Below are 284,992 nucleotides of genomic sequence, written 5' to 3' on the forward strand. Positions count from 1 at the left end.
TCTGTGTTAATATATATTCAGTGTCCTTCCAGCAGGTAAAATTCCATTGAATTGGAAACAAGGCAACCCCCGTGGCAGGCAGAAAATTATGCATCTGACTATCTATTAGAAGGCTAATTAATTACTTTATATATATATATATTATATTACATTATTCTATAATTATATTAAATTATTCTATATTATTATATATTAAATATATATTACATTATTCTATAATTATATTACATTCAATATTATTATACAGAATAGATATTATATAAATTATTCTATAATTAGATTACATTATTTTCCTATATTATTCTAGATATATTACATTATTCTATACATGATATTACATTCTCTATTATTATATAGAACATATAAATTCTATATATATTCTATATTACATTATTATTCTGTTATATTACATATTTCCTATATATATTATATAATATATATTATTATAATATATAATATATTATATATATTATACATGTATATTCTTCTATATTATGTTACATTATTATTCTACACTATATTACATATATTCTACATATTATTATATATTATAATACTATATAGTATTATATATTATAATTTATCATATTATCTATTATGATTTTATATTATTCTATATTATATTACATTACAATACATCTATTATATACATAATATATATACAATATATAAAATATATATATACAATATATTCTATATTATTCTATATTCTAATATATACAATATATTCTATAATATATTATATTATATTACAATACATCTAAACGGAATCTGCCAAGCATTCAACTCAACCGTACAACATCTTGTGACTGTCCCAACAGTCCCAACACACACACACCTGGATTCAATTGGTCAGTGAATCAAAACACCCACACCAGAATCTAATTATCAATTCCCTTCAGGTAAGCATTTCTTTCAGGTAAAATCCTCTACACTGCATTCCACTTTGGCACAGCACAGGCACAGAAAATGAGATAAGAATTGTTTTGGTCGTTCTCTGAGCTTCAGAGAATGTGAATCTCTGAATATCCTTGGGAAGCGTGAGAAATGTGGTGACAGGGGGACCTAAAATCCAAGTTTGTGCCTCCATGGAGCTGCCATTAGCTAATGGCTCTCGATTGCAGCCAGTGCAGGTTTATAAAGACAAAAACTTTCCCTGAGAGCCCCATCCCCGGCAGCAGCAGGAGCCCAGCAGGGACCCCGCGGTCAGAGCAGATGAAGGGCATTTCCCCAAGGCTTCCCTTGGCTATCTGTGCCTGCTAATCTTTAGAAAATTACGCTAACAAGCTCCAGGCACGGCTGCAGGAGCCCTGCACAGCAGCCCCTGGAATCACGCACAGCCCATTAATGGATCAGGCCCTTAATGAACTGGAAAATCTCTCCTCAGCAGAGGCCAGGGGATGCTTGGAGGCTCCCAGCCCTCCTGAGCTGCTGTGGAGGCAGGCAGGGAGCTCTGACAGCAGAAATGCTGATTTGGGGCTGGTCCAGGCTGGGGAGCAGCCCAGCACCTCACACGGGTGTGGGAGCTGAGAACCAAGGGATGCTCAGCAGCTCCTGAAAAACCCCGAGCTCACAAACCCCCAAAGGGCACCTCAAGGAAAGACCCCCTGGCCTCACTTCTCAGGTTTTAATAAAGAATGTTTTGACAAGCATTTTTCATATTTCTGATTCTGACATGGGGAAAGGGCAACCATTACCTTAAATATGGCTCTGAATTAAAGACCTTGCAGAATCAGCATCTTATATAAATGCAGCCTTTGAACAACTGGAATGTTTCCTTCCATAAAATCCTCAATGAAAACCGAGTCTTGAAGGCAATATTTGCCCCCCTGCAGAGTGTGAAACCCACAGATTTCAGCACAGATGCTGCAGTCCCTGGGCTATGAGAATGAAGAGCAATTTCACTCGAAATGGGAACAGGGTTTCATCCCAAAACACAATGGTCCCACAGCAGCTCTTCCCAGCTGAGGGGCAAAGCTGCCATTAAGGGGTGAAATTCAAAGCAGTAGGGACAAACCTTGAAAAAAAATTAATTAGGAACAGTTTCAGGTTCTTCTCTGCCTGTTGTCAGTTTGCTGACTTTACACCTCCCATATTCCTGCTTTAGAGGGTCGGGGTTTTGCTTTGAAACATAAGCCCAAACAACAAGGGCAGAATAGAAGAAGAAGAAAGAAGAAAAAGAAGAAGAAAGAAGAAAAAGAAGAAGAAGAAGAAAAAGAAGAAGAAGAAGAAGAAAGAATAATAATAATAACAAAGAATAAGAAGAAGAAAGAAGAAATAATAAGAATAAAGAATAATAATAAAAAATAATAATAAAAAGAAAAAATAACAATTCATAATAACAATAAGAAATACTAATAATAATAAGAAGAAAGAAGAAGAAGAAGAAGAATAAAGAAGAATCATCCCAAAACATTCCCCTTGTGCAGAAAGGGAGGCCAAGCACACACAGATTGATGCAGAGCCCTCTTATGAGGGTTGTTTTTTTTTCAAACCCAGAATTTCACTGGTCCTTTTAAGCCCTTCTTGCCTGTCTGGGCTGGGATGGGGTGGGGCTGTGTCACATTTCAGCGTGCCCTGACCCAGAGGAGCCCTCAGAGCTGTAATCACAGCCCTGCTCATCCCTGCTCTCGGGAACACTCCGTGCTGTCAGCACTGCTCTGCTCCCACCATCACCACCTTCCCAGCCTTTCCAGGAGCCCAGCAAGGGTCAGGATCCTGGGGAAGCAGGAGAATTGCAATTCCAAGTGCTAGCTCTGCTTTGGGGTGGGGACCAGGGCTGTGCTCGTTTTTTACAGCAGCTGGAGCCACAAAGGCTCTGCAATGAGCCCTGCCCAGAGCTGCACTGATCCTTGTGGTGCCAGCAGGTAAAACCTCCTCAGGGGCACATTTTGGGGTGCACCTTGGCAGTGCCCCCATTAAACCTCAGGGCTGCCTCAAACACCAAACCCTGCTGGCATCCGAAGCGCTCAAGTTGTTTTTTTTCCCTTGCCTCATTCCAGACCTCATCGTAAAACCCTCTGTCCTTTTTTTGCTTCTTGCCATAAATAGGATTTCCATCCCCTCTGAGGGATAGCTGTGGATTCCAGGCTTTGCCCGGGGTGGGGCAGGGATGGAGCAGGATGGGGACACACAGGGGCTGCCCCAGCCCCTCTCTGCTCCATGGCCAGGCTCCAGCTGGCTCCAGGGGCACTGGATCCATTCCCTGGTGGAAAAGGGTCACAATCCAGGCTGGCATTTGTCAGAGCAGAGCAGCAGCAGTGCTCAGACATTACTCACATCCCCAGATATGCGGGGCTAAGGCCAAGATTCCTCCTGGAGGCTCCTGGGGCCCTTTCCAGGTCCCTGTGGCTTTGCCAGTAACCCCTCGGCTTCTGGGGTGAGAAGTGCCCTGAGACCACTTTGCATGGTGGCCCCAAAGCTCTGGTGTGGAAGGAGCTCGTTTGCAAAGCCCTCTATCAGAAATACGTCAGGGAAAGCAGGAGTTATTCCTACATTTGTTCTGCACAGAGTGTGGGAGCACAAACCACTGCAGAGTGAGGGGAAGGAGGGACAGAGTGAGGAAGGATGGACAGAATGAGAGGAAGGAGGGACAGGCTGAAATGCCCCTGCCTGACTGGTGGGCACAACTCCAGCCTTTCAATTCAGAATTCTCATCCTGTTCACATTCCACTGCCTGCAGAATTTTTATTTCCTTCCTCTGAAAATTTGCAGACTGATGAAATGCATTGAATGTCGCAGACATCTATTATGAAAAATCCTTTCCTTAGGATTTTTCCTCCTGAGAAGCTGAGAGGCCTCAGAGACGAAAGGCAAACAATGATTATCTGCTGCTGTGGAATGCAACAGGTGCATCTGTGATTGTCCCATGTGGTTGTTTCTAATTAATGGCCAATTACAGTCAGTTGGTTCAGACAGAGAGCCTGAGCCACAAACCTTTGTTATCATTCTTTGCTACTCAATTCTTAGCTTAGCCAGCCTTCTGATGAAATCCTTTCTTCTATTCTTTTAGTATAGTTTTAATGTAATATATATAATAAAATAATAAATCATGGTTCATTAACATTTGAGTTTGCAGTATTCCTGTCAACAATACATTTTTGAATAATCAGCACTTCCCCCTAAAGTATCTATTTTTAGGTGATCACTTTATAAACAGTGCTGCTTTAAAAGAACTTCTCCCCTTTTTGGGGACCAGCCATGAATTTTTCCTGCACTGAACATGAACAGTTATTCCTGCCATGGGTTATTCCTGCCCTGAACATGTTTTTCCTCATTTCCAGGAGCTGCTGTGTTCAATGAGTGGCTGCTCCAGTAGATGCATTGTGCCTAATGGCTTTGCTTATGCATTCCTGAGGCTTTGCATTGGTCCCCAGCAGCAGCCTGGAAGTTCTGGCTGTGACTCTCACTAAAGGGCTGATGGTGCAATTATTCACGTGAGGGAGCTGCTTTATTCTCAGTTATTATCTCTTCTGATCTCCCAGCAAACAATTACTTGCAAAGAAAGCAGAATCAGGCCGTGTTACACACAATTATAAATCTAAATTGGCGTGGAGGGAGGAGAGCAGCATGTTTTCTTCCCCAGAGAGAGAGGAAAGTGTAGGAGCTGGGCTGCTGTGCCAGGTCATGTGTGACCTGTATGTAAGTTATGGAATTTCTGACCTAAATTCCAGTGTTTTCTCCTGGATATAATGCTGCCTTCCTATAGCACAGGCTGCTGGTTTATTCATCTTCATTCTCCCTTCATTTAAGCTCCCTTCCATTCATTTAAATCATGTTTAAAATCTGTTTTCCTTGATACTTTGAGTGAAGCGTTGCTCTGTAGTAATTCACTGTATACAAGCTGTATATAAGCTGATTGTTGAGAGGTCTAAATCTGCCCGTTTAGGTGTGAAAAACTTCCTCTGTGGGAATTCCAGACTAAATCTTCAAAGAAAATCTCTCTTTGAGGCAGCTCTGCTAAAAATCCTAAGAAATTAGTTGGGAAGAACCTGCTCCAGCCCAGCTTTGCAGCTTGAGTTTTCAACACTGACACAGGGCTGACTGTGGAGAATGAAGGGTTTTCTGCTCAAGGAATTGTTGTGAAGCGTTTGAAAGAAGGAAGGAGTTTCTTTGAATTTCTAAAAGCAGGACTGGTAACTGTCCAATTAATAACTCTACAGAGGGTGCTAATTGTTACTCACCAAATTAAAATTAAAAGTTGCTTTGATTTGCCTGGGATTTATGGCTGGCAACAAGCTCCCAAAGGAAAGAGCCTGAGGAAGGGGAAAGAGATGGAAGTGGACAGGATTTCTCCAAAGGGGAAGTGGGATTTCATCCCCTGAGACAAAGACAGGCCTCCCATGTGAGGACCCAGGGATGAGGAGACACCACTCACATTTCCACAGCTCCGTTCCAGGGGAGAGGCTGGAACAGCTCAGCTGCAAATGCCAAAACTCCTCAGTCACAGCCTGAAACAGCTGCACAGCAAAGGAAATCTGCCCTGCTGCAAACAGCATGTCCAGGGCTCCTCTGGCACAAGTGTTGAGTTAATTGAGACAAAGTTGGTAATAACTGCCAGCTCTGCAGACACAGAGCCCCACATGAAAGAGGTCCTGCCCCATTTGTCTCCATTACCTTGTCATGAGAAGGATTTTCCCTCCACACAGCAAAATCTGGGTGTGGGGCTCAGTGCTTCAGAAACCTCCAGCAGATTCATTGCTCCAGTGCTAGGATTTGGCATTTTGGAATCCTCCTAACAAGGACCTTTCTGGATGTGGGGCTCAGTGTGCCCAAAACCTCCAGCAGATTCATTGCTCCAGTGCTGGGGTTTGGCATTCTGGAATCCTCCTCACAAGGACCCTTGTGGGAGCTGTGGGAGGGGTCACTCAGCCATCAGCTAAATCAGCCTTGGCACTTTGTCCCTGGAGGATTTGATGGAATGAGAAAGGCTCTGAATCCTCTACTCCAGGCACTGAATCCCCAGCACATGGAATTCAGTCTGCATCACCCCTTTGAATTAAATCTGAAGGGAAAAAACACCCAGAGGAAGAGTATGGAATATTATATCTTTCACCCTGGGTGGAAGAGATGAAGTTCAGAGCACCCAAAGGTGTGGGTGGACAATAAAGGAGCTGCTGGTATTTAACCACACAAGAAGCTATGATTAAATTAATCCACCATTCTCCTTTTTGCAGCTCTTTGGGGGAATTAGATCAAGAAAGTAACAAAGGAATGCCACAGTCTGCCAATAATGTAATTAAAGAACCAAGCCTCATCTGAGCTTTCTCTTGCCAAAGAGCTTGCTGGATGTAAGTTGGGAAAAAAACCTCAAATTCAGGACTTTAAAGGGAAGACAGAGAGATATTGTGAAAAAGTATTTGAATACCCAGCTATTCACTTCCTCCCTTTCACACTCACAGAATACAGAAAACATGGATGATGAAATAATGCATGTACTTCAGGAAAACAAGGCAGAAAAAAGTGATTTCTTAGTGCTGGTTACACTCAAGAACAGGTTGATGATAAAAGAGAGGTGAAGGGGACCTGGAATTTGTGCCAAATCAACTGCAAATGTTTATCCCATCCTATGGAGACGTGCTAAAACCCAGCCCATGGGACCAGTGCACTGCTTTCAGGTTATTCTTCTACTCTTAATAATTAAATACAAGTCACAGAGGCCTGAGGTTGGCAGGATCCAGGCTGGACTGGATGTACAAACTGCTGGTTCTGTAGGAATAATTTACATTGGAACATGTCCAGCATTGCTGGGCACTGCAAAACTCAGATAAATGAACCCTGAAGAAGAAAAAAAAACCCCAAAAGTTGCCAAGTGGTGCAAAACATGAGTGTGAATCTGAGCTCAAACTCTGCAAAACATGAGTGTGAATCTGAGCTCAAACTCTGCAAAACATGGGTGTGAATCTGAGCTCAAACTGTGCAAAATATGAGTGTGAATCTGAGCTCAAACTCTGCAAAACATGAGTGTGAATCTGAGCTCAATCTCTGCAAAACATGGGTGTGAATCTGAGCTCAAACTCTGCAAAACATGGGTGTGAATCTGAGCTCAAACTCTGCAAAACATGAGTGTAAAACTGAGCTCAAACTGTGCAAAGCATGAGTGTAAATCTGAGCTCAAACTGTGCAAAACATGAGTGTGAATCTGAGCTCAAACTGTGCAAAACATGAGTTTAAAACAGCTCAAACTCTGCAAAACATGGGTGTAAATCTGAGCTCAAACTCTGGAGCTGCCCTGCAGGTGTTAAGCAGCCACTATTAGGAAGACCTATAACATACCAAGCAGAGAGATTTGATAAATAGTTTGGGATTGGATTTTGGGAATAAATTCTTCCCTGTGAGGGTGGGCAGGCCCTGGCACAGGGTGCCCAGAGGAGCTGAGGCTGCCCCTGGATCCCTGGAGTGTCCAAGGCCAGGCTGGATGGGGCTTGGAGAAACCTGGGATGGTGGAAGGTGTCCCTGGACACGGCTGAATTGAGTTTTAAGGTCTTTTTCAACCCAGACCAGTCTTGGATTCTGTGATACTCCTCCATTACTTTTTGAGGAACGGGCTAGAAAGGCATAACCACGTAAGAAACATGCTGTAGATTTAATTTTATGGATATGTAAACAAATATAACTACGCAGATATATAAAAATATTTATCTTCATATAACATAAACATGACACTATATAGCACAGTTATACAGTACATAAAGTTTAGCACCAAAACTGCAATAAACATTTTCCAGCATGTAAAATTCACAAGGGGAACAGCAAAGGCAGCTGGGCCCTGCCAGGCTGGGGTGCTCCCATAAGAGCCAGAGGTTTGATTGTCCTCTGCAGTCCCAGGTCTGAGATTCAGCCTGGTGTGAGTGCTGCCCTTCATCTCTGCCTGCTGCTAACAGCATGTTCAGGGACCTTCAGCTCTGTGCTCTGCTAACAACCTCCAGATTGGTTTGCTGCTCGAGCAGGGGCTCCAGATGCTGCAGAAATCAAACCATGACTTGGTAACAGAGACATCCCCATGGCCTTGTGGGCTGCCATGAGCTCATCCTGCTCTGCTCTGTCCTGCCCAAGCGATTTAGACACAGCAGGGAGTGCCAAGCACTGGGAAAGGCTGCAGGTTCACTTTTGTACAGGACTGGGAACAATTTGTGGGAACCCCCAGAGCACAGCTCAGCTCTTTTAGGGCTGGGGGTTCTGAGTGTAACTCTGTTACCCCCAGGAATTCAGCCTGGCTGAAGGCAGAGCATGGTCAAGGCTGAGGATTTGCTGTAGATCTGTGGGAAATGAATTTGTAGAAAATTCTCAAAGTCTGACAGAAGGCTCACATGGTCTGCGTCTGTATGCAAACCTTGAGATAAGAAATGCTCCCAACTCTGGGTCAGAAAAAAGCTTAGACCAACATGGATCCACAGGCAAATTCCCTTGTCTTTAATTTTAGGGTAAATCTCTGAGATTTCTCTGAGGTTTCCAGTCTGGACCTCATCTCCTCTCAGTGTGAGAGCTCCACTGCACATCCTCCCCTCCCAAAAATGAACCAATTCCCACTGGCCTGACAGGGAGAGCATCCTGCTGTCCCCTCCTGGGGGACACCAGCAGCTCACAGAAGCTTTTTGGAGACAAAAGGCTGTGGGACAGCCGTGCCCTGGAGGGAGCTGGCGCAGGGAGGGACAGCAAGAGCAGCTGGGGCTGTCCCGCCCAGAGGAATTGTTTGGGATTGTCCCCAAAGAGGAGCCTCTCCCCCACACTGAGAGCCATTCTGCCTCCTAATTAATGGGAACGTGCAGTTGGAGGCTTCCTGGGAGTTTTGTCAGTGGGATGCAGCACTCAGCAAGTCCTTCCCTAATAACATTCATCTGCTTCACTCAGACCTCATCTCCAGCAAAGCTGGCTAGAAGTGGAGGCTTTATATTCTTCTTTACAGGCCTTCCCACATGGTCAGGGGCCACTTCACACTGACCTCTGCCAGGCTCTGCGAGGTCTTGGGGCCAGATGCTTGAAGGGAATCACCTGGCTGTGTTCTGAATTGCTTTTGATCTTTTATTTCACTCTATAAATTCCCAGAGGAGCTCGCTGGGAGCAAACATCTGGCACAGCTTTTCCTGCTCAGGGAAGGAATGAACTCAATATTGAAACCCCAGGTTTGGGGTATTTCTGGCCATAAATAAGGGAAGGAATAAACCCAATATTGAAACCCCAGGTTTGGGGTATTTCTGGCCATAAATAAGGGAAGGAATGAACCCAATATTGAAACCCCAGGTTTGGGGTCTTCATGTAGGGCTGGCAATAAATAAAGGAAGGAATGAGCCCAATATTGGAACCCCAGGTTTGGTGTCTTTCTGGCCATAAATAAGGGAAGGAATGAGCCCAATATTGGAACCCCAGGTTTGGGGTCTTCATTAGACCTAGCAATAAACAAAGGAAGGAATGAACCCAATATTAAAACCCAGGTTTGGGGTCTTCTTGTAGAGCTGGTCACAAATAAGGGAAGGAATGAACCCAACATTGAAACCCCAGGTTTGGGGTCTTCATGTGCAGCTAGCAATAAATAAGGGAAGGAATGAATCCAATATTGAAACCTCAAGTTTGGGGTCTTCTTGTAGAGCTGGCAATAAATAAGGGAAGGAGTGAACCCAATATTGAAACTCCAAGTGTGGTGTCTTCCTGTAGAGCTGGCCATAAAAAAGGGAAGGAATGAGCCCAATATTGAAACCCCGGGTTTTGGGGTCTTCATGGAGAGCTGGCCATAAAAAAGCTCATGGGTGAGGGGGTGAATCATCTGCATCCAGGGTCACCCCTCCAGAGATGCTGCTGTTCCTCTCTTTGTTGATTTTTTTCAGGCTCCTTTTCCTGCTGATCCATGCAGGGAGCAATCCCAATTGCTGGATTAGCAAGGAAAGAAGTAACAATTGTAATATTGCTGCTTTAGGATACCTCACACAAAGCAGAGCATGGAGGAGTGACCACACAGGTGGTCCATCCCTGATGGGCAGCCCAGCATCCCTGGGGCTCTCCCTGCTTCTCATGGGGCAGGTTCAGCTGAGAGAATCTGAACCAGGGCTGTGGTTTCTTTAGGTTCATATTCTCAATTTCACATATTCATATTCGCAACAGAACCACTCTGAATTTACTGGTTTTTTTCTACAAGTGAATGGAAGTGAGGCAGAGCCTCCAGTTGTGAGGCAGCCAGACTAGCAAGGGTGAGACAATCTAAATTAGCTCATATGTTATTATTAGCTTATATATATATAATATATATAATTATTATTATATATATAATAATATAGTATATTATATATTATTTATATTATATATTATATATTATATATTATATATTATATATTATATATTATATATTATATAATGTTTATATAATATATTATATATTATATATAATGATTATATCTATAATTACATATAAATATTATAATAATAAAATATCTATTATATTATATATTATAAATATAATATATAATGTATTATATTTGTTATATATTCTGTATTATATATAATAATACATATAATAATAATTATTATTAGCTCATATATAGTCCCTCCCCCCCTATATTTTTTAGGGGGGACACAAAGCAGCTGTAACCTTCCCATTGGGTTAGGTAATATAAAAAATCTCTAATAACCCCCAGAAAACCACTGCCCTTTGCTGCTGGCAGCAGAACCTGTGCAGAGCTGGCAAGGAAACAGCCCCTGGAAAAGGAATTCTGGCATGAAGGGGCTGGGATAATATCCAGCTGAAATGAGTCACCTGGTGCTGCTGCAGTGCTGTGCTCTCAGGAAACTCTCACTTTGATATGATCTCTCTTTAAAAGTCAGATCTTTCCTCTGGGAACAGGCAAGTCTTGACTTAGGCTGACCTACCTTGCTTTTGGCTAGAAAAAGATCTTTTCCCTTGGCTGCCCCATGACTTTCACTCACAACCTCCCTGAGAACATTTTTAAAAACCATTATTTAGGTCATCTCAATCAGGCAGCATGAATCCCAGTTCCAAAAATGGTTTTATTGGCCTAATCTGATAAAATGCCCATCCTTTCATACAGGTACATCTTTTTGCAATTATTTTTTTCTTTCTTGTGATAATTCCTCTTAAATCACCATCCATCATCAAATACCTGGCATTTGAATTCCACAACTCAGACAAGTGCTTACCAGAAAATTTTAGATTTCTAATTATTGCCAGTGGTTGTGTTTGTTAGGATTTGTGCCTGATGCCTAGAATTTCTTCACAAGCTGCTCAGAATGCTTTACACTAAAAGTGGAGACATAAACCTGCCAGTGTAAAACAAGAAAGTCTTCAGAAAGTCAAGGCTGTTCTTTTTTGTCTAAGTGGACCATTCAAAACTGAACTTGGTAGGGCAGGAACTGCTCTGTAGTGGATGAAAAATGCCTCCAGAATTGAGTGGATTGAGTCTCTCGTATTTTAGGTTTCACTGAACTCCAGTTGGGAGGATAATATGGATATAAATGGGATAAATGATGTCCCTGAGTTGTCCTGTGACAACACTGCCCTGCCAAAAAGATGAATATCCAGAAAAGGGGAAGAAAATATTCTTTTTTCTTTTTTTATTCTTATTTCTTTTTTCAGTATTGCCAGGGAAGTTTTCCTTAACCTTGTAAATAAATATACAATATATCCCTTGCCCAGCTTCCAACAGAGACTGGAGACAGAAGCATTGGAGGAATGGAGATGGGTAGCAGAAGAATTAATCAAAGAGTTGTGTGCAGGATGAGTTACAGTTCCAAAAGTGTTATAACATCAACTTTCATTTTGATGTGAAGACCATGACCAGCTGTTGAATTTTCGTCCTGCAGAATTCTCACTTCTTCAGTGCACAATCCACGGACTGCAAAGCACAGACCCTGTTTTTTCCCAGATAAATGTCAAAGCTGTGTATCTGCAAAAATAAAGGCCAGTAAATGGTGTCTGAAGCAGCTATTAATCTTTGGAATTAGTTGCTCCAAGTGCAGATTGCAAGTATATGAAACAACAAAAAATGGAATTAAATTAGGGAGATTTATCGTGAGCAGTTGTTGCACAGTGGTTTGGGTTTCAGCAAGAGCACAGAGCAGAGAAAGATCAGCACAAAGACATAAATAAAGTAGGAATACTCCAAGGAAAGATCTTGTTTACTCTGTGCAAGCAGCCATGTCATTTGTCACCTCAGAGCACAGGAGCAGGACATGGGTGGGAGCTCCTGGATGGGCTGGATCAAGGTGCAGATATTAATATTGAAACAGAGTTTGTGAAAGGAATTGAAGACTCCTGTGGGGTCAGACAAAGCTATCTGAGCAGTAAAAATTCAAATCAGAGGTGGGAGAGGTGGCAGGGCTGTGATTTGTTCCTCTCTGGATGTACTGAAGCTGTCAGAGCCTTTCAGTAATTGCAGCTTTCAGATGGTGTTGGATGGGATCTGGGTGGAGGTGACAATGACCTGCAGGTGCTGAGCTCTGCCAGCATCCCAAGGTGACACTTCTGTCCTGAGGGAGTCACCTTTCCATGGGCTGGCTGTGAGCTGCCCACAGCTACCACGGGGTGAAGAGAGAAACCTGGGGAAAATGGCCTGTTTGAAGGAAAACTGGGATAAATTCTGTTTTAAATGCCTGACTGCAACTCTGGGGGAGAGGAGAGCTGGAGAAATGGGGCACAGCAGGTGACAGGGACCTGGAGCAGTGACAGGGCCTGGAGCAGTGACAGGGACATGGAGCAGGTGACAGGACCTGGGGCAGTGATAGGACATGGAGCAGGTGACAGGGACCTGGAGCAGTGACAGGGACATGGAGCAGTGACAGGGACATGGAGCAGTGACAGGGACATGGAGCAGGTGACAGGACCTGGGGCAGTGATAGGACATGGAGCAGTGACAGGGCCTGGAGCAGTGACAGGGGCCTGGAGCAGTGACAGAGACCTGGAGCAGTGACAGGACCTGGAGCAGTGACAGGGATATGGAGCAGTGACAGGACCTGGAGCAGTGACAGGACATGGAGCAGTGACAGGGACATGGAGCAGTGACAGGGACCTGGAGCAGTGACAGGACCTGGAGCAGTGACAGGGACATAGAGCAGTGACAGGGACATGGAGCAGTGACAGGGACATGGAGCAGTAACAGGGACATGGAACAGTGAGAGGGACATGGAGCAGTGACAGGGACATGGAGCAGTAACAGGGACCTGGAGCAGTGACAGGACCTGGAGCAGTGACAGGGACATAGAGCAGTGACAGGGACATGGAGCAGTGACAGGACATGGAGCAGTGACAGGGACATGGAGCAGTGACAGGACCTGGAGCAGTGACAGGGACATGGAGCAGTGACAGGGACATGGAACAGTGACAGGGACATGGAGCAGTGACAGGACATGGAACAGTGACAGGACATGGAGCAGTGACAGGACCTGGAGCAGTGACAGGGACATGGAGCAGTGACAGGGACATGGAACAGTGACAGGGACATGGAGCAGTGACAGGGCCTAGAGCAGTGACAGGGCCTGGAGCAGTGACAGGGACATGGAGCAGTGACAGGGACATGGAACAGTGACAGGACATGGAGCAGTAACAGGGACCTGGAGCAGTGACAGGACCTGGAGCAGTGACAGGACCTGGAGCAGGTGACAGGGACATGGAGCAGTGACAGGGACATGGAGCAGTGACAGGACATGGAGCAGTAACAGGGACCTGGAGCAGTGACAGGGACATGGAGCAGTGACAGGACATGGAGCAGTAACAGGGACCTGGAGCAGTGACAGGGACATGGAGCAGTGACAGGACATGGAGCAGTAACAGGGACCTGGAGCAGTGACAGGGGCCTGGAGCAGTGACAGGACCTGGAGCAGGTGACAGGGACATGGAGCAGTGACAGGGACATGGAACAGTGACAGGGACATGGAGCAGTGACAGGGCCTGGAGCAGTGACAGGGGCCTGGAGCAGTGACAGGGACCTGGAGCAGTGACAGGGACATGGAGCAGTGACAGGGACATGGAGCAGTGACAGGGACATGGACAGGTGACAGGGATATGGTGCAGTGACAGGGACATGGAGCAGTGACAGGGGCCTGGAGGCCTTTCTCCCCATAAAATAATCCTTAGTTTTACTTCCCAGCAAAATTCCATGGCATCAACTGAGCAGATTTTGTGACAAAGAACCTTTTAATAGAGAGATACAGAGAGAACTGCCCAAAGCACAATTACTGCTAGAAAAACTATAGGAACCTTAACTCCAAATAAATCAAATATATTCCCTTAACTACTGAGCTTTTTAAGGCACACCTTGCTCTTTTTCCAGGTTCCCATCATCATATTCTGGAAAGCTTCAAGATGAAATCCTTTGGCTTCCACCAGTGAGCAGCTATTGACACTTGGGCATGGATCAAAGTGAATTTCCACAGCTTTCAGATGTAAAGAGTAATTGGAAGATTTTATTTTTTTTTTGTGTATCCAGAGGGTATAACACTCCTCTGCAGAGCCATTTTAGAGTGGATATAAAATAAATCCAGCAAGGCTCCTCTCTGCTCAGCAGGGGTAAAGTGAAGGCAAACAGGGCTTAGTGTCTGTGTCTTGACAACTTTTGTGGTTCTGTTCCTTCCTTCATTCAAGTGGAAGGTGGACAAGCTGCTGGAGGAGAAATTCAGGGGGAGTTATAAAATAAACAGCCCCACATTTCACTCAGTGAGCCCTGAGCAGCACACCTGATGTCTCTAAAGTGACATAGATGCAGATAAGCACATTTATACTCACCAATGTGTATGAATGCCTTGTTCTTACAGCTCTCCTGTGCACCTGCTCTGTGTCCATCCCAGGCAGGATGCTGGGCACTTTCAGCTGACTCCACCAGCCCATTCCCACCCTCCAGGCCTGGATGTCCGTGAGATGTCCAAAACCCCACGTCCACTCCTTCCGTGCCTCCCATTGTCAGGCCCAGCCTGACTCATGTCCCCTTCCTTGCTTTCTCTGTGCGCTCATGTAATTTCCACCTTCCTTCCCTATTCCACACCCCAATTTATTTTTTCCTAATGGTCGTTCTCCTCCTAAAATAATTTTCAGCAAACCAACGTCACCTTGGTTTAATGAAAGCCCCTGGATGTTTATCATGTTGTTAGATCGTTTCCTTCCAGATGAAGTTGTCACTTTGTCGAGGCGTGATGCAAACCCCCAGCAGGAAGCACACAAAGGGAGAGCCCACCAGGCTCTGGGGAAGTTTGGGTGAACTGTTTGCAAAAAAAAATCAGCCGAGCCCACCCCTCCGAGACTTTCATTTCCCCCTGCGGCAGCTGTCATCTGATCCCACGCCTCGCCTCTCAATGGGGCTTTCGGAGGATGCCAGATGTTGGGAACAAAGGTCTAAAAATAATCTTTCCAAGTAATCTTCCTGTCCATCACTCAAGGGGAGCGTGAGCTTTGTGCGAACATGTGAGCCGAGAACCTGATCTAACTTCAACAAGTTCAACAGCAGCTCCCGGCTCCTGCCTCTGGGCTCCTTTTTGTGCCTTTTTTTTTTTTTTTTTCTTTTCTTTCCTTTTTTTTTTTTTTTTTTTTTTTAATTCCTTCCCCTTTGCCTTCCCAGAAGCTGCGCAGGGAAAAGCTTGGAGCGCTCTTTCCCTCCCTCCTCTCCTCCTTCCCTCCTCGCAAAGCCCGACATCTCCGGGGCTCCTTTTTCCATCTCTCCCTGGAAATAAAAAATAAAAAAATGAGTTCCAGGCTGCTTCCAGAGATACAAAAAACCCTTTTCTGTAAGAAGCTCCTGGCTGCAGCGCTGTGTGTGCTGGTGGTGCTGCCGGAGCCGGGCAGTGCCAGGAGCCTGTGGAAACGCGCTCTGCTGAAAATGACGGAGAAATACGATGTGAGTGGGGCTGGGGGGCTCGGGGGATGCTGGCCGAGAAAAGGGGGAGTTATCCTGGCAGGGTTTGGGATAAAGGAGTGTTGGATCGGCGGGCTGGCTCGGTATCACAGCCATCCGTGAAGTTTCCCCAGGCTGCGCGGGACTTTTGCCACCTAGCTGCTGCCGGGGGAAGCTGGGGGAGCTTTGGGATGGCATCGGCACCGATTTCCCTGGAAAATCCCCGGGACAGCGGGGAAAGGGACCGGGGAGAAGGGGGATGCAAACCCTGAGCTCCGGGGAGAGGTTTAGTGCGGGGAAAATAATGGGATTTATTGCTTGGAGCAGCTCCTGTGCTGCCTTTCGGGGTAACTTTGGGTAAATGTGGGATGGGGGCATTGCCCACGGCTCTGTAAATCCCTGGAGCACAGAGAGCTCAGCCCCATAGTGCCAGAGCAGCGTGCCCATCACCCTATAAAGGGTGGTGATGCCAGAAATCCATCCCTGTGGCAAGCAGAGCCGCTGCCCACGCCCTGGCACACCCTGGGTGCCACCATCTGTGCCTGCCCCTGGCAGCCTGCAGGCTCCACAGGGCAGTGGGCACAGCCACAACCCCCAAACCCGCTCTGGAGAGAGATGCCCAAAGTACAGGTACTGCTGGAAAACCTTTGGGAACCTTCACTCTGCAGTGCTGGAGCTGGAGCTGGGACAGCAGCGAGTGCAGGGAGTGATGCTGGGGCTTGCCTTGGTGTGTCTGGGCCAAACAATTGTCACAGAAGAAATGGGAATTGAAAAAAAAAAAAAAGGAAAATAATTTGGTAGCTTGAGTTTTGGGACTTGCTGTTTTAAAAAAGAAAAAAAAGTTATACATTTGAAATTTTTACTTGAGGCTTTCAAGTTCCCTTAGAAACCAGCACTGCTCCTTGAACTGCTTGGGTGCAAGCCCCAAACATTTTATTTTCTTATGCTCAGGTCTGACTGCATCCTCCAGCCACTGCATGTGTATAAACAGCACCTCAGTGTCACAGGCAGATCCCTCCATGTTTTCTGCAGGTTTTAATTCCAAAGGGATGTTTTTCTGCCCATGACTTTTAGGGTGATGTTTGTGCATGGCAACATTTGGTTTGTGCAATTGCTGACTCAGATTTGTGACACACATCCCTTGCCCCCAATGAGAAAACTGAAATTCTGTCTCCTGGAATTTTTTTAGAAAACATTGTGCTGATGTTTGAAAGGCACCTCAGGATTTTGTAAAAAATCTTCATTATAGCCTCTCTTGGGCTAGGGTGTCCTCTGGTTTGCACTTTAATTAGAAAATGGTGACATAAAGAGCTGAATTTCCTGCAAAATCACTGGAAAGTGCATTTATCTGGATGTTCTTCTGCCATATTTCAAAGTGAAGCTCAAATTGAATAGGAACCATGAGGTGAATGACCCAGAGAGATAGGACAGGAGCAGAAGAGGAATTTACATGTTGATTTTCAGATAAGGAGCCAGCTCCCCTGGGGATATATCCTCTTCTTTCAACCTGCACTTCTTCAAAGGGCTGTTTTTGCTGGCAGCCCCGAATCCAGGTGCTACTGATCTGGCAAGCTCAGCTAGAAATTGCTCATATTGACAGAAACATTGATCCAGGGAAAACAGAAACTGCTTTTCTTTCTCCTCCTCCAAGCCTTGTCAAGGGGGAAAGCGTCTGCTCTGCATCCTCTCCTGCAGTTCTGGCAGCCCCTCTGCTTTCTCACAGGGATGTTTTCTCTCCTACCAAATGCTGTGTGTTCCCTGTGGTTGGAAAAATCAGAGTCTGGGGGCAGAGCAGCTGATTTGTGAGTCGTTGGATAGAGGGGTGACAGATGGAGGTGATCATGGACGTGCAGCCATGTGGGACATGGGCCACAGGAGCTGTGGGACCTGTCCCACCCCTGTGGGACCCCAGAGGACACAGCTCTGTGTGGTCTGAGCCAGAAAATCCGAGGCTGCAGCAGGAGGAGTGTGTCCAGAAAAATGCTGGGTGCAGAATGGCAGGGAGGAGTGAGGATGAGGAGCTGGCTGGGGTTTCATTCACCCTGGGTGAGGAAGGCTGTTGGCTGGCAAGGAGAGGTGAAATGGGGCTGGAGAATGGAGAAAGAGGGATTGCAGTATGGAGAAAAAACTGGCAGCCACATTGGGATGCAGGAGCTGGGCTTTAAAACAAATCCATGTGTTTTACAGAGGGACATTTGTCAAGTTTAGTGATTTGCAGCTGGTGTTCTGCAGCCCCCACGCTCCAGGGACTGTTCCCAAGGGGCAGAGGGAGGGAGATACCTGGGAGTGGGCTCAGTTCATCATAAAACACCCATCATGTCTGTTGGGAAAAACTGGGCCAGTCTGGATTTCATTCCACTGACAACTACAGCAAGTGTTGGAGAAAAATCCCAGCCTTCTTCTAAAGTCTTCCAGAAATGAAGAATTCCTCACAGCTGCTGTAATGCTCTTCCAGCAATTTATTTACCTTGCAGCAGCCAGCTGTCATAAATCAGCCCTGGGGTACCCTCCTTGTGTTCTGGCCCCCAAATCCTCAGAGTAACCTGTGAGCAGGGCAGCCTCAGCTCCCCTTTGGAGCCTGCACACACACACCAACCTTTCTCTGCATTTCCTGCTTTCCAGCCTTTTACTTATTATTGTGCATCTTTTGGAGCTCGCCCCAGTTCTGCAGGGTTCTTCCAGCTGCAAAGAGCAGATCCAAAATGACAAATCCTGAGCTGACAACAGGAGAAAATTATTCCTGTAATATTATATTCCTGTCATATTATATTCCCATATTATTACTTTGGTCTTGTCCTTCAGATTAAACTGCTTTCAGGCTGGTGTTTGCCACTTTGATCATCACTGATGGGTGATTTTCCAGGTCTTTAATGGAAATATTGGAAGATTCAATATTCCCTTTGACTCTGTTGGGTTTTTTTTCATTTTTTTGTTTTATGGCCAGTGTTTAGGAACACCTGTCAGGACCAGAGCTGGTGGTGGGAGGCTGAAATAAACCTCATGTGCCACCTCGAGGGGCTCCATGCAGAATGTGAATTAGCAGAGCTGTGCTTTAATACAAGCTCAGGGACCAGTTCCAGACACAAATAACAGAGCTGGGATTTTTGGGAGGCAGACTGCATCCCTATTGAAATTATGGCTGAGACTGAGTTATTCCATCCAGGTTCTTCCTCATCTTTGTTGACTTCCAGAGTTCCTCAGCTGAACTCTGCACTTTCCCCCTTTGTTTCTATCTCTAAGACAGATATTGTCATTAAAATATTTAATAAGTCTCCCTGGGAAACAGAAATTTACCTCCTGCACTGAAAACTGGTTTTAAAGAAATTTTGATTGTCATCACAATATGCAGAATTAATAAATCAGAGCCAAACTGTGAATGCTGGGAGAGCTTTTAAAAACCTTGTAAGCCAGACCTGGAGATGTCCTTAACCAGGTTACTTTGGGGAATGAGGGAATCCTGTTTACACATAAACAAGGAGGTTTATTAAACAAAATAAGAAAAATATTCATATTTTGAAAGCAATGAGTTATGAGCACTAGGTGACCAGAGAAAAATGGGCAGGGAGGTCATGAGGTACAAAGTTATTTGGCCACAACTGTTATATTGTTCCCCAACGGAAATTTCATTCATGGAGCCAGCTGTTCATTGCAATTTTGGCTTCTTGGGTTCTGAATCATCTGTGAAGCAACTGCAGTAATTGTTTGGTGTTTTTTATTCATGTGTCCATTATTTGCCAGTATTATTTTGGTCCCATTTCCGTCTGCAGATGACCTTTCAAATAGAATGGTAAACTGTGACCTTCCAGGATGAGCACTCCCTCCAGCATGGAGACCTGTTCTGTGTTTGGAACTGCACAGATTTATTGCTCAGTGCTCCCTTATATATCAAAATTATGAATTATGCTTGGTATGAAAATTTTATCTGTTTAAAATCCACCAACCCCAAAAAAAAAAAAACCAAGAAAAGTGTATTGTCAGTATCTTCCATTTTAAAACATGTTTCAAATTTGGAGTGTTTGCAGCTTTTGAGGAATGGACCAATATGAGAGCTTGCACCTTCAGCATCATCAAAATTGGGTTTTCCAAATCTTTTTAGTGGTTTAAACAGCCTATCACTTAATGGGAAAACAATGTCACAGAAGGGTTTTAGAGGAAAAAGCACAAGAAATTTGTTTCTTGATATTGGGAACGGGGCAGGAGACTGTCAATAGTGAAAACATCAGCAATTCTCTGTCTGTCTGATGCTCCATCTCCTGCAATGGCCTCTCCTTGGCCAGCTTTTGGGATAATCCATGTGGGAAAAGGCTCTTGTCAAAGGACAGATGCTCCAAAGGAGTCATTGGGTTACAGAAATAAGGATGGAGCAGGATGCAGAGAGGGATGTTAATCTCACCTCAAATTCTCCATGGTCTGCTGGTGAAATTTCCTAGAAACCCCTGGGGGATTGTTGCACCGTGTTTATTCTTGGAATAACAACTCCAGTTTCTCATCACTGATTTTGTAACACACCAGTGATTTGGCCAAGTGTATCTTTACATTTTTGTGTATTTTTGACTTTACTGCTCTTGAGGCCATGGCAGTGCTCACTACACACCCCTGGCTGATCTCTTTTAAAAATGCAAATCCAGAATTTTGATTTTATGAGAGCTTATGAATGGTTATTAATAAATCTGAGACCTGAGTGCCCTGAGCACTTTCTGCAGCCCAGGGGTGAGGGAGTGGTTGAGCCACAGGTGAGAAAGGAGTGGGCTGGGGTGATTCACCTCTGCTGCAGGGATTTGGCTTCTTGCTACAGCAGCCCCAGTGTGAAAAATAACTGAATGGTGCCTCATAAATGTTCCTGGGCCTGTTAATGCGCTTTACACTCCTCTTATCCTGTCAGTGAGCAGTGAGCAGCTCAGCTTCTTTCTGCTGCAAATGGGCTCATCTTCTTTGGGACAAAGCTGGCATTACTCACAGATCTCACCAGAACGTCCCGTGGTTTAGAAACGGTCTCTGATTTAACAGCCCAGAGCCCCACCATGGATAAACTCGAAAGGCTCCAGTAGGATGTTCCATAACTCACCTTACGGCGAACCTGACTTGCTTTTCTTCTCTTTGCAAAGGATTATGAGTACCCTCTTCATTCTCACAGCTCCCAGCAGCAGCAGAAGAGCGACCGGTGCCCGCCGCCGCCGCAGAGCCTGCCGGAGCGCGCCTGCGAGGTGCCCAGCTGCCGCTCCGACGCCGAGTGCCAGCGCCACAAGCGCTGCTGCTACAACGGCTGCATCTACGCCTGCCTCGAGTCCGTGCAGCCCCCGCCAGGTACAGGGGGCCCCGGGGGGGCTGGGAGAGAGGGGAGCTTGTGGGGATGGGGGTGGCGGTGGGGATGGGCTTCAGGTGTGTTGGGTGTGGCGCGGGAGGTTGAAGCGCGTGTTGTGTTCCGCGCTTGGGGTTTCTGCGGGCTTGAGGAGTGAAAAGGTGTCCAAGGGAAGCTGGTGTGGGAAAATTTCCACTTGGGTGAGTTGTAGAAGTCACTCAAGGGCAGTTGTTTTCCTGGGATGCCATTTCCCATGCCCCATCCCTGGAAGGGTCCAAGGCACGCTGGTGTGTCAAAATTCCTACTTGGGTGAATTGCAGAAGTCACTCAAGGGCAGTTCTTTTCCCGGGATGGCATTTTTCATGCTCCATGCCTGGAAGTGTCCAAGGCAAGCTGGTGTGGGAAAATTTCTCCTTGGTCCAATTGTAGAAGTCACTCAGGGGCAATTCTTTCCCAGGATAGCATTTTCCATGCTCCATGCCTGGAAGTGGGGATGCCACACCAAGGCAACCTGGTGTGGCAAAATTTCTGCTTGGATGAATTGCAGAAGTCACTCAAGGCCAGTTCTTTTCCCAGGATGACATTTTCCATGCTCCATTGCCCGGAAGTGTCCAAGGCAAGCTGGCGTGGCAAAATTTCCACTTGAGTGAATTGTAGAAGTCACTCAAGGGCAGTTCTTTTCCAAGGACAGGCAAATGGTGTGGCAAAATTTCTACTTGGGTGAATTGTAGAAGTCACTCAAGGCCACTTGTTTTCCTGGGATGGCATTTTTCATGCTCCATCCCTGAAAGTGTCCAAGGCAAACTGGTGTGGCAAAATTTCTACTCGGTCAAATATAAGTCCAAATCAGATTAATCCATCAGGCAGCCTCCACACAGGCCCTTAGAGGAAATCCATGACTTTTCCACAACTCTTTGCCCTGTGGCTGCTACATCTTGACACTGTGGTCTCTTGTTTCTGTCTCTGCAGTCCTGGACTGGCTGGTTCAGCCCAAGCCCCGCTGGCTGGGAGGCAATGGGTGGCTTTTGGATGGCCCAGAGGAAGTCTTACAAGGTACAGGACATTTCTTTGTCTTTGCAATATCCATAATCCCACAAAGGCCCTGGAGAATGAATCCCTCATACACAGAGCTCGCCTGGGATGTTGGGCTGCTGGTATTTGTCTGGAGTTTCCACAGGAATAACTCTGTGTGGTGCTGGGAGCTGCTTTCTGCTGCAGTAAATACTTTTTATGGATATGGATTATGCAGCAGAGCACTAGGAATGCTGCAGAGTGCTGGGCTTGCACCCATTCCTCAAATAATGAGAGATATATCTTCCTTTTAGAAAAAGGCTTTGTCATCATACACATAATTTTCTGCCAGCTTCCTGATAGAGTGTGGGTGGACTTGGAATGGGAGATCCTTTAATCCAGAGTGGCCTCCTCACCCAGATGCCTTGGGCTGGGGCTGTGGCTCTTGGATCTGAAGGTGACTTGGACAGGAGCCCTGGCAAACTGCTGCAGAGCTGTGCCAACTGGGGCATCTAAATTTGGAGACTGACAATGAGATTGAGCTTCTCAGGTTCATTCCATAGGAAAAGGGCTTTAATTAATTTTTTAAATAGCTAAAATTGAAATAAGAAGGTAGTGGGGAGGTGGGAAGAGAAGTTTTCTTCTGTGAGGCATCCCTAGATTTATGGACACCTGAAGTTTTTGGGTTTTTCATGGAAAAGTTAACCCAGCTTTTGATCAGCTTTAGTCAGATCCAGGTAGTGCAAATAAATTCCCCTCTTTGGTCTTACGCAGATGGTTTTAGACTCACTAAGCCTCAACTCTCTTCTATTATGGAAACTCCAAGTTCTTGAAGACAAAATTCTGCCTCCAGCTCATTGGAGCTGCACAGCTAGAAACAAGATAAAATAGGTTCCTCCTCATCCATCCTTGTCATGCTTATATTATTTGTTCTTATCTGAACACCTTCATCTCAGCTTGAGGGAGTAATTAGGGAAGCAAGAACCATCAGTCATGGCATGAGAATTACAGCAGAGGTACTTGAAATTAAAAATCAGAGGGAGGAGTGGCCCTGCAGAGTCTGTACATGTAATGGCCACAGACACTGCCCAGGTCCTGCTTTGATTTCCCATTCTGAGCTGCACTTGCTGCCTGTCCCAGGTCAGAGTGGTGAAACCTCTGTTTGGGACAGGGGCGGCACTGCCTGACCCCACAGTGAGTCACTGCTGAGGTTTGGATTCAGCAGCAGGCCTGTGGGTGTGGAGCAGAGAGCACAGCAGCACAATGCCAGCTTCCTGCTCATGTTCCCAACTCCTCACCCAGCCCAGAGCTGGTGGGACACGCTTATCCCTGCCTGGTGGGACACATTTATCCCTGCCTGGTGGGACACATTTATCCCTGCCTGGGGAGAGCAGACCCATGGGGATCATCCTGCATGGTGGGCACTGCTGATGCCTCTCTGGGCTACCTAAAAACAGAGGTCAGACAAAATTAAGAGGATAAAAAGCAGTTTGTTTATATTTGTTGAAGGGCCTTCAGGTACATTTAGGGCAGACAAAGCCCCCCAGAGCCTACACCCAAAAATGGACCGTGGGTCAACTTATATAAGTTTGGTCCATTTGCATACTGGGGGTTAATTGTTCAATTCCAGCTTCAGGTAATGAAGTCATTTACCCCAGTTTGCTCCCCCCAACTCACTTTTGTTTCCATCTCTGGGGCCTGAGGCAGTGAGGTGTCCTTGACTGCCAGGCCTGGAGAGGAATTGTTGTGTCTGCCCAAAATGGGAAAGCAGCAGCTCACACTGTGTGTGGAGTTCAGAGTTCTGCATTTGGTGCCTAAAGAGGCTGGCCTGGAACAGAGTTAAAGGAATAAAGTAGGGATTTATTAAAAGGCCTTCAAAGGATAACTTTGGGCAGGCAGCACAAGAGCCTGGCCATGGCTACACCCAAGATGGACATGTCATGAGTTTTCACAATTTTATAAGTTTGGTCCATTAGCACATTTGGGTTAATTGTCCAATTACAACTTCAGTCCCATCCTCCCAGTTTGTTCTCCTCAATTCTCTGTTGTTTGCACTTTTTGGGCCTGAAGTTGCAATGGTGTCCTTGGGCTGGAAAAGGATTGTTCTATCTGACTGAGCTGTGAGGAGAACTTGCTAACACTTTATATGAAGCTCAGAGTCACACACCAATGAAGTACAGAATCTGAAAGAAAGATACAAAAGCTAAAACTTAAGGCACCACATCAAAGAATTGCAGGATTCCAAATACATGAAACACATACAAACTAAAACCCTGCAGCATCGTTGGTGGGTGGTGCCCACCCCAGAGCTGGCACACAGGCTGTGGGGAGGGTTTGTGCAGGGAATGGGGCTGAGCTGTGCCAGGAGGGGGCAGCCCCCATGGCAAGGAGCCCGAGGTGGGGTGGTGGCCGTGGTGGGGTCCCTGTGGGTGTCACAGCATGACGGGTTTCTCTTGCAGCTGAGGCCTGCAGCACCACAGAGGACGGGGACGAGCCCCTGCACTGCCCCACGGGCTACGAGTGCCACATCATCAACCCGGGCAACACGGCCGAGGGCATCCCCAACAGGGGCCAGTGCATCAAGCTCCGGGGAAACCCAGGTGGGTCAGGCCAGGAAACCTCCGCCTGTGGGATGAGGCCATTTCTCACTCACGGATGGGGCAGCAGGAAACCTCCCCCTGGGGGATGAGGCCATTTCTCACTCACGGATGGGGCAGCTGAAATGCGTTTCAAAAACCTTTATTCCATTTTTGGTCTAAGGTGAAGGGTGAGACAATACAGGTCGTATAATGCACGCCATCACAATGAGAAGCTAACTTCTGATTGTGCTAATTTCTTAATTACAATATATTTTAAGCATTTCTTGGCCTATCAGCTGTAGCCACACTATGCTGCAGATGCCTTAAAGCCAATAATCTAAAATTACCCCTCATGGCTCCCACTACAATGCATCTTTCACAGTTCTGTTTCTGCAAAGTATCCAGTCTGATCTGCAAGGCCACCTTTTGAAACTTGTTTCTAGCTCCATTTCTCTCTCAGCAATGCCCGTTCTATTCCATTTCTAAGTCAGCATTTCTTGCCTCAAGGTTTGCATACTGATGCACAATGTGTGAGCTTTCTGTCAGGCTTTGAGAATTCTCTACAAATCCATTTCCCACATTTTCCCCTCTCTCTTGAATGGAAAAAACTTCTCATACATGCTGATGTTTGCAGGGCAGAAGCAGAAAGGAAGGGACCAGGACACCAGGACACTTGTGCCAGTGTCCTCTTGGGCTGTGTCTGCCTGTGCTGTTACTACACAGCACAAAAATTAGAAATATTTATTAGTTACTGCATGCTTCAATGAGAAATCTGAGTTTTAAATTCCAGATTTATCTTCTGACTTTGCTTTCTGCATACAAAACTTCGTTGCCTTCATTCTGCTGATGCATTTGCCCAAAAAAGAATTTCACACATGCCAAAATATTTTCCAGGAAAGCTCATAGCATGTGAATGGTAGGATATGTACATTGGCACTGGGCTAAAATCACCTCAGTGCTGAGACATGAGATATCAGTTTTGCCATTTGGTCACTGTAAAAAACAGGAGAAGCATCAAACCAGGTCTCTCAGCTGCTTCCAAAACAGATTAAGAGTTTTTCCATCATCTCTTTTATAACCTTTTCTTTAATAACATCCACAGTAACCAATGTAATGCAGAACTGTGGGGATCTTAGACATGAAGTATTTCTAAGGGCTTAAATAATTATATAAATGGCAAACAGAACAACCTCCTGGAACTTGAATTATGTAAAATGCTAAAAAATGGTCTGAAAAGTTACCCAAATTTTATTTCATTTGGGAAAGCCTCTGAATCCTTGACTTGTAGCTATTGAAAAGGTTATAAAATGCTAGTGGCAATTCTCACTCTTATGGCAAATGAGTTGTGTCCACAGAGCTCAGTAATCTCAGCAGTTCATAAGAGGTTTATAGCAACCCAAATTACTTCAGCCACAGAGGACTTTTATGTCCCTCATTGTGAGGCTATTATTTCCCTATCTCTAATTTCTCTGTGCTGTACACAGCAGGTCAGAGTTTAACACAAAAAAATGGAGGCTGACTGGGTATGTTCTCACCATGAACCTTCTTTTCCAGATGGACACAACCTGAGGCACAAGTATTACAAGGAATATATTGGTAAGCTGCTGGCATGAAGTGGTTGTTGTTGTTGTTGCTATTATTATTATTATTATTATTATTATTATTATTATTATTATTTTAAGCTTTATCATTCTTGCAATGCTTACAAGGAATTTGCTCCTTATGAAATGAAGGTTTGTACATAGAAAAAAAATATATATTCTTTATCTTCAACTCTCTATGCCTTGGTCAGATGTTATTTTAAGATCTACGATGTCCTGAGTGCGGACTCTTGAGAACCAGAATTTTCAGCTGTGATAGAATGAGTTAAACTGCCAGGGGAACCACCCAGTCCAATAATCTTTTTTTATTATTATTTTTAAGCATATTTTTGGAGTTTTGCTCTTGCCCCAGGACTCCTCTGTGTGGAAGCTGAACACAGAACTCTGTCAAAAGCAGGGTCTTGGGCTGTGGTAAGAGATAAGGGATGGTGGAGCCCAGTGAATTCCCCCAGAGGTGTCAGGTCCCTCTCACAGATCTGGGGCTCAGAGAAAGCAGGAGCATCTCCCACATCTTTCCTCACAGTTCCAAAGTTCCTGGTTCCTCCCTCCTGTATCTGGATCTGATTGGAAGTGACATTCAGGTATAACTAGAGAGCAGCTTTGTTATAAGATTTCCAAACAGCCCAATTTGGCCACTTTGGCTGATAAAACCAGGAGAGGATTTCTTTTCCTTTCTTCCAGTGTGGGCTAGCCCAGCTGTCCGTTAAATAATGATAAAATAAACCTGCACTGCTGAGGGAACCTCGAGAAACCATTTTCCACTGCCCAACCCAAAACCTGACTTTGCTGATGTTTGTTTTACAGGGAGCAATTCCAACAATTTGGTTGGCTATGTGAAAAACCAGCAGAAGCATTTGGGCTAATTGAAGGTGTGCCTGGGTAAGTGCCCTGTGAATAAAGGGAAAGCTGGGTGGAAATAGCTGGTGCTTGGAATGCAATCATTCACAGAAACATTGTCTGAGGGTGGTATTTCCTCTGAGCAAAATGCTGGAGTAAGGACAGCACCTTAAACCCTGTGCAGGTGCATGAAACACTCTCATTCCATCAGACACACCTGATTTCTTTGCAGAACTTTTGCCTTGTGGGCATCTAGAGGATGAAAAATAATTGGTGTTCCTTAAGACTTTAAACTTTGTGTTTAGGGGCTTCTTCTAGCACAGGTGTAACTGGGCCTGCCAGACAAATTTAAAAGCTGTTTATTCTGTTTATTCTGACTGCAGAAAGGGTCAGTCTTGCAAATCCTTCAGCGCATGGGGGGGGTTTTGTGGGATAATTTTCTGTGTGTGAACACTTGTGCTGAGCAGTGGCACCCACTGATGTGAGCAAAGGCACATTGATCTGTCAGAGCCAACAGCAAAAGCTCTGTCTGTTTCATCAGCCTTGCATCAAGCAAGAATGAAAATATTTATTACACCAAAAGTTATGTCCCAAGATGGTTTTCTCTACACTTTCAGCTTCACTTTAAGATTAACTTGGGTTTAGCTGGGAGTTGTGAAAACAAAGCAGTTCAGTGTTGTACCTACGTCAGGCTGGCTGTTAAGATTGCTCAGCTACTTAAGGACAAGTTCTGTGCAAACATCCTAGGAAGGATAAATATTTTAATTCCTCTTCCTCTTTTTTTTTTTTCTCTTTTGTTGTTTGGTTTTCACCCAGCTGGACCACTCTGTCAAGGAATGCTTTACCCAGCAGCTTTCTGGTCCCAGATCTCCACATCTCCAGCACCCCCTGATCCCTGCCCATCACTGACAGAAAAATTCATTATCCAAGGAAAATTCCAGGTTTTAACCCCACCAGGAAGGGGAGAAATGTGATCCCCTGAAGGAAACCACACTGCTTATCAGCTGCCCTTCTACAAAAGAAATGCAAACAGCTCCAAGGGATCCCTGTAAGCCCCAGTGCCATGATCAGGCTGCTGACACAGAGCCAGCCCTTCGTGTGCTTGTTGTGTGACCAATTCAGATTTCAGGCCTGTGAACACAACCATGTGACGTCAGAATTCTACCTAAATATCATCTCTAAGTTGCTTTAAAATAGATGAGACTAAAGAGGTTCTCTGGATCAAATCCAGTGCCTGCCTGTCTGGAACAACCCCTTTAAAGAAGCCTTTTCATCAGCTTAAAATTCAAAGAAATCTGCAAAGAAACCTTCTTCCTTTCCTATTTACATCCAGATAAAAACCAGGTTTGACACCCACTCTAAATGGCTAAACCTGAAGTTTTAAGAATTTGAGGAAGTTTAGGCTAGGAGCAAAAGCAGCTTTATAAATGCTTTTAGGTTACTTTCCTCTTCTCAGTCTGGTGAGCTGCAGATTGAGAGTTAATAATGGAACAAATTCCTTCCTACAATATCCAGGCTGACACACAAATGCATGCCAGGTTTTGTAATGTGCTGCTTTTAGCCAGCACAGTTAATACTCACAAAATCTGGGGGTTTGTACCTGCAAAACCTCAGCTAGAGGCCTGAAGTCTGGATAATTGGTTAAATGTGTTAGCAAATCAAACCCAGGATAAATTTGTGTGCTGAAAAGGATTGTCTGGCAGATGGGCCACTGCTCCTCAGGAGTCCTGTACCTTTTGTGTTGATTTCCCTAAATCCTTAAAGTCTGGATATTTGTATTTGGGCCTCACAGCTTCTTTTAGCTGTTTACCATTATACAATGGAAAACACATTTTCTGTTAAGGTTTTTCCTTTCCTTGGTAGTCCTGAAGGGACAGTTGCATTTATTGTGACAAACCAGCCAGAATTGTCTGGCAGAAAAGCCACATTTGCTCCATGGTTTAGTCCATGTCCCCATCTGCCTGAATGAAATTAACATTTTCATTTGCACAGTAGTAGCACTGCATATAAATACCCAATTCACAAATGCAAGCCCCTGCTTCCACTCACAAAATACAGGATTGTTTTTTTCCACTCACTAAATAGTTTAAGCCAAATCCAAGTCACCTATAAAACTCTTGATGCTTTGCACATGACATTTGCAGCTGGAGAGATGGAAGGTGCCAAAGTGCTCTTCTGTTTCCTATTCTAAACACACTCCTGAGTGCTTTACAGAGCAAAGAACAGCTGAAGGGCTCCACATTTTCCTAAATATCTCCATTTGTTGTACTCACTCTTTTTCAAAGTGCAAGATATTAAATGCAGCACCGTGTTTGGACAGAGCTGTTTCTAGAATTTTATCCTATACAGCTTCCTGCAGTGAGATCTTAATTCCTGCTTGGACATAGGGGCCACAGAACCAGAGAATTTTGGAATGGTTTTGGAAGGGAATTTGAAGCTCATCACCTTCCACTAGACCAGGTTGTCCAGGCTCCAATCCATATTTTATAGTTCCAATCTGTGTTCAGACCAGAAACTTGTCACTTATCCTACTGCAGCCTCGCTCCTCAGTGCTGCTCAGTGAAATGCATTGATTTTGTTCAGCATTACTTCCTGCAGGTAAAAAAAAAATCAAATTTGATTAAATGAGCAAAGCCCTCCGGTGATCACTGCTGGCCCCAAAGGGTAAATGCCAAAATGTTCAATTTTAAACTAAAAAATTCCTAAAACCTTGTGAGGAGTTGAAAAACTGGTGGTGTGCATTCACAAATTTGAAAGATTAAAACTTCAAATCTCAGCCTAATCTCTCAAAGCAGCCCAAAATATGCTTGATTTGAGTGGACACATTCACTTCAGTGTCTGTTTTCTTTGTAGCTGCAGAAGCACATACCTGACCACCTGAGTGGGACAGTACAGGTATGTTCTGCTTGCAAAAGAAATTAAATTAAAAAAAAAAAAAAGAAGAAGAAAATTGACAAATTAATAATTTGATGACGAATTTCTGTTTACTGGGTGTTTCACAGCCATCACCCTTCTATAGTGGTGCTATAATGCTCAGGGGGATTCTTCCAGGTTAATTCAAATTATTAATTGTCAAACTCAGAAACAAAAGCCACAGAAGGGACTTGGCAAAGTTTTCAGCAGTGAGACACTGGAATGTGAAACTCAGACACTGAAATGAAAACACAGAGCAGGTGAGCTGTCCTCAGCTGCTCTGCTCTCCAGAAACAGATGCTCCATCAGCAGCCTGGTGCAGCACAGTAGGAAATGCCCGGTGTAGGATGTTTTTAACCTTTTCATGACCACTCTGCAGCGTGTTTGGTGCTATGATAACCTTCCTGTGTGCCACTGAGTGCTGCACTGCCCACAGCTCCCACATCCCCGAGGATCTGGGCAGCCCCAGGAGCCCCTCCCTGGTTTGTGCTGCTCAGGTTCTGCTTTGGTGCTCAATAAAAAGTGACCAGTCTATTTTTCAACCCTGCTGAGTTTCTGTTGTGTCTTCCTGATGTACTTGCAGCTTTGGATTAGGGGGAAAAAAATGGAGAAAACTTCTTAATTTTAGTTGTTGGGAGAACATAACACAAGCTTAGGGAGACAAAAGTCATTTTGTCCACTGGGAGGGAGGTGATAGACCCCAAAACACATCCACCACTTCTGTCAGCTTTCGGAGGGGTCCCTGTTTTGGGTCAGACCTTCAGTTTTGGCATTTTCAGTGCCCTCAGAGGAGCAGGTGGACAGTGGCACCCCAGCAGAAGTGACCCTTTGCACTGGGGCAGTGCTGGGGCTGCCAGCTCAGGTGCCTTGGGCTGCACCAGCACTGCCCAGGCAGCTTGGCAGGAGCCTCAGAGGGTGGAGAAACCAAGCAAGGTGAAGGTCAGAGCTGGGCTGTGCCCACTGCAGGACAGAGCTGGCACGGGACAGGGGTTGGGCTGCTCCCAGCCTCCAACACCCTCCTGCCCCACCCAGGATCCTGCTCTACCTGCTCCTCAGCAGGGACAGGAGTGCTCCTGCTCTGCCCTGGCAGCACAGCAGGGACAGGAGCTGCCTGCAGGGACAGCAGGGACAGGAGCTGCCTGCAGCTGAGCCACGGGGGGACAGCAGCAGGGCTGGCACTTGGGAAAGGCTGGGGGGTTCAGGTGAGCCCAGGCAGCTCCAGGTGGCACGGGAGCTCCTCACTGTGCCAGGGAAGGTGTCCTTGGGATCTCTTGGACCTCTTTTGGTCTTTGAGATCCTTGGGATCACTTGGACCTCTTGTGGTCCTTGAGCTTACTTGGGATCACTTGGACCTCTTGTAGTCTTTGGGATCACTTGGATCTCTCATGGTCTTTGGTATCTTTGGGATCTCTTGGGTCTCTCGTGGTCCTTGGAATTCTTGGGATCACTTGGATCTCTCATGGTCTTTGGTATCTTTGGGATCTCTTGGGTCTCTCGTGGTCCTTGGAATTCTTGGGATCACTTGGATCTCTCATGGTCTTTGGGATCCTTGGGATCACTTGGACCTCTTGTGGTCCTTGAGCTTACTTGGGATCACTTGGACCTCTTGTGGTCTTTGGGATCACTTGGATCTCTCATGGTCTTTGGCATCTTTGGGATCACTTGGGTCTCTCGTGGTCCTTGGAATTCTTGGGATCACTTGGATCTCTCATGGTCTTTGGGATCACTTGGACCTCTCGTGGTCCTTAGGATCTCTTGGGATCACTCAGACCTCTTGTGGTCCTTAGGATCATTGGACCTCTCATGGTCCCTGGGATCCTTGAGATCACTTGGACCTCTCGTGGTCCTTGGGATCACTTGGACCTCCCCGTCTGGATGAGGAGGTCACAAAGGGTGTGCACATAACTCCTGTCTCCTGCTGGGAATTGTGACAGCAACCACGAACCTCAGCTTTCAGGAGAATGATTTGTTTGGTGAACACCACAATATCATGGTTTCATTTCAGCTCACTTTCACGCCAATGCAAGCAAAAATGGTTTCTGCTGCTGTAGCTTGGCAGTGATCTTTGAGGAAAAAGCACAGCATGACCTGAGGCAGTGTCTGGAGTGACACTGAAGTGCTGCCAGGGCATCCCAGGAACCAACAACGGGATCAACAGAAGGAACAACAAAATAGATCTTCAAAGAGTCTACTACCACCAGAATAATATAAAATAAATTCTGATGTACCACTCCGTGGCATTGGAGTGTCTTGGTCACCCTCAGGAACTTTTCATTAATTTGCTGAGCAGTGAAGAAGCCTCTGAGGTTTGGACAACCCATAAAAGAGTTTTTGGAGGCTGGAGGTTTCTCTTTGCCCATCATGGCACAGCAAGGGTTGGCTCATACAGGGGTTATTTTCTTCTCCCACCTCACCCTGGCTGCTCAGGCTGGATTTCCCTCTGGAGGTGGGGTTGGGTGAGCATTCATTGTCTCTCTATGGCAAAAGGATTTACTGCATCATCTAGGATCCTTTAAGAGTAAATTAAAAAAAAAACAAACAAACAAACAAAAAAACCCGAAACCAAAACCAAACAAAAACAAAACAAAAATAATCAACCAAAAACACCAAACCCAAAACAAACGAAGAAAACCACCAACACAAACAAAAAAAAAAAAATGTCAAAAAAACCCCCCAACTTTTCCTGGTGAGTCTGCAGAGATAAATCCTATTTCTTCCCATACTTTCTCCTTGTTATTTTTCCAGGCAGACAAAATAGCAAGAACAACAAGAGAGGCTGTGTAAACCAAAAAGGATTTTTAAAGAGTTTCCCAGACAGAGCTGTGGATGGTGGGGATTGTTCCACTCATCCTGAGTCCCCCACCAGGTGAGACTCCCAGTTTAAGCAATGGAAACTGTGCAAAAAGAAACCAAAAGTTTTATTTAAATTCCCTCTTCCTTGCCCATTACACACCTGGGGACAGACCTATGGATTTGGGATTATTATGGATTTTGGATTTTACTCAACCTTCATGGGACAAGATGTTTTTTTGCTTTAAAAACCAGGAGCAGCAGAAGTTCTGCCCAGGAAAATCCCAACCCAGAATTGAAGTGTTTGGATTTTTGATTTTTGGGTGGCAGCAAACTCCATTCTACCCATGCAGAAGAGATTTTTTCCCTCAAGGTGGCACAAGAGGAACAAAAGTGCAACAAGTCCTGGTTCTGGCAGGGGAGCAGGTGAAGGAGCAGTGAGTTTTGAGCTCACAGCATCATAATTTCGGGCTCAGGGAGTCTCAGAGAATGGCTCCTTTGCTCTGTGTGTTTTCATAACAGATATCTTCTACTTAAAAGACAAAAAAGAAAAAAAAAAAAAGGTTTTCCAAATAATCTCCTTAGAACTGGAGCTTTATTATCCAATTAAATAGGAAATACTCTAAGGGTACTGCAATTGGGCTGTGATATGTTTTTAGAGTGTGCAAATGATAGAGTGAAGAAATACAACTTGTATTAGTTTTGTTTTCTTAACATGATAGTCCTGATTCGGTCTATTCCCAGCATTTTCTGAGCCATGGGATAGCAAAATACATTAATTTTGCATTAGATTTCCTAACATGCAGAAATCAACAGCAGCAAGGAAATGAAACTTGAGTCCGTTCAGCAATTTCTCAGAGTGAGTGGCAAACAGCAACATTATTTTCCTGCATTTATCCCATCTCATCAAATACAATTTCCCATAACAGAACTGAGGGAACACAAAGATGACAGAGAAGGACGTGGGTCCTGAGCCCAAACCAGGCTGTTCCTTCCCAGTTTGCTGGATAATAAAACAGCCTGCTCTGATTGTTATGGTGCGTTATTATTATTATTATTATTATTATTATTATTATTATTATTATTATTATTCTCATCAACATGTTTTTCTCCTTTTCTGTGTCCTTTTTGTCTTGAAATTTCTGCCAGTCCCACTCAGGCCATTGTTGCCCCTCCCTAACCCAGGGTGTGGCCATGGTGCAGATTTTGGATTTTGCTCTTGCAGCTCCATGTGTCCCTACAAAGCAGCAGGGTTGTGCCAAGGGGATGATGCTAAATAAGGAGAGGATCAGCCTGTTGTTTAATTAGCCATGGTGGCTAATGAGGCCCACACTGGGCACAGCACAGCCCCAGGATGCTCCTCCTGGGCAGCAGCTTCAGGGATGATGGGTGACAATTTGGGGTGAGAAAAGCAAAAGCAAAAGCAAAAGCAAAGGGAAATTTTCTTCCTACCTGCCTAGAGAGGGGGAAGGTATTTCCCACCACTTTTCTGGCAGGAACACAAGGATTTGGAGTGATGTTAAGATTGTGGAGACCACAAACAGGCTGAGGTGGGCAGGGGCAGGGATTCCCTGGCAGGCAGTGCTGCCGTGCCCTGTCAGGAGCTGCCAGAGCCAGCTGGACGTGCTCCAGCTCCTGGGAAGAGCTGCACAAGGAGGGGGAAACCAGTTCAAGAGCACAAACGAGCTCAGAGAGGTTTCACCTCCTGATTCCCGTACGATAAAGTCCAAATCCCTCTGTATCTGCTGCAAGCCCTGGATAAGCACCTCACCTAAGCCCTGGGCAGGGCCTGGATGTGAGATTCCCGAAAATCGGAGCCCAGCATCACTGCTGGCTCCTTTCCCACGGGAAGGAGCGCTGTTGGGTGATGCAGGAGCTCCCTCCCTCTGCCTGACGCATCCCGCTCGGATCCTTGCGAAAGAATTGCTCAATTCCCGGCAGCCGGGAAGCCCCAGCTGGGTTTTACAAGGTCCCGGCTCCTTGCAGGGTTTCCCAATCGCTGTGTTTGCCTCCCAGGCTGGGAAGAAGCCCCTCCTTCCCTCCACAGCACCTCGGTGGGTGTTCTCTGTAGCTGTGTGGGGTATTCCAGGGGCTCCCCAGTTTTTCCTGGATCTGGGGGATGCAAATAGGACACGGATGCTCCATGAAAAGCAGCATTTTGGTGAGGGGTTTTGGCACCACAGGCTGTCACAGAGGTCCAGGGGCTTGGCCTCGTCGTGGTCCAGAGCAAAATAAATGTGCAGTTTTCTGGACATTGCTCTTGGAGGAAACTCTTCTCCTGCAGAAAAGTGCACATGTGTTTTTCTCTGGATGGGAATGACTTTTATTCCCTCGGTGCAGATTTTACTGTCAAGGAGGATCTGATTCTCTCAGGTTACACCTCGGGGACAGTTTAAGGGTAAGTGGATCCTGCAGTCACGGTGCCTGGGGGAGGATGTCGGTCTCCTGGGGCAAACCAGAGTGTGATGCTCCCTGACAGGCAGCCATAAATCTTTGGGAATGATGCAACCAGTGCACTTTATCAATCCTAGAATCACAGAACCAGAGGATGGGGAGCTGGAAGGGACCCACAGGGATTATTGAAGTCCAGTTCTGGACATCGAAGTCCAACCACCACAGCCCGCTGAAGTGTTTGGCCTCACCACGAAAGCACAAATGAAACACTGTGGGTTTGATAAATGATCATTACAGATCCCCACATCACACCTCCATGATATAAACACTTCTAAATCCCAGCGTTGTGCTGACTGGAGCATTTCCTAGGGAGAACCATCCCAGTCTGGAAGTTTACAAACAGGCTCGGCCGCGCATATAACCTGTCCCTGGCCAAACACCTTCCCTGTCTCCCCGCCGACGCTCCTCCCGCAGCAATCCTTCTGAGGGCGGAGGAATAACCCCAACCTGCTCTTCAGGTGCCCACGGAGGTGTGCCTGGTGTCGCAGCCCGGTGTCACACACCGCCAGCCTTCCCGGCCGGCTTTTATGGGCGCAGCTCGCAGGGCGCGCACCTCCCTGCGGCTCCGGCGGCCCGGGGAAGGAAGGCGTGACTTGGCCGCAGCTCCAGGTGCCTCTGTCTCCCTGCAGGTAACCCCGAGCTGCCGGGGAGACCGAGCCAGCCCTGCTGCTGCTCCCACCCCGCTGATCCCGGCCGTCCCGTCCCGCTGGTCCCGCTGGTCGCGGTGGTGCCGCCCCGCGGGTCCCGGAGAAGATGGGCCAAGGGAGCATCACCAAATTCTTCCAGAAAAAGTCGCTCCTCCGCTTCGTGCAGAAATATCAGCCCCTGGGAAGCGGCGAGCCGGAGGAGGAGGTGAGGATTGCCTCTCGCCCGGACCTGCTGGGGTAGTTTGTGTGTTTGGGGTTGGCTCTGTGCGCTTTGCCGGGTTTGTCCCGCTGTGGCCGCGCTGTCCCCGCTCCGTGCGAGGCTCCCGCAGCACGGGGATGAGGTGGGTGCTGTTTGCCAGGGTCAGAGCCATGGGGAGCCTTGTTTCTATGCAGGAATCCAAGAGCTGAAGCCCGAATCCTGCCCAGCAGCTTCGTTCCCTGCTCTGAGGAGCTTCCAAACTAAGGAAGAGCGTGGGAGAGCCCTGGAGTGCCATGGGAGTGTTGGCACGGCAGGGAAATGGAGAGCAGGGCTCCCCTGTCACCAGAGTACCCTGCCACCAGTGCTGGTCACTGGCTGAGGGACTGTGACCCTCAGGATGTGACCCTGGGGCTGTGACCCTCAGGATGTGACCCTCGGGATGTGATCATCAGGTGTGACCCTCAGGCTCTGACCCTTGGGATGTGATCATCAGGTTCTGACCCTGGGGCTGTGACCCTCAGGCTGTTCCTGTACCCTCTGTGCTTTTCCTGCACCCCTCTGTGCTTTTCCTGCACCCTCTGTGCTGTTCCTGCCGTCAGGGCTGGTAGCCAGTGGCCAAGGAGAGTTTTGGCTCAGACCTGCAGAATCCACTGGGAAATATTGCTTTCCTACCCTGAAAAATGCTGCATTGCTGTGCCCTCCCTGTCCTCAGCACAGATGGAGTGGCCAGTGGGGGTTTGGGTGACATATTTGATGTTCTTCTTGGTTTTTCACCACAAAATCTTCCAGTCTGGGATGATCTGACTATTTGCTCAGCACAAGGCTCCCATGGCTCAAGCCCCAGTTTTCCTGGCACGTGGCAGATGGGTTGGGTGCTGTGCCACGTGAACCCCATTTGTGTAATCCCTTCAGCTTAGCCCTGACTGCCATCCCAATGAATTCTAACCACACACTTGGAGAGATTCATGAGCTTTTCCTGAGGGACTGAAGCCTTTCCCAGCTACCATTTCAGCTAATCCCCTTTCTGAGTCTCACCTGTCCAGTGTGGGGTGGGTCAGTGCCACAGGGAGAAGAAAATGAGACACTGAACTCTCACCCTGTGCAGTGCATGGGCTGATGCTGCTCTGCACTGCTCAGCCAGAGCTCAAAACCCCAGGAAAAGAAGATCTTGATGAGGTTACAGAAAGTCCTGTGCCCTGGCTTGGTGGGCAGCTGAAATTTCTGATTGCACGTAGGCAGGAGGCCACTGGCAATTAGGCTGCCTTGTTCTTAGGCTGCACCATTTATGCTCTGCCAAAATAAATAGTGCCATGTATTTACTTCCAAATCTAAACCCCTCTTGAATTTTAGCTCTGGTCCTTGCAGAGAGTGGTGTGTGTGTAACAGAGGAGGGAGGTGAGGAGAGCTTTGGCATGGGGTAGGAGGTAGACAGCAGTGTAAAATGAAAATAAGAACTTGGTAAATCAAACTTATTCCCAGAGTATGATTAAGGCTGGTAAATGACTCCTTTTCCTCCTACTTGATGGCATTTTGCTGCTTCACTTGAAAATAGTTGCAGAGCATTTTCAATCTTATGTGCTAAATATAAATATAAATATAAATATATAAAGTGTATATAATATATATTAAATATATATACTACATATATAATACATATTATATATGATATGATATGATATGATATGATATGATATGATATGATATGATATGATATGATATTATATTATATTATATTATATTATATTATATTATATTATATTATATATATGTGTGTATATATATATATAAAAGATATAAATTTAAAATAAATATATAATATAAATTTAAAATATAAATATAAATATTCTGGTCAAAGCACTGTGCTGGCCATACAGGTGTGATTGCAGGTGATCTGTTGGGACTCCAGGCAGGAGAAATGCCCAATACTCCAAATGGTGACGAAATGCCTTCCCCAACATTTCCTGTGAAGGAAAGCCCCAGAGCTGTCACTGTGGGCTGCTGGCCAGCTCACCTGTGGCCATGGTGTCACCTGGAGATGGCAGAGCACACACCCAGCCCTGTCCAGGCTCTGCTGGCCATGGTTTAACCCTTTCCTGCAGTGCCCCATTCAGAACCAGAGGAATTCAGTCCCCAGTGCAGGAGAATTATTGTGGGGCTGATTTCCACTTTAGGAGAACTGTTTCCTGCAGAAATCTGAAGAACACGCAAAGATTGTTTTCTTCTGAGCATCCCAGAGTGTGTGAAAGTGGGAGAAAAGCCTGTGCGCTGCTTCTTTACATCCCCTTTCCCTCTGCCCACGCACCAGGGGCACCTCAGTGGGCACAGCCCAGAGCAGGACTCTCAAGGGGCTGCAGCTGGGTGCTTCAAATCAGCTTCACTGCAAAACCTTTTTGCACAATCAAAGGCACTGTTTTGAGGCTTGGATCTGCAAGCAGGGGACCAGATCTTTGTTTCGTGTAAAAAATTGGAATTCTGTTGAGAGATGTGCAACAGGGAAGTGGGAAATTGTGTGGGAGGTGCAGAAATGGTGGTGGTGGTGGTGGTGGGAGCTTGGAGAGGGAAGCCCAGCAAGGCAGCTCCTCACCTGCAGGGTGGATTCTGCATTCTGCCTGCACCCCTGGAACATGGCTCTTTTTGCCTGCCATGTCCACCCAAAAACAGAAACGTAAAAGGCTTTGGAGAGAATGGTTTGATTAATTTATTGGGGTTTTGGCAGGATAAAGTTTAATATTTGGAAGGGCTTCATGTAATCTAAATAACCCAGCCCTCTCTGGATTGCAGTCCATTAGCTGCTCCAAAGTAACCCAAGACAGGGAAAGGAATATGCAAAGCCTCGGCCTCAGCAGAGGTGGGGGAAAATCCCGAGCACTGATCTTTTGGGCTGCTTGCCAGAGTACACAAAAAGGGCTGTGTGCTCTGCAGAAAGCCCCATGCTCTCTTTCTTCCACATGGGCTGCTCAGTGGCACAATTGATGGATTGTTTTGGGATGAGGGATGCTCAGGTACCTCCAAGGTGGCTCCCAGCCACACCAGCTGCTCCTTACAGCCCCCAGTATCTCCTGATCTTGCAAAGCAATGGATAAACTGATAATTCCCCTTTTGTTATATATTATATTTGTTATATTTGTCTTCCTACCCTGCTGAGTGGAGTCTGTGCTCTTGTGCAGAGAGGATAAAGGTTATAAATGTAAATGGATATTGTGGATCAGCCACATCTGCTTTGCAATGTAAATACAGAGCCAGGAGAGGTTTGTTTGGGAAGGGATTTGCACAGGACACTGCCTGGCACCCCACATCCATGGGCTGGGATGGGATTGGGGCACAGAGGCAGCACATGCAGAGGATGAGGAGGGAGATGGGGCCCCTCTGATGCATTTCAGGGCTGTTCTGGTGGGAAAAGCTGTGCCATGCTCATGAGGGAGAAACCCTTTATTGGGAGAACTCACCCCAGTGAAGCTGTTCCTGTCACAGCAGCCCCTGGAGCAGGGAGCTGAGAAACCTCAGAGGGCTCAGACACATCCAGGGCCTTTGGCATTTATTTCCTCCACACCTTTTTGAAGGTAAATATTGCTGATAGAGCTGGGCCCTGCTTCCCTTGGGGACTGCAGGCATGTTATCTTCATGTCCAGGTCTCTTCCTGCCCTCCAGCTGCTTTTATTAAAATTTAAACTCCTCCAGGGCAGAGCTGTACCTTGATACCTGTGTGTGTCACCTGCAGCACAGAGCAGCCACATTAATCAGGCTGGCAGTGAATTCCAGGATGTGTTTATCCATGGCAGCCTTGTGTTTTCTTCCCACCAAACCCTTCCATCTCCATAAGTGGCTTTTTGGGATTTCAGTGTCAGGATGTCGACAAAGTTACAGGGAACTGATGGATTTGTACAAGCAGCACACCCAAACAGGGATATAAGTCAAATAAATCCCCCAAAGAGGGATATAATTCCAATAAATCACGAGTTTTAAAAATGGAATGGGTATTTTTGTCCCTTCTCAAGAGGTCTGGTAAGGAGATGTGGAAATAAGGGTGATGTCCAGTGCTAGGATGGCTCAAAAAGGGGAGCAGTGCTGCAGCTTCTCTGGGCAAAATGGGGTCACCAGCTTGAGGAAAATGTCACAAAATGGCCATAAAAAGGGGCTACAACAGATGGATATGGCTAAAGCCTGGTCCAGGAGCAGGGCTTAGAGATACTCTGAGAAACCCCAAAACTGAAACCAACTCCATGCGAAAACAGCCAAGGACATTTTCTGCATTTATGATTTTCTCCATTTATGATTTTCTCCATTTATGATTTTCTGCATTTATGGTTTTCTGCATTTATGTCTCTCTGCATTTATCTCAGGTTTTAGATTGCAAAGCCCTGCATGTTCCTAGAAAGTTCCTGAATATTCAAGTCCCCAAATGCCCCTGCAGGAGGATGAGCCAGACCTGAGTGCATCCCACAGCAAACATCCCAGGGTGCTGGGAGCTGGTGCCCAGTGCCTGCCACAAGCTCTGGGGGTTCCTTTTTTAATGAACACATTAAATTCATTAAACACATTTTTAATGAACACATTTCTGTGCTTTGTGGATGAAGGGAAAAGGGAATGGAGATCCTCTCCCTTGGGAAGGGGGAGATTTCTCCCTTTCTGTACTCAGCCCGATCACAATGCCTTCATCATGGGCCTGGCAGAGGTTTTGGGGATGCTGCTGCTGTGGGAAGTGCATTTTAGAGAAGGAAATGGAGGGAATTAAAAGGGAGAGGCTGGGATGCTGAGGGTTTGGGCTGCCTGGATGGGGCAGGAAGGGTTTACCCTGCTCGGAGGAGCTGCAGAGGCAAAACAGCCCTGGACACAGGAGGGGAGGTTTTGCTTCTCCTGGTTCGCATTTCTAGCTCACATTTTCAGTTCATTTATTGTGTTTTCACGAGGGGAAAAATGTTTTCCTTGCTCTGAGCACTGAGTCTGGGCTGTGAGACAGTGGCAGGGGACAGAGCTGCTCTGGACAGGGCACTCAAACAGAACAAACCTTTCCTGATCAGAACAAACCTCTCCTGATCAGCACCATGAGCTTCCCTTTGTGGCTCCCCAGCTCCTCACAGCCTCTCTCCCCCCACAAGAACCTGCCCCTGACTTTAAGCCTCACAGGTATTAGAATTAGAATTATCTAATTCTAATACCAGAATTAGAGCTGGTATTAAAGCTCTGAGGTTTGGGAAGTGTTGTAGTGACCGAAGGAGCCCAGCTGGCAAGGGGAGGGGAGGGAATGGGATGAAGGCAAAAGCAAGGAGGTGCTGGAAAGCTTTAATTAACACTGCTCTCACCTGACGAGTGCTTTGCTGTGTTTGCTCAGCCCCAGCAGGAGTGTGAGCTGAAAATCATCCAGCAGGAGCAGGAGGTGGCAGTGCTGCCCCCGAAGGACGCCTGTAAATGCCACAAGGAGGACTTGGCAAGAGCCCTCAACGTAAGGATTTGCCCTTGGGAATGTGGGATCTGCTGTGGGAAGGGCCTGAGCTGCAAAATCAGCCTTTAATTGCCTTGCAAACTCCTGGAGTGCCCAATCCTTCTGACTTTTTGTGGGATGGATCCTCTGAGGGTCCCCACCATCAGGGAAAGCTTTAGTGCTTGGCTATGTTTTGGGTTCTGATCTCAGTATTTTTTAAATCCAGACAGAATAGATTTTATCCCTGCTCATTTTATTCCCTTAAAGTTTTGTCAGGATGTATTTATTTTTATTTTCTCTTTAAATACACAGTGCAGTCAGAAAACCCTTCTTTCTTTTACTATTTTACATTTCTACTTCATAGTCTATGGTACAATTTCTGGTACAATGTCTCCCTTTTGGGAATGTACTTTTTTTAATTAACTTGTGCTTACTTCATGGGTTTCTGTGATGGTTGATGGTAAAATTTTATAGTTTAACAAAAATATATATTTAAACAGAAAAACAACAGAAGGATTTATTTTCTTCATGTGGGACTGAGCCATGAAGATCTTGCCTAGTCTGCTAATAGGGGCTTAATATAAATTTGACATAATAAGTTTTCTATAATATGAAATGTTTGGGTTGGGCTTTTTTCCCCTCTAGGTTGATTTACAGACTGGACTCTCTGAGTTTTCCGTGCTCCAGCGCCGGTCAAAACATGGCTGGAATGAATTTTCAGTAGAGAACACAGAGCCAATATGGAAGAAATATCTGGACCAGGTGAGGATTTTCTGCACAGATCCTCATTTCTTGGCAGAAACAAAACCTGGCTGGGTTTTGCTGAGCGTGTGCCTGCATTGAAATATTCAGGGTTTCTACTTCTAGAGGCTGAGCCTTGGAACAGGCTGTGCCCTGGGCACAGGAACTGCTCCTTCCCCTGGGAAAAGCCACTGTGAGGCTCCTCTGCAGCTCCCTGAGGGTGCAGATAACATCTGCAGACAGAAATGGTCCTTTTTATCCCCACACAGCCCACAAATCAAGCTGTAGATCAGATTGCTGGAGCATATTTATTCTCTTTAAGGCAAGTGAGAAATTCGTGAAAGGTTTGAGGAAAACCAGTAGCTGGAAGATGCTCTGGTTTTGGAAGATGCTCTGATTTTGGCTGTCCTTCTAGGAAAGGGGCAGCTGTGGAGCTCAGGGGAGTTTTAGGGTTGATGCCTTGTGAAGGCTGACCCAGAACAGAGACTAGATGGAGATAAAGAATAAAGTAGAGATTTATTCAGAAGCCTCAATTGATCCACCTTGGACAGCACAAGAGCCCAGCCAGGGCTGCACCCAAGGTGAACCAAAATGGTCCCAAAATGAACCCAGGATGAACCAAAATGGCCCCAAAATGAACCCAGGATGAACCAAAATGGTCTCAAAATGAACCCAAGATGAACCAAAATGGCCCCAAAATGAACCCAAGATGAACCAAAATGGCCCCAAAATGAACCCAGGATGAACCAAAATGAACCCAAGATGAACCAAAATGGTCCCAAAATGAACCCAAGATGAACCAAAATGGCCCCAAAATGCACGAGCGCTCCCGGGGTCTCTCCCTGGGATCAGTTCTGCTCCATTTGCACCTTGCAGTTCATTGTCCCATTCCAGCTTTAGCCCCTGCAGTCCCACCCTGCTTGTTTTTCTCTCTCCAGCCCACGGTGTTTGTGCTCCTGGGCTGAGATTTGGATCATTTGTCCTTGGTGCCCAGCTGGAGCAGGAATTGTTTTGTGTCCCTGCTCTGTGCACAGAGCTCAGCATCCCCTGATGTGAGCCCAGACCCACACACTAAAGCAGCACAGAGTGTGAAAAATACAAAAGCTAAACCTGAGGCGTCAGGGTCTCTGCCAGTGACACACCAGTGACAGGGACATTCAGAAATGGTGCCATGGGCTGTGACACCCACAAATTCACACCAACTGCCCCAAAAGCCAGGCAGAAAGTGATATTTGTCATCTTGTCTTTCCCCAGCTGAGTTATCCTTGAATTTTGCTTTTATTATCTATTTCTCATCAGTATTTAATACATCTTTCACCTCTCTGAGATCTTTTAACCAGACAAGGGCCTTTTGTTTGTTTTTATTTTTCATTTCTAACCAGTGATTTGACTGATCTTGCTTAGCTGAATCACAAGGATTTGAGTTGCTTTGAAAGACTTCATTTTTATTTCATAGTTCATCCCTTTTTTCAATATGATTGATATTCTTAAGCTTTTGGTAAGGATCACTAAATCTCTCCAAGGATTCTTTTATTCCTGATAAAAAGTGAGATGGTGTTTTTTATTTCTGCTCAGCCTTAAGAACCAGTTTCTCCTACAGGGGCACCAAAGGGATTTGTTAGTACATCTCTGATCCTCCTGCAACCTTTTGGTGCCTCTGCTCCTGCACCATTCACACCCAGCAGCCCTTTGCTGTTGCTTTTTCCAGTTGCTATTTTCGTAGATATCCCCTTTGCCTCATTTTTCTAAAGAGAAATTGAGGGACTTTCACCTTTGGATCCATCCAAGAATAAATTTAAACCCTGGCTTTCCTGCTCAGCATCACCACACATCTGTTGCACAAAGCAGGCAGATTTATCTTCATCCATTTAATTCCTTTCCATCGATTCCCACATCAGTTAAGCAGAGCTGTAATTTTCTCAGGTAGCAAAAGGGGCCTCAAAATCTCTGCTTAGAAATGAAACGAGTGAGCACCTGACTCCCACAGCCCTCGGTCCAGTGAGGATTTGAGCAGATTAATTAAAGAAAAAATGAAAAAGAAGAAGAAAGAGGATTTCTGGTTTCAGATTCTAAAAGGACAGTAAAGGTTTTGTTTGTTCTTATTGTGCATCTAAGAAGCTTTTGGAATCAGCTCTGTGTCTGCAAAGGGGAGCAGTGCCTGTGCAAAAAGGGGAGAAGTGGGGGGATTCAGGTGTTTTGGGGTGAACTTCACAGAATTATCAGGTTGGAAGAGACCTTCAAGACCAACACAGCCCCAACCCCTCAATTCAACCCTGGCACCCAGTGCCACATCCAGGCTTTGTTAAACACACCCAGGGATGGGGACTCCACCACCTCCCTGGGCAGCCATTGCAGAACTTGATCACTCTTTCTGTGAGAAACTTTTCCCTAATATCTACCCTATATTTCCCTTGGTGCAGTTTGAGACTGCATCAGAGTTTTTCCTGCTGGTCCCCGAGGCCACCAAATCCCTGTGGGGCAGGAACTGCAGAACCTGACCATGATGTAAGGAGGGTCCTGCAGCAGAACCACGCAGGGACCCTTCCTGAAGGACACTTTCTGAGGGACCCTTCCTGTGGGACCCTTCCTGAGGGATCTTTCCTGAGGGACCCTTCCTGTGGGACCCTTCCTGTGGGACCCTTCCTGAGGGACCCTTCCTGAGGAACCCTTCCTGCTGGGACCCTTCCTGAGGGACCCTTCCTGTGGAACCCTTCCTGAGGGACCCTTCCTGAGGGACTGAGGAACCCTTCCTGCTGTGCCCTCCCTGCTGGGCCTTTCCTGAGGAACCCTCCTCATGGGACCCTTCCTGAGGGATCCTTCCTGCTGGAACCTTTCCTGCTGGGCCCTTCCTGAGGGATCCTTCCTTTGGGATCTTTCCTGTGGAGCCCTTCCTGAGGGGCCCATCCTGAGGGATCCTTCCTTTGGGATCTTTCCTGTGGGGCCCTTCCTGAGGGATCCTTCCTGAGTGATCCTTCCTGAGGGATCTTTCCTGAGGAACCCTTCCTGAGGAAACCTTCCTGCTGGGTCTGCAGCCATCTCACTTTCAGCACCTCTCCTTCCATATTTCCCCTGTGTTCTCAGTTCAAAAACCCCCTCATCCTCCTGCTGCTGGCCTCAGCTCTGGTGAGCGTCATCACCAAGGAGTACGAGGACGCCGCGAGCATCACCATGGTGAGTGTCACCTGTCCCCCATCACCACAGTGGGTGTCACCTGTCCTTTATCCCCGTAGTGGTGGCCCCATCACCCATATGACACCTGTCCTTTGTCCCTGTGATGGTGGTCCCTGTCCTTGTCCCCACAGTGGGTGGCCCCTGTCCTTGTCCCCATGGCGGGTGTCACCTGTCCCCCATCCCCACACTGGATGTCACCTGTCCCCACGGTGGCAGCCCCTGTTCTTTGTCCCCACGGTGGTGGCCCCTGTCCTTTGTCCCCATGGTCCCTGTGCCCACACCTGTCACCTCTCTGTTCGCAGGCCGTGCTCATCGTGGTCACCGTGGCCTTCATCCAGGTGGGTTGTGCAGAGCTCTGCAGTGGCCATGGCCAGCAGCACAGGGCCCTCTGCTGTAACTTGGCTCTCCTCTCCCTCTCCTTCCCAAGGAATATCGCTCAGAAAAGTCCCTGGAGGAGCTCAACAAGCTGGTGCCCCCCGAGTGCAACTGGTGAGCCAGGGAGGGGGCTGAGAGGGCAGCACCAAAGGGAGAAGAGAATTATTCCAGGCTGTGGTGCACATAGTGAGGAGCTGGTCTCTGGAGGGGTGGCACTGTGAATGGGTGCAGCTCTAGGTTGGGGATGAAATAATCAGTATTGATCAGAAATTATTAGAATTTTTGTTTAACTATTAGGAAAAAATTAGAAATAAGGAGTAGGCACCCTGTGGAATTAATAAATGCTAAGACAGGACAGTCCCAGAAAAATCTGCTCCACATCCCTGCAGCATCCTCTCTCCCCAGGCAGGAAAAACCTCACCTGTGTGTGTATTATTTTCTTTAGGGTAGTTTTTCCTTAGAAGATCTGGGCACAAAGCAACACCCGAGTGCAGTGCAGGTGGGATGGGGTTCCTGTCCTGCCTGGTGCTGCACACACGTGTCAGGCACAGGCACAGCCAGGTCACAGCCCATGGAGCAGCTGCAGGGTGCATCAGACACCGCTTTCCCCACTTTGATGTTTGTTATCAGTGCTGGAAATCACAAGAAACGTTTTCCTTAGAGAGGTGTGGGGTTTTCCTCTGGTCCAAAGTTCACCCTGGAGCTTACAAACCCCACTGTTGGTTCTTTGTTTATTTATGATATGACACCAGAAGCATCCAACTGCCTGGAAGGCTCCACTTTGAATGCAGCAGTGGAATGCCAGGGGTAATTCTAGCTTTAAAACGCCTCTTTTTTAGGTTCAAGAGTCTGAAATTCATTATTTAAAGCATGTAAGCACAACTTCTTATTGCTCCTCTAGTGTATAAATAAAGTTTATAGTTTATAAAGTCACTCCTGAAATGTAAATCATCCATAACCTGCCCATCTATTTACGAATTAAAACCAAGCCCAAGCTGAACATAATCCTCTGCTCATTGCTATGAAGATTTTCTGTTCTTATTTACATTGGAAGCTCTTTGGGGCAAGGCTTTCTTGCCAGCCACATTCCCAAGCTTGCAGAAGGAAGAAAACCCTCACAGCCTGCTTCCCTTTCTTCTTTTTGTTCCTTTTGCCTCATGTAGCCTAAGGGAAGGAAAACTGCAGCACCTTCTAGCACGAGAGCTGGTGCCTGGAGATATCATCTACCTGTCTGTGGGTGACAGGGTTCCTGCAGACCTCAGGCTCATCGAGGTAAATTCAGCTGGAAACCAGCCTGGCTGGCAAAGCCTTGTCTTAACAGTGCCAGAAATTCATCTTTTGAATTAGGTTACAGATCTGCTGGTGGATGAATCCAGCTTTACTGGGGAAGCTGAGCCTTGCAACAAGACTGAGGGTGTGCTGCTGGAGGCTGGGGACATCACCACGCTGAGCAATGTGGTTTTCATGGGGACCCTGGTGCGATACGGGAAGGGGAAAGTGAGTCCTGACATCACTGATTTTTTCCTTTCCTGGGCATTAATTAGAGATTATTTTGGTGTGGGCATGGAGAAACAGGAAAAGGTGAATGGCAGAGGTGAGGGTGGATGTTGAGAAGGAATTCTTCCCTGTGAGGGTGGGGATGCCCTGGCACAGAGAAGCTGTGGCTGCCCCTGGATCCCTGGCAGTGTCCAAAGCCAGGCTGGATGGGCCTTGGAGCAGCCTGGGACAGTGGAAGGCGTCCCTGCCCATGGCAGGGGCTGGAACAAGAAGCTTAAGGTCCCTTCCATCCCAAACCCATCTGGGTTTCTCTAGGTTTTTCCACCTCCATCTCTCTTCTTCCCTTTTTTCAGGGCGTGGTTATTGGCACGGGCGAGAATTCGCAGTTTGGCGAGGTGTTCAAGATGATGCAGGCTGAGGAGGTAACACAGTCCCTGGCTGGGGAAATTCTGGATGCCCTGGATGAAAGTTTGTGAGCAGGAGCAGTCCCAGGAGCCAGTGCACTGGGCTCAGTTCTGCTCCTGCCACACAATGCCCGTGTGAGTGAGGGACACCAAAGTGACAGAGAAGGACAGGACAGGCTCTGCCCTTGGAGGGTTGAGGGTAGGAAAAGCACAAGGGACCATGGATTGAAACCAGCACTGTTGGGTCACTTGTTCTGAGCTAACCATCTTCTCCCCATCCCACAAAACACCCAAAGAAGAACCAGTCCTCTCTAATTTTTCCAGACTCCCAAGACACCTCTGCAGAAGAGCATGGACAGGCTGGGGAAGCAGCTGACCCTGTTCTCCTTTGGGATAATTGGTGAGTGGGATGCAGGGCTCACACTTGCATGGCTGGCTGTGGGATCCCTCTGTGCTCTCCCAAAAGCCCTGGTGGGTCTGGCTTACCTGGACTTTGGGGCTTCCAGCAGGGACAGCACTGAAGGAGAGATTTGGGTGCCTCATTGGGTTTTAGTTCCACAACATCAGCTAAAACAGGTTAGGGAATTTTTAAATTCTTTTTTTAATCAAATCCTTTATACCTCCAGGTTTGATAATGCTCATTGGCTGGCTGCAAGGGAAGCATCTCCTCAGCATGTTCACCATTGGAGTCAGGTAAGGACTGGAGAGCCCTTCTCTCTTTCATTTCTAATGAAACATCCCAAAAAATTCCCTGTTCAAAACAATTAACTTTTCACATAAGAGAACTTGAGTAAAACCTTTCATAAATACGTATTTCTCATGCACTGGCAAAATTATTGTGAGGTTTAAACAGAGTGGAGAAAAACAGAACCAAGCTTGAGGGTTTGTTTAATTTTGTAAACTGTTATCTCAAAAATCTTCACTGGCATCTCTGCCTCATCCTGCTGTGGGTGCCCTTTCCTATCTGTGCTGTGAATTTAGTGGGAGTGTACCAACAGCAAATATTACTCTTTGCTGTTCCCACTGGATTTACATCTAAAGAAAGGAATGCACACCTCATACAGCATAAAGAGGCATGCACAGCTTCTTAATCAAACACAATAAAAATGTGTTTTCAGCAGTGCCCATAAAACCTGTTAACTTGGCGTTGTCATGGCTCTAAAATAATTTCTTAAATAAAAAATGTTCTATGGAAAGAAAAAAAAAATCCTGGGTGAGGAAACAACAGAGAAGCCAAACTGATTCGGTGCAAGGAAAGTGGTAAATTCTGAGTTTTGGAGGGCAGATAATGGTTTTATAAGCTCTCCTGGATTGCATTTGCACATGCCTAGAAGCATTCAGAGCTTCCCAAGGAATATCTAATGTCTGGTATACAGACTGGGCTGGATTTTTCCAGCTCATCAGGTGTTGCAGGTTTTGATGATGGGGACATTTGGGGAGCTGGTTTTGTCCCCCACATTGTGGGTAAGAGAGGAGGTGAGGGGCTGTGGTCAGAAGCCAGTGGTTAATATGTGAGCCCTGATGCCAAGGAATATTCAATTGCCATCCTCAGAAAGTTAAATAAATGAAATTAAATCCAGTCTCTACATCCCTGCTTAGCCAGAAATTACTTCTCTTTGTCAATGCAAAGAAGAAAAATAACTGCTCTGTCAAAATCATCCAGGAAAAGCTCAAAGGGCTGGATAAACATCCTGCTTTTGTATTTACAGTGTGCCAGGGGTATCCCCTTAGGAAAACTCAGCCCTGGGGATGTCCCTTTGGCACCTTTGGGTCAGTACTGTGGTTCGGGCCCTGTGTTGAGGCTGTTGTGTCTCTGCTGTCCCCAGCCTGGCCGTGGCTGCCATCCCTGAGGGGCTGCCCATCGTGGTCACTGTCACCCTGGTGCTGGGAGTGCTGCGCATGGCCAAGAAAAAGGTGATTGTGAAGAAGCTGCCCATAGTAGAGACCTTAGGTAAGGCTGCAGAGGGGCCACACGGCCTGGTCACCTGCCAGGCTCCCAAATCTGAGCTGGGCAGCTACAGGCTGATCCAGAAAAATAAATTTGGAATAGGGTTACTGGGACAGAGCAACCCACTCAGAATTAAATGCATTTTCTGCCCTGTGTTTCCCTTAGTTTGGCGGTGTGAACATGGTTGGAATGGTGCAATCCAGCCCACGGGGAGCAGGCACACATTGGGTTATAAAATCTTTGTTTCTCCTTCCTCTCCATGAGTGGGATCCTCCTGCAGATCCATCCTGCCCACTTCTTCAGTGTCTGGCTAAAGAAACCTCCCCAGCCCCTTCCTGACAGCAGAAATAAAGCCATTTTTCCTTCTGCAGGCTGGGTGGAAATCTCCTTGATATCCAAAAAGTCACGGAGAGGGGGACAGAGGGGACTTGAGGAGGTCCCAGCACATCCTCACGGCTGCAGGGCACAATACACCAGGATGGAATTGTTCTTCCAGCTCCCCTTAGCTTTAATTTGTCCCTCACTCCCAGGTGACTGTACCCCAGGCTTTGCTGCTCTGCCCTGCTCAGGGTGGCAGGGATATGGAGGAGGAGACACAGAGTCTCTTTAGCACCACTCATCAAAGGCACAATAAACACCAAGGCTGGGCCGTGCAGTTCCCAAAATCTGCTGCACAGCCACGTCCTGCAGCTAAAACCTGTCCTCTTAGGAAACACTGCCATTGTTTGAACTGCCCTTGTTTGTTCTGCAGTTAAGGAATCTTATCACCCTGATTTTATTGTCTCTGCCCTGACCCAGGACATCTGAAAGGGCTTTTCCCTCCTGAGGGAATTTGTTCTGCTAGGGCTGCGCCCACAGAGGCGGAACTGCAGGTGCAGAGAAAGCACAGCCAAAACTGTCTGGGAAACTTCTGAAAAGGAGAAAAACAATCCTTTTTTAATTATCACTCACTGAAAATGAGGTACTGGAGGTCACAGCTTTGCTTTCTGCTAATCCTTCCAAAGTGTGATTCATTTAATTGCAGCCCAATCTGCTTTATTTTCTCTCCAGGTTTTTACCTGGAGGTCATTGTGCTCATGGGGTATGTGCCTGAGCACTGTGATCACCTCCAGAGCCAGGGATGATATTCACACTCAGGAGGGAGCTGGAGCCTGATGCTTATTTTGTATTAATTTCCTCCCTTCTTGGGAGTAGAAACTATCTGGAAAGTGGTGCCTCTGCTAATTCACCCTCTTGTGGTATTTTGTAAACGGGCTCTAGAAAAATGTGCTTTGCTGGATCAGGATTGGCACAAAGCAGAGTAAAGGGGCAGATTCTGTTCTTGGATGTGGATCTTTGAGTACTTTTTGTGATCACCTTTTAACCGATCACCTCTCACAGTCCCTTGGTGAGGCAGGGAAAGGCTGCAATTCCTGATTTAGAGAAGCAAGGCTTAATTGGCAGGGTGGGAATTGGGTCTGTCTTTTGGAATAGAGCAGCTCTTCTGTTCTGTGATACTGCAACTCAGAAACATTGACCAAGACAATGTGACCCTCTTCAGGTGTCCCCTACCACATCTCACACCCCAGTGACGCTCACAATGCCCCAGTGTGCACTCAGATCCTGTCAGGGTAAAGGATCTTTCAATCTTTTCTCCCTTTCACCGGTGCATTTCAAACATCACGAGTGAAAGTTGTTCTCCCCCCTCTCAGTCTCCCTGCTGGGCTGCATTACTGCCCAGTTGTGACTGGATCCATCCCTGCCCCAGGTTGCTGCAATGTCATCTGCTCGGACAAGACGGGCACTCTGACCGCCAACGAGATGACGGTGACGCGGCTCGTGACCTCGGACGGCTGCCAGGCTGAGGTAGGCATGGGGCTGAGGAGCTGGCCCAGCCTCTCCTGCTGGAATCCAGCAGCATCCAACCTGCCTTTGGTTCACTCAGACACAAAGCAGGGAGGCTGGCCACCCCCAAACCCAGCAGTTTCTGTCATACTCTGTACAGAGAAGGGATTTGTCCAGCCCTGGGGACAAGCAGAGGTGGGGCTGAGGGGACAGAACTGCTCAGGTCCCACCGAGATGTTCATTGGAGAAAAGGAGACTCAGAGGTGACCTTATCACTCTCTACAACTCCTGAATGGTGACTGTGGTCAGGTGGGGTTGGTCTCTTTCTCCAGGCAGCAAATGTCAGAACAAGAGGACACAGCCTCAAGCTGCAACAGAGGAAATGCAGGTTGGATATTAGGGAAAAGTTTTTCACAGAAAAGAGTGATAAAATATTAGAATGGCTGACCTGAGGAGGTGGTGGAATTGGAGTTTTTTTGAACACATCCCTGGGTGTGTTTAACAAAGCCTGGATGTGGCACTGGGTGCCAGGGTTTAGTTGAGCTGTTGGGGCTGGGCTGGACTCGATGATCTTGAAGGTCTCTTCCAACCTGGTCATTCTGTGAATTCTGTGATTGGCATAACTGTTCCCTGCAGTTACTGTAAATTCTGAAACCTGCCACTGACCTGTGGATGTGACAGTCTGATCAGAGAGAGAAAGCCAGATAAACCTTCCCAGGAATTGTTCTGGTTTTGAGAAGGTTGAGAGGAAGAATTAAGACAATCTTGCAGCTGGTATTCTGAGCAGTTGTTTTCTCATCAGATGTTTACCAAAAGGTGTCTTCTTAATTAGCCAGTGGTGTGATGGGGTGTTGATTAAATGACCAACCAGGTCGACCTCTATTGTGTATAAAATAATAAGTTTTCAATAAAACTCAATTTAACTTCCTGAAGATACCTGGACTCTCTGTGTCACCTCACTCCTGTTCCTGACCTGTGACACTGACCCTTGCTGCTCCATCTCCTGCAGGAATATTTATTATAACAGCAGCTTCTTTCTCTGCTTGGATCATTCCTCTCTGTGCAAAATGAGGGGAAATGCAAAATGTGAGGCAGAGGAGAGACAGTCAAGAGAGCAGGGCTTGAACAACCCAGTGATGCCAAAGGTCTGCATCTCTCCCTTGAGCTGCAGGAAACTTCTGGAATCTATAGCAAGCAAGTTCCCTATAGGACAAATTCACTCCTTTTGTCCCTAAAAAGCCATTTTAATGTGATATTGTCACTGTCTGCAGCCTTTCCTTTAAGCCTTGCTTTGAGAGAGAAAGAAGAACCCCTGCTCTCCTTCAAAATGAGAATTTTCTTGAGTGCAGCCCCCTGCACACGTCTGCAGCCCAGTCCTGCCTGGCAAAGGGGAGATTTCCCACCTCTCTCTCCCTCCCTCCCTCCCTCAGGTCAGCGGGGTGGGCTACAATGGAGATGGAAATGTTTATCTTCTGCCATCCAAGGAGATCCTTAAAGAATTTTCCAACATCTCCATCGGGAAACTCGTGGAGGTAAGTATAAATTATGAACCAGCTTATCCTAGTTACATTCAGTTTTCAGTTGCACAAATAACTTTGGATAATTACTGGGGAAAAAAAAACAAACCTACTTTTGTAATTCTAAAATGGACTGGCTTGCTAAAACATTCTCATGGAAAGACTGAATGTGATGTAATTCCTGAAGTTAGGAGTGAAAGGCAATGATCATAAGGCATGCAGGGAGAGACCAGAGCCACCAGTTTCAGGAGTCAATGATATTCTGAATAAAAATACAATTCTGGCAGAGGAGAAACCAATAGATTTTACCCTGTTCAGGTTTTTAATGTGCACAGTTTCTAGACATTAGCCAGCTACACAGTCAGTTTATAAATTTATTGTGATGTTCTCTGGGTTTTGTGTCAGCTTTACATAAAATTTTGAACATTCAGCTGCAGGCTAAAGTGGAGTGTTTGGGTGGTGAAATGATTCAAGCTGGAATCTCAAATGGAGACTAGGTCCTGTTTTATTCATACTGCACATTAGAAACAATAGGAGGAGAGACTGAGCCTTCATTTTCATGATCTGTGAGCTCATTAGATGTATCTTATGTTTTCTTGATGTTAATTTATCCTAAGCATAATATTTTACCAAAATACTGGTGTATTATATGCATTAAGTGGCTTTAGAAAACACAGGAACTGATCTCAAGTGATGCTGCTGAGTTTTTCCCAAAACTTTTGGGATGTGGCTCCTTTCATTCCCCAACCTTCCATCTTCCAACCTTCATTCCTCTTCTTCCATTTCATTTAAAGACATTAAAAAGCTGTGACTTCAGTAATGACAAAAATATCCCATGCAAACCTGTCCCTTTCTCCAGGCTGGCTGTGTAGTCAATAATGCTGTTATCAGGAAAAACACTGTGATAGGACAGCCCACAGAAGGAGCTCTCATTGCCCTGGCAATGAAGGTAAGACCCTTGGAGTTTAAAATTTCCCTGAAATTCAAATAAATAAGTAAATAATTTTTAAAAAGCTGGATTTGTGAGGTCTGGCAGCAGAGTGAGACTGCTGTTTATTCCCCAGGCTGGTTTTGGTCCTCCCCTGTCCCCTCTGCCACAGATGTTTCCTCTCCCAGCCATCCTTTAGTCATGGACAAACACTTTGCTTGAGCTCCTGTGCTGACAGCAATCATTGCCTGGCTTGGTTAATCCTGCACTTAGGCTGGGTAATGCATTTCTTTTGGGCTTAGATGGGAAAACCTTTTTAATATTTCCTGCACGTGCCAATGAAGAGTCCAGGAGGAAGAGAAGAGTTAAAATGGGCAGGAACAGGCCAGGCCAGATTGCATGGCGGAGGGTCACCCTCATTTTGGGGCATCTGCTGGTTTGTACTTTTTCCTTGTCACGATTATGTAAAACAAGATGATTTTATGGATATTGCACTCACACTCCTGGGCAGAGCTGTGAAACACCCCAAGGTGTCACCTCATTGGTGTCACCTCATCAGTGTCACCCAGGTTGTGGCTTCAGCCCTCAGGTCCCTGATGAAAGGATGCCCCTGCAAACATCTGATCTTACTCCTGCTTTTAAAGCTCATAACTCTAGCAGTGAAACCATGATTTTTCAATTTTTTTTCTTTTTAAACAATGGCATTTCCCTTCCCCAAATGCTGAGTTAAAACCTTCCTCCTGCTCTGGAATTCAAGCCAAGCAATAACAGAATATGAGGGAGGGTGTCTCTCCTATTTTTCTTTTTAATGTTTTGGTTTGGTGGGAGCTGGGGACAGATGTGATCAAAAGCAGCTTCCAATGTCTCCCACTTCACCTGGCACAGGAGTGTATTGATTTGGACTGAAAGGTTTTGTTGTGAATTGCATTTTGAGTGTAATTCATCAGGAAATAATTCAAAACCACATCCACGACTGACCATTCTGTTATTTGCTATTTCCTTCTTTCAAGTAGAGGTGCTGGGAAATAACCCAGAAAAGAAACCCAGAAATCTGCTCAGCCATAGATTTAGGGAATGGATTTGAACCTCCTTTGACCCAAAGCCTCACAAAAAGGCAGGGCAGCTCCCTATTCCTTAAAAAAATTATCAGGAATCAAGCTTCAAACTCCAGTTTAATTTATCCCATATCAGCCACACCTAAAGGGAAAAAATAGTTTGAAATATGAATTTTGCTCTCCTTGTGTTTTCTCTTGAGCTCTGTGGTATCTGACAGCCTGGAAGGACACAGTCAACAGTCAATCCTTGTGATATGGAAAATATATCCAGGTTTTGGCAATGCTCAGCCTCACAGAGCTCTTTTTGTTTTACCTTGCTTCAGATGGAATTAGCTGACATAAAGGACATTTATGTAAGAAAGAAGGAAATTCCATTCAGCTCCGAGCAGAAATGGATGGCTGTGAAATGCACACTGAAAAATCAGGTAAAGCAAACAGAGGCAGGGGCTGGTTTTGTGTTTCTAATTGTGCACCTCAACAATGGGCATGAAATGGTATCTCCTCAGCAAATAATGTTTTCAGGAGTTAACTGTGTCTGGAGAAAACAGAACAAACCTCAAAATTCCCAGCTTGGGGGGATTTTTAGCCTGTAAAACTGAGTTTGAATGGGACGGGGGAATACTTTTCATACAGTGGTTCAAGCAGGAAAACAAAAGCTTTTCAGAGATAAGTGACAGGGAGAGAAAGGTCTGGTGTGTGGGAGGAAAGGTTGGCCCTTTGTCCCTTACTGGGTTAAGGAGCTCATTTTGGCTGATATTATGCTCTGGTTTAAAAACTCACCAACCTTTTCATCTCCATGCTGTCTGTGAGGGCTGAACATGAAAAATGGCCAGAGCAAAAATATCCCATCCTATCCATAATATATGCTCCTGGGCATCTCTTGGAACAGGTAAAATAGGAAACAGGATCTTTTCTACCTAAAAACTTATTCTAAATGTGCTCTTTTTTTGGATAAAGTGTATTTTCTCCTTGCTTTCAAGGATCAGGAAGATATTTACTTTATGAAAGGAGCATTTGAGGAAGTTATCCAGCACTGCACTCTGTACAACAGTGGTGGCATCTCTCTGTCACTCACACCCCAGCAAAAAGCCCTGTACCAGCAGGAGGAGAAGAGAATGGGCTCCTCAGGACTTAGAGGTCAGTCCTTACTGCTCCTATCTGGCTTTAAACTTTTCTGCTCTGTTGTGGTTAGGATGGGCAGGGGCTCAGTCCACACAAAATCACAGAAGGGTTTGGGTTGAAGGGACTTTAAAGTTCATCTCATCCCACCCCTGCCATGGCAGGGACACCTTCCACTGTCCCAGGTGCTCCCAGCCCTGTTCAGCCTGGCCTGAGACATCCCAGGATCCAGGGGCAGCCACAGCTGCTCTGGGAACTCTGTGCCAGGGTCCCCTCACCCTCCCAGGGAAGAATTTATTCCTAATCTCCAATCTAAATCTCATATTTCACCTTAAAGCCCTCAGTTCTTAGCATCACTTTCATGGTCTCTTCCCGACTCTTGTCAGAGTGCCAAGGGCCATGCCTTAGGTCTGCTAGCTGATCTGGTTTTTTGTGCTGGGTTTAAATTAGTGAGTTTGAAAGGAGCTGAAAACAAGCCCTGGAAATTGAGTGTTTCTCTTCCATGGAGAGCTGTGATTGTCTGGGACACGCTCTGGGTGCTGCATTGCAGAGCTTTGTGCTGGGCTCAATCTAAGCACTGCTCTGCCAATTTTGATTTTGGAGAAGACAGCAACAAAAATCCACTTTGGAAGGAGTTCCAAACATGGATTTGGGAGCTGAGATTTCTGTTTGAAGCTTGGTTCAATCCTTTACTGGGCCGAAATCTCTGGATCTTCTGATCCCAGGTGCCTGTCAGGGCACAGCCCACAGGAACTTTATCCATGTGTCACCTCCTTCATCACCAGAACATCCCCTCAGAAACACCTCAGACTCCCACACAGTGACACAGACACCATTCCCAGCTCGTAAGGAGATGAGGACAAGCCTTGACAGCTGGATTTGGAGGATGGTGGAGTCAATGCACAGATTCTCCCACCCTGTGTCCTGTGGTTAGGAGCTCCTGTGCAGCGCTTGATTTGCAATATCCAAATTATCTGCCCTCGTGGCAATGGCAAATTACTGCTCTGAGGGGAAGTGATTAACTCAGGCAGCTGCTGCAGCTTTTGATTCCATCATCAAAGCAAAGCTGACATGGACCCCTGGCAAAATACCCTTGAGTGATTTAAGGATGATTGAGTGATAACGGGTGTGCACCAGGAACAGAGACAAAATGTTCAGAGCCTGGATGTTTACATGGTGGGAGTTTCACTGGTTTAACTGAATTTACATTTCACATTTTTAGGTTTTTAAAAAAGTGTAAGTTTTTGCAGGAATGCTATTGTTTAACTTAGGAGTTTAACAGTGTCTGGTTTAACATAACATTGCTCAGATTTAATCCATCTGCATTTAGGCGAGACGTGGTAGACAGCTTAAAATTAGTAAGAAAGAAATCCTAAGAGAAACATGTCAAACAGAAATGCTCTCATTCAGAGAAACTATTATTTAATGGACTGAATTTTTGTGTCTATACAAGATCTGATTGTAATGACTAAAGATCTGTTTTTAATGACTTTTGGTGCTGGGAAACAGGCAATTTAATATCTTCTCTAAATATTCCTTTTAAAGCACAGAAATGCATCATTAACAATTTACTCTTGTCCTCTTTTTCCCCCTTCTGTTCCTAGTACTTGCTTTGGCTTCAGGTCCAGAACTTGGCAAACTAACATTTCTAGGTCTGGTGGGAATAATAGATCCCCCAAGGGCTGGGGTGAGAGAAGCTGTGCAAATCCTGTTTGAGTCTGGTGTGTCAGTGAAGATGATCACTGGAGATGCCCTGGAAACAGCTGTGGCTATAGGTACCAAACTTTGCTGCTCTCCTGGGGGTCTGTGGTATGTCTGTCACATCACTCAAGTGTTTTATCCCTTAATAATCACCTTTATCATCGTGTCTGTGTGGTCAGTAGAGGCTTTAAAGGTCACTGAATTTTTGCTTTTCCATTGAAACAAATTTTAAATGGAGTATAGAGCAGCTACAAACTCTGGTCCAAATTCCAGTAAATTAATTCCACTATTTTAGCACCAGAAATGGCAAAAAATGTCAGTGTAAGCCTCTTAAAAGACACATATAGCATTGCTAGGATTATACAATCCACTTATATTTAGAGTGTATCTTTTTTCTTTGCAGGACAGAACATTGGTCTCTGCAATGGGAAGCTGAAAGCCATGTCTGGGGAAGAGCTGGACCAGCTGGCAGAGGCAGAGCTCTCCTCCACTGTCCAAAATGTAATGGCTTTGATTACATAAAAAAAAAAGCTTATTTCCAATAGCTTCCATCTAATACGAGATTATATTTTGCCTTTGTTGTTTTTCAGGTTTCCATTTTCTTCAGAACAAGCCCAAAGCACAAACTAAAAATAATAAAGGTACTAAGAGCCTGTGAAATTCATTGTACACCTCACAAAAACAAGGGGGAGGGAGCCTCAGTTCTGTGGATGATCTGATCTTCCCCAGCAGCATCAGCTCAAACTGAAGGACTGTAAAACCCCAGCTAGAGCACTGGCATTATTTCTCTGAAGGTGTTAGCTGTGGAATTGGACTTGATGATCCTCGCAGGTCCTTTCCACCTCGGGATATTCTGCGATTTTATGATTTTTCTTGCGAGTCTTGGGGCCTGGGCATACAAAAAAAAAAACATAGTGAGGTTTTTTACAACATCAGAATAATGATTTCTGAGGGTTTTACTGCCCCCTTCTAACTTCTGATATTCTATGATTTTATGATTTTTCCTTGCAAGTCTTGGGCCCTGGGCATACAAAAAAACAAAACTAGTGAGGTATTAGCAGCTACAACATCAGGAGAATGATTTCTGAGGGTTTTACTCCCCTCCTCTAACTTCTGCTGGAGTTGTGAGATTCCCTGTACTCCTGAAAAACCTAATTCTTGCTCTGAGCTTTGTGCTCTGTGTGCTGCCGAGTCCGTTTTACCCTCAGAGTCCAGCAGATCTTTCAGTACAAAAGGAGCAAAGCAAACAGTCCAGGCTCTGAAATTGCCAGCATGGCTTGTTCCTGTCGTGGTTTGAGAGCCTGTGAGCTGTCCCTTCCCACAGGCCTTGCAGAGGGCTGGTGCTGTGGTGTCCATGACAGGGGACGGGGTCAACGACGCCGTGGCCCTGAAATCGGCCGATATCGGCATCGCCATGGGACGGGCGGGCACAGACGTCAGCAAAGAGGCTGCCAACATGATCCTCGTGGACGATGACTTCTCAAAAGTCATGTAGGTTTGGAGATCTTCTTACTCTGCAGCTCTTTTCTGGCTGGCTGCTGCAGCAAGCCTGCTTGTTGTGTAAGGAGGGCTGGGGATGGAAGTGGAGAGCGCCAGGGTGGATCTGACTCACCTTTATTGCACACATGGCAATGACTTTCCTTCCAAGTGGTGCTGACCAAGCCATCTTGCACCTGAAAGCCCTGGCTCCTCTAACTGGGGATCTGAGAGCACCTAAAAGCCTTGGTAGATCAGAGCTTTTTTGCTCATAATTTGAACTCAGTGATTCTGGAGTTGTTTTCCAACCTTTATGATTATGTAGCGAACTGGGGATATGAAAGCACCTATAAGTCTGGGTAGAGCAGAGCTTTTTGGTCATAATTTGGGCTCAGTGATCCTGGAAGTGTTTTCCAACCTTTATGATTCTGTAGCTAACTGGGGATCTGAAAGCACTCAAAAGCCTGGGTAGAGCAGAGCTTTTTGGTCATAATTTGGGCTCGGTGATCCTGGAAGTGTTTTCCAACCTTTATGATTCTACCTCACACTCTGCCTCATCCAGGAAGCTCAGAGGACAAACGTAATTTGCAATGCTCTGTTGGTTCATAACAACAGAGTGGGCAGGGTACAGTGAGTATATAAATAGGTCCCAGGCTTGCTTTATGAACCATAACCTGGCCATGTGACCCAGGCTTTCAGATCTATGTGTTGATAAAGGAATTGTAAGTGAGAAGCTGCATTGACAGCCTCCTGCTGAGCTGGGCTCTGAACTTCCTCTGCAATAAGGGCTACAAAAGACAGTTGTGTTTTGAGTGTCACAGGGAGCTCAGTGTAAACAGTGTGAGTGCTCTTGATTTAATAAAATCCCCTCTCCCTTCCAGGAATGCAATAGAAGAGGGAAAGGGAATATTTTACAACATAAAGAATTTTGTCCGGTTCCAGTTGAGCACGTAAGTTCCTGTTTGCTTCAGCTCCTGTGAAAGCAGCTTCAGGGTGAGGCCCTGCACAATGATGTTCTGTGCTTGCAGGAGTATTTCAGCTTTGAGCCTAATTACCCTGTCAACAGTGCTCAACCTGCCCAACCCACTCAATGCCATGCAGATCTTATGGATCAACATCATCATGGACGGGCCGCCAGCACAGAGGTATGGAAGAGTCCAATGAGCAAAATAATCTTGGGTTTAATATGTCCGAATTTGGCCTAGGAGCACAAACTGTTGTGATTCCTCATCAATCACCATCAGTGGTTCAATAAGCTGCACTTCTGTTCTCTCCTGGTCTTTCAAAAAGCATTTCACATTTACTTGAGGTTTTCTGCAATTTCCAGGTTTATCCAGGTGGAATCACTTAACTATTCCCTTTTTTGACTAGCAATGGCCTGTTATCCTGAAAATACCACCAGGGAGTAGTGGGGATATGCCCCAAAATCACAAGACTTAGGAACCTCATCCAACTGCTAATTACAACTACAGCTAAATACAATTACAGCTTCCACATTATGATCAGTCTCACTCTGGGGTGGTCTGATGATTTAATGTTATTTTAGCAGCTCAATATGCAGAAAAGACCTTTGGTATCAGTGATATGGACAAATTTGGGCCTTATGTCACCTTGCTTGAATATTCACACTGTGTCCCAAAGAATTGCACCCTCCAGCTCCATCCTGGTTTCTCAGGATGAACATTTTGGGACCCTGCATTAATTAACACATCCCTCTGCTTCTCTTGGAGGCAGCTTGGGGGTTGAACCTGTTGACAGGGACACCATCAAGCAGCCCCCCAGGTGCATCACAGACACCATCCTCAGCAAGTCCCTGATCCTGAAAATCTTCATGTCAGCAATCATCATCATCAGCGGAACCCTCTTTGTCTTCTGGAAGGAGGTGAGGGCAATCTGCACTCGGATCTTGTTTCCATCAGGGTGGGTGGAGCACTAAGTGAGGGCAGTTTCTGAAGGACATCAGAAGGACTTTCTGGAGTCCATCCCATGGAGAACCATCACTGTGGGCAGAGGGCTGAGAGAGCAGGGTCAGCTCCCAGTTCTGCTCCTGCCTCCCTCTGGTACCTCTAATTTGGTCCTTCCAATCCAGAATGGGAAAACTATTACTTAATCAATACTTTAAGGGACTGTTCACCTCCAGCTTTCCATTTTCCCAGCAGAAAATGCCGAGTACAATAGATTGCTGTTGGTACTTTAAGTTTCAGTAATTGAATTTAGGATGTTCTTTACTCAAAGTCCACATCAGTTTAAGAATTTAAAGTATGGTTGATAAGATCATAAACGTTAAAATTAGCAGAGAGAACTGAATGCTACCTCCAATAGCTAGAACTACATTTACTCTTTTGTTTTACTACCCTTTGATTTGACTGGGCTTGTTAGAGGGAACATTTAATTCTTCTATTGAATTGGAATATTTTTGTAAGGTTAAACTAACCCCTGATTTTTTTTTGTGCTTCCAGAATCCAAAGGGGGGGATAACTCCTCGAACCACAACAATGACTTTCACCTGTTTTGTGTTTTTTGACCTCTTCAACGCCCTGACATGTCGCTCTCAGGTGAGATGGCTCTGTCAGCAGTAATTTCTTGTCTCAAATCACAAACATAAACATTAGAATACCAGCATTTTGCATAGTAAGGGATTTTTTAATGTTATTTAAAGCAGTATGATTTTTATCAACTTTTTATACAGATAAATTATCCATCACAAGTGCAACTACACTTTCAATTACATAGCTCTAAGTTAATGTTTATGTAACTTGAAAAGAAATGGCAATGAAATGTAAAGAAACAGGGTGTCATTTAGCTCCAACAGAGATTGGGAAAAGCTACTTTTTAAATATTTTTTTCCTTTTTTAGACAAAGTTGATATTTGAAATCGGCTTTTTCCGAAACCGCATGTTCTTGTATTCCGTGCTTGGCTCATTTTTGGGACAGCTGGCAGTTATCTACATCCCTCCACTGCAAAAGATCTTCCAGACAGAGAATTTAGGAGTGGTAGGTAAGTTGCAGAATAAATAATGGTTTGTTTTTTTGGTTTTTTTTTGCCTTAAAGTGACTTTAGAAAGCAGATGCCATTCCCAGTTAGCTGCTAGCTCCCAACACATCACTGGTAGGGGAGATCAACCAACAGCTCCAATCTCTGTGTATTTACACAGAGCTGTACCCAAACAGCACAAGTAGTTCATATTATCCCAGCTTAGATTCTGAATATTGATTTACTGCACATAAATGCACGTAAATTGAGACATGCCAAGATTTTCCAGCTCTGTATGATGATATTTCTCAGATCATTATGCAGACACTCCCTTTGTAAAGAGCTGGGTTAAACTTCAGTTTCCCAAATACAACACAGATTTTCATTTCAATCAGCAAATTGCACCCTACCTCACCGTGTTCCATCTACATTGTGCTGTGTCACAAGCAGGGGCAGGGATCCCAAATGATTCCTGTTTCCACCCTCCAAGGGGACCGTCCCAGCTGTGGGTGGCCCTTGTGTGCTGCAGTGCTGTCCCTAACTCAGCTGGCAAGGGCACAGGAGGGCACACAGGGGCTCACCAGCCCAATTCCAGCTGCAGGGAAGCCCTGAGCTGGGATTCCTGCCCAGCTGAGCTCACCTCCACTCCCTCCTCTCCCAGACCTGCTGTTCCTCACCGGCCTGGCTTCCTCAGTGTTCGTGGTGTCCGAGCTCATCAAACTCTGTGAAAAGCGCTGCTGCCCCCAAAAGCACACCAGGGGACGTCACAACTGACTGAGACTGCTCTGAAATGCACCTGGAACACGGCTGTGACAATCCCAATCCACCACTGCTGCCCCCCAAAGCACACCAGGGGATGTCACAACTGACTGAGACTGCTCTGAAATGCATCTGGAACACAGCTGTGACAATCCCAATCCATGGCTTTGTGACCCACACATCCTTCCTGAAGGTACTCAAGTGCAGCTGTACCAACAGTCCTTACACCAGAGACTCTTCCACCCCCTGCACGTGAGCTGTCTGCAGAAACCTCCAGAGTGGCTCCTTTTTTAAACCAAGAGCAGGTATATTTTTATAACACTGATGTCTACTCCAGAAGGCTGAGCTAGTCCCAGACAAAAGAATGAGTTTCACACTTGTACAGAAAATCTATTGTGCATAAACTGAAATTTTATTTATTTAAATCAAAATCATTTTTATTAATAAAATCTACATTTTAAAATGTTACTGACAAGTGTCTGAGTGAGACTCGTGATTTAGACACATCCTTTAATGTTTCACTAGAAGAGTGGAAAAGACCTGCCTTGAAGCATTTCTTTTCCTTCAATCTGTAGTGTCTGTGGATTCCCAGATTTCCAGCCTTGACTCAGCAAGGAAACCGTGGAGCAGGGAGCTGAAGTGCCAACCCCCAGCTGTCAGGTTTTGTACCTGTGTGCCTGACAGGAGAAGAAGGGAAGGCTGATCAGACCCAGTGCTCAGCAGAGGATGGATTTAATGGGAAAGGGACTCACTTCCAAAGAGCCTGAGAATAAAGATGAGTCAGGAACAGAGCAGGGATGTTGGGCTGTGCAGCTGGGCCAAAACTGCACAGAAGGGACTGAGCTGTTCAGATCACAGCTAAGCCCACTGCTGACAAAAGCTTTCTGGACATTTTTAGGTGCATGAACATGAAGCCCAGATTTCTTAATGATTAAGTTCAGGTTAAAATAAATATTGAGTCTTTCCCAAGCTCGTCTTTTACATTTAAAGAACAATTTGGAATAATCCCATCTGCTGGTTGGATCAGTGGTGTCCTAGTAAACAATGTTTCACTGAGACATTTGCTAAAGTGCCAGTGTCAGTTTTCTTGCCCCAGTTTAACACCCTCAAAGTGAAGAGGAAGAGTCTCAGACACAAACTTGTCAAAAAACTACAATTTCAGAGGTCACAATGCTATGCTGTCACAAGAGTTCAAGCAGGATTATATTTTGGGTTCATAACCTAGAAAGAAACAGCTTTACTGATATTAAAACTCAAAGAAAACCTGCCCACTGAAATATTTTTTGTGGAGAGCAGCTTTGTACAATTCAGTTTTTTTATACCCTTGCAGATGGTTTTAGTTCTCAAAAACAAGCTTCTGCCTTGTAATGGAAGGAGAATAAAGTCTAGCTGATTATTTTATGTTTAACTGCAGAAATTCAACTGTCTCAGCCTGTGTGCCATCTACATGTGAGTGTTTAATTGGCTTAGTCACTGTTAAGTGAAAAAAACCTCTGAGACTCATGGTGGGAGTTTGAGAATGTTCAAACAAAAGCTGCTACTACCACACTTACAGCATCATGTACTTACTACTCCTTACATTGTAAAATTTAATATTATTTATATAGAGAGAGAAGAAAACTATACAAAAGTATCAGTGCAGTTGTTCTGATGCTTATTTTTTTCTGTGTGTTACAAACCTGGGAGATTATCTGGTTTCCCTAAGCAAGTACAGCATAAAAGGACATTCTCCCAGGCCTTTCACAGCACTCTCTGTACTGCAACAAACAGCATGGAAATGCCCCAAGCATTAGTTCAGGTACTCCACAAAACACACAGCTGAGCCCTAGGATACCTGGCTGCAGTGATTTGTTCATGCTCTCCTTTCAAAACTAAATTCATCTAATTTTTACAAATGAGATCTATGTTAAGGCACAAGTGCAGATTGTTCAGAATATTCAAATCTGGCTCCCTATGAAAAACAACAGGTGGGGGAAAATCTCATACAAGAAAACACCAAGGGAAATAATTTTAAGGAAGGCCACATGAGCAGAAATTATAGAATAATATTTTTCTCTAAGCTGCAAAGAAGACAAATTCATGCCAGCACAAAGGGGATTGGACACAGTCCTTCTCCTCAGGAGGAGAAAAACTGACAGTCAGAGACACTGATAACCAAACACTTGTTGCTGAGTTAGAAATTGCAGCCCCTGCTAAAAATCAGGGTTAGTTTTGACAAGTCAATTACAGATGGAATTAGCAAGGTCAAACTAATAATTACTGAGAGATGGGAACTAATTCAAGTGGAAAAAGTCCTGAGTATAAGAGACCTGACAAAACTGGTGGTGAGTGGTGAAGAGTCACAAAACAGAGCACAAACTCCAACAACTGCATTTCACATTGTGGGGATCCTTTTCCATAATAATGATTCATTATGTGAAAATAAAGTGTACAGCAATCTTCTTTAAACATTTTACAGACATAACCCTGATTTTTATTTCTTTCACAATATCTGCAGATTCCATTCTCAATTAACTGTGGCTCCTTCTTACTCAACCTTTTTTACAGCCTTTTACTCCAGTCTCATGAGGCTACTGAAGAATTTACCTTCTCTAGGGAATTCTGCTGGAGGTATTTTTAGGATAAATATGGCTCCGATGATTCTGGTCTAAGTTTACAAAGCAACAGACAAGTTTCTGCAGAAACAGATGAAGAGAGCTGCACTAGGGAGAGTGTAGTACTATAAAACTTGTGTGACATCCTACAGCTCGCATGGAATCAGCTGCTGAAAATCTGACTTAGAAAGCTCGAAATTTAATGCTTTAACTGAAGCAATGCAGATTTATAGCACCCTTCATATGGCATCATGTGGGCTATTCTATGTTCAGCACTGTAAGACATTGTGCCAGTCTGTAAGCTTTGCTGACTAATTCCATTGCATGCAAATAAATATGTGCAGTTGAGGTATAAGAGCTTTAATCAGTGCCTGGAACAGGTTTTATAAATATACAGCTATGTACATGTCAATTCTCCAGGACAGAAAGCCACACTGTCAATAACTTCTGCTGCTTTTAATTCAGTGTGCAGACATGATCTATGGGGAATGAAAGCAGATTTATATTCAGCTGGAGCTCAGCTATGCCTAATGATTTTGTCCCCAGGTAATTTTTCTGTCCTCCCCACACAAAACCCTGCAGGCAGATTAGTGCTTTACACCTAAATATTACACAAGTACAAGGCTTAAGCTTTGTCCCAGACAGTTAGGTACATTCAAGGAGAAAAAAAAGGAATATCTTGTCCAAGGAACATCACCAGCACTTGAAGAAAACCAAAGTGAAGTTTTTACATGTTACTGTGGCTTCTTTAGTTCTCATCATCATCACCTTCTTCCTCTTCCATGGGCTCCCGCAGGCCCTCGCTCTGACGGCTTTTCCCAGCCATTTCCAGCAAGGCCTGAGCCTGAGGATCCACATCCAGGATACTCTTCTTACCTTTCTTCTTCAAAACAAAATAAAATACAGTCAATTTAAAGGCTCAGTATCAGGCTACAGGGAAGGGATGTGGTCTGCAAGCTTGGCACAATGGAGAAAATGTGTTTCCAATTTCAAATTTCACAAATACATCAAATGATTTTTACTGCTTCAGCTACATAAAGCAGCCATAAACTTTTCCCAAGATGACAGTGAGATATTTCAAGTTTATTCAGGTTACAAGCCATCCAGGACATCCTGGTTAACCCCACCTCAGTCTGAAATGCTGATGTGAGGTTTTTAAAGAGATCCAGTTACAATTCAACATTTTCTGTAAACAGTTTGCTCTGCTTCTACTTAGAGGTACATGTCCGGTGAAGTCAATTAGATTAATTTAGTTTGAAAAGAAGTAAAAATTAAAAAGAAGTAAATTTTAAAACCCCACCAAACTGTACAGACCAGACAGTTTATTAAGAGAATAAACTGCAGGGATCGAGGAGACTGGAGAGAGGGCTCCTACTCATTCCCAAAAACAAACCATGTGCAGAAAGACTGGCATAAATCTATTCACAGAAGTTCATGGTAAAGCAATAGTAAAGTTATTGATAAAGAAAGCTTTTGAGTTTCTTCTTGAACTACAGATTTGACTTTACTTGAGAGTTTCCAGTGCTTTTAGAAACTCTAGGTTTTAATGAGCCCCTCCAAGGAGGTTCCTCCCACAGACCATTCCTCAATATCAAAAAGGCCTTTTGAAATTCAAAGCACTGCTATTCTGACTCTATCACCTCATGACTCCTGATATTCTTTCTTGTGGCAACCTCAGTAATTCCCCTACAGTTCTGCTATTTGGTGCTACAAAACACATGGCACCACAGGGCCAGGTAAAGAAAATATTCACTACAATGGAGAGACAGTGTTTAAACAGAAAACTGAACCCATAAGCTTTGCATTCACACCGTCTGTTCCAACCACGACACAATTTCACAGGTTCAATTCACAATTTCACCTACCCCTGCACTCTCAGGAGCATCTCCCACTGCCCAAACTTCCATGGCATCCAGTGTAAAATCCTCTTTGGCTGACAGCTGGGGGCTGTTGTAGGTGGTGCAGCGAGGTTTGGCTTTGCTGTGCCCCTTCCCATAGTCACTGTCTATCCAGAGCCCAAAGTAGCCATGCTGCCCACCCATACCCTGTGGAGAAATCAGCACATTAAACACATCCTGCACAGGGAAAACAGATGGGAAAGTCAGGAAACCTGAGAGTAAGCTGCTGTGGTCACTATTTATGCCACACTTCTGTGGGAAGGTCAAAAAAGGGGATACCTACAACAATTATTCTTGAATGCAACTAAAAATTTACCTGAGTGACACTGCCCTACCTCTGTGCTTCACAGAATACAAATATCTGTCACTTGTGCCAGAAATTAAACTCCTGGCTTTTGTTTATTGACTATTAACAGTTCCATTTCAAACAGAGTGGCAGTGCTCAGATTTGCTGCCTCCTTTCCATTTAGGAAAGTATCTAGAGAAACCAAATAATCAAATAATTGAATAATATAATTTGATGTTGCTCACTTCTTCTAGAGCAAATTAATTCCAGCCTGCTGCAATTCCCAAAGTTATGGGCACATAATGCTCCAAAAGTGTAAAGTATTTCCAGGACAGGTGGTGTGTTGTAGCTCTGAAGAAACTCCTCTGCATCTGGAGGGCTCATTTGGGAACTTGAGCAGGAGCAGCTCCTGCCACTGTCATCACACAGCAGCAGCAGCTACTTGCAATGTCTGCACTCTCATCCTGCTGGGATTTCTCCTCCATAATTCCAAAAGCAGTTGCTGTGGCAGGGAGAGCAGCCAGTGGAAGAATCCTCAGTTACACAGATTACTGTTTTGTGCTGCTTCAGGCAAGCAAACTTCCTCAGAGAATAACAAGTGAAATAAATCTGCTCTCAGAAAGGAAAAAAAAACCACAAAACACTTCCAAACACCACCACAAATCCAATTTCCAAATCATCATTTCTGAATACTTACAAGTCCATTTGGCATAGTCTGTTGGCCATGGTTTAAATACATGTAGTGGTCATTGTAGCCTGTGTATGTGTACACAGCCAGAGTGGGGAAAACAGAAAACAGAAAGCATCTGTTGTCACCTGCAAACAGAGAAGCACCTCAGGTCAGACAAGAGGTCAAGAAATAACAAATAAATTAGAAAAAATAATTTAAGCTGAATAATTCAAAGACAGCAGCTGCCATCTCAGGAAGCCAGTAGATTCCCCATCAAGATTTATACATTTTTTATTCTCAGTGAACTCTGTGCAGTCACAAAAATCAATGCAATTGCAGGCTGTGATCAAGGCCAGTCAGAGGCACCACTAGGACATTATGTCACTATGTCACCTACCCCAGACTGCATTATATCACCTCACACTGGCCAGCTGACAGATCTGTACAAACTGAATGCAGACATCCCCAGTTCTGACTACACTGATAGATAAATCAGTTCAGTCAATGATTTAAAGCAATTTTCACCATACCCAGCTCAGGATTCAGAGGCACCTGTGGTGTGCTTGCCCTGTGGGCTTTGTAAGTTTCCTTATCAGGAAAAAATACAAGGAAATGGATGTGTAACCAGTGTAAAATAATATTATACCAACTGTCTGAAGTGGTAATTTTCAAATACTCATTTAAGACATGAATTAAGTTTCTAATGTAGCCAGAATGAGGATTCCCAGCAACACCAAATACCCATAGCCCATGATTTTTTCTTCACAAACCCATCACAAATATTCTTTCCAAAGAGTTCTTCAAAAACCCCCTCCTCTCCCTCAAAGTTTTAAGGGAACAAGAAGTTTAGCTTGCCCAAAGAATCCTCTGGCTGCTGGATTTTACAAGAGGAACAAAGACAGTGCACAAATGACAAGAGGAGGCTCAGGTGTTCCTGATGGAGGACTGCCATCCTGTGGTCAAATTATTTAGACACTAATTCATCATCTGTGCTCTACTTCATTAATTTTCATTTAATTTTCAACCTAAGCAGCTACAGGGCTTGATAGATTTCCCTGAAAACTTGTTCTGTGGTCAGTAAGTCCTACAATTTCAAAAGCCTTATCAAATAAAAAAACTATAAATATTAATCAGCAACATGCTTGACTGCCATGCTAAGAATAACTCTGCATGTATTTTATATTCCTTGAAAATTAGTGTTATTTTGGAAGTGTAAGGAACACTCTATGTCATTAAAGAGACAGTATCCATCAAGGGAACAGGATTCCTGTGCCTGTATAAAAACCAGGGGATTCACCAGAGATACTAAAGAAAGAAAAGTTGAGTTTCACCTTGAAACTGTGGCTTCACCTCCCAGGAGTGAGATGCAAACCCACCAAAGATGAAACCATCCAAGTCCCTTATGATCACTATGCAAGGACCTTTGTTCACTATATGGGCACAGAGCTGGGAGAAGCTTTCCCCGTGGAGCCTGGAGGAAAATAAAAGCTGCCACTTGTGCTGCATCTCTGCAGGCAGGTGGGAGTTGATGTAGATGATGGCTGGGATGTCAAAGAGACTGACAACTCCTCTTCCTTTGATGCCTTTGCAGTGAGGAACCAGGTTGAGGATGTCGTTGGTTTGGTCTGGGAGGGAATGCAGGACGTGGAGGCCTTGCCTGATGACAACACTGAGGAAAACTGAGATCTGGGGGACTCTGTACACCCAGTCCTCAATGACACTCTGGTCAAAACTCGTCTCCAGCAGCTGAGAACCCACGGGTTTTGTCCCATCTGAAGAGTAAGACACACAGGGAGAGGAGTAAGTCTCCCTGTCTGGAAAATAATCAGGTGATTTTCAAGTGTAAACATAACTGTAATGGACAGAAAACCACTAATGAAAAGAGCCAGGAAAAGTAAAATGTCAACATTAAACAAATTAAACAAATGCAACCACAGAACTGAGAAACCTCTACCTGTGACATTCCTTGGTTGGGCTGTCATGATTTAGAAACACAAACTTCGAGCTACAACTCAGGAAGTGTTCTTTACAAGACAGCAAGATCTGTTATTACAACAGTGCAAAGACAGACATGCTTTATAAAAGGACATAGCCAAAAATACATGATAAATTTTATTTAAATAAATATTATTTAGATACCCACTCCAATCACCTACAAGTCAGCTATTTGTGAAATACACGTGTTCCATGACAAACTAGGACTTCAATCAAATCTCACCTGAATTTAGAGGAGAAAGATGGTAAGGTTAAATAAATAAAATTGCAATGTCATTTTCTAAGCACTAGGTTTGAAATTTTGGTCAGACCCTTAAAATTCAAAGATGTGACCTGAAGAGAGAAATTCTCATGAGATCACTGATTAAACAAGCTCTGAGATAAGCCGAATCAGGGCTGCTTACCTGGAAGTTTCAATTCTGAGAGCAGCTCAGAAGCCAAAGCTTTGACTCCACTTGAAGAATCCCTTGTATTCTCCAAACTCCAACCCTTCAGCTCCTTCCTGTAGCTCAGTACGTGGACTACAGATGTGATCAGATCCTCTGTGAACTTAAAAAGATTAAAACATCACCATTTTGGTATTTAAGTGAAATTTCCAAGAGCTTCAAAGGACTGTCTGAAGATAAAGTCAAGCAGTAGTGATGCTGTAATCCCAAAGGCAGAAACATCTCTTGCCATGACAAGTCAGGAACTACAGAAATGCTATTTCAGTGCCATAGGCCTTGAAAAGGATCCTTTTTCAAGTTGTTTCATACATGTTACTTCACAAAGCACCTCCATAAAATGAAGAATGAAAGAGGGAGGGGAAGGTCAAGTTTTGGCAGTGTAGGAGTTGCTAGTGAATTACTGTTCTGTGATATCTCCAAAGTTACATAGTTGATCCTGCAACTAAAGCTCTAGAAAGCATTTTACAAAATTCCCAGAAGCACCAGCCACACCACAGCCCTTGCTGGCTCTTAACCACAGCCCTGCTCTCTCACTGTGCCCCCAACACCCATTTAACTGCTTGTTTACCTCTTGGATTTGTTTGCCCTTCAGAGGCCCTCCCGTCTTGGCGATCATTCTCATTATGATGCTAATCTTCTCATCTGCATTCCCTTTTAGGAGGTTGGACATAAAAATTACAAACTGCTCCTTGGCAATCTGTTCACTGAGCCCGGCTGATTTGCCAGGCAGGTCAATGCTTTTCATCCCACTGTACAACCGAGCAGTCATTGCCTCTGGCAGGGGCTCCCGGGTGTGTGCCTGCAGCGACAGAAACAGCAAAGAGCACGTTCCACAAATGAGGAATACCTGGTGTGTTCCAGTTAATCTGTGCTGACATACAGTATGTAGCATCAGTAATGAAATTTTGTCAAAGCAGTGCTTTGTCAAGAGAAAAACTAAAAATCTCTATTTTTATAGTGATTTTTTTAGTGATTTAGGTTGATACTGTTTTCTAGAAACACCATGGGCCTCAGAAAAGTCAACACTGTAAAGTCTTAATAGGATATCAACAGAGTTTCTAGGTGATAACTCTGGTGCAAAGGTTTACAGCTCTGCCAGTAAAACATTCAAAATTGTGTTTTAATTCTGCTTTTGATAGTGCAGCTCACTTAAAAGCAAAGTGGAGTGTTTTCCATATCTCAGTTTTGGCCTCAGCAGTGTTTAACCCCACATACACGTGTAAAAACATTCCTGGAAAATTTCTCCCTGCCTAGCAACTAATTGAAGCACAGATCACCTGATTTTTAAAAAGCATCCCTGGTGTTAAAGAGAGTCAAAATCAGCACTTATTCATTTGCATTGCATGTTTGGCCCTTTGAATTGAAATCTAGTTGGAATATATCATCACTCATCACAGCTCTGTGGGAAAGATCTGACTCTGGATTCAAAGTGTTCAAGATAATTACAGAGTTTAAAAATAAATCACCTCGAGCACATGCACAGAGGAGGGGGTGATTACCCAGTGTCCTCACTGTGCACAGAGGTGTGCTGAGGACCTGGCTTGACTCTTCCACACTGGGTGCAGCTCAGTGGGGACTGTGCTGAAATCAGGGGAGTCCCATCACGCCTGAAAGCCCAACTGCAGCTCCACTCAGGGGAGCTGCTATTGCTGATTCTGGCTCAATACCCCTTCTGGGCAGCCACCTGGGCTGCTGCTGTTTGCTGTTAATGGCTGTTGCTGGGCATGAGAGCTCCAGCACCCTGAGCTGTGTGCTGCTGGCACTGACGTCAGTGCCACAGCTCCCATTGATTCCAGCAGCAGCAGCACAAACAGCAGCCACAGCATCACACCAGAGTGCTCCACAGCGAGGGAGGGATGCTCACAGGGGGCACAGCTGCCTTTGAGAGGCTTTCTGAAAATCCTCTGTGAGCCTCGAGTGGGACAGGCAGCAGGGAACACATTATACTCACGGTTTTTTACTCCACACTGCTGATTTACCTGCCTACTCCCTACCCAATCCCACCACTTCACTGAGCTGTTTCATTTTGCTTCTAGCTATTCCAAAGAGTGGGCCTGGGGTGTGAAAAAGGGAGGTGTGTAAAATAGGAATCCTTAATAACCATCTAACTCACACCTCTGACAGCTCAGAACCCTTGTTTTAAAAAGGATTCATGAAATTATCAAGAGGTTCCTGCTCCACCTGCTTCCCAAGCCATGCAGTGCAGCCTGTCCTGGTCCAGATGCTTGGCACCAGTGGTACCAGATTGTTGTTGGGTCAAATCTGTCACATCTTAGTCCAGGCATGAGCACTGTCACCTACAAGGCACAAATGCCATTGCCATTCTCCCTGCACCTACAGGAAATCCTCCAAAAGATTTTAATTTAAGCTGGCAGGAAGGAAAAAGGCAAATGTTCATCAAATATCACACTGATCTGGGGCAAAGCTAGAAAGAGAATTTCTGTCAGGTCCCAAACAAAGACGTTCAGATATCTCAAAAAATGACCTGAAAGACTTATTAATCTGAGTAAAAGCGAATACTCAAAATATAGACCTGCAGTCTGCTTTTACCTTTGATTTTTGGCACCAAGGACAGTGGATGAACTAGTGCTGAGAAACCAGGCAGCAGGAACATCATTTCCAAACTTGGTGCTCCAAAAATTGGTGGCAGCTCAGAGCCAGCCAGGCTGCAGGAAGGCTGAGGCTGGTCTGTATGCACAGGCTTTGCTGAACACCTTAAAATAACCTGCTGCTCTCAATGAGCTTTAATTGGGCTCCATTATCTGTGTAATATACATCAAACTGCACTTTACCACCACGTTCATTTGGCCACTTAGTTCCTGACTAGCTGAAGTTATTAAGGATCCCAGTGACTCATTTTTCTCTTTTCTTGATTAGAAAATGAATGCAAAGTTAATCAGAAGCATAATGCATGTTAATTAGCTAAAACAGGGAGCCACAGTTTAATCAAGTCAAATTGAATTCTCTGCTTTTAGTACAAGTGAAGAGATTAGAGACAGTGATATGTCAAGGCAGACAGGCATAACCAAATAAAAATTGACTTTGTGACAGCCCCTCAAGACAATCTGTAAATGATCCCACACTACAGACTCCAGGGGTAAAAATATTCTTCCCATTTTTCAGGTCTCTGTGAAAATATTTCCATGCACCCTAACTTACTTCAGAATTAGGAAAACTGCAAATGGACCTAAAAGAGCAATTTAAGAGATAAATGCAAACCTGAAAGTCACTACTCTGGTTAAACTGCAAGAAAAAGTTAAATATCCATCCTGCCCCAAAAGATGAAAAATTGAGATGAACAATCCTTAAAAAATACCACATCTTTATAGTTTATTTCTGGAATTCTGTTCAATGCACTACATCCCAGATATATGATGAATAACAGACTGTCTTACCTGTAGTGCTGCCAGAGTCACAGTTTTCTTTGCAGCTTTGGCATTTTTTGCTCCAGATGAGCCACTGGATCCTGATAAGGTATCAAAGAGTCCATCAATGTCAGACTGCTCCTCTGGAAGAAATCTGGAAAGGTGATTCTGATAGGCATTGCTTTCAGCATTCCCCATCTTTTCAACCTGAAGCAAAGAGAAAAAAAATCAAAAGAAACATTAAACACAGAAAGGTATCACAAGGGCCATGAAAGACACATCTAACAGGCTGACACACCTGTGCAAGCTTTAACAAGAAGAGCAAATTGGCAGCCTTACAGGAAATTATTAAAACTACTGTTTAGTCTTTGTGTTCACCAAGGCTTATGAACCTGGAGATAATCTGTGAACAGTAACTGTGCTTTAAAGGCTGACAGTCTGACAGCTCTTGGCTAAAACCACCCTGGCCAACCTCAGTCAAGTCTCTCTCAAATGGAAAAACCAATATGATCTAATGGTAAAATTAGTTTACACAAAATGACCGTGAGTTTGACAGCTGGATTACATCCCTAACATGAAGGGAAGAGCCTGATAATGGATTTGTTATGACAAATTATGTTGCACCTTTCTGGTGCATTAATGGACTGAACCTAAGTTTGCCAATATGATGTGGTACTAAAACACCATCACTGCAAAGTCTCTGAAAATCATATAAGAGTGGGTTTTTTCAGGGACACACTATAAAAAGAACATGAAACAAAGGAACAAAAACATTTAGGAACACAACTCAAGACCCATTAAAAACACACAGATTTTTATTAAACCAATAAATCAATCACTGGGAGTCGGTACCCACAGAATTAAAGCTGGCGGTGAGGGGTTGGTTTGGGATTTCTTTGTTTGTTTTATACTTTTAGTGGTACAACTATTTCTCTCAATGTCCCGGGAATCACCTGCACTACAGATTGATTTTTAGTGTTGTCTGGCCATGTGCTTTTGCCCTTCTCCTTGGAGCAGCACAGCACAGACCTAACAGTGCCCGAAACCCCAAACTCCACCATGACCACAGCGACGGCCACCACTGCCAACAGCCTTCCCACCTAGCTGGGGAAGTCACAAGACTGGGGTGGCAATATGAAAAATATCAGATATGGAACTAAAACATCATTTTGCAGGGTTTATTTCTGTAAATTCTATATCCTTCCTGACACTTCGCTTTTGTAGACAAGCCCATCACACAGTCCTTTCTGAAGGACACACTGCTGAGCCCAATGCAATATTTCTGTTGTTAACTTTGTTTACCGAACACAAGAGGCCGGGCTGTGGCTGCTTCACCTTCAGGCCTACAGCCTTGTTTGCCTGAGGAAGACGCCGATCGTGGGGTAAACACCGAGGGCTGAATGGAAACAACTATAACCTAAAAAACAGACCGTGGACATGTCGTTAATTTAAGCAGCGAAAAGGGGGCTTTGAAGGGTTTATTCCCGGTGTGCCCAGCTTAGCTCAGCACTGCCCATCCTCCGCAGCCGGTGGCAGCAGCTCCCGCCCCATCCCGGTGACGAGGCTGGGGCTGGGTCGAGTCCACCACCCGCCCCTCGCTTACCGGCAGGGCCCCGGGCTGTGGCACCGGCCCGGCCCTCGATAGCCCCCGATGGGCTCCGCGCTGTGACACCGGCCCGGCCCTCGATAGCCCCCGATGGGCCCCGGGCTGTGACACCGGCCCGGCCCTCGATAGCCCCCGATGGGCCGCGGGCTGTGGCACCGGCCCGGCCCTCGATAGCCCCCGATGAGCCCCGGGCTGTGACACCGGCCCGGCCCTCGATAGCCCCCGATGGGCCCCGCGCTGTGACACCGGCCCGGGCCCGGCCGGCGCCATCCGGCACCTCCGCCCGCACGGCCGGGGCGGAGCGCGGGGCCGGCCCTCGGCCACGGGGAGGGACGGGCGGAGCGAGGTAGGCCGGGAAGGGATGGAGGAAGGCAGAGAAGGGGTGCAGGAAGGCGGGGAAGGGATGGAGGAAGGCGGGGAAGGCGAGGAGCAGCGGTGTTGCCCCCGCGATCCGGAGGGGACAGGCGGGCGGTGAGGAGGCAGCCTGAGAGCTCCGCACGCCGCGAGAGCCACCCCGCCTCCATCAGGGCTTCCTCAGCCTTGAGGGGACTTGTCTCTAAGGGAACGCTTTTCCCTGAGGAAACCCTCATTTTTGCGTGGACATTTCCCTCTTTTTTGAGGGAACCCTCCGCCCTGAGAGAACTCTCCATTTTGAGGGGGCTCCTCCACCCTGAGGGGACCCTTTTCCCTGGAGAGACTCTCCTTTAGGAAACCGCCCTCCCTGAGGTGACCCTGCTTTTCCAGGAACCATTTTCCCTGAGGAGACCCTGCTTTTTCAGGAACCCTTTCCCCTGAGGGGACCCTGCTTTTTAAGGAATCCTTTTCTCTGAGGAGACCCTGCTTTTCAGGAACCCTCCTCCCTGAGGGGACCCTTCTTCCTGAGGCATCCCTTTTCCCTCAGCTTCCATGGCCCTAAAAAGTGTTTCAAAAAGAGTAAAAATTCAGAGCTGTAGCTGGCACACAGCAACCATCCTTCGCAGCTCCTGTCAGGGCTGAGGTGCCAGGTGCCCTGTGCTGAAGCATTTTAAAAACCATCCCAGCAATCATCCTGGGAAGGTCCTGGAAAGGTGTGTGGGTGAAGGTGTTGCTGGCCCTGATCTGTGCTGGAAACAGCTCATGGCTTTGGGAAGGGAAAAGCTGGGTGTGCCTGTGTGTAGTAAATACACTGTGTGTAGTAAATACACTGTGTGTAGTAAATACACACACACAGGTCACTTTCAGGGTAAACGCTCCAGCTCTGGTCAGTTTCAATGGCAGTGGGGAGTGGAGGAAAAGCACAACAATTTGTCAATGAATAGGTTCAGTTTCTGTCTCCTGACTGGCAAAATCAGGCTGGTGTGAAGCTGAGAGGTAAAAAGGCTGTACACGGGCTAAGGGACAAATGCAAGGTGACAGGGACTGGCCATGCCTTCAGTCAGACATGTGAAGGCTTGGGAGAAAAAATTATAACCTCAGTGGTTGCAAAACTCTGGTCCCACAACCCGCTTTTTTTTCAGGTTGGCAACTTTTCATCCCATTTGCATTATTCTCCTCGTTCTTTCAGCTACAGGGTTTGGTTTCTGCAGCACACCAAGGCCACAGAGCAGAGACACCATTTTGGTCCATGCTTTGTCTGACTCTGGTTGATTTTCTTGCAACCTGAGCTCAGTGTAAAGCCTCCTTCTCCTTCCAGAGATGGGAAGTTCACACAAATCTGCAAATTCACACAAATCTGGTATTGTGAGTGTTCCTGCAATGAAGTACCATGGAACAGGTTAGCAGCTTTGGCATTTAACTTTTAATTATAGTCTGATCGGTGTGTTTTCAACAGAAAGCAGAAATGTACAAAATAAGATAATTTAGGGGGAAAAAATAGTTTCCCAGAGAAGTTATTAATGTCCCATCCCTGGAAGCTTTCAAGACCAGGTTGGATGGGGCTTGGAGCACCCTGAGCTAGTGAAAGGTGTTCCTGCCCGTGGCAGGGGTTGGAATGAAATGAGCTTTAAGGTCCTCTCCAATACAACCCAATCTGTGATTCTATCTGCACTAACCATGGCAGAGCTCCCACTGTTTTGCTCTTTTTCAGGAATGAATAAAAGTCTTGATTAACTTAAATCACACTTTTGAATTGTGGGGTGTTTTTTTTTAACCTTCACAGGTGCAAAATTTCATAAAAACCTGTAGAATAGTCTTCCTGTTGCCAGCTCAGGAACAGATTGACCAGAATTCCAGGGTGGATGCTGTTTCCGACTCTCTCTGATCACCACTAGAGGCACAGGAGTTCCCCAGCTCCTTCAGCAGGGTCAGCACATAGTAAAATAAAAATGAAATAATTAATGGCACGTTCGTAGGATGTGAACATAACCTGAGCTAGTGGAAGGTGTCCCTGTCCGTAGCAGAGTTGAGATGACCATTTTTACACCAAACAGCTCGAAGCATTCCAGGATTCAATGACATTCCTCTGGAAACTGCTGGAGATGTCTTTGCCCACACGATGGCATCGCATGTTTAGGAAGTTCCCCACACTGCGGGCTTCAGCTCCGCTCCTCGGGGGCTTCAATTCCCCCTTTACACACTGTGCGTTAGAAGTAAAACCTGTGTAATAAATTAGTTTATCCCTTTCCTGTTAACTCTACGTGAGGACAAAACTCTGTTCTTGGTGGAAATCCCTCCCTGGGCTACATGAGCAGGCTCTGGAAAAAGTCTGCTGTGTGTTTGGTTTCCATCAGTGTTAATGAACTTCTAGAAAGTGAAACATGCACAATGAGAAAAACAATGTTATTTCATTCAAGTTAACTTTTTCATTTGTTTGTTTCACTGGTTGTGTTTCATATTCTATCTCTTCCTGTAGGACTTCTTTTCAGTCTGGAGATACAAGACTTGAGATTCTTGTAAGACCTTGCACTGACAACCAGCCAGCTAATTCTGATTGACCAGTATCATCTTCACAAAGAAATGATGATTTCAAGACCCTTTTTCTCCAGAACCAGTCAAAAGCTGCTGAAAGGTACTTGGCCTGGTTTAGTTCCAATTTATCCCTTTTTGTTCAAGCCTTGCCCGTTTGTGACTGAGCTGACTGCGAGCTGTGGGTTTGTTTGCTCTGCCCCAGCCTAACCCGAGCTTCCTGCTGCTCCTGGATGGAGTTTTGTCACTTCCCTGTGACATTAGGCTGTAAACTGCAGCCCTTAAAGCCACGAGCTACTCACACTAAATCGCACAGATTATGCTCCTGCTGGGGGAATTTCCAGGTCAGAGGCTAACCAGCCTTTCAACGCCTGTTCTTTGCCCTGTAAAAAGTCAAGCTGGAAACCTGGTGCGTGAGGGCAGCAATTCGCAGCTCTCCTTAAATGAGTCGTCACTTCCTCATGTGTATTTTCAGCTACTCAGCAGAGCTGGGGAAGTGTCTCGAGTGCTTTGTTTCTGCCAGTCAGAAAGTGAGAATACACTAAGATGCCTTTTAAGGACATTTTAGAATATACTGGTGTATAAAGAAGAGGAAAAACACACAAGAGGGTTCTATAAACAATTGTGGCTAATTTTGTGAACTGGTGTTAGACGTGTGTTTGATTGCAGAGTGAAAAAAACAAAACCACAAACCCCCAAACTATTTATTTAAAAGATTATATATTTTTGACTTTAATAAAATGGAGTAGGTTTGGTTTTATTAGTTTTCCAAGACCACAGAAAATTTAGATGACCTTAGTTCCAGGTAATCCTCATTTCAGTTCAAGTCTCAGTTCAGCTAAGTCTCTTTCAGTTAAATTATTTCAAGATAAGAAAATAGAATTTAAATTATGAGCTAAGCAGCTCTGCATTTATATCAAGCACATGTGGTTTACCTCAGTTATCTTTAAGTTTCTTTAAAATAATTTTTTCTCCTCTCTTGAGTTGGAACAGAGAAATTTTGCAGCTCATTAGTCTTGTATACATATGTTAAGGTTGTTACTCTCTGGTGTCAGTGACTCAGAATCGTTCTGATTCACCTTTGATATGATTCATACCTCGCACTGAGCTCTCACTGAAGGCCAGCTGAGAAAGGGACCCTGCTGTGCCAAAGACTGTGCAGACAGACAGGATTTCTGCTCCAAAGAGCTTATAATTAGCTGCTCTCACACATGCAGTGAGCAGAGCTCCAGCCCTCTCAGCCACGGGCATCTGAGAACTCCAGAAATGGCATGATCACACCGGAGGCACTTTTCAGCAGGGTATTTTGGGGTATGTTCACCTCCTGGGAAAGAGAGATTGGGACTGTAGGTCCAAATAAGCCGTTCAGTTTGAAGCCTCTTGCAGCCTGGAGTGCAGATAAGCCCTGCTGTAAGTCACATGGAGGAAACACAGCTGATGCTTTTCACTTCCAGTTATTACTCAGCATTTCAGTTATATTATATTGCAGAACTTTACCCTTTGCAATAGAGGTCACATTTGAGTTAAAAGAGATAAATTATAAAAGGCCCTTCCATGTTTTAGGCTCTAAAACAGAAGTTTCTGAACACAAAAATCATTTCATCCCTTTTAATGCCATTAGGCACAGTGTTTCCTGTTTTGATGGCACATGAAGTTTCACAAGGCACCTGCAGTCACAGTGAAATCCTGCAATAATACTTGATGAAACTAGTGGTAGGCTCGGCCTTCTGATCATCTGTAGGGTGACCTCAGCAGAAAATCCTTTTGACTTTAAAAGGTATCCTCCAAACCTACCCCTCATGGCCTTTTATGTTTGTGTTGTTCAGCTCTGCCTGTAACTGGCTGCTGTAGGAGCTGTAACTTCACAGCTTCTCACCTGATTTGCCTTCGGGTTTTTGTAGGATTGCCATATAAGGGTAAAAGAAAGTCTGATTCTCACCCAAACAGAGTCCTTAGGTAGTCACAAAGGAAGTTCTGGGTTTTGCAAGTCTTTGTACTTCCCTTTACAAACCCCTCTGCCTGCTGGTAAGCAACTCTTCTATAAAAGGAGAAAGGGTGCAGTGAACAGATGAAATCTGATTATTGGGGTTGGAACTAAGTGATGTTTAAGGTCACCTCCAAACCGTTCTCTGGTTCTGTGGTTAGAACATGCAGTATTTTAGAAAATGTACTTACAGGTGAGATAACATTCATATTAACCACAGCCAATTCAACAAGGCAAGCTATCCTTAACAAGAGAACCTTTTCCACCAAATATGCAACCTGTGATGCTGAGAAATCCTACACAGCCCCTTTTGTTTATTTTCTGCTTAGCCCAGGCCCAGTTTGAATTAAATTCCAGATTACTTACTGCATTACCCAACTCTTTTGCTTTGTTTGCAAAGGTTTGTAATCTGTGTTTAGTGAAAAGCATAGAGGAATACAACAAGCTTGTAACTCAGTAAAGTAATCAAATGGTAGAATTCTGAATATCAACTGTCTTTGGGTTTGCTTCTTTTTTTTTTTTTTTTTTTTTGGTTGTTGGCTTAATTTTCGGGTTTTGTCATTTGTCATTTACAGGTTGCTTTCTATGAAGGAATTTTAGAATTTCTTGAGGGTATTTTCTCCAATGAGGAAGTCTTCCATAGCAAATGTATAACTTTAGCTGTTTCCATATATAGTACTGCAGGATGGAAAGCAGAGGATGCAGATGGAAACAGAAGGTCTCATTTCCTCATTTCCTCAGAACACAGCTTAATTCCCTCTATTTCAAATGTAATGTGGGCAGCACTACACACAGTAACACTGTGGCCCAGACTTTCTGTTCTGTCTGTGAGCATGGATCACCTCACAGGGTGTTATCACAGTTGTGTCCTTGGGCTCAGACTGTTTGGTCTGCCGGCCCCAAACCCTGGAAGTGCCACCGCCAGCAGAAACAATGAGGTGCAAACACAGTGAAAAACATCAAACAATTTTAGAGCACTCTGTGGCTAATAAAAACATGTTTAAGTAGGAGATGGGAAAGTTCTGGTAACATTGCTGAACTCATTTTCACTCTTGTTCACCTCTTTAATGCATGCAGACTCTTTGTCCAAGCAGTGGGAGAAAACCCCTTGAAACATCCTAGATTTGTGAGGGAAGGCTTTCTCAGCAGGGCAGCTGTGTTTCTTGGCACTGTGCAGTATTGACACCCACCATGTAACAAGAAACCAGTGTTTTGTCCTCTGTTGTATGGAAAACCCTTAAGTTTTGAAAATAAGTGATGGAAACATGATCATGGCTTGTGATGTCAAGAGCCATTGAGGAAACAAATAAATTTCTTGCCATTTCAGGGGTTTATACAAGTGGCATTGCCCTGCTTTGTTATGAGCAGCTCCTTTTCCCACACAGCTTCTTCCCTTCCACCTGAGCTGGATTTGATCTATTCATTCTTTGTTCTTGTTCCTGTTGTTTGTGCAGCACAGTTTGTTTTCCACTGTAACTCATCTTTTTGACTGCTTCCCATATTTCTGTCCTGGTGTGGAATGTGGGTCTCAGAGTCCAAAGCCTTTGGTTACCTTTCACAAAATGACCCAGAGCCCACCATGGGATGGTTATTGCCCAAAACAAAACCAGTGCAGGTTGTGGGAGCACCCAGTTGTTGCTGACTGCTCAGTGTGGGGATCTCTGCTCCAAGAGTATCCAGGGAAAGGTGAGACACCAGATCAAAGTGTGGGAGAGGAAGCTGTTCCTGCCTCATGCCTCTCCCAGGGGTGTATGTGTATATATATATAATATATAGTGTGCAGTCATGTCCTTGTACATCTCAGCTTTGCCAAATTGCTCCAATGAGTTCCAGATCGGTTTTTTTATTTTCAAAACTTTGGGCTATAAAAGCCTGGTTCTGGAGCAGCTTCCTGTGTGATCCAGCTGGATGGAGTTTTGTTATTTGCCTGTGACATTAGGCTGTAAACTGCAGGGTAACCAGCTCTTAAAGCCACAAAATACTCACACTAAATTGCACAGATTATGCTCCTGCTGAGGGAATTTCCAGGTCAGAGGCCAACCACCCTTTCAATGCCTGTTCTTTGCACTGAGAGTGTAAAAAGTCAGGCTGGAAACCTGGTGATCCAGCAGCTGGATCCTGTGTGATCCAGCTGTGCTCCCTGCTGCAGCCATGAGCTGTGGGAGGAAGTTAGGACAATAAACTGCTCCATCTCAGTGTTTATTCCATGTGTGGGTACTCCAGTACCTTCATTAAACACGTGTGGCAGATGTGTCCCCCACAGATGCTCTCCAGAGCAGAACACAGCAGCTTTCTCTGTGGTTTCTGTTTTCAAGTTGTGCTTCATCACAGGAGATGGAAACCATCATTACCAACAAGCAGTCTGAAACTGCAAATGCAGCTCTTCTGCCCAGTACAAAGAGCTGTTAAAGGTCAGCCTGGCTCTTTACAGCTTGGGCCTAATTAGGCACTGCAAACAAGCAAGAGGATAACCTGTGCTTTTATACTGAGGAAGGTACCAGTGAGATCAAGATAATAGCAGTGAGCTGGGACAGCTTTGAAGGGCTGCCTGTAAATCAGCTGCTGCTAGAGGTGACTCAGAGCCCGTGTCCCCAGACAGGGCTCAAGTTGCAGTTTAAAGCATTGATTTCCAGCACTAAACAGAAAATGTGTCACAGGAGATCAGAGTCCAAGCCAAGCTCTGCCTTTAGGTAGGGCTCTGTGCTGGCAGCTGATGTGGGGAAGGGGAGATTCATGGTGGGAAAAGAAGGTGAAGTGGTGAAATGCTTTGTGTAAATGGTTGGGATTGAAAAATGAAAAAAACTTTATTTTTTTTTCTCCAAGGTCTGTCCTTGTCTTGCTCTATGGCCTCAGGCAGGTTTGTTGTTCACTTCTGCATCTCTCCACACAAATACTGAAAGAGTACATGGTGTAATGGCCCTGATTTTATTGCAGTGCTGTAGCAACATGCTTTCTAACAACACATGGAGGAAAAGTAACAGCACTGTTTCTACAAGCACCCCTGTAGCCATCCTTTATTCCCATCCTGCAGAAAGAATCTCCCTCCCTTAGGTACCTCCTCTCAAAGGCAATCCCAAGCTGTGGAGCTGCACAGAATAAAACTGGTTCCAGTGGCTTGGAATGCATCAAAAACCCCCTGACACTCAAAACCGGCCACAAATCTGGCAGAGTGTGAGGCCAGCACCAAAAGTGGGTGTCACACGATACCTTCTGCCACTCAGGGAGAGCAGGCTGTTTCTATGGCTACTACTGCCTTTCTCTCAAATGCATGAACCACTGGTGCTGATGAGATCATATTGTATTATAGGAAAAAAATATTTCCTCACATACTGCTTTACACTGCAGCATTTGTTGAGCTAGTAAATACCTGACTTCCTATGATAAAGACATTTTCCACTTAACGTATTTTTATGAAAGGGTCGGATTTTCCTCGTCTCTGATTTGTAAATGCATCCATTTTGGCCTCGAAAATCCTTGTTCTGGTTTCCATGACAACAGCTCTGATTTTTGAGACTATTTCTTCCCCTTACTTCATCTTGGGTGGGGAAGAGTTGCTGTCCCCTTCCAGTAGCAGTGCAATGGGCAAACAAAATGGTTGTCTTGGAGGAGAATCTGCAAACTTGAAGCCAGAAACTTCAGCCAGTTTTTTGAAACACAAGTGAGAAATGGCACTGCTAACCTAGCACAGGTTTGAGTCAGATTTTTTGTACATGAAAAGTCAAGTGCATATGTAATTCCAGGAAATTTTAGTCATGTACCACCCAGTCATGTACTTAACAAACTGCTCTGGTATCCCTGAATAGCTCTGTGTTGGCACGCAGCAAAATAACCAGACAAAGAGGATCCAGCCAGTCTGTTCATATTGTCACTTTACAGATTAATTAGTACTGAATGCACTTTATTACTTGAAATACACTCTCACCAGCTCTATTTTTTCCCTCAAGACATCCCATTTTCAGTACTGAACTGCTAGGACTGTCTGTTTCACAGATCATTCATGGTAAGGCATATTCCTTCAATGTGGAACAGTGCATTTGAGACCATGGGTAGTAAAGGCACCATAAATAATCCACAGCTGCTCAGTGCATTTTGCAATTTTAACATTTTCAGGAAAAATGAAGATAGACAGCTGCTGGTACTCCATGGCTGAAGTGGTTTAGTAATTGCTCTTCTAAAATGATAAAAAGGCCTTTTTTGCAAACTCCTCAGAAAATCCCTGGAGAGGTCTTGGTTCCTTTTCCCTGCAGAGAAGAAGCACAATGTACCTGCATCCTTTTGGGTAATAAGTACCTTCAAATGTGCTGTCCACTCAAGTTTCAGATGAAACTTCTATCTTTTACTTACTGCAGAGTTTTCCTAATGTATGTGGGTAAAAGGCATCATCACCACAGTGTTTTAGGTATCATTGTATCATGGCATTATAATCTCACAGATGGCATTATAAACCACAGTGTTTAAGATAGCATTGTACTGTGGCATTATAATCTCATTTTAGCTAGCAGCAGCTTGATAAATCATCTACCCATTCCTGAAACAAGCATGGGATTGCTCCCAGTGTCTAATCGAAGTGCTGGAGATTCCAGCCCATCTTTTGAAGCAGAAACCCAAGAGCAGGTCAGGTATTCTCCATTAAGAAAGAAGGCAGGAGTATCTAATTCAAGATGTTTTATCCACTCCATGTAACCTGTCTGTAATTCACATTAGAGGCTGCTCTGTGACTCTTCTGTCCCCACCTGTGCAGTCCCTGACACATCTCAGGGTAAAGTGAGATTATTGCTGAAAGCCAAGAGCTGTTAGGAGTGAATCAATACCAGGCACAACACAAAAGTGATTCAGTGATTGCCTTAAATAACCACGCACAGGTTTTGCCTTCTGTCATGACTAAAACATGCTGCCCATGCTGAGTCCCTTGGGGACAGTGAAGTCACAGCAGCACCATTTCATCTGTGCAGCCAACCGGAGACAATATGAGCACCCTCCTTTGCTGTGCCCTACCGTGACATGCAAGGGATTAAAATGTGAGTCATCTGCTAAAAAAACACTGATCCTGAGGCACTAGGATGGCTCTTAAGAAAGGTTTTGCATTCTGTAAATATTAATTATGAGTGGTGAAGAAAGCAGACACGATTGAAAACAATGAAACCTATGCAATTCCATCTGCATTTTTAACTTTTCAGATGTCAATGTTTCCATCTAAATTGCTGTCACACTTAAAACACTTCAGTGGTTTTATAACCCATTGAAAATTATTTTTTTACCTTTCTGGATTTTTTAATTTCTTGTGGTACAACTTCATGTGATACTGCCCTCCACAAAAGTGTTGTGTTGAAAGCCTAAATTTTGTTTGTAGTGCTGTCTGAATGGTCCTGCAAATAATTAATTGATTCCTGCTTTTCATATAGCCCAGAGCAAGTTTAGAGGAAATAAATGTAACATGAGTTAGTCATCCTTAAATAATGTCAAAGCAGGGAGCCCTACATTAGCAGCAGGCTGATAATAAGCTGTGCAGTGCTATCTCCAGTGAAGCCTTGCTTGTGACTTCAAATAAATTGATGAGCTGTCATTTATTTGTTTGTTTGCTTTCTCTCAGCGGGTGAATTTACAATCTTCTTGCTGAAGTATCAATTATTCTTGTAGAATTGAGTAGTACTGTTTTAGGATTATGCATGTAGAGGCTAAGGTGGTTTGAGACATGATGCAAATAAATAAGATACCAACTCTGTTAAGACACCTGTGATAGGCTTTGTTTTTTGGTTTTTTTTGGTTTTTTTTTTTTGTACTAGAGATAAATATTATGTTACAGGAACAGCAAAGAATGGGATTAAAAAGAATCAGCAGACCTGATCTAACCATTTAATTCTTTATTTTTTGCAGGCTTCTGCTGCCGACCATCTGCAGCTGCTGTCGGTCAGGCATTGATCTGACCTCTGAGGGACAGAAATTCATTCTGTTCCCTGCCTGCTCATTCAAGGCTTTTTATCCTGGCATTTAAATTGGATTTTATTCAATTTTATTTAAATCCACTGTATCAACACTTAATGAACAGAAGCCCTCCCACTCTGCTCTGTGGCATCCCATTGTACAGCAGCTTTTTATTCTTGTGTGTGTGCTATGCATATTCATGTCTCTTAATCTTTCATGCTAATGTACATTTCCCTTTCCCTTTCTTTTTCTCTTCTTGATTATCATTAAATACCTGGATGATACTTAAATCAGTCAGAAAAGCCCTGAGAAATGCCACATACTGGAGAACAAATAGTTTATGTTTAAAAAGCCCTGAGCATGGGAATATCTGCTTTCCAGGCTGAGGGACTGTTCTGGCCAGCTCTGAAGAAAAAAAGAGATCTCTTGAGAGAAATAGATTTATGGTGCTGGTGGTGTTTTGATTTTGAACTTTGATATTGAAATTGGAGGTTCAGAAATGAATCCTGTCTTCTCTCTAGTTCATCTCTGCCCTGACATGATAATGGGTCACTTGGAACAATCAGCTGGTTTCATTAATTATTAATCCTAACACATGGCAAAAGCAATCTGCAGATTGGCTGGATGTGTGGGGGTCTGTTGATGGAAATGTAAAGGGGGCAATTACCAGTCTGAAAATAAATGAGGGTGGCAAGTGCCAAAGAGAAGGGGGAATCAGGAGGCTTAGATATAGCTGGAAGAGTTAAAAGGTATTTTATCTTACAGTCAGATTTATATCTTAAGTTACATTAAAGTGAAAATTCCTCCAGCAGGACATGTAGTTCACATGGGGATTGGGTTACTTGGCTGAGCTGTGGTCTATGCAGATATGCATTTATAAATGTTCACAGGAATTGTGAGACTTGCTGAGTGCATAGGAAAAGCAGTGAGCTGTTCACTTTTAGGAACTGATACCCAGTTGAGCAAGAATAGAACTCTTATCCATGCATTGTAGGAGCTTGCTGGGCATTTATGCTGAGGGGAGAAAACACAAGTCTTGAGACATGGAGTAAGAGCTGCTACATGACATGAGTGCTGTTTGAAGGTGACTTTTTATCTGCACAGACCTAGGTGGTCTAATAAACAACAATACTCATTGCCACTGCAGGGAGGGAAATGTCTGCATTTGCCCCAAAGTGTGGTACAATGAGAGGGATTTTTCCTATGGCCTCTCCCTCTGCTTCAGAACAGGAGCTCATGTTCTGCTGGTTTCAAAGGGGCTCTCTGCACTTCCTTTCTGTCAGTAATACATTGGTGAGATTTGTGCACAATAACATCTTATTTTGATATCTTAAAGAGCCCGTCCTGGGAGAGTGGTGTGTTCCAAACCCCTGCCTGCCCTGTGATGCATTGCTGGGTCTGCTGCTCTCTTGGTATTGTCTGGATTCAGTTCCCAGGTGAGCTCTCCCTCCCAACAGCCATGGTCCCCATGTGGAGCCATCTATGGCAGCTCCAGATACCTCTCCCCAGGTTTTCCCTGCATTATCCAGCTCCAGTGGCAGTGGAAGGCAAGGGTAGAGAGGTGAACAGCTCCCCCTCTCACCCCCCAAATTGCTGAGGAGGGCTGGCAAACCACAAAGGGCTTTCTCCTGCTCAGGCTGTGCCACGGATTAATGGAGCCCCAGACTGTCTGATGGAGTTTTTCCCACAGAGCAAAATATTAACTAAGTCAATTGATTGCATTTTCATTTCTTGAGGGAGGTGCAGCCCACACATCCCATTGTGTGTGAGCTCAGACAGTCTGCTGAAGCAATACTGTGTTATCTCACAGTGCTTTGTGCTGCATCTCCAGCCCTTGCCTCTGCTGTAAAAGGAAATGGAAATTCTTGCTCACAAGTCCTATGTGACAAAGAAATAAATTCTTGTAAAGTCAATGTCCCAAAGTTAGGAAATTACAGTATCTGCTGCAGCAAAATGCTGTGATAAACCCCCATCCATCTGGAATGTTTCCATAATCCACTACAGATTGCCAATTAATTGCATACTTAGTTCAATGTAATAAGGACAGATAATAGGCTGTATTAGTGTAAGTCCCTCAGGGGCAGTGGAAATACACCACAATATTCCTAAATAATGTATTTTTATTAAAGCAATGCCTGCAAGCTTCTGTCTGCTACCAGAAACCTTTTGTGTGGGGAGCTGTGCATGTAATGAAAGGCCAGATTTACAGCACACACTCCTATTAAGTGAAGCACTTAATTGCTTACTTCAAGTACCAGTTCAAATAAACTGAACTCATCTATTTTCTAATTAAATGTGGGAAATTATAGTGTGGCTGGTTGGGACACAAGGTTTGTAAACCCTCTTCAAGAGCAGGAGGAAATGTAAACAGTGTCTTATGCTGGTAAGATTAAAATGAGGCTGAAATCACAGAAAGATCCTTTGAACAGTGGTGTCTGAAATATTTAAGATTTTGCACACATAAATAAATCACTTTTTTTTTTTTTTTTGCTAGCTTACAAAGAATCTTTTGTGGCCATTTTGGATTTAGACTAAAATTCCTATTAATTAAACCAATTACATAATGAGAAATCATAGCTTTTAAATAAACACATGTAATTCATTTTATTTGGATGAATTGGGTTTTTCTGTGCTCCACTGAACATAATGCCCATGATGACCTTTTTCTGCTCACAGGAGATTGAATATTTTACAGCAGTGTTTCTGGGAAGCAACTTGGTAAACAGCAATTGTTCTCCAGAGGATAAAAAATGGGAAAATTGGTTTGGAAATCAAGTCAGATTGTCACAGGATTATTAAAGTCTAAGGAAATTATGTGTATTCATTTCATTTATTGCTACACTTAGTTAATCTTGCATATCTGTGACAACCACAAGAGAGTTGTGTACTTTTTCAGTTTTAATTTTCTGAACATTTTGCATGTATGTGTTGTATAACTGCAATATTTTAGTACCCAAAGACCAACTGCTGGGTGTAGCTCTGTACCTCCATGTGAAATCACTGCTGTAGAACCAGGGATGGATACAGAATGTTCATTTTAAATGGAATTACCTCAGCAAAGTCTTGGATTGCTCTGGAACGCCTGGGAGGGCTCCCACTGCAATGCCTGTGACTTACCTGCCCCAAAAACCACCTGATGGTTTTCCTGTTGATTTTTAACAAATTCTCCTGTGGTATTTTCAGAAATGAGAAAGCTGAGCGCATTTAGAACAGTTTGCTGCTATCAAGGACCATTTTGTCTTTGCTGTTTCCTTCTCCTGAGGCTGTCACATGACTGATGAAGCAAAAATTCACTCATGAGCCACTGCTTGTAAGAAGAGACAGAATGAAGCTGAGCCTCCCTGCCTCCTCATGTATTATACATGTGAAAGTCATGATAATTTCATAGGATTTCACACTCTAAAATTAATGTCCCCATGACCCAGAGCCTGTGGATCTTCCTGGTAGCAGGCACCACATGAATTAATCACTCAGCTCCACTTTTGTGCTCAGTTTAGCCAATTCCCAGGAGTGCCAGGCACTGCATTTGCTGGTTCCAGCAGGGGATATGTTATTTATTACCCCTGGAAACATGGAGCACTCATGTCCACAGGGAGGGTCAGCTTCCATTTAGCCTCCCCCAAGCCCATGTGCAACAGACATTATTGTTTTAGAATAATTTAGCTTTGTTATGCTGCTAGGGAGAAACTACTTCAGTAGATTACAACTAGATGGATGTTTTCCTCTCTTAAATGCAAGGTTTGGGGGTTTTTTGCTGTTCTCAGATGGCTTTTATACTATCACACTAGAGAATCTCATTCCTGTAATCTAATCAAAGATGTTAATATGGAGAGCAGTGGTTACTAACCAAGTAGAAATCTGCCACTGTCTCTTTTCAGTCCTGATAAGACTTTCCTTTTAGCTGAAAACCATCTGAGAAGCCTCTGCATCACGTGCAGGCACTTGCCTGCCTTGATAAAAGGTTGAAAAAATACTGATTAGAGCCATTTGATCTGGCTTGGAATTCAAGTGCCCATAGAAACTCCCTCCTACAGTGCAAGATAAAACTACTGGTACCATGTAACAGATCTCAGGAAGCTTCTTACACCTTCAAATAGGAGAGCAAGGCTTCCTGAATCCAAAATCTGAATTTTACAACAGAATTCCACCACAATTTCTCTGTGCTAGAGATAACTTGTTTCTAGTTAGTATTTTTTTTTAATTAACAAAAACTCTTGTTTTGCTGCCCCAACTGAGCAATAATAAGAGCTGACAAACCTTTTATGTGTGTGTGTGTGTGGAGATCTGTATTTAACAAACAGCACTCTTCTCCCCCCAGCCCTGCAAACACACTCTTGTAAATCTGAATCAAAACCCATTCAGGACATTTCATCTTAAGTGGTTTCATCTTACTGTAATTACTAAGTCATGTGAGGAGTAGCAAACAATTGTCTGCACAACAATGGAGATGAAATAAAGATAGCCTCTAATTAATTCCATCTAGGTTATAATTAATTTTGACCGAGTTGCTCAGGACAACATCCTTAAGTCTCACAGGCTGCTCTAAAAGGGGCTGATCACCAGCTGCTGCTCTTTGATTTTCAGAGCAGATGGGGCTATTTCCAGCTATTGCTTAAAAGGAAGTGATGAGGAGGAGGGTAGAGGGTGATTGATTGGCTTTGAGCAGGCCTTGGGGTGAGACTGCTGGAGGAAATGCTCTGTCTGAAAAGTACACTCTGATAAGGTCTTTTGAGGATTTTAGAGATGTTTTTGTTTAATTCATCTTTAGTTTTGCAAGCACTACTTTTTTCTTTATTGACAAAATGTATGATTAGTAATGGGGTGCCATGTCAGTAAATATTTCATTATATGCTATGTATTAAATGGTATATAAGCACATTAATTAATCATATTAATGAGCACATAAGGCTTTGGGTCACAGTGTTTATAAAGGTGATGAAGGATACAAATATGAATATTTCTAGTCCTTGCCATTTTGTAGAAACAGAAGATGAAAAATATCAGTTTAGATCGTTCCCTACCTCATTATACAAGAGGCTTTGGTAAATAATGCATTAAAATTAATTTGGGAAATCCTGCTACTTCCTTTGTTTGCTGGCAAATGGCAAAATTCTCAGATGGATTTGTTGTTAGAAATTATTCATAATGTCTGGAATAAATAAGTCCTGGTTTGCTAGTAGACTGTAGTCATTAGGAACAATGGATTTACCAGTGTGGCAGTTTCTCACACACCACAGTATTTATGGTTTTTGACTGGAGGGCATCTAAAACTACCTAATGCCTGGCATGGGCTCAGTTCTAAATGCAAAAGGTGAAAATAGAGGTTGGAAACCAACATTGTCTGACTATCTCTAGTGAAACGCTTGTGTAAAAAGACAGCAGATGTATGACAGCTTCAGAGCTAAAATTTTCAAAGCTGAGAATTTGCCTTTAGGGAGGGAAAAGTCAAAATTATTTTCGCATTATGCATTTCAACAGGAATAAATAGGAAGGTTGGGGATTTAAATATTAAATAGTGGTGCATCAAATGTGTTGTCTAGGAATTTCATGTTCAGTCTGTATTTTCCTGTGCTAAATCTTCTTTCTGCTTGCTGTCATTTCGGTTTGCTGCACTTTCATTGTTGTAGCATACACACCATCCTACTAATTCCTAAAGATCAGTGCCATGTGCTTTTCCAGGTGAAAACCCCACAGAAAGCAGGATTTAAAATCTTAATGAAGTTCCTGTTCATATGTGAGAAAAGAAATTAGATGAGCAATCTCTGTCTTATGGTGGGCTTTGAAGCTGGTACCAAATGCTTTCTCCAGTAATCATTTCACTGGGAATATGTGGCTCCAGTCCAAACCAGTTCTTGTTTCCTGTTTAGTCTGAGGGAGACAAGTCCCAGCTCTGTTTTTGGGAAAGCACTGGTGGGGTGTGTGGAAACACTGCCTGTGTTATCTGTTTGTGTTACCGTGAATGTGATGGCTGTTGAATCTTTTTTCTTTTTTGTACTTTTTTTTAATCCTTTCATTCTTTTGTTTGCCCTACAAGTAATTTTCTGAACCCAGTGAGTTCATTATTATGCTTTAATCTGCCTTTCCCGTAGTAGAAGCCACACAGTTTCACCTAATAACCCTTGCATTGAGCCCAATAATCATGTTCCAATTGTAAATTCTCTTTTTTCGCCCTTTAACACAGGTGTCCTTAAACTCTTTGGTTTTTCCAAGTGTTTATTATTAATTGTAGACTTGTCAAGGTACAGTTTGACATTGGCTATATGCCTTCACTTGCTTAGTGTCATTGCTGATTTCTCAGGGAAGAGGCATGGCCCATCTCCTCTAGAAAACTGTTAAATCCAGATGAATCTATGTCTGTGTTTTGAAATAAATTAAGACTGCAAGTAAGTTGGTTTTTTTTCCCACTTCAGTTCTGTCTTTTTAACAAAATTGTGCTTCCCTTGCTTGCAGTTTTAGGCCCTGTAAAGCATTGCAGGGCAGCTTTCCTGCTCTCCTGCAATTCCAGCCTGCCTGGACAACAGGAACATTTTGTCTCCTGAGACACTAATGTGCTGAATCAGTGGAGCTGTGGGTTTCAGCCTAATATCTGTCCCCATTAGAGTGGGCAACTAATTCAGCTTTTGGTCTAAAATGAGATCTTTTTAAATGACTGACATGTTTGTTCCATTGCTTCAAAGGATTGTTCCATGCTGGCAAAATCTCCCATGGCAAAGTCCAAGAGAAAATTGAAGGAAGATCTGCAGTTTTCAGAGTTTTGCATTCTTGCTTCTGGCTTATTCAGGTATGTTGTTCAATTAGCCCTAATTCCTTTTTATCTATTCTTGGAGGAGAAATCCCTCTCAATGCACTAACAAATGGTCAGATGTGCCATGGCTCATTACTGAACAGACACAGGAGGCCTGTCCTTTCCAAGGTTTCCAAGATATTTCCTTTAGCAGAGAAAAAGAGGGGAAAAAAGAACCCACATGGAACCCTGAAATACCTCCCTGACAGTTCTCAGTGCTAATAATTTTTGCATCAGGTTGGGATACAAAACCTTGGTTTAAAGGGTTTTATGGAGATGTGTTAATGTTCTAAATATTATGTTGAGAAAGAAGAGCTGCATGTGTTTGTGCTGGTTCAAGGCAGGTGGGGATTCTCTGACTGAACCTTGTGAGGGTACAGCAGCTTTCCACAGCCACCCATCATCAGTATTGGTACCTAATTCTGCCTAAAGATTGTGATTTCTTTAGTGATTTTATTACTTTAATTCTTTATTCAGTAGTAATGCTGGATTGATGTATTCAGAAGGGTTTCTTCATCAAGTTTCACTTTTTCCTGGTTTTTGTCTTGCCCTCAGTTTTATCAAAGGAGTTTGTTATACAGCAAAATGGATTCCTTTCTAGACCTTGAACACAGCCAGTGGTGGAGCTTGGCCTCCAGAGCTGTAGCATTAAGTTGGTGTGGTGAGGGACCCACTGAATTTCACTTTTAAGCTGGTGTCCATCTCCAAGGCATGGATTCAGGTGTGGGAATGACTTGCTGTAGGACAGTGATGAATTCCCTCTGTCACCCAGCTGCTGGTCCTGCATCTACCCCAGGAGCTCTCACAGAAACTCTGGGTTTGACCACAAGGCTTCTGAGGAGAATGGTAGTAACTAATAAGAAATAATATTATTATTAATAATAATAAAGCTTTTGTTTCTAGTCCTACCAGGATCAGTTTTAAGGGCTCAGGCCAGAATCCTCCAATGTAATAATCTTTGTGTGGCTAATTATGAGAAATGAATAACCTTCTGACTTCTTATTCTGGGGCAGTGTGGGGTGTTTAAGGGGAAACTGAGGCACACTGAAGTGAACAAGTTTGCTTGAAATGTAGCCAAGAGGAACAGACCAGCAGAACTGAGCTGTAGCATGCAGTCTCTGAATATCTTGCTTAGCTCTTTTTTCACTCTTGTTTCTGGACACTTGATCAATAAGTTTAGCAAAACAATGGGCTTGCTTTCCTTAGTTCCCTCCCCATTCCCTTTGGAGTAATCTACAGAGCTCAAGTGCTTTATGCACTGCACTTTGCAAATGCACCAGGAAGTCTCATATCCTGTTCTCTAACTTTCTTCAACTTTCCTTTGAACTGTAACTCAGAAATAATTACAACACAAATAAGCTCTCTGTGTGTCTCTAGAAATGTTTCAGTACTAATGAGACAGTTTCAAAATTACTAATTATGGAAATGACTGCAGTTGATTCTTCTGTAGTGAAGATCTTGACCAGCTTGTAAGTTTTGAGTACTGATGAGAGATACAGAATGGATTTTTGTCTTTTCCTTGTGAATATTTCTTCACAGTTTCCAGTTAGGCTTGAAAAGGAACTTAGCCTGATCTTGAAATGCAGAAAGGAGAAGTAGACAGCGCACACCCTGTTCATGCTTACTCTGCTCTTTGCAATCAGTGTTGGTTGGTTCCCTCTGGGACACAGCAGATGAGACCAGGGTGGTGTTTCAAGTTGCAGACACTGAAACCAAAGGCCTTTTTATGGTGTGCCACTTCTGTCTCCTTTGTCCACTTGAAATAGGTTTTTCCAATATAAGAAGCTTACTTAACCCAGGGTTTAAGGCTATTTTTATCCAGTGTGAAATGTGCATGTAAAGAAAGCCTTTGGAGGTAGAGGACAGCACTGTTTGTTTTTCCTCAAGGTCTCCTTTATGCCCCAGAAAGATATAACTATTTTCTGGAAAACTTAGATGATATTCAGATGTCCTGCACACTCATATTGCTTGGCTCAATCCTTTGAGGGGGTGAAGCAGCAGATAAATTTGCAAAATCCCACTGGTGCAGTAATTAAAATGAACTGTAATGTCATTGCTCTCTGCATGGTCCTGATTTCTACAGAGATTCTGGATCCCTATCCCTGAGATTTTACTGAATCCTATCAAATATATGTGGAAATTTCTCATTCTCTGCACTGTTTGCAACAATAAATAAGAGCCCTCCTGTGTTCACCTCACATTAGCTGCTAAAATTGCCACTATTTCATTTTATATTCAAGTGGAGGATATTTTTAAAGCACAGCTCCTTAGCACAGCTTGGGGGTCAGCACATCCATCCCTTTGTGCCGTGCTCCCCAGCATGTCTGGAGGTGTTTATGTAGCTGCCAACTGGTGGGGTCAAGGTTCCGGAATATAAAATACTGCTGCAGAGATGACAGCTAGGATTCCACAGCCTTCCCCAGAGCAGCCATGGCACTGTCACAGCACAGTTTCACTCCACCTTAAATGCAAAAGCGTGTCTGTAACCATTGTGAGCTTTTAATCGCTCCAATTACCCTGCTTCCCCCATGCTGACAGCTGGCATGCACACCAGTCCTGGTTAAGGCTTGCAGGAGAGATGGATTTCTTTTTTTCAAAGCACCAAGCACAGCCCCAACAACACCCAGCAATTTGCTCAGCTGGCGTTTTCTGATTTTTCACAGAAGATGCTTAATGCAGAAACCATTATAATGTGCAAGATCACTGCCCTTGCAGAGGACGCAGCAACACAGAACAAACTGAATCCAGGGGGTTATTAAAATGAATGAAATCAATGATACCAGAGTTATCATTAAACAAGAGCTTGGTTTAAAAAGCTGTGCTGGTAGCTGGAGGTTTAGCAACACGGGCTGTTTGCCTTTTGAGTCAAAAGTGATTAAACCTTATGGTACCAGATTAAAAATGTAAATATATGGAAGAAAACATACTCTGCTGTCCATAGAAGCCCTATTGTCATGGAACATTCTGAGTTGGAAGGGACCCACAAGGATCATGAGTCCAACCCTTAGGTACTCAGCTTTGTTCCTTTGCAGCCTCTCCTGAATGGCCACTCTGTGCTGACTTGTCCAGCAACATTATTATGGGGTTTTTTTGGCTAATGGAGGTGGACTATTTCCTCTTTCTCTCATCATGGAAAGTGCTGCCATGTTCACTGGGAGTGTTCCTGATAAACAAAGACAAAACCTGAGTTTTCCCAGCAGTCATAAGCTGCCTTTAACACCTAAATCCCACCAGCAAGTCCTGTTACTCTTACACAAACTGGATACTAAAGGCTGAAGGAGGGTGTGGATTTCACCCTCTGGGAGGCCTCTCATCACTTGGCATGGGTCAAAGATGGAGTAACTTGCCAAAGACCAGAGCTGGGCATGTTTTTGTCTCAGCAGCAATGCCAGCTCATGCCACTCTCTAACTGACCATCCAGCATCCTGACTGTGGAACTGGTTAGGCTGAGCATTTGCTGTCTAAAGGAAAATGTGGGGTTGTTGGGTTTTTTGTTTCCTTGGGGTTTTTTCCCCATATGTCCTGCTCCTTTCCTTCACTTAGCTTATCCAAAGTCTGACAGACACTTGTGGCACAGGGATGGAGATGGTTCTAGGTCATGCTTAGTAGTTGGTTCTTGTTACTGTGTTATACAAGATCTTACAAATACTGCAATGTCACCAAATTCCCAGGTGTTCTTCAGAAATGTGTCTGGAAAACCTCTCCAAAAAGCATTGAGTTGAGAGCCCTCACTTCAAACACCCTGTCAAAATTGGATGCAAAAACCCTATTTGAGAGGAAACAATTGAATTCATTTGCCAACCTGGCCCATTAACAGAAATAATTTATGCTGCAAAGGCAGCTGCGCTGCAAAGTTCTCCAATAGTTTAATAGACAGCTGATTCTGCTCTGTGCTGAGCTGGAGCTGTGGCTGCTGGTGCCTTCTCCAGTGACAGGCTGGCAAAAGTCTGGCTTCTTCAGCTCCTTTACAAATAACAGCGAAACAGGAGCCAGGAAATGTGGGCACAAATGTCCTGGAGGGAGCTGTCTCATGGCTGTGGTTTTACACCCACCTCCCACCTCTCCTGCTCGCTGCTGTAGCAGTTTGTTTGGAAGCTGCAGAATAAAAGTTGCCATGGGATCTCTCTCTGTTGGTACCAGTGCAGAGCTGCATGCTTTCTTTTGTGTTTGATTCACAGCAACTGCCTGCAGGGCTCTGTGCTCACCCTCCATGGGTCCCTGCAGCTCCAGGACATCTTTGGAACCCCAGGAGTGCAATGGGTGCAGGCTCTCAGCTCATTGCAGAATAACCTTGGGGTGTTGTGGGAAGGGAAATTAAGTATTTTTCCCTCTCCATCCACAAATCAGTCCTGTTGTCCACAGTAACTTCAAATTCTTTGATTTAGGTGTGTGAAGGTCTAGATCCCAGGTTTGCTGTATCCTCAGTCTCTCCAGCCAGACCACTCCATGCCTTTGCCCAGCAACCTCTGTCCTTCTCCAAAGTCAGGAGGTGGCTGAGCCTTGGGAACAGCCTTTGAAACAAGAATTTGTATTCAAAAGACACAGTTTAATTGTACAAAATTAAGAACTACCCATTAGTTGTACTAATCCTTCCCCAAAGTTGATGTGGCACCTGCTGGGTGATGTTTCAGCAGGTGGAGGTGCCCAAGCAGCCCCAGAGAGGGCACAAACCCTGCCCACTTGTGTGTGCCTTCAGCTCTACCTTTGTTCAGACAGGTTTAGGATTGCTCTGGCAACCCAGTCACAAACTGCAAAGGATTCATCCTAAAACCCAAAAAAGGCTTGTGCTTTAAGGGCTTTTCTCCCTTTCTCATTTTCTCCATCCCAGAAATCACTTCTGAGCAGATGGGCCTACAGCAGCTTTATCAGGGACCCTTTGTTCCCTGACTTCTGAGCCTGAGCTAACCCAGCTGCTCTTGGAGTCAGGGGGAATATCAGGTGTTTGTTTTCCAGTGCCTCAGATCAGAAGGATCCTTGCAAGGAAAGCACCCAGTCTGGTGGCTCTGGTCAGCCCCAGAACATCCCAGTGGGGTGAGGTCTGTACCTGCTTGGAGAAACTCTGCCTTGCTGCAGCCAGAAAAGCCTTGGTGCATTTTCTGTGTGCCACAATTGCAGAGCCCTGGAGAAGAGCTCTGTTAAATCCCACAGGGGTGGTGTGGGAGATCTCTCATCTGTTCCCTACACCCTGCTCTGACAGGTCACTAATTTAGGCAGAAGCAAGTACTAATTAGCTGTGTGCACACCTCCAGCTTCAGCTGAGATGAGCACTGAGAGCTTCCATGGATGAGAATTTATTTGGCTGCTTCTTGGGATGGTTTTGTCTCTCTGGCTGCTTGCTTGGTCTTGTCTTGGACATCTGTTTACAGTGATATAAATAGAACTTTATTTTTTCTGTCCTTGTCCTACTTATGATGTGCACACAAAGCTCTGTCCATCAGATGAACTTTGTGATGAACAGATTTGTGGAATTCCTTGGAGTGCCCACAATGAAGCAAAGTAGCTTGGGGGATCTCTCATTGTATTTTATTCTCTAGATGCTGAATTCATTTCAGAACCATCTTCCTCTCCCAAACTGAAATGTGGAAAGCAATCCTGCTCCACCCACTGACCTTCATATCCTTGCCTCAGGTGGAGCAGGAATTCCTACAGAGCTGATATTTTCTCTGCTTCTGAGGAAAAAATTCTTTATTTGCTCTGAGTCACATTGGATGTTATCTGTGGCAATGTGGTTACACAATTTATGATCCTACTGCCTGCCTAGAATTTGCCACAGGATTATCAGAAAGCAGAAACTGGAGGACCTTTCTAGGTGTGAACACAAATTCCCCTGATTTATCTTGACTTGTTCTGACCATTTGCTGAAACAAGTCTCTCTGAGTCCAGCCAAGATTTTACACCAAGGAATGTGATGTGCAAAACTTAGAGCAACACATTTGTACCTGAGAGGGAAACGAGCTTTGAGTCTGGGGGGAATTCCTGGATCCCAGCAGCTGAAATGGGAAATAGGGAAAATTGAACCAAAAAGACCTTTTCAGGTCTCTAAAGAACATGTCTGGGTGAGCTCCCACACAAATCTGGCTTTGATTGCCTCTTACTTGATATAATGAAGAGAGAGATCTTGGGGGATTTTTTAAATTTTATTTTTAAGAAGTAGCAGATGAACATGGCCAAAAGTGGATAGGAACAATCTGAGGAATTGCAAAATGCTAAAATAAACTAAAAGCATTGTGAGGGGTTATATTATTGCCTGAGTAAAGACAGAATGTGCAGTATTTAATGACAGCCTTACAGGATTGTGCTTGATGAATGTATTTGTTGAATAGTGAGGTTGGTTCAGCAGTGCCCTTGGTGCCCACTGTGGGAAGAATTCCTGTTTGCTTGGCTCCCAGGTGTGATCCCAGCAGCTGCAGCCTCTCCAGTGCCAGTTCTGACACTGAACAAATTGCAGTGCATCTGAAATGGCTGGAGCAGCACGAGGGCTCTCCCACAGAAACAGCCCACGAGTGATTACCCCCTCTCTGTCTCCAGCAGACAACACAGCAAATGTTTGCAGAGCACAGCAATACAGCAATCATTTCAGCATCAATCCTATTGCTCCTGAATGGAAATGCACGAGAGAGCTCTATGTGCAAACCCCAAAAATATTTCCTGGGCACAAAGCCAAAGCAGAGAGAATAATTTAACTGCATTGAAATGCTTCATGTTTGGGGGGAGGGTTTTTTTGTGCCAACACGTGAAAACCAACATGTTCTCAAGGAAGGCAGAGGTTTTGTAGAAGCAGTGGTGGTAGAATATTTTTTCATTGAATTTTGACCCATTTTCTTAAGGCATGCTGTTCAAATCTCAGGGGCACATGCAAATTAGGGGCAAAAGTCTAATTGGCACATGCATTTGCCATAACTGGAAGAACAGAATGGAAGTGATTTGGTGTTAGGGGTTTAATAACAGCCCAGGTCTGAACAGAAGGGGAGCGTGAGGGGGTGGGAGGTGGTTCCAGTTCCATGATTCCTGCCAATGTCAACCCTGGCATATATATAATTAGCCTACTTGATTAACATCACAGAATAAAAATGTGAATAGGGGAGCTCTTCTACTCTGGCAGCCCCAGGCTGAGGAGCTGGAAGGTGCAGACAGAGAGACTGAGGGTGGGCAGCAAAACCTTGTGGGTAGAACAGCTGGTAATGAACTTTTGCTCACTGGAGGCTTAGCATGGCTTCCCTTTTCCTTGTTGATGGCAAAGCTCCAGTCACAGCCTCCTTTCTACAGTTGTGATCTCTCTCAGAAGCTTGTACAGTCCTGTCCAAGGCTGCTCTGCTTTTCAGGGTGCTGGGGAGTCACAGAATTCACAGAGTGACCAGGTTGGAAAAGACCCTAAAGCTCATGGAGTCCAACCCAGCCCCAACACCTCAAGTAAACCCTGGCACCCAGTGCCACATCCAGGCTTTGCTAAACACAGTCATGGATTTGTGCTCCCTGAGCCCTTGTGTGCAGCACCACAGCCCTCCAGGAGCTGCTGAATGCCACAATTCACACAGACAAAGGAAGGAGCTTTAGCTGCCCTTTTTTTCCTCTGCTCACAAGCAAATTAACCAAGGGAATCCATCCTTCCCCAGAATGTGGAAGTAGGAATAAGTAGCTGTAGAATCCCACAGGGCAGATGTCTGATAACAAATCCATGCATAGCTCTTCCTCGTGGAAAATAAAGGAATAGAAGAACTCATTATTACCCCTGCCCCAAGCAGAAGCTTAGCAGCTCACAGGAGTGACAGCTCAGATTATTGGTGTATTTATAATAAAGTCTTTTAAGTCTGCCACGTGGATTTGTGAGTCAGCAAAGAGAGCAAATAGGTCTGCAAGGGACAGGCCAGCACAGAAGGGAAAACTGTCAGGGATTACTCAACCTTGAACATGCCCCAGTCTGCCTCCACTTCCTTTAGCAATAACTATTGTTCTGGGAATGAGAGGTTTATTTTTAATTTCTTTGAAAGCAAAGTGCAGGGAAGGCAGTGAGAAGTGCCAGGTGGTGATGGAGCAGGTCAGGCTGCCCCAGCTGGCACCACACACAGAGGTGAGCTCTGCACAGAGGGGTTCCCCAAACCCCCCTCCAGGCAAAGGCTGCTATGAACCCAGCTATGAGCCTGCATCTGGAAATTCACTGTGCTCTACAGGTGCATGCTGCAGTAGGTTTGGGGGAACTGATTGCCTTTCTAATAGGTTTAGAGCTGGAGATACCAATTTAGGGCTCATGGGAAGGAGAGTCTTTAATCCTGTTCAACCTGGAGGCTCCTTGCAGGGCTGAGATCACAAAGAACCAAAAATAAAATGCAGGAGTTGACCAACTGCCAGTGTTTAAACATTTAATAGCTTTTATTATTTATCTAATACAGAAGATTTAATGCTATATAATGTTTTTGCTTGAATCTTTAGAAAAAAATAAATCACACTGTTGTGACTGGCCAGAAAGCAGCAGCTGAATGCCATGGCATAAAGAGATTTTAATGAAATGGATGCACAACTCATCCCAAAAGTTGGTTGGAATGGAACACTTATTCACATTAGGATCTTCCAAAGCCTTGCTAAACACAGCTCCTAATAACTCACTGATGGTCCCACTCTGCTTTTTATAGCAGTGGTAATCCAGGTAACCTGGACAAACTCCAACTTGGGTAATTATGTTCTCCTGACCTAAATTCTCCTTGGTGTTTCAGATGGATGCTATTCTTGGGCTGATATCCTTAACAAGCAGTTGCTGCTTTGTGCATTCTGTGTTTCACCTGAGTGAGCTGTGTCTCACTGGACACCCAGCCTGTCTGAGGGACATTCTGGGAGCTTTATAAATTTTAAAAGCCCTTTGTAGGAGTAAAGTGGGAGAGGATTTCGTGTATTTCATTTACAATTTACAGCATCTACTTAAAAATATTTTGGTTGATATATATCAGATGTAGTAATTAAATCAGATATTTTGGCATGCAAACACTCCCTGGGATGTGGGCATTGGAGGCACTTTAACAGGCAGTCCTAGAAATTCAGCTTTTGTTGGCATTTATCACTGGCTTCAAAGAATGAATGCTCATAATTCTGCCAAACACTCAGTAATGAGGATTTCAGCTGAGCATTTCCAGCTTGTTCTTCCCAGCTCCAGCTGGTCAGCAGTACCTGAAGCAGATCAGTGGTTCCTGGAACCACGTGTCCTCCAGGAAGGCTCAGCACAGAGCACAGACTAAAGAGCACTTGCAGATAAACCCTCTGGAGTTTGTTTTTTTGAAGGGGAGAGGCAGGTGTTTGGGTTGTTCTGTTGGTTGAAATCCCTTTTAATAGACTCAAATATGAGGCAGCAGCCTGAGGAAACTGTAAAGCAGATCTAGTGGATCACCCTGGGGACATCAGCTGAGTCAACATTAGCTAAATTTAGCAGACTTTCTTCCCCATCTTGATTTCAGTCTTCTCTGAGTGTGAAATACTTCTGTTCACTGCTGCCACTTATCTGGTTTGTGTTTTTATGAAAATCATTTTACTCATCCTCATCTTTTGCTTGGGCCTTATCTGCCCTCTTTCACCATTGTCACATTTTTCAGATGGTCTGAGCTCCTGGATGTTCCTGAGCAGGCTCCCTTCACCAGTCAGACAAGAACAGGAAAAAAAGCAAAGCGAGACCAACATTTCAGGAAACAAAGAAATGTGTGCAGGAGGGAAATTGGGGTCAGACCCCCAGATCTGAGGAGGGATGGGACAGGAAGTAGGAGGGTGGCTGGAAGGAAGAGCAAAGCTGCTGCTGCTGTTAAAGGATGTGTCAGCAGAGCATGGAAAAGCAGGAAGTGGAAAGGTGGAGTGTCAGTGGGTGAGGATGGAGGCACCAGTGGAAAGGACAAGGACTGGGAGCGGGAAATGGCACAAAGCCCCTGCTCAGAGGAAACAGGCAAAATTCCAGAGTCCTCATCAGCCCAGCCATGCTGCATTCCCACTGACTCCTGCCAGTGTAACACCTACAGGGAGCTCCACTATTCCCAGTGAAACCCCTTTTTTGCATCAGGGCACAGCCACAAAGCCATTGCATTTCCATTGTGCAGTAAAATCCACAAATTATGTATGTCTGACCATGTAAGTCCTGTTCTGTGCTTGGACACAGGCACAGTCGCTGTTTTAAGCAGTCAAGCAAATTGAGATGCACAGAATGAGCTAGATTATTTCCCAGTGCATTAAACATGGATGAACTTGACCTAAAATCTTTTAAAATTGCATTAACTTCCCTCTGTTGCTAGCAAAAACGTGAGTTATAAATGCTGGAGCCGACTGAGGCCACCAGTTCCTCGAAAAAAGGACATTATACATGTAAAACTCTTGGTGATAAGGACAAGAATAATTGCAGGCTTCAGCTCAGGATGTTGAATAAAGCATTCCTGGGATTTCAGGGAGGACTTGGTGTTACTGTGCTGTGTTGCTGCAGCCACTCTGTGGGTGCCTGAACCCAGAGCAGAGCCCACTGTGATACTTTCCAGAGATGTTACAAGAATTAAAAATGGGATTCCAACATCACTTTCAACTGGCTTCCCAAATGGTTTTATTAATGGTTTCAGGATGTGAGTAAATTAAGCAGATTAACTGGGGTTTTTTATTTCCTTGTATTTCAATGGAAAGAAAAGTAGGAAACCCCCTTGCTAATGAACCTGCCATGAACTCAGTGCTTCTTAGCAAAATCATTTTTTGCTCCTTTTCACTCTTGTTTATGGGCTACTTTCATGTTTTAGTCTTGGGTTGTTATTAGAGGTGGAACACCCCTGACCTCCCAGGATTCCTGTTGGGCTGAGCCCCTTTTTCTGTGTCAGCACAGAGTGGAAATGACTGGGGCAGCCTGGGATAGGAGCAGCTTCTAAGAGGAACTGGGAAAGAGGAGAGGCTCTGTCTCCAAGGGGAATGGAAACTGAAGTAACCAAAGCGTGGTCAAAAGGGCAGTGTTGCAGCCACTGTTGAGTGTGGGATAGAAATTTTGTCCATCTGCATCACTGCTTTTAATCTGTGATTTTGCCATCACCCTCTCCTTCCACCTCTGCACTCTGAAATGGATGTGAAATACCACTCCTGTGTCAGGAAAAAGAGCTGAAGTGCTGAGGAGCTGAAATATCTGCAGATCCAAAACTTTTCCTTGGGGCCAGATCTACACGAGTCCAGGTGAGTCCCACTTATTCCAAAAAGATCCAGTGAAAACTCAAATATGAATATGACCAGCTGGAGGCAAAGGCAATCTGGCTTTGGGTAATGCCCAGAGAAATCATCATTCAGAGAAACAAAATCTACACCTCCTTAAATCCATGTTTGAGACACAGTGAGCATATGAAAGAGAAAGGAGGCAGCTCTAGTACACACTACAAAAAAAAAAAAGAAAAATTCTTCCCCTATGCACAAAAGACCTTTTCACTGGAGGGATTTTTTCTCTCCCATTCATTGTTTTCCTGCTGATAAAAACCTGGTTCATTTTTAGGGGTTTTGGCAGTCTAGCTCCAAAACTGAAATCTGAAATAAGACAATTTTTTTTTTTACATCTTCTGCTCAGAAGTCAGTAAAATCCACAGATGCTAGAGCTCACACAGAAAGTCCAGGTATTTATTTCCTGTGCAGTGCAGAAAGCAGTGAGCAGATCCATACATTGAGGGCCCTGTTGCACAGAGAGTTACCATAGAGACAGCACATTCACAGAGTGCTTTCCTTACTCCTACCAGTGGTGGAGAATTAGGCACAACACCTTTCCTGCCCTTTTCCCTTTTGATGCTCACAGACAAGGTGCTGAATTGCTGGTTCCATGCTTGTGTTGGGATCAATGAAAAGGCCCCTCTGTGCATTTTTCTCTGAGCTGCTGAAATGCAGACTCAGTGCCACCACCTCTGGGGTCTAGCAGAGTTCACACCTCAGCTCTCCCCACTTTGTTCCTCAAACCAGGCTCACACAATTTCCTCTTCAGAAACAAAACGGGGGCTAAAGAGCTCTTGGTGCTTCCTCTTGTAGCTCAGTGCAGTGGTTTCTTCCCCAGAAGCAGCTGACAGTCAGGATATTTCTCTGATGGGCACTTAAGCTATTTTTTCCCATTCTCATCCGTTCAGATGGCTCTTTGTAAGAGCAGTTTCAAACCCTAATTTCAAGTGGCTGAAAAATAATGAGATAAAATAGGTTCTTTGAGTTGTAAAAGCATTAGCTGAGCAGGCTTGGCTCAGTGTCAGAGAAGCACAAAGCACAAGGGACAGAATTAATACCCAAGAAAAGTTCTGTGAGCTCTGTAAAGAAGGTACAAGAAATCTGAATCACAGTTCTGCAGACATTGCTGTTCCTTTGCTGTATTCTCTGCACTTCTCTGAGCTCTAAAAAAGGCTTCTGATACTTATTAGCTCCTTCAATTTAAACAATGTTTTATGGAGTTCAGAGGTGGAAGCTTTGCAGATGAAACCCTTTGGTTTTTGGTTCCTTCTTTCTCTTTGGGGAAATTGAAGTGTCATGGTGACCAGGGTTAACAGATGCACCAAAAGGTCAGCAAGGCACATCACATGTGAGCAATGAAAACTAAATCTGCCTCTGAAGGGCTTGACTGAAGCCTTTCCAAGATGGCAAGAGTTAAGAGAAGCTCTGGAGAAGCAGGGAGGAACTCTTCTGAGAAGAAAACAAGTTTTTAAAATGCACAGAGAGGTCAGTGCAGTTGCAGGTGATGGAGGATTCATATCACAGGAGCCCTCAAAGGCCTGGCTGCAAAATCTGCTGAGTGAAGGCAAAACCCCATTCCAGAGTGTATTCCTTTCCCCAGGATAGATTCTGTTAGGAGATAAAGGGACATAAACCAAGTGACATCGTGGTGCCACCTTCAATATCCCCTCCCTGACATTAACATCTACCTGAATCCATTTCCTGCTCTGTATTATTTTGCCACTAATTGCACAATAATTCTTCAATTACTGTGGGCTGCAGAACAGGGAAATCCATCTGTCAGTGCTCTGTGTCCTTATGACTCTTCCTGCCCTGAATCTGGGAGGGCTGCACTTTGCACCTCCTTTCCATTCCCTTGGGGCATCCCCTGCCAGGCACTAAGGGATTAAATTGAAGCTCCAAGCCCTGCCCTGCCGAACTCCCAGCAATTCCTGGGCTGGCAGAAGGCACAGATGAGCCACATATGAGGCAGCATCTGAATCAGGCTGTAATTTGTAGCCCAGGATGTTCAAGTTGTGAAACCAGAGCTGTCTGCCTACGTACACAAGGCCAGAAACTGGTGATGTAAAATTCCCTTTCTGCTCGGAGAAAAGCTTTGGATCCCAGGGGATTTCTTTAGGATGAAACTGGGAATTTGAATTAGATGATGCTCCTTTTTTTCCTCACCTGGGCAATCAGAGGGATTTGGACTGTGGGATAAAGAGCAGAGCATGATCCAGGGTCAGGACTCAGCATCCATCTGTGTTGATGAGTCAGAAGTGGTGTCTGGGATTTATTCCTTTTTAATATATATTTTTACCCTGTAACTTTATGATTCTGTTGACTTTTCAAATACAGTAATAAGCACTGTAACATCTTCAAAGTGCTTACAGATAGTATCTCACTTAATCTCCCAGGGAAAGAACATAAGAAAATAATCAGTAACAGATAAGAAAATGTTTTAATTTTGTAAAAGAACTTGAAGGTTATGACAAATTAAAGACCTGATGTTGAACTAAATCAAAGCAATGGAAATGAGCTGGAACTTGTATCCATCCAAGGTTTCTGGTATCCACTCTGTGAGTTTGGGCTGGGTGTGGAGTCCCTTGTCTGGTGAAAGGGAAGAAGAAAGAAAGACAGAATTGCACAAAGAGCTGAGCTGATATCCCTGGGGGAAAGGGCTCAGGCTCCAGTGCCAGCAGGATGGTGGCCCTGCAGGAGCAGAGAACTCCTCTCCCTCCAGCCCCTTGCAGTGGCCATTTGAGCCCTTCCAGCAGGGCAGGAGCTCATGGCTCTCTTGGCAAGTGCCCACATTACCCTGGCCAGTGTCACTGTGCTGGGAATAAATGTCACATGAAGGAATAAATTACAGCTGGGAGTGCCCAAATCCCAGAGAACTGCCCAGTTTGCAAATTAACACAAAGATTCTGGCTTATTTTGTTACAGAGGAGGCCAGCTGGATGAAAATATTTCTTTTTGGATAGTAGTTGTAGAAGAATGGGAGGACTGGGGTCATAGAAAGCTAGAATCTTTGCAAGTGCCAAGTGCTGGTTTGAATGCACTCTTTTCTTTCAAGACCTTCAGCTCTTCTCTGCATGCTGGGAAACACTTTCTGAAGGGCCATTTTGAAGTAGTACAGCACAAAAAAAGCATTCCTCCTTCAGAGAGCACGGAATACTAATTTAGGGTTGGTAAGCTGTGAGGAAAAATGCTCCTCATGGTCCCCTTTCACCAGGATGTTTTTCTCCTGTCCTTTTTGAATTTAATAATGTGTCAGATTAGGGTTAAAGTGCTCTGTTTCCTGTGCTCTGCTCTGACTTTGATGCTGTACAAGACCTTCCCAATTCTGCTTTTCTCTGGCACTGCTCAGACATGAGAAAGCCCCAAAGGCATTGTGTGAAGCTGCTGGGTGAGCAAAGGAGAGCAGTGAGGGGAGCATGTGAACAAGGCAGGCAGCAGGTCCACCCCAGCACCCTGCCCTGCTCTGAGCACTGGCACCAGGTTGGCATCACTGGCTTTGGCTCTGCCTGGCCACCACATCCCAGTTGGACACAGCCTGGCTTGGAACCTTTTTGTCACCTGCTCTTGAATAGATTTTTAGTGAGTCTGCTCTCTGATATTAAACATCTGTTTGGATGAGGGATGTCTCTGCTTTAGGTTACAGTCCTGAGATGCTGTGTGTTCAGAATTCTGCTCATCAGAATTCCTTTAGAACAAGATGGATTAAAAGAAAAAATAAAAAATAGCAAATTTCCTACATGGGTCCTCAAGCTTTCCACATCTAAAGTTCCCTCTATCCTTGTGGCACAGTTCAGGGTCCTTTTGAAAGCCTCAGAACCACTGCACCTGAGTGGTGCCCATAAAAACCCCCTTGGTCAGAGCTCAGTCCTGCCCTTCCCCACAGAAATTTCCCCTTATTGCCCCAAACCCCCACATTGCCTTGCCAATACAGACCCAGGAAAGTCTAGACTCAAATTGGAAATATTTCTGTGCCAGGCTGGGTTTTATCTTGTAATGATGGTTCACTAAATTATGCCCTTAATGATATCTATGAATCAGTTTATTCTGTCCAAAGAATTAATTATGAAGAAATTCTTGATTTGTGGAGCCTAAGTAGGAAAGTGCATCTACAGTTGTCATTCAAAACCTGGCTTATAAGATTATATATTAATCTTTTAGAGCCATGAAAACATGTGGAAATTAGTGTTCAGGTTTTCTCCCTACCACACACAGGACAATCCAAATGTGTGAAATGCCCTGGAAAGGCTTTAACAGTGCTGTGTCTGTGACTGGCCATAAACCATGTACTGATTCACTGTATAAAACACATCCACTGCATCCTGCACCTCCATAAATCTCCAGATATTTACAGGAACAGTTTCCTTTCCTTACCTATGATCAAACAGTGCTTTAGAGCAGGGCTGGCTGCTCCCTGCCCTGTCCAAACCTTTCCCACAGACAATAAAACTGATGTACTGTGAGAAGCAGGGACTTAAATCCCTTTTTATGAGATACTGAAGTGACTCTAAAGGGCTGTCATTGCCACACTTGGTGTGACCCAGAGCTGAAGGTATATCCAAAAATCAATCAAACTAAAGAAAGCTTTTGGAGGGAGATCAAATGTGAACTGGTGTTTGGTTCTTCTTGTGCTCTGCATTTTCCAGGTATGGGATGAATAAAAGGTTGAATGAGGAATGATCAGTAAGAGAGTAAATTGCAGGTACCCAAGTAACTCACTAAATCCAAGGCTTTTGGTAACATAATTGTAACTCTGATGTTATAATCTTCTATCCTGCACAAGCAATGTCAGGAATGACACCCTGGTATTCATTATATTGATCTGAACTCATGCACCAAGCATTTCAGATCCTGTAGGTTTGTGAAGATGGATTGTACACTGAGATTAAAGAGAATGACCCTGAAAATCTTTGTAAACCTGCACTGCACACATGGCTGGGGAAAAGTTACCTTGCATTTTTCTTTTTCTCTTCTCTGGGGGAATTCCATTTTCACACCTGCAAGTGTGTCAAGCCTGGAAATCAATCCTGGAAGTCAATCCTGGAAATGTTTCCCAGTTCTGGATGGTCTCATACTGGAACATGCAGCTTCTAATGTGCACCAAGACTTCTCTGATCTTATCAGAGAGCCTGAAATGGGACCAGAAGGTCTCGTTCTGAAATTCAGAGCCTCTCCCTGGCCTTTGGCATGACTCCCATGTTTATATTCATCACCATATGTAGTTATTACATGAATGATAAATTTATTTACATAGTTAATATCCACATATATAATCTGGAAGGAATCACAGAGAGCAGAATTGTATCATCCCAGTGTTTAAAGCTGCCTTTTGAAATTGCATGTTGTGCATGAAGATATCCTGAGCTGACAGCAAGGCTCAGCTGGTGTGTCAGGCTGTGGCCTTGGCCTTGTCCTGCTCCCAAGGACAATTACAGGGAGTCTGTGGTACATGGGGAGGAATTGTTTGGGTTAAGGACTTGCTTTTCTTGGTGAAAATCAGAGCCCTGCCCTGACTTAGCTGCAGCAATTGCAGCAGAAATTCCCTTAACCCAGCAGAGTGTGGGTTCAGTTCTGTTCTCTTCCATCTTGCATCTCTCAGTGTTACCTCAGTTCCTTTGGGATCTTTTGAAAAATACAGAAAAAACCCTCATTCTCTCCTCCAGCCTTTATTTAGGTGTTTTTTTCTTCTTTTTCTCCTAATACCTTTTCAAACTCATTTTTTCTCTTCCTTCTCATTTCATCTAGACTCTGTTTCATGTTGAATAAAGTACATCCCCTGTAAAAGGCAATTTAATTTAAAAAGAGATAACACCTATTTCATTTTTCCTTTTTGTAGCAGTCTCCTTCAAGCAGGCAAAGGTTCTCTGCACTGTGTTCTGTAATTAACTTGTCTTTGAGTCAACGCATATGCTCAACTAATGCAAATTATTTTCTGGCTAAGATCATTTATTGCTTGAAAGAAAATTAATATTTTAATCAAAGTAACATTAAAAAGTAATTCAGCTGGTTTAGTGATTCTGAAAATTTGGTGAAAATAATCAAAAATTTCTAAAGGATGTCAATATTCAGGGAAGCTTTGATTGTGTCTGAATGGGGTTGTGGTTTGCATCCTGCAGTTTTATATAAGCCACATTATATTTCATCTTCCAAAATAATTCCATACTGCAGTAGAAAGGATCTTGAGCCTTTCAAAATGTCTTGGAAAGGAATCTGGGGGGAGAGATGGGAGAAGTGGCTTTTATCCAGCTCTGACTACTTACTCACTGGCTGGAAGGACACCAATGGCAGCCACAGGAGGATTAGAGATCCCTTTCCAAACCAAGGATCATTTCAGTGTTTCCTGCCTCGTGCTTGCACCAAGGTGGGTGTGGGAGCATCAGCTGCAGCAGTGGGGCACAAACCCTGCAGAGTGGCTTTGTCAGAGAAGGGGGAGGGAGACTTGAGGACGCTCAGGGTGCTGGTGTGAGCCTGCTCCAGCCCCCATCCCACCTGGATGGCCTCTCCATCATTCTGAGAGAAGGAATGTCCTCTCCTTGAAGCCTCAGGCCAGAAACTCAAGCCACACCAAACCTGGTCCATATGTTCTCACAGAGAGTTCACATTTCAGAGATCAAGTGGGTTTGTTCCAAAAATGAATACAGAGATTTGCTGTTGACTTCAGCCTGACCCAGGTTCCACTTGTAAACTGCCTTAAAATCTCCAGCACTTGGCTGCAGTTCATTTCTCTCACAAATCCCTGAGGTCATGATTCAACAAAACAATAAATCCAGCTTAAGGGCTCCTTGTGCCAGCTCAGAAAAGTCATGACACAGAATCACATCACACTGATCCAGAGCAAGCAAACTTGCCTATTTGAATGTATTAAACAGTAATGAGAAGTTTATGTTGGATCAGAAGTCTCTGTGCTGAGGAGGCATCTCCTGCAGCTACTGCTCCAGCATTTTTCCTCTATCAGAAATGCTCTGTCCTCTTCTAGGCAGGAAAAGTGAGAGTGAATTCTGTGTCCTGCACTCAGCATTTCACCAGAAGCATGATCCCAATGGCTGAGCCACATCCAGTGGGTATTGCTGGCTCTGATTATTTCAGAGCTCTGCTATCAATTACCCCAGAACCAGGGCCTTGCCCCAGCAGCCTGGAAAAGGCTTGGAAAAAGCAGCAGTGCTTTCACAGAGAACATCAGGGCACCCATTTCTCCTGCTCCTTCCATCAGGGAAGTCAGCAAAGCTGCCAAGGGCAAATCACTGCAATGAATTCTTCCTGAAGCTCAGAGAGACTCAAGAGTCCAGTGAGATATCCCCAAAAGGGAGAGCAGCTGTGAAACATTCCAGCTGTGGTGGAGCAGGGAGCTTCCCTCCCCAGGCCATCCCTGAAGGTTCCCTCAGCTGGCCCTGCCAAACACACCCTGGTAGTAAATCCCTGAAGTCAGGCCTGAAATAGCTTAAATTCTTTGTCCCAGCAAGGAGAAGCTCAGCAAATCCTGGAGATTCGTTTTTTGAAGTTCCAGACTGAGGATTCATTGTTAGAAGTTCCAGACTGAGCTTCTTTTGGGAAACAGGATTGATCCCTGATAGCAAATTTGCTTGTGTTTTCTGGATTTTCTTTTGTAGCCTGAAGCCACATTTGCCGTACCTATTTCAACATTCTTTCTCTGTGAGTTGTGTTCTTGTGTCATGAATTTTCTTATCCATTTCCATCTGGGCACTTTGACTGACACAGGCACCAGGTGAACATCTCACACTAACTGGGATCATTCTTTGTTGGCCCCTGAACCATGCTACTAAATCCTCTCCCAGCTAGAGAAATCACAACTAAGACATCTGAGGTCACATGCAGAACAGCCAGAACAATCCCAGAGTCTCTTCCAGAAAATGAGGAATTGCAATAAACAAGGGAGAGGCTTCCCAGAAAGTCATTTCACAGTGAGCTCAGTCCATCCTGAGCCCAGGGAGCTGGAGCAGTTTGTGCCAGCCATCCTGAGGGAGAGTGGGCAGGGAGCTTTGCACATCTGAAGGCTTTCAGTGACATTTTTAGGGCCAGAGTCCATTCTGAGCTCTGCTGTTATTCACCTACAGCTGTTTTGGCTTTATAGCTGTTAAATATAATCTGTGCTGAAAGGGAAAAAATAGAGATGAATTCATTAGTGATAATGCTCATTGTTTTCTTGCACAGTTTGTGTGCAGAGCACACAGCTCAGTGCAGCCCCAAGGCTTTGCCCACTGCAGAGGAGCTTTCCCATGCCACAGCACTGACCCCCTGCAGCACACAGGGGGTTTGTTCTGCTCAAGCCAAGGTCAGCAGGCAGATTATCCTAAAACCTTTCCAAAAGCAAACAGAATTCAATTGTGTAATGAAAGACAGTAGTTTAATTTCTTAGAGTCAATCAAAATAGCAGAACTCCTGGAGTGGATGGATTCCTGGTAATAAAGGAAAACCAGAGAGGCAGGGAAAAAAAGAGAGAATGACAGCTGAGCATGTAAATTAATCACAATAAATATTTAGGGAAGGGAAGGGAAGGGAAGGGAAGGGAAGGGAAGGGAAGGGAAGGGAAGGGAAGGGAAGGGAAGGGAAGGGAAGGGGAAAGGGGATTACAGAAACATTGAGGTGGTCAAGATCTCATTGCAGTCTGCAGCTTCCTCCTAAGGGGAAGGGCAGACACTGATCTCTTCTCTCCAGGCCTGTGCCAGGGCAGGTTTAGGGTGCATATCAGGAAAGGCTCTTCCCCAGAGGGTGCTGGCACTGCCCAGGCTCCCCAGGGAATGGGAACATCCCCAAGGCTGCCAGAGCTCCAAGGAGAGGTTGGACAGCACTCCAGGGATGCACAGGGGGAATTTTGGGGGTGTCTGTGCAGGGCCAGGAGCTGCACTGGATGATCCTTGTGGGTCCCTTCCAAATCAGGATATTCTGTGAATCTCTGAAGATTGCACCCAAGCTAATTGTACTTCCTTTGTAACTCCTAGGATACCCATATTAACCCCAAATTTTGGGGTGTAGAATGAGTCTCTGTCTAATAGTGAAAACATTAACCAGGGATAAGTATTTTAGAAATCTCCATGGAGATATATTGTCATGGCAAATCAACAATGCCTGATGTGTGACACACTTTCATATTAATACCTCTAATTCATCCAAAATGCCCTTTTGCCATTCTTGCAGCGTGCTAGAAAGAGCTGTCACGTGTTGGATGGGATTTAATTGCAGAATACTCAGCTGTTGACAGACATGGCTTCCTGTTGGAAATAAATGTAAACCAGAATAGGAAAGCTGACCTGATCCAACTGAGGTCTTTTGGAGGTGAAAAATAGAACAATTACCGGATGCAGGTAGATAAAATTTTTCCCTATGGAACAAAAACTCTGTGGGATGTGGTGATTTTGCAGAGCTAAAACCTTTCCTGGGAATGCATCAATTCAGCTTAGCAGGGAAGAAAAAAAGATAAGTTGAATAGTTTACATTTTTTATAATACTTGTTATTATTAATCTTTGAAGAATTAACAAGGAAAGAAATGTCAGTGGTAAGACAAAATTTCTTATACATATTCAAACAGTGTATAAAAATAAACACAAAATTGTTTGGTTGTGTAAAAAATTATTTGGCTTTGTTTTAAGCATCACAACTTTCTGTGGATTTTTATTTTTCCTCTAAGCAATGTCTATTTTTTAAAGTTTTGGCTGTGTTTAAAGCTTTCATCTTCTGAAATATAGGCAAAATAAAATAGTCAATATAGAATATATAGTCAATATAGAGTATACAGTCAATATAGAATAAATAGTCAATATAGAATATATAGTCAATGTAGAATAAATAGTCAATGTAGAATATATAGTCAATATAGAATATATATTCAATATGGAATGTAGAGGCAATATAGAATATATAGTCAATATAGAATAAATAGTCAATATAGAGTATATAGTCAATATAGAATAAATAGTCAATATAGAATAAATAGTCAATATAGAATATATAGTCAATATAGAATATATGTCCTGTTGTCCTTTTATCTTGTGGGTGCATGGGGCAGAGAGAGCAGAACTGATGAATAAACTGAAAACACTTCCAGTTCCTGTTTCCTGCTACTTTGGGCTGTAGGACAGTACATGAGACCTTGAGCATTTTTCTGTTTGTTGATTTTCCTGCCCCTAAAGGGCCATGAAAGGCTGGAGATTTCCTGGCTGCCCCAGATTGCTCATCTGATGGGGGCTGAGGTTTCTCCTGGGTGTAAAGAGGGAGAGGAGCAGCAGAGGCAGCTCTCAGGAGAGCCCTGGTTTCCAGGAGCTGGGTGCTCAGAACGCTCAGAGGCCAGAAATAATAAACACCTGCTGAGGGAAAATGGCAAAATGTTCCTTCCTGGCTTTTAAGAAAACAAATTCTGAAGGCTGGAGAGAACATGCCCAAAATCAACATGACAAATAAATTAACAGCTCAATTACCCAAGTGCCTTACATGAACAAGGACAGCTCTCCATGGTACAGAAGGAAATTAAAGCCCCTACCAGAGTGGGATTTGCATTCAGACCCACTCAGGAGTATATTGAGACCCCAAGAGGGGATTTTCTGTTAAACTGGAGCAGACAAAGCAGGTCCTTCTGTTCCTTACCCTGTCATTGCCTTTGAGAGGTGCAGGAGGGCAAACTGAGGAGCTGTAGCACAGGCTCCAGCTCTTGTTCAGGTCCTTTAGCAACCAAATTAAGTTGACAGCACCCTCAGACTGGTCAGAGCAGGTACAAGGACACTGCAGGGTCAGTGGGAATGGTGTGGAACAGAATAATGAAATTCAGGGGTCTCCAGATGAGCCTCAGTGATTGCCATAACCATAAATCACATAGCTCTGTCACTGCTGTGTCCTGCAGGAGAGAAACAGGCGCTGGAATGATCAAACAGGGGGTTTCCACAGCAAAATTCTCTTGTTCTGCTTCCTTTGAAAAGGACTGTAGGTATAGCATTATTTCCATCTTTGCAGAAATATTTTATCTTAAAAAGAGTCCTATTAAATGGTCTCCAGCTGGGATTGGCTTACAGAGGGGCGTTATCTGAGCCCTCCAGAGGGCTCTGAAAATAGAAGAGGAAAAATGCTTCAATGAGAGAAAATATATGTCTGCTCATAAAGGTTAATGTGAAATGTCCCAGTGTGCTGGAGACACAGAGAATTGTGGCTATTGAATTCATTTTCTCACTAAAAATATTCCAGTCAATTCCAAATAATCTCCTCTCCTCGCTTGTGTTTCCAAAAGCCTTCTAAAGATTTTACCTTTGAAACCAACTTTCTTTTCATCTCCTGCTTTATCATCTTTGCTTTCGGGGTCAGTTTTTCTTTCTTAGTTTCTTTCTTTGCCAGGCTGCCTCGCATGGAACCATTGCTGTGTCTTCCATTGAAAACACACATTGCTTGTGGAGGCATCTCCAAGTATGAACCAGCTCCTGAATGAGGAGTTCATTTTGAGGAACTGTGTTGAGAACTTTTATTTTCATGTGTTTTCAAGCTTGGGGATCCCTAACTGATCCCTGACCATGTCAGTGTCCAAAGAGATTATCACAAGCACCCAGAGAAAAGTTTAATGCTAATTTAGAGGTTCTGATTGTGTCCTCTGAATTCAGCTGCCTCTCCCCACTGCTCCAAAGGGAATAAAAGCTGGGCAGGAAGGTGATCCAGCCTGTGCCATCATGTCCAGGTGTACAGGAACTCTGGATGTCCTTCCCTTTATCACTGGGCAGCCAGCAAATACAGAAAATTTCTTTAAAGGCTTCCTCAGGCAAAGCTTGATGACTGAAGAAAACAAAACCCATCATCCCTCTGCATTCTTCAGTTAACCTCAAAAACCACTTCCTCATGTAGGATTCTGCTCCAGGAGCTGCATCAAAGAGGAGATTGCAGCTCCAGAGCAATCCCACCCATGGGGATGGCCCTTTGGCAGTCTGAGCCTGAAGTTAATCCACAACTGTCACACAGAAAAGAGGGTGAAAAATGCAACCACACTGCAGTGATGTGCTGCCAATGCCAGAGCAGCATACATCTCTTTTAGGGGTCATTTTTAGGGATCATTTCTTCCCTTTTAGGGAGCATTTTTAGGGATCATTCCTTCCCTTTTAGGTATCATTCCTTCCCTTTCAGAGACCATTTCTTCCCTTTTAGGGATCATTTCTTCCCTTTTAGGGATCATTCCCTCCTGAGCTCACCATCTTGTACATCCTGGCCTGGTGCCCTTGCAAACACCATTTCCATTGAATGGATCCCCACATTCTGCACTCACTGCTTGCAAACCAGTTCAGCACCCCTGGCCTGTGCTCCAGATTAATCAGAGCTTGTTTTTAGCCAGAATATCAGGGGAGCTCTGTGGCGCTGTCATGGATCTTTGATTCTCTGGGCTTTTATTAATGATGGTGACACCAAATGCACCTTCTGGTGTGAGGGGAGCTGCAGGAAAGATAATGTTATTTCTGAATCAAATTATCCTTCCTCTTTATACTTAATTAAGAACACAATCTTGCTGGAGGCTGAAAAGCTTTGGCTTCAGTTTGCACAGACACATCATATGTGTCTGCCTGTCCAAATATTTTACCCTTACATTTTACAGCAATAGCAGGGCCTATAAAAATGATGGCAAAAAGCCTATTGATTTCATCTGAACAAGAGCCAGCAGAAGCTGATTTTACCTGGACAGTGTTCTCTAACAGATGTAGCTCAGTAATAATTCATGTTCTTGAATCCAACATAGAGCTATGAATGCACAATAAATAAAAAAAATCACAGTTCTGAGTCTGTTACTTTCCTCTCTGTTTAATCAACAGGAACAGAGAGAAGGAGCAGATGACCTGTAATAAAAGATTTTAGCCATTTCTTCTGCACTTCTTTGCTGAAATCAAATAATCTTTCACTCTCCAGAGAGGGTAACCCAGCACCGTGTTACTATTTATGAGACATTTTCTTTGGTGATGCTTTCACCACAACACATTTGTAACTGCTGAAAAATAACCTGGAAAGCCTGGAGGAGTAAAAATGTTGTTGTTCTGTAGGAAAGGAGAGAGTGAGGTACAACTTCAGAGCTTATCTCAGATGATGCCAGCAGAGGAGATGTGGCTGTAATTTCCTTGCATGAAATAATTTGCAGAGGCACATTAATTAGTGTGAGTGTGTAAGGAGACAGACAGGAGCTCTCCAGTTGTGTCCTGGAAAATACCAGAGGTCCCTGGGAGAATTTGGGTACTCCCAAATCCCTCAGGAGGAGAATTTTCAGGGTTTCATGTAGGTTTGCCCCAAATCCATCTCATGCCCCAATCAGCCTCACACATCAGGCTGCTGAATGGGAGCTCTCTGTCCCCTCAGTGTTGAGGGAACACAAACTGGGGTTGTTTTTTCCTCCTTTCCCTTGGAACAGAGGAGAAGGGCAGATCTGTCTGTGGGTTCAAATCCTGAATTTCAGTATTTGGTTTGTATGATTTGTCTATCATTTGTATTGGTCTGTCATGCTTAGAACATGAAAAGTGCTCTGTTTAATGAGAATGGACTCTCTTTCTATTTCAGCTCCCAAAGACCTGATTCCATCTAGACCCCATTTCCCTCACAAAGAACCTTTCAAAAGAAAAGAATTTCAAAAATCACTGCTATGAGTGGTTCAAGAATCTACTCAGTAAAGAAGTCTCAAAATGATCTGTCCTCATTGCAGATTTTTTGTTAGCTTGAATTTCTTGCTCCAGAAGTGGGTCAATATTCACACACATACAAAAAGATCTTTTGTTTTCCCAAGTATGTGTGAATTTTGTGGAATTCTTTTAGGATACAGAAAAGCATATCTTTATTTTCAACATCTAACATGCCAGAACCAGTTGCTTTGAAAACATCCTCTCCTCTAACGTGGTTTTCATTAGGAGAATGCACTCCCAAACTGAAATCAGTGCCAGTTTTCAGAAAGCAATCCAGTGTGTTCTTGCCTTGACATCTGTTGGTATAAATAATGTAGTAAAATGAGAATTTGGAAGAATTATTTGTGTATATTTGAGAAGATTTGTAACTGGGTGGTGATTCTGACAACCTGCTCATACAAGGAGAGCTGCACTCTGTTCAGATATTGAAGCCAGCAAAAAGGAACACTGTGATTATTGCTGGATCACTCTTGCAGCTCAGATTTACAAGTTGCAAGCAAATAAAAAAAAGAAATGTTAGACTGGTGTGGTAGCTAGGGAAGAGGCGCTGCGGAAGATTTCGCGATGTCACGGGAAGCTAGGACCTTCGGTTCCCCATAGATAAGACCCTCAGGTACTCATAGATAAGAAATTAACATAGGAATGTGGTCCCACTAACAATAGGAATGTTGCCCCACTGAAGCCAGTAACTTTCCATCCCTTACCCAGTACTTTTCCATTCCCTACTAACCATAGGTAAGAAGGACAAACCCCTTTTTGACGTAGAGACCCCTAAGACTATAAGACCCCATGAGAAGAAGTAATAAAGGCCTTTGACCGTCCACCACATTGGTGTCTGCGTATGTCATTGGCCCGAACGGCCCTAGAGAGAGGGCTGTCGAGCTGTACCTCAGAACCAGGTCGCCTGCCTTGATCCAAAAGGCAACAGACTGGCATGGGAGTGTCACCAGGAGCAGCCTTGGGAGCAGTTAAGCCTGGAAAGGAAGTTTACAGTGAAAGCTGTTTTGTTGCTTGTTGGGATTTACATTTCCAATCAAAAATCAGGAGGATTTTGGCCTGTGGGGGATGTTTGCAAACTGGTGAAAGCAGAATGGGGACTTGCTCCTCTAAGCAGATTTTAAACTCACCAAAAAATATCCTTGTGGAATGGAAAGCTGAGAGCTGTGCACTGATATTAGGGATATTTGCATTACCAGGGCAATATTTAATTGGCAGTTGCCCTAAGTGGACCTTTCTGAGCTGAGTTTGACATTTATTCATTATCATTTTGCACAGGATTTGCCATGCAGAGTAACCAGTGAGCACCTGCTGTGCTGCCCAGGGGATGGGTGAGTAACTCTCATTCTTTCTGCAGAGATCAACTTGCTGGGAGCACTTTAAAGCCTTGAATTGAAAAGTCAGAGAATTTAGCAAACTTTTCACTGCTTTTAGATCAGTTTTTGAGCACTGTGCCCTCCTGCCTTGTCCTGTTTGTGATGTCTGGAGCAGGAGTGCAGCAAGAACCCCTCACCAGCTCTACAGACCCTGGAGTGGCTGCTCTGCTTTGTGCCTCTGTTGAGTGAAGGATTTGTTATTTCTTGCTCAGACACTTTCAATTTCTATTCCTGTGCTGAGAGGGGCACTCAGTGATGTGCAGGCAGGTTCTGAGCTGTTTGTCTGGGCTGCCAGGAGGGCAGAGCTGATCAGTTCCATACCTTGTTTTCATCTGTCACAGCTCTTTCCCAGCCCATCTTGCAGATTCTTTTCTACATTTTGGTCCAACATGCACTAAAATCAAACATTCTTGGTTTCTTGCCTGGCTTACATTTAAGGGGATGAGCTTGTGCTGGTTTATTTTCATACAACATCAGTTCTAAAATACTTTTTCCGCTGGAAGACTCCAGCTTTTCTGTCTGTGCTGAAAGTAGCATTTGGTATAAGCCATAAACCCTGCTGCAAACAACTTAATCTATTCAAAATGAGGCAGGAAAGGAAAAAGAGCACTACAGCAAACAAAGGCTTGTGTGTCCTTGTTTAAGGCTGGGAATCCCATGGCTCTGAGAGATGAGTTTTGCCCTTGGAGCCCTCTAACAATTTAAGACATTTTTATTCCAGCTGTTTGCCCAGCCTGGAGCAGAGCTGCCTCACCACTGAAAATGCATCTGAGCTCTGTGAAAATGCACTTTGAATCATCTCTTGTGTTATTGCACCTGAGACAGGGAAGATGCTTAAAGTTCATAAGGGAGCTGAGATCAAATTTAATCATCTGTGCACTGCAGACAATTGTATTTCCCATTTGCTAAATCCAATTGTTGGTGTTTCATTCAAGCATCTACTGAAGAGTGTTCTGGCTTTGCCTTGTAGTGAAAAGGTGAATCAGTCAATTGTTTTATTTCTTCCAGAGGTTAATCATCTTTCCTTATAAAATGTTTGTGTCTACTTTGATGTTTCAGTCAATGTGTCTTCAGCCTTTTGCCACTGGTTCTTGGTCTGTCCTGCAAGACACCAGTTCAGCCCCCAGTAAAATTCATCCTCTCTCTTCACCCCCAGCCCGGGTCCCACTTACAGCCTGGTGTCCCACCCCTGCAGGGTTTAATTGGGTAAAATTGTGAGTTTAATCTCCTCTACATCCCAGGTCAGTGATTCTCAGAATATTCCACCCCACTCACTGCAATTAAATCAGCAGCCAGGGCAAAAAGTGCTCAATTTATGCCTGACTCCTCTGTGCACCCTGTGATAATCCTCAGCTAAACTGATCATGAGATTGTGCTGCTTAAAGCCAGTGTTTATCTTTGCAAGCTCTTAAGGCATTAAGTGTCAGTATGAGAGGAAAATGAAACGTTGGCAGAGAGTTTTTGGAAACAAACATCAACTGGAATATTAAGAGGCTTGATGCAAGGAGCAGATTTATGGTTTCATCTGACAGGTTTGAGTCTTAAATAAGGGAGATAAAGATAATAAATGTTGTAGCATGTCTGATTTACAGCTCTGATATAAGTTGGCTGCTCTGTGCAGATCACAAATGAGTTTCCCTATCAAATCACTCCATAGCTGTAACTACTTAAACAAATATAATATTCTCGCATTAAGTGAGAATCCAGAAGTGGGATCATCCAGAAACTTTGTGTTTTAGACAGAAGATACAGCCAGATGCAAGATGCTTCCTGGAAAACAGCTTAAAAGAGGAGGAAAGTGCTGATTTCTGACTTAAAAACTAGTTTTGTGATTGAGCCCAAAAAGTTTTTCATCAACCCTGTCACTCCAACTGAACTAAAAGTGTTAGGGGAAAAAAAAGCAAATAATTCTCAAACAGAATATGGTATCTGGGGACAGCCAGCACATGGATATGGAAAACAGCTGCTGGTCTGGGTAGTGCAGGGAATTTTGACACATAGATTTGGGCACTGCAAAATAGACAAAGTCACTTTGCACCTAGAAAAGAGAACAGTGCTTCTCTTACTCTTACCAGGTGTTTCTAATAGCCCACAGAATAATTTGTGACTTTGTAATAAGAATCTGTTTTAGGATCAGGAGTTATGGTTCTTGCCTGAAAAAATACTGGGAATTTTTGCATAAAACTTTAGGGACTTTTGCAGGATTGTTGCTCTCAAGAATTGTAACAGCTTTTAGTTTTATCTTGGTTTGGAACTCAGCAAAATGGAAACACTGACATTTGAGGTTAAATACACTTCTGGTGCTCTTTGTTATGGTAACACCCCCTTCAGTGCTACACTCAAGAAGAGAGCTGAAAATTCACACTTTGCCACAGCACACTTTAAATCTTGTCTGAGCCCCGTATTCTGTAGCCAGATTTCACTGAACTTTCCTCACATGGAACTGTTCTTGGCTCGGAGTAACCCAGCAATCCCGGTGAGGAGTTCACCCCTTTGCTCGGGGCTGATCTCACCACAGCTCCTTTGCTCTCACAGTCTCACCCTGCTGAGGACACCCCTGAGAGCTCCTGCAGTCCTGATTTTGGCAAAACACTTCTTCCCACGAAAACAGACATCATCCTTCAGTGGGACGAGATTCAACTCCTATTATTTTTAGATCATGTCACCAATCTACTCATTGGAGCCTTGCCCTGGTGTAATAAAACCAAGTTGAAATTGCTGAAGGGCTCAGCTGCTGCCTCCAACAGCTGCCTGGCTGTAATTTGCCAATAGGATGTATTACATCCTGATTACAGCTTCTTTTGAGTGATAGGCCAAAATTACAAGGCCGAAATGTGGCTAATCATGATAAAGGAGATAAGTCTATTCATCTCATGCCTGCATTTAATATTTGCACAGCAGATGCTGTTTGTTCCCTTCAGCTTCATTTCCACAGAAATTTGCTCTCATTCTGAAGAAGTCGTGAGGTTAATGAAAAACTTTATTGGACATTTTGATGGTGGAGAGAGGGAGGAAGGTAGAATATCTTGGAAGGTTTCCTTCTCTTTGTTTCTCAGCCCAGATAAACTTACACAAATCAACCAGCCCTTGAAAGAAAAGCAAAGTGAGCAACTCCAGGCCAGAAACAATTTTTTCACTGAAAGGATTGTCAGGCATTGGAAGTGATGGAGTCACCATGCCTGGAATTGTTCAATAAACAACTGGAGATGGCTCTCAGTGCTCTGGTTTAGGTGACATGGTATTGTTGGACCAAAGGTTGGACCTGATGATCTTGGAAGTCTTTTCCAACCTTAATGATTCTGTGATTCCAGTCTTCCTAAAACACTCTGGGAACTCCTGATGAGCAGTGTTGCAGCAAAAATAGGCATTATTAATTCCTTCTTTGCCTCCACCACTGTGGGTGAAAATACAACCCACAGCAGAGTCCCTGATGCATCAGATCAGAGCAGCCACTCACAGACACTCAGCTCCCCTGGGGTCTCAGAACAGAGACAAATTCCAATTTATTTTGTGTTCTTGTGATATGCCAAGCATGAGACCCCAAACACAGCACAGATAATTGATCTCAAGCTTTTGCTCTTCACATCCCAACCTTTCTGCTGCCCCATTTTTGCCAGTTGTTCTTTGCATTATTAACTGTAAGCACAGAAGGAGAATGCCTGCAAACACTGTAGTGTAAATATTTTCCAGCCTAGTGGGTGCAGACCCCAGAGATGTGTTTTAGGCTGCAGACAGATTGTGAGTTAGGCCAGGCTTGTGCAGCCCCTGGACCAGCCGAGCTGCTCCCACCACCAGTGTAAGGGTTTGACACAACACCAGTGAAGTCACTCTCCTGTGGGAAATGAAAACCATTCCTACACTGAAATATAATCAACATTGTAGAAACAAAGCTATTTAATGGCTAATTCAGCTTATTCTTCAGGAATGCGAAGTAAAGAGAAAATGAAACGTTTAATTCTGGAAACACATTTTACCCCAAACACTCCCAGGCATCCCCCTGGGATGTGCATCCATCAGCTTGGGCTGGGTGTGTTTCAGGACACTCTTTGTGACCAGGATAATCTCCTGTTTGACTGAGGCTTTGACAGGCAGGGGTTTGATTGACTTGGCTGTTGCAGTGCTGCCAGAGGGACAGGACAGGACAGGACTGCACAGGCAGGAGCTCCCTGCTGGTTTGCAGCTCTGACCCAGTGAGGCCAGGGGCACAGCAGCAGTGTTCCCGTGCATCTCACCCCAGCTTTTCCCCACAGAGTGCTCCACAGCATCACCAGGGTGGTATCCCTACACAGCCTGCCCTGAAAGATGAAATTGAGGTTGGAAAAAACCCAGCCCCACTGGTTCTCTGCTATTACACTCATTCATTATGATTTTCTTTTTTTTTTTTCCCACAAGGATTTATCCTCCTGTTACAAATCAGTAATTCCTTCTCATTTTTCTCATGTGTTACCATGCAAACTTGATATTCCTGTGCTCAGCATCAGAGTCCATGTGCCTGTACACCACAGAAGTTATTCAAAGAGGGAATGTGGGATTTTCCATGCTCTAAGGACTGCATTAAAGACAGCAAAGCAACCAGAGCCAGGGTGAGGCCTCCTCTGCCTCCATCCCTGGACCCAGCTTGCCAAAGGCCACACAAGTGCTCAATTTGTCTTGCTGAGATGCCTTGGAAGGCTGAGAGAGCTAATTTGCCTCTGCTGAGCTCTTTCTTGAGCCCCCACCACAGCTGGTGCTGATGAATTTCTTGTGATGGTGCTGCCAGGCTTCACTACCAGGCAGAGATTTGTGCCACAGGGTGTCAAATTCAAGTCTGGGTCACTGAACCAGCAAGGCAAAGCCTCAGAGCATCACAAGCTCTCTGCAAAGCCTCTTCCCATTAGTGATGCCTGTCCCTGCTGTCAGTCCTGTAAAAAACATCCATTTCCTTCTTTCAGGGCAAGGTTTAGGAAGTGCTGTCCAGAACTGTAATGCCCCATGTGACCCTGTGCAGGAAGCTGCAAAACTTGTCTGAAAGTGTTGTTCTTGTTCCCAAATCTATTCCTGACCTCTCTACATTTATTTTCTGTGGCTGTGAAATTCTCTTTGACCTAATTACAATTCCCACTTGGTGTTTTGGCACTGGAAATGGAGGAGCAGAGCTGCTGAACAAAAAAGTGTGTCAGGTGCACTGTGGTCACCTCTGCCTCTCGAGCAGAGAGGAGCAGACAAGGGCTGGGATCATTTTACACCTAAGCCAGTGTTTAATTCTCCTAATAGCCCCAAGATTGCAGCAGCTCAAAGCTTCCCACCAAGGATTAAGAAACCTCCTAAATATGGGTTTGTTGCAGGGATGGTAAAAAGAACAACAGAGTCTCTGAGAACTGTTCTTGAAAAACATTTATTCTGTCATGGATTTACAGCTCTGACTCCCAAGCCCCACAGCCTCTCCCAGCAGGTCATTCTGGGCACAGTTACCCTGGATGGAAAAACAAAAGCCATACAAAGGAGCCCCCCAAACAAACAGTTTGGTACCAAAGTGAGCCCAGGTTCTCTCTGTGCTGTTGGATATTTAACCCCAGCTGGGATGGAGCTGCCCTGCCCCATCCCTTGGGCCCAGCTGGAGGATGTTCCCTGCCAAAGGCCCCAAGGAACTGAAGATGTTGTGTTTCACTGCAGAATAACCAGGGGGGACGGGTAGGGAAGGATTCAGCAGCTGCTGTTTTTTTCAGACATCATTGAAAAAGGACATCTATGCATTTCAGTTTCACCTCCTGAGCCCCAGCATTAGCAAAGTCAGATACAAACCCAGAGACCAACGTACACAAAATAGTGACCAAGATCCAGACATTTCTAAGCCCCTCAGTTTACTGTGCTGTGACACCTCCAGAAAGCAACAAAACCCACTTTAGGATTGTGGTGGATCTTATTTTTAAGAGGGAGGGACAGAGATGCAGCACAGAGCATAGCAACTGTCAAGCAATGTTTAAGGCAAATTTATTCCCATTTATCAGGAGTCAAAGAAATGGTTTTGTTTGTTGGCTTTGTTGTTGAAGCTGTTAGATAACATCTCAGCTGGACATTTCTGCTTAGATGATTTAATCAGAGTTTGAGGGAAGTCATCTCAAGCTGATCTGAGCCTGGAACAGCAAATAATGTTATTCCCAAGAATATCAGTCAGAACAAATTTTTCAAAAATTAAAATAACTGATGTTCAGAACTCCCTCAAAACTTTCTTCCCTCAGAGACCAGGTTGAGCCCAAGTAAAACACATAGACATGAAGAAGGACACAGTGGCAAGCCTCTACAAACACAGGGCTGAGTAGGGCCAAAGCAGAGCCAAACCTAAATTCCACAGGTGTGAAACAGAGTTATGAGTAAAAAAAGGGGGAAAAAAAGAAAAACAGAGCCCCAGAGAGGAATGTTTGATGAGAGAGAATGGAAAATAAAAGTCCTCTGAATGCAAAAAAGGGAGTTCTTAGGTGCAGCCACAGAAAGCTGGGGAGTTCAGTTGCCTCATCTCTCACGTGTGTTAGTTTGTTGTGCCTTTGCCCTCCCTTGGAGATGCAGGTGATGGTGCCAGGAGGTTCCTGCCTTTACTCAGTCTGTGCATCATAATTAGCCCCCCCTGCTTTCTTCAGCTCGTTCTTGATGTAATCCTCATCCAGCTCTTTGTGGTCACTGATCACAAATTCTTTGGCAAAGTTCTGTAAGAGATAAAGAAAAAGCCTGTTAACAAAGGGGGGTATTTTCAATTAGCTGATTGAAGGTGGGTTATCCAGCTTCCCTGGGTGTCTGAGCTGCATCCCCTGATCTCCTGTGGCTGGGATGATAAATAGCAAGCTGTGGATGAGACAGAGGGCTGGTGAAGGCAAAACCCAACATTTAACCTGGAAAAATGTTATGTATTCCACAGCCACTGGCTGCAGGCCCAGTGCAGGGGTGCAGGGATGCACAGGCCAGGTTAGGTCAAGTTCCCTAAGCAGTATGAGAACTGAAACCCTCAAAATTACTGACCTCCTGACCACCAGTGACCCTCAGCATAATCTTGGCCAAGTCACTAATCCTCTCTGTGCCCTTTTTAGGGCCTCTTCTCCTAAAAAAAGAACAGCACAACACCAGAGTGCACCACAGTGTCACACCTGAGAAGGACTGAGCAGCACAGGGATGCTGCCAGGAGCAAACACAAGGCAGACATTGCCCCAGACAGGCTGTGCACAGGCTCTGCCCTGTGCTTTGTGTCCAAGTGAGCTCCTGGATGGATGCAGGGCAGTTTCCTCCCTCTGGAGAGCTCTGCAGCTCCTGGAGCTGGGCAAGCCCCAGGCAGGGCTGGGATGAGAGGCTGGGACACAGAAAACCTTGCTGGGAGCAGAATGGGACCCAGGGTGCCTTTAGGGCTCCTGTCAGAGCAGTGGCAGCTCAGGGATTTTTTCCCTTGTTGGGGCCTGTCCTTCCTGCCTCCCAGCAGGGCTGGCATGGCATCCATGTGTGTGCACAGCCATTCAGCAAACAGCCTGTTTGCTGCTTGCTTTAGCATTTTCCTCCCCTTCCTAACCACAACTGAGAGCACTGCTTCAGTCTCCCTTCCCCCACGTGACAAACACAAGCATCCACTGCACTCCACCAAAAACATGAATAAATATCCCAACAGCTTTGCTGAGACATCTCAGGCAATCTGCAATGCCCCAATCCCCGGGCAGCGAGTTCCCCAAAAGGTGATGGAGAAGGAGGGAATGCTTTGGGAGGGCAGCAGGAATCTTGTGTGGGTCTCCCTGGCACGGGCACAGGGGGGCTCCTAATTGGTTTCAGCCTCTAAGCCATGGGAGAGCTCTTTATTGGCAGCATCCCAAGGGTCTGAGTTTGGGATCAGAGTCAGATAAAGGAGGGGATGGAGGAGGATGCAGCTTGAAAGAGCCTCAGCACCCCTTTCATGCGGTGGGAGAGATGGAAAGGATGGAAGCAGCTCCCTCCTCCCCCCTCTGGGCTGGGGCTGATCCTGTTTCACACTCAGGAAATCCTGGGAGCTGCTCTGCTGAGCCCGAGGGGCTGCTCCAGAGTGCTCAGCAACAACAGCCCTGCCTGCAGTGCCCGCCTTTCCTGGCATGGGGACAGCACAGGCACTCACCCACGGCTTGGCAGAGTGCAGGGAAAATGGGAAAGACATTGCTTTGTAGAGAAAAACAAATCCTTTTCTTTTCTTTTCTTTTCTTTTCTTTTTTTTTTTTTTTTTTTTTTTTTTAAGACAGAAATAAAGAGGCAAACTGCCCAAACCATCAGATTTAGTCATGCTCACGAGTGTCCTACTTCCAGGTCTCCAGGGTGACATCTCTGCAAAGCTCAGCCCTTGCTAAGACCCACCCCAGCATTTTCAGCTGTTTGATGCTCCTATGTGAGTTTTGAGCTGAGCCTTTTCAATTCCTTTTCTATGGCACCAGGTTTAACACATTTTCCTCACCTTGGCAGCAGATTATCCAACACTACATGATTTCAGGGTGAGTCTTTGCCCTGCTTTAGTGAGAAGTGAGGCAGGTCCATAAAACCATTTCTGAGAGGGATTCCATGAAAAGTGTATTTTATAAGTGTGGGGAGGGTTTTCTTCAATGAAAGAGTGTATTTTATAATGAAAAGTGTATTTTATAATGAAAATGTATTTTGTTAGTGTGGGGAGGGTTTTCTTCAATGCCCACTCTGCAGAATCCAGCTGATTCTGAAATTGAAACTGCAAGCGCACTCATGCCCAGGCAGAGGAGAATTTATCACATGTGCCACACAGTAAATATAATTACTCAATGCCTTCTCAAGCAGACACTTATCCAGATGACTCCTGGGTGATGATCTGTGGGCATCAGCCATCATTTCACCAAAACACCCTGCAATATATGAACAGTGTCCCCTTAGCAGTGGCCAGATGGGTTCTGCTCTCAGCCACTCTTAAATATCCTCTTAGCTGACTGGGCCACCTCTTGTGCCAGATTTGTACCCTCAGAGTGCAATCTGGGTCACTGCTATTAATAACTCTGCTTTATTCCATTCTCTCAGGCTGCTCCTTGGTTCCTCACACCAGCTCTGACCCGCCATGGTGTCTCCTCAAGCCTGGCCCCAAGGAGGGAAGATGCTTTTGGTGAGTTTGGTGCCTGGAATTTGTGATTTTAACATCCTGCTTGACCTTCTCCAGCCACAGCCTCCCTCATCACTCTGAATTTACTGTCTGAGCTCTCTGAGCTTTTGTCCAGGCTGCAAATCCTAAGGCACAGTGCATAACTCTGATGCTTGGGCCCTTGATTTGCTGACATGTGTCTTCATCTTACATCCTCCACTTCCTTTTCCCTTCTCCTCCCCCCAACCCCAGGCTTTCCACAACCACAGCAAGCCCTGCCAGTGAATTCTAGCCTTTGTCTTCACCCCAGTCAGCAGCAGCCTCCAGATAACAAAAACAATGATGCCATTTATCTTTATCACTCTCACAACACAGCAGTGACCACAGGCTCTTTGCTTTGCCTCCCAAATCAGTGACCAGCACACAGAAATCCTGAGGTTCACTCCTGGTTCTCCAGTGCTCCTCTCTGGCTCCAGCTCCTCTTGGTGCCTGAGGTCACAATTTTGAAATCCCACACCAGGCACAGACTGAGAGGGCTCCAACCATGCAGGAGCAGAGAAGGAGCCTGCACCCTCCATGGGAAACATGAAATTTGTGCAGAGAGCTCAATCCTTCTCTTCCAGCCAACTAAGAGGGGGAAAAAAGGGTGGAGTAGATTTTCTTCCTCTCTTCCAAGCCCTGAATGTTTAGCATATGGGCCATAAAATTTCCCTAAATTGCTCAAGGGAAAATCCATGTGATGCAGATATTGTACCAAACCAGGTCTGCAGAGGCCCTTACAAATCCCAGCCTGGGGAGCTTGAAGCCAGGAGTAAAATCCTTGTATAGTCCACAGACACTTCCCAGCAGCCACAGATGGTGCCAGGTAGCTGAGCAGCTTCTTGCCATTTTTTATTTATTTTATTTTTACTGGGGCTTCCAGCAGCTTCTGCTGATGTTCAGAACCCTCAGTTCTACTCTGCTTAATGTCACCACTCCCATGCCCTGGTCACCTCAGCCTCAGTGCAGATGCAGAGCAGAGGAGGTGACATCTCCCAGGTTTCTTTTCCAGCAGGGTCTGAGTCCCAGCCCTACAGCAAACCTGCTCCTGCACTCAGCTGTCAGACTCCAAGCTCAGCAAAAACCCTCTCTTCAAATCCACTGCCTGCCAATTTTACATGGAGCAGTTCCAGACTGTGAGAGAAGCCAGTCCAAACCTCTGGCAAACACTTGTCTCAGCAATGGGAGCTGCATTTCAGCTGCTCTGCAAATTCTCCCTGCTGTGCTCCATCCCACTGCAAGAGTCACAAGTCTGTGTGTCAGACACAGGGAGATGAGAAGCTGCTGATTCTGATGCTCTTCTCCAGACTTGGAGTTCTTGTAAATCCATATCCATTGGGTATGGTCATTACAGTAAACCAGAACAGGAAAAAACAGCCCAAAAGGAGAATTTATTTTGCCTTCCCAGCAGGATCTCACTCACCCTCATGAGTAACTGTGACATAGCTGTTCCCTGTGAGTTTGATTTCCTGCCTCTAACAAAGCTGTTAAACCTTCTACTTTAATTCAGCTATTTCATCTTCTGCTCAGGACTCTGTACGCATATGAGAAAACCAAAGCACATTCAGGGAATTCTGTGGGATCCCAAAATCAGGGACAGGGACCCCATCAGTGGGGCTCCCTCATGGGACACATCATCAGTGCAGTGAGAAATCCAGAGGAAAAGGGAAAGGTGAGCAAAAAAAAAAAGAACTGGGTATGAGCTGCAAAACAGGAACCCAGTAGAGCTGTTGACATCATGCAAGCCAGATGAATTCCTCACCAAAAATAATGATGAATAAAATGCCTTGAATATTTGCTCACAGAAACAGAGCTGTTTTACCCTGAATATGAATTAGGGAAATAACAGAGCACATGATTTTGTGGGGGAAGGAGTGCTGATGAAAACAGAGTCAAAATCCATGGAAAATCTGACAAACTGGCAAAGATTGAGCAGTTCCTTTGCTGGGAGAGTCCTGCAGGACATGAATTCAGCCCTGTCAGGAAAAAGACCCCAGTGCTGCCTGAGGAAGAGTTAAAATCTGGTAGGAAATGCAGTTATGAAGGGACAGAGTTCACAGAGAGGAAGGAGCACTCAGAGGGAAACCAAGTCCTGGCTCCATTTCTTTGGTGTTTGCATCAGAACCACCCCACTGCAGCACCAGGGGCCACTCCCAGTGCCTGGGCTGGTCCTTGCTGTGGGGTCTGGTGACCAAAGGGCAGCTGGCAGGGGACATCAGGGCTGTGGGTGCCTCTCTGAACACATCTGCCAGCTCACCCTGGGCACTAGGTGACACATGGCTTCTGCCAAAGCAGAAATCACTGCTCCATGAAGTTCCCAGTTGCTTAGATTGTTCTAGGGGCAGGTTTAGACTCTACAACAGAAATTATCTCCCAAATATCTTGAGCAGCTGCCTGCAATGGGAAATTCTGTGCCATTCTTCCCCCATTAGACCTGGCCTTGGCATGGAGAGGAGCCCATGGGTAGGAGGTGCGATTGTGCATCTCCTGTCTCCATTTCACAGCAGTCTCACACAGCAGGACTTAGCTAGACCCATTTTTACAGATAAATACTTGTTCCCCATCCTGGCCTTACTTCTCATCTGCTCCCAGCTGAACCAGGCTGCAGGCTGGAGCCAACATTTCCTGCTGAGTTAAGGAGGAAAGGATGGAAAAATAAATGGCTGTGGGGGAAAAAAATAGCTCCTGATAGTTCCTTAAATGGATTTGTCTACAATCCAAAAGAAATACAATAAACTCAAAACCCATTTTCCAGCAACAGTAAAGAGCTAATGAGCATGGGTCCAAGTAGGGCCAGAAGATCTGGCTCCCATCTAGCACAGATCAGAAGAACTACAGCTATAGATCAGAAGAACTACAGCTATTTGTAGCAAATGAGATCCATCCCTGTCATTTTACAGTTATTACAGCTAAAAATCAATTGTTCTTTCTTCCTGAGAGGTTTTCTGGCAACCTCCTGCACTCACTATCAGCACTCCAGAGCCACCTCCCCGTGGATTTCACAGCACCTGCTCCTCCTTCCAAGGGAGGAACACAAAATTTGCCAGGGCAGCCCAGTTCCTCCCTCTGCTCTGTAATAGTTCACAGCCCATAATCCCCTCCTCACCAGTTCATGTCCCTGTGTGGCAGGCATCATTTTCCTGATGGCAGGTGCTTCTGGGAGCCCAATCACCATCCCTGGTGGGATCCTCTTTATCCCAGGGCTGGCAGGACCTGCCTGGCTCTCCCTTGGTCTCACAAGAACAGCAACATTTATTGGTGTTTGCTGAGCCCTGAGCAGAGCTCAGCCCAGCTCATCAGTACAGCACAGGATATAAAACAGGAATCTCCTCACACTTGGGTGTTAAATAAAGACCCACAGGTGCTTTGGCAAATAGTACAAGATTGTGAGAGCCCTTCAGGGTTTGCTGAGGGCTTCTCAGAGTGAAGAGTGCTCTTCTGGAACTCCAAACTGTCCCTTGTGCAGCTCAAAAATCCTCCTTGTGCCACTTTTCCACAGGGTGAGTGCACCTGTGGGCCCAACTGCACCCAGACCAAAAACCTCCCACCCTAGGGCACTGCTTATTCTAAATGATGAACAAACACTGCCTCAGATTTGGAGTTTATCATTAAAGAAAAAAACAAGTGTATTTTTCTATGTACAACTCACATCTCAAATAATCTCCATAAAAAACAGAACACTGAGAATGTACCTGAAGGTCAAGGGAGCTGCTAAGAGTGAAATAGCTCTGGGATAAACTCCCTCCATTAAATTTCAGCTGGACTTTCTTGTCCTTGTTTATTCTGACAGATTACCTGCAAGGTCACAGGCATACAAAGAAGAAAATGGTTCTGCTTTATCTCACTGCACTCGGAGGGATTCAGTTGCATATCAAGAACTATTCAAAATACTTGTCAAGATAATTTTTCCTGGACAGGAGTTCACCATTGCTGTGACATTCAGAAATGCTTTGCAAGCATTTATAGACAAGGCTGCTCAGTAAAAGTGTATCAAGCACCAGTTGTATTGTTTTTATATTTTAGTACAGACTAATTGGAATATGAAAGCTTTTAAGTAACAGCCAAGAGTGGTTAATGCTCCACCAGATTATTAACTTGTACAGACTACTAATCAAAGATGAAACAAGTGAAATTGCAAATTATATGTAACAGACCTAGGGACAGAACTGAGCACAGTGCTCAGGAATGCTATTCAACTCAACAGGAATACATTGTCTAAACAGATTTTAAAGAAAATTTTGGGCTTAGTGACTCATATGAGAGTCATTCATTAGTACTCTATAATTTCATCTTCAGCTACAATTACGCAGTTTCAGCTGCTTCCCATGAGCAGAAACTTGCTTTCCTGTCTCTCAGGTGTCATTCTGGAAGTTTCTTTGGAGAACAGGCCCCTCTGAGTCGTCATTCTGAAACATTCAGCACCAGAGTTTATCCTCTGGAAGGACAGGAATGTATCATCTTCATTCTTCTTATCTAAATGCAATCTTCTGTATCATATAAACTACCAAAGAGTCGAGAGGGCTTCATTCTCACCCTTCCAGTGTCCTGTTGGGAGGTTTCTTTACACTGGCAAGAGCTCAGTTATTGAGGGAGATTAATTTAATCATCAGCCTGTTATCCAAGAGCATAAACAAAACCATTTCTCATGCTCTGGTGAGCTGGTTCTGTGTTTCAATGGAAGAGCTGATTTTGCTCTAAATACTCCTCCAGAAGAAACATTCCAAGCATCAGCATCCTCTCCATCACAGCCAGGTCTCAGCTGTGCCTCCCAGAGTCACTTCTCTCCTGGCTGTTGTTTGTTCTCACTTGGACTGAGCACATTTCTCTTTCCCCTGCTACGCCCAAGGCCAAACAAAGCCTGTTCACATCTAGTTAGCCATTAAGAGCTGTTAGTTAATTGGTGCCACGGGGACTTCAGACTTTGGGTGATTAGCTCCACAAATCCACCGTGCAAAGGCAAAAGGCCTCTGGAGAAGTTTAAACAAGGGTGTGGGTTTTCCTGTTTAATTTTACCTGCTGAACTGAATACTGCTGATGATCACTCAATAGTGAGTTATTTCCATAGCAAGGAAGGGGATGGGAGACATCTCAGTGGTGCCAAGGAGGGGAGTGCAGAAATTCCCTCCTCATGAAATAGCTGAGGCAGCCTTAAGCTCAAAAGATGCTTCTTTATGCCTGAGTGCTCAAAGGGCAGATGTTAAGCCTTCCTAGGAGGAAGACAGGCAATAGGAAACTGTCTTCTTTTTAAAGGATTAACTCCTGAGTTGGAGGATGAGCCAACCCTTCCCTCTCTCTGCCTCCTGCTGCTGTTGGTACAGAGAACAGCGATGGGAGCTGCTGGTTAGGAGCAAAAGGAAGAGCTTACCTGTACTACTTCCTTGACCAGAGTCTTGTCAGTCCCAGTTTTGGCTCTCTGCAGGCCACTGACATCCTCCCCAATCCAGGTGATGAGGGCAAACTTGACTCTCTTGCTCATGGCATCGCCGGTGGTGAATCGGACAAAGCCGAACAATCGCACATCGTCTGCAATGAGGCAAAAAAGGGACCAAAGGATTAAAATCAGCAACATCCCTGCCTTCCCTTCTCCAGGGTGAGTCTACTGTTCCCAAAAACCAAGGCAAGGCACTGATCCTGTGTTCAGTGCCAGCATTTGGGAATCAGGGGGCAGGACAGGGCTCTGCTCACATGCCCTGTGCTTGCAAGGTGTGCTTTGCCCGTGTGGGCTCTGCCCCTTCTGGGTTCTCTGAGTTACTGGGAGGAAAATGGCTGTGCTGGACACCCCACACCACAGTGGAAATGGCTAAAATATAGTCAGCAGGCAGGTCAAGAGCACAGTTACACATTGAGCCAAATTATTCATCTGCAGGTCTGTTGAAGAAGGGAAGACAGTGATATCCTGGTGTCTCTTTCTTACAGAACAGCAGGATTAGGGTCACACTTTATAACATTGCCAGAAACCATTACCATATCCTCATGTCTCTTTCTTACAGAATAGCAGGCTTAGGGTCACACTTTATAACATTACCAGAAACTGGCCATTGTGCAAGTGTGAGCTTTCTCCCTCCTGCCATCCATTTCTGGCTCACTTGTAGTAAGAGTTTACAAGAAGGAGGGGAGAGGAAGGAGGAAGAGAAAAATCTGCAATGACTTGCCCAGGTGTGTTTTTCTATTCCTTCCAAAGCCCTGGAGGGAAAAGCCCTGGACTTCAGATCTGTGCTGATCCCTGTTTCACAGCTGGCTCGTGCTACATCACACCAGACTGATTTAGCCTGGCCATATGTGTGACAACCTTGCAGACTCTTATCTCAGAGAGCTCCTTCCTCCATCTCCTGTGACTCATGGAGCAGTTGGAAGCTTCCTGATCAGGAGCAAGCACCATCCCCCTGCATCCCCAGGTCCAAGGGATGCTGGAACCTTCCACCAGGAGGGCAGAAAGCAGAGCAGATGGACACTTGTGCAATTGTGGGATATTCCTAATAATCAATATTTCAATCTTCATCTCTCAGAGGTCACTTAAGGCCTTTAAAGGAGGTGACTCAAAGCAGAAGAACAAACCTGCTGTTAGAGAAGACTCCTGGTAATCCTGGCACACTTGTTGTGGCCAGTTCAATGTGCCTTAGAGGGATTTGCTGGGTTGACTAATTGCCAGGTGAAAATGTAGGCTCCAGGTGTAGGAATGACTGCCAACATCCCCAGCAGACTCTGTGAGCAGCCAGGACAGCCCCAGGAGCTCTGGAGACAGGGGAGAAGCAGCTCTAAGTTGCTCATCCCCTGAAAATAAGCTGCTAGAAATCAATGCTAGAAAGAATTTGGGTATTCTCTGCAAGCTAACAGATCTCAGAGCTTCTTTAGCACTTTGATTTGCCAAAGTGTGGACAAATACAAATTCTCCTTGATAAAAGCAAAGACTTTTTTAAGTCTGAAAAAAATCCACCTCTGCTCTCTCTGTTTTATTCTCTTTGTTCTTTTTTTTTTTTTTTTTTTTGTCACTGACTAATACTGGGCAAACTGGAAAATGGATGTAGGGGGGTGTGTGAGCCAGTACAATGTTCAAAACAAACTCCTCTGAAGATTTCAAAATAGAAACAAAAATAAAGATCTTATTCAGAAGAAAAATCCAGATGGATCTTTGGAAGGAGAGAAAGAGTCGTGTATCAACAACGCAGGCAAACAAAACTTCTCTCTCAGCTGCCCTGCTGCTGGTGAGTGCAGGAAATGCACGTGGGGGCTGCTGGTTCTGACAGCAAATCCTCTTCCCAAGATTGATTAGAGCCATAAATGAAGCGACAGCCAGGAAATACCCAAGGTGAAGAGAGACAGTAAATCCCCTAATGTTACAATTAACAGCTCCAGGAGCCGGCCTTGCTTCCCCTGCTCTGACAGCAAAGGAGGCCACACTGCCCAGAGCTGTCCTGTGCCTCCTCTGGGAACGGTCCTGGCAGTCCCAGGGTGCTGGGAGCTCCTGCACTACAGTGGTGTCACACCCTTCCCATGGAGCCCTCTGTCCCCACCTCGGGTTTTCATCCCTGTCACAGAGCCTGAACACTGCAATGTGCCCCTTTGTGATAAAGATAGTGGAAAAAAGATAATGAATGTGAAAAACCAGTGCTTTTTCATAGCAGCACAGAGAGGAAGCTCCAGGGATGCCCCATGACTGGAAGGGGCTTGGAGCAATCTGGGACAATGAAAGGTGTCCCTGCTTATGACATGATCTTTAAGGCTCCTTCCAGCACAAACCATTCTGGGATTCTGTGAATTTGTCAGTCAGAATAACTTCCCTTTGACATTATCCCACAGCTCACTGGCAGCAGTAGGATTTGCTTCTCAGCAGAACTCTCAGTGCTTGCCCATCCTGGCTGAAGAGAGCCAAATGCAGCAATTCCAGCTTTCATCCCTGAGATCACCTGAGCATGAACAACCCTTTACTTCACCATGTCCTGTAAGTTTAATGAGCACCTGAGGTTGGACTGGGACTCTGAGTCACCTTTGGGCAGATTTTCCTGGGGCTGCCTCACTTGTGGGGGCTTGAAGGGGTCACACCCAGCTGGGTCCTGTCTCCTCCTGTCTCCCCATGGAGTTTAAACCCCACTGGAGGCAGAGCAGGCTCTTTAGCACAAACAGGATGTTTAGCACAAACGTGATGCCTTAGCTGCTGCACACAAAGCCAGAGGGAATGTGAATTGGAGCCCTGAGCAATTAACATGTCTCAGTTCCTAAAAGGGCATCAGGGACGGATGGAGAGGTTTTTAGCACTGGCTCAGCCTGGGCATAAGCCTCTCCAAGTGCAGGTCAAAATCCCCGAGCAGAAGTGGCTGAGTTTCACAATTAGTCTGAAGCGTGTTCAGAGTGATAAGGGGATCAAAACGCAAGTTCTTCCCTAGTGCCAGATTTCCTCTTTCACAGTTCATCAGTTCTGCCCTGCCACATCAGCTCCCCAGGAAGTCATCAATGCCATCAGTGCCAATTCCCTGAGAAATCTCAAGGCATTAACATCCAGCAGCCCCTGCTCACACAAAAGCACTCATGGTGGTTTTAGGAATTTGCTGGGAGTGAGGGGAGCAGAACAAATCAGAGAGAGACAGCACAGATTGCCCCTGAAGGAGGAAATCCTGCCCAGAGCTGTGCCACCCCTTCCCAGCCACTGAGACGTGAATTTCAGGGCAGAGAGAAGTAAATAACTGGTCTGGGGAGAACGGAAATAGCAGCTTTATTTGAGATCACACGGGATCCAAACAGCAGAAATTAACAATGTTTATTCAATTAATACCACAGCTCCCTTCACCATGGCTGGACAAACAATGAGCAGCACAATGAATGCCTTAACCAGCATCACTTGGTATTTCTATCCAAACTCTTTATTTATCACTAAGACAGGATTTTCCAAATATTCTGCTTAAGCTGCCCTTGGCTGTCAACAAACCTTGATGCCAAACTACAGAGATTTCCTTCATGGTATCCTTTCCTTTTTCTACATCCACTCAAGTGCTTTGGTTCAGCTGTGCTGAAAAATTCCCCCTTAGATTAAAATGCAGTGAGTCATCAGTAAAAGATAATAGCTGCAGGAAAGAAATTCACTGCCAAACCATCAGGGTTCTGAGGGCTCTGAGTGGCCAGGCCAGAGATCTGCCACAATAAAAACCCTGCTCCATGATAAAACCCCTGCTCCCAGCTTCACCTGCCTGCTGAACCAAGGTCACAGGCAGCCAGGCAGGTGATGGACTGACCTGCTTTTGTCTTCTGTCCAACATGAATTACCACAGCACATGACAGGTTCCACGAAGATTTAATTTGTTTGCTTCAATTGGATTAATATTAGATTAATTTGTCAATTTTCCACCTCTTCAGTCAGCCCTGTGGTCACGTGCTGCAAGTGCAGACAGAAACGCTCCTTCCCTCTTCCTACACTGTTTTTTCCTCTTAAACCCTGCACTGAGCCCCCAGCTCTCGTGCAGGGCTGCCTTGCTACACCCCAAAGTGTTCATTAAACCACGTCAGACGTGTCTGACCCCACCACAGGACTTTGCTGGGCACCAAACCTTCTCCAGGTGACTTGGGGTGGCCCATGTGAGTGCAGGGACACAAGTGCATGGGGACAGTGACCCCACAGTGGCTGCTCTGCTCCAGGGGGTGCTGCTACCCCAGTGACAGTCACAGCTCCTCTCCTGACCTGGGTGGATGCTGAGGGCAGGGTGGGAGCAGAAGGGGGACCCAGCTCTTCCCTGAAGGAAGGAATGGTGCTGTTGGCTGGCCAGAAGGGCCAGGCAGGCCCCAAAACACAGGGCAGGCAAAAGGTACAAAGCTCTTCTTTCCCTGCTCCTGTGCCCGCCATGGGATGGCAAAGGCAGACCCACAGCCATGGTATTTAATTAAACACCACAAAACCCAGAGCTACCATCAGTTACCACCACAAAACCAGAGTTACCATCAGTTACCATCACAAAACCAAAGAGTTACCAAGAGTTACCACAAAACCAAGAGCTACCATCAGTTACCATCACAAACCAAGTTACCAACAGTTACCATCACAAAACCAGTTACCAAGAGTTACCAAAAAACCAAGAGTTACCATCACAAAACCAAAGTTACCATCAGTTTCCACCACAAAACCAAAGAGTTACCGAGAATTACCAAAAAAAACAAGAGCTACCATCAGTTACCAATACAAAACCAAAGAGTTACCAAAAAAACCAAGAGCTACCATCAGTTACCAATACAAAACCAAAGAGTTACCAAGAATTACCAAAAAAGCCAAGAGCTACCATCAGTTACCAATCCAAAACCAAAGAGTTACCAAGAGTTACCAAAAAAACCCAAGAGCTACCATCACTGCAGGCCCTGACCCCATGAGTTACTCCCACAAAAATCAGTGAGAATATTCCCTGAATCCACCCCCTGTCTACAGCAGGGCCAGGCTAAGCCTGGGCTGCAGCTGGCAGCCAGGAGATCTCTGTGACCCTGCCAAGAGCACGTCCACACCGGCAGGGAGGGCACAGGGGCAGGGTGACAAACTCCATAAGCCACCCATGGCCCCAGGTCTTCCTTGAAATAGCCAGTAAGGGAAAGCAGGAGAGATGAACGCTGAGGAGGAAAAACAAAAGCAGTAGGAGATTGATTTACAAGGCCCATTTTAGCAACTTAAGATGCAGCCAAATGCAGATAAGCACCTATCTCATTATATGTCCTCGTGTGTTTTTACAAATCTTTCCTACAGCCTCAGGTGCCAATGTTACCTTGGTGATCTCTCAACTCACGGCTCCTTCCTTTTTAATGTGCAGCCCAGGCTTTCTGAGACAATTGATCTAAACCCCAAAAAACTTGTATTTTTATTAGGAGCCAATTTTATTTCTGTTTTCTAATATTTTATGTCAACCCCAAATGATTTTATAGGGTATTTATTTTCTGTTCTTCTAAAGATTTTCTGTTCTTCCTGCTGCTGAATGCCCAGTGTGGTTTTGGGCTGATCTTTTCAGACACATGAATAACTATCCCATTTCATGCTGTCATTGCAATTATTTATCTGCACTGAGGCTTTCCAAATAAAAGGCTCATTATTTCTTTTGTCAGAGATGCATTGAAAACAGCTGTTCACATATGGCATGGGGGGAGGTGGGGGGAAATCCAGCCTTCTGACCACTCCATTTTTTTAATGGCAGAATACACACTAAAAAAATTAAATTAAACCACAGACAGAGCCAATGTGATGCTCTGCTGCTTCATAATAGAGACACTGAGGCAATGTCCAGGGCAGTCAGGTACAACAGACACACACAAAAGTTCACAGGATGTCATTTCAGTTGTAACTCATTCTGTTCTTCTCAGCAACAGCATCACCAGCCCAGTTATAAGACTTTGAAATTAAAAACGTCCAAAAAAAAAGCTGTCACATCCTTCCATACAATAACCTTCAACTCTTATCTATTTCTGGCCTCAAATGCACCAGCTCAGCTGTTTTTGGTTTGTTTTTTTTTCAAAGTGTCCTGATGGCATGTAGCACTAACCACCAAATTAATGCTTCCTCTGGAGCCAGGCCATCTGCAGAGCAAGAGATGGAACTGGGGAGTAAAAGGGATCAGAAGCCTTGAATCAAGTCCTTGTTTAATGCAGAGGTAATCTGTGATGTCAAACCCAAACAGTCTCAGCCAGCAGACACAGGGGTGTCCACAGCAGGTGTTCAGTGGCCCTGACACAGTGAATGTCCTCAGCTCTGTGTCCTGACTCTGTGGGTCAGACCAGGGCCAGCACAGGCAGGACACTGGAAATTAGACAGGACACTGGCCCTTAGGCAGGACATTGGCCATTAGGCAGGACTGCAGGAGGAAGAGCCCCCAGGAGCCACCTCCAAATCACCCAAGGATGTGCCAGTGGCCTGAACCAACCTCCTTGGCCTGAACCAACCTCCTTGGCCCAAACCAACCTCCTTGGCCTAAACCAACCTCCTTGACCTAAACCAACCTCCTTGGCCCAAACCAACCTCCATGGCCTAAACCAACCTCCTTGGCCCAAACCAACCTCCTTGGCCTGAACCAACCTCCTTGGCCTGAACCAACCTCCTTGGCCCAAACCAACCTCCTTGGCCCAAACCAACCTCCATGACCTAAACCAGCCTCCATGGCCCAAATCAACCTCCTTGGCCCAAACCAACCTCCTTGGCCCAAATCAACCTCCTTGGCCCAAACCAACCTCCTTGGCCTAAACCAACCTCCATGGCCTAAACCAACCTCCTTGGCCCAAATCAACCTCCTTGGCCTAAACCAACCTCCTTGACCTAAACCAACCTCCTTGGCCCAAACCAACCTCCATGGCCTAAACCAGCCTCCTTGGCCTAAACCAACCTCCATGGCCTAAACCAGCCTCCTTGGCCTAAACCAACCTCTGTGGCTTTGCTGTGGGATAGGCTGGAGGAGAGGTGTCACACACTGGGGCTGCCTTTGGGGGGCAGGGAAGATGGATGCCTGGCTCTAAGCAGGGTCTGCTGCCTCCCAGGCAGTGTTGGAGTTGTCTGAGATAAATAGATCTTGACAGGGACACCACAACAGTGACTGACACACAGAAGTTCAGGGTCAGGCTGTGTTTGCAGCATCACCCCAGGACCCTGAACAAGAGGGCACTGAAGGAGCTCTTCTTTCCATGCTTCCTTCCTCTAGGAGTGGCAGCTGCTGTCCCCAAATGGGGATGGGGAAATGTGATAATTTAATGGTGCTGTTTGTACAACCTTGCTGTTCCTGCACGAAGCTTAGTGAAGATGGAAGGAAGAAAGGACCCCTGGGCCAGGATCTGTAGCATGCAGATCTGATGTGGGAGGTGCATCTGAGAGCACAGCAGAGGACAGAACCCACAGCAGGGCCAGCAGCAGCTCCTGGCTCAGGGCATGGGCCTCCCTGCCCCAGCTCAGCACCTGTGGCACGTGTGCTCCCCCAGCAGCCCCAGAGCAGGGCTGGAGGTGTGCAGAGCTGGTTTGTGACACGGCCTCCCTCAGCTGCTACTTCCTCTAAAAGAAGCAATTTCAGTTTCTCTCCCTTTGTCCCCAGCCACTCTGGTTCCCCAAGCAGGTTTGCAGAGGCAGTGATGGGCATGGAAAGGGTTATGGATGGGGGGGAAAAAAGCAAAAGTAGGGGCTGTTACCAACAGCCCCCTGACGTCTGTGACTGTACAAGGCAGGACATGCACCACAGGCAAAGATATTCCAAAGTGGCACAAAAGCCCCTCCAGGCCCCAGAGCCACAGGAGGCAGCACTCAGCGACCCCGCCCAGCAGGGCAGCAATGGGTACCAAGGTGCTTTTCATGAGAATGGCTCCTAAAGAGAGCAGGAACACGATGTTTGCAGCTCAGAACAGCTGCTGCAGAAAGTGGAGCAGAGAGCTCTGACGGGGACTCTTTGCACTCTGAGATTTCAATCCCAGCTCCTGCTCTCACCTCTAACCACCAAGTGATGCTCAGCTTCTACCAGAGGCAGCTGCTGTACTTTGTGGCTTTCAGAGCAGCGTTTCTCACACAACAGGAATTCAAAACAAAGAAGTTTGTTCTGATACCAAGGTTTTTAAAATTTTTAATTGCATTTTTTGAAGCTGTTTGATAGCAGCTCCTCTCCTCTCCAATGAAACATAAAAGGAGATGGAAGAGACCAGGACGAAAGAGATGGAGCAACAAGAATAAATAACATTCAACAGCTTTTCCCATCCCTTGCTACTCTTTTTTACTGACTTTGTTTCAGTAGAAATATTCCAACCAACTCTACTTTCTTCCAGATGGGAAGGAAGTCTCCAACTTCACTGCTGGCCCAAGGTTTGATCCCTGACTGTGTCTAGCCCAGATGGAGGCTCCAAAACTTGCATCTCTTCCTTCCCCAACTGCAGCACTGAAATTCGTGGGTGGAGGAAGATTTTTTTTCAGCTCTCAGTCATGGACCAGGCACCTCAATTTGCCTTTTTTTTAAAGCCTCCAACAGCTGTGCTCCAGAGGTGCCTTTGAGGACAACTTCTTGGTCCTGGTGTGCCAGGGAACAGCCCTCAGCAGGTGCACAAGGGAAAGGGAAAGGAGGAACAGGGAGCAATGGAGCAGCTCTAAGGGATTTAACTCCCCATTAATGGCTAACAATACTCCACAAGTGCCCTATATTTAACTCTTTCCTTACTGAGCTTATTTCTAAAATACAGAAAATTTCCTTTTTTTCTGTCTTGGGGTCAGCTTGGTTTGAGCCCTGTTTATAAGCCATGTTAAGAACACAGATGTGGCCACACTCCAGAGTGCAGTGTGTGCCTCCACCATTTGTCATCCTCATCCTCCCCAATCCAACCCCTCCCTGTGCTCTGCCAAAGCCCTTCTGCCTGCTCAGCCACCCCAGGAAAGGATTCTCTTTGCCACAGGATGGAGGAGAGGAAGTTCTTAAGTTCTTTTCTCTTCCAGAAAAAGCATTGAAAATCAGCTCAGACAAAAAGAAAGACAGGAACTGTATAAAGGCAAGGAGAGGAAATAAATGGGGAAGGTTCCCCTGCAAGCCTCAGGTGTCTGGAGACAGCAGAGATGCTCAGTTAAGTTGTTCAGGAGAGGAGACAGAGAACTCAGATCCTGAAGTCACTGACCTCCCAAGGGAACAATTAACCACTGCCATGAACTTGCACAGTGCTGAGCCCTGGGATTCCCTGGGTTCCAGGTAATTGCTCTTCCCTTCTGTTGCCCACTAAAAAGAGATGAGTGGGAAGGAGTTCCTGCAGTGCAGGATCAGCTCTTCTGACACCAACCACAACAGGACCTTTCCTAGTTCTGAGAATTTCCCTGCAGGTTCTCAGGAACAGCTGGAAGCGAGTGGCTGCATTAATCTCAGTGAGACCCCACTGCCAGCATCGTAGCAGAGCAGCCTAAACCATCTTCATCTCATGGCTCCTTTCCAAGGACTAAAATACACTTTTCTCCTGTCAGATCAGAGCTGTCCTGCCCTCAGTTACTTTCCTAAGAGTTCTCCCCTTCCACTCAATAAAGCCCAGCCAAGCCCTGGGACTGCCAGCCCCACAGTGTCCCCATGAACTGCCCCACCTTGGGAGGGCAGAGACTGCTCAGCACAGTTCCTCCACAGCTCAGACACAGAATTCTGAAAATGCAGGTGATTGATTGTACAGGAACTGGCTGAGTAAGTCTTTGTTATAATCCAGTATTAGTAAAAAATACTCCACATCTCACCTCGTTTGGTGACATTGTTAACTAGCAGCCAAGATAGGAGGAAAACTGATAAAAACTGAGGTAAAAATCAAACCCCCCCCCCTTTGTGAAACTCATCAAAAGTCACAATCAGAGGCAGTTAAACACTCCTGAATTTATCTTCATTTTCCCCAGGCTTTGTTCCTGCCCTGAACGTTCCACAGCCGGCAGCTCCACAATCCACTGCCACGTTTGAACCTGGAGCCGCAACAGTTGCGGTTCTGCAACGCCACATCTGCGATTGTTCGATTGTTCGCAGGGCTGGATTGTTCAGCCCAGCTTTGCAACGACCACCCTCCAGCCAGGTTTTGTGTCCCTAAAAAATCCCGGCGAGCCTTCCAACTGCAGTCACTTCGCTGTCTTTAAAAAGATTTTCAGAAGGATTTTATAAGTATTTCATTCCCAACGATCTGCACGACCGCATCTTTCTAGCCACAACCGAGTCGGGTTTTGCCCTGAAATTGCATTGCTAACAAGGCGGCCGTTGCTTATCAGGCGTTTTATCTGGTTTATAACCGAGGAGCAGCGAAAGATTGTGCAAAGAGGGGAGGAAGAGCCCAAAGGACGTGAAGTCTAAGGGTGAGACAAAGGAGCCGCTGGACTCTGGACTTGGGGGAGCTGCACTGTGTGGGGCTGAAAGGCGATCCCGCAGGACAGGGCGGGCAGGGAAGCAGCAGCAGCGCCAATCCCGGTCCCCCCAAGTTTCCTCCCGTCCTTTCCCCTCTCAGCGGGCACCCCGTGGCAGAAAGGGGCCAAGGCACGGAGACGGAGCTTACCTGTGCACTTCCTTTTGAAGGTTTCATAGTCTACCCCTTGGTCTCCAGGGACGATCGTAGAGCCATTGTACTTAAACGTCACCCTTCGGGGAGGGAGAAGACAAGGGGAAAATACAGTTAAAAGTCACCTTTCCGGATGGGGGGAAGGAAAGGGGAACAACACGTTTAAAGTCACCCTTTGGAATGGGGGAAGGGAAGGCGAAGAATACATCGAACAGTCAGAGTCTTTAGCAAAGGAAAGGAGGAGATGGGGAAGGCGAAGAATACATCGAACAGTCACAGTCTTTAAGAAGGGAAAGGAGGAGATGGGGAAGAATAGGCGGTGAAAAACCCATCCTTTAGGAAGAGAGGAAGAGGAGAAGGGGGCGAGATCTGTAGAATTCACCCTTTGGGGAGCGGGGAGAGAGGACAGCGAACCCCAGCGCCCCGCTGCCCGTCCGGGGGGATGCCGGGGGGCACCTACCAGTTCACCTCGGTGGCATCGTCCCTGACGAGGTTGTACGCCTCCCTGCACGCCTCCTTGTCGATTTTGGTGGCCATGGGGGCGAAGGGGAGGGGGGGGGCGCGGAGCGGCGCGGAGCTGGGGGGGCCGCGGCCGCCGCTGCTGCCGCACCGCGCTCAGGAGCCGAGCCGAGCCGAGCCGAGCCGAGCCGAGCCGAGCCGAGCCGAGCGTGGCCCCGCGCAGCGCGCCCGTCCCGCCCCCGCCGCCGCCGCCGCCAATGGCTCAGCGCGGCCTGGCCCGGCCCCTCCCGGCCCGCCGCGGGCACCGCGGTGATGCAATAGCCCGGGCGCGGGGGCGCGGGGGCCGCGGGGCTCGGCCCGGCCCGGCACGGCACCCACCCGCCCCGGGGATGCTTTTCCCGGCTGTGGGGATGCTTTTCCCCGGCGCCGCCGCGCTGGCAGCCCCCCGATGCTGCGGCGGCCGCTGAGGGCCGGGAGGAGGAAGGAGGCAGAGCCCGGGATGGAGCAGCCGGAGGCGGCGCGGAGGGGCCGGGGAGCGGGCCGGGAGCACGGCAGGTAGCGCGGAGAGGAGGAGCAGGTGAGCGGGCATGGGGGCTCGGGGATGGGGCTGGGGATGGGGCTCGGGCTCAGGGCTGTGCGGAGCAGCGGGGGCTGAGCATCACCCGCATCCCGGCCCCAGCGCTCAGGGCGGCCCCGGCCTCGAACGGCGGCTCCGGGGTGATTTTGGGTGATGACAGCCGCTGCTCGGCCAGGTGTGTGTGTCCGTGTGTCTGTCCGTGTGTCCGTGTGTGTGTCTGTCCGTGTGTGTGTCCGTGTCTCTGTGCGAGCGGCTCGCCCCGTTGCAATGCAGCGATCTCCCCCTGCCGGGCTGCCGGCGCTGCCCAGGAGCGATCCCGCATCCCTGCGAGTCCCCGCGCTCCGGGAGATGCGGGCGAGAGCCTGGGGCTGCCTGTGAGGCCGAGCTGCATTCCCACAGAAACAGAGACAGAGACAGGATTTGCAGACAGAATTCTTGCTTTGCAGAACCCGCGGGAATTAACAGCGCCGGGTGATGTCGTGCCCAAGGACTGGAGTTTTACTAACCAGCCCTTCGGCATTTTAGTGGGCTTCTACCCAAAACCCGTAGGATTGGATTTTCCATTCAATAAAAAACTGCATTCCTCGACAAAAAGGTATCACATTTTGTTTCTTTTAAAGTTTGCAGGGGATGACCATTGCTTGTCTCACATCAGCGCTGTGCCTGTGAAGGCTGAGCAGCAGGAGCCCCATTGCCACCCTGTCACTGAGTGCTGTCAGACGGGAGGGACAGAGCGAGCCCTGAGTGCCAGGGACCCTTTAGTGCCACCAGGGCTGCCCCAGCTCCTCCCAGCTGCATCCCCGGCCCTGCATGACGTGAGGCTTGGGGCACTGCTGCAGTGCATCCCTGCCTCGATGAGGTCATAGGGAACAGGGAAATATTTCTGAAGTCAGTACAAGTGGAGGACACTGAGTGAATCACACTTGGTATCTGCAGGCTGCAGGCTCTAGATGATAATATAATCACACATTAATACTTCTGGATTTATATTGATTTTCTTTGCTTTTAGGAACGCTTTCATTTTTTCTAAAGCCTTTATGCTGAGCATTATCTGCTCATTTATGTATTTTTGTAGTCTGTGTTTATCATCCATTGGCACTTGCTGCTGTTTATACCTGTAACACTGCTGCTTGTCCTTGTCCTTGTCCTTGTCCCTGCAATCCCTGACCCTCAGCTCCTGATGTCTCCTAGGGCAGAGGTGGGTGACTCCAATGTCACCCCCTTAGGAGGAGGGAATCTCATCCTTGTGCAGCTCTCTGTGACCCAGTGGCTGGAGAATTAATTCTCTTAATTAGGGACTTCATGCCTCACACTTTTCAGAGCCAGATCTAACATCAGAAATGCACATCTCCCTTGTGGGACCAAACTTCTTCTCTTTGCTTCTTTTCCTTGTCTTTCCTCACTTTTTAATGGATTTTTTTTTTTAATACATGGAGGGATAAGTATTGTGCACAGTTTCATCAGGCTGTAACTGGAGTGAGGAAATCACCTACTTTTTTGACTTTGGTGAGCTCTGATTTAATTTTTATATGGCAATTCTGAGACCTCCAGAACATGGGGCTTTTCATCCTGTGAGGGAGATGTCACTGGCCTGGCAGAAATACCAGAAATGCCTCAGAAATGCCTGTCCATGTCACAGGAGTCCTTGGAGAGGAAGCGCCAGAGAAAGGGAGGACTTATGGACCTCCTCAAAAAAACATCTCCAGCAGGCATGGAGTTGAGTCTGGAGTGACCTTCAGCGGTCTAGAATGTACCATGAGGTTCGGGAAGGGTCTCAGAACATTTGGAGGGAGCTGAGCAAACAGGATGGCTCTGCACAGCCATGGGCCCCCATGATCATTATCATTATCTTAAATTACACCCCTGCTAGTGCCTTGTCCCTGTGTCTCTTTGCCATCTCCCCCACTTTTTGCTTCTTCTCCAATCTTTCTATGTGCCTGTCCCCAGTCCTGCTTCTCCATCCCTGACTTTTCTGTGCAGCAGCAGAGAAAGGAATGGAAAGAACAGAGAAAGGAATGGAGAGAACAATGCTCTCCTTCAGGAAGAGGCTGCCCTGAATTTTCAGGTTACAGTTGGCATTGGGGTTGTCAGTTTTCAAGTCACAGTTAGCATTGGGGTTGTCAGTTTTCAAGTCACAATATTTGGGTTGTCAATTTTCAGGTCAATGTATAGGGGTTGTCAATTTTCAAGTCACAGTATTGGGCTGTCAATTTTCAGGTCACAGCTGGAATTGGGGTTGGCAGCAGAGTGGGATTTCACTCACACAGCCGAGGGTCTTTACCCAGGTCCTCATGGTCACACGAGGAGAGACCAAAGCTGGCAAAAACCACTTCAATCTCCAGCCTCAGTAATCAATAAATGAGTACAGGCCCATCATCCCCTCTGGTTCCTGGGGTGTCCTTGGGGCTGGCTGGGTGCTGCTGCCCCTGCACGGGAGGGTGGCAGAGGCTGGGGCAGGTGGAGGTGCTGGCACAGGCAGCCCTGGCACACTCCCCTGGTGTCACACATCACCCTGTGCAGCCATGGCACACTCCCCTGGTGTCACACATCACCCTCTGCTGGCATGGCACACTCCCCTGGTGTCACACATCACCCTGTGCAGCCATGGCACACTCCCCTGGTGTCACACATCACCCTCTGCAGCCGTGGCACACTCCCCTGGTGTCACACATCACCCTGTGCAGCCGTGGCACACTCCCCTGGTGTCACCCATCACCCTCTGCTAGCATGGCACACTCCCCTGGTGTCACACATCACCCTCTGCTGGCACACAGCCCTGTCACCACCTGGGACACGTCTCCAAGCTGGGCTGTCCTTGGTGAGAGCAGATGGAGCCTGCACACACACAGCCTTCTGCTGTCCCTGTGATCATCTCTGGAGGGTACCCGGGGTGCTGGGTGAGCAAAGGACTTTTCCCCTGGGACCACTGCCCTGAACCTGGACCCGGTGGCTCTGTGCAGTGTCTGCTTCTGAGTTGCCCCTTGAGGCAGGGAATTTTCAGCCTGCTGCTCACCACGGGGAGTTTCTTCATTTTGAGCCTCCTGGGCCGTAATGAATGAGGGAAAGTGCCACAGAGGCAGGGAAAGCCCCGCTGGGGAGGTGAATTTCTGAGGTCAGGTAGTGTCATGCTGGGTAAGCAGGAGATGGTGATGGAGCTTCGGGCTGCACCTCCCACAGCCACTGCACAGTTTATCAACGCTGTACAAACAAAACACAAAAAACCCAAATTCCCTGCAGCCAGTGCCTCTGGCAGGGCCACCCCTGTCTGCCTTGCCTCAGGCCCTGACCCGGCAGGAACAGCCCCGAGCTCCCGGGTGTGTCGGTGTGAACAGCCCCAGTGCTCCGGGTGTGTCCGAGCATCCCGAGGCAGGAACAGCCCTGATCTCAGGGATATGTCCATGCACCCAGGGTAGGAAACAGTCCCGATCTCCCGGGATGCGCTCTCTGTGCATCCCAGGGCAGGGAACAGCCTGGAGCTCCCGGGAGTGTCCGAGCATCCTGGGGAACGGAGCAGCCTCAATCTCTTGGGTGTGTCCGAGCATCTCGAAGCAAGGAACAGCCCTGATCTTCCAGATGTGTCCGTACATACCGGGACAGGGAACAGCTCCCATCTCCTGGGATGTGTCCGTGTATCCTGGAGCAGAAAAGAGCCCTGTTCTCCCAGATGTGTCCGAACATCCCAGGGAACAGAACAGCCCCAATCTCCCAGATGTGTCAGAGCATCCCGGGGCAGGGAACAGCCCCGATCTCCCGGGATGTGTCCGTGTATCCTGGAGCAGGGAAGAGCCCTGATCTCCGGGATGTGTCCGAGCATCCCGGGGTAGGAACAGCCCCGATGTCCCGAGATGTGTCCGAGCATCCCGGCTCAGAGAACAGCCCTGATCTCCCGGGTATGTCCGAGCATCCCGGGGCAGGGAACAGTCCCGATCTCCGGGATGTGTCCGAGCATCCCGGGGCAGGGAACACCCTGATCTCCGGGTGTGCCCGAGCAGGGAGCAGCCGCGATCTGCCGGGTGTGTCCGCGCATCCCTGCCCGTCTCTCGGTCTCTCCCGCGGGTATCCCCGCCCCTCCCGCCCCTGCCGGCGCCTCCCCCGCCGTTCCCGGCCCCGCTCGCTGCCGCCCCGCCCGCTCCCGCCCCGCCGGCGTTTCCTGCCCGGGCCGCGGGCGAGGGGCGGCTGCAGCCCGCAGGAATTTGTCCCCGCTTTGTTTTCCCGGCTGTTTTCCGCCCGGATTTTGCCCCTCCGGCCGATGTAGCGGGGCCGGGGCGCTCCGGCCGGCCCCGGGCAGCGCTCCCGCACACCCAGCGCTGCGCCCGGGGCTGGGCTGAGCCCAACTTGTTGACACCACCGACCTTTGACAACAGCAGCGAGGAGGGAAAATTGATATTTTTCGAGCGGGGTGTTTCCAGCAGGTTCCCTGCTGGGCTGGAGATGCGGGTGAGCGCCCAGGAGGGGCTGGCGAGCCGCTGAACATCTCCCTGCCCGTGCCTTTGTTGCAGGAGCGCTGCGGATCGGGCGGTCATGGAGGGAACCCGGCAGAGCAGGATCTGCCGCCCGCACAAGATCAGCGAATCCTCCAAGGTTCGTACGGTTCGTGTCGCTCCGGGAAGGAAAAATCCTGCTGGGGGTACGAGGTGTCCTTTGGGGGGAATGTGAGGATTCGGAGGTTTAAAAAGAGGGATGGAAATGGTGGCTTACCTGCTCAAGCATTTTTGGTTGAAGTTGCTGCCTAGTGATTAAAGGGGGGGGGGAAAGGAAAAGCAGCAGCAAATGGGCATCTGCTCATCGTGACTCATAACTCAGAAACCCACATCAGTGCAGCACAGTAGTTTCTCTATACTAAAAATTCTGTTATGAAATGCGGTGTGTTTGTTTTTTCAACCGATCCATCTCGTAAAATCCAAGCTCGTTACAAAAGCAAGGCTGGGATTGCTCTTCAGGTCCAGTACAAGATGGGAGCCTCGATCCTGCAAACTGTACTTAGCCCAGTGAACGGAACCTGAGCTGCTTTCTTAACTTTGTGGGGTTCATTTTCTTTGTATCAAAGCTCTGTCTGCACAAATACATTGTTTTTATTTGTGAATTCGCGGAAATCCATCCCAGGCAGCTCTTTATGCAGGTCATCAGGATGACTTATAAAATGTTAATAGCAGCTGTAATTATTATGTTCACTTTGTTTCGTGCCAGTGCAAGCTGCTTTTGTGCTGTAGTTGCAGGAAATGCAGAGCAGGTACCTTGTAATACCAGGGAAAAAAGCTGGAAAAGAGAAACTTTTCAGTGCCTCCTTACCAAAGCTGAACGAGCCAGATCTCATTTTCTTTTGCACCATTGATGAGCAGCAGAGCTGCATTAACAGTCTGAGAGAAATTAGATCTTTGAATCCAAGAGAAGCTGAAATTCTGCTCTAACACAATTGATGAAAGATAAATAGGACTAATTTTTAAATGCATCCCTCCCAATATAATCTTTCCCTGAGCCTGTCTGCCACTTAAATGGTTTAGTCTGAATGTAATGATAATTCATCACATTAAAAATTAATTAACTTGACAGCATTGTTTTATTTGCTTGCTTAGACAGCAGCTGTCACTATCTGTTAAACTTAGAATCACTGGATAACGTAAGGCTGCTCTCCAGAATATAAATAGCTTGAGGAAGATGCTCAAGTTCATTATGAAATTAGTCTTGGTTCTGAAATGTGCAGCTCTCAGCTCCATTCCTTGCTCCAAACAAATGAACCCAGCAAGTGGCTGAAGTCCTGAGCTGTGAGTGCCTGCGTGCCGGGTGGGATGGGTTTTGGTGCCTGGAGCAGCAGCAGCAGCCCCACATGGCCACAGGGATTCCAGGAGCTGCCAGGCAGATCCGAGGGCAGGATCCAGGATAGCGCTGCTGCCTCAGCATCCAGCTCAGCACAGAGGCATCTCTGGCAAATCTGATATTCTGCTGTAATCCCGTTATGCATGATGGTGGAATTAGGGAATATTAGAGAGAAATGATCAGCCAGCTCCCAGGGATCAGAGGGAGGGTGGGTTTGGTTCAATCCAAGGGTTTTTGGTTCAATCCCATCCCCTGTCAGTCAGGTTTGGGAGAGGGTGCTGCCAGTTGTTATTTCTTGTCTGTTCATCTGCCACCATCAACTACCCCTGATTACAGAAGTGTGGTTTATCCTTTGCCATATTTATTCTTCTCCCCCTCCTCTCCACCCCCTGGTTTCTGCTTAGGCTCCTGTACAATAACAGCTTTTCCCAACCTCAGGAAAACACAGATAAAAAGCTTTACAGTCCTTGAACACCTTTTTTTTTTTTTTTTTCTATTCCTCAGTGGAGGCCACTTTGTTGTCTATGCCATAGATCCCTTTTTAAATTCAGAGGTGTGTTCACAAGTATAAGGCAAATTAAAGAGTTTTGATGCAGAAACCTTTTAATTATTGAAGCCTCTTCCCTTAGACTGGTTTAACTCTGCACACTTGAGTGTTCAGAGCCATTCCAACAGCAGGAGTTCTGGCAGCTTGGGCTCCATTGTTTAAAAGAGAACATAAGGAAATAAAGAGGATCTACTGGGATGTCACAGTAAGAGCAGCACATTTAGTTGTTAATTTGGGTCTCAAAAAGCCCTCTTGGCTTTAAGAATCAAACAGGTGGGTTGAGAGGGTCCCACTGTGGTTTAACCAACCCAGCAAAGCTTTTCCAGCCTGCTGTGGCTGTGTGCTCTCTGCCTGGGCAGCCAGGAGAGCCACAGGGCACTGGGAGAAACAGCAGCTTGGTGGGGAAGGGAAGGGAAGGGAAGGGAAGGGAAGGGAAGGGAAGGGAAGGGAAGGGAAGGGAAGGGAAGGGAAGGGAAGGGAAGGGAAGGGAAGGGAAGGGAAGGGAAGGGAAGGGAAGGGAAGGGAAGGGAAGGGAAGGGAAGGGAAGGGAAGGGAAGGGAAGGGAAGGGAAGGGAAGGGAAGGGAAGGGAAGGGAAGGGAAGGGAAGGGAAGGGAAGGGAAGGGAGAGTGTCTGGGAGGCTCAGGTCACCTTAAGTTTGTGCTCAGGTCACCTGTGGGACCTTGTCAGGTGTCACCCTGGCAATGCAGCCAGGGGGTTTAGGACTGGGCACGATTCAGACAGCCAGGAGTGCTCAGAGCTGCCCTTGTAGGACACAGGGATGTGCTTCCATTCCACCCCTTCTCACTGCTCACACAAGTCCTTACAGGCTCTGCCTGGTTTGGATTTGGTAATTAAAGTACTTGCTATTTGCATTTACCTTAACCTGGCTTTTATTAAGAGGCCTCACAAGGTACCTGACTGTGCCATCACACATTTAATTCCTCCAGAGGGTGGTCCTAAAATTTCACTTGGCATTCTGGGCTGAGCAGCAAAGTTCCTGTTCATGTTCTGAGGTAATTGAGGGGTACACTGAAGTACATTTGAGGGGTAACAAAATGTTTCCAGCTTGGTTCATCCTAAGGCTGGTGATGTGAATATGTAAGGAAAAAAGCAAATGCTGGTGGCCTCAAAAGCTCAGTGACACATCCAGAGCTGGTGGTCAGAATGTGAGGAGCAGAGGGATCCCAGAAGGGCACTTAATGGATGTGTCCTGAGGGCATTTTCCCTTTCCTTTAAAAGAAAAATTTCTGCTCCTATTCATTTATACAAAACCTACCTCAGCTTCTGGAAGCGAGGAGAAGCCTTGTGGGAATCAGCTCTCCACATGTGTGGCTTTGCACAGAAATAAACAGCTATTCCTTCTGAGTGCAGTGTGTGTGCCTGGAATAATGTGGGAAGAAAGAGAGGGATTTTACCCTAACAAGCTTAGAAATGCAGAGTTCTGGGAAGATTTAAGAGGGGGTAGCTGTCAAGCAAGCAGTAACCCAAACAATACATGGGCTGAATGAAAATTCAGAGTTACTGCTTCCCACTCTGAATGCTCTGTGAGCAGCTTAGCTGGGAGAACTCTGCAAGCAGTCATTTGGGGGACAAGGAAGAAAGGAAATGTCAGCAAGATGTCTCTGAGACAATGAGTGGAAGAGTTTCAGAAAATTGTGCCTGTATAACTCATCAGGGAGGAGGTTTCAATGCAGCACTGTGGGGGAAGGAAGAGTAAATTTTATAAAGAAAGGGGAGTAGGAAGCAGTAAAAGTCTCCATAGGCCTTTCAAAGTGAAGGTGAGGAGCTCAGGCTTGTGCTGTGTCACTTGCCAACTACTTCACGTCAGAATTTATTACAAATGTTAATGTGCAACACACAAAAGCTGTCTCTGACTCATGTGTGACTGCACTTAGTGGGAAAACACGTTCCACTCTGGAGCTGATCGTGGTGGAGGTGCCACCTGCCTGATGATGTTTGCGTTCCCCAGGTGTACAGGTGGGATGACCACTCCAGCCTGGTTCTGCAGAGCCTGAACGAGCAGAGGCACCGAGGCCTCTTCTGCGACATCGTGCTGGTGGTGGACGAGCAGAGAGTCCCGGCCCACAGGAACCTCCTGGCTGTGTGCAGCGACTACTTCAACTCCATGTTCACCATCGGCATGAGGGAGGCCCACCAGAAGGAGGTGGAGCTCTTTGGGGCCTCCTACATCGGCCTCAAGGCCGTGGTGGATTTCCTGTACGGCAGCGAGCTGTCCCTGGACGGAGGCAACATCGACTACGTGCTGGAGACGGCGCACCTGCTGCAGATCTGGAAGGTGGTGGACTTCTGCTGCGAGTACCTGGAGAACGAAGTCAGCGAGGAGAACTACCTGTACCTGCAGGAGCTGGCCTCCATCTACAACCTGAAACGCCTCGACTCCTACATCGACTCCTTCATCCTGCAGAACTTCGGCACCCTGTCCTTCACGCCGGACTTCCTGCAGAACATCTCCCTGCAGAAGCTGTGCCAGTACCTGGACAGCAGCGACGTGCAGCAGGAGTGCGAGCACGACCTGCTGCAGGCGGCCCTGCAGTGGCTCACGCAGTACCCGGAGCGGGAGAACGAGGCTTACCAAGTGCTGGACAACATCCACTTCCCGCTGATCCCCAAGAGCGACCTGCTGCACCGGGTGAAGCCCGCCGTGTGCTCGCTGCTGCCCAAGGAAGCCAACTGCGAGGGCTTCATCGAGGAGGCCGTCAGCTACCACAACAGCGTGGCGGCGCAGCCCGTGCTGCAGAGCAAGCGCACGGCGCTGCGCACCTGCGAGGAGCGCCTGCTCTTCGTGGGAGGGGAGGTGTCGGAGCGCTGCCTGGAGCTCTGCGATGACACCTGCTTCCTGGACACCAGGAAGGGACAGTGGGTGGCGGAGACGCCCCTGCCCGCCCGCAGGAGTCACCACTGCGTGGCCGTCCTGGGAGGATTCATCTTCATAGCCGGGGGCAGCTTCTCCCGGGACAACGGAGGGGATGCGGCCTCAAACCTCCTATATAGGTATGACCCCCGCTGTAACCAGTGGATAAAGGTGAGGCCTGAGCTGGATTATTTCTCTGTTCAAAGTCCTTGATGTTTAGCGTGTTTTGCTGGTGGAAGGGCAGGGCTTGTTGGAATAGCCAACGTGGCAGCGCTTGCAAATGAAAAGTCAAGTTAGTTGCGTTGAAGCAGCTGCTTGAGTCCTTTGTGGGAATGTTTAAATGACACAAAGAGCAATATTCACATATTCAGATATCTGATATTAAATATCAGATATTCAACACTCAGATATTCAATATTCAGATATTCAGATATCTTCATTTGGGATTTGGGGGGGGATGCAGGACAATGGAGGGGATGCAGTGTCAAATCTCCTATACAGGTATGACCCCCGCTGTAACCAGTGGTTAAAGATGAGGCTTGAGCTGGATTATTTCTGTTGGTGTTTAGAGTGTTCTCTCCTTTGCTGGTGGAAGGGCAGGGCTTGTGGGAATAGTCAACATGGCAGCACTTGCAAATGAAAAGTCAAGTTAGTTATGTTGAAGCAGCTGTTTGAGTCCTTTGTGGGAATGCCTAAATTACACAAAGAGCAACATTCAGATATTCAGCTTTATTTGGGATTTGGGCATCTCATCTGAGAAATTCAGCATCTGCCCACAATTCTTTAGATTACTTCTGGGAATAATTCTGGAATGGACTTAGAGGTGATTGCTTGGCTCATCTTCCTCAAGCAGTAGTACATATAAATCAGAAATGGGTGTGATGTAAAAAGGAAATGTCTCTGACAATTGTCAAGTGTCTCTGTGGTAAACGTCCCTTAGAACGAGCTCTTTGCTCCCAGTGCTGCCACAAAACCCTTCATGTGTGTGGGTTACTGTGTCAGCCTCTCCTTGTTCCCATATGGAGCAGTCATGGCTCCTGTATGGAGCAGTCATGGTTTCCATATGAACCAGTCATGATTCCTCTATGGATCAGCCATCCTGGATGGCTCACTTGTGGTTTTCAGTGATTCCAGTACCTGTTTCTTGCAGAGTTTGGGAAGGAGTTCCTATAAACACAAATATTTATAGAGTAGCCTGTCTCTTAGATGTCTCCTGTTCTCCCCTTGTTTGAAACGGATGCTACTGCAGAAAAACAGAAGTGCTTTATGAATATAATAGTCAAAACCAGAATCTCTCCTTACCAAATAAAAGGGAAGGAGCAACTTCCCCACTCTCAGATGTTAACAGCCCTTAAATCCCTTGCTTGCCCAGCCCTGGAAGATGCCAGCAGCTCGCTTTTCTTTGCCAGGTTGCCTCCATGAGACAGCGACGAGTGGATTTCTACCTGGGAGCCATCACTGACATGCTGGTGGCTGTTGGTGGCAGGAATGAAAACGGGGCCCTGTCCTCAGTGGAGACCTACAGCCCTCAGAAGGACTCCTGGACCTACATAGCAGGACTGCCCAGGTAACTGAGCTGTCTGGAGGCTCCCCTGCGTTTGAAGGGGGGCAGCAAAGGGAGCTTGTGTGGCTTTAGCTGATGAAAGGAGCCCTGGGAGGGAGGGGAGGGATTTAAAACCAATGTGGCATCAGCCATGCCCACCACGGCAGTGCCTTGTGTCAGCAGGGTTTGAATTTTCATCCCAAGGTGCATCTGGAGGATGGGAGGGAGAGCTCTGATTTCATTCTACAATTCTTACAAAGCTTTTCCTGAGGCCTCTTGGAGTTGAATATTTTCAGAAACACTTTTCACGTCTTGGTCAAAGGGATTTGTCATTTTTTGGCCTTACTTTGTCACCTTGGTGTGATGATTTTCCTTGTCGGGTGTTTATGTTGGGCTGCTCAGGCTGGCTGTCACAGCTAAACACATTTATCTGTGTTGGAATTACAGAACCCTGGCAAATGTGAGCTCTCTCTCTCTCTATATCTGAGTTAAAACGTGGCTGTTCTCTTGTGAGAGGTTTAAGCCCTGCAGCTCTTGTTGTAGCAGACAGAACATTGCTGTGTCTTGAATCAATGTCAGAGCAGTGACTTTGGAAGGACAGCAGGGCAGCATTTCATTTGCTGTGATCACATTTGGTGATGTTTCACATTTGAGGGGATCACAGGCTGTGTGGATGCTGTTTCCATCACGCCTGAGAGCTCAGCAGCAGTGCTGGCTTCCCTGGTGCCATCACAGAGCAGGTTCCTGCAGTTTGTGTGAGAGTTCAGGGATTTTCCCTGCTCCCTGAGCTGCAGAGCTGCAGAGCCAGAGGCAGCCAGTGAAGGCACAGAACCCTGTTGCCCAATTCTATTTTGGGCAGGTGCTGCAATGCAAGGCTGATCCAGGCTAGCAGCTGGGCTCGAGTGCTCTTCACGAGCAGGATGCTTTTTATTTCTGCTCACTTGGGCAGATCCAGCAGCTGGGGCTAAACACCACAGCCCTGCCTGGGAAGCTGTGTAGGAGAGTGTCTTCAGGTCTTAAATCCTTCTCTTAACTGGGGTCACCTGTGAGGTGTATCCTGTGTGGATATTTTTACTCATAAATGATCCTGGGGAAGTTCACACAGTTGGCTTAATCCATCCAGACTCTTTAAAAAGCAGCAGTCTGTCTGCATATTCCAACTGCTGCCTGTGTGCTGGCTTTGGGAATTCTGCAGCTGCAGCATTTAAGGTGAACTTTGACTTGTGGGTGTTAATTTTTTATTAGATTGCCTGGCTGGTCTGCTTGGGCAGGCAAAAGTCCCCCCCTTTAGGGGACAGACCCCTTTTAGGATGAATTATTCCTGCACCCAAATAAATGATTCTGCATCTTCTGCCCCTGTTGCTCTGTCCTTGTGTCAGCTCAGCTGTGTGGTGACAGCTCCCCATTTTTCCATCCAGCTGCAGTTTTGCACATTTAAGTGTCTTTATTTAGATCTTAGTGGACTCTTGGGCCCTTTGGATTTTTTTGTCTTTTCAGCCCTGTTTTTCCATTTAGTGCTGGGCAGTGAATTGTTTGAGTTTGAATTGTTTCTGCACAGAAGAAATAAGGCAAAAAGAACTTTATGCAGGTTGCAAAAGGCCAGACTCAGAGGTGAGCTACAGGAACCTTTCTGACACACATCCACTGCTGGAGCTGGGTGCCCTGGCTGATTTGGGGCTGCTGAAAAGGCTCTGGGCAGCCCCTCCATGAGGTACCTGAGGTGGAGCAAGTCCAGAGGAGGCACCAGGGTGATCAGAGGGATGGAACAGCTCTCCTAAGAGGGAAGGCTGAGAGAATTGGGGTTGTTCAGTCTGGAGAAGAGAAGCTTCAGGGTGACCTAACTGTGGCACTCCAGTGCCTGAAGGAGCCCACAGGAACGATGGAGAGAGATTCACAAGGGCCTGGAGGGGCAGGACAAGGGGGAATGGCTTCCCACGGGCAGAAGGCAGGCTTAGATCAGGTATTATCAAAAATTTCTTAGGTGTGAGAAGGTGAGATCCTTCTCTGTTTGTTTGCCCAGAGAAGCTGTGGCTGCCCCATCCCTGTGAGTGTGTGATTTACTGGCAGGGGAGGAAGGAAGAGAGAGCATTCTGTGATCCATTCAAGACTGAAAGCATTCCAGCTACAGTTCCTGCTGCCTGCTCCACTCTTCCCTTCAATGCACTCCTCATCTGATCTCTGTGTTCCCCAAACAGATTTAAGTTCCTGTTTCACTCAACATCTCCCCCAGCCCTCTTCCAGCAGCAAGACTTCTCATGTAGAGGAACCAGAAGCTCCAGCCCTCTGCTTCCTGACTGCCTGATCAGGCAATATATCCCAACCAAACCTGTTCTTTTCTTATATTTTTCTGTTTTCTTCCCTCTGAAGAGAACACGTGCAGGTGTTTTGGTCCTCCTGGGAGCATGACCACCAGCAGAAGATTTTTGGGGCCATTCCTGACTGCCCCAAGCCAGCAACTGCCTGGATTCTGTTCCCTGGAGTGACAGGCTCGTGCTGAGCTCATCCTGGGGCGTGAGCTCGTGTTGTTCCACTCGAGCTCTGTGGGGTGGGACTCTCAGAGGTTGTTTGTTAAAGCTTCTATGCTGAACATCCAGAAAATGGGTTTGTTTTGTTGCTTCCCAAGGGTCAGAGCTTGCCACGTTGTTACTGTTAGGTCAGATTGACACACACACATGTGATCGGGGTCTAAGAAGAAAAAAGTTTTTTATTCTGTGTGTTCTCCTGCTTATATACTCTTAACAAAGCATGGTCTTAAGTCATTAACTACATCACAAAAACTTATTATATTCATTGGTGCAAAGCAATTAGCATCAATATAATTGGTAAAAGATTTACAGAAATTTAATAAGGCACGTATACACATCTACTTATGCACGCAGTCTAGCTTACAAAAATTTTCCTGTATGTTCTCTAATCTGTTTCTATGCTGATGGCCTGGTCTTCTTCTTTGCTATGGATACACTTGAAAATCATCAATTGTGAAAATCATCAACCCCGTGTCTGTGCTGCTGTTCACAGTCTTGCTCCTCTAAGGAGGAGCTTTAATTCCTTATCTCCTCTCACCCCCCTCTCCTTCCCACCCTATATGGCCAAAACAACATGTTGTTTTCCCTAAGCACTCTCTTGGAAGGAGCTGAGCTGTTTTGACTGAACTTGGGCTGTCTTGCTGGAGAAGCAAGCAGCCTCTTGGGGAGATGCTTTGCAGGGAAAACTTCAGCCAAGTTGTCTAAAGGGTGGACCTGCTCCAAGGGAATTCAATTTGCCTGATGCTCATTGAGGTCCTTGCCTGTGGGACGCCATTCCCTTTCTTCAGAGAGGTTCTATATTTTTTGCCCCTTTTCCTAGAAACTGGGGGCAGTTTCTGTCAGAGTTTCTAGCCTGGCAGGGAGCAGTGGTGCTGAGGAGTTGGCAGAGCAGGAGGTGGGGCAGTGATGATGACACTTGGATGACAGAGATAGCTGAATAGTTTGTTTCAAGAGCTGAAGCATCATTGAAGAGCTTAAAACCTTTTTGAAGACTAAATTGTTAATTTTGTTAGTGATTGTAATTATTACTCTGTGTCTCCCTTATCTGCTTGGATTTCTGCATCGAACCCTAAAAAAATCCTTCTCAGCTGTGTTTGTCTGTCAAATACAAAAAGGGGGAAGTGTGGTGGGGCTTGGCAGCTGGCCTGCAAGCAAAGCTGAGTCAATAGAAGAAACAACAATTGATGATTTTCGAGTGTATTCGTAGCAATGAAGACAAGGCCGTCAGCATAGAAACAGATTACAAAAGACGCATGAGAATTTTTGTAAGCTAGACTGTATGCATAAGTAGGTGTATGCATGCCTTATTACAATAATATAATTGGCAAAAGTCTTACAGAAATGTTAATTTCTTTGCACCAATGAATATAATAAGTTATTGGGATGAAGTTAATGACTTAAGATCACACTTTGTTAGGAGTATATAAGCTGGAGAACACGCAGAATAAAACAACTTTTTCTTCTTCAACCCTGATCATGTGTGTATGTCACGTCCAGCCTAACAGCAACAATTAGGGTCCTTGCTTGTGGGATGCCTTTCCCTTTCTCCAGAGAGGTTTTATATTTTTCCCCTTTCCCCAGAAGCTGGGAGCAGTTTCTGTCAGAGTTTCTAGCCCGGCAGGAAGCAGCGGTGGCTGAGGAGCTGCAGGTGGGGCAGAGTGTTCTCACCCTGAGCACACCATGGAAAGGTCTGCTGCAGCCAGCAGTGAAATTAGTGGAGTGGCCCTAGGTTAAAGTTTGGCAGAAGAACTGAAAGCTGCTGTGCGAGGAGCTGTGCTGGAACAGGTTGGGCAGTGATGGTATCTGCTCTGCCAGTTGGGTCATGAATGATCTCTCAGGGCTACGACAGGTGGACACCAAGATTCAGAGCAAGCACAGCTCACCTGGACTTGGGTTGGAGTAGGGGATTCCCAAAGCTCTATTGAGTTATGTGCTCTTCTGTCTTGGGCAGTAAATGGTAGGTTTTCTGGCATTTGAATCGTGTTAATGGGTCAGGAACTAATTTTTCAGCACCGTATCTGGGTTAAGGCATTCAGAATTGGTGCCAGGCTCCAGCAGATGTTAAAATCAAATCTCTTTTCTTTAATGCCTCTGCTTTTTTTCTGGCCACTCCTGCAGACAACACTGCCAAAATGCTCAATGCTCTCTGTTGGAGGATGTCTAGACCCACTCTATTGATGTGCCTGTTCTGTTGCCCATTTAGAAATGCCCCTCTCTCAATCACAGGCCTTGTAGAAAAGATTTGTATTGATTGGTTTCAATTTATGCATCTATTTCATGCAGCTCCTAGGAAAGTGATGCTATTTTGGATGAGCTTTCAGAAGTGAAAGTTTCAAAGTGAAACACCTCTGGTGCCTTTCAGTGGGTAATTGCCCTGTACTGGACAATAACAAATTGATGGTCGATTTGGTGCTTCACATCTGATGGTTTCTGTCAAAGCACTCTCTGGCTGTTGCTGTTTCCTAGACACAGACATTGACTGAGACAAAATTACAAGAAATCAGTGTTTTTTCTGCAGCTGCCTGTGCTGGGCTGCATGCCTGTGCTTGAGACACAGTGGCTATTGCTTGCTTACCTGCACAAAGCTCCAGAGCAGGAGAATATTTAACCTACTTCTCCAAAAGCCAAGCAGGTTTTCATTAACTTAGGGTCATTTTTCCCCTGAATGGTGAATGCAGTGTGATTGCCATCAGCAGTGCAGGGCTCTGGGGTGCCCTCCATGTCCTCACATTGTCCCCCTCCTGACTCCTCCAAACTCCCTGGTACAGCACAGCCTCCAGGCAGCTTGGCTTCATGTGGGTTTAAAGCCTGCTGCAGTTTGAAATGAACTGAGCTCAAGCTGTTCACCCCATCCCCAGAGTGAGCATCTTTAACCCATTCCTGTGGATGTAGAGAAACACAGGCTCTGACAAGCAGCCCAGGAGCCACTGGAGAGGGACAGCCCCTGTTTTGTCTGGGAGACACCTCAGCCAAGGAGCAGCATCTCTGGGCACTTCCCCTGCCTGGTGTTTCTGTCAGGGTGAAAGCCAGGGGTCCATGTGCTCAGGGTACATCGTGTCCACCAGAAGCACTGAGCTTGAATTAACTGCTTCCATCATGAGGCACACTGAGAGCTGTGGAAATTCTGAGTTGCCTTTTTGGATAAAGTCCATAACTGCACCAAAGCTCTCTCCTTTTTTCTCCCTATCTTTTCCCTGAGAGGCCAAGGAGGAGAACAGCAGTGAAGTCACCTCTGCAAGATCTCCAGCCCCTGTAGCTGAACAGACTGTCCTGGTCGCTCAGCACTGTCAGCCCAAGCGTGTCAGGGGTTTTTCTGCTTCTTGTAGCAGGAACCTATTAAAATATCTGATTCAGACAGGGATCAGAGGTTTTGGTAGGCATCTAGGATAATAACCACCTTGTAGCTCATCTCAGAAGCCTTGTGCTTTCAGGGTAAATGTGGGGTTTCTTTCCTAGGCCATCTTCTCCCTTGGCACACAAGTGCTGGCACTCAGGTGCGTGGAAGATGTTCCGATAGCATTTGTGTGGCTCAGAGAAACCATTAGCCTGTGAAATAAAAACAGCTCAAGGTTCTCTCCACACGGAGCTCCAGCGTGTTCAGGCACAGTTCAAAGGCTGCAGCAATGCTAACAGAGCTCTGTCTGCCGGGGAGGCTGCGTGGTCTGCAGGGCCTGACTACAAAGGATGGTGGTGGAGGCTGGTGAGTGCAGCCTGATGAGAACATTGCTCTGTGCCCTGTGGGGATTGAATCCCTCAGAGTCCTTGTGAGAGCCAATTTGCTGTGCCTGGTGCTGCATCTTTTGACACCCCAACTCCCCCAAAAGAGGGGAAAAAGGACATGTAGAAACGATGTGTTCAAAGCAGCTGATGCTGTTCATCACCTTGGCTGTGCACTTCTGAGAACTCAAAGGGTTTTGGTCAAGAAAAGCCTAGCATGAAGTTAAGAACAGCCTGGAGATTTAGGTTTGTAGCAGTTTTATTATAGATGATCAAAGAGGGCTCCTCTCTGCCCTGTGGATGCAGCATGCATTGTGCTGCTTCTACCATCTCATTTTCTCTCATGATCTGTGATGGGCTGGGGGCTGCTGCCTTGTCCTGGGGTGACCAAGGAAGTTCCCAGCTGTAGGGCAGTGGTGGCAGAGCAGACAGATGGCTCATGGAAAGGACACTGCCTGTGTTGGGACTTCAGGTGAACCAGGCAAAGAGCACCCGTGGGTAAGAAATGTATCCAGTGATCCCGAAGCTGTGCAAGGGAAAGGCAGCAGCAGTTTTCCTCTTGGTTTCTCTTGGTTTATCCCTACTGCTAAGTCTGAGAGGTGTCATGATTATTTCCTCTTTCTGTCACAGAAACCCTTTCTGAGATGTGGATTTTTTTCCCTCTCTGGCCCTCTCAGGCTGATGCAAGCCAAGCACTGGAGCAGAAATACAGGAGTGAAGGTCATGCCAGCAGAGCAGGATGGGCTATTTCTGTTGTGTGACACACTCTAGAGGATGCATTAAGAAGTGATTGTCATGCCTTAGTGCTCTGTAGTGACCAGCTATGGAAAGGGTGATTTAAAAGTGGCTGTCAGGCTGTGCACTCTGCAGTGCAGGGTGAGGCCCTGGGAATGAGAGGAGTTACTGGGTAACTGTGGGATCTCAGCACCTCAGGACTGATGTGCAGAGAGACCGAGACCACCCTTGGGGGGCTCGGGAGTCCTGGAATGTTGCCAGAAGTGTCTGGTGGCTGGACTTTGATCCTACACAGGAGACGACACCTGTATGAGGATAGGAGGATTTCACTGGGTGAATGGTGAAGGGATAAGTTAATTAGAGTGTGAAACACAGGGTTTAAGATTTCTGTACAGGGGGGTTTAGAGAAGTAAGATGGAGGAATTGGGGCGTGTCCTGTCCTTCTTCTTCTCTTTCTTCGCCTCCATCTTCTGTGGTGATGTTGGCACTTTGGGATTGGTTATTACTAGAAGTGCACTGATCAATAAGGGTGACAGGTATTGGAAGAAAAAGGTAAATATTGTACACGTAACTTTGAGTATAAAGATAGGTGACCGCCCTGGGGGCTCTCAGTGTGCCCATGGCTGACTTGCTGTGCAGACCTGTCGGGCCGAGAGAAAATCTTTTAGATAAACAACTAATAAATACTGAAGATCGAGAAAAAACCTAAAGCCTCTTCTCGTCCTTTGAAGCGCGGGCTGCCCAAGGCCATCCCCGAGCCTTTCCAGGCCATAAATCAGCCGGAAGAAATCCGGCAGCTAACCGCCAGATCAGGGATTCTTCTGCCTTTAGTTACTGTTTATTTGCTTCTTTAGCACAGCCCCTCTGCATGCCGGTGTGTGTTGATAAAACCCTTTAAGGACTGCTCCTGTTTGTGCCCCAGGTTCACCTACGGCCACGCCGGCACCGTGTACAAGGAGTTCGTGTACATCTCGGGAGGCCACGATTACCAGATCGGGCCCTACAGAAAGAACCTGCTGTGCTACGACTACCGCACGGACGTGTGGGAGGAGAAGAGGCCCATGATCACTGCCAGGGGCTGGCACAGCATGTGCACCCTGCAGGACAACATCTACTCCATCGGCGGCAGCGACGACAACATCGAGACCATGGCTCGCTTCGACATCCTCAGCGTGGAGTCCTACAGCCCCCAGTGCAACCAGTGGACCAGGGTGGCCCCTCTGCTGCAAGCCAACAGTGAATCGGGGGTGGCGGTTTGGGAAGGCAAGATTTACATCCTTGGAGGGTACAGCTGGGAGGAGGCCGTCTTCTCCAAGACAGTCCAGGTGTACGATAAGGAGAAAAATAAGTGGTGCAAAGGGACGGACTTGCCCAAAGCGATCGCCGGAGTGTCCGCGTGCGTCTGCGCCCTGAAACCCAAAACAGAGGACAAAAAGAAAAAGATAAAAACAAAAAAACATCAAGATCGAGGGAGATGACCACTCCTGGATAGCCACCCTTGGGTGGTGGGCTCCTTGTATTTAGACATTTCTATCTAACCTTTATTCTTTTTCTTTTTAAACAGGGTGGGGAGGGCATCTTCTGAAGCCTCAGAAAATGGACACTTGAATGTGGTTTTTGGATTAAACTCATGTTTAAGGTAAAAACAACAAAACCAAAAACTTCCCATCTTGCGATACGAAGGGTGATGTGGCCAGAGAGGTTCTGCTGCTCTCCTGAATGTTAAGGCTTAGGCTTTTCCTTCTGTGGTTCATGGCATTTCCACATACATCGTATCATATCGACGTTTTAAGGAGGTTTTTAAAAACAACTTTTCTACTTTTTTATACCACATTTTGCTAACTCGGTCTCTCGTTTGCCATATATTACGTTGTTGACTGTAGAAGCTGCAGCTCTGTGCTCGTGACCCCGCTGTTGGCATCAGGAGCTCCTGGTGTGATGATCTTTGGTGTCGGTGTGGCTTGGCCAGGACGTGGTGCAGCTGCTGGAGCAGCGCTGGCATTCCCAGCATTGTCAGGCAGTCAGCTGGAACCGGGACTATTGTCACAATCCCAGCTCCCCCAGAGCCCAGCTCCCAGCCCTGCCATAAACACCCTTTATTCAGTGGCTGCTCATCTGCTGAGTGCATTTCAAGGGCTTTGCTTTAAAGTTCAGCTGTTGATCATTGCTGTTATTTTCTCCTCAGTCCTCCTCTCCCATCTCCCTCTCCATGTATTTCAGATTTCTTCCATCTGGTGTATGTGCAGGTGATATCCTGCTACCCTCATTCTTTTGTCTTTTTTTCCAGGTGATATCCTGCTACCCTCATTCTTTTTTCTTCCCCCTCCCCTACCCCCCTCAAACTACTTACCTCAATCATTGGAAAACACTAAGAAAACATTTTTGCACTTAATTTCATTTGAAACTCTGCTAAGAGTTTCTACTAAAGAAAACTACGTTAAGACCTACTACAAGCACATGTGTAAGGAAAGAGGTGACAATAAATTTCTGGAGCGCAAGGAGGTTATAGGTTGTTTCTTCAATGCTAAGAAAACTAGTTGGAATTAATTTTCTGAAACTCTTTGAGGGTTTTTTTGGTGTTTTTTTTTTTTTTAATTTAAAAAATAGCCTCAGGAGTCAGGCTTTCATTTGCATTAATGGATTTATTTTAAAGCCTTTGTGTACTGCATGAGGTAATGGTTATTCTTTTTTAGCCTAAAAATAAATTTAAAACCAAAAAAACCCAAATTGAACATTTTGGTTATGACAAACTCATTGACAAGTTTTTGGGGTTATTTTTTTTAATATCTGAAATCCTTGCTATGTTGACTGACAACTACTTAACTTTTTGGGGACATTTTCATGTGTAAGTACAGAACAAAAATTTCAGAGACTTGCTTTTTTTCTGTTACTGGGTTGCTTGTTACTATATCCCCTCTTTTATTGTGTTTATGTATGACATTAATGTCTGGGAACAATAAATCCAGTTTAGAATATTCTATTCATCACAGTCTGATGTCTTGTGTATTGATTTCACTGAGCTTTTCCTTTTTGATTAATTGGGAAAAAATAATCCTGTAATCATTTTTCAGTGGAATTCATAACGGTGGAAACATTTTAGCAGGAACATCAATTTAACCATATTAAGTAGAAATAGAACTTATTTAGATAATTCATTTTTTTTCCTACATTTTTCTGCTCCAGACAATCAGAAGAGACAAGGGGGAATGGCTCCCCACTGCCAGAGGGCAGGGCTAGATGGGATATTGGGAAGGAATTCTCCCCTGTGAGGGTGGGGAGGTGCTGGATCCCTGGAAGGGTCCCAGGCCAGGTTGGACATTGGGCTTGGAGCACCCCGGGACAGGAGAAGGTGTCCCTGCCCATGGCAGGGGGTGACACAAGGTCAGTTTTGAGGTCCCTTCAAGCCAAACCATTCCTTTTCACATTTTCGCAGGTCTGACAAAAGATCCAATCCAGTTTGTAGGGTGCTTTCAAAGACAGAATTTAATGGAGTGTAGATAGACAATTTACAATTTCTTAATGTTAAACATGAACAAAATACAGCCTCAGTGCTCATCAAAAAGGGTTTGTTGGGGAGAATACCAAAGCCAGAGGCTGTGAGTGAGGGTGGGACATGTCCTGTGTCACTAGAGGTCACTGGGGGATCCTGCCTGTTGCTGCCAGAAGCATTTTCCCATTACTAAAGGAACAAGTGATCCCCATTTGCACCTCCAAACCATGGCAGGGAGCACTCCTAAAGGCAAGGTCTGGCACATGCCTCTGGATTTGGGGTGTTTTCAGTCCAGATGTGCCTGATCACCCCTCAGTTTGGGATATTGTGGATCCAGATGTGGCTGATCCCCCTGGATTTGGGATGTTGTGGATCCAGATGTGCCTGATCACCCTTGATTTGGGATGTTGTGGATCCAGATGTGCCTGATCACCCTGGATTTGGGATGTTGTGGGTCCAGATGTGCCTGATCCCCCTGGATTTGGGATGTTGTGGATCCAGGTGTGGCTGATCACCCTGGATTTGGGATGCTGTGGATCCAGATGTGGCTGATCACCCCTGGATTTGGGATGCTGTGGATCCAGGTGTGGCTGATCACCCTGGATTTGGGATGCTGTGGATCCAGGTGTGCCTGATCACCCTGGATTTGGGATGTTGTGGATCCAGATGTGGCTGATCACCCCTCAGAAGTGTCAGCAGACATCACAGGGACCTTGGAGCTCACCCTCACTCCCCAGCACTGCTCAGCTTTGGGGAATTGGCGTGCTGGAATTCCTGAAACATGAAAGAGAGGATTTGTGTGACACCAGTGGATTTCTGCTCTGGTTTTTGAGGTCTGAACATTCCCTTTGGTGAGGAATGAGGGTTGGCAGAGGAAAGGTGCATTCTCTTGCTTCAGCCTGGCTCCTGAACCTGCAGCTCGCACTGCCTTCATCCCTAAGCTCTGTGAAGCATTTTACTCCTGTCAGGAAGCACAGCTCTTTCTTCCTGCCCCAGGGAGAAATAACTACTGCTCTGCCTCATTTCTAAAAAGGCTTCCATTGCCAAATTCTGAGGAGAGCTCGTTTTACCTGAAACAAAGCAGCTACCAGAACCCTCAGGTTTGCTCTTCCCACACTTCCACGCCTGCATGGTGGCACTGGCATGCCAAGGAGCTGCTGCTGGAACTCTGACGTTGGATAACAAATCCCTCGAGGTGCCCCGAGGAAAAACCCCAGCCTGGTGTGAGATGCAGTTGTTTTGAGGGCTTGAGAGAGAAGATGGCAATATTTTTGCTCTCAAGTTGATGTTTTTAATTGATAAAAATGTGCTGGTGTCTTTGTGTGCAAGAATCTGACTGCTGATTTTCTGGGCGCTGTTTAGGATTCTGGATTCTTGCGTGACAGCAGAAAAAGGGGTTGTGTGTCTAGGGAATGTAAAGAAATAATTTAACCTCCAGTGCTCCTTCTGAGAGCAATTTAACTTGCAGAAAACAAGCCCAGATTTGAATTGTGATTCTTCCCTTGCTGGTATGTCTTAGCAAAGCTCTGACCAGTAAGACAAAAAAAAAAAAATCCGGCATGACAGGCTTTAAATATTATTTTATTTCAGCTTTTGAGCTATTTCAGTTCTCATGAATGTAATAATGAGAGAAGTGCTAATTATTCCTTCATGAACTTATGGCTCTGGGGTGTCTCAGGGATCAGGTCAGGGCAGATGGAGAGGTTCTGTCACCACGGTGAGAGTCAGAGCTCAGCTACTCACAGCTCAGCTACTCACAGCTCAGCTACTCACAGCTTCCTCCTCCTTCCTGGTAACTCCACACAGGAGGACACAGCACAGGCACGGGGTTGTTGGTGCTACACACAATTTTTAGTTCCTCCTGGAACCTGGAGTAGCTTTGGGAAAAAATATAACTTTGTTTTATGATGGGTTTGGTGACAGAACACGAGGGGAAGGTGAGATGGAGACTTGCTGGTTCTTTTGATGCTCCAGGACTGACAGAGATGATTGAATGAGAAGAGGGAACCTTGTATTTAAGATAAGGATGAATAAGTCACAATTAATGAGCCAGAAGTTCTGCACAGATAATTGAAACACTGAGTCAAGCATCCACATGATCTGCTCAAGGCTTGTCCACACTTCAAATGTGTTTCTGCTTGACCTAGTCCATGCTTCAGCTTTTTACATCAGCAAATCTTTTTAGAAATGTCCAGAAAATTTAGGAATTCCCCCTTTTCAATGGAATTTGAAGTCAGGTTTGCATTAACCCATTTTTGGAATTAAATAGCTGCTGTTTGCCCATGTTACCTGTGTAAACTCTTCCACCTGCAGAACCATTCCTGCCCTTCTGCTCTCAGGTTCCCTCTGCCCACTCCCAGTGCCTGCTGCTGGCCTGGGACATTTAGGGCTCAGAAAGTTAAAAAAATATCACCAAGGTTGATAATTGTACAATCTCTGATGGTGACCTAGAGCTGGCTGGTTCTCTGCTGAAACCTTAAATATCCTGGTTTTAATCTGAGCCAACTGACCCTCCCTGAGATCCAGCCAGGGCTTGCAAATACTTCGTGTAGGCAAAGCCCTTACTGGACCTAGAAACTGTTGGGATAAAGGTTCTGCATCTCTGGAGAAAAGGTCCTGGGAGCTCCTGAAGCTCTTGACACCAGGATGAAGCTCTACAAGGACAGCACCAAACCTCATGAAGGGCGGCAGCATTCCCTCTGTCTCTGAAAAGGTGGGTGTGAGGGTCCTGAGGGTTTCATCTCCCCAAAAGTCACCTTCAGAAGCCGTGTGTACACATCTCCTGGCTCTGTCACATGAGCATGGATCCCATGACCTTGTGAAGTCCCACGGAGTCCCCAGCACTTTGCATTTGCAGCAGGATAGGAGCAATTACAGCAGCACCCGGAGCCAGATACCCTGGGAGTGGTTTATCCAGCTCCTGGGCTGCTGGCAGACAATCCTTTATTTCCACAGCCATGCACCTCGCTTGGTTTTGATAAATCCACATGCTGTCGGGAACATTGCTCCATGAATTTTAAGAATGTGCATATGCAGAAAGAAAAATACAACGCTGGTTATTTTTTTTTTAATTTGGAAAAGCAACTTGTTGATTTGGAGGGATAATTCACAGCCACTGGCATAAAGAATGTAGGAAAATACAACTGATTTGTGCAATGAAAGCAGTAATGAAATAACAGGCAAAAATTAATAGAACAGAACCGAGGTGGAAACTTTGAGGCAGGTAAGTTTCATCAAAAAAAACCTCCTTAGATTATTAGGAAATTTCATGGTAAAATGTTAACAGACTTTATAATTATACTAAGATGGGATAAAATCGAACGTGTTTAAAATGTTGCTGAATGAGACAGTGACATCCTTTCTTAGTTTTCACCCTCAGCTCTGGGTTTTAGCAGTTTTGGTATTTGAATTTCTGCTTTCCAGGCTGAAGACACTGTGCTCATTTGTATTTTGGAACAGTCAGTTTACTTAGGCAGCATTGTGGGCAGAAGGGAATTTTGCCTTCAACCAGACGAGCCACGTAAGGGTTTTCACTCCATTATTTACCTTGTAAATTAGACTCCCGAGGGGAGAGGGGCTTTCAGACGTTTGAAATGCTGTATGCAAAAAGCCTGAACATTTGTCTCCCTTTTTTGTTTCTCCCCTTTAATATTAACCAGCCATTTTCACTGCTGGTTCTCTGCCTCAGGACAGCACAGCAACACCGGGGAGAGACAAAAGCGAGGGAGCGGCAGCTGGGTGTGTCAGCTGGAAGGGTGAAGGCTGATAGAGAAAATCATTTACTGTCATTAGCACACGGGAAGTGTTGCTCTTCACAAAACAGGAGGGACGTGTCCTTGTCCTGGAGACGGGGAGGAATCTTCTCCCCACTTTCCCAAAGACACAGAGTTCTTGTGTGCTCTTCCTTTTATTCTATTCAACTTTCTCACTGATATAAAGTTGTCTCCATCACTTGCTCTGGATCCAGAGGCGAAATAGAATTTTGCAGGACTTGGTAGTTTGTTTCAGGGAAAAAAAATATGGAGTAAATTAGCGATTAATTTGATGGATTCTTGCCTGGGGGTTTCAGTATTGTTATGACTCAATCCTCTCAAAATCATGAGATTGGCTTAGTCATTCCTATTTTTTTCCGAGATAAAGCCCTGAACCCTTTCCCACCCTGGTTATTTGGGACAGAGGTGGGACAGCTTCACTCTGGCATCACCTGGGCACACAGCCTTACCTGTCACCTACCAGAATGACAAATAAGGACATTTGTGCATGTGCCCTTTTACAGATGAAAACTGGACATTAGGAGGAATTTTTTCACAGAAAGGGTGATTAAACATTGGATTGGGTTGTCCAGGGAGGTGGTGGAATCACCATCCCTGGAGGTGTCCAAGGAATTCCTGGATGTGGCACTCAGTGCTCTGGGCTGGCTGATCAGGTAGGGATTTGCCACAAGTTGGACTCAATGGTCTTAGAAGGTTTTTCCAACTTAATCACGGAATCACATAATTATTTGGGCCGGAAAGGATCTCTGGAGATGACCCAGCCCAACGACATTGCCGAGGTAGGGACATGTGGAGCAGGAATGTGGCCAGGTGGGGTCGGAATGGCTCCCCTAGAAGAGACTCCACACCCTCCCTGGGCAGCTATTCCAGAGCTCTGCCACCCTTACACGGACAGAAATTCCTTCTCACACTGAGCTGAAACTTCTCGTGGTTTAGTTTATGGCCACCGCTGCTTGTCCTGTTGTTGAGCACCACAGAAAAAGGTCTGGCACTGGGCTGGCACAGGGTGCCCAGAGCAGCTGGGGCTGCCCTTGGATCCCTGGCAATGTCCCAGGCCAGGCCGGGCATGGAGCTGGCTGGGACAGTAGAAGGTGTCCCTGATCATGGCAGGGTGGAACTGGATGATCTTTAAGCTCCATCCATGATTCTTTCAGAACCCATCCTGGCGATATTTTACATGCATTAACCAGATCCCCCCCTCAGCCTCCTCTCCCCTATGCTAAACCCTCTCCGCTCCCTCAGCCTCCCACAGGCGGGATGCCCGCCGGGCCGTTCCAGGGAAGCTCTCGGGGCTCCTCGCCCCCCTCAGGGAGGCGGAGCCGCCTCCCGCCCTTTTCCCTGGGCGCCCTCAGCTCCCGCCCCGTGCGCGCGCAGCGGGCGGGCGGGGACCGCGCATGCGCGGTGCGGCGCGCGCCCGCCCGCCCGGCCCGGCTGGTGCGTGCGAGGGAGAAGATGGCGGCGGCGGGGGCGGCGGCGTGAGGGGCCGGGACCGCCGAGCTCCCCGGGGACGCGGGGCGCCATGGCCCTGCACGGCGCGCAGGTACCGGCCGGGAGCCCGGGCACCACTGCGGCACCGCGCCCGGACCCCGCCGGGCTCCCGGCGGCGGGCGGGCCGCGGGATGGGGGGGGAGCGTGGTGGCCGGGAGTAGGCCCAGGGTGATTGTGCACGTTCATTGAATGTGCTGAGGGCGGTGGGGCGGCCTCGCTGCCCGCGGGGACGGCGGATCCGGCGCTCCTGGGGCGGAATTCCCATCCCGGAGGGGTCCGGAGCGCGGCGGGTCGGCCCCACGCCGGTGTCGGTGTCCCCACGCCGGGGCCCGGGGCGGGGGGAGCCGGTGCTGAGCCCCCGGCCGAGCGTGCCTCGGACAGAGCCCATCGCTCCGGCCGCTCTTTTGAATTTTTTTTCGGACGGGGAGGAGAGGCAGAAACGATTCTATAACGAGAAGGGAATAAGGAGATTTGTAAACTAATCCTCCCCCCTCCCCCCCGCCCAAACACTCGCTAAAGCCCGGCGCATCGGGGTGCAAAGGGCTGAGTGTTGCAAGATCGCCGTGCCCGGGGATGCGTGTGCGGATTCCCCGGATCCCACTGGCTGAACCAGCCCCGGAGATTTGTGCACCGAGTGGAAAAAAAACTGCAGTCGTGGTGGTTTTGCGCTGGAAGTTTACAGCTCGGTTCCTGGGCTAATCCGGTGTGTGCTTAGAGCGAGTGATTGAATGGGTTCGCTTCGCTGTTTCTTTCCCTTCAGGTTTTTCTCCCAAAGAGTTTGAAAGCAGGAGTGTCAGGAGAAGCGTGTGGAACTCTGGAGTGTTTTATTTGTAAGACTTAGAGCAGCTTTGTTGTTTAGCGAATAATAAAGTTTAGAAAAGTGTGGTAGCGTTAAAAGTAATTTTGTTAAGGATCTGTGTCTTCTGTCATAGAAAGCACGTTTCATACAAAGTCATTTTGAACAGGATGATGCTTTACTATAAGTTCTATAGATTTTGTCTTTTTTTCTTCTCAATGAACTTAAGTTACACATCAAATGAAGACGTGCACTAGTGGCACTGTTACTTCCATTTTTAAAGTTCGTAATTGGTGAAAACTATACCGACATTTCTTGTCCAGCTTGATTTATTTATGTCTGAGAGACAAACGTGAGAGCTTTTGTTAATGTGGGTGTTCCTAAGGCAGCTGCGGTGTCTGGAGTTTGTTTCAAATTTACGACTCATTTAAAAATTTTGTGTCCTTCAAGTTTTATTTCAAAGTGAAGGAAACTCACTCACTGACCTTTTTTTTTATTGTCCCACTGAATGATTTTTGGAATGCAGATACATCAGAAGGATTCAGCGTCCAGCTCAAGCCTTGTTTCACTGCCTGCTTTCTCCCCCCTCAGCCGTACATGTGGTCAGTTTAACGAGTTTGGTGTTTAAAATGCGACTTTTTAAATGATTTAGAGGAGTTAAGGATTTGGTTTGGTCTGTACATAATTGTGTTGGTGTACTTTAAAACAAAAAAATAAGTTATGCTGATGGTTTAGTTTATGGTGAAGTGTTCCATTGCTGAAATTAAAACTGGGCTGTAAATTCATCTTTAGTAGCAATTTGAGCACAGACTGTTTTAAATCATCCCCCTCTGTAGGTAAAGGTGGATTTTAGGTCTTGTGAAGTTGCTGCTGAAGTTGTAATATATTATTTGTATTAGATAGTTTGCATATAATGTGGAACATATATGTTTTGGAAGCACATTTATAAAATATTGTTTAGCTAATGCTTTGCTCATGTTACTAAACACAACCTGTTTCTGGTTTTTTTTCAAATGTAACCAGTTTCTTGAGATGCTGTGTGGGATTTATGTGAGCACATCTTCCAGAGCAGTGCTGAGATGCTGAATTAAAGTAACAATGTCTTGGAGCCTGTGGGATGAAATCCTGAAGATAAGCTCAGGGATGCAGTTTTACATGTGTAAGGTGTTTCCTGTTTGGTTTAGGATGATAGTGTTGCAGATCAGCAGAAAAAATAAGAAAGTTTTGATAAAAGTTGCCTGTTCTGAGTAGAAGATAAATAAGATTATTGAGTTATTATGTTCATGTCCTGATGCAGAAGTAGACAGAAGTGTGTTCTTCTTCCATATCTCCAATTTGGCTGTACCATCACTGAGGCATTTTTTGTCACACAGGGGAAAAAACATCTTCAGGAAAATGCTGCTGCTCCTCCAGCCAAAACGCAGAGTCAGATTTCTGCCATGGGTGGATTCATGGAATAGTGGGCAGAAATATTCCATCAGTCAGTTTGCACATTGTGACAAATGACTCCTGAAGCCCCATCCTGTCGAATATTCCCATTGATTTTGGGTGCCAGCTCAGCTCAGCCAGCACAGAGGTGTTTGGTAGCGCGGTTCAGCTCTTGCTGCTGTTTGTACCTCTGTGTTCCATGTCACAATTTCATAACCATCTCGTGAGAGCTTTCAGGGTTGTGTGGCTCTGCTGGGTGTGTGCTGGCTGCATTCACAACCTGTCCTCTTTTTGAGGTGAGCTACAAGTGAACCTGCTCTATTGTTCCATGACACTAAAGATGTTAAGCTGATCTAGTTAAACCCACTTGTCATCAAGGGCATCTAAAAATCTCTTAAAAAAAAAAAAAGACAGCTTAAAACTATTTCCCTGTTTGGAAAGACTAAAACTCTGTAGGAACTGTATAAACAGTTGTTTTAGCCACTTTTTCTATTGTTTTTCATAGAAAGAATTAATACAGAGGCATCATTTGTAAATCCTGTGAAAACAAGTTAGCAGAAGAAAGGATACCATAGCAGAATGAATCATTTATGCTTGTTTTGTTCTTCCACCATTACTGTGGTGTCAGATGAACTCGGTGCCATTTTAAACGTACCCCGCTGGCCCCAAACCCAGCTGAGGTGAAAACCAGGCGGGTTTGAGCTGAGAAAAAAAAGCTGAACGAGCTCCTAAGCTGCTCATCCTCACCCAGGTTGTGTCTGGCCTGGCAACCAGAAGAACTGGAACTCGAACATGGCATGCAACCTGACTCCTGCAACGCTGCACTGCAAACTGCCTATTTTATGGCCTGCTCCCTGCCAGGCTGGAGCTTGATGTTTCCTTAAGCCAGGACTCTTTCTAGAAGACAAGAAAAAAAGAAAAAAAAAAGGCAGCAGCCTGCAGGCATTTGTGCTGTGCTGCCTTTGCAGTGTCTTGCCTGATGTTTGTGGTGATTAGGAAATCGATGTCTCGAAAATAATGTCCAAAAAATGGTTGTTATGCAGCTGGATGAGTTTCTTGTGCATATATGTGTAATGTTGGAGTGTCCTGGTGGGCAGAAAGAAACGTTTGGGGATGGGGCAGTTGGATTCTGTCAGGGTTGTGAAATTCACTGAAGATGTGGGGGACACCCTGAACACAAAATAAAAGGTGGTGTGGGATTGGGGGGAGGTGTGTGAGTGCCCCATCTCGCTGCTGCTGCTCACTTGTGTCTGTGTTTAAAGGGCTCAAGAAGCTGCATTTGTCTCTCCCCACTTCTTTTTCATTGCTCAGAAGGGTCTGGGCTCATCTTTTGCCCGTGGAGTGAGCAGTTGTTCCTTCTTGGGAATTCTGTGATCTTGGGAATTCAGGCTGCAGCTGGAGCTGGGAGCTTGGGTAGCCAGAAGGGATCATTTGCCTTTCTAAGATGTGAATGGTGAATCCACAGTGAGTGAAGTGGGTGAATGTGGGCTGGTTGACTTAAAAAAAGGAAGTCTGGGAAAACTGACATAGAACTTAAATTTGGAACTATATGGCAGCATGCAAATAGGCTGAAACCCACAGGTTTTGTGAATCACTGCTATTTATTCTGTGCATTCTAGACTATAGCACTGATCTGGAGCCTTCTCAGAATGGATCCAGCCATTTACCTATTAATAAATCCAGTTTCTGTAGGCAGTTGCTCAGACATACTGGTCTTTGCATTCGTGGAGCTGTTCAAATCCTTGGGAAGTGAAGTGGGGTTTTGTTTGTAGGTGAACTGAGCAGTCTCATTTCACACAACATGCTGTGTCCTACAAAACTGCCAGATCTGTTAGAATAGAACTTGCTGGCCTTGGGCCATTGGATTACAGTCATTTGTCACTCTAATGCCATTTCAGCAATGTAGATGTTCATTTCCAAAGAATTAAACGTGCTGGAGCTGCGGTTTTGCTTTTTGATGGAAGTGTTTTATGTGTGATCATTAAACACACAACTGGGGATTAGGGAACAAAGGGTTGTGCTTTGTGGTGAAAAAGTGTGTGTGTGTACATGTGTGTGTTTGTATATTCAGACATTCCATAAGAGAATGGTCTGAGATTTTAAAATTGGGGTTCTGAACCCTGGTTTTGTTTTATGAAATTGTGCCATAGGTGTTTAAGACTGTGTTTTAAGTATTTCCAATAATGGGGCTGTGTTGGTTATTTTTAAAACACTTTGAAGGATTCTGTTTTGTTAGTGCTCATGTTAATATATTCATTAGTGCTTTAATAGAGTAAAACTTTGAAGTACATTAGTCTTTTCATTTTGCATTTGACTCTCTAATACCTAATTTATTTCCAGATATTCCTGATATTTTAAATATGTTTAAGAACTTTTCCTCCTTTTTTGACAGCATACAATCTATTGATCTTCAGTGTGTGCTACAAGCTCTGTTTTTCTTCACCTGTAGTTAGGCAGGAGGAAGATTAAATCACAGTAACCCTAACAAAGTGTTTGTGCAGGGCTTCTTTGAATCATACACCTTGTGGAAAAAAATCTGTTCTTCAAATCAAGAAAAGCTTGTTGAGATTCTGTGCTGGCCACCAGTGTCAGTGCTGTAGGAAAGAAATGTGCAGGAGCACTTGGGGGAATTTGCTGTGGTAGCATTGTGTGTGAATTCAGATCTTGGATGGGAGCTTTAAGGGAAGCATCTGTGTTGTTTGCATTGGAATTATGGTAGAAAAAAAGGAATATAGATGGGCTGCCATCGAGGGTAATGTTAACACAAACTGGAAAACCACTGAAGGGATCTGAAATTATTTTACTTTGTTAAAAAAGTAAATACCCCAAGTGGGGCTCAGCTTTGAGGTGGAAGAGAAAAACGCACGATCTGTAAAAGCTGTAAAGAAGAGGATGTCTCTAAAGGTTGTGTGAAAAGATGCATTTTAAAAAAACATGCAGGAAAGTAGGTTTTCTTCAAAGAACTCTGTGTATGAAAGACTTCTTATTTTGTTTGAACTCCACTGAGCAGACCAGCAGAAATAGCTGAGGTATTCCCCCAGTGCACTGGGCATGTTTTTTTATACAACATTAGAACCCTCTTTAGTGATTTACAGATTTCCTGCCTCATTTTTCCCCATGAATGTTGCAGGCTGGCAGTGGATTTGCCACTGTAACTCAAAATACAGAAGTGGTGTATCATTCATACAGAGTAGTGAAGGCTTCTGCTCTGAAAATGTTTTGTCTTGCTGGAGTGGGATGTCTTTGTAGGTACTGTAGCAACCTGGTAAAATACTAATAATGCCTTGAATTCTTGGTGCAAGCTTTAGGCTGGATGGAGAGGGAAGTGGAAAAGGCTCAGTTAATTTGTTAATGGTAGAGGCAGGCAATTAGATTAGCTGTGTTAAAACAATGGATTTGGACCATGTTACCTGGGGAGGGTATTCAGCTCCAAGTGAGGCTGGCACATAGTGTGGGGTGGCCGTGTCATTTTAAATGAGAGTAGATAGGGTAAAAAGGAGAGGGAAGTCAGGCAGAAAGGAAAAGAGTCATTGTCAGCACAGGTAACAGCTGAATTGCAAAAAGAATCAAGTTCTCTGGAGCTCCAGTGTACTCAGTCTATCCATTAAATCTTAGGGGTTCTAATAATAGCTAGCTGACCAAAGAAAGTAAGAAATAGCACTCTGGTGTCCTTACAGCATGGAAAACCTCACTTTCTGTTCTGCTGCTGCCTTTGGGATACAAAACCAAAACCACAACTGTTAGAAAATGTCTGTGGAGCACTGTGTTTAATTGATACAAATTTGGAAAAAAGTCAGAGACAACTTACTGAGGCAATTTCCACTTGCTTAGGCTGTACTCACTTCTCAGTTAAGGCCTGTGACCATAGACCATTGCCCCTAACAAGTAGTTTAGGCTTCCACATTTCATCACACAGAGTGAGAACTCTCTAACAGAACTTGAAACAACAAAAATGAAAAAGAGTTTATGCAGTTAGTGTGCTTTCAGAGCAGGCAAGAATGAGATACATAAAATTGTCATCATGGCATTGCAAGCCACAGAAAATATAAGTGCAGCAGAGTCAGAGGTGTGAAAGAGGAGCAGTCAGCTTTCAGAGCAGAAGAAATAAAGCTTTGAATTTGTTCCTGTCAACAGGCTCCTGCTCTCAGTCTCTTGAACTTCACTGTAGTCCAGACATAGTGCTGAATTGTGGGGGTCAGTGAATTGTGGGGGTCCCTGGGTTGTGGTGGTCACTCCTGTTGCTCAGTGCAGGTGGCAGATGCTGCCGTGGTGTTCCAGGTGTTGCCACAGCTCTGAGTTTGCTGAATTGGAGAGGATAAATGCAGTGGATGTGTGTTACACTTGGCACTAATGATTGCCACATTAAGGCTGATATGATTTTCTGGTTTGATGTGATCACATCCTAGGAATAGAGACGTCCCAAGTTCTGATCAGTGCTGAGCCTGCAGTGCTGTGGGAGGGCAGCTGTGCTCATTTTCCCCTTGGCTTTGTGCTCCAGGGGCTCTGAGTGTCCCTCCTGCCCAGCTGTGATCCAGTGGGGCTGAGCTCTGCAGTCTGTGTGGCTTTATAATTGATCAAATTTCTCATGGATTTTTATAGTTAGGAAAGAGATAAAATAAGAGCTGAGGTGGTTTTTAGCTGTTTGGTATGGAAACCAATTTTAAGCATGTGTGCTCTAAATTTATTTCTTTTGTGACAGCTTGAAATAAAAAACCACTTAAAATTAGTGAACAACTGCTTCTTGGCAGGTCTGAGTGTCCAGCACATGCAGTGTGTTTGCTGAGTAGCCAGCAGTATTTGATAATGGAGACATCACTAATGTGAAACTTAAATCAGTTTATATGTTCTACTTCACTTTCTGTTTTCTGCCTTATTTGCAAAACAACCATTCTGAACAATTGTGTGAGTAATTCCTTGCTTTACTGAATGTCATTATGATTTGCAAGATCTCTTAATTAGATTTGGGACCAAAGGAGGCAATGAACAGACCCATGAGAAACATGTTCTTCTAAAAACTGCCTGAATTGGTGTTGTTTGGAAGTGGAAAGTCTCACAGGTTCAGAGTGTGCAGAAGTGTGAGGGTTCTGGGTGTGATTTCATCATCATTTCTCAACCTCGTCTGCACTGTGGGCCTGATGACAATTGAGTGGCACTTCTGTGGGGTCTCCAAACCATGGATGGGTGAGGGACAGGAGAGCAGGAGGTGCTGGAGCTGTGCTGAGAGCAGGGACACTGACACAGAGCTCTGCTGCCTCTGTCCCTGCTCTGCTGCTGCTGTGGATGTTCCTGTTCTGAGCTGCCTGGCTGACTCAGCTGCTGCTGCATGAGGGTACCCAGGGAGCTGGGGGTGTGCTCTGCTCTGACATTGGGCCTTTAGCAGTTTGTCAGTATATTCTGGTTTAATTGCTTTTTTACATCGAGAAAGCAAAAGAATTTCAGTGTCTTCGAGACTAAATGTGTTGGGCAATAGCTGGAGTGTTGTTTTGTGCATTGTGTTCATTCATATGTGCAGAATAATTCTGCATGCTGACAGAAGATGTTGTACAAGGAAAGACATAAAGTAGCAGCATTATCAGTGGTGGTCCTTTGAAATGAGCTATTTTGACCATTTAAGACTTGTTTTTTTCTTGCAGTATACCTACTGCCATACTCATACCCAATGTGCAAAGCAGGAATGTGCTGCCTCCTGGAGCTGCAGGCTCTGGCCATGGCAGGGAAGATGCTTGTGCTGCTTTTCCACCTTGAGGAACTGAGGGAGGCTTGTGGAAAACAATCCTTCAGGATCTTAGCTGCTAAATAAAGATTTTCTAAACTACAGAAAAAGTAATGCTGTCACTTAAAAATATGAATTTTTAGTATATTTACTGCTTGGGGTTTGGTGGCAGCAGTGTATTAATCTGTGCATTTCTTTTAACAGCTATGTTGCATCTACATAAAATTGTTTTGCAGATACTTAAGCTCTAAAACTGTCTGGGGAGGCGGTGGCATATGTGTGGTGTCCCAATTTTCATTTTAACTTGCAAACCCCTTGAAAATACAAAGTTGCTGTCACAGGCTTTGCCAGCTCCTTGCAGGTTTCCACCTGCCACGTGTTGGGAACCAGAACATGGGCTGGTGTCCTCATGGGACATCCCACATCCATGTGTGTCACCTGCTGGAGTCCTGCAGGGGCTGCAGTTCCTGCAGAAAACACAGCAAGAACCTCTGCAGAACTGGCACTGAAACCTCAGCTGATAAAGAACATGAAATATTGGAGCCTTTATTCTGTGGTGGTAGTTGTGTTTCATTTCTGTGATCCCCATGAGTCATTTACCAACCATTGTGTTTTTCACGTATTCTCTGGTTTATTTTTGGCTGTTTCTCTATGAGATAACCCATTGTTGGCAGGTCACAACCCACAGAGGGGAAAGTCTCATTCTTCCTTGTTCCTGGCCATTTGTATATTCTGCTTGACACTGGTTCCTCAGTTCCTTAACACTCCTTCCACCAGTGGAAAAAATAAATAAAAAATCATCATTTTTGGATCACTTTTCCTCAGTTTGACAGTAATCACCTCGTTGATCATTCAGCCTGTGGAGAAGAGATAAGATTGTCAATTCAGCAAAATGTTCTAAGCATTCAGCTTTCCAAAAATTCAGGGTTGAGGAGTGAAGTTAGGCCATCAAAAGAGGCACATGAGTCCTGGGCAGGTGGGCTTAGCTGCTTTCCAAAAGTGCTAATCTGTGTTCCTTGTCAGGATGGAGTCCTGATAGGTAATTTTTGCCTCACCTAATCTTAGCCACCCTAAATCCTGCCCTGAGTAATTGCTTGTGAAAAGCATCGTGTGGGTGACTCGTTTGCTGAGGTGCTGTTACAGAGATTTTAGTTTTCCACAGTGTTCAGCTGCAGTCATTCAGAGGCTGTACATTCTTTTCCCACTTTCCTTTATATTCCACTGTATTTTCCAGCTTGCTAGACAGATAGGAACAGCAGTCTCCCACTGGCCAGGGTGGAATGGTTCTCTTGGATGGGTCTGTGTGGATCCTTTGAGGGATTTGTCCTCTGTGAAGATGAGATTAGTGGAAATAAGTGTACACAAACCAGTGAGAATCTAATGAAGATACAAGCAGTCTGAATTTTGCAGCTTTGCTTTTGGTTGCTGTATTTTAAAAGCATAATTTTGAGTGTAATTTCCATATTTAAAATAATAAAGTGCCATCCTGAATAGTGGCTGCTGTGTGTGCAAGGTTGGCACCTTCACCTGCATGGAGAGGGCACATGGAGCAGCTCACAGGAGAGGCAGTGTGAGATACAAACTGCTGGAGCTGAGTTAGAGATTGCTCACAGCAGTAGAAGGATTTCATGACTCCACAATCTTGGGTGATAATTCAGCTTTTGGAAAGGAGAGTGGTCTGGGAGGCACAAAACCCATTCTCAGTTTCTTTTTTTCTCCTTTGCTTTCTTTACCAATAACTTCAGATCCTCTGTCAGCTCTTCATCTAACTCTTGTTCCTCATCTTTGGCCTCATCAAGCCAATTGTAATATTTTTGAACTACTAACAACCCATATTTAATCTGTTTCATTTCTTAAAACTCAGATTCTTGCACGTTTTACTCCTAGAGCTCTACTTCTGATTTTTTCTTTTTAATAACCTCCTCCAAGTCTATATCTGTTGGTTTTACTTTTTAAACCATGGATTTGGAGGATAAAAGCAGCCTGTGAGGTAAATTCAGACACAGCAAGAGGAGAGGAAAGGCTTTGCAGTGGCAGGGCAGTGCCAAGCTGCAGGTTGTGAGCTGGAAGCCATTCCAGGAGAGCCAGGCTTTGTTCCTGCCTGGCCGGGGCAGGAATGTGCTGCCTCCTGGAGCTGCAGGCTCTGGCCATGGCAGGGAAGATGCTTGTGCTGCTTTTCCACCTTGAGGAACTGAGGGAGGCTTGTGGAAAACAATCCTTCAGGATCTTAGCTGCTAAATAAAGATTTTGTAAACTACAGAAACAGGTGAATTTCTGGAACGTGCCTGGAACTTGGGTGGACACTGTGAGGTGTTCCAAGGCAATTTGCTATTTAATGTGGCCCAAGCTGTGTTCTCCAGTTGCAGCTCTAATAATTTTAGCTTGGCAGAGAAAAGGAAAAAAAAAAAAAAAAGGCCAGCACTAAGGGTTTTCTGCTGGGAAGTATTAGATAAAACGACTGAGGGATTGTTTTGCCTGCTCCACCTGTAACAGAGTAGTTAAACTGGCTGTGTTCTGGAGGAACTTCATGTTCCAGCTTCTCTCTCCTCAGAGCTTATCATGCAGTGGTAAATCAGAATAATGCAAGTCTTAATTATTTTTGTTCTTCATTACAGGGAGGGTTTCCAGTTTGCACATAGACTCAATAGCTAGTTCAGTGCAAGAGGAGCCTGCAGAGCTTGAATAAATAAATGTGTTTGCTGAGTTATGAGCAGCCAGCCTGGAGCTGGTGTTTCCAGACTTTTAGAGGCTGTGAGGAGACAGAGCCTTGGCCAGAGGGGTTTTACCAACCACTGTGCTGGAGTGCAGAACTGAGGAAGGACCAGTCTCCCTGTTTGGGAAGGATTTCTGTTTCATTTGATATTTGTGAGGACTGCCAGCAGGGAGATTATGATAGGAAAGTATTTTTGTTTGGCTTGTATTTAGTTTTAACATAGCAAGAAAACAGATAGGAAAATGTTACTATTTCTCATTATCACAGGCAGATGTTCTGTGGGTTTGTAGTGGTGGTGGAAAGGTGTCAGAAATTCCTTCTTTTGCTCTCCACAGAGCCAAGAGTTGATGTAATCACCTCTCACAAATCAGTTCCCTCCCTCTCCCTGTTGCCTGGAATGCACTTTGCAGGTATTGCTGCTGCAGTCCCCAAATGCCTGCACTTCATGTGTGTTCCTGCAGGGAAGGAGTTTTCTCATCAAGGACACAATGTTGTGCCACAGAATACAAATTAAAAGTAGTTTATAAAACGTGGGTACAGTTCTCCTGTCAGGGGCCGTTGCTTTATGATCCTGTACAAGTGCTGCAGTTGCACTGCCCTCCTTATGCCGTGATTATTTACAAAATAAGATTGTCCCTGTTCTGGTGGGCTTTCTCTTTGTTGTTTTGTGGAACAGAAAATACAAGCTGGGGCAAATCTGAAATGAGAAGCAGCAGAGTTTTCTGCTGGTGCAGTCCTGCCATGGGAGGATAAGGAGTCTGTGGAACAGCTCACTCAGAAATGCCGTGGTGTCTGTGTGACACAGGTTGGTTTTTATTCTTGCACTCCCTTTTTCTCCCCCCTGCTCACTGCACTGACCATTTTATAGAAAACTTCCTTGGGCTGGATGCACTTTGTGGCAGCTGCTGTTTGAAATAGAGGAGTGCCAACAGGCACCTCATTATTTGAACTAGAATGAGGAGCATACATAAACAGAACTTGTTTGGGTGTAAGAAATTGGCTTGTCTTTTGGCAGCATTTTCTGTGGTTGTTCAGTTTGTTGCTTTGATTTGAAGTACGTTATATAATTGATAAAAAAAAGTACAACCTGCTTTGCTTTTGTATTTGAGTTACAATATTCAGGATAAACTGCTGAGATCCACAATGTGCTCCCTTAATTCCATCAGGCTGGAAGGGGTAATTTGGTCATGAAACTTGTCCTGCCAGTAATGTGACAGTCACAACTGTGCTTCCCTGCTAGCCAGAGATCTGCCTTTCCTCTGACCAGAAAATGACTTTTTGAGGATGAGAATTCTTCTTTTTTAAATGAAGGAATAAAACCTGTCAGATTAATTGATGTGAAACATGTAGAAAATATGCAACTTTCTTCAGCTGTAATTCTATAATAACATCCAAAAAACTCCTGAATTGGGAAGGAAAAAAAGGAAAGGTTTGATCATCACTATATTTTTGAGCCTTTGATAGCTTAAATGGTGGGCAGGAGGAGTTGCACTGACTCATGGGCTTAGGTGACCTACATTTACCTAGCTCTGATCTTTCTCCAGGCACTGTGGAGATGTGTTCATGTTCTAGTTTGGAGCTGCAGGCTCATGGTAAAGGACTGGCAGCTTCTCTGAGAGTTTGCTTGTGATTTGTGACATTTTCAGCTGTTAAAAGTTTTAATATGCAACTGCTCCACCTTCAAGTGTGGCTTCATTTGCATATGTTTGTGTTTAGAAAAGTCAACTTTATTTTTTGGTAAAGAGATATTTTGACATATGCTTTGCCTGAAATACTATTTAGGCTGTGGTACAGCTGTAAATTCATGGCCAGTGATTTTCATAGCTCCTGGTTATGGGATGCTGGGTGCAAATTCAAAATGTATTAAAAGCCCAAACAGCAAACCTGTTTTTCAGTTTCACAATTTTGTCTGTGCTTTTTAAACATTTCAGTAAAAAGTTTCTTGAGATTTGTTAGTTTGTAGAACCTTGTGTCCAGTTAAGTAATCATCTGAATTTCAGCTCAGAGGAAAGGACAACCTGTGGGAAGGCTGCTTTTTCCTACTTTTTCCATAAAATTGAGAAACTGGGAGAGAAGTAAAGGGTGAGGAAGCAATGCCTTGTTTGCTGCAGGATGAGTAATGGGAGAGTGTTTTCTCTGCTAATAAACCCAAGTGCAGTCATATCCATGTGCCTTTTTTTCCTTGCCAGAAATCACACTTCTGGCTGAATGCTTCCTTTTCCTGCTCTGCTGCAGCCTTTCCCAGAGCTGGGAGAGTAAATCCACTTTGCAGGAGTAACTTGGTGGCCCAGATTATATATATAATATATATCTAAGTATAGCTGAGGGTATACATCAGCTATTTCATCATTTCACTTCAAATGTGAACTAGTTTGACTTGTTTGGCCTTCTGCTGAGACATTCAGTGGTGGCAAGGAATAATCCAGCTGTAAAAGCTGTATTTTCAACTCCTTTATGGAAAAGCACTTGAAGTGGGAGTATTTGCAGCTTAAACTGATTTGACTGAAGATCTGAAGCTGTTGGCTGGTAGATGAAAGCCACGTTAATGCTTTCTGAAAGCCAAAGTTGACACTTCATTTTCCTGTAGCTGTTTGCAGCCCAGGTGATCCCAGGATGATGATGCAGCAGCAGTGCTATTTCTACCCATTTTTCTAGGACAGGCAGCTGTGGAGCACAGACTCAGCCTCCTTTTATTGCTGCAGGATGGCCTCGGTGCTGCTGGGCAGGAGCAGCAGTGCAGATTTCATGCCAGGCACTGGTAACATTTGCATTCCTTTCTCTGGTGCTTGGGGACCACAGCACAAACCAGTCAGCATGGGCAGAGCTTGCAGGTCAGGTATTTTAACCCTTTGGGGTCTTTCCCCCCCTCCTTGGAATTAGTTTGGCTGCTGCTGCTTTTATCTGCATAGTTAAATGTTGCCTATGATCAGAGTTATTACACAAATACAGAAATACTTTTACTTTCATTCCTTAGTGGTAGAGAACAAATCTTCCTGGATAGATTTGTTTGGTTAATGCATTTAATGTAATTTGTGTTAAAATCTAGCTGCAGCTAATATCTTGAAGATGTGAAGGGGATGTTATTGATGAAATGATCTGTTCCAAGTGCTGCAGAATCTCCTGGAGTGCAGCTGGATGTTCCACTGCTGTAATCACATTGGGGAGATTAGGTTAGAAACTGATTCCAGTTTTGTTGTGGCTGGAAACACCAGGGGCTGACAATCAGCAGGATTTGGGATTTGCTCTAAGGAAGGTGTTTAACATGAGTATTTTTCTGAAGAGAATTAATGTTGGGAGGCAGGGATTCAATACAGGGAACTTGATTCCTTGCAGCATGTCAGACTGAACATGGAAATTGCTGCCAGAGGCTCAGGAGTGAGCTGGAAACTCCAGCTTTAATAGTCTCATCCACTCAATGTTCCTAACTTGTATTATAGAAAAAATATATTTCAAAAATGCTACACTTTTAAGGATATTCTCATCTACAGAGTAATTGTATAATATTCTAGTCTTAAAATTTTAACTTGGAATATTCTAGTCTTAAAATTTTAACTTGGGGAAGAGAGTCAAGATGCAGCTCTTCTTTTATTCTCTTTTCAGTCACACAGGAAGCATTTCAGAGCTGCAGTTGTAACTGATTCCTTGGTTATTTTTAAGAATTTAGTTGTGTGGGTTTTTTAATAGTCCCAAGAGTATGACAATATTTTGCATTCAATGCCCAAACTTTATTGCAAAATCTTGATAGGTGCAAATAAGGCAAAGAAATGAAATATGAAGTACTAGAACACCCATTCACCAGCAGCTTCATGAGAAAAGATGTCATTTTAGAATTGCATAAAGTATGTTTAATTTTGCAGTTTTTTCTTTAATTAGTGTGCTGGTTGTTGTCAGTGCATCTGAAGGGAAAGATTTTTGGTATATCCTGTCTAAAATGATCTCATTTTCAGGTTTATTCAGGCATTGCTAGTTTTATTTTCATTCTTGCTCTCATACCTGTGATATCTGCAAGAAGACATTCACATTTGAAAATTCCCAGAAGTTCAGAGCTTGTGTGATTGGTTATGGAACCCTCAGTATGGAAGATACTGGAAGGAAAATATCTAAATACTTGGTTGTGCAGTGTAAGCAAAGCATTTCATTAAGTTGGTGCATGTTTGCTCACATGAGTTAAATCATGGGAGTTTAGTGTGGTTTTTAACACTGTAAATGGTCAGGTTGGGTTACTGCTGAGAATGGAATGGATCCATCAGAGTGTTTGGGTTTGGAGGTGTTCATCCACCCCAGAGGAGGAGTTTGGTGGCCTGGGTGAGGAATTGGAAGGACAGCAGAGGCAGAGCTGCCCCGTGTTCCATCCCCTCTCTGCAAGGATTCCAGGGCCCCGTTGTTCCCACCCAGCCCTGCCTCCCCCCACAGGAGCTTTCATTTCCCTGCTGCTTTTTACACAGTTGCCAGTGCAAGGTCACTGGGGTGTGTTTGCTACTGTTCTGCTCTGCTTCTAACCTGTGACAGACATGAACCTCCCTGGCCTGGGGTGTCCTCAGGGACCTTGGGCACCCTCAGTGCAGGGTCACTGAAATTCCTGCTCCAAACCCACCAGAGATGCCTTCCCAGCAGCCAGGACAGACAGACAGCTCTGGGAGAGGCTGTGGAGAGGGTTTGACAGGAGAGGGAGGGCAGATGGGACTGAATTAAGCCTCTTAGGGATTAGGAATCTGTAAAAGTAAGTCTGGGGATATCATTACAGTTGGAAATTTTCAGAACTTTCTCCCGATGTTCTCTCTAGATTTTCATCCACATTCAGTCTTGGTGTGAGACTGAGCTTTATCCATGTGAGTGAGCACTGACACCATTGACTGCTGTGTAATGGGATTTTCAAGCAGCTACATTTTTTAATGAGGCTATAAATCAAAATCAGTTTTGGAAGAAATACATATACCTATACACATACCTATGCACATACCTATGCACATGCACATGCACATACATATACCTATACATATACATACACATATTTTGTCTGAAAATTTGTGCAGAGCTATTAATGAAACCTCAGGATTTCACAGGTAATATTCATTAATATTTTGGGGTTATGTGTTGCCAGATTTGTGTTACTGATGGGAATTTGTTGCTGCTGGGCCAGGTGAGCTCTGTGCTCATGTGCAGTGCCCGACCTTCCCTCAGGGCCGTGCAGGTGAGAGGCTGTGGCTGCCTTGGCCCAGCACTGATGGAGCAGCACAAGCAGCTTATCCCCAGAACTGCACAATCTCTCACCTGCTCCAGGGCTGACCCTGAGCTGGCTGTGTCTGACTCCCACTGTCCTGGAGCTTGTGCAGTCTGTCTGTTATCCTTATTGCAACCTTGAGGTGCTGTGACATGCAGGACCAGAGGCTGGGACAGCGTGGGGCATTAAAGGCATCAGTCTGATGCAGTTCTAATGGGTGTGTGTTTCTTACACACTTGAAAATACTAAAATTGGAATTGAAATCATCAGAAATGAGTTTTAAACAAAAACTGTTTAAAGCCAAGCTTTTAACACATACTGATGTATCTCTGGCATGTGTTAAAATGTTATTTATAGAGTGGGGGAGAAATTAATGCTGACTGTGAATAGCTCGTGTAAGTAATTTAATTAAATGTTTAATGTGCCAAGCATTAATTTGTCAGTTTGGAAAGAAGGCAACTTTGAGAATTTTGAGATTAGTTGGAGTAATTTTGAGGGTGCAGACAAGGTAGGACCCCAAAACTCATGCTGATAATAAGGATATTCTTGTAAGGGTGTGCTACTTTTTATTAGATCTTAGTCTGTTCTTGCTTAAAATTTCTTATTACTTGGGCATTTAAGATGCTGTAAAACCTTCAAAAATTGAATTAATGGTACAGGGTAAGTTCTGCAGCAATGCTGATGCTGCTTTAGAACTAAACAAGTATTTTCTTACACAGGGAGCTTACAGAATGCCAGGTACACTGATTCCTTGGGATGGATGGATGGACAGCAGGCAGGGAGTTACAGTATCTTTCAAATTGCTTAAAATACATTTTTTCCCTCTGAATCCTGTCTTTTTCTGCTAGGGGTTGTTATACTTGCCAAGGGATGTGATATCACAGTTCTCTTTCACTCCAGTGCACAGTTGTGTCTCGAAAAGGGTAGAAAATTCTGTCCAGCTTGCAGAAGTTATTTCTGGGGAGATGAGGATGACTGCAGGCAGAGGAGGTTGCTTAAACTGGGCAGGTTTAATGTCATCACTCCTTAAGTTTAAGGACTGACATCATCATCATGGCCTTAAGTTTATTTTGAAACATCATTTCTCTCAGTTATCATGCAGGGATCTTACAACTGGTGACTTAATGCTGGTGTAAATATGCATTGGTGAATAAAAACAAATCAGATCAAATTCTGTTCATTTCAAGGCTAAATGGGATGGGGATTTTTAAGCTTTAGTCTGACTAGGATGAGATGTTGGTAAATATTTAAAATCCTATTTTAAATTCCACAGGAAGAGTTGCATAGACACAAATTTCTCTATATGAATACACCATCAAAACAGTTAATTAATACAATATTAATGATCACTTTGTTCAATTTTTGTCCTGTGTTTCCTCATTAAAAAAGAAGCTCAGAAAGACATACCAGGCCTGTGATACTTTGCTTAAAATGCTGGTTAATGAAATGACTGTATCATATTATTAGATAGAGAAATTAGGGTTGGATTTATATCACTTTTAATAGACTACACTTGAGATGATTGTTTTGTTCTGTTGCGTGACAGCATCAAAAATACCTCATAAAACATAAATTTAGTGATGAGTCAGCAAGTGATTTTCTTCAGTTTGTTTTAGGACTGTGATAAATTCTAGTTCATATGTTCTGAATAAAAATGCCTTGGTTATACTGAAAGTATAAACCATCCTGGGTGCTGTGCCAGGAGCTGTGAATTGGGTACAATTTAGGGATTTGTTGGGTTTGGGTGTTGGATTCTCCCTTGGTGGGCAGCACTTGGCTGAGGGAGGAGTTTTTGAAGCATTAAATGTTTAACTGTGTTTCACTCTTTGAATCTCAGATGTTCCAGTTTGTTTTGACTGTTTGAGTTGTTTGTAGTCTAAACCAGATCACATTTCTAGTTTTTTTTTAAACCTGAAGGCCACTGAAATGGGCACACGTGGAAGTGGTGTGTGTATAAATCACTTTTTGTGTAAGAAAATGGTGGTTTGGAATTGCTGGGGAATTTGGCTTTCAGTTAAGCTGTGAGATTTCTGAATGTGGATGGCTGTGAGTCACGTAAACAGCAAATTCCATTGGAATAAACCACCTCAAGTCTGGAAAAACCCTGGGATTGGGTTGTTGTGTGTGCAGTGTGTGGCAGCAGGCTGCACTTCAGAAGAGATGATTTCCCAGATTTTGGGAATTCTTTTCTGTGGCTCAGCTCCCACTCTGGTTTGTTGTGTCTCAATAGAACCAAGCTAAAGATTTACCACGAGCAAGAGTCAAAACTGCTGAAAAAGCTTTGCTGGTGGGAGGAGAGCAGGGAATGGTCCAGAAAGGCCCTGGGAGATAAACGGGAGTGGGGGCTGTGCTGTGCTGGCCAGGCTGACCTGCTGCATGCCAGGAGTGGTTTTCATCCTCTTTGTCTGTTTTGTCACTCTATTCAGCTCCTTGTTTAACTTCTTTCTGTCCTCAGTGTTTGGGTGTTACTCAGTTACAGCTGGAGTGGAAGTTTATGGAATCTTCCAGGTGAAATGCCAGCAGCTCAGGCCTTTTTATTGGCAAGCTTTTGTTTTCTGTAAATTAATTTTCTCATTTTAGTGTTAATTTTCTTTGTGGTCTTGTTAGGTACTTTTTTCAGAGTATCTAGATGCAAACTATCTGAAAAGCTGCAGGAAGATAATGTTGGGCAAAGATGTTTTATTTTAGGTCTGTTATGGAGAGTTTCAGGCACAGGAATAACAGAATTGATGATTTTTGTGTGTTTTCCTACACCTGAGCAGTTTCAGTTCTTTGTGCCCTCAGGTGCACTTAGTCATGTGTAACTGCTCATTTAGCACAACTCTGGAGAAATAATTCTTGGTTTTTTTCTCATTTGGTGAGGGGTGGGTTTAGAAGGCAAACCAGCCTTTGCCTTGGCTTGTATGAACTGATGCAGCTGCCCCCAAACATGGTTTTAAACTGGTCACAGGGTGAGGAGCAGTTTGTGATCACCTCCAGTGGGAATCTGAAGGAGAATGCTTTGCTCACACTTTCAGAGCCTAAAGTTCCTTGCTAAAGATGTAGGAAGGAGCCAAGAAGGAATTGAGATGCAAAGTAGAGTTCCTGACTCCCAGCACATGGGTCTTTTTGAATTCTAGTATCCTAATGGATTTTAATATGATTTTGTTGATGTTATTGAATATAAATAGCTCTTTAACAAACATCCTTCTCTTTTATTTCTAGTATATTTTTGGGGAGTTCAGCCCTGATGAATTTAATCAGTTCTTTGTGACTCCACGATGCTCTGTTGAGGTAAGATCTACTTTAAACTTGTTCTAGAAATAACATTTGAAAGCTCCATCTCTTTGTGTGAATTTGAAATACAGCAATACAAATATTTGTCATGCCCTTGGCTTGCTAATTTACAAACTGAAAATTTTGTTCAGTAGTCTTCTTTCCATGTATGTGGATATTAAGTCAATTTTTAGACATAAATTGATTCCACTTTCTGCTTGTGATCTTTCAGAGCTGGACTAGCTGACAGTAGTGGGATGTTGATGAATTTTCCAGCCCTGTACCTCAGTTTTGATGTTTGTTTTTAAGGGGATGCTGAGAACTTTCCCAGCAGAGCTCTTGGTTGTCAGGTGGGCTTCTAAGCCTTGGGAGCCTTTTGAAGCACAAGGATTGTTCATATTTCTGGCCAGGTGGAGCAGTGCTGGCCCTCAGAGCTGTGCTCACAGAGAAGGCTGTGTGTGAGGTCTGGGAAATGCATTAATAATGAACTAATTAGTGACAGAGAGAGGCACAGAGTGGGAACAGTTGTCTTTGTGTGTTGGAGTTCATTACACACAGAGCATTGCAGCCTCTTGTTCTCTGCAGTTCTTGGTAGACAATCATGAACCATTTTCCTTTCTAGGGAGGAGTTTTATCCCATTGTCCTTGTCTCCAGACTTGAAAAATAATTTTCCTCTGGGTCCATTTCCATGCATTTCCTCCAGACATTTCCATTCAGACATTTCAGTCATGCTTCCATCCTGCCCTCCCAACATAAAGGAAACAAACACTCGAGCTGTGGATGGGGAAATCCTTTTGTCACAGTTTACAAACCATTGTTAATGTGACTTACTTTCCTGTAGCTTAATTTTCCAAGGCTAATTAGTGTAATAAACTGCTGAACAATGGAAGGGCACGAAGGGAATGGGGTGGGGTGAGGAGTGAGGGAAATTCAGAAAGGAAGAAGCAGTTATTTTTGGGGGGAGAGCTGTGTAGCAGAGGAGATCTTGGGGTAATTCCTGTTAGCTGTGATGACCCTGCTGTTCTCCCACCATAACTGCAGTCACAGCAGTGGGACATTGTCATCCTGTGTAGTGTCACCTGAAGTGCCCCCATCAGCTTTTCAACACTTACTTAGGGGATGATGAAAATGTCATCTCTTGATTTATGCAAAGCTGTTCTCAAAGCATGAACCTGCAGCACCAGCACCAGTGTGGCTTCACTTTCTCAGTGTGCCACTTACTGGTTAGCTTCAATAGAAAGAGCTGTTGAACAATGTTCCTCAAGTTTGTCCTTGATCTGGTTCACTTCAATGTTTTAATTACCTGGATGATGAAATAAAAATGATGCTTATTAGTTTTGCACTAATTGGTGTAAAAAATTGGTCTGCAAAAGGCAGGGGGAGACTCAGGAAGGACGAGGCAGAGCTGATAATGCTGCAGTGATGTTTGACACACATCCTGCTGGGGACAGTCCCACATGTGCTGCTGTCCCCCTGAGGTCCCTTCACCTCACACCCAAGGGGACTGGCAAGGAAGTAGTTAAAGCTAAAGGGAAATACAGGTTGGATATTAGAGAAAAAAATTTTAATGAAAAAGTGATAAAGTTCTGGAATGTTCTGCCTGGGGAGGTGGTGGAGTCCCCATCCCTGGGTGAGTTTAACACAGCCTGGATGTGGCACTGGGTGCCAGGGTTTAGTTGAGGTGTTGGGACTGGATTGGACTCAATAATCTTGAAGGTCTCTTCCAACCCAGTGATTCTGTTGTCTAAAATGTCCCTTTTACCTGTGACATTTTTGGCACATGTTCTGTCTCATACCTGTTGGCTGGGATGGTTCACAGTTCTGTGGAGCAAGGCAGCTTTGCAAGGGTGCTGTTGATTAATCTGATATATTGGGGACCAAAAAGCTGACTACTTTTTAAAAATCTTCTTATTCTCTGAAGGTCTTTGCTTTGGATAAAAACAAAAATTGCAAGGTGTATCATGAACTTACAGACATTTAAAGTAATTTTTTAGCTCTGAGTAAAATTATATTGAACCTGTGCTCAAAATTAAGATGGAGCTTGACCCATTGATTCTCATTTTTGGCTTGAAAAGATGATATATTAAGATGTATTGAGGTTCATAAATGGATTTACAGCTTGTGGTTTTTTTAAATACTTTTGCAGTGGGATTTCAGGAATATTTTTCTTGCTGTTTCTGATGCACTGGTGCCTGCAGTGCATTAAAAAGGTGATATGTGAGTATGTGTAGCTTAGGGAATTGAAAACTCAATAAAGAAATCTTTTATTTGTTACAGCATTGAGTGAAGCTGCTGTGTGCCCTCAGTGCTGTGTCTCCACTGCAGAAGCAGTTCCACGTTCTCCAGGAGCTGCTGAGTGCAGTGTGGCAGTGGCTGCTGCTTCTGCAGGGGCTTTGAGCTGCTCAGGGGGTTTAGGGGCAGGTGAGGGGGGTCAGGAAGTGCCCCCCTGTGCTTACACATGGCAGGGGTTCTGCCAGCCCTGAGCCCATGAAATGCTGCCAGTGTTTATTATATAAAGTTCTCCACACTCTGAGCTCTGGGTGCTTCATGCTGATCAGTGTGTTCAAGAACCCACCTGAGCTGGAACATTCCAAGGGCCACCCTGCAGCAGGTTAGAGTCAAAAGGTTTAGGTGTGATTGTTCCTTGCAAAGGTTTGTTTCATCCTTTCCCAGTTTGGTGTGTCTTCAGCTTTTGTCCAAAAAGAGGATATGCTTCTCATCCTAAAATAAATTGATGAAGAAAGATGCTGGGAGGTGAATTGAGAGCTTGGTGAGCCTGTGGTGTGTAACCAAGATAATCTTTATCTCTCAGTACTTGTGGTAATCTGCAAGGACACCTGAAGCTGCAGTGTGGGATTTGATAAATATAGAAGCATGAGTTCAAGGCATCCTCTCCAAAAATCAAATCTCAATTATGATGTTATTCTTTAAAGGATTTGGATGTTTCATATGAAACTGATATGGAATGTTCATAGATTTGCTTTGCCTTTAAATAAGTTTCATTTCTTTTTTGTACAGCTCCCCCCATACAATGAAACAGTTTCATGTGGTATTAAATCCACAGGTAAGTTTCATGATGGTAAGAAATCAAGATTTTTTTTTTTTTAAACTTCAAGGTTGTGACACTTTCCTGAGATTTACTGTAACTTCTCTTTGAATACAGTTGTTACAACTTGCTCAGCGCCTACACAGACATAATTAGGTTGGATTTTTAAACTTTACTGAATGATACCTGTGAGAGGTTTGGAAAATCCTGCATTGAACTTCAGCTGATTACAGTGGGCATCTTATTCCTCCTTGACTGTGCTGCCACAGTCAGAGCCCTGTGGAAACACTGCAGGATGTGGCTGTGAGGATGAGGGGGCTGCAGAGCCATAGCATGAGTGTTTTCTAACACTTACAGCAAGGCTGCTCTGCAGGCAGTGCTCTGCTCTGTGCTCCCTTTGACTCTTGTTTCTGCCTGGCTTGGGGCTGTTTTCTGGAGAATCCTGGTTTGGTTTTTTTAATCTCTTGATGAAGGTGTGACTTGATTTAAAACTAAATTACAGAGTTCCCCTTTTAAAGCTGTAACACTCACAGGTCTCCTCTACCTCAACCCCAAAACCTGCCCTTACTTCAGGGTTGTAAGAAGTGGACAGGTAGGTGGGAGCTGCCCTGGCATCCTCACTCTGAATAGTTTTAACCAAACTTCCACAGAATTGTAAGCATCAGGTAAAATCAGGTTTTGATTTATTCCCTGAACCAGAGAGCAAGGAAGCTGAGACCTAGACAGTGAAAATGACTTCAGGTCTCCTTGGGAAATCATGGAAATATTTGACTGAACATTTCTCATAAGTGCTCAGAAGAGGACCAAGCTACACCCCAATCATTGTCCTTAGAGACTTTGGCCTTCCTTTTAAAGATAAACAAGATAGGCAATCAGAAAGAAGGACCACAGGTCTCATTTGAGAGCAGATCAGCAGCATTTTTGACAATTCAGAAATTTTATTTAGTACCAGTTTTAGGACCCTGAGTAGTTCTAAATAGGAGTTGGAAAGGTTCTTTAAAAAGGCCACATGGTGTGAATTGTCTGTTGGTGACAGGGGCATCCAGTCATTTATTTCTTTGTCTAACTAGATTTAAGTTTTGTTCTTTCAGACTGAGATTTTAATGCTCACAAGCCATACAGAAAGATGGTTTGTACAAATGTCTTTCAGATCATTCCTAGACCTTGAGAGAACCCCTCCCAGCCCTGAGATTAGGTAATGACAGCAAATTAGGTTTTGCTTGAAAAATGTCTTTAACAATCTTGCACTGTACTGTGCATGCACATTATCACTGTGGTGGCTGCATAGGAAGCTGTGCAAACTAAACTGGAATGCTTGGTCATGCAGAATATTTGTATTTTTATATGATGACACACACTTACCATGTTACCATTCCCCATAGTCTTCATTTTTTCTGTACTTCAGTGTTTAACTTTATTACAGAATCAGAAGATCTGTTAACACTTCCTAGGAGTAATCAAATCATGGCTTAAACTCTAATGTGCAGAACTCTGTTCACACTGATTAGTGCTGTGCATTCACAGATTTTGGGGTTGTACACAGACTGTCCTTGGAGCATCTGCTGGTGCTTGTTTCAATATGTGTGCCATGTTGTTCATGGCACAGAGATCTGTTTCAGTCCATTCAGAAATAGAGCTGTGAACTAGATTGAAACAAAGATGCCCTGAAGCAAAGTGGAAAGTCAAAACAAATAAGAAAAAATATTACCTCCTATTTTTCTCAAACTTGACACAATCTTACAGCAAATGAGCTTCTGCCAGTCATTGCACAGACTAACTGTACAGTAGCTGCTGGTATTTATTACTCTAATCCTGCTGTAAGGTACAAAGATTAATTGCTCAGCTGTAACTTCCTAATTTGTTTGTTAAATGCTACAACATCAGTTCTGCTCTTGGCAAGGTTTCAGCCTATGATGTTGTGTAAGGGATGTGTTCTGCTTTCTGCTCCCCACTAGCCCTGAGTGTAAAATAAACTGATAAATTCACCAAAACTAGAAAAAAAGCTCCCTTAGATGATTTTTGCCAGGTTAGTTGTGGGTCCCACAAGTGCTGGGAGCTTGCTGGGGACAGAGGAGCAGGCCAGGGGTACAGAGGTGACAGCTTTCACCTTGGCCTCTGATGGATTCACTCACCCATGGAGGGAAACCACACTCTTTGTTCTGAAGCAATTGCTATTTTCTTGAACTTGGATTTTAGAAAAGAAGTAGTCATGAATTATTTGAAGTGGTAGGGATTTGAAATGTGCCCAGAAATTCATTTTTGTCAAAGTTGGAGGAATATTGGGTGTTAGCAATTATTGCCTGTGCTTTGTGCTGTTGTAACAAAGGGTAGAAAGAGCCACAAACAGATGAACTAATGAGGAATGGTTTTGTTGTGGATTTATATCCCTTAAAGCCCCCAGAACTTTGCATTTGCCCTCAGATGCAGCAGGTGGGGCTGTGTGGGCACTGCCAGCCTGGGCACCCAGTGCCCACAGCTCCCCTCCCTGGCTCCAGGCTGCAGGTGCTTTAAACAGGAGCTTCAGCCCTCCCTTCTGGGTGCTGATGGCTCCTCAGTGACTGCAGAAGTGCTTGGTGAATGGCAGACAGGGTGTTAAAAATGCTTTCTCACAGGGAGAGGGGGGAAAAATTAGAAATTTAGAAATTAGAAATTTGAAATTCACTCTCTTCCTAAGATGATTTAGAGAAACCAGATGTGTGTGGAATTTTTACCCTTTTTTATTCTTAAAAAGTCTCCTTTAGTCTGACAGGCAGCAAGACTGAAGTTGATATGTGACCTGTTTTCTTCTCATATAGTCAGATTAATAGATCAATGCAGAAAAGCAATTAGCATCTTTTTAATTTTTCATTAAATCATAATGTGTTGGTATTGCATGGATAAGTCAGACATCAACACACATTGTATGTTTGTTACTCTTCATTTGATATTAAAAAATGCAGATTCTTGTTCCCTTCACATTTTTTAAAGCTAAAATATTTGTTAGCAGATTTTTCTAGAGAACATCCAGAACTTAAGAACTTTTATACTGACAGTCATATATCAAAATATTCCCTGCTAGATTGTTTTCCCAGAGGATTTTTTTCCTTAGGTGTGTGAATAACCTCTTTTCTGGGAACTGTTGGTTGCTTTTTGTTGTGTTTAAAAAACAATCCACCTCATTTTTAGTGAGTCTGTACTTGCAAATATGTATTTGTTGTTGTCATGCATAATGTAAGTGGCACAAAATCTGAAAAGTTTAGTGCTGTATCCACATAATTCCTTTGGAATTAATACCTAGTGTTGTTTGGTTCTGTAGTAAGTCTTAAAATTGGAAATGTGTTTGAGCCCCCATGGTTGAGGAAACACAAAATATTAAAATGTAATGTCCTTGGAACAGTAGCATACATATCATAAAGACCTGCAGAGCTTTAGAATATCAGCTTACCTTCAAAATTCCTGAAACTGTTTCATTAATTTTATATCTTTACTCAGTAGTTACTGAAATAGTTGTAGGTGAAGTATTCAGTGTTACCACTTAGCACACATACATTATAACAAGAAATAAATTCCAGGAAATTGCAGAAATGGTGGCTGAAAATATTTTGTGATACTGAAGCCTGCCATGAGAGTATTTAGTTCCAGGGCAAATAAATAAATCAATAAAACGAAAAAACCTTTTCATAACTTTTCAGTACAACTCCTGTGTACAAGTTGAATGCAGATTCATGTTGAGGTATGTGTTGTAATTTGTCATAAAATCCTGGATTCATGTATATCATTACTATCACATGGTAGTACATTTAATTGTGAAAAAATTATTGAAGTTATAAATGAGCTTGGAGGCTCAAAAGCTTTAATTGCAGTGTACCATGCAATTAATAAATTATATTTTTCAGTTATGTTTGGTTGTGGTAAATACTGCCAGAAGAACCAAACCCAGCCCCTCAAAAATCAAACCTCACATATGGAAAAGTTAAAAAGGAAAAGGCTTGGATTTTGTAGTTGTCAGTTGAACAGACTGGCTTGAAAAAAGCATGGAATTAAGTGTTACACCGTATTTCACAAGCAATTATCCAGTAATTATTTAATACAGATTATTCCTATAGACCTTGGATTTTAATAGATTTCTTATGAGGGGAATTTAATTGGGATTATATGCAGGATTCTACAGTGATTTGGAAATTACATAACTCTGGTTAAGGAAACCTGAATCATGCTCTGCTATCTTTAGGAAAATGATATTTTGAAAATTGTCATGGTTGAGAATGAGAATTCCTTTTATTTGGGGAGTGTACTTTGTTTTCTCAGTTACAGGAAAATAGGAGAGTGTTTTTCTTGCTTTTGTAGCTTTTAGATTCAATGTGATTCTCTGACTGAGATCTGCTTTCTCTTGTCCAGGGGAAGAGTATCAGAGAATAGAATTTGGTGTTAATGAAGTTATCGAGACTCAGTCATCTGTCCTGAACAACACCGACTACAGCATTTCGAGTACTCTGAACCCTCAGGCTCCAGAGTTCATTCTCAGCTGTGCCCCCGCTCAGAAAAGCCCAGATGATGCTCTCAGCGACACCAACTACAACTCCATTGACTGCCAGTTCAGTGACCCCACCCTGGCTCTGGACAGCGGCTCCAACGCCGAAAACGACGCCTTGGCTGGGGGCCTGGGGCAGAGGGAGCGCAAAAAGAAGAAGAAAAGACCCCCCGGGTACTACAGTTACCTGGAAGATGTCCCTGACGGCGTGGCCGCCCCCGAGGCGCTGGTGAACGGCCACGCCTCGGCCGCGGGACTCGGCAGCGCCGAGGACACGGAGCTGCCCGGAGACCTCCCCTCGCTGGCCACGCCGAGGACTTGCAGCAGCCCCGGCAGCTCCGTGGATTTCCTGGCCGGAGCTGCGTGTGCCGAGCCCGGCCCCGGGGGCAGGACTGGCGGGCAGGCCGAGCTTTGCCGCCTGGCTCACTCGGAACAGTTCTGCCTCCCCCCGGAGGCCGTCAGAGAGAGCCCCCTAAGGACAGCTGTTGTACAGGCCTATGCCGGTACTGATACTACTGAAACTCTGGGCGTTACTAATGGACAAACACTTGAATCCTCCTCTGGTGAGGACACGGCTGCCAATGGGGTAGAATTGCACACTGTGGAAAGCTCTGACTCAGACCAAGCTAAGCCTGAGGAAGCTTCACCTACTACTGAGGCGACGGTCCCGCTTGCAGGATCTGTCCCTGTTCATCAGCCTGCAAAGTCGTGGGCTAGTCTTTTTCACAATTCCAAGCCCTCTGCTTCCACATCTGTGGTCTATGTTGAGACTAAGTATACCCCTCCTGCCACATCTCCTCTGGTCCCTGAAAAACAGGTTGAAGTCAAAGAGGGACCTGTTCCAGTTTCAGAGGATCCCGTAGCCATAAAGATTGCAGGTATAGTTACACACACGAGTGGATGTCACACTGCAAGGGTGTTAGCTCTGCTTGTGAACAGGAGTGTGCACAATTGATAGAGGACATTCCTCTGGTAATGAGCTGGCTGTTCAAACACTGCATTTGAATTAGCCAGTTTGTATGCCCCTGAGTAAACATTCCAAGCAGGCATTGCCATGTCATTATCCCAGGTACAGGGAAACTATTGCTGCTTGTCAAACAACTTGTCAAACAGTCTGTGGAAGTGATCTGTGGTTTCAAATGGGCTGTGTGCTGTTACAAAAATGAGAGTATGTTAGGTTTGTATGAAAATGGTGTGTTACATTATCCAATATTTACAATTTTGTAGTATTCCATTGCAAGAAGAGTATTACTGTATTTATACCAAAGTAGCTGAAATTCCTGGGCACTAAACAGCAGTTGAAATGTAATGGCTACATAGGTCTTTCTTCAGAAATTTCAATTCAGAAAATAACTATATTTACTAAAATGCTTCTTGAGGGGTCTCTCCTTCCAGTTTAACCATTACAAACAGTATTGCTTTATCCATAACCAATACTTGCTGTTCCCAGTTCAGGAATAACCCTCAGGAGTTGTCCAGAGGGGACATCAGGACAGGGAATGAGTGATACAAAAGCTTTGACACTTGGTCTTGTCATATTTGTGCTCTTAATGGGAAATGCTAGAAGCTGCAGGAGGCTGGTTGTGCAGATTCAGCCAGAAATGGTGAAGTTCTCCCAGCTTGGGTGCATTTTGTGTCACTGACTCAACAGTGTTGGAACCAAAGTAATTATTTTAAATCTGTGAAGTGGTCACTGTGTGAGATGGCTTTGTGCAGAGTCCTGCTGTTTGTACTACAAGCTAATTTACAGGTGCAATGCTGCTTTGGAAGTGACAGCTTCAAGTCAGGTTTGCACTCTGAGCAGAGCTGACCTGAGATGATGTCCAGAGTGCCCATAACTGTGTGCTGCCTCTCCTCCCCCTTACTCAGCAATGGTTTCAGTACTCAGAATTGTCTGTTGTGAGCTGTCAGAATAATTTATATTTCAGTGTATTTTCCACTGAGATATCACAAACACTGTATTACAACAATATATATATATAGAAAAGCAGGTGATTACAGTCTGTATGAACCCATATGGAGAATGTTGTCTTAAAATCTGAAGCTATCATTTGGTAATGATTTTTAATTTAAAACTCTTTTGTGACCATCCTAAAGCTAGGATTGCTTGCCATGAATGGAAAAAGTTTTTTCTCTGGTCCATGTTGTTCCAGCAGTAAGTTAACTTTCTAGACTTTCACTGCTTCTGTACTGTTTTTTGCCACCAGGTGGGAGCAGAGCTTTTTATTCTGTCTTCACTGTAGTAAAACACAAATGTAACTTTTACCCAGTTTTCTTCTACACCTTCACTATTTGCTTGCTCTTTGGGCAGAGGAATAATCTGAGTGTAGATAAAAGGAATTCATCTGCTCATTGTAGCTGATTTAGGTAGGAATTATTGCTGCAATTCCTGTAATTCAGATGCTGCTGGTTTTGGTGTAAAGTGTTTACTTGAAGATTGAAATGCCATGTGATCAGTGCTCTGCTCTGTGGAAAAAGGTGTTTTTCTTTATTTGCTTTATATGTACTCAAAAAACAGGTACCTGAGTGCTTTTTTCATCCTCCCACACTCAAAAATGTGCTACAAGAACTTCAGTTCATGCTTTCCAGACAGATCATTGCTCTGTTCTGTAGATAATTAATTTCAAATCTCTTACCTCCCTGATCATCACTGTGAGAGGCTCTGTGTTTGTCAGGTGTGTTCCTTGCTTTCCCTGTGGCTGAGTTGAGTTTCCTCTGTTGGGTTTGTTGTGAATTCAGCAACTTCAGCTCATTCCAATGGGAATGAAATTTTTACCACAAGTTTTATGGGGTGCTGAACGCAGGTAATAAACTCTACACCTGAATTAGCAGGCAAAATTAACAAATCAAATTAACAAACAACCCAGTGCTGCAGTGCCGAGGTCCTTCTGCACAGTTTTTATTTAGAACACAAGAAGAGGAGTTGCTTTTCCAGGGACAAATTGTTGGTTTGTACTTCAATTTCAGCAGTTATTACAAGGGAGGTTAATGATTCACAAGCACCCTGAAGATCATTTAATGCTGCTTAATTCAGCCTGCAGAGATCTGTGGTTCCTTTAGTCTCAAAGACAGAAGCTACACAAGGTAAGGAGATGATCAGGACTAGAAAATAAATGGAACAGACAAATTTCATGTTAATCTTGATGAGAAACAAAGGCAGAAGAGGTAATTTTAGCAAGTGCCCAAGATGCATCTGCTGTGCAGGTGCAGAAAGAGACAAGTGCAGTAATTATGCACCACAGCCTAATTTAGATGCTAGGACAAACATTTTAATAATTAATATCTATGGGATAGTAAGGTCATAAATTATATTGGTGAAAAATACGACTCTTCAGGGCTTTACTTGCCACATTTCACAGCTGATCCCCTACAATTATAACCTGATAATTAATAATGCCTTATATAGTGTAGGAAATAAGTGATTGGGAAAATATCAATTCTCTGAGTAGCCTTTTAACTATTCTTGGTGGTCTTAGGAAAAATTGCAGTAAGGGAATCTAAACCAATTTTCTGAATCATGTTTTCTTGCAGTGTTTTTACTGTGAGTGATGGAGGTAACAGTGCCCATAAAATCTGTTTACAGCAGACAGGATTTCAGGTGAATCAAAGAACAGAAACTTTTAAGATCTGACTAAATCTGGAATGATTTCAAATTAGAAAGAAGGGAATCCAATAAATGCAAGTGTGGAAGACACCAGAACACCAAACCAAATGAGAGTACAATGTGAAGAACTAATGGTGGACATATTAGACAAAAAGATCTGGAAGTTCTAGGGAATTGATGAGTGTCTTTAGTACACCTGAAGAAAACAAAGGTTTTTTTCCCCTGTGTGTGTTAATACCAATTTACATGGAAAACATGGAAAATAACAAATTCTGCTGTGGAGGACTTGATGCAATGGGCTTTCCTTCTGAAGGAAAATTTCATGGTGCAGCAGCAAAAATGGAAATAAGATTTAAAAACCATGTGGGCAAACATGAAATATTCAGAGTTAATTTGTGTCGGATGATATTGTTGGCACGACCGTGGTTGTAAATCCAAATTTACAAAACAAATTCATCAAGAAGATGGTGATTCTTAAAGTGAAGAAGATCACTTCTGCTAAGGCTAGTGATAAAATTAAATTAATTCAGATTGAAAGAAAGGTGTTCCAATATATAGTAGAAGATTTCTTTCTCATTGTAAAGGTAGGTGGATGCTAGAGCAAGGAGTTGTGGAGACATCCAGGATCTGGGGGTTTTATAATCTTCAGAAATGCAGCCTTTTGTACATTCAGACTTGTTTCTTACAGGAAGTGTTTTTGTTTAGGGACATCCAGCAATGTTGTCCTGGGATTTTTTAGGCATTGTCCAGATCTGAGGAAAGATCAGTGACAGAGACAATATTCTCTAAATCAGGGCCTTAAGCCAAGAGTTCAGTTCCTGACTTGTAAGCACCTTTATCTCTTCAGCATGGACACCACATCCACGGGGCTCCTCTTGCCTTACACTCTGGATTTGCTTTGTTAGGAAATCACCTTGCTAAAGAAAAATGCGAGAGGTAATTGTAATAACAAAACCCCATGGATGAACTTCAGCTAAATGCTTTCTGTTTACCAACAGAAATATCTAAACATTTCACAAATCAGTACCCTCCAAAAGAAATAAGTTTTCTGGGTGGTGACACGAGCTTTCCAACAGGTTTTGAAATGTTAAGATTTTCTCCCAGTCGTCTGTTTTTCTTCTGATACATTTGTAAAAGTTCTTTAGTTCCTGTGTGTTAATGTGAGCTGGAAATGTTGGATTGCTGTTGGATGTAATTGCTGTAGACAAACCCAGGTCTTTGTTAAACGAAGCAAAACTCCAGCAATGGCACTGGAGCCTGTTCCCAGAGCAGCTTTGTGACCACAAGAGGATGCTAAAGGTCCTCTTAATGCCTTTATTGAGCATGATGCAAAAACAGGGAAGAAAAGAGTTAATGTAAAAAGTTATTGATAGACACAAAAAATAGAACTTTTTCTGTTACTTTTATCCTTATTTTCAACAATGGTGAATTATGTTAACAGAAATATTGTGTGTGAACACAGTTCAAATGTTGCTGCTGTGACAATACATTCTGAAGCACTTGAGCAGTAATTTAATAACATATTTTAGCCTTCACTAGAAAAGAATCTTACTCTGCATCTGTGCTACCTCATCTTCCACTTTACATTTCTTTGCTGTCTGCTCTTTCAGGTGGCACGTTCTTCATGTAATGGACAAGGGAATGAAACTTTATTTTTTTGTCAATTTTGTTTGCTTAGAACTGATGTTATCTGCAGGAAATATCATCTTATAGATAGATAGGGAGATAGCTTGGCAGCAGAAGGATGTGGATTTTGTTTGCAGTTCTGCCATCTCCTCTGCTTACTTTCAGCTTTGTACCTCTACTTTTGTACCTACATCATGTTATTTTATCTTTTTCGTCCTGTAGTGAACAGCTCAAATTCTTTCAGGTTATAGCATGTAAAACCTTTAGAGCTCCTCACATTTATTATAAAAAACCTCACCCCTCTGGTACACGATTGCTGTATTTACTTGCAGTTCGTATTTTGTCTTGTATACACCTTATTTTGCAAGTTTAAAGTTTATGAGCTCCAATATTTTCTTTGAACAGTTCTTATTTAGGTTTCTAAATAACAGGTCAGGATTCCTGGAAAAGCTCCTTTTGTTGTTCTTGGTTTCATAACTGGGACAGACTAATGTGCAGTGGTTTCTAAGTTTTCAGCTTGGGTTTTGAAAGCAGGAAAGAGCAGGAATTACATTATGTAAGGCTGTTATCTCATAGATTTTGGAAGTGTTAAATAAAACTGTGTGTTCTGAAGAGCAGAGCACACCAGTCTGTGTCTTTGCACTGAGATGATTTTGTTGTGAGATTGGTGAAACTTCTGAACTGAGACTGCTGCACTGGCTTCACCCCTCTTCAAAGCAGGAAAATGTGGGAAATACTTCATAAAGCTGGTGACAAATGATTCCAGCTGATTGCATTTTATATCTGTGTATGTATCTATGTAGCAATATAAATAAATTACCTGGATTTAGGGAAACAAACACCCAAATCAATAGATCTTGCTTTGGAATGATCAGTTTTGTATCAGCATCTCCTGATCTGAATCCCAGGATCTTCAGTGGAAGAAAAACATCTGGTTTGGAGTGTGAGCAGTGGGTAAATGGAGTGGAAATCATCTGCTGGAGCTTCTGGGAATCTTCCTCATTGGTTTGAATTTCTGTGTAATGCTGCAGCAGATATTTGTGTGATGTTGATGCTCAATTTACTGTTTCTCATTCTGCAGAAATACTGGAAAATGTAAGACTAATACATAAACCAGTGTCTTTGCAACCCCGAGGGCTGATCAACAAAGGAAACTGGTGCTACATCAATGCTGTATCCTTCCCTGGGAAAAATTAATGCTCTTAATTGATGTTTTTATATTATATCTGTCAGAGTTGTTTTGGATTGTTCTGGTGAGTATTTTATAAAAGTGTTTTGTTTTCCCAGATCCTGCTGCTGTGGTTAAAATGTTGAAGTGTAGCAGCCAGAAATGCAGGGGGATTTTGGATCATTGAAGCTGGTGTGCAGGGTTCCCCTGCAATCCTGTTTGCAGTTTGTTACCTGTGTCAAAATATTTCAGAAGGGTAACTTCTGACTGAAACCCTGGCGATTTCTAGCAGTGTTTCCCCTTGGTTCTGTGCATCCATTTAAATGGTTATTTCTCTTTTGCACTTGGGCTTTGTTTTGCAGTTTTAAATGGATCATTTGGGTTGGTGCTAAGCAGGTTGTCACTGTTGTCTCATCTGTGTCAATCAGCATTTAATCTAAATTAATCCTACTACAATCTTCCATATGGAAGATGAGTTTGCTCTTAATGAATTGGAGTTGTATTCCCCTGCAAAAATAACTTTTACCCTGAGGAACAGAAAACACCTTCCCTCCATGGTATATTGTGATATTAATGAAAATATTAATAATTAAGAAAAATTGTCTCCCATGTCAGCAAGGTGACACTTGGGATACTTCCAGTGCTGGTACTGCTAGTGAAAAATGTTAACACCAATTTCAAGACTGATCATGGCAGATCCTAATGAACCATTTCTAGGTCAACAACTGTGCCTTAAATAAAGCTTTTATCTTACATAATCAGCCCTGCACATTTGGTTATATACACTATATATATTAGTTCCCAGTTTTTCAGTCTTGAGGTTTTACATTGGTTTTTGCACATTGTAGGGGATCAAATTAATCTCTCTTCAGCTGTTGAGAGCAATGCCTTATTTTGTCATTTCCCTTTCCCTCCAGTTTTAGTGCATTTCTTCTGTTCACTGCTCTCACCAAATTACGATCTTTTTAGATTATTATTCTTCCAGCATATCTGGAGTTTTCCAGGTTGCTCCTGACCCTTTGCAGTGCAGAATGTCTCACATCTCAGCAGGTTTTGCTTTGGTTGCAGGCGTGAATCAGCACCTTTTAAGTTTCAGCTGGTTTCTTCCATTCTTCTCAGAAAATGTGTTCCAGGTTATCTCCTGCCAATTTTCTAATGGTTAATTCTCTAAAGTCCTTCCTATGAAAGTTCTTTTCCTCTCCTCCTCCTGGATTAAGTTTCCTTTGCCATGAATTCAAGTTTTTGCCATGATTAAAATATCAGTGAAATCACTGCATGTTCCACGATGCTGGGGTTTTTTTAAATACAATTTCTGTATATTGATTAATGTTGTGATAAAGCTTCATCCTCTTTTCCAGTTAAATTCTTGGATTGATCTACTTCATAGGGAAAACAGAGATGCATTTTTATTGTTTTGCATAGAATTGAATATTTGGTTGATACACAGATGCCATTTCCTGCATATTTCCTTAATGCCACTGCATAGACCCTGCAAGCCTTGGTTGCTTGCCCTCCAATGTATCATTTAATGAAGTCCATTCCAATGTATTCCAAATCGCAGAGGCCGTGCACCTCCACACCAATGCTAGACAGTTTGTAAGTAGCTTGGGAAAAAGGAATCAAACTCTGGGATGTGGCTGAACTCCTTCAGAAATACCTAACAATGGCTGTTGATAGAAGCTGATCTGTGGCCAGAAGTTTTTCATGTGTTTTTGGGTGACACTTTTATAAAGAACTTGGTGTTTTACAAGTGCTTGGATTGTCAAGGGAGAGAATTCCTGTTGCATTGGGAGTATCAGTTTTGTGAAATGTTTAATGTGCAAAATTGAACTGTGGGAGGTGCAAGGACCAGGCCAACACCTGGGTTTCACTGCAATGGTCAGGTGGATTTTTATGTCTGAGCTTCACCCAGATTTCTGTGATATTCTTGTATTTTGTTTTGTTTTGGCAGTCAGAGTGACAATGTTCTAATTTTATTATTTGTTCTTCTAAGTGTTAAATTGCTGCTCATGTCCAGTTGCTTCCCTTCTGTTTCAGTGTTCGTTTAATGAATGAGTTCACTAATATGCCTGTGCCTCCTAAAGCAAAGCAAGGTGAGTGGGAGCAGGGGCACAAAGCAGAAAATGATGGGGAGAAGCCTTTGGGGTAAAGATCTGCATGAGGGGGGTGTTGCACCTTGGATTTTTTCCTTCTCTTTGGTGGACCAAGTGTAGAAGTGCAATAGGAACAAGTTTTTGTTGAAGGTTCACTTAATTTAAAGATGCCTTCTAAGAAAATGCCCTTTCTAAGAAAATCACTTGATACTCCCTGCATTTTCCTCCACTTCCTTCCTTCCATAGTGCCAGCTGTTTGTTTATCAGATTGCTCAGTTCTGCTCCTTAAATCCTGAACATTCACTGATTTGGAACAAAATGTGCCCAGAACAGGTCCCTTAAGCACTTGGAGATTGCCTGCAGAAATATTATCCTGGCTTCTGATTCCAGTGGGAAAACTTCAGACAGATCTGATTTCTCCTAATACATATTTATTTATACATATTTAGGCTCAGTGCTGATTATGAAGTGAGGAATAGCATATTTTTTGATGCAAATAAATGATCTTAAAGGTTTCAGTTGTTTAATCTTCATTTTAAGCCAAGTCTGTTGTATTGCAAACTTGTAGAAACAAGCACATTCCTGAAACTATTCTTTATGTAACATGATAAGGAAATATCAGGAGGAGCTGGTTGTTCCAGTGATTTCCAAACAGTTCAGACATTTCTGTGGTTTCTTTCTGTGAAACAAATCTTACTGGCTTATGCAACTTATTTTACTTGTAGGTCATTTTCTCGTGTAGTTTTCAAGTACAGTTCTGAGGCCTTGTATTGCCATTAGTGGAACATTTTGTCAGGCTGGTCTTGGGGTTTTTATTCTGCAGTGAGCAAAAGGGATCTGTTAGAAATGCAGATACACAGAAGGTTTAAGGATGTGTTCTTCAAAAGAAATGCAAAAATGCAAATAGCACTAAAAGTGTTCTTTTATGATGGCTGTTGATATTCTTGTTAATCTCAGAACTTTTCCTATCTGTGAGTTTATGCAGGGTGATATGTTTTAAAGCAATGAAGGTTGTGTCTTGTAACTTCTGACCTCAAAACTCCAAATTACAATTAAACCATTAGTAAAAAAGTGCTGGACTCCAAAACAAGTGATGTGTGAAGAGAGTAAAAAATCCCTTTTATTTATTATTACTTACATGAATTCTCTTTCACCTTGCAGCTTTAGGTGATAAAATAGTGAGAGACATCCGACCAGGAGCTGCCTTTGAACCAACCTACATTTACAGGCTCTTGACAGTCATAAAGTCAAGTCTGTCAGAAAAGGTGAGACTTCAAATCCTTGACTGCATTGCAGGGCAGTCCCAGTCCTTAAAACTCTGCAAAAAACCTCAGATTCTGCTCAAATGCCACTAAAATCAGCTCATTGAGAGCACATTAATGAGGCTCAACTGTCTTGGGACCTGAATTACAGGAAAATCTTAATTACAGATCTGGCAGTTTGATATGTCAGAATAATGGAAAAATTACTGTTGGAATAGAATATCTCTTTTTATAATGGAGTTACCAATTGATTTACATTTAAGAAATGAGCAGTTGTTCATTTTTATGGGGAATTCAGCTAAGACTCATTGAAGGTCAGGTTTAATTTCAATAGAAAGAAAAGATAATAATTCAAACCATTCTTTGATTTGGCCTTGGCTTGACAGCAACTTTTAAGAGTGGCTGTAAAAGAAATGGAGAGAAAAAAATTCCAGCTCACACAGTAAATGGAATTTGTATGGAGAAAAATGCAGAATTCTTGAAGCCATTGTAGAACTGATGTGTGTGTTTACTGCTTAACTGAGTAAAAAAAGTTTGTCTTATAATAAAATTTAAACTTTATTTGACATAACTTTAGACTGAGTAGTTGCTAAATTAGTAGGACAATGCTGGATTTGTTCAGTGTCATGAACCTTCTGTTAAAAGGAAACCATGAAAATATAATAAAATTAATTGAAAAAAAATTTTGTTCAGGGCAGGCAAGAGGATGCTGAAGAATACTTGGGATTTATCCTCAATGGACTACATGAAGAAATGCTGACCCTCAAGAAACTTCTCTCTCCACATAATGAAAGTTAGTGGATTTTCTTTTTTTAATAGCAAACAATTAATTTCAAATATTGTTTTTTTGGGTGATTCCATAACAGAGTAGTGCTTGGAGTAGAGGTTGAGATAGGGATAGAATATCATGTTTTAGAGGATTTGGACATAAGCAAATAATATTTTGGTAAAATCTGGATACAGAGAGTCCATTCTGCCCAGTTTATGAATGATCTGAGCAGTTACTGGGTTTCTGGAAGGGCATCATGGCTCTGTCAGTACTCTGCATTGGAAATCACATCCCTTTCTCCTAAACAACAAAACTCAATATTACACATTTTCCTGAGCCCAGCTGAGCATTATTTGGGGCTAACTCCAGGATCAGTGCTATCATTTATAACACATGCAGTGTCAGTGATCTTTGACTCTCCATGGGAGTTCAGAAATACATCAGTGTCTCTTTCACTGATCTATAAACCAACTGTAAAATCTTTTTTTTCTACTAATACAAACCAACAGTAAATTATATGAAAATTCTTACTGACAAAGTTGGAGAATTTGCTTTGAAAGAATTACTAAAATTTATATGCTGAGTAAAATGTCATTTTAGTTTATTTATAGAGGCTTTAGCTTGAACCCCCTTTACAAATAAAATCCTGCAACCCATAGCCAAGTAAGAATTCAGATCACTACTTACCCATTTTCTCTTTAGCAGGGTACATTTTTTAGGATATAAAATCATGCCATATTTTGTTCCTTAGCTCTGTGCAGTTCATAACCTGAATTTGGCACAGGCTGAAAAAATATTTGCTGAGCCTTGGGTTCCCTGTAAAATACCTGTGCAGAAAAGGAGTTGGATTTAATAATGGCAAAATTCTGCTGCCAGAATAACACTTGGCTTTCTAATTTTCTGCCACTTAAGTTTGCTACTAAAAATATATCAAATTTTGCTATTTACATACAGTCGTCAGTGAGCTGCCTTCTGTTAACACAGGGATGTGTCATGCAGGGAGCAAAGCTGGAATGTGCTTGTTCTTTTTTAAATTTAAAAAAAATAAATTAATTAAAACGATTATGCAATTTTGGGGGTTTTCTATGGGATTTACTGAGAATTATGTAGGGATTTTTTTAGGGATTTATTTGGATTTTTTGGAAAATTTTAAGGGATCTTTTGGGGATTTTTTAGTGAATTTTCGCAATTTCTGGGAGAATTTTGGTGATTAAAAAAATTTTAGGGGATTTTTATGGGATTTTTAATGGGATTTATTGAGATTTTTATGGGATTTTTTAAGGATTTTTAAGGGATTTTTGGTGATTTTTTGGTGAATTTTAAACAATTTTGGGAGATTTTTTAGTAATTAAAAAAAACTTTTAGGGAACTTTTTAGGGATTTTTGGGATTTTTAATGGGATTTATTAAGATTTTTATGGGATTTATTGGGAGTTTTTTGGGAATTTTAAAGGGATTTTTGGTGACTTTTGGGGATATTTTTTAGTGAATTTTTAGCAATTTTTGGGAGATTTTTTAGTAATTTTAAAAACTTTTATGGGATTTTCTAGGGATTCTTTAGGGATTTTTGGGCATTTGGGGGGGAATTTTTAGGGATTTATTGGGAGTTTTTTTGGGAATTTTAAGGGATTTATGGGGACTTTTGGGAATTTTTTTAGTGAAATTTTAGCAATTTTTGGGAGATTTTTTTAGTAATTAAAAAAAAGGGGGGATTTTTTAGGGATTCTAGGCATTTTTGGGGGAATTTTTAGGGATTTATTGGGAGTTTTTTTGGGACTTTTTGGGATTTTTTTGGTGAATTTTTAGCAATTTTGGGGGATTTTTTTAGGGATTTTTGGCTATTTTTGGGGGGGAATTTTTAGAGATTTATTGGGAGTTTTCTGGGGACTTATTGGGATTTTTTTAGTGAATTTTTAGCAATTTTTGGGAGATATTTTGGTAATTTAACAAAACTTAGGGCATTTTTTAGGGATTTTTAATAGGATTTATTAAGATTTTTAATGGGATTTTAAGAGGATTTTTAGACGGTTTTAAGGGATTTTAATGGAATTTTTGGTGGATTTTTGAAAACATGTTATCCTCAATTATTTATATTGGCGTTTTTGCCTTTTATATTGATTTTTTTTTGCCTTTCACATCCCTTATCTGCCTGGATCTTTATTTCTCAGTGTGTCTGACCCTGTGCTTTCCCTGCTCGCTGCAGAGGTGTCGCTGTCCAACGGCCCCGAGGCTCAGAGCGTCCCCAGGGAGGAGGAGCAGGAGGAGCAGGGCGAGGGCAGCGAGGACGAGTGGGAGCAGGTGGGACCCCGCAACAAATCCTCGGTCACTCGCCAGGCTGACTTTGTGCAGACCCCAATCACTGACATTTTTGGGGGTCACATAAGGTACAGTACTTCTTTCTCCAAGTTCTTGACTTGAAGTGGTTGAATCTTTGAAAATGTCTTCAATGAAAAGTCTGTTGTGAGATCCCGAGCCTTGAATTGCATGGAATTCAGCAAAGGAAAAGGACTTCCCTAATTTTAAGAGGTTTTGTCTATTTTTATGACCTTTGAGGAATGTCATGTTATAACTAAGGATACTGAGAGAGAATGAGATTCACATTGTTTTATCTTTAAGACATCTTTGAAAATATCTTAAATGAAAAGTCTGTTGTGAGATCCCAAGCCCTGAATTGCATGTGGAAAAACTTTCCCTAATTTTAGGAGTTTTTGCCTGTTTTTATGACCTTTGAGGAATCTCATCTCATGTTATAACTAAGGATACTGAGAAAGAATGAGATTCACATTGTTTTATCTTTAAGATTTAAGGCATCTTTGAAAGTGTCTTAAATGAAAAGTCTGTTGTGAGATCCCAAGCCTTGAATTGCATGTGGAAAAAGACTTTCCCTCATTTTAGGAGTTTTTGCCTATTTTTATGACCTTTGAGGAATGTCATGTTATAACTAAGGATACTGAGAGAGAATGAGATTCACATTTCTTTAAGATTTAAGACATCTTTGAAAATGTCTTAAATGAAAAGTGTGTTGTGAGGTCCCGAACCCTGAATTGCATGGCATTCAGAAAAGGAAAAGGACTTCCCTAATTTTAGGAGTTTTTGCCTATTTTTATGACCTTTGAGGAATGTCATGTTATAACTAAGGATACTGAAAGAGACTGAGATTCACATTGTTTTATCTTGACAGTAAAACAATGAATTCAAACATAAAACTTGTGAATTTTAGGTTTTTCAGACCCTTCATGCGTCCCAGAGAAAGCTGTGGTTAATAGTAAAGAAATGTTAAAGGCAAAAGAAGTCTGGAAAAATGTAAATTGTTACAGGATGTTACTGGAATGAAAAGAATGGGCATATCACTTCTGTGCAGGTCTGATACCAGACAAAGGCAGAAAGGAGAATCTGAATGTTTTTTGGAAAGGAAGCCTCCTGACTTGTTTGGAGAAATGTATAATTTAAAATGAAAGCAAAGTAAACACTTGCTAAAAACACACAGCAAAACAAAACTGCTAGACTAGAAGAATTATTTTTAAATTGGAGACAGACACTTAATTGCTGGTGTTTGACTCTCTGTGTTGCCAGATATTGAGTCTAGAAGTGTGAATAATGTGGGCTAGTGCTTTCTGCCTTGGAAATGCTCTGAAATTATTTATTCTTCTGGGTTTTGAGCCAGACAGCTGGTAAATAAAATGATATTTTCCATAGAATTTGGCAGACAGATGTGTGTAGGTATTGATGGAATCCTGCATCAATGGTTCACATACCCAAGGTGCTGTTAATACCCCAGGTGTATTTACCAGAATTTATCACTATTGTTTAGATATCTACATAATTCCATCGGTTTTTATATTAAAAATACTGAGATGATGGCAGTTTTCTGTACAAGTCCATAAAAATGAAATAAAGCAAAGGTAATAGTGGAAAAAGGGAAAACATTGCAGTGAGCAGCTGAAGCACAGGATCCAATCCAACATCTGCTGGCACCACATCCACTTTATTTATCCTTCACACCACAGGAACAGCATCCCCTGGGATGTGGGAAAGCTTCATCCTCAGGGGTGGAGATAGGAGGGGCTGAATATAAAACTGCCAGTAGAATTCCACTAAATGGAAGCTTCAGGAACTGGAAAAATCCAATGGGAAAAGCAGTGAGGAAAAGATGATTTCAATTGGCATCTTCTGTCTGGGGAAACTTCAGGCTTGGGAGTTTTTAGGCTGTCCTTGAGAGGTTTGAGTCTATTAAATGTCTATTTAGGCTTAATTACTTCAAAACCCCAGCCTATAAAGCCTTTCTTAGCAACATGAGGCTTAAGTGGGGAAGTACAAAGTTTTCCTGGGAATTCTTACAGTGCTTGAGTAATTTTTCATTGAAAATTACAGATTTTCCCACATCCAGCTGAGATTTGTAATTATTCTAATTAGGGGCATGGTTACAGAGAAATCATAGCCCAGTGAAGGTTTTGCTAGCAAATCAATTTCTGCATATCTTGTGAAGAAAATATCCTGAAGAGGTGTTAAAATGTAATTTCTGTTTTTTAAAACAAAGGTGCTGCTGTTCATGCATTCTCTCCCTCTAAAGGACATATTTGCCAATATTAAGCTGCATTGGCTTTGTGTTGGTGCTTCAGGGCTTTGCCTGAGTAAAAAGGGCTCTTTTGATTATCCTGAACATTAAAATTAACCTGAATATTAACACTTCCTTCCTGACCTGGAAATATTCCAGCATGGCCAAATGGGTCAGAGCTGTGTTAATTATAATTCTGCTTTCAGTATATAACAACATAATAATTTATACACATGGACAAAATCTTGGTACAGAAAATGATGGGAAGAAAATGAACTGCCAATCCTCAGTGGAGCATAGTTTATATTTTCTATGGCAAGATTTAAGCAAACACTATAAAATCAGTATAAAATTGGTTTTAGAGAAGTGACTGAAAAAATAGTGCAATTTTATTGGAGAATCTGGAATCAGCTGTGATTTTTACAGTACAACACAGATAAGCACTGGCACTTTGCACTTGTGAAGAGCTGTTGGAAAACTAAACTAACAAAAAGAGCCAGGAGGTGAATTTTTTAAAAATGCTTATCAAAATTTTCAGTCTTTTTCTTTAAATTTTGCATAAATAAAACAGTTCAGTTACATTCAGAATACTTTTAGTAGATGAAAATAATTTAAATTGGGATAAGTTGTTAAAACTTAATGTTAAATATAAATTGAATTACTTAAGTAACTCATTCTTCCTTGAAGGTTCTATCTGGTTGAAAACCACTCTTTATTTCAATTTGATTCCTTTTTTTCTCCACAGATCTGTAGTTTACCAGCAGAGTTCCAAGGAATCTGCCACACTGCAGCTTTTCTTCACCCTGCAGCTGGACATCCAGTCGGACAAGATCCGCACGGTGCAGGATGCCTTGGAGAGCCTGGTGGCCAGGGAGTCTGTGCAGGGCTACACCACAAAAACCAAGCAGGAGGTGAGTTCTGCTCAGCCCTCCCTCACAGCCAGCTGCTAAACTTTGGATTTAAAAGGGTTTTCTTAGAGCTCTGGCTTTACAGAGAGTTGTTGGAGCATGCTGTAACAAAATAGGCACAAACCTTTTCAGTGTCCTGGAGCAGTGAGGTGTCAGCTCTAAAACAAAGCCAGGCCTGTAAATAGGTGGGGTCTGTGTTAATGTAATAATTTATTGGGGATTTTAATGTAGAATATACTATTCTCCATATTAATATTATAGTAATATTATTACTATTAATATACTATTATTACTATTAATAATATAAACATTAATAGGCTGAACTATGGTAAAGATACATAATATTATCTTCAATATCATTACTTACTGATTCCTGGGGATTGCCAGATGCTGTTAGTAAAGGAGCAGCTCTTCAGAGTAAATACTTTATATTTTACATATAATACATGACAGTAATAACTGCAATAGAAAAGTACTTACAAGAGAGAAAAGCATGCCTTTGGTTTGGCACTTTGGAGGATGATAATTGAACTTCCCTCACTAAGACCTTGCCTTGTGTCCTGTGTTGGATGATAATAGAGACATCTCTGGTGTGCAGGGATTGTCACCTGGGAATTCTGTGTGCACTGTTGGTAACTCTGGAATTGTAGGTGTTCCTGTGACTTTCACGTCTGTAAGTTTTCAAAATCCTCCAAGTGAGAACAGGATTAGATAAAGAAAGGTTCATTTCCCTTGGAAAGCTAAAGATGAATAGCAGAAATTTGTTTACCTTGAATATTCAGAACACATATTTCTCCAGTTGTTTTCCATGTGAAGAAAACATTTGCAAGCTGATTATGATTTACCACAAATATCTTGCTTTGCTTGCCATTCATTTTTTCTTTTTTTACTGCAAATAGTTTAGAGTTTTTGACTGGACAACCCAGTGCTGGGTTGGAAGAAATTAGTTAAGTGCTTTGTGATATTTCAGAGTTTGGATGGAAATACAGGCACCCACAGTGTCTTCCAGATCTTTTTTTCAAAAGAAATTCAAATTGAAATAGTTGTTTTTGTATTAAAATTGTAGTAAAAACACTGAACATATTGTCTGTAGAACCTTGGAGAGAGATAATACTTTTCCCCCATGAGTTTCTATTCAACACATAGGTTCTAGCAGAATGAAGCCATGTATTGAAAAATAATATGATCATGGTTACCAATAAAGAGATTTTTCTCAAAAAATGAAGAGAAACCTTAAATAGTTATTTTGAGAAATACTTTCATGTCTTCATTTCTAGGAAGGGAAAACATTTTTGTTCTACAGTTCTGAGCTCAGCTCCTGGTTTCTAGGCAGAAATTTTGTGGATTGTTTGGTTATAATTATATAAAATCACTATTTAGTAGAGAAAAGTTTGGTCATAACTCATATTTTTCTCTTTGAATATATTGAGTTCTCCTTTGAAACAGTGATAGGATTGAAGATCCAGTGGGCTTTAAGTCACAAAGAAGCATTTATCATAAATTAATACTGCAATAATAACAAATCTGGAGGATTTGCTGCTAGTGTATTTAAAATTAAATACTTAAATTTAAAATTGTATTAATTTTAATACTTAAAATGAAATGCTCTCAGGTGGAGATCAGTCGAAGACTCACCTTAGAAAAGCTGCCCCCTGTTCTCGTTTTACACCTCAAACGCTTCGTGTATGAGAAGACTGGAGGATGCCAGAAGCTGATCAAGAATATTGAATATACTGTTGATCTGGAAATCAGCAAAGGTAAGAGATTTAGGAACAGAATTCCCCTCTCCTCATGGGAAACAGAATGTTGTACTTCCTATAGTGTCTGTGTTTTAATTTGCTCCTACACAAGATTTTGTTCTCATCGTTGTATGAAAATTTGGTCATTTTGTTGAATATTTTGTGTGGGGGTTATTTATGCTCAAAGGTCTTATTGCCTATGAAGTCCCAAAGGTTTTGGGTTGGCCAAATGAGAATTTCTTGTGGATTTTTAGAGTAAGGATATAGGCTGCTGAGGAAAAATATGGGAAGTGATGCTCTTGGATCTGTGTCCCTGTCTGTACAAGACTGTTGCCAATATTGGATATTTTTATCACAAATTTAATTCAGAGAAGTGTCAAATTATTTAATTAATGAGTGGCAGTTGGAAGGAAACTGGTGTTTTATTGAAAATGCAGCCTGAAGGTAGACAATCTATAGTGCAGAGGTTAAACAAGGATCCTTTGTTTAACAAGTATCCTAGGAGATACTGACTTTAAATAATGACATTGGAAATTGTCCAGCATCTGAACCTGCCAAAATAATGCCTTTTGTTTGGAGCTGACAAATGGACTATTAGCCAGCCAGTAGCTCAAATAGGAATAAATAAAATCAATGTATGCTCATATCTCAGCTGAGATCTGGACCTTGTCATGCCGTGCCCTTTTGTTTTACTTAAAATTTTATTGTGCAATTTTCTTTTAGGAATGTAAGCCTGACTTGGAATCTGAAATTGATTCTGTCATTCATTGACAGATTCAGAATGACAATTGATTCTGTCAAGGATCAAATCCTTCTAGGAGTGAAAGGGGGAAAATAGAATAATCTGATTTTTTACTATGTCTCTTTTCCCTTCATTTTGGGTGGTATTTTTTAACCTTTCATAAACCACAGTATTGCAAACCTGCAAATTTACTCCCTTGATTACCAGCTATTAGAACCATGACCATACTTTAAAGGCTGCAGAAGAAATTTCAATTAAATGTTCTCCTTTGTGACAGTGTTGATTTCTCTGGAAAATAATTGATCCTCTTGATATGGAAATTCTAATGTGTGGCTGTTTTTCCTCCCCTAGAGCTACTATCTCCTGGTGTGAAAAGTAAAATTTCCAAAGGCCAAAGAACCTACCGGCTCTTTGCAGGTATTTTATCTGTGTATTTATTTATTGTTTTATTTATCTGGGTGGTTTTATGGGTGTATTTTACCTCTATTGCAAGTGCAGATTCTGCATATGGAATTATAGAAACACTGGGTTACATTAAGTGTTTTCTTTTAAATTTTGGGTGTGAAATTCTTGTTTATCTCTGGTGAAGCTTTAAGGTGATGGTGGAGGAAGGAGTTGGTTCTGATGGAGGGTTTGGATCCAGAACTTTATTCCTGGCACACAGGGCTCTGAATGCAGCAACAGCTCCAACAGAACAAAGGAACTGCATGGTTGCTGTTCCTTTTAACCCCAGGGAGAGGGGAAGGGAAGGGGTAGGGAGCCACCAACCAGGTACAGGAGGGGAGGTCTCAAGGGACAAAGGACACGTGTGTGAAAAATGCCAGTCACTTGTTTTTAAAGTTTTAAAAGTTTAATAGTAATAAAATTGTCATAAAAATAGTAATACAATTAGAGTAATAATAATTTGGACAATTAGGATTAGGACAATATGAGACAATAAAAACAGAGTTATGGACGTCCGGGTACCTTTCTCTGGGCAGCATAGGCACAAAAAAGGACCCACATTAACCGAGGATTAACCCTTAAAAACACAAACCTGTTGCACATTCATACACCTCATCCATGATGCATAAATTCCATTCAAACACAGGATTCTGTCTGGTCAGTGTCAGCTTCTTCCTCTGAATCCTGATGGCATCATCCTGCCCAAGCGAGGCAGGAAGAAGTTCATTTCTCCTGATAATGGAGCAATAAATTCTCTTTCTCTGAAAGATTCAGGTGTCCTGTGGCTGCTATCTCTGTGCAAATCCTTTGTTTAGGAAAAAAGTGTCCTACATAGCATAGTTTGTATTTTAACCTAAAATAGAAACTAAAATAATTTTGTTGTAACCTAAAACTATATTTAACACACTGCTTAAGAGAATTAATACAGCATTACCTTCTAACACAACACATATATTAATTTCAATATTTGTGAAAGGCCAGTCATAAAATACCCATTTTTCACACATAGATGGTCCAATGCCCTTCTGGAATTCCAGAAGAGACAGACAGCGCTCGGCAGGGGTCAGGGAAGGGAGAGGAGAGGTTGAGGGCATGATCAGGTATTGAAATTAAATCCCAGTATTGCTGGATGGAATGTGCCTGGGCTGGTCTGGCTCTTGCTGCTTGACCAAGGGTGGCAGCTGTGGTGGTTTCACCTCAGAGACACCTTTGGCTGGCTGGATGTTGCAGCTGGGTGCTTGGCACAGCTCCAGGCATGCAGGAACTCAGGTTTACCTCTGGTGGGAAGGCTTTAGGCGAGGTGAAGGAAAAAGGAGTCGGTTCTGCTGGAGGATTGCAATCCAGAACTTTATTCCTGGCACACAGGAATGCAGCAACAGCTCCAACAGAACAAAGGAACCGTGTGGTTGCTGTTCCTTTTAACCCCAGGGAGAGGGGGAGGGAAGGGGTGGGGAAATCTCAGGGGACAAATGACGCCTGGATAGCCCAATGTCCCCAGGGCTGACAGGCATCTTTAGAACTCTGCCAATCACACGATGCCCTTGCTGGGCAAGCAAGGGGGCAAGGGGAAGGCGAAGGGAGAGATTGTTGGCACAGCTGTGGGAGGAACTGGGATAGCTGAAACAGGCTATTACATCGCACTGCAACAATCAGGGGAGGGACCTGAGCTTGTGAGGTAAATGCCACCCCAACACCTCCCCCTGTGTGTCCCCACAGTCGTGTACCACCACGGCAACAGCGCCACGGGCGGGCACTACACCACGGACGTGTTCCAGATCGGCCTCAACGGGTGGCTGCGCATCGACGACCAGGCCGTCAGGGTCATCCACCACTCGCAGGTGGTCAAGGCGGCCCTGGAGCGCACGGCCTACCTCCTGTACTACCGCCAGGTGGACCTGCTGTGACCCCACTCCCCGCCCCGTAGAACGCCAACATCACTAACTTTTTCTCCTGTAAATGCTCTTTTGAGTGAAATTTTTTTTTGTTGTTTTTTTTTTTTTTTTTTTCTCTGTTTTTTCCCCCCTTTTTATTCTTTTTTTTTTTTTTTTTTTTGGTCCCCTCGCAACTATGGGATAGAGTGCTAAAGGAAGCTGCCGTTTGTGCACAACATGGTTTGTGTTGACTTTTTTTGACTTTGCAGAATGAAGTCGCTCGGTTGGAAGCCTCGTGAATCACAAAAAATATGAAAAAAAAAGAAATAAAGTTCATCCGAGTTAATGCTGAATCCTAAGATTATAAAAAAAAAGGGGATTTGCGTTGAATTCCCACTTTCTAATTGCGTAGTAGAAGAAAACCCTGCACCAGCAACAGAACTTGTAGATTTCTGTGAAAATGTTTTATCTTTACTTCAGTAAAAAAAGAAAAAAAAATTTAAAAAAAAAATAAAAAGCTCTCTCTGCTTCCCCAATAGTTTTTTGATAAGTGGTAAAATATGAGCCGATGTGTATGAGATGGAAATGGTCCTTTGTGCTTCAAAACATGTACAAACTGCAGAGTTGCTGGTTCCTGATAGGAAGACACATTTTAATAATTGTGCGATGAGAAACTGCTTAAGTACACATTGCAGATCAAATATTTGGAGTTAAGATGTTAGTCTATATAGATGGGTGATTGTAACTTTATTGCTATTAAGAAATTTCAAACTGCATTTATGCTTCTGTGTACATGAAATTAAGAAAATGGGCAAAATAATTAAGATTGATATTTCTTTAAGTCTGCTTTGTTTAATTTTGCTGTCTGCTCTCCTATAATGTTGAGTTCCTAATTGTACACAGTTTAGTGATACCTAGAAGTATAAAGTTGTCGCCCATCAATAAAAGTCACAAAGTTGGTTTAAGGTGTGTGTGTGTGTGGGTTTTGTTTTTCCTCAGGTGTGAATCCTGCCCTTGGAAAGGGTTCTCCAAAGGTTTCTGTGTAGCACTTCTCAAGGTGTAGGGAGCCTTCTCCAAATGAAGTGGAGATGATTTTTCTTTGCTTTTACAGCTTTTTGAAACTTCAGAAATGTTCCTGTTTTGCATTCAGGTGGAACTGAACTTGGAGGGGAGAGGCAAAGGGATGTGGTGGTCCCAGGGCTGAGCACTGAGCAGCCAGGAGGGGATGGAATTCCTTCTGTGTCCTCCTGGAAACCCTGCACTGTTATTTCTGAAGCAGATGATGTTTTGTTTGTCTCTTTGTCAGCCAGCTGACATTGCCCTGGAGAACTTGTGGTAAAAATATTTCCTTGATCAGCTTCCTGATTTCTTTAAAATCTCCTATACATTATTTAATTCTCTGATGACAGTGGTGTTTTATCCTTATTTCATCATGGGATGGTGGAGGCTCCCTGGCTTGTCCTGACCCTTCTGCCCAGAGCTCTGGCTGCAGGAAGGAGCATCCTCCCAACCCCGAGGCTCTTTAGGCTGCTCCTGCTCTGCTGAATTGCTTTAATGATGCTCTGGCATTGTTTTGGATGTCCAAATGGATTGTTATGGTTTTGCTGCTCATGCTATATTAGGATTTTCTTATTTACAGGTGGTGACTGCTCGTGATTTTGGTGACATTCCACCAATTTCAAAACAATTTTCTGTGCAAAGCTCACTTGGATTTTGGCTGTTTGCAGGGAAAACCTCAGCTCCTGGAGCTGAGCCTGCTGGAGGATTGGTGCTCCCATCTCTGTGATGGGGAATTGCTCCAGAGCCTCACTGGTGAGAAATGGAAAACTTGGGGGATTTTGGGAGGTTGTTCCAAAAAAGAAAGAAACCAGGTTTTGAACTTATTGTTCTGTGCTGGTTATTATTCACATCCTGTTTCTGGAACCTGGTTAAAGTGGTTTTCTTTCAGCAGAAATCCTGGTTTTAATTAGTCCTGTACCTCTATTGGGTATTTAATTAGCTCTATCCCCAGTGCATTGTGAAAAAGTGCATTTCTGATAGTGCAGCTTAACCTGAACAGTGCAGAGAAAACTGATCACTAATTAGTATATTACTGAATAGAGATTACATATATTACCATTTTAAGAAGTGGCAATGAGTCATTGCCAGTTTAAAAATCAAGTGTTGAAATTGTCTTAGTATGAATTGACGTTGTCTCAGTGTCACTTAAAAGTGATTTTTTGCATTTTTTACTGAGGATATTACAAATGTATTTGTCACTAAAGTCATTCTTCTGCAGTGTATTAAAAAGGAAATAAAAGTATGTGGCAACAGTGATGTAGACACACAGCCACAATTTTTGTTTTCTGTAGTAACTCCCTCCATTGTTGCAAAACAAGAGCTTGCAGCTTTTGATCATTTGCTCTGGGTGTGATTATGTAAAACAAAAACCCCAACAGCCTCCGATACACTAAATCCAGTGGTTGTTTGCTGAAGTTCAGACCAGATTTTGAGAAATGTTTGGGATTTTTTTCTTAATGCACAACAAGTCCTGAAATTTCCAAAATGAGAAACTGGATGTGCAGCTCCAAAGGGCTGTGGGGAAAACTTTGTGCCATGAGGGAGATGTGCAGGGAAAGGCATGGATGGGCTGGGGGAGGAGAGTTCATAAAGCCATGAGGTGTTTGGGGTGGGGGAAGGTGTTTTAAGTAGAAAACTGCTGTTTTCCACAATATCCTCTGGAGATGGTGTCCCTCAGGGCTGGGCTGGGCCAGGGCTGCTGCCAGGATGGATCCTGAGCTGTCAGCAGAGTTTATCTTTATAAATGTGCTCTGAATCTGCTGCTTTTCACTAGGAATGAAGAGGGAGCCTTGGGATGTGTAGGGGATGTTCCCAACATGCTGGAGATTTGTGCAGCTGGGGGTTGATTTCAGGCTGTCTTAATGACCCAGAGGATTTTTTGGAAATCATTTCTAAGGGTGAATAACCAGATGTGGCTGCAGAGCTTGTGGTAGCAGTTCAGCTTCTGCTCTGGGGTGACATCTCCAAAGGTGGGTGCTGGGTTCAGGGTCCTGAACTGTTCCAGTCTGCAGATGTGACCAGGGAACCTGTGGGAACAAGGTGAGTGGTTTTCATGGAATCCCAGACTGATTTGGGTTGGAAAGGACCTTAAAACTCATCTTGTCCCAGCCCCTGCCATGGGCAGGGCCACCTTCCACCAGGCCAGTTTGCTCCAAGCCCTGTCCAGCCTTGCCCTAAACCCCTCCAGGGCTGGGGCAGCCACAGCTGCTCTGGACAGCCTGTGCCTCACCACCTTCATAGAAAAGGATTTTGTGCATTTCAGTTCATATTTTACTTGTACTTTGTGCAGTCAGTGGTGCCCCCTAAATTTTCTTAAATTGCTGCAGCTCTCGTTCTTACTTCATTGTTTTACATGGACAGATTTATGGGGAGTTGTTTTCTTGCTCATCATCAGCTGCTGAAGCATTTGGGGGAATATTCTTGAGTATGAGAAGGTGGAGAAGCTGCAGATGGACCCGGGTGGTCAGTCCAGGCTACCCCAAAACAGGAGAGCAGCAAGAAAGAACAAACAGGGGGCTCACAGTGCCAGGTAATAATTATGTATGGGAATAAATCCATCAGTGCCTGGATTTCCCTCCTGTGGTTTGGATCCCCACACTGTTAATTCATCTGCTGGAGTAGCATGGTCAAGAGAGGGGCATCTCCACCCTGCTGGGGTGGTGGATGTGGCACTGATTCCTTGGCTCCCTCAGGTAAGGACAGCCCAGGCAGGAGGGGGATGTGAGCAGGCAGCAAATGGGGGGTGGGTGAATCCTCCAAACCTGAGCCTGGTGCCCAGCCCAGGGGTGATTCCCCCAAACCTGAGCCTGGTGCCCAGCCCAGGGGGTGATTCCCCCAAACCTGAGCCTGGTGCCCAGCCCAGGGGTGAATCCTCCAAACCTGAGCCTGGTGCCCAGCCCAGGGGTGAATCCCCCAAACCTGAGCCTGGTGCCCAGCCCAGGGGGTGAATCCCCCAAACCTGAGCCTGGTGCCCAGCCCAGGGGGTGAATCCTCCAAACCTGAGCCTGGTGCCCAGCCCAGGGGTGAATCCCCCAAACCTGAGCCTGGTGCCCAGCCCAGGGGGTGAATCCCCCAAACCTGAGCCTGGTGCCCAGCCCAGGGGGTGAATCCTCCAAACCTGAGCCTGGTGCCCAGCCCAGGGGGTGAATCCTCCAAACCCGAGCCTGGTGCCCAGCCCAGGGGGTGAATCCCCCAAACCCGAGCCTGGTGCCCAGCCCAGGGGGTGATTCCTCCAAACCCGAGCCTGGTGCCCAGTCCAGGGGGTGAATCCCCCAAACCTGAGCCTGGTGCCCAGCCCAGGGGCTGCTGCTTCCCCTGTGCTGTCACAAGCTCCTGCCCATCCCTGCTGCCACCTCACCCTGTTCATCCCCTGTGCTCTGGAGGAGTCCAACCAGGGGATCCCCTGCAGCTCTGTGCCTCTCACCCTGCCCTGCTTTGGGGCCATTCCTGCCGAGCTGTGTTTGAGAGGGAAATAAAGGAGCATTAATTCCAGTGGAGATCAAGACTCTCTGTCTGCCTGCTCAATTAGGAGGGCATAGGGAAATCTGTGTCTCTTCCCATTCATTGGCTATTACATTAAAACCCTCTCTGCTAATATATACTTATATATGCAGCCTGCTTTATGTGGCTTTTACCACATATGAAATGGAGACGTTATAATCAAGGCAGTAATAAGGAGGAATGATTAAAAGTAACTTCTGATTGTTTTGGCTTTGGTGGAACATATGACCCCAAGCTGCTGACTCAAGACAAAATGAGGTGGGTAAAAAATTCTTGTTCCAGGCTGTGCTCATCCCTGAGCACAACCAGGCCCTGTGTGTGTCTTGTACAGTGAAACCATCCTGGTGTATATTAAAATAAATATTTAAAAAATAAATTAAAAAATCAAATCTTTGTAAAGCAGCCAGGTTGATGGAGCAATCAGACAGCCCAAACCATCCTACAGGGATTCATTTCCCATAGGGATATTTGTGGAGATTACAAAATACCAGATTCCTCTGAGGTCTGGAAATTATTTGTCCGTCGGTATGTGAGATTTAAAATGAGTTAATTCAGCTTTATGGTAATTGGAGTGAGCGGCACCTTCTGAGGGCTGTGAGTCAGGGCTGGGAGCTGCCTGGTTTCGGGGTGGCAGCCTGTGTGGGGGCACCAGGGTTCACAATGTTGGGGTGAAACTCACTGTGTTTTGGGGAAATTGGGAACTGGGGGGGCATCTTGCAGCATCTTTCAGCTAATTAAATCAGTCTAGAGCAAACTCACTGATCCAGAGGGAATCAGAAGGGTTCATTCACTGTGTTGGGGTGAAATTCACTATGTTTTGGGGAAATTAGGAACTGGGGGGGCTGCAGCACCTTTTAGATAATTAAATAATCCTACAGCAAACTCACTGATCCAGAGGGAATCAAAAGAGCAAGGGGAGAAAAAAGAAAAAAATAAGAGTATACAGTGATTTTACAGTAAAGCAGTGCAGAACCTTCTGTCAGCCCAGTCCTGGGTGGTCTTTGAGTTGCCTGTGTTGGTGTCAAAATCTGAGCTTTTTTTGGGAGCAAACTGCACTGAACAGCTCCTGGCAGGGCAGAAGTGCCAGCTCCAGCTGCTGGACCGCGTGTTGCTGGTTCCCATGCAGAGTTTGTTTGGAGGTAAATAGAAACTCTTTGTAAATACAGCTGGGATGGGGGAGTGTGGGCAGGGGAAGAGCAGCCAGAGGGGCTGGTGTGGCTGCACCAGGCTGTGGGACTGGGGCTGGCTGGTGAGGACTGGCTGCCCAGCTCAGCTTGGGATGGTCTGGAAGATGCAACCCCAGTGGTGACAATCTGTTCCCGCTTGAAAAATCCTCAGGGAAATGGTGTCAGAGATGGAATCGGCCTCAGTGCTGACTTCAGAGGGTTCTTTCTTTGCTCAGAGCAGTGCTGCTCTCCCAGCTGCCAATATTTGCTGCTCTGCTCCTGCTCTGCTGAACGAGTTTGATAAATGTCCCTCTGCTTTCTGAGCGCTGCTGGGTTTGAACAAACCTCTGGGAATATCTTGTAAACTCCCTCCTAGTAAACAGTAAATAAAAGCGCTTGGTGTTTTGCCTGAAGGAAGAAATAAATATTGACTGCTTAGAAGAATAGAAGGACTTTTTTTTTCCCCAAAAAAAACTTTGGAAAGAGGTCAAGGCAGCGCGTTTGGAAAAATCAGAGCTGCTTTTCTTGGATGTGGCAGCTCCCAGGAGCCGGGTGCTCCCCTGGCTCTGTGCAGGGTGTGGCTGGTGTCCCTGCTCAGGGGACATCCCGGCTTTGTGCTGATCCTGCTGGCATGCGGATCCCACGGGAATGCCGGGGATGCTGCTGCTGCTGCTGCTGCCGTGACACGCTCGCCTTGTTACTCGCGACAGCGCTTTGGGCTTTCCCTGTTTGTTTACTTCGAGAAAAAGGAAGGAACTTTTAGCGTGTCTTTTGCTCAATCGCTTCCTTTCACGGAGGGTAAAACCACGGAGCTGGACGCCAAGGCTGGAGCTGCTGGGCCATCGGCAGAGCGGTGAGTGCAGCCTGTGTGAGTGTCTCACCCACTCTCTGCGTTCCCCATTCCCTGCGGCTCCCGCTCCTGCACCGGAGCGGTGTCAGCTCCGGGAGAGCCCTGGCAGCAAACCAGAGTGCGATTAATCCGTTCCCAGCAGCAATCCGGCTCTGGAAATGAAGGGGGATGCCGTGGGGTTTTACTGGAGGGGATGCAGCTGGGCGGGATTTCCCTGCGCGGAGCGGGCAGAGGGGACAGAGCGCTGCCTCCGGCCCCTTCCAGGGAAAATTCCTGTCTGGAACTCCCCTCCCTGGCCACCACAGCCCTCGGGGCAGTGTCGCGGTCCCCCCGTGCCGGGAGGATTCCCCGTGCCCTGGAATTCCTGGCTGCGAGTCCCAGAGCTGGCACGGCACAGCACAGGCAGCGCCTTTATAGAGCAGGGCTGCCTCCTCCTCCTCCTCCTCCTCCTCCTCCTCCTCCGAGCCCCAGTGACCGCCCCCGAGCTCCTGCCTTCCCAGCCCCTCTCCCCGTGCCTTTCCCCCCCTTTTCCCCTCCCTCTGCTCCTCGTTATTGCTCCACGCCCGTTGTCACTGGGATGATCCCGGGTTCTCCCCTCTGCCTGCAGAGCATAAATACCAGCGGGCAGCCCTGGGAGGCTGCACTGCTCCGAGTCTGAGCACAGACCTTGCACATCTCGCACCTCCTCAGGCTTATTCCGTCCTTTTTTCCCCCCCTTTCCTCCTCGTTTAAATATTTCAAATACGTTAATTTATTTCCCACAAGCAGGCTCGGAGGAGCTGCAGTTACCTGGAGACTTGGAGGTACTCAGCAAGGTAAGTGTAAAGTTCAGTCCTGGCTGCTGAAATTTTGGCTTTAAGGGTGGTGGGAGTGCAAGAAATTCCTCTGAAGAAGGCACAGTTTTAGTAACTTCTCAAAAAAGTTGCCTGGATGGTATAAAACAACTCAATACTGTCTGAGCTTCCCTCGTGTGTGCCCTGCAGAATTTAATGCAAGATTAAGAAGCGTTAATCTGGAATGAATGGGAGGAGTTTGCAAGTACAGGAGTGGATTTCTATGCAAATAGAGAATATCCAAGGGATGCTGCTGCAGTCCCCAGAGCTGATCCCTGTGGGCACATCTGTGTGCTCCAGGCTGCCTGTGTTTGTGCTGCTCTGCTCTCAGGTCCTGTAGGAAAGGAACTTCAGCATCACCACATGTGTCTGTCACCAGTGGCTTCTCTGTGTGGCTTTCCATAGAAATTCACTCACTTGGGTTCTGTGGGAGAAATGGGAGATCCAGATGTGTTAACCCATGGCCTTGAAGATGCTGAATCTGTGGTGTGCCCAGTGCAATGTGTCACTGCTGCCCTGTGTCTAGGAACGTGTCATCCTCCTTGTCCTTGGAAGGCAGCACAATTCTGCACAGCTTGGGGTGTGTGCATCCCAGGGAAGGAGATGGCCTGGGGTTTCCTGCATCCTCTTGTGGCTTTATCCCTGGATTTCTTTGCATAGGTTAAAGTTGATCCCAGGCTAACTCAGGTTAGAAGCTGATCCCAGGCTCAGTTTAGAAGCTGATCCCAGGCTGACTCCCTTCTGCTTCCCTGTTTTAAATGCTCTCCTGACATCCTAAGCCAACTTTTCATTTTCCATCCTCGCCAGCTGGTGCCATGTGTGTAACTCCACAGGCCCTGGGATGTTTTAGCTGCAAATGTCACCCACAACCCAGGAGCAGGAGCCCACTCGTGTGCTTCACCAGGGGGCCAGTCAAAGCTCAGTGTCCCCAAGGACAAAGGTGACCTGGGGACATGAATGCAGGATCAGCCTGCATGTGGCTTTAGCAGTGCCCCTGCCAGGCTTCAGATGGGAGCAGCTCTCCTGCTTTCCGTGCACAGCAGACACCATCCATTAGCTGGGGAAATAGCTTTCTAAAAATAACCTTTCCCTAAGTCCAGTGCTGCTCTTTAACTCCCTCAGACCCCAGAAGAAGGCCTCCTATTTCTCCCCACTTTGGACAGGCTTTCCAGCATATCCAGGAGTCCTTTTCTGCTGACTCAGCCGTTTCTGATGGCTCCCAGATGTTCACCTGGCACCAGTGTCAAGGGCCTGATGTGTTTAAAGGGAGCTCGTGCTCCTCTTGAACCCTCGAAATCAACAGCAGAGGCTTCCTCAGCTGACTGTCAGCTGATGATTTCCTGTGAATAATGTCAAACCCCAGCTCAAAGGCAGGGTGATTCTGTGATTTCAGCCTCCCTGGGTGAGGCACTGCTGCAGCACACATGTCCCAGTGTTCCTTTGCACCTGGGCACGGGGATACTGAGAGGCAGATGGATGGACATCTGAAATCTGTGACAGCTCTCTGAAACGTGAGCATCTTCCAGCTGCTTTCAATTAATCTGGCCAGGGAACTCTCTGCTCTCTGACCCCTTTGTCCTCCCTTGGGATGCTCAAGCTGAAGCAGAGGACAGGACTTGCACACCCCGAGTGAAACAGATTAAGCCAAAATTACCTAATTTTTAAGAGGTGCTGGTATCCTTTTGCTGGCAAGTGGGAGCCAGGGAAGCACATCCAGAGGAATAAAGCACATCCAGAGGAATAAAGCCCATCCCCAGGAATAAAGCACATCCCGAGGAATAAAGTACATCCCGAGGAATAAAGTACATCCCGAGGAATAAAGCCCATCCCCAGGAATAAAGCCCATCCCCAGGAATAAAGCACATCCCGAGGAATAAAGTACATCCCGAGGAATAAAGCACCATCTGTTGGGAGGTTTTGGCTGCCTCGCCGCGCCAGACGCGCTGCGGAGCGCTGAGCGGGGCAGCTCCTCTGGCTCTCAGATGCTACAGCTGATTTTTTTTTTCAATCTGCCCTCTCTGAAAGTTCAGTGTTTGCCTTAGATGGGAGGCGGGTTTGGGCTCCCGTTCAGCCGAGGGCAGGCGGCCAAGCGAGGGGTGCAGCGGGCGCCTCTGAGCGCCGGCTGTTCCTGCAGGGAGGGCTAAATGGCCACATTGTCAGTGGCCCTGGCAATGCAGCTATTTTTAACCTCTCAGGGAAGTGCCTCAAAGTAGGAATTGTTCCCCGAATTTGGGTCAGACAGTCCACAAAAGCAGTTTGCTCCTTCTCCCCTGCTCTGTTCAGCCAGGTTACAAAGTCGGGCTCCTGCCTGGGGGGAAGCGAATGCCGCAGGTGGGGCTGAGCAGGGTGAGGTTAAAGGAGTGTCTGTCTGTCTGTCTGTCTGTCTGTCCCCGTGCCACCGACTGTCCTGCCCGCCAGGTGTGCCTGCAGCTGGGGACAAGGCGTGAGTGTTGGGTTTGCTCTGCAGAGCAGGAAATGATGAGGATTTGTGACCCAAACTGAGCAATGACACCCTGCATTGTTGTAGCCAGGCAAAGGCTGCCTGGAGAGAGGCTGTGAGGGCAGCTGGTTTTCATCTGCCTCGACGTTCAGGCCAAGAAAGAAGCCTCAAGCAGGGACTCTGTGTCTTTTGTGCAGTCAGCCAACAAGTTTTCGGGGGTTCTCAGAGTTTTTTTTGGGTTCCTGCCTGTGCTTGCTGCTGTTCTCCTCAGATGCTGCTCTAGTGGGTTAGGGAAACAGAGATTTGAGATTTTGTGCTCAAGTGCAGCTTTTAGCTGGGAGTTAGATGGCTGTTCCCTGCTCCGGTTGGCTTCCAGCTCCTCTGCTCTCAGTGTGTCCAAATCCCATTGGAGTCATTGGATGAAACTCCTCAAAAAATTCCTGTTAATCTGGGGGTTGTTTCCTGCCACTGCAGAGGAATGCTTTCAGCGTGGCTTTCAACAGTGCTGTCAAAACCAGATCCTCACCTCATGCTGGGAAGCTTTCTCCCAGAAATTAACCCTAAGGAGGGAGATCCTGTGCTTGCTCTGTCTGTAGAGATGCTTCTTGCCCCAGGTGGATTGATCCTGCTCCAGGGGCTCGGTGAGTGCTGCTCAGCCTCCTGTGAGCGATCCAAACAAAACCAGCCAAGATGCTCAAGGATTGCTAAATTGGAGCACGGGAGGGGTGGAAGTGCTTGGGAATGACAGGAGGAGCAGGAGCTCTGTGGAGCAAGGGACTAAAGGAAGCTGCTCAAAGACCAGATGTCACTCTCGCACTGAGATGGGCACAGGAGCAGGCGAGAGGCAGGGCTGTAGAAAAGAGAAAGAAAATTTAATTTAAAGGAACTGTGCGGGTTTTATAGAGTGATATGATGGGTTCTATTCGATTGGCTAACTAACAAAAACATCTTCTTCACACACTGTTCTTGAGAAGAACAGAAAGACGAAGCAGAAAAACACCACTTGCAAACTGTTTATACTTAACAATTTATCACATCTTTCCAACTCTCTAAAATTCCTCGCAAGCCGCTGCGAGAAAAGCAGTTTTCTCTCCCTGTCCCACGGCATCCAAAGGCCACTGTGCCGGTGCTGACGGCATCCGAGCGCCCGGGAACACCCAGTCTGGCCGGGGGAGGGTGGCTGCTCCATCACTCACATCCCGGAGCGTCAGCGAGAGCCGCGGGTGCGTCAGCGCCAGCGGGGACCGCGCTGCTCCGTCCCGCGGTGACATTTCCCAAAACAGCCGCTCTCAATTCCCTGCAGCCGCTCTGCTGCAGCCCCAGAGCGGCCCTTGGGCTGCCCGAGCTCCTCACCCGCCTGGCTGGGGGTTTAACTTTCCCTTTTGTTCATAAAATAGCGAATCTCGGCTTTGCTCTTTGGGGGATGGCTCCAAGTGTCGCCCTGCCTGTGCAGGGATGGAGATGGGGTTGCTCGGAGCTGATGGCATTGCGGGGTGGCAGCTCCACCAGGGATGCTGAAAGCATCCTCCTGCATGCCTGGGAAGGGTTCGCTCCCAAATCAGCATCAGTGGAACTCCCAGGTGGAATAAACTCTGAGTCCTCACCTGTTGTGGCGCTGTTTGGGTCTCCCTGCCTTTGGAGTGAGCAATAATTTGAAGCACCACTCTTTCCCAAGCTCAAATCTGGGCAGTGTGACCACATAAATGCTCTGAGATCTCCTGTGGCACTGCTCTGACTCTCTGTTTCTCCCCAGACTCCAGAGCTGTGCTGAGCCAAGGGAGTCCCTGCAGGAAAACCCAGCATCATCACCCTCACCTGTGCCTCTGCTGGCAGCATGGCTCCTGCCCTGCCCTGGGTCATTCCCCTTGGATGTGTGCTGCTGCTGACAGAGACAGCTGAGAGCTTTATCCTGCCCAACTCGAGCCACCTGGAGAGCATCCTGAGCAAGTACCAGGACGGGGAAGCTCACTCCAGGTCCAAGAGAGCCATTCTGTTCTCGGACAGACAGGAGATCCTGATGCTCCACAATAAACTGAGAGGTCAGGTGTACCCAGTGGCCTCTAACATGGAATACATGGTGAGTCTAGAGCCTGATACATCACTTTATTTCTACTTTTTTTTTTTTTTTTTTTCTAACTGTATTTAAATTTTCCTTGTGATGCAAGAGGTGTAGCAAATTTCCTCTGAAGTAAGTTTTTCTCAAGAGGTTTCCTGAAGCCTTTCATTCCAGAGTGAAGGATGCTTTAGATCTGTGGCCTGTTTTGCTTGGAAGGGGATGCTGCTGATGGGTCATCCAGTCCATCCTCTGCACAGTTCCAGAAGTGGTTCCATTATTCATAAAGGAGCATCTGGCCCAGCCCTGGATGCATCTCCGGTGATGGCAACTCCCCAGCCTGCCTCAGCAGGTTCTTCCATTACCTCCAGGTCATAAAAGCAGCAATTTCTCCCCAGTGTTTAACCCCTGCTCTCCCTATGAAAGCTTTCAGGCTGTTGTGGGGACACCTCAGTCTGCTCAGGGGATCTTCTGGTGGTTTTTGGGCTGCCAAGGTTCACTTGCCCTCAGTCACACAGTGATAACCTGATCTTACCAATGTGAGCCAAACCTCCACGATGCTCCTGGGAATCTGCACGGGACCACAGGGAAACGGGGCCTGAGGAATGTGGCTCCATCTGCAAAGGAATGGGAATAGCTGGAAAGGCTTTGGGAGTTCCTGGGTGCATGGGTCAGTGCTGTTGGGTTTTGTAGTTCAGGAAACCGAAATAAAAATCTGGTCAATGTATTCCCCTATTTTAGAGGCAGAACCTAAAATTTGGAGGAGTGTGAAATATGCCTTTGCCATCAACAATTCACATGAATATTGTTTTTTTTTCACCTGATGCCAAAGACCCTACCTTGAGCTATTTTTGCCATGCCATCAAAATACTACAGGGCCACAAAACGATGTAGGCAAATAATTACTTTTTGTGTGCCTTTTCCCAGTGTGCAAATATAGCTCTGATCAAAACTGGCCTGATGTGCCCCTGCTGATGGATCAAATGATGGATGTCTTGTTAAGGCCGTGTTTAAAAGGGTAAAAGAAGAGTAAACTTAAATGTAATATAAAATTGTCTGCCAGCTGTGCTGAAGTGAGGGCTGCAGGTGGAAAATCCTGCCTTTTGTGGCTGCAGGGAGAAGGGGAAGAGGAGGGAGGGCAGGGGATGGTGAGGAAGGACAGCTGCCCCTCGCTCCGTCCCCACCAGCTGGGTTCTGCCAGAAATCCTGTGCCTTTCTAAGAACAAGGGATTGCATCCCTTTCTCAGCCTCATCCTGCAGGGAAGCACTGCCAGGAGAGGCTGCTGGATGCATTTCCAGAGGGCAAACACGAGGCAGGAGCTGCCCAGGGTGTTTTGGTTGGCCCCGTTTGGGCAGAGCCCCGGCCCGGCCGCTGTTTGCACTCCGGTGTTTGCCTTTGCTCCCGGAGCTTTTCTAGTGGTTTTCATGGGTGATGCAGGGCCGGTGAAAGGGCCTTGTGTGCTCTGAAGAAAGGAGCTGAGTATGAGATGGTGCTGCTTGGAAGGGCTATAATCAGCCTTTCATGTGCTGGTGTTTACCCAGTAGGACTTGTAAATGCCATGTATACGCTGAACGGGGAATTTCTCTTTAATCCTTTGTCCTGCAGAGGACATTTCTCATTTGGACTGGTTTAAGAGGATGGTCTGTCTGTAGAGCCATGGATAAACTTTCCTCTTTCCCTTTGGTGCTGGAGTGGAGCTTCACTGGAGATGTGCTGGGATAATTTGTGGATGAGTAGGGTAGACCTTGTTCTTGCCCATCAACCTCCCTTGTGAAAATCCTTTCTCCCAGCTCCACATCTGATGAATTTAAGTGGTCTAAAAGGGAAATGGGACCTAATATAATCTAGGAAAGGGACATATTTAACTGCTTGTGGATGAACTTCTGTATTGGACACTATTAATGAGAAAGCAAGAGCACAGTGAGTCTATTACTTATCTGGTGATCAAAAGAATTTTTATATACATATGGGAAAAAGGCAAAGTGGGCTGAGAAATGAAAAAAGAAACAGTTTAGCTGCTGGGTCTGTGTAATTAACTGAAAGCTGGCACAGGTATTCAGTGCTAATGGAAAATGAGTGAGCAGGGCACAACTTCCTGACAAAGCTGGGCCAGTTCAAAATTACCTTTACCCCTCTACCAGCTCCGTGATCGACACTTCCAGAGTGCATTTGGATGTTGAACAGAGGTGGGTGGGTGCCAAGGCCAAAACAAACTCCTTGTTAACAGTCCCAGAGTGAAAAGCACATAACGGACTCGGAGGAAAAAGGACAAAATAGATCCTAAGGCACGGTGACCTTTTGGGATGGCTTAGTCAGATGCTTTCAGCAGTGATGAAAGGCAGGAATCTTTCCTCTTGCGGCGGCCCCAGAGACAGCTGGATAAAGAAAAATTGTTCTCAGTGCAGATTGCTGGAAGGAAAATAGTTTGTTTTCATGTATAAGGTATGCATCCTTCCTCTCAACTGTAGGGTGGTGGCTTGCCCTGTCAGGATGGGACAGTGCTTCTGTGGGGGTTAGCAAAAAGCATCTCCAGACCTCTGCCAGGACATGTCAGCCCTGGGGTTTGATGCCACTTTTAGAAGGAAGCTGCACTGCAGAAAGTCTGGGCTGGGGAGGAAAATGAGCGAGTAACCTGATCACTGCAATTCAGGTGTCTGGCTTTGGGTTTGCAGGCTCCTCAGGCTGAGGGAGCAGGCTCCTTGTGGGATGCATTATTAAACCCGGGCCTACAAGTTGTGGTGGGATTTGTGTGTGTGCCATGCATATATTTTACATATACACCGTCCATTCCACTTTGAAAGGAGTAAAAAAGAAAAGAGAGTCCATGTGCTAACCCACTTGGAATCACACACACCCAAATAATTTTCAGCCTTTGCTTCTGAAGGAAGCTGAGCACAAGCTCATTGCCCCTCTGGCTTCAGTCATCTTCTTAGATACTGCTTTGAATATTGGCATAAAGAATTCTTGCAAATACAGCTGGGAAAGTCTGAAATATCATTTTTTTTTTTTCTCCCCCTCTATGTTTATTGCTCTGAAATAATTCCAGCCTCCTGACCGCATTCGCGTCTGAGAAGCAAGAGGCAAATAACTGCTCTAATTTAGATGGGATGGCTTTGTAATCTGATGCCTGCAGAAAGGAGCTTCTCTCCTCATGCAGCAAAAAGCTGTGCAGAGATGGAGCTCCGTCCCAATTACCTGTTAAGTGTCTCTTGTCCGAGTTCATTTATTTTATCCGCAGGCACCAAAGGGAGGCACAGCGCGAACGCTCGCATTAATTCCCATTTAATAGCCCAGGACGTTGCTCAGGACGGCTCTGCATCAAATTAAGAAATTTGGAACATCTCCGCCTGCAGGGAATGGAGCTGGGTGGGAAGTCTGAGGAGCTGGGAGTGCAGAACAGCTTGGGAGAGTTTCTGCGGCTTTGGGGCTGGATGGGAGGGCAGCTGCGAGCCCACAGAGAGGGAAACCACAAAAAACTGTGTCTGCTGCAAGAGGGCCGGGGATGTGTGGTGGGTCTGACCCCACCACTCCCAAGGAGCTGAAAGGGAAAATGGTTTGGTTCCCCGTGTCAGAGCTGTGTCCACGCGGGGATGAATTTTCTTGGTCGCTGCTGAGTCCAAAGCCAAGCTGGTGAGACTGGGGCAGCTCTGGGATGCTGAGAGTGCTTCACTCTTCTGTGAGCTCAGTGAGATGAGGTCATGCTGGTCTCTCTGAGACAGTGGAGACACACCAAGCTCCAGGAGACACTGCATTTTCCTGTTGCCTTACCAGGGATGCACAGTCCTTCCCCATCCCAGCTACACAACTGCCTGAGAGTGTGCAGATATGCTCAGAGTGAACACTGGGTGGTTTGTAAATGTGTTTGATGCCCTGCAGCCCTCCAGGTCCTTTGAAATGTTTGAGATCAGAAGTTGCTTTTTTTCTGGAGGAGACAGGACTTGGGAAGAGCAGCTGGTTGTGATGGTAAATGTCCAAAGAGGACAGTCTCGTGCTGGCACGTGGATGGGCTGGGTGCACATTGCAAGACCTCTCCTCTCTTTGGTTTCATTCGTGGGAATGTGTGGTAACATTTTAATCCCAACGAATTATCCTCTGAGGGCTGCCATGAATAGAGCAGCTGTCAGTAATTACACAATGAATTCAGGGCACTGGCTGCTGGGCCCAGAGAGCCTGGCCTTTAGAGCAAATGCTCTCCTGGGCAGCAGAACCAGCAGAGGAGCTTTCCTGTTTGCCTTTGTGTCATGCTGCAGCTCTCCTTTGGCTCACAGCTCTGATATTCGATGAGCAGTGATCTCACCCCAGCATCCTGCCCTCAGAAATGGGACTTGTCACTTCTAACGTGATGCCTGCCTCAGTGAGAGTGGAAAAAGCTTAAAAAACCCTGGGATGTTGCCATCTCTGATGTATTCCACTGGTGGACTCTCGTTTATTCTGGAAGGGAGAAGGGGAGCTGAGACTGAGAGCCTCAGACCCACAGTTCTTGATGGAGGGGTTGGATCAAGGATTTCCAGCTGTGTGGTGGTGGAGGTAGTGGAGCTCTCACCTGGTGGGAAAGCCTGGAGATATCCCAACAGTAAGGACAATGGATGAAAAACCATCCTGGAAAATCATCAAAGCACTGAGTGTGTGTCAGAACTCCTGCAGGACTCAGAAATGTCACATGGTCATGTTGGAGATCATGGGACCCCAGAAATATCTGCCATGTTGGTGATTATGGGGTCCCAGAAATGTGTGTCATGTTGGAGATTATGGGATCCCAGAATTGTGTATTATACTGGAGATCATGGGATCTCAGAAATGTGTGTCATGTTGGAGATCGTGGGATCCCAAAAATGTGTGTCATGTTGGAGATCATGGGATCTCCAAGTTTGAATTTGAATTTTCAATTTTTAAAAAATATACGAGGAAACCAACTGCCAAGAATATCTCGTGGTTCAGGGTGGATGGTCTGGATGTGTTCCTGAGGTGCTCCCTCGTGGATCTGTGTGTTTTCTGATGAACTGAGGGAAGCATTTCCTCAGATGCATGGCATCAGCTGGGGAAAATCATCAACCCTTCAGTGCCCTGGACTTTCACGGCAGGGGAACATGCTGAGAAATGTGATTTTAGCACAGAAACGTGGTGGCTTCACCAGGACAGGCCAGAAATAAGGGTGGTGGTCTGTACCTTAATCTTTCTCCACTAACTGCTGTTGGTTTAATCTCTTGATTTAGCATGTTTGAGATGCAAAACTGACCTGTTCTTTTCTGTCCCCACCCCTGCAGACCTGGGATGAGGAGCTGGAGAGGTCAGCACACGCCTGGGCTCAGCAGTGCATCTGGGACCACGGGCCCAGCGACCTCATCAGGTCCATTGGGCAGAACCTGGCTGTTCACTGGGGCAGGTGAGGCTTGGGGACCATTGCAAAGGGTGATTTGTGGGCCCTCCTTTGGAGGCAGACTGCTGGAAATGTTTGCTCTTTTCTTGGTGGAGCGCTGGGGAGGTGGGAGAAAACCCGGGGGTCATTAATTGTGATTAATTGTGATTAATTGTGGTTAATTGTAATCAGTGGGATGGATGTCATGGTAACTCCTGCAGCCGCCTTCTGCTGAGAGTTCCCAGCACTGATTTGGGCTCCTGCATCCATCTGGATCTGGGGGTAGCTCCTCTGTAACACACTCAAAGTCCCTCCTCCTTAAGGAGAACAAGTACAGAAATCTGAACCCTTGCTCCTAAATCTGCTGTTTCAGGGGGTTCTGGCATCATGCAGCTGAAGGCTGAAGTTTGTCAGGAGCAATGTCTGCATTCAGCTCAGAATTTGTGTCTGCATTCAGCTCAGAATTTAATTCTCTCTCGCCGTGTTTTCCATAAATATTTATCCGGCTCCTGATTTTTCTTTACTGAAAACACTTTGTAGGGTTTTTATTTTTTTCCAATTCCTAGGACAAGTAGTTAAATTAGAGTCGTTAACCCAGTTAGGAAAGTTGACATGAAGGCTTCCAAAGGGATTTTCCTCTCCATCTCAAGATGAAATTTGTTTATTGTTAAGCCCCTGTTTTTAAGCTTGCTATAGGTTAAACCTGCTTTCCACAGCAAATATTTTGTACTTGCTCAGGAACACTGAGCATTTCCCCCCCCCCATTTCCTGGGTGGAAGTCCAGTTATCTTTGCTGTAAATCAGGTGGAACTTGGTGGAAAGCAAAGGAAATGTGCTGGTGTAAAATTAGCCGGATGTAAAAATTGGGCCCATTTTAATGCTTGGCAAGTAGAGTGGTTAATTAATTGGAAATCAAATCAAAAGATGGTGCTGTTCTTGGCTGTCCTACAAGTGCTCAGGATGGCCATGAGTTCCTGATGGAGGAAGATCCAATCTTGCTCCCTTTGAGGTCCCTGAGAGGAAAGAAAATTCAGATTTATCTCAGCTTTTTCAGGAACGGGCCACGGCTTGATTGCCTCCATTTCCTCTCCTGTAAAATAGGACTCGGAAAGAATTTGCCTCATGACATCATGAGATGGATGTTTTTGAAATACTTCTAATGAGCGATTTTTAATGAAAAGTTGGCTGAGGGGATAAGCTCCAGTGGGTAATGATATCATTTGGAATTCTGGCAGCTGGCTTGGTGTGAGCTGTTGAAAGCCATCAAAAAGCAGTGGGTTTGGTACAGATCATTGTGTGTGAAGTGTGTATGAGTTTGTACAGGTGGTTTTAACACCATTTGTGCCCCCCAAACAGCACAAACAGCATCAGACTGGGATATCTGAGGCAGAAATTACACACAGGGTATAAAGGGGCTTGGTGCAGGGGAAAATTGCTGCCAAAAAAAGGCAGGATAGGAGTGCAGAGCACAAAGTGCTCCACACCAGCTCCTGGTGGGATGTGGGTGAGGAAAAGCCCACTCACTTTCAAAGTTCTTGCAGTATTGGCTGTGAGTTAACTCCCAGATTTAGCAAATTGCCCCCTGGTAAAATAGGTGCACGATGGCTTTTGGTTTAAGATGTTTGGCAAAGCCTAGCTTGTGTTTACTTTCAAAACACAACTTCCCGCCAAACTAGAAGTTATTTTGTAGTTGAGTGGAAAAGTGAGAGGGCATTTCAGGTCAGCAGCACTTGAGGATCATGTCAAACCTATAAATAATACAGAGTCAGGTCAGGCTGCGAATCTGAGGGAAAAAATCATAGAAGCACACAACAGTTTGGGTTGGAAGGGACCTCAAAGATCTTTCCAGCTCCAACTCTCCTGCCATGGGCAGGGACAGCTTCCACTGTCCCAGGGTGCTCCAAGATCTCTCCATCCTGGCATTGGGCACTTCCAGGGATCCAGGGGCAGCCACAGCTTCTCTGGGCATCTGCCCACCCTCACAGGAACAATTCCTTCCCAATATCCCATCTAACCCCTCAGCTTTAACATTTTTAAAAACCCTTTTTTTTTTTTTTTTTAATTTTGTTTTGTTTTGGGGTATTTATTTTTTGGGGTTTTTTTTTTGTTTGTTTTTTTTTTTTTGGTGTTTTTTTTTTTCTTTTTTTTTTCTTTTTCTTTTTTTAAACTTGAAATCTTCTACCATCGCATCCTGACTCCAGCTGCCTTTCCCGCCCTCAGGTACCGATCTCCAGCCTTCCATGTGCAGTCCTGGTACGATGAGGTGAAGGATTACACCTTCCCATACCCCCACGAGTGCAACCCCTGGTGCCCAGACAGGTGCTCAGGTGCCATGTGCACCCATTACACCCAGGTAAAGCGCTCCAGGGGCTCTGCACCCACACTCCCCACATCTTCCCCCCCATGTCTGGAACGAGCCGATTTGCTTATTTTCAACAACCACACTTCCCTTACAGATAGTCTGGGCCACCACCAACAGGATTGGCTGTGCTGTGAACGTCTGCAAGCAGATGAATGTGTGGGGGGAGATCTGGGAGAACGCCGTCTACCTGGTCTGCAACTACTCCCCCAAGTAAGGCAGAGCAGCTGGGCCCCCTCCAGCCCTCCCAACACTGGCAGCTGCCTCAACCAGCTCTGGGGAAGAGATTTCAGGCAGTCTAGACTGCTGGTTGTGGCTTTAATTTTTTTTTTATTCTTTAGACAGCAGCGCTGTGCTGGTTCAAAGCTACAGAGAGAGCGTTGCCTGGAAAACTGAATGGGAGGCTGGGGCCAGGCTGGAGCTTTGATGTGCCTGCCACGGGAAGGGAAAGGAGGAGCAGGAGATGGAGCTGGCTGCTGAGCAAGGCTTGCTCTCTGCTGTCACAGGGCGGGAAGGGATGGGGTGGTGGTGGGTGCCAAAAAAACCCTGAAATAGCTGCGGCAGTCAGGATTTCACCGGCTCGACGGTTTGATTAAATTGCAAAATGAAAATCGTATTTCTTTGCCTACTACATCCAGAAGGAGTTTACTACCTGGCAGTGGCAGTTGAGATTTTCTGGTTTAATGGCTAATAGGAGAAACATTCCCACTCCAAGCCCTTGGCAATTTAAAACTTCAAAACAGAACAAAATAGGGAAATCTCTGTATGCAAACGGAGCGGCTTGGGGAGCACCTGACTTCAGGGGATCACAGAGCAGGATAATGCAAAGGAAAAAGAAATGTGGGGCTGCAGCTCTCTGGGTGGGTTCTCTAGGCCCCTCTCCCCACATGGGATGAGCACATTTTGCTCCTGGTTTGGGGGGATTTACCAGCCTGCTGCTTCTGAGGGACAACAGCATCTCCCACAGAGCCCCCTCAGCAGGCTGGGAGATTTACACGTCATCCATTCAGAGCTGCTGCATGGAAAAAACATTTTATTTCTGCAGTTTCTGCTTAATCTCCTCTCTCTGGCACCGGTGCACATTGTCCTCATGTAGCCTTATAGGTGGAGACAGCTCAAAGAGCATAACCCAGGAGTTTATAGGCACAGCTTAACTCCAGCTCCTTCAACCTCCCCATCCCCTAAAACCTGCAGGACAGGAGGCCACAATGGGCTGATGTTTCTGGGGAGTTTCGTTTCTTCAGAAAAATGCAGTAATCCATTGATTTATTTCTGTTCACATAAGACCCTGGTGTTGATATTGGAATGTAATATAAAAGCAATATGGCACATCATTTAAGCAAACCCCTAAAAAATGTCATTTTGGAGATGGAACGAGCAGGAACATCTTTCCTACAAGGCTGGTTGTTTAGTCTCCATTTATTTGCTGTAGGGCCAGGATGGTGTTTCTGGGTTTGGAGGCTTGGAAGGGTGACTGGGTGTCTGATGGGTGCCCATTTCTCCCGTGCTCCCAGGGGCAACTGGATTGGGGAAGCTCCGTACAAGACCGGCCGTCCCTGCTCCGAGTGCCCTCCCAGCTATGGGGGGAGCTGCCAGAACAACCTCTGCTACAAAGGTACCTGCTGGGGGCTTGGGGCACCTCTGGGGTGGGGGGCAAGGCTGGAGCAAACAGGTGGGAGCTTCTAATTGGAGCCAGCCACGGCTTCATGCCCCTCTCAATCAGCCATCCTCAGTGTTCCGATGCTGGGACGCGTGGGAGATCATCAGCCACTGAAAGCAGGAATCCCTGAGCTGCTGAAAGTCTGGAGCTGGGATTCAGCACGTTTTCCTGGGGCAAACAGAGAGTTTGGATGGGGAGAAGCAGCTCTGAGCTCCCATGGGTTTGGCCTGGGAGCTGTAGGGTGTTTTGAGCACTGGCAGGAGCGATCGCATCCTGGTGGGGTTTGCTGGGGAAGAACTTTTGCTGGAATGTTCTCCAGGGCTTGGCAGAGGCATCCCGGGAGGGCAGAGCTCGGCTGCCTGCCCTGCACCTTCAGGGGCCCATGGTGGAGCCTTTGCCTCCCTCCCCACCTTTCAGGGTGGGGGATTTAAGGGATGGTTTTCAGCTTTTCAGGGATGCAAAATGAACCTGGCGATTCGTGTCCCTTGGAGGAGAGGAGGGGTGTCCTGAAGGGTTTTTCCTGACCTGTGGAGAGTTTTTGGAAGAGAAGTCAATAGAATAAAACCTGTTATTAGGGTGAGCCCTCCAGCAGCAGCATCCAGGATCTCCTGGGGCCATTTCTCTCCTCCTCAGTGTTTTGCTTCCCAGAGAGCTGAGCTCTTTGAAAACAGAGAGATTCCCTGGAGACTTGCCCAAAGCTAATTTTGCTGCCACCATGCATTTCTCATTTTTTATCTTGTGGGGTTTGAAGGAGGACCCCAGGGTGCAGGTGGGCTCCAGCAGAGAGAGAAGGAGGGGGATGCCCTGATGGAATATGAGCCCTTCAGCAAATTTGAGTTTTCCTCCAGAGGGAAGAGCTCAGTGGGAAACAGAGGAAGGAATGACAGTTCTTTTTTCATTAATGAGCGAGGATTCCTTCAAGTCTTTATTGTGAGATGCTGTAAATGCTGCTTCATGTGCAGAGGAGCAGCGGAGGGGTGTCCTGTGCTGTCTCCAATAGGCATCTCTGATCTCCCAGCTGCCTAAAAGCAGATCCTTGTCCAACCAAACCATCCCCACTGACCATGAACCTGACCTGCCCACCAGTGGGAGCACACTGTGATGATTTTGAACGCCCTTCTCTGCCCAGATCACCGCTATGAAGATCCCATCATTGCTGAGACAGACGAGACCAACGAGGTGGAGATCCCGCAGGTGGCCGAGCAGAAGCCGGTGCAGTTCCACCTTCCAGAAAACAAACCCAGCAAAACCATCAAGCCCAAGAAAATCACCCCAGAATCCTACATGAGTAAGACACAAACTTTCACTTTTTCTTCCTCTCTTTTTCTTTTTCTTTTTCCCTGTGGGTTTTGAAGCACCTCAGTGGGAAAAGGTGTGGGAAGTGATGAGGAGGATCAGGGACAAAGAAACTGAGAGGATGTTTGAGTGGAGGGAAGGTGATCTGTGTGAAAATTCACTGTGAGAACATTTCAGCTCTGCAGAAAGCTGCTGGAAGTGCTCTCAGAGCATCCCTGTGGCCTCCTCTGACTGACTCCAACAGTCCATGTCCTCCTGATCTCAATAAAATATCAATGTACCAAAAGTCCCCTTCAATCAGTAATACATTTAGGAGATACTGGTTTTATTTCTCCTTTAAGAAACTCTACACTCAGCACTTACCCTTCTTTGCAACTTTTCTGGGCTTTATGGCTTGTTTCCTCTGTATTCCTTGCTGGGGAATATTTCTGAACTTGTTTGTGGAGCTGCTGGTGCTTCCTGAGCTGTTTTCCAGCCACTGTTAATTAAAAGACACCAATTGAGAAAACAAGGTGGGGCAAGCCAGAGGGCCCTTTTCAAGCTTATCAGCCAGCATCTGGAGAGTCTGTAATTAAAAGGAGAATGAGAGCTCTGCGTGCAGACCTCGGGCTGCAAATCAAAAGCCTTCAGCTGTCAGCTGCATTTTCCTTGCTAATATTCCACAGACACCTGTCTCAGGTGAAGGGCTAAAGAGGCACCAACTGCTCCAGGCTGCCTAAAATCAGATTTTATCTTGCTGCACCGAAGACCTCCAGGAAAGATGTGTGCAGCTTGCTCATTTCTGTAGCTCAAGAGCAGGCTGAGCAATTTCCTTTTTTAAAAAAATGTATTTATTTGAGTTTTTTTTTTTCCTCCCCAGCACAAGTCATTACCTGTGAAACCAAGATGAGAGACAAGTGCAGAGGCTCAACGTGCAACAGGTAGGGTTTTGTTGATACTTCTTGGAGTGCTGAGGGGAAAAGTAAATAAATATTTACTTTTTATTGCTATAAATATGTATAATAAATAAAATTACATTGATAATAATATATAATATATGATATATGATATATAATATATAATATATAATATATAATATATAATATATAATATATAATATATAATATATAATGTATAATGTATATATTTGATAAATATTTATATTTTATTACTAAATATTATTCAATTATTGCAAACATAGGATATATTCCACTATATATTTTGTGACTCTCTAGGTAGATCTCTTTAGGAAAAACCCCAAAACCCAACAAAAAAAAAAAAAAAAAACAACCTAAATTTCTCTTAATTCAGGCCTTCAGCCAAGCCTGGCAATAAGGTGATTTGGATGATTTTACTCAGCCATGATGACCCACAGTTTCAGGTGTCCAAAATAATTTAATAAATTTCAGCAGAGTAATTTTTTGAGCCTTTTTCATGCATTCCACTGCTGCCCAAGGCAGACCAATAATTCATGGCTTGTCCCCTCCCAGCCAGTGCAGGACTTCTGGTTGAGGTTTGTGCAGAGAACAGGACAGTTTATCACTTGGAGAAAAACCAAATCCACAGAACCTAAATATTGGTCAGGCTCTCAAGGAGGGTGGAGAAACTGTTTTAAAAAAGCAGCTATTTTGCAATCTTGTTTTTAAAACAGGAGAGCTACGTGAAATGAATGGAATGACTATTAAAGTGCAATAGAGTCAAAGTCTGTTTTTCTTGAATTGTTTTTTCGCCACCCTCAAAGATAAATATCTTTACTAGGTATTTGTGCCCAGCTGGCTGCTTGTACAGTAAGGGAAAGATCTTTGGAACATTTTATTACGAAAGTGTAAGTACCTTTAAATAGCTGCTGGATGTAATTTGTGGGAGGCAGTGGGAATGACAGAAATGGGAAATGCCAGCCATTCTGCTGTAATTTGGCTTTTCATGCTCTCCGGTTGTGGGGCTGTAAAATGGTGCTAATAAAGATTATCTGTATTTTCCTCATCTTGCTGTTGAAACAAGGGGAGGCAAAGTGGCTCCAGATGTGATTGTGTCAGGAATTGTCCTTAATGTCCCATGGAAAGTGAGGGATGAGCATCAACAGGCAGCTCCTACAAAGAATTCTTTGCTCCTGTCATCTGAACAGAAACTTTATATTAAAAACACTGCTAAATTCTGTAACTAAATAATATTTTGCTTGATCTTAAATGAGTAAGATAATTTATAAATAAAACATAGCACCATTTCCCCATCAAAACTGCTTTTTGGGGTGAAGGAAGTTGGAAGATTAAAGGGGTTTTTTTTGGGTAAAATCAGGTTTTCTTTCCCTGTTCCAACTGTTGGTGCGTGACTGCATCACCCCTGATGTGTCTGTGCCCTGGAAATTCTGTGATTGCAGACACCCAACCCCTCCAAGTGGCGTCAGCAGAAATATTTTGGGTTTGAATATTTTCTCGAGAACTGGAAATATTTCAGACTGGTCGCTCGCTTCCAACTCTGCTTTTCCTCTAAATTGTATTTAAATGTATGGTTTTGTTATTTAAAAAAAAAAATCTTACCATTCAACCAGGCAGTGCTTAAAATAATAGTAATAAAAGAATCTGTATTGGGAGAGGAAGATTTAACAACCAGATTCCAAAGGAGTGTACTCAGCTTATTTTCCACTTGGTGCTCTGGTGGTGGTTTCATTTCTCCTCTGTTTTTCACGTAGCGCTTGGGCAGCGTTGCTCTGTGAATGAGATTTATTTTATTTCATTTCACATCTATTTGCTGTCAGTCCTCCAGCATATGTCGTGCTGCAATCCACTATGGAATCCTGGACAACAAGGGAGGGCTGGTGGACATCACCAGGAAAGGGAGGACTCCTGCCTTTGTGAAATCCACCAGGAACGGTGTGGAGTCATTCAGGTACTGCCCTCACCAAAAACTGTTGGTATTACCTTTAAATGCACCCAAATATTCAGTCGTTTAAGCAAATATTCAGTCATTGCTGCTCTCATGTTGACACCGTGGTCCAAATAATTTTACTCTGCTTATTTATTTTTAATAATTTTCTTTTTGTTTGCTTGTTTTACAGGAAAAGTAAACCTTCAAATGCATTCATGGTTTCCAAAGTCACAAGTAAGTTTTAAATGTTGAGGGGGAAAAAATATTGTTGGTGGGGTTTTATGGGGGACTTGAAAACATAATTCCTTTCAGGGCTCTTTTTCATTTCCAGTGGTTGTGTCAAATGGTTCTGTGCCACAGCCAGACCCTGGAGTGGTGGTCTGGGGTGATCAGAACCTTAGGGTGACAGCCCACCCACCCTGGGCAATTCCACCTCATTTTCCTGTGAGGAAAGTAGAGAAATAGGTGAAAATGGGCCAATTCCAGCAGCATCTCCTGCTGATGGATCATGGTGGGATCCAGACTTCAGATGCTGATGGTGAAGGGGTGGAAGTTGAGCCATCCCTCTTTAAAGCTTCAGTCAATTGTCAACTCTTAGAAAAACTGAAAAAAAAAATATAGTGGCTAATGTCCCAATGCAGTAATGTAATGACAAACACAATTCATGTGAAATTAGTTTTTAACACTGAGTCATCACATTTCTGATGGGCATACAAATAAACACTGCTCTGCTTTTTAAACAATTCCCACTTTCTGAATATCTTTGAAAAAATCCTCCAGTGCAGAACCATCCTTGTGATGAGATCCACCCAAGCCCCTCTCAGGGAGAACTGTAGGTGTCAGGATATTTGGACTCCACATCTGGAGCTGCAGCAAACCCAGGTGTTGTGGATCAGCTGTCTGTCTCTCCTGAAAGCCATGCCCTTTTCAAGTCCACCTTGTATTGTGGTTGCAGGATTCCTGCTGCAGAGCTGGTCAGCCCCATCCTGGGATCCTGCTGCTGGAGCAGCTTTTCTCTTGGTGCTCGAGGGTCCCACCTAATGCATCGTGTGGCTCTGACTTGTGTTTTCTGCAGCAGCCTGAGCTTTTGGGTGTAATAATTTGCCTTTTCTCATTTATCTTGGCAGCACAGACTCTGGATTGTTACACCACGGTAGCTGAGCTGTGCCGCTTCAAAAAGCCAGCGAGCCACTGCCCAAGGTAACACAGATCTGTTGGGTTAAAAACCTCTGTCCTAAATGAGGGGCAGCTTAACAGAGGTGCTGAGGGCCCTGAATTTGAGGACTGGTGGGAGAAGAGCTGGTCATACTGGTTGAACTGGAGGAGGGTGTTGGGAATTGTGTGTTTCCTCCTGCCACCATGCTGTTCTTGGCATCATTGTGGAAATTTCACTTCATGTTTTTAGATGGCTTCAGTAACATATCAGCCAGGCTGCACAATCCTGTCTCAGCACACTCTCATGTGTGAGTGTGCAAATGCACACTCGTCGTCTTTTTGCTTCTGCATTTGGTGGGTTTTGGATATTTTTGGATGTTTTCCTTTCCACCTTAAAACGTGGAAGAAGTTTGTTCTGGAAACTGTGCAGGAGTAAGTGACAGGGCAGGGGGGCACAAACACATGCAGAGATTTATGTGCAAAAATACAGGTAGTCCCCCTTGAAAGGGTAATTAAAGACCAACCCCTCTTCTGCTGGTCCAAATCCCTCTGTTTGCAGCTCTGCAGCAAAAACCAAATGTCATCTGAGGGGAGCGAGTAATCAAATTCACTGTTGCCACCTGCAGACCAGATGCAGGCACTCGAAATCTCCCAGGAATGCAGCTGGCCTTCCTGTGCAGCAGAATCAATCTGAATCCGTTGTTTTCCAGGATTTACTGCCCTGCCCACTGCAAGGACGAGCCGTCGTACTGGGCGCCCGTGTTCGGCACCAACGTTTATGCAGATGTGAGTCCCAACCTCTCCCTGCACATCCTGACTGCCCTGTCCCACAGCTGGGCTCACCCTGGGCTTCAGGGGAGAAATTCAAGCTCTCTCGTGGTTATTCCATGTGGGGATGGGAAAAAGGGGGTGAAAGATGGGGTCAGCAGGCTTGGGGAGCCCTTTTGGTCTCCATGCGCTGATTTATTTGGATGTGTCACTCCATAGCTCCTTGAGTTGGGTTTGGTGAGTTGTTCTACTCTCCAGCACTGACTCCTTCCTAAAGAATTAATCATGGCCATTGAGATTTGGTCACATCCCTTAACCTCCCCAAGCCTTTTGGCTCTGGCTGTGAAATAATGGCTGTACTTGTTAAAAGCATTTTGGGAATTATATATGAGCACCAAAGGGCTTTTATTCCATCCTATCACACTTTAGAGCTGATAGAAAAAGACCTCTCTCTCTCTCCTTTCCTCCTCTTTCTGGGAGATGAAAATCTTCTGAGCAGCCAGGACGGAGCTCAGAGCAGTGGAAAGAAAAGTGCTGGTTTTATGGGTTTGTTTTTCTGAGCTTTGCTCAAGGGGATGAGCAGAGACTTGATGCTAAAACTAGGCAGAGTCATTTTCTTGAAATCTCTTACCATTAGGCCTCCAAAAACCGGGTCTCAATGTTTTTCCATTTGTGGGTGTCTGGTTATTTTGTTTTTTTCCCTCATTTTCTGTTTTCCATTGGGGGCTGTGTTCAGGAATGGCAGCTCCCTGGCTGCCCTGTAGGATCCTGGTTTAGAAAACCTGGGGAAAGCAGCCAGCACATTGTGGGCCCCCAGCTTCAGGTCACCCTGGAGCTTTGCAGCCTGCTGAGAAAATCCATCCTGCAGGAATCATACAGTAATTTGGAGAAGCAATTTTGAAAGCAATTTCCAAAAAAAAAAAAAAAAAAAAATCAAAAAAGCAACCCCACACTATTTTTAATTTTGCTCCAGACCAATCTTTTTGAAGGCAGAGCTGCACAAACAGGTTATCCTGGACTAGCTCACAGGCAAATCCACAGAGCAGCTGCCTCCCTGCAGTACCTGCATGCTCCCACCTGCAGGAAATGGGAAATAGTTTTGTCTTTTTTACAGAGGACAAAGCTCCCTCAGATCAGCCCTGAACAGGGCCTGTGATTACAAAGGAATTAGGTGAGGAGCAGCATCCCAGGCTGGCACTGCACTGACGCAAAAGGATTAGTGTCCTTTAATGAACCCATTTCCTACTCTCCCTCCTGGGTATTGTTTCAGAAACAGGGGCTTGGGAGAAAAACAAAAAGCAGCAGCAATAAAAAAGTATTTGGCCACTTCCTTGAGGGTTTGGTTAACCATTTTTTGGACTGCTGTGCTAGCAGGGTGGTGTGGAGGTGCCAGGAAAGAATTGAGGTTGGTGGCAGAGCAGGTGGGACAAAGAGTTTGAGGTGGCTCTGAATGGTGCTGCAAAGGGAGAGGTGGGGATGCTCAGAATGGGGAGTGGAGAAGAGAAATAACCACACCAAGCAAGGAGAATTTGGGGAAAGGATTTTCCTAGGGAGAAAGGCCCCTGCAGGGGAATTAACCCAAGCCCACCGCTGGGGAATAATTTTATTAAAGTAGGCAATGAGCTGGATGAGACAAGTGCTGGTCTTCTGGGAGGGCTTTGGGCTGCCAACTTCATGTCTAGGGTGGCACTTTCAAGGCCCTGGGGCACCTGGGCTCTAAATGAGTCTTCTTAAATAAGCTACCTAAAAGACAATGAAACATGTACCCCCATTTCCAGTCTGCACTTTGCTTGAAAAAGCAGTACAGGGAATTTGTTAGTGGGGAAATAAGTAAGGCTGTGGAATACGGACAGAGAGGTGACTTGAATTTTGGGGTAAATGAATAAAATGCAAGAAATAAGCAATGGTAAAGTGGACAGGCCTGGTTCTGGGATGATCACAGTGCCATGGAATGGTTTGGGTTGGAAGGGACTCCAAAGCTCATCCAGTTCCACCCCGTGCCATGGGCAGGGACATTTTCCATAGACCAGGGTGCTCCAAGCCCTGTCCAGCTGTGGGAACAGCCTGGATCTTTATGGAGGTTGGAAAAGAGCTTTTGACTTCCATGAGACTCTGCCATTTCCCTGGCTCCTGGTGTGACATAATCCTGCAGGGGAAACCCATCTCATCCCTGCCCAGGAACCCTGTGGAGAGAAAGAGAACAACTGCCCAACTTTTGAGATAAGGATTTATCCACAGTTGTGCAGTGATTGCTTGGAGATGGATGGATGGATGGATGGATGGATGGATGGATGGATGGATGGATGGATGGATGGATGGATGGATGGATGGCAGATGGATGGATGGCAGATGGATGGATGGCAGATGGATGGATGGCAGATGAAGGGATGGCAGATGAAGGGATGGCAGATGAAGGGATGGCAGATAGATGGATGGATGGATGGATGGACGGATGGACGGATGGATGGATGATGAATGGATGGATAGAAGGATGGATGGATGGATGGCAGACGGATGGAAGGATGGATGGATGGATGGCAGAGGGATGGATGGATGATGGATGGAAGGATGGATGGATGGATGGCAGAGGGATGGATGGATGATGGATGGATGGATGGATGGATGGATGGATGGATGGATGGAGGGATGGATGGATGGAGGGATGGATGGATGGCAGATGGATGGATGGAGGGATGGATGGATGGAGGGATGGATGGATGGCAGATGGATGGATGGATGGCAGATGGATGGATGGATGGCGGATGGATGGCAGATGGATGGATGGAGGGATGGATGGATGGATGCATGGCCTGCACAGAGGCAGGAGTTTGTCAACAGAGCAAACTGAGTTGGGAGCCAGCTCCCAGGAGATACGAACCTAGTGATTAAACCAGTAACACTAATGAGGAAATTCTGGGTGATTAAGCTCACAGTCAGAGATTATTGCTAATGACCCACTATAAAGTGTTTTGTCATTTTATGTTGTGTGCCCTGGGGCTCATTTCATCAGAGCATCCCAAGGGGCTTCACCATGGAAAACTGTTTTATTGCCCATGCTGCTGTACTCCTGGACCTTATTCTTGTAATATCTCATCTTCCAAAAGCTCTGCAATTAATTAATCAAAGTACACAGGGCCGTAATCCAACAGAGTGATAAGAGGAGGTTTGGGGTAGATCTGTTGCTCAGAGCTTTGAGTGAGCAGCGGAACAGCAAGTCCTGGAAAAAAAATAACAGGAATGCTTTGAAAAGAACATTGCTCAGGATGTCTCCCAGTGGAGAGTGCAAATTGATCCAGGACAGTTTAATTTTACGAGCCAGTTTTAGATTTATAGATTTCCCACCACATATTAGGGCAAATTCACCGCATATCTTCCAAACACAGCATTCCCTTGCTCCATTGACCATATATAGAAGCAAAACACCAAACCAGCACTCAAAACTCTGAGGGCTGCCAAGAGATAGGCCATCCAAAGTGATAAATATATATATAGGGGACAAGGGCTGCCATATATGGCTGTGGCAGGGAGGCAGCATGGGCTGCACCCTGCTTACACAACGGGAACAGTTGCACTTGGCACTGCTTTTGTGGTACTTGGATTTTAGCAATCAGGGCATTTCTGGGCTTGGGATTTTCACCTGCTGCAGTTTTGCTGTGCAGAGTTGGTTTGTCCTTTCTCTTCTTCCAGCTTGCTGTACGTAAATCCTGCTGAGAGCTGATGGCCAAGTTTACACTGTCCCTCAGCCTTCTGTGCTTTTGCTCCCTTTTTCTGCATGTTTTGGGGGCTTAGTCATCAGTTGCTGGTGGTTTGTGTTCCTCCAGCTCTTGTGACTCTGCACATCTGGGATGTGCAACAGAGAAGCTTTGGTCTTTCCAGAAGTGTAATCTCCCTCCACATTTGGTGCAGTTTTATGGGGTAATGCCCATCCAAAAACTGCACCAGACAAAGGGAGCAGCCCTTCTGTCTTTCCTAGAAAGAGGGAGAATAAGTGATCATTTACCTTGATTCAGGAGAAGCATTTACTTTCCAATCAACAGTGTGAGTAACCTTTGCTGTCAGTAGCTTCAGCTCAGAGGTTTCTCTGGTGCAGTCCCAAGAGGCACTGGCTGGAAAGTTGTCCTCAATTCAGTCTTGGCCCTGGATAAGGTGAAGAAGTGTGGGTTAAGACTGGACATTGGGAGGGAATTGTTCCCTGTGAGGCTGGGGATGCCCTGGTACAGGTTTTCCAGGGAAGCTGTGGCTGCCCCATCCCTGTCAGTGTCCAAGGCCAGGTTGGATGGGGCTTGGAGCAGCCTGGGACAGTGGAAGGTGTTCCTGCCATGGCAGGGGTGGAACTGGATGAGTTTTAAGGTCCTTTCCAACCCAAACCATTCCGTGATTCTGTGATGATCTCACAGGTGCAGTTCCACCTCAGAACGATGGAAAATCTGCTTCTCCTCTGTGGTGATGGTGGATCTTCTTCATAAACCCATGGATTATGAAATACCTGCAAAATCTAGTCCCTAGTTTGTCCAAAAGAGGGACAAAACTATTTCATAACTGTTTCTTTGTCTACTCCCCGTTTTTCTTGGTGCTGATGGAATTCATAAATCTTCGTAAATAAAATACACACAGTGCATAAATCAAAACAATTAAATATTTTCCAGAGCTCCAGTATCTGTAAAACTGCAGTGCACGCAGGGGTCATTTCAGATGAAAGGGGAGGCTTTGTGGACGTGATGCCTGTGGAGAAGAAGAAAACCTACGTGGGCTCCTTAAGGAACGGCGTCCAGTCAGAGAGGTGAGATTTCCTTGCTTTGCACTTCCCTCTTCTTTTCCAGTGATTTCAGCTGCCTGGGAGAGTCAGCAGATATCAGCTTGACTCGGGAAGAAGTGACTTCCCAGTGTCACCGTGAGCTGTGACAGCCAAGCAAATGGAGCGTGCTGTCCTGCTCGTTCCTCCCCAGCCAGGAGCTGTGCTCAGGCTGCTGTGAAACGCAGTTAAACCTTGTTAGATTCTGTCACAGCACAAATCCACGTTAATACGTTTTGCTGTGTGTTTAACACATCAGGAGGTCAGCACAGGTATTTTCAGTTCTCAGCCCGGGTCATGATTTGGGTTTTGTAATTTTGGATTTCCGTTCAGCTCTGGGGTGTGGGATTCATTTGTTCATCCATGTCCTCTATTCTCTTTGAAATAAGTAAATTAACCTCTTGAGACATGATCAAACACTTTTTGAAGATGAATTTGCCACCCTTGTAGGTATTTTTTGTTGTTTCTCTTGGGCCAACCACGCTGGTTTCAGTGACCAATTGCAAATCTGTGCTCCAAAATCCTGCACATGACCACAACAATCCAGCCACAGCTCATCCAGTCCTTCCTAATCTGATGCTTCACTTTCAACCTGCTATGTGTTTTTTCAGATATTGGTGTGATGGTGCTGATTTCTCAGGGCTATCTTCACAAGTACAGAATTTCCCACAGTTAGGGGGCTTTTGGTCACTGCTAACTCTGCTCTGGGCAGTTCTTCTTTTGTAAAGACCATAATAAATTCTATGAATTTTGCTGCTTTTATTCTAGCAATAGATATTCCGGAATGATTTAGAGCATCTCAAGAAATAAAAGCAGACTAAGACAGGAAAGCTGTTAAATATGGGGGTTTTAATATGGATTACCAGGGTCAGCATTTTCCAAGTGGATAACTTGGATTTAGGTGAAAAACCTCCTGTTACTTTGAATTTTTTTTTATCTCAGTCTTGCTTTCACTTATATTTTATACTAAAAGACAACTTTTTACTGGGATGGCAAACTGTGCTCTAGCTCAAAATAAATCCTTCCCCTCTCAGGGAAGTGCAATGTGAGCAGCCAGTGCTGATCTGAGGGGTGAGGGAAACCAGAGACCTTCTCACAGTGGGGATGAACATTTGGAAAGTGTTATTTACACTCAGCAATAAGGAGCAGCCTCGTGCTGTGAGATCCACCAGACACTGAAACAGCTTTTCCATGATTAAGGTGAACCCTCACCCTTTAGGACACTGGAAATAACCTTGAGTAAAGAAACACACCCAAACAGGTATGGGAAAAGTCTTCCTTCGGGATTTGCTGTGTCCTTACACTTGTAGCAATGTTTATCTTGTGGGAATATGAAATTTTGTATTTTTCCTGGGTTTTTTCAGTGCTGTAGGACCTGGGAATAGAAACACCCCCTTTCCCCAAGCACACAGCCATCCCAAGCAGCTGAGGACACCTTTACAGGTTGAAAAGGAATATCCATATTTATTCTCATTTAATATGAGCTGATCAGGCCATTCCCATTCCCAGCACTAGGAGCCAAGCCAGACAGGCCCTGGGACCCTGCCAGCCTATTTGACAGCAGTTTTTTTTTAGGAAAACATATTCCTCTTTATGCCTGAATCTCTGCACAAGGGAGCACAGTGTTCCTTGGATAAAAGCTACGGCTGTAAGAGAACCTGTTGTCTTCCAGCTCCTTTTTTTGGCATTAGCACTACAGATTTGGATTGAAAACATTAAAAAAGGGATGCAACCATGGATTTGTGCCACTTTTTTCTCATCCTTTATCTTTCTCCTGCTCCTGGTAGGAAAGAGATAGAAATTCAGAGCTGCCTGTTTGGGTCTGCGTTGTGTTCACTTGTTTCATTCCATGTTTGTTTTCTTTTCTTTTTTTCTTTGTCTCCAGCTTGAAGAACCCTTCAGACGGGAATGCCTTCCGGATCTTTGCTGTGAAGCAGTAAAAGAACCCCCAGGGAAGGTGCAGGTTCCTTTGGGAGAGCTCTCTGTTGATCTCCAGAGACGCCAAAAGCTCCTCTGAACGGCATCAGCTCTGCCCGTACCCTCCTTGCCCATCTCCTTCAGGGAATTCCAAAAGAAAAGGGGGAAAAAAAAAAAAAAGAAAAACCCCAAAAAAAGGACCCCAGGTTCTGACTCAGCTGTTGGCATCTCATCGCACCCGTGCAGCGTTGCATCTTTTTTTGTCTCGTGTTTTGTGTTTCTCTAGGGGCATTCAGCGACCATGAACTGTTATAGGTTTTGTTCTACCAGAGGTGTTGCCACACAGGATGGTGGTGGCTCCATGTGCAGCAGATTCAGGGATCTCAGCCTGGCCCTGGATGGTGTTTTGAGGGTGTGAAGCTTCTCCTGGGATGGGTGTGAGGATGAGCAGACTCGGGAGTGAGCGGCTGTCCAGGCGCTGGGCACTTTGAAATGAGAAACTCATTGAAAAATGGCATTGTCCAGGGAGAGGATGGGCTTTGACAGAGTGATTTTGTGTGTGTTGGATGGTTTCTGTGCAGAAAGGCATAAAAAGTGGTGTTTTCCCACTGAGGTGACGTGCAGCAGCTGTGTGAGGCTGCTGTGCACCTCGAACGATGGGGTTTGGGGATGTTCTTGGCAGCCAAAATTAAAGTTTTTATGGGCCTGGAGCAGGGTGTAAAACGGTGGCAGAGATCCTCACTGCAGAAAATGAGGCCACCAGATCATCCAAAGAGCAGGTTTGGTGTTTGCTGGTCAAACACTCCCAGGTATTTTGGCAACCTCTGAGCAGTCAGAGAATTGGGGCTCCTGTGCTGGCACATCTCATCCTATACTCCACGCCGTAACTTCAGTTAAATGCAGTGTATTGGTTTATACAGCAGTGCTGGTTGTTTTATAGTAGTTGAATAGTGATAAAATTAATCTTATTTCTGCTAGGAATGGTTGCATCTGTAGGAATCTGCGGGTTCACTTTCCCTTTGTGAAGCTCCTTGTGGTGTGTGCAGTTCTGAGACTTTAAAGAAGCAGCATAAATTGGGGTAGATTAATTTTTCCATCCTTGTGTTGTGAAGCCAGCACAAGGATGTAACCATGAGCATTTGATATCCAGGATGGTGGATTTTGCAAAATTCAAGGTGTTATGGTGTTATGATATATTTTGATATTTTTGTCTTGACGTGCACCCAAATTCATTTCAAAGCCAAGAGAAGGGCTCAGCATGAACTGCTTGTTTAAGGCAGAAGGATATTCTATACTGCATATTGAAATGAATGGAAATGAATTTTTTTGATTGGTCTAAACACAAATCTGGTGAGTTTTGATACACACACATGCAGTAACTTCATCAGTCATGAGAAGACAAAGCCAACAGTGGTTCTTCAGTTCTTGTAAATGCGCAGTCCTTCCGTTCAGTAACTGAATTGTAATATTGGATAACAAATGGGAAAATATTTCCCTCTGTTTGGCAGATGTTTCACAGCTGCTCTTAGGCCCAGAACATGTTTGGTTTAATCTGACAGACATAAGCATTTATATGATTAGGTTCTTCTTTAATTCTGTAAACACCATGAAATCACCAAGGAAATGGCATTTAAATGACATTTATCACTCAGTTTGTCCCTCCACTGGGATTTATTTCTCCGTAAAATCTGAATTTGGGATGAAAACCTGAAATTGGAGCTGCATTTCACTGTCTCAAAAAATACTGCACAGAAAAGCCACTTTTGGGGTGGATAGAGAGAAGTGACCCTTTGTGTCATCTGTTAATGTAGTATTGTCGTCCAAGGTGTACAGTATTGACTTTAGATAGGAAAACTGAACCATTTCCTTTTCTTACTAAATAAATTGATGTCAAAACCAGCTGGAACATATCCTAGAAAATCTGCTGGTTGGGAGCATTTGAGATGTTGGCAGTGAGGAGAAGCTCCCCCATTTCTGTCCACTGTGAAGCGTTGGGGTGAGCGTGGTCCTGTTCCAGCCCATCCAACACTGCAGCAAGGATCTGGGACCAAATCCCAGAATCCTGGGCCAAATGGGCTGGGAATGGAACTGGGGAGAGTGAGAGGTGCAGTCCGGTTCATGGGGACTGCAGGAGCACATAAAACACCTTGGCTCTAGCGTGGGATCCATGAAAATTACGGATGGAAGGTGATGGAAAGGACTGTGAGGGCTCTTGGAGTAAAATCCAGGGGATTACTGAGAGCACATAAAAACCCAAACAGCTGGGGATGTACCTAGGTGACAGAAAGGGGACAGGGGAAGGGTTATTATTCCAACAGAAATATCCTAAAATGCTTAATTCAAGTTACAATCACGTATTTTTATCTTCAGCCAACTGGTTTGGATTTTTAGAAACCGATGTTAATTTAAGTCTGTATCTGTTTATTTTTGTATTTGTTGTACAAAAGAGAAATTGTGACTTTACTACACAAATATTTTTCGAGGTCCTGGGTGCTATTAATTTAAACATACCTCCCCCAGAATTAGGGGTGATCAGGTCCTCCAAGGCAGTCATGACCTGTCAATGACTCGCAATCGTGTGTGCTAGCTATTCATGAAGAGGTGGGACAGTACCAGTTTTTTTTTAGCCAAATATTGACAGATTTTTATTTCTGATACCAAGACATTTCTCAGCCTGCTATATTTCAGTGCAGCTTAAAGATGCATCATGACGTCTGTGTCTCACCAGGCCCTCTCCTCCTCAGCCCCAGCTCTGCAGATCTGGGGCACCTGAAGCCTCCAGGTGCAGCCAAAGCTGGTGCTGCTGCCTGGTTGTTCTTTTCCAATAATTCGGGGGTTGGAAGCAATGGCTTGGTGAGTGCAGAACACCTGGCTCAGCCCAACCTCCAGGAAACACAACCAGGGTCAAATCCAGAGCCTGGGCTGGTGGGGCCTTGGCTCCAGTCATTCCTTATTTTTAAGACTTCCAGCCAACAGCTGGTTGAGGAGGCTCCAGTTTGTCACTTGTGCAGTCTAAATATTTAGGGCCAGTTCATAGAGTTGCTTTCCTTTTTTTTTTTTTCTATGAAAAATGGTGTATTTTACTTCCTATGTATAAAAGTTACTTGTAAATTTTTGTGTGCCTTTGCATGTTTTCCAAGGGGCCGTGGTTGTTTATAAACTAGATTTGTTTTTTGGTCTAAATACAGAATTGTAAAATATCTTTTCCTCCCTACCCTTCCATTTTCTTTTGATTTCTGAATTATTTGTGAAATAAAACCTTCCCAGAATGAATGCTTCTCTTGTCTTTAATGCTCAGCCAGAGTTGGGTTGGTGTTTAGAAAAGCTATTTGGGATAATTCCTGGGGACTGGAGTGTCCCCTGGAGAGTCCAAATGAGATTGGGATGTGCAAGCCCTGTTCCACAAAAAAATAAACTGCCCAGTACCCAGGCATCAAAAATAAGAAGTATTCTTAGTGAAACACACTGAGAGTAAGGGAAAATCACTGCCTGTCTTTGAATCCCTGCAACATAAGGGCTGAGTTAGATTAATGGGTTGGAAATGGTGTTTAATGATTTAGTGCTGCAAAATACAAGAGAGGTGAGCTCCTCCCCACCTGAGCAGGCTGGTGTGAATTCATTTTTTGAAAGGAAAAGTATTCAGATTTTGCAATTCCCTTTGAAATTTTCTCCAGGCTCATCCTTGCTGACAGCACCACAAATCAAACCAAGATTTTTCCTGGTAATCCAACCCCATTTGGTTAAAGGAGCAATGCAGGGAGGTTCATAACTCATCCTCCAGACAATGAGCACCAGATGGGTTTTGACCAAAAATATGGGCTGGGCCATGGGATGGGGTCCTGATTGACCAGGCCATGAAATTTGTGTTTTTCATTACCTATACAAGAGGATTAATGTTAAATGCAGAGATATTTGCTTTACTCCAGGGCTGGGCTGATGCAGTTCTGGTTGATCAACGTTTCCCTGTAAATCCCAGCCTAGGACTGATGAGATAACCTCATTATTGCCCTGCCAGTGATTTCTATCAAAGGCAAGTTTCATGGCTCCTGCATGCTCTGCATCTCCAAACTGCCCATTTGAATTCACTTTGTGCTTTCCTTCCCCCATTCTTACTGCTGCAAAAATGCCTCCTTAGCTGAAAATACTGAAGACCTTCCTAAGCAGAGCTTCAAGGTAAGTAGAGAGGGGAATTCAGGCTTTTGGTTATTGTGAGGCTGCCTAGAGCATCCCATTAATGGCAACAGTTGTTTGACATCTCATTTGTTGGTGCTACAAAATGCCCCACTCTGTGATTTGGAACCTGATGATATTTAAGGTCCCTTCCAACTAAATCCATTCTATGATTCTGTGAATTCTGTGGTAAAATTTAAGTCCTGGTTGGCCTAGAGAGCAAAACAGCAAAATACATAAAATTTAGGGCTGAACCTGACCCATCCTTTGGGTCAGCTTGCCATCCTGTGATGCTGTCTCTTGTTTTGTCTCCTCCTGCTCAAGCCCTGGGCTTTGTGCTCTGCTTGTCCAGCAGAAATTGGTGTGATCACAACTGAGAGCAATGTGGCAAACAGAGCTGTGCCTCCTCCTGTACAACAGGTATGAAAACCAGGTAAGGAAGGCTCAGGGGGATCACACAGCCAGAAGAAATATTAATTATTTTTTCCCCAGCTGGGGTGGGTCCAGATTCTGCTTTAGCAGAGAAGGCATAAAAATTGTCAGGGTGAAGGAAAATAGAGGGGAAAGGAAGGAGAAACCCACGAGGAGCTGGGCGAGGGTGGCAGATCTGATATTCCCACATTGCTGGGAATCCTTGGGGATCAACCAGCAGCCAGGCTCTCTCTGCTTGCTGCTCCAGGTGCAAATATCTCGTTGCTGGCTGTTTTGCCTGCTGCTGGCTGCTCCTCAGCCCGTGCTGAGCTCATCAGAGCCTATGTATAGCAGGGGCATGCCTTGGGGTGGGTGTCCTTCCAAAAACCCACAGTCATTTATAGGCTGCGCCCCCAATGTTTTCAAAGCCACTTGGCAAACCATGGGGTTGGCTCTCATTTTCACCAAGGACCTACTTTAAGGCACTTAGGAGGCATTTATGCCACTTTAGGGTGTGGGGAGAGCAGCGTAAGGAAGCCTCCGTGTAAACAGAAACCACCCTTGTATCTGGTGGTTAAAATTGGGTTAGGGAGTTAAGTCAACACCACAAGGTCTGCCTTATGCTGCTCCTCACCCAGGGGAGGGCTGCCCACAGTGTCCCACAGCACATGGCAGGGAGATTTAGTGTCAAAAGGGATACAGGGATATTTATAGAGGGCGAGAAGTCAGGAGGTGCAGGTGGAACATGAGAGCAGAAAGAAGAAGGGAGGAAAATAAACGCAGAGCTTTGGGGTGTCCTCCAAGGGCTGATTCTGTCAGGTTTGGGCTCCTGTGGTTTGGGGGCTGTGGGTGACCATGACCCCAAGGGGGGAGATGTCAACACATGCAGCTGTCCTGAGGAGTGCTTGACTGATATCTGAGTTTTTTATTTAGTAGCTGCCTCAAGGCTTGTTTCTGCGCATCTGTCTTTTGCACATGTGGAAGCTGAGAAAATACCACATATCAACTAACCCCAGGGGCCAGAGGACAAGTTTGTCAGAAACAAATCTCAAAAGCAGCCTAAAAACCTCTCCACCAGCTGAGCAGGCTTTGTAAGTTTGAAAAAAGAGAGCAATACCCAATAGAGATTGACTGTAGGAGGTTCTGGATGGCAGCTCCTAAAATGAGATCCTGCTTTGAGTGGAGGATGGACTAGAAAATGTCTTGGTGGTCCTCTCAGGTGTTTTTTTGCTGTAATTTTCCAACTTCAAGGCAACATTTTCATTTTCCTATAATTTTTCAAGTTAAAGGAAACATTCCATCATATGGGACAGGCTATCCTCTGTTTGGACCAGGATGGAGCACAAGCAGGGACTGTCATTTTCCCATGGGTGATACACATAGAGATGACCTGGCAGAATAAGTCTAGGTAAAGGTGAGCAGTGTCATGGCAGTCATGATAAAAAACAGTCATTGTTCTTTTAAGTCTTTGTTGTTCAGGGTTTTTTTTTGGTTGGTTTTTTTGGGTTTTTTTTTTAGGTCTTTTGTCAGACAGATGAATTCTGAGGTACAGATGGACCTGTGGCGGTTGTGTCTGAGATGAAATATTTGGGACAACCTTCAGAAGTGCTGGCAAGGAAGTGGTGATTTAGGGCATCCCTGGGGATGTCACCGAGCCAGAATTGGGCACTGGTTGCTGCAGAGCAGCCCAGGCACAGAGAGCATCTCCTCCCCATGCCAGGTGTGCAGCACCATCTGAGGACAGGCTCTGGGTGGTGGGGAGAGGCAGACCAAGGACATTTTCTCATCTGAGGCAGACCATGGACATTTTCTCATCTGCAGAGTCATGAAACCATCTCAGGCATCCGAGGGCAGCTGGCCAGCTCAGCAGGCTGGGAGTGCCTTTCCAAAGACACCAGGGAAGTCAGGCTGGCCCAAAAGCTTACAGCAAAACAGATGCAGCAGCCCAGAGCTGGACAATGCTCTCCTTGGGAACAGCTTCATCATCAGCAAACAATGGTCTCTGCAAATCCAAACACTAAATGGGGACTTGTTTGGACCCCAGCCATTTTAATGAGAGCTATAAAATGATGAAAACACCCAAGTTTTCATGAGCTCCAAAAATTCACGTCTAGACCAAGAAAAGGACTTTGGGAGCCAGCTCCAGTTGATGTTGTGGACAGCTCTGGATGCAGTTCCAGAAAATGCTTGTGATGCACTTTTAAGGAGAATTACTGGAAAAGTGGTCAAGCCCTTGGCTGTGGGCACTGTGTGGCACAAGGGGGGGGCCTGGAGTGGAGAGTCCCCTCCACCCCTCTCAGGTTTTGTGTTGCTGAAATGGCTCCTGAGGTATCATCAGAAAGTCTCTTTTTCCCAGCCCTGTGACCGAAGAAGAAATTGAGAGTCTTCATCTCTGCTTTTCTGTTTATTTTCTCTTATCCGTTCCATTCTTTCTCTGACCTGCTGAGCTCTGTCCAGCAGGTCGGGTTGTGGCACAGTCCCTGTCTTTGGGGTGGTGTTGGCTTTTTATACTAAAAACTTCCTGTGCTTTATTTACAATAATTTTCCAATACCCATCACCTATGTCAGACAGTCTGTCTGTACTGTAAACCAATCCAAAAGTGCCACCATCACAGCAGACAATGGAGGACAAGAAGAAGTAGAAGTAGTTGAAGAAGAAAGAGAAGAAGAAGAAGAAGAAGAAGAAGAAGAAGAAGAAGAAGAAGAAGAAGAAAGAGAAGAAGAAGAAGAAGAAGAAGAAGAAGAAGAAGAAGAAGAAGAAGAAGGGGAAGGAGAAGTAGAAGAAGGAGAAAAACAGGACACGCCCAGATTCCTCCATCTTGCCTCTTGAACTCCCCTTCTAAATCCCCAAAATTCCACTTTTCCACCCTGTGACAATTTAACTGTCATTCTACTCAAACTCTTGTGGCTTGTAACTCCTCGCACAAAGTTGGAAATTGTTTCCATGGGCTAAAATCAAAGGCTCAGGTGTTTGTGACTCCGTGCCAAGGTCTCTGAGCCCCTGCCAGGGTCTGGAGCCTTCCAGGGCAGCCAGAGCAAAGTCCTGGGTCCTGACACACTCTCTGTGCCCTGCAGTGACGCAGGAGAGACTTGTGTGAAGTCTCCTCTCTTATACAATCCATGACTTCAGATAAACTCCATGCCAAGTACCCAAAAAAGGGATTGAGCGTGTGCTCTTCCCGTAATCTGAGCACAGCGTCCAGCTGGGACAGTTTTGCCAGTAAAATCCAGGTTTTTCCTCTGCCCAGGTTTAAAATTAGCTGTGTCCCAGCAGGGCCATCCCTGGCAGCCTCAGGGCTCAGCCCCGCAGGGTCAGGGCCCCAGAAGAGCCCAGTTTGAACAGTGACCAGGAAAGTTTGTCCAGGGAGGGCTCCTGGGCATCAACAACAGGAGCTCCTACATGGAGACAACACTTAAACCTTACAAAAATACCTCCCAAGGTAAATATCAGTGAGTCACAGATACTAAATATTAATAATTCACACACTGGGAGCAGAAATATCAGCAGGAGCTGCAAGACAGGCTTTTATAATGTGCAATATTACAGAATTGGGTGCGTGTTCTTCTGTTTTTTCTTTTTGTTTTTTTTTTTTTTAATTTGTATTTTTTGTGTGCCAGCCTCTCCCATTTGAGACACGGGCTTGGAGCTGCTCCAAGGCCTTGGCCCAGTGAAACTGGTTGGAGTCTCAGTCCCACCAGGGGAGCAATTTCCCTGGAAGGGACCCAAGCAGCCCTGCTCATCCAAGGGTCAGCAGCAGGGCATTCCCAGGGAACTGGAGGGTCTGACTCCATAACTGCAAATTACACATAAATGAGGGCTGGTTTTTTTTGATTGACTGACCTTTAGGAAAGAAAAAACCAACCCCAAGCCAACCACATTACGTAAAATTTATGCAACTACCCAAACCCCCAAAGCATTTCTGTGTCATTAAGGATCAAAAAGGAGTGAAAGCCAATCCTCGTTTTTGTAGCCAGGCAGTTTTAAGTAAAAAGTGGTTTTGTTGATCAAAATATATTTTAAAAAATTTTAAAATACACTCTTTTTAAAAAGTGAAAGTGCAGTTATTTCAGTAATTTCTTTTCATGTTTGAAAGTGTAGCTTCTTAAAAGCTTGTTGAAGTTGAAAAGCATTAATGAAAAAAATTTAATTAATTTTATTATTTGTTTGGGGGTTTTTTTGTTATTTTCCCATGGTGTTTCATTGGCTTTTGGTGGCTCATGTGGAGACTGAGATGCTAGCTGGGTGAAGAGAGGAGCAAATTCTTGTGTTGAAATTGAGAAGGAGTGTCAGCTGAAGAAGCCTAACAAATTCCGGACAGAACTGTAAAGGAGAAAGGCTTTTCTTGAGGGATGGAGCTAAAGGAGGAGTGAGGAGCAGGAGGCCATGACAAGGACTCCAACTGGAGCCCAACACCTTATTTTGTGAAATCTGAGGGATTTCTGTGCACTTTGAATGAAAGCCACTCCCCAAAATCCAGGGGATGAGTGGAAGTCAGGATGGGAGGTGATCCTTATGCTTTGAACCCCCTCAAACTTATTTTCCTCTTCTTCCCCAACAGAAAAGTGTTTTATTTTGCAATTATAAAAGACCCAATTTCGTCATCAGTAATTCCACAGTGCTGTGTCCTGGATCTGCAGCCCATTCTATGGCCCACCACACTATAGGGTTTTATTTGTTTGGTTTGTTTTATGGTAGTATATGTTTTATAGTTGTGGATAATTTGTGAAATATTGTTTATGATTAAATTATTTTTTTTGGTTTTATGTTTATTTATAGGTGGTATTTTTATTTTGATGATTTGAGGTATTATGGGTTTTTTGATTTAGGAATAATTTTTTTGTGTCGTTAATTTAGGTTTATTTTTTATATTTTTATTTTTGTTGGTTTATTTGTTTAGTGTTTTGGTGTTTTTAATTGGTTTTATTTTTGAGGATATGGGTATTTATATGGTGGATTTTTATTGGTAGTTTTTTATTTTGTTTTATTTTTGAAGATATGGGTATTTATATGGTGGATTTTTATTGGTAGTTTTTTATTTTGTTTTATTTTTGAAGATATGGGTATTTATATGGTGGATTTTTATTGGTAGTTTTGTTATTTTGGTAGTAATGTTTTTTATTTATTAAAAGTGGAAAAAAACTTGTTTATTAAATAATAAAATTTAAACAATATTAAACAATAAAACTTTTTGTTGTTTTAAAGGAGATTATAAACTTAGAAAAGTTTCTTTTTTGGGGGGTTGTAGTTTGGTTTACTTAGTTTTAGCAGCCAAGCCTGCTGCCACTTAGGTGGTCCCAAATTACTTCTTGCTTCCAGTTCCTCAGCTCCTTTAAGCCAAACCCGAATTTTGGAAGGACTCTGTGACAGCTTTTAGCTCTGAGCCGTTGATTCATTAATTAGCATGTGCATTAATTAGTTTGAAAGGTAAGAGGTTTTGGTCCCACGTGGCTGTGCAGGTGGAGGTTCTTTTTTAGGAATGGGGAATGGATGCTCCTCTTCACATTTGCCTTTTTGGTTGATCCATTGGAAGGAGAAAAGGGACCCTGTGGCTGTGGGGACTGAGCTGTGGTGGCACTGAGAGGCCAGCAAGGACACATGGAGCAGTTTTCCTTTCCTTTTAGCCTCATGAGTGCAAGTCCTGCAGATCTTCTCCATTCAGATTCCCACATTGCTGAAATTGCCCAGAAATGCTGAGGACACATTTCCCCTGAAAGCACCTGGAAGGGTTTGACTGCAGGCCCTGCCTTCTTCCAGGAAAGCCATCTCCTGTGGGATGCTGGAGGATGTCATCCTTCCAGCTAAACGCAATGCAAAGGAAATTTTCTCACTAGGAAAGGACAGCCACAAGCAGCCTCTCTTTTCCTGAGCTAACATTTGGGTTTTCTGGAAATTGTGGGCACCATTCCAGCTCGGTGGCTGGGCAGACAACACAGCCCTTGTGTCTTCCTCTCCATATCAACAGCTTCCCAGTGGATTTTCCTCAGGGAAAATTGATGGAACAGCTCACTCAGCTGGTCAGACAGCAGAGGCAGCCTGGAGAAGTGCCAGGATGACAGGGCTGGATGAAAGCCCAACTCCTGCTGTTCCAGCACCGTTGGGTTTGTGCTTGGTCACTGACAATGGATGGTCCCTGGCAGCTGCTCCATTTGTAGGCCCAGTTTAACCAGCCCTGTGCTGAGGTGAGATTCTGTGTCTCCATGAGCTGCATCCCATCCATGGGAGCATCTCTGGGTTGGTGGATGAGCAAGGGGGTCATTCCCAGAGCTGGGGGTGTGCAGAGCAGAGGGAAATCCCATTTCCACCAGCCCTCTGGGCACAGTGCTTCTGGCAGATGTGGGTTTCTCATCAAAGCCCTGCTTTAAGCTGAGCTCTCCTGTGCCTTCTCATTATCTTCTGTGATCTCTGCCTTTAATTAAAGGCAGATCTGAGACCCCTGGGACTTGTACGGCCACCACTCTTTGCATTTCCCCTCCCTTCCCGGGTGGCAGAGAGAGACAGGAAAGGCTGTGCGGGGCCCAGGGGACAGTGACAGCACAGACTGAGCCCAGGGAATCCCCTCATGCTGGTGGTGTGGGGTTTATCCTGGAAGAGGAGGGAGACAAGAAAATTATTGGAAGAGGAAGCAAAAATGAACCACAGACTCATTTTAATGAGTGTACTGAGAATTACTGTAGATTTCAACATCTGTGTTGACTGCACAGGAAGAGAGTGTTGCAAAGGGTGCAAGAACACAGATCCCCCTTTGGAAAGAAAGGCTCAGAAAACCCTGTGAGGATCTCATTTATGGATCTCATAAACCAGGGCCTGAGCTGGTCATTGCAGGTCTGCTCCCAGGTCTGCACAAATCAGAAGCTCCAAACCGGCCATGAAGGACAATGTAGAATTTCTGGAGTGGTGGGACCTTTGAGAGGGTGTCTTTAGAGGTGAATGATTTCCAGCATGGCAGAAGCAGGATGGATTTCATCAGACCATGGTTCTGGCTGTCCCCTGTGGCATTGAGAAAAGGTGTGGCAATGCCTGCTGTGGGAGCCCACAGGGCTTGTAATGCTGGCCCACCAATTTCCCAATTAAAGGCCATGAGTGGTCCTCCTGAATTCTTCAAGGATATTGCACAGAAATGAAAAAAATAGCCAAATGTGTCACAGGAAGCCCAAAGGCTGGAAGCAGAGCTGTGCAATTCCTCCTGTGGAAGTGCAGTGGGGATTTTCAGGTTGTGCTGCACAGCTTGGTCACAGCCACTCACTGAACTGAAACTGCCCCATGCTCCTTTCCTGCTGGCTTTGCTGAGCTCTGCCCCAAGCCCTCTGCTGAAATGGCTGCTGTGGGGCAATGTCTGGTCTCGGGTTGCTGTTGATAATTGCTGCCCTGAGATGTGCAGGGTGTCTCTGCTTCAGCCACGCAACCGAAGAACGAGTCTGGACTCTTCACTTTTCGGTCTTGAGGTTGTTTATTAATTCTTATCTATAAAATTTTCTTTCTGCCCAGCCGAGATCTGCCCAGCAGGGCAGCCACAGGCACTCTGTGTTGTCCTTTTATACTACAAACTACGTATAACATATTTACACTGAATTCCCAACACCCATCACCTGTGTTAGACAGTGCACTTCTACTCTAAACCAATCCCAAAGTGCCAACAGCACTGCAGAAAATGGAGAAGAAGAAGAAGGAGAAGGAGAAGAAGAAGAAGAAGAAGAAGAAGAACAAGAACAAGAACAACAAGAAGAAAGGCTGGACACGTCCAAGTAGTTCCTCCATCTTGTCTCCATAACCCCCATACCAAAAATCCTAAAATCTATGTTTTCACCTTGTGATCATTTTATTATTACACTATTCAAACCTGTGTGACTTTCAGGTCCTCATACAAAGCTTGGCAACTTGCTCCAAGGGGCCAAAATCAAATCCCCAGGTGTTCTGTGCTGCGTGCCAGGGTCTCTGAGCCCCCCAACGGGGTCCTTGGTAACTCTGGACACCCAGAGGGATGTGCTGAGTTCTGACAGTCTGGGAGTGCCACATTTGGGTGAAGTGTCACATTTGGGTGAAGTGTCTCACACAGACCATGCCCTCAGGGACAGCAGCACCTCTTCCTGAGCACAATCACCCTCATTAAACCTCATTAGTGCCAGCTGAGTCAGCAGGTGATGGGATGGAGCCACACCTTCTCCTGCAGCCCCATCCCACCCTGCCAGCCCAGTTTTTGGTGTCTGGACCTGTTTTATGGCAGCAGCAGGTTTTGCAGGGCAGGAAAGGCAGTGCCCATCTCAAATGCAGAACCAAGGCCTGTGATGCACAGCAAAAAAGAGAAGGACATTTCCAAGTAAGTCTGGGCTCTGGGGAACAGGATGTGACAGTGATGGGGTGATCTTTAGTCACTCTTCTGCCTCACACCTGCTGGGACAGTGGGACACACACTTATTATTGTGACAGGTCATGGCATTAGTACTTTAGGGAAGAGATTTATCAGTATTGAGTAGCTGCTAACAAGACAGGAGGGAACAAAATGAACTTTCACGAAGAGACACCATGTTTTTGTAAAATATATATATTAGAAGAGCAAGAAAGGCTTGAGGGAACATAACAGAGAGGAGGGAACAAAATGGACTTTCAAGAAGAGATGCCATTTTTTCATAAAATATATATTAGAAAAGCAAGAAAGGCTCGAGGGAGCATAACAGAGCTACTGCAGTTTTTGAGAGTGTCTAGAGCAGCCATGAAAGCCTTCATGGAGTGCCAGGAGGTGAAATCAGCCACCAAGAAATGCCTGTCAGCAGGACAGTGCTGCTCCAGGCCAGTGAGTTATGGGTTCTGGACAGGAGGGCCAGGAAGAAGAAAGGTTGTGGGACATCTTTCCAATAACGTCAGGGATGTTGTTGTTGCATTGCTTGCAGCCCCATTTGGCTGATTCAGGATTTCCAGGGCTTGTGCCTCATCACAATAAAAGCAGGAGCTGCTCACATCCTTGTCCACCCAGAGGAACCAACCTCAACCAGCAGCTTTTATGAAAAAAAAAAGGAGCTGGAATTATGTCCTGAGCCACAGGAAATGCAGCCACGTGTTGGATTTTCCCTCTTTTTGTGCTTTTTGCTCATGTTGGATCCCTGTGCACAGCCTGACTCATGGCTTTGGGAAAGAGAGACATCACTGTTGCCTGCTCAGAAATCCAACTGCTTTCAATTCACCCAAACCACCACGCTGGGCTCTGCAGGTCCTCCTGTGGATGACTGCCAGCTAAAATCTCCCATCAGTGGCCATCAAAGGATGCAAACAAAACAGTTCCACATTTCATTTTGCTGCTCTTGTACTCTGCTTTGCCCTGTCTTGTCCTCTTTGGCACAATGTCCACTTGCATCAATCTGAGGGCTATTTTTGTCATGAACATGAGATTGCCTGGAACCTCTCCAAAAACTTAACTCGGGCCACTCTTTTGATCATGGAGCAGACAAACATATTTCTGTGCTTGCCTTCATGAATTATTTGCCCTGAGAAAGCAGCTGGGATTTTGTCCATGGCCAGCAGAGCTTGAAGAATTTCTTTGGGTGGCCTGGAGCAGGGATGCCCAGGGTGTTTGAAGGGTTTTGGTGCCTGCTTTGGCAATATTGGTCTGAGGTGTGGCCATTTTCTGATCAAACCTTTCTTTGGTGGGAAAGCTGAACTTGTGACATCTGAATTTTGTGGCATTTTAAGCTGGGAGTTGACTTTTCCTAGGGAAAGTTTTAGTGCTCTTGTGGGAAAATGAGAGCATGGCCAATCTAAATACTAAATGAAGTCACATAGTGCTTGGAACAGTTTTTCTGTGCCCAGTGAAGTGCACACAGTTACTCTGTGTGGCTCTTTCTTTACAGAAAACCCCTCCACCCTGCCCTGTACTTGTGTCATCCTGACCTCTGATGTTGCATGGTCTGGATTTGGACAGTAGGAACCAAAGATCTTGGAGTGGGCTCTGTGGATCTTGGATTTGTACTTCTGATTTTAGAAGGATGTCCTTACAGACATAATTTCTCTGCCTTTTAGTAAATCTTTTCATCTATTTTGATGCCATGGAGAATGTGGTCCCAGGTACCTGGGAAATGCAATTCGTAATCCTGCTTCAACTTCTCAGCCAAATGAATGAGAATCTTGAGGGAAGTTTTATCCCAGAAATTCATTTTTCCCTAATGAAAGCAAACTGGGTTTGCAGCAGGGGAGCACAGGCTGGGTAATCCATGTAAATGGCTTTTTCAGGCTGGGTTATTCATGCAAATGGCTTTTTCAGTCTGTGAATGGGATGCTCAGTTTTTCAGGCACGGTAAACCCCCGTCAGGAGGGGGTGCAAATTGGCACCACCTCACTGGACCTGCTCCACACCACCAAAGCCCCACACTGGTGATACCGACAGAGAGAGATGGGAAAGTCAAACATGCTCAACCCACCCCAAAATTCAGGGGCAGCTGGTCTGGGACAGCCCCAGCCCTGCCCAAGCTCCTGGAGGGGCTGGCAGGTCCCAGCTGGGAATTGTGATATTGCCAAGGGAGGTTTCCTGTTACAGCTGGGAGAAATGCATGGATTTGGGCAGAGCTGCCCTCTCCCATGGGCCTGGAAACAGAAATAATCCTCCCATGGCATTTCTCTGACTGCTCTGAGGGGCATGGTGTGTGCAGCAACAGCATCACCCCTCCCTGCAGGGCTTCTCCTGGGCCCTTTCTTCCTTTACAGAGCACAAAAATCTCACCCAATGCCTGCATGGAGCACAGGACAACTCCAGCTGTTGTACAGATGTGAAAGGACAGGGAGCCTTTTGGTTCTGTCTCTAAAACAAAGCAGCTCCTCCACTTCAGCCTCTCAAGCACTGTCACAGCCTGTCCCAGCCCCAGGGGACAGAACAAATGTCCTCCCCATCCTTCAGGGCCAAAGATCTGCCAAAGATGTGTTTGAGGCTCTGCACGTGGAATTATTTTTCATGCTCTCTGTGGGTAAAATGGTGTGAGTAAAGCAGTTATGACGAGCATCACAGCTGTCAATAAAATGAGGGACAATATTTAAAAAGAGCAGTTTAATGGTGAACTTTGGTGCTGTTTTCTCAAGCTGAATTTCTGTGCAGAGGTTGTTAAAGAAGTTCAAGGATTTCCTACATGCATTTGTCCATTGGATGAACTCAACTTTTCTCTTGGCCTTCAGATTTCTTCACTTTTCCTGACGTGCCCAACTGGAATTGCAGGTAAATAGCACAATTTCTTCAGCTGCTCTGATGGAAAGTTGGTACCTGTCTCATGTTTTTGTGCATTTAAAGCTGAAACACATTGTCCTTTATCCTTTTTTCCTGTTGCAAGGCTTTTTGGAAATACACTCTATTTTCTCCTCGGTTCTGCTCTCCATGTTGTGATACACTGGAAGACATTAAACAACAAAACAGCAAAGAGGATATGTTTTGTATTATTTTGTTTATAAGAACACTCTGGACTGGTAAATAGCTAGACCCTTCATAAATGTTTTCAATTTTCCCTTTGAAATAAGAAACAAGTAATGCTTTCAACAAGCAGCTCTTCTTGGTCAAGGATTTTTCTCATTTTAGAGAACACACATAATTTGAAAATCAAAATGTTTCCAGAAAACATGTTTGGGGCACGTGATTTTTTTTTTGTTTTTGTTTTGTTGTTCTTGTTTTGTTGTTGTTGGTTTTTTTTTAAATTTGATTTTATTTAGAGCCATGTGAAATCCAAGCTGTGACTCCAAAGGCATGGCTGTTCATGATGCTGAGCAGAATATCTTTCAGTGTGGGAACCTAGGATCTGTAAAAAGACAGAGCAACCCCATAAAGTTGCAGGAGAGGCTTCACTTGATTTATTTTCTTATTAATTCTGCAGGAAGTGCCTTGTGTAACAAACCAACAGCTTGAGCTGTGCAGGGAAGGGTTGTACTCAGACACAAGTCAGTGCCTGGATTATTCCTGATTATTCCTTGGAAACAAATGACCAGGCCCTGGCATTTCAGTTCTCCTCCTTTGTTGCTCCCAACACAGTGGAATGATCACAAAAATCTCTTTTTTTCCCAGGCTGTGCTTTTTCCCTGGAGAACTCCTGAGGGTGTGCCAGACACTTAGTCCCTTTTCCCAATTCCCAGACCGGAGATTCTCCTTGACTTCACCATGGGAGAGCTTGAAAAATGGGGTCCCAAAGTGAGATGGCCCAGACCCAGCCTGTTCCAGGTTGGCCTCATGTCCTCACAAAGGATTTTTTGGCCTTGCTGAGGTTTTCTCTAAATGTTCTGTATTGTTCTGGACATCCAGAGCATTTTTGCAACCCAGTTTAAGCCCTTGAGAGTGGCTGGGCTTGGCCTGATTCTGGGCTCAGGCCTTGCTGCTGATCTCGACTGATTGCACAGAACATTTTATAGATGAAGCTGAATAAACCCTTCAGTTAAGGTCATAGTAAATAAGATTCTAAGGTTAAAGCACTTTATGGCAAGCAGACTTTTAGGAACTGTTTGTATCAAGAGGAATGATTTGATTAGAGAATGAGAAACAGGACTGGGGAGACAGGAACCTGACCTCAGCAAGAAAATGCACAGAGTTGCTTTTATTCTTCCTTCTTGGCATCTGGTGTACAGAGGTACAATTAAACAACATGGCCAACATTTCAGCAGGCCAACTCAAACCATTTGTGCTTTTCCTGACTCTGGGCATCTGCACAGGGTTTTGCTTTGCTTTGCTTTAGAATTCTGGGCCAAATCTGCTTCCTAGCACTGTGTTGGTTTCTCTGGGTCTGGATTGAAGGCACTTAAGATGACAGTTAATGTTTGGACTCAGGTGTTTATTATTTGTCATATTTTATATTAATTATATTTTATATGAATTTCTTATATTATTTCTTATCAGTGAAGCAGTCTCACAACCATGAGTTGGGCAGTTTTTCATTAGCAAGGCACAAAATGGCCAACTCTCTTGTTACAAGGTCTTTTAAGACTAAACTATCCAGTTAAGAGCTGACACCTGGATTATTTTCCCTTTTAACCCAATAACTGATCCCACAGAGCTGCAATGGGGACTTTTCTGCTCAATTACAAAATGCCACCCAAACCCATGGAGAAGAAGGAAGAAGAAGCATGAAGAAGAAAACCAGGATGACACCCTGTGCCCTCCATCTTGCTTCCATCCACAACACACTAAAAATCCCAAAACCTCAATTTCTCACCAAGTGATACACCTACACTGCTCTCTATAATATATAGATTAAAGATTCCACTTTTGTGGATTCTGGTCTGTTCTGGAGTTTAGGAAACTTTCTCCATGAATGAGAATCAAAGTCAGCGAAGAAGAAGAAGAAGAAAAAGAAGAAGAAGAAGAAGAAACCCAGGACGACACCCTGTGCCCTCCATCTTGCTTCCATCCACAACATACTAAAAATCCCAAAACCTCAATTTCTCACACACCTACACTACTCTCTATAATCTATTTCACACTTTTGTGGATTCTGGTCTACTCTGGAGTTTAGGAAACTTTCTCCATGGATGAGGGTCAAAGTCAGTGCTGCCCTGGGGGTCAGGGCACCCCAGAGCAGACACAGAAATATTGCCTGCGTATCCTGGGTTTGCACAGCACTGCAAGGTGGGAGCTGGGCTGGGACCCTCTGAGCTGCCCTGACCATGCTGAGCTCAGGGATCTTGGGGTTCCCAATCCACACTCAGCTTCTGCACACCCCCAAGCAGCTGAACTGAAGGATATCTGCAGGCAGGATGCAATTTGGCAGAACAACCAGGGCAGAGAGTCTGGGTCACATTGTTGGAGGCAGCTCAAGCTGGAATAGCAGGGGGAAGGAGGGTGGGACACAGGAGCAGCCAAACACCCACATGACCCCAGTGCCAGCCTTCATTGCTTTTGCAGCGCTTGATTTGTTGTTTCCTTAGAAAACCAGGCTGAGCTCCCAGCAGCAGATCGTTTTCAAGCTCCCTGTCTGAGCTAGAAAGAAAAGGCTTTGTCCCAGAAGTGGATATTTCCTGTAGCACTGGAAATGCCGAGTGCTGTTTGCATTCCTCTTATTCCTCTTTATCTTTCTGCAGGAGGAATCCTGGCCAGGAGCAGGGCCTGGACACTGGGATGCTGCTGCTGAGGTGAGCATGGGATGGACACAGGGAGGATGAATCAGCATCCTGCTATTCATCCAAATTTGGATAATCTGCCCTGTGACGGTGTTCACAGGGGTTCTTGGATGAGGGAAGAGATGAGGATCTGACTCTGTGTTTCAGAAGGCTGATTTATTATTTTATGATATATATATTACATTAAAACTATACTAAAAGAATAGAAGAAAAGGTTTCATCAGAAGGCTGGCTAAGCTAAGAATAGAATCAGAAAGAATGATAACAAAGCTTCTGTCTCAGAGTCTGATCCAGTTCACTATGATTGGCCATTAATTAGAAGCAACCACATGGGCCAATCACAGATGCACCTGTTGCATTCCACAGCAGCAAATAATCAATGTTTACATTTTGTCCCTGAGGCCTCACAGCTTCTCAGGAGGAAAAATCCTAAAAAAAGATTTTTTCATGAAGAGATGTCTGTGACACTGCCCTACAGCATTGTCCCAATTCAGATGGTGGAGCTGCAGGTGAGACCCCCTGAACCAGCAAATATTTCCATTTACTTCACTCAACTCCTTAATCCAAATATTGAAGACCTATACTGAAGGTAATACAAGTTGAAGAGACTTATACAAAATTTAAACTTGTGCTTTTTCTTGGGCAAACACTGAGTAATGATTGCACTGGCTCAGGGGAAGTGTCCTGGTCTGGAGGCAGCACCTGCCAGATCCAAATCAGTTCAAAATTGTTTGTGGAGGTTTGATGCTTTTTTGCAAAGTTTGCTTTCTCAAATGAGAAAGAAACAGCCAAAAATATTATGATTTCTACAAAAAACCAAGCTGGAATAGGCCAAGTAAAATGACAATCACCACTTGGCAGGGAGCAGGGGTGATGCAATTAGCTGATTTTTATTAAGAAATGAGCAGAAAGGTGTGAATTTGATACATAACCCATTTCTGGCCAGAAACATCATGGCATGGAGGGCAGAAAAGATAAACAGCTCCACGCTTTAGCAAAAACAACCTGTGTCTATAGTCAGATAATGCTCAAATATAAGACTTCAGAAATGAAATCATAGGCTAAAATAAATCTCCCTAATTTATTTTCCTTCTCTTTTCTGCCAGTTTCAAGTTTCCTTCAAATCTCTCCCCTTTGCAGAATTTTTCTGTGGCAGAAATCTGGCCTGCTCCTTTGCAAAGCAGAGCAAAAGGAATGCTTTCAAATATCCCAGACAGATCATTTTCTCTTTGCTGTTCTCTTGATGGTGCTAGAAAACACAAACTGCTTTTGTGAGACCTCTGCTACTGTGACCATGTGGAAAGTACTCTCCAGGAGATGACTTATGAAAATACAGAATGAGTAAAAATTAAAAAAAAAATACAATCTGCTGATGCTTTGAGAAAACCCTGTGTCTCCGTGTAAACCTCTGGGTTTGAGGTTTGTTTTCATTTTCCCCACGGGGATCCATCAGATCATGGGTACATTAAGAGAAGCAAGAGGTCTTTGCTGAGCATCTGGGCTGCCCCTGCATCCCTGCAGAACAACAAACATCCCTGGGCACCCCACAAACCTTCTGTTGATGGCTCAGAGACCAGAGAAGGAGCTCAGCCCTTAATTGAGGAGAGGAAATTCTGAATTATGGGAGGGACAACGAGGCCAGCCCAATTTGAGCTGGTGCTGAGGGCAGCCACCCCTGAGGTCATGGAGTGGGTTTGGCTGTGTGAGGAGCACGCAGAGGGTTTGGAGGGATGCCACAAATCCCTGCAGGTCCTGTCATCCCCTCTGAAAAGTGGCATTTGATACCTCCAGGTGAGTGATAAGCTCCCTGCCAAGTGGAGATTGTCATTTTATCTGGCCTATTCCAACTTGGTTTTCTGCAGAAATCATAATATTTTTGGCCGTTTCTTTCTCATTTGAGAAAGCAAACTTTGCAAAGCAGCATTAAACTTCCACAAACACTGCTGCTCTTTCTCACTCTCCAAACCCAATAGCTGTCCTGCCCTTATTAGAGAAGTGTGGTTTAATTTTGTGTCTTTATGCCCGTTTTTCAGGCCCTGGTGGAGAAATCACCGTGTGTGGCTGACCCAGCTGAGCTCCACCTCTCCCCAGAGCTGTGTTTGCCGTGGGAGCACATCTGTTCTGGCTTCTCCACCTATTTCTGAAGGTACATCAACAAACTCCCTCTGGCCCTGACCTCCCTGCACTGCAGCACTCACCTCCTTCATTAATCAGCTTTGCATCATTAGCTTGATTGAGTGGCAGCTTTGTCCCTTTTCTCTCTTTCATTTTCAAAATATTTGGGTTACCTGTCTGCAAAATATTTAAGTGGCAAAGTGTGAAATGTCCCTCAGGATGGAGCCTGGGCTGGGAGGGCTCTGCTGCTCCAGAGCTCTTTAGGATGCAGTTCCCTGTGTAAAAACCAGAGTTTGTAGCCATGATATTTTCTGAAAAATCCTTTTCTTAGGATTTTTCCTCCTGAGAAGCTGTGAGGCCTCAGGAACAAAATGCAAACAATGATTATCTGCTGCTGTGGGATGCAACAGGTGCATCTGTGATTGGTTCTCATGTGGTTGTTTCTAATTAATGGCCAACCACAGTCAGCTGGCTCAGACTCTCTGTCCGAGCCACAGACCTTTGCTATCATTCCTTCTTTTTCTATTCTTAGCCAGCCTTCTGATGAAATCCTTTCTTCTATTCTTTTAGTATAGTTTTAATATAATATATATAACAAAATAATAGATCAAGCCTTCTGTGATGTGGAGTCAGATCCTTGTCTGTTCCCTCATCCCTGTGAACACTGTCACAAGAGTTGCCTGAGGTCACATCACCAGAGGTGACCCTGAGAGTTATCTTACACTGAGGCAGCTTCTTGCTTTTGTTTTAGGGGTTTTTGGTGTTTTTTTGATGTTTCTGGTGGCACTGAGAGCAGAGGGGCTGGTGCAGAGCTGCCTCTGGTGGGGCTGAGAGCTTTGCTGACTGAGGAACTTGCTTCAAAGTCTTTTTCCCAGCTGAACAGAGCAAACACACACTAAACATCATTGTCCTGAAGGTGAGAGCTGCTCCATCCACCACAGGCTGTGAGAGTAAATGAGAACAAGCCCCTTGTCCTGAATGTTTCTCTGTTTTAACCCTGGAGAACTGATATCATTTATTTCCCATATCATCGCTGGACCAAACTGTGCTCTGCTCTAGATTTTCTCATTTCCTCACACAACAAAAACCAAATCTTTTCAATTAGAGGACATTCCTCTACCAGTGCAGCTGACATCCTGTTTTGCCTTCCATGCAGCAGCTGCACATGGAGTTTAAAACTTCAGGAATATTTCCTACAACCTCCTAAATCTCCAGTGCCATTTCCTAGCTGCAGCCCCTGCCAGCCGTTCCAGAACCTGGGTGGAACGGGATGGATTGCTCCAGGAAACATCGCATGGTTCCACCTCACAGAGTAAAAACTCGATTATTTTCAGCCTATTTAGGGCAGCAGAGCTTGGAATGCCCCCCCAGGTTTGCCTGGCACGGCAGGAGTGCAGGTGCTGCAGGAATTTTGCTCACATAAAGCTCAAGCAAAGCAGGAGACATAAAAAAAATGAGTGGTTTTGGGTGAGATTTGTGCCTTTCTGCACAAAGGATGCACTGGATGATGTTGAGGTCACTGGTGGGGCTTTGTGGGGGATTTCAGTTCGTGCCTCAGTGATTTATTTTGCTGCCATTCAGTTATTGAGGGTGAAAATGCCACCCTAATGCCACTGTGGTGCTCAGGGGCAGCAGCAGGAGAAGGAAAAGTGAAAATAAGGAAAAGGAAAAGTGGGCACCTCTTGAAGTAAATGGTGCTGGGTCCTCCCTCTTTTCTTTTAATTGCCTTAAGGGAAATTAGACCCATATTTTAATTTAAAAAAATCTGATTGTGAAGTACAGTTTGATGTTGCTTGGTGCATTTGGGCCTCTTGTTCTGCCTTGCATTTGATGGTAGAAAAACCCAAGGTGTGACTCCCTTCTCCTGCTGCTCCCAGGGGTTCAGGGGTTCAGGTGTCACTTTTTTGGGCTTAGTGCAAAAACTGCACTGAAAACAGAGTCCCCGTGGCAGAATCAACCATGTTTGTGTGCCAAATTGAGGTTTTCCCAGGGTTTCTATGACTAAGATGTGTTGTTAATATATATATATATATGCTGCATATATATATATATATATATATATATATATATGCTGCATGGATTTAATTTATATATTTTAATATATATAATATATATAATATATTATATAAATATAAATATAAATAATATAATTATATAAATATAAATATAAATATAAATATAAATAATATAATTATATAAATATAAATATAAATATAAATATAAATATAAATATAAATTTTTTTTCTGCTGCCTTCAGGATGTTTTCGTGCCAAGGAGGGAAGAAGAAATCCTAACAAATAACAAGTTCATGGAGTGCTTAAATCTGAGGATATGTTCAAGGTATTTGTTGCAAATAAAGCCAAAGGCCTCATGTGCTCCTTGGAGCGTTCCTGGAGAGCTGCTGGCTGCCTTTGCCTTGATAATGATCTTTATGTGTTTAGCTGTGAACACAATTTCCCATCTCCTGTTGCTGCTTTTCTAGGTTACACAAAAAAAAATCTTGTTCCTCCACTGTGTTTTCCAACATTGGTTTGGTATTTTTTTCTCTGTTGTTTCTTTGAGTTTATTCCCACCACCTTTCCCATTTCACATTCCCTCCAGCCCCTGTTTCCAGCCCCTCACAATTGATTTCCCCTTTCTACATACAATCCTCTGCTCTTCTGGGTGCAAATTGATGATTTTCATTTCAGCAGTTTTCCAGGAATATCTGGAATTTAACCCTGTCCTGTAAATCCCTTCCTAGTGCAACACCAGCTCAGCCTTTTGCAAGTTCTCTCCTTGACTCTGATGAAGCAGAGCAGGATGTTTTAATTAGTTCCACATTCACATTAAAGGGGTTTTGTCCCCACCCCTGTTACTGCTCTGGGCACCAAGCACAGTCACAGTCAGATTCCCAGGATTTAAATCTCCAAAGCTTTTTTCCCTGCTAGGAGCATTATCCATATGCCAGATTTTCCCCCCCTTCTTGATAAAAACAATGTTTTATGGGGATTGCCCTCCCAATGCTGATTCTGTGCCTCTCCCCCGTCCCTTTTCCCAAAAATCCTGTCTTTGCTGTGCTCAGCACAGTGTTGCTCTTATCATGGGAATCAGCTCTCAGAAATGCTTGACAAATATGAATTCTACTCAGTTTGGGCTAGAAATTTCTTGGATAAGTCACAAAATGAAAGAAGTCTCAATTTGTGCTTCCCTTTCCTAATTATGTTTTATTATATGAATGTGATCACGCTCCACAGAGCCAGTGAATCCCTTTGCTTCTTTTCAGGGACAGGGAGATGAGAAACCTCAGCAAAACAGGAAGAAATTACAAGATAAATAAATAAATGACAAGATAAATAAACCCATCCATGGGTTCATTGGGTTATCAGCCCTGGGGCACGAAGAGTGCATGAGATGGTATTTATAAAGGAGCATCCAAAGGTCACTGAAAGTGATTTCAGGTTGGTGATTTCTTGAATTCAGGTGCCTGATCACAGGGTTTATTGAGAGCCAAATGTTGGGTTGTCCTCGTGGATTATGGAGGGGTTTGATGGAGAGTTTGTTCTTGTTATGCTGAATTTATTGTGCAATTTTCTTTGGTGATTCAGCACCCTGCTGCTGGTCTGGGAGCTTTTATGCAGAGAAAAGTCATGGGCGTGGATTGTAGAGGTTTTGAATTATATTTTCTGGGGTAGAAATCTTTACCTGGGCAGGAATTGCTACAAAGGGATCTGCACTTGAGGTGCAGCACAATTAAACAGGATCAGAGCTCGTGCAAAGAGAGCTTCTGCTGCAGACTTCAGATCCAAACTCTGTATGAAGGGAATTCATTTTCTAGTCCACAGATGTACCAGTTAGAGAAGTTATCCTCTTTATTCTACTTCACTGAGCCTTGTGTTCCCTCTTTCCATGGGAATAAGCTCTCAGAAATACTTGACGTATACAAATTCTACTCAGTTTGGGCTAGAATTTTCTTGAACAAGTCACAAAGTGAAAGAACTCCCAATTTATGCTTCCCTCTCTTAATTATGTTTTATTATATAAATGTGATTACACTTCACAGCAACAGAACACAGCGTACCAAACATCCAGGGGAAAAAATGAGATTGGAAAGAAAACAGGCTTCATCCTTGAGTTGAATTTGGACCTTTTACCTTTTAAATAAAACCATCTGTATTTATATTTTAAAAGTTTGTCATGGCCAGATGTTGACAAACCCTACTATTTCCTAATCAGTAACCTGGAGGGTGACCCCAGGCATGTCCTGAGCCTTCCTATACAAAATAGGATGTGAGGAGCCAGAGGCAGAAATTATTCGCCAAAAATCTTTAGGAAAAATGAAGAAAAATGAAGGAATGTGTACTACTGGGATTGGAGCCTTGGGAGAAACAATCACTCATCCTTGTTGCAGTCAGGTATGCTCAGATAAAATAAAATGGGATAGAATACTGTTCTGTAGGCTAAGAAACTCTCCTCACCAAACTGAAATGTTTTTTTCCTTGATTTCAAGCACAAAATTTAGGTTGGAACTTGGGCTTTCCTTAAGCCTGGAGTGTGTTTGGACCCTCAGCCAAGTTCATGCCTACCTCCTGATTCTGTTTTAATTTAGGGCAGAAAGAAGAAAATATGTTTTTATTGCCAGCTAACCAATTCATATTAATTATCTCCAACGAAAATAAGGATAAAGAGAAAGAAGGAAAACCAACAGAGGCTCTGACTAAATCCAGCAATTTCAATTGAACCCCAAGCTGACCCCAGCTCACCTCAGGGCTGTTGCTGTGACCTGCAGGATCTGGGGTGCCCACACTGCAGGCCTGAGCCACACGAGGAGCGGGGATTTGTGCCACATTCTCCAACCAGGAGCTCATTTCTGTCGGGTGCTGAGGGGGCTCTGCTGTTGTATGAGGGGTTGGAGGCTCACAAACATCTCCAGCTTGGGCCCTGGGACTCCCAACCTCCCCGAAGCTGTGGGTTCCTGAGGCTGGGCATGGTGTGGGGATTACTCACAGCTTCCTGTGCTTGGGCGTTCCTCCCTGAGCACCTTTGATCTGGCCCACTCCATCCCTCTCCTGCTCCTGCCCTCTGGTCACCTCTATTTTAGCCCAGGTTAGCTCATGGGGCTTGACCAAACTGAAACGGAAACATTTTTCTTTTTTTTTTTTTCCTTTTCAGTGCAGACATAACATCAGGAACCCTTGTTCAAACAAAACCCTCTTGGAGTGACTGCAATTAGACCAAGAAAGGACGTGGACCTGGTCTTCATTTTTGATCTCTTGCCTCTGCTGTGATTCAGGTTGGCTCGGATAATAAAAATAAATCCCTCCTCCTGTTGCCATAAATCAGCATATTCTGGCTTTTGTCCCCAGGAAGAGCCTGTCTGTGTTATTCCCAGTTCCTTGTCCCAGTTCTGGGGCTGGATTATCCTCAGGGACAGGCTGGTGCCTCGTGCTCCCTCTCTCAGCTGTCAGAAGGGTGAGGAGCCCTTTGTGAGTCATCTCCTCCCTGTGTGCTCTCCAAGCAAACTGTCCTCCACATGAGCTGAGCTGCACAAGGGCTGTGCTCTGGACTTTTGGCATTTCTTGGCCTAAATTTACTGAAATGGATGGAGGAGAAGGTGGGGCAGGTGATGTCCTTCAGCTCCACCAGGGCTGTGTGTGCATCCAGGCCCAGACCACCTCAATTCCCCCTCTGGTTCCTTCTCCCTTTTCCAATCCTTCCCTTCTCCCTTTCCCCTCCCTGGTCTCTCTGGTTCTCTCTCCCTTTTCCAATTCTTCCCTTTCCTTCTCCCTTTTCCCTCCCTGGTGGTTTCTCTTGTTCCCTCTCCCTTTTCCAATCCCTCTCCACATCCACGTTCCCTTTCCCTCAGCCTCCATCCCTTCCCATGTCTAAGTTTTAAGATTTTATCCATCTCATCTTCTTTTAACAGGCAATATTTTCCTCTGGAAGCTCAGTGTCAGGACACCAAGGATGCTCATTCCAAATTTCTGTCAAAATTATGCTGCTAGAATATGCAAATTTGGGGTTTTGCTGTTGCCAAAAATTGGAAGGCAGGTGTACAAAACTTCAGCTTCTTTCTCTCTCAGAAGGGTGTTTTTCCTTTGCCTTTTTTATTTTTTCCTGTTGGATGTCATCTGTCTGAAGGCTTTAGAAAGAATCCCCAGGAGTTGCACAATTCCAGCAATTGGTGCAATAAATTAAATAAAGAAGGTGTGTGGTTTTGATAGGATGAAAACAAGTATGAGTATTACAGCCCCACTGGTAAACAGAGGATTCAAGGAGCTCATGCAGAGAAATCCATAAAAAAATAAATTAATCTCTGCACCAGGCCTGGAGTTGCATCAAGTATAATTGAAAAATTTCTCAGTTTTACTCCATTTTTATCAACAAGTTCCCCACTAATGCTACATTTCAGGAATGCACATAAATGCACATTTTGATACAGATATTATTTGAAGTTATTGAAATTATTGAAAATCACAGAGGATATTTGAGGTTGGAGATAATCTCTGCTCAAAGCATGGTTTACAAGAGCAGGTTCGTCAGGAGCAATTTAGGTGCTGATTTTATTTAATATTTTTTTTCCTGAATTGTGACTTCAGTTTTTCTGTTGTATTTCTGAGGTTAATGGGACACCAGGGAAATTGTTCCTTTCATTTTGAGTGGCCAGGTCTGTGTCTAATGCAGTTTCAGCTCTGGTGATTTTCAGGATTTCTGCCTTGAGACAGGAACCCTGACACTGCAATAATATTGGAGAATGAATCAGCGTGAAAAGAGTCACCATGACAAAAACAGCATATTCCTGACTTCTGGATATTCTGAGCCCATCAACAAAGGCTTCATTTCAAATTTCAGTTAATTCTGTCCCTCTAGGAATAGTGGCCAGTGCTAAAGTTCTATGGAATGGAGCTGTCTAAGAGCCTGCAGGAATGAGGATGCAGGGATCAGCAAAGAGAGGAGCCCCTCAGCTGTGCTCAAATGCTGGAACAAAGCTGTGAAATCCCCTTTTTTGGAGCTTTTCAAAGCTTGGCTCGATGAGGTCATGATGAAATTCCTTCTCATGGAAGGTGGCTCTGCCCATGGAAGGAGGTTGGATCTATGTGATCTCCTTCCAGCCCAAAGCATTCTGTGATTCCATGGATTTAGAAGATTCCATGAGTGTAAAATCCCTGTTTCAATCAGAGCTGGTCCCACCAGAGCCTCATTAGAGCCCACACTGACCCTGGACTTCTTCCAGCTGGGGCTTGGAGGATCCTGTCAGCCTCATGGTCTCACACCTCCTCACCAGTCTAAGATTGCCTAAAACCTGTTTTTTTCCCCAGGATTCCTTTTCTTTTTGGAAGGATCTGCTGGCATTTTCTCCTCAGGGAGAAGGCAGGCAGGCTGGCAGCTGCACAGGGTGGAAGGAGCAGAGCACAAACTCCAGATGATTGTCTGGGCTGGCTCAAAGGGCCATCAGGTGTGAGGCTTGGATGGAGCTTTGTGGAGTTTGACTCTTTGCCCAGACAGAGCTGGAGCTCCATCCCTCAAAGGCTCCGTGTCTGGCCAGACAGGGCCATTGTGTCGGGTCCTGGAAGGGGAATATCCTGAGATTTCTGTCAGAGCCACAGGAGTTTGGCTCCACAGCTCACTTCACTTCTTCCTGGTGATAAACAGCTCCAGCTCCTGTGCTTGCAGAGCTGCTAGTGCCTGTAGGAGTTCAGATCTACCCCAGGTGATTTTTGCCTTTTGGCCTGGGTGCTCCAGCCCCTGGGCTGCAAAGCTGTGCTCTGTGAGTGTCACAGACACATTTTCTGAAAAATCCTTTCCTTAGGATTTTTTTTCTCCTGAGAAGCTGAGCAGGGAAGAGATGAGAATCTGACTCCATGTTTCAGAAGGCTGATTTATTATATTATGATATATATTATATTATATTATGATATATATTATATTATTATATGTATTATATTATGATACATATATTATGATTGATATGATATGATGTTATATTTATATACTAAAACTATACTAAAAGAATAGGAGAAAGGATTTCATCAGAAGGCGAGAAAGGAAAAGCAAGAGAATGGAATGATAATAAAATCTTGTGACTCTCAGAGAGTCTGAGCCAGCTGACTGTGGTTGGCCATTAATTAGAAACAACCACATGAGACCAATCCCAGATGCACCTGTTGCATCCCACAGCAGCAGATAACCATTGTTTACATTTTGTCCTGAGGTCTCACAGCTTCTCAGGAGGAAAAATCCCAAGGAAAGGATTTCTGTGACAGTGGGCAGTCCTGAACCCACAAAATCCAGCCTTGCAGGGAAACTGAGGCGCTTGGCTTGGTCAGTGGTGGCAAAGGGCTGAGCCCAAACTCTTCTCCAGCTGAGCACATCCACAAGGTTTGCATGCAGAGGTTCCTAGAGATCAGACAGAGAGTAAATCTGTGTAAAATCACCCAGCAGGGTCTGCTGGGTTAGAGTTTCCACCCTGAACCACTGTCTGAGCATTCAGCTCTCATAAATCTCAGCTCCGTCCCAGCTGACACAGGCTGGCTGCTCATTCCAGCAGATTGCTAGAGAAAAGCTTGCTGGAAAAAAAAAATTAAAATAAATAAAAGAAGAAATAGGCAAAGGGACAAAAAAAAAAAAAAAAAAAAAAAAAAAAGGGAAAAAAAGCAGAAGAATGCAGCCAAGACCTCAGTGATAAAATGGAGCAGAGGAGACTTGGAATGTGGTGCAGAACATGGTGTGCTGGAATGAGGAGCAGCTCCTCAGAGATCAGCTTTGCTTGCCCTGATGGTCCAAATGTCCAAGCAGTTGTGTCAGTGAGGGGCAAAATCCACCCTGGGATGGGATGGGATGGGATGGGATGTGCAGCCAGCAGGACAGTGCTGGAGTCTGGAAAAGGAGACCCACACACCTTGTACTCACATATTTGGTGACTTTTGCTTTGCCTCTGCCTTCCTTCTGTATTTCCTGCCAGCAAATAAATGCCCTGCATTTACTTGACAGTTTTTTATCACCATTTGAACAGCCAGTATTTTTAAAATACCCTAAAGAGGATGAGTAAATTCTGTTTGGTAACACTGTTTCTTAGCCTAGTTTAAAATTCAATGGAACTGTTTGGAAAGAAAAAAGAAAACCACAACCACAGTATAATTTTAATTATAATTTCATCAGAAATTAATTGTAAAAGTACAAAACCATCTAAACTGAAGTGCAGATTTAGCCAGGCCTGTCAATTTTTCCCCTTTCCCCCTGTCCTTTTCCTCCACATTTCACCCTCACTTTATCCTGGGATTTTTCCTGGGCCTTGCAAGCAGAATTGTTGTCACTCTGGGTGTTGCTGCCAGCTTATTTTAGAGTCACGTTTTGCACCAAGCAAGGGATCACAGACCTGTTTGTCTCTTCTCTACCCAGGTTTTTCCAGCACTGTGGGAAGCTGTCATTGGGAAATTCCTTTTCTGGATGAAGGCTGGCAAGTCTTTGTCTCCAATTTATCTCCAATTTGTCTCCAATTCCAGACTGGGAAGCCATCAGTGCAGCTGAGCAGGGGATGAAGGTAACATCTGATCCTCCTCCTCCTCCTCCCCTTGTCCAGGAGAGACCTCGGGCACCAGGCTGTGAGTTTTGGGGTCACACAACAATCCCTGCTCACTCAGGGCTTACAAAGGCCCCATTGCCCACCTGTGAATCTCTAATTTCTGCTGTACTGATTGTACCTCTCATTAACACTAAAAACCACCTGGGCTGCTGCTGTGGAATGCAACAGGTGCATCTGGGATTGGTCTCATGTGGATGTTTGTAATTAATGGCCAATTACAGTCAGCTGGCTCAGACAGAGACTCCGAGCCACAAACCTTTGTTATCATTCTTTCTTTTTCTATTCTTAGCTTAGCCAGCCTTCTGATGAAATCCTTTCTTCTCTTCTTTTAGTATAGTTTTAATGTAATATATATCATAAAATAATAAATCAGCCTTCTGAAACATGGAGTCAGATCCTCATCTCTTCCCTCATCCTGGGACCCCTGTGAACAGCATCACAGCTGATTTATTATTTTATGATATATATTACATGAAAACTATACTAAAAGAAGAGAAGAAAGGATTTCATCAGAAGGCTGGCTAAGCTAAGAATAGAAAAAGAAAGAATGATAACAAAGGTTTGTGGCTCGGAGTCTCTGTCTGAGCCAGCTGACTGTAATTGGCCATTAATTACAAACATCCACATGAGACCAATCCCAGATGCACCTGTTGCATTCCACAGCAGCAGATAACCATTGTTTGCATTTTGTTCCTGAGGCCTCACAGCTTCTCAGGAGGAAAAATCATAAAGAAAGGATTTTCCATAAAAGATGTCTGCGACAATCAACCTTCTGTGACGTTTAGTCAGATCCCCGTCTCTTCCCTCATCCTCAGACCCTTGTAACCACCACCACAGCAGCCTG

The 284,992-nt window shown here is 45.0% G+C and overlaps 7 protein-coding genes and 1 long non-coding RNA gene across 10 annotated transcripts; 6 read left to right on the forward strand and 2 right to left on the reverse strand.

Moving 5' to 3' along the window:
- The first annotated feature begins 15,674 nt into the window (after nt 1-15,674).
- On the forward strand, nt 15,675-28,926 carry WFDC1 (WAP four-disulfide core domain 1). Its single transcript, XM_058034169.1, has 7 exons — nt 15,675-15,827; nt 20,930-21,128; nt 22,093-22,176; nt 24,594-24,734; nt 26,268-26,309; nt 27,119-27,193; nt 27,968-28,926. Exons 1-6 carry the CDS (start codon nt 15,675-15,677, stop codon nt 27,175-27,177), a joined length of 678 nt encoding a protein of 225 aa, XP_057890152.1. The 3' UTR covers nt 27,178-27,193; nt 27,968-28,926.
- Nucleotides 28,927-36,061: 7,135 nt separating this feature from the next.
- Nucleotides 36,062-63,358, forward strand: ATP2C2 (ATPase secretory pathway Ca2+ transporting 2). The gene is made up of 27 exons (XM_058033870.1): nt 36,062-36,160; nt 41,484-41,594; nt 42,219-42,335; nt 45,396-45,485; nt 45,788-45,823; nt 45,913-45,974; nt 47,024-47,132; nt 47,208-47,357; nt 47,711-47,779; nt 48,086-48,161; nt 48,388-48,454; nt 49,588-49,712; nt 51,457-51,554; nt 52,964-53,065; nt 53,910-53,999; nt 55,357-55,458; nt 56,014-56,170; nt 57,757-57,927; nt 58,257-58,354; nt 58,444-58,494; nt 59,178-59,344; nt 60,211-60,279; nt 60,358-60,474; nt 61,064-61,211; nt 61,789-61,884; nt 62,186-62,327; nt 62,965-63,358. The coding sequence occupies exons 1-27, from the start codon at nt 36,062-36,064 to the stop codon at nt 63,075-63,077; spliced, it is 2,832 nt and encodes a 943-aa protein (XP_057889853.1). The 3' UTR covers nt 63,078-63,358.
- A 93-nt stretch (nt 63,359-63,451) lies between these two features.
- MEAK7 (MTOR associated protein, eak-7 homolog) lies at nt 63,452-76,057 on the reverse strand. Of its 3 annotated transcripts, none has more exons than XM_058033873.1 (9): nt 75,920-76,057; nt 75,624-75,733; nt 74,347-74,523; nt 71,520-71,750; nt 70,910-71,054; nt 69,842-70,282; nt 68,538-68,656; nt 67,522-67,701; nt 63,452-66,539 (listed from the first exon to the last, which is right to left on the reverse strand). In XM_058033873.1, exons 3-9 carry the CDS (start codon nt 74,512-74,514, stop codon nt 66,405-66,407), a joined length of 1,419 nt encoding a protein of 472 aa, XP_057889856.1. In that variant the 5' UTR covers nt 74,515-74,523; nt 75,624-75,733; nt 75,920-76,057; the 3' UTR covers nt 63,452-66,404. The 3 variants fall into 3 exon arrangements, with proteins under 3 accessions (XP_057889856.1, XP_057889857.1, XP_057889855.1); XM_058033874.1 differs by having other exon boundaries at nt 63,452-66,536; nt 75,619-75,733; XM_058033872.1 differs by having other exon boundaries at nt 75,619-75,733.
- A 1,460-nt stretch (nt 76,058-77,517) lies between these two features.
- On the forward strand, nt 77,518-129,561 carry LOC131089240 (uncharacterized). Its single transcript, XR_009115226.1, has 5 exons — nt 77,518-77,675; nt 78,753-78,908; nt 93,389-93,492; nt 119,590-119,642; nt 128,700-129,561. It is a non-coding gene; the product is annotated as an uncharacterized LOC131089240 (long non-coding RNA).
- On the reverse strand, nt 125,046-145,344 carry COTL1 (coactosin like F-actin binding protein 1). The gene is made up of 4 exons (XM_058033875.1): nt 145,229-145,344; nt 144,766-144,848; nt 134,162-134,319; nt 125,046-126,367 (listed from the first exon to the last, which is right to left on the reverse strand). Exons 1-4 carry the CDS (start codon nt 145,303-145,305, stop codon nt 126,257-126,259), a joined length of 429 nt encoding a protein of 142 aa, XP_057889858.1. The 5' UTR covers nt 145,306-145,344; the 3' UTR covers nt 125,046-126,256.
- A 220-nt stretch (nt 145,345-145,564) lies between these two features.
- KLHL36 (kelch like family member 36) lies at nt 145,565-166,545 on the forward strand. The gene is made up of 5 exons (XM_058034192.1): nt 145,565-145,804; nt 150,304-150,385; nt 154,136-155,209; nt 156,448-156,605; nt 164,481-166,545. The coding sequence occupies exons 2-5, from the start codon at nt 150,326-150,328 to the stop codon at nt 165,034-165,036; spliced, it is 1,848 nt and encodes a 615-aa protein (XP_057890175.1). The 5' UTR covers nt 145,565-145,804; nt 150,304-150,325; the 3' UTR covers nt 165,037-166,545.
- A 5,713-nt stretch (nt 166,546-172,258) lies between these two features.
- Nucleotides 172,259-220,737, forward strand: USP10 (ubiquitin specific peptidase 10). Its single transcript, XM_058034233.1, has 14 exons — nt 172,259-172,361; nt 191,385-191,453; nt 194,455-194,500; nt 198,860-199,870; nt 205,304-205,395; nt 206,877-206,986; nt 207,428-207,483; nt 208,645-208,748; nt 209,439-209,538; nt 211,717-211,897; nt 214,814-214,979; nt 216,589-216,733; nt 217,809-217,874; nt 219,618-220,737. The coding sequence occupies exons 1-14, from the start codon at nt 172,341-172,343 to the stop codon at nt 219,803-219,805; spliced, it is 2,355 nt and encodes a 784-aa protein (XP_057890216.1). The 5' UTR covers nt 172,259-172,340; the 3' UTR covers nt 219,806-220,737.
- A 10,718-nt stretch (nt 220,738-231,455) lies between these two features.
- On the forward strand, nt 231,456-253,845 carry CRISPLD2 (cysteine rich secretory protein LCCL domain containing 2). The gene is made up of 14 exons (XM_058034190.1): nt 231,456-231,698; nt 236,940-237,058; nt 239,252-239,384; nt 239,488-239,603; nt 240,905-241,005; nt 242,180-242,338; nt 243,206-243,266; nt 244,084-244,150; nt 245,081-245,211; nt 245,381-245,424; nt 246,318-246,390; nt 247,056-247,131; nt 251,760-251,893; nt 253,791-253,845. Exons 1-14 carry the CDS (start codon nt 231,456-231,458, stop codon nt 253,843-253,845), a joined length of 1,512 nt encoding a protein of 503 aa, XP_057890173.1.
- Nucleotides 253,846-284,992: the final 31,147 nt, after the last annotated feature.

Source organism: Melospiza georgiana, chromosome 14 (genome assembly GCF_028018845.1).
Source record: "Melospiza georgiana isolate bMelGeo1 chromosome 14, bMelGeo1.pri, whole genome shotgun sequence".
Lineage (NCBI taxonomy): Eukaryota > Metazoa > Chordata > Aves > Passeriformes > Passerellidae > Melospiza > Melospiza georgiana.

Coding starts and splice junctions, on each gene's coding strand:
- WFDC1 (XM_058034169.1), top strand. CDS start 15,675: ATGAGTTCCAGGCTGCTTCCAGAGATACAAAAAACCCTTTTCTGTAAG. Junction 21,129..22,092: donor GTCCGTGCAGCCCCCGCCAG/GTACAGGGGGCC, acceptor CTGTCTCTGCAG/TCCTGGACTGGCTGGTTCAG. Junction 22,177..24,593: donor CCCAGAGGAAGTCTTACAAG/GTACAGGACATT, acceptor TTTCTCTTGCAG/CTGAGGCCTGCAGCACCACA.
- ATP2C2 (XM_058033870.1), top strand. CDS start 36,062: ATGGGCCAAGGGAGCATCACCAAATTCTTCCAGAAAAAGTCGCTCCTC. Junction 47,133..47,207: donor CAGACCTCAGGCTCATCGAG/GTAAATTCAGCT, acceptor CTTTTGAATTAG/GTTACAGATCTGCTGGTGGA. Junction 58,495..59,177: donor ACAAACTAAAAATAATAAAG/GTACTAAGAGCC, acceptor CCCTTCCCACAG/GCCTTGCAGAGGGCTGGTGC.
- MEAK7 (XM_058033873.1), bottom strand. CDS start 74,514: ATGGGGAATGCTGAAAGCAATGCCTATCAGAATCACCTTTCCAGATTT. Junction 71,751..74,346: donor TGACTCTGGCAGCACTACAG/GTAAGACAGTCT, acceptor CTGTCGCTGCAG/GCACACACCCGGGAGCCCCT. Junction 68,657..69,841: donor GGTGAAGCCACAGTTTCAAG/GTGAAACTCAAC, acceptor CTCTGTTTGCAG/GTGACAACAGATGCTTTCTG.
- COTL1 (XM_058033875.1), bottom strand. CDS start 145,305: ATGGCCACCAAAATCGACAAGGAGGCGTGCAGGGAGGCGTACAACCTC. Junction 144,849..145,228: donor GATGCCACCGAGGTGAACTG/GTAGGTGCCCCC, acceptor CCCTCCCCGAAG/GGTGACGTTTAAGTACAATG. Junction 126,368..134,161: donor TGGTCAAGGAAGTAGTACAG/GTAAGCTCTTCC, acceptor TATCTCTTACAG/AACTTTGCCAAAGAATTTGT.
- KLHL36 (XM_058034192.1), top strand. CDS start 150,326: ATGGAGGGAACCCGGCAGAGCAGGATCTGCCGCCCGCACAAGATCAGC. Junction 150,386..154,135: donor AGATCAGCGAATCCTCCAAG/GTTCGTACGGTT, acceptor TGCGTTCCCCAG/GTGTACAGGTGGGATGACCA. Junction 155,210..156,447: donor GCTGTAACCAGTGGATAAAG/GTGAGGCCTGAG, acceptor TTTCTTTGCCAG/GTTGCCTCCATGAGACAGCG.
- USP10 (XM_058034233.1), top strand. CDS start 172,341: ATGGCCCTGCACGGCGCGCAG. Junction 194,501..198,859: donor ATGTGGTATTAAATCCACAG/GTAAGTTTCATG, acceptor TCTCTTGTCCAG/GGGAAGAGTATCAGAGAATA. Junction 209,539..211,716: donor TCTCTCTCCACATAATGAAA/GTTAGTGGATTT, acceptor TGCTCGCTGCAG/AGGTGTCGCTGTCCAACGGC.
- CRISPLD2 (XM_058034190.1), top strand. CDS start 231,456: ATGGCTCCTGCCCTGCCCTGGGTCATTCCCCTTGGATGTGTGCTGCTG. Junction 245,212..245,380: donor AACGGTGTGGAGTCATTCAG/GTACTGCCCTCA, acceptor CTTGTTTTACAG/GAAAAGTAAACCTTCAAATG. Junction 251,894..253,790: donor AACGGCGTCCAGTCAGAGAG/GTGAGATTTCCT, acceptor CTTTGTCTCCAG/CTTGAAGAACCCTTCAGACG.